This window comes from Mya arenaria, chromosome 12 (assembly GCF_026914265.1).
Source record: "Mya arenaria isolate MELC-2E11 chromosome 12, ASM2691426v1".
NCBI lineage: Eukaryota > Metazoa > Mollusca > Bivalvia > Myida > Myidae > Mya > Mya arenaria.
The window spans coordinates 51,496,844-51,745,095 of record NC_069133.1 but is presented as its reverse complement, the minus strand read 5'-3'; the positions used below and the strand labels follow the sequence as shown (position 1 = coordinate 51,745,095).

The 248,252-nt window shown below is 36.8% G+C and overlaps 9 protein-coding genes and 1 long non-coding RNA gene across 17 annotated transcripts; 4 read left to right on the top strand and 6 right to left on the bottom strand.

Annotated features, from left to right (window-relative positions):
• The first annotated feature begins 32,702 nt into the window (after positions 1 to 32,702).
• Positions 32,703 to 47,267, top strand: LOC128210247 (uncharacterized). Of its 2 annotated transcripts, none has more exons than XR_008257128.1 (4): positions 32,703 to 32,782; positions 44,911 to 45,001; positions 46,165 to 46,316; positions 46,760 to 47,267. XR_008257128.1 is itself a non-coding variant. In XM_052914466.1 (4 exons), the coding sequence occupies exons 1-4, from the start codon at positions 44,635 to 44,637 to the stop codon at positions 46,864 to 46,866; spliced, it is 405 nt and encodes a 134-aa protein (XP_052770426.1). In that variant the 5' UTR covers positions 44,624 to 44,634; the 3' UTR covers positions 46,867 to 47,267. The 2 variants fall into 2 exon arrangements, 1 of the variants encoding a protein (XP_052770426.1); XM_052914466.1 differs by lacking the exon at positions 32,703 to 32,782 and adding an exon at positions 44,624 to 44,689.
• Positions 47,268 to 56,646: 9,379 nt separating this feature from the next.
• Positions 56,647 to 59,363, bottom strand: LOC128210301 (uncharacterized). Its single transcript, XR_008257139.1, has 3 exons — positions 59,192 to 59,363; positions 58,089 to 58,153; positions 56,647 to 57,527 (listed from the first exon to the last, which is right to left on the bottom strand). It is a non-coding gene; the product is annotated as an uncharacterized LOC128210301 (long non-coding RNA).
• Positions 59,364 to 80,729: 21,366 nt separating this feature from the next.
• Positions 80,730 to 97,263, bottom strand: LOC128212321 (uncharacterized). Its single transcript, XM_052917719.1, has 8 exons — positions 96,539 to 97,263; positions 86,416 to 86,455; positions 85,819 to 86,083; positions 84,142 to 84,248; positions 83,710 to 83,841; positions 82,999 to 83,164; positions 82,425 to 82,525; positions 80,730 to 82,085 (listed from the first exon to the last, which is right to left on the bottom strand). The coding sequence occupies exons 1-8, from the start codon at positions 96,551 to 96,553 to the stop codon at positions 81,973 to 81,975; spliced, it is 939 nt and encodes a 312-aa protein (XP_052773679.1). The 5' UTR covers positions 96,554 to 97,263; the 3' UTR covers positions 80,730 to 81,972.
• A 4,853-nt stretch (positions 97,264 to 102,116) lies between these two features.
• Positions 102,117 to 109,924, top strand: LOC128210184 (BTB/POZ domain-containing protein 6-B-like). The gene is made up of 4 exons (XM_052914362.1): positions 102,117 to 102,592; positions 105,178 to 105,383; positions 108,089 to 108,275; positions 108,813 to 109,924. The coding sequence occupies exons 1-4, from the start codon at positions 102,488 to 102,490 to the stop codon at positions 109,638 to 109,640; spliced, it is 1,326 nt and encodes a 441-aa protein (XP_052770322.1). The 5' UTR covers positions 102,117 to 102,487; the 3' UTR covers positions 109,641 to 109,924.
• Positions 109,925 to 111,738: 1,814 nt separating this feature from the next.
• LOC128211320 (transmembrane anterior posterior transformation protein 1 homolog) lies at positions 111,739 to 131,756 on the bottom strand. Of its 2 annotated transcripts, none has more exons than XM_052915983.1 (11): positions 131,340 to 131,756; positions 125,953 to 126,083; positions 125,461 to 125,579; positions 124,300 to 124,462; positions 123,528 to 123,663; positions 123,054 to 123,151; positions 122,197 to 122,347; positions 119,014 to 119,123; positions 117,265 to 117,324; positions 115,668 to 115,813; positions 111,739 to 115,423 (listed from the first exon to the last, which is right to left on the bottom strand). In XM_052915983.1, the coding sequence occupies exons 2-11, from the start codon at positions 126,079 to 126,081 to the stop codon at positions 114,574 to 114,576; spliced, it is 1,962 nt and encodes a 653-aa protein (XP_052771943.1). In that variant the 5' UTR covers positions 126,082 to 126,083; positions 131,340 to 131,756; the 3' UTR covers positions 111,739 to 114,573. The 2 variants fall into 2 exon arrangements, with proteins under 2 accessions (XP_052771943.1, XP_052771942.1); XM_052915982.1 differs by lacking the exon at positions 131,340 to 131,756 and adding an exon at positions 126,246 to 126,431.
• Positions 126,397 to 151,218, top strand: LOC128211319 (protein SERAC1-like). 2 transcript variants are annotated; one of them, XM_052915980.1, is made up of 17 exons: positions 126,397 to 126,506; positions 126,882 to 127,123; positions 127,496 to 127,523; positions 127,997 to 128,130; positions 128,501 to 128,551; positions 129,921 to 130,049; positions 130,357 to 130,475; positions 132,013 to 132,135; positions 135,443 to 135,556; positions 138,586 to 138,748; positions 140,079 to 140,244; positions 141,147 to 141,303; positions 142,371 to 142,471; positions 144,054 to 144,151; positions 145,017 to 145,205; positions 145,608 to 145,751; positions 150,035 to 151,218. In XM_052915980.1, exons 2-17 carry the CDS (start codon positions 126,922 to 126,924, stop codon positions 150,205 to 150,207), a joined length of 2,091 nt encoding a protein of 696 aa, XP_052771940.1. In that variant the 5' UTR covers positions 126,397 to 126,506; positions 126,882 to 126,921; the 3' UTR covers positions 150,208 to 151,218. The 2 variants fall into 2 exon arrangements, with proteins under 2 accessions (XP_052771940.1, XP_052771941.1); XM_052915981.1 differs by lacking the exon at positions 126,397 to 126,506 and adding an exon at positions 126,537 to 126,724.
• On the bottom strand, positions 146,195 to 149,601 carry LOC128211322 (uncharacterized). Its single transcript, XM_052915984.1, has 3 exons — positions 148,949 to 149,601; positions 148,420 to 148,797; positions 146,195 to 148,248 (listed from the first exon to the last, which is right to left on the bottom strand). The coding sequence occupies exons 2-3, from the start codon at positions 148,764 to 148,766 to the stop codon at positions 146,925 to 146,927; spliced, it is 1,671 nt and encodes a 556-aa protein (XP_052771944.1). The 5' UTR covers positions 148,767 to 148,797; positions 148,949 to 149,601; the 3' UTR covers positions 146,195 to 146,924.
• Positions 151,219 to 159,235: 8,017 nt separating the features above from the next.
• On the top strand, positions 159,236 to 228,412 carry LOC128211280 (alsin-like). Its single transcript, XM_052915895.1, has 35 exons — positions 159,236 to 159,343; positions 179,561 to 179,639; positions 185,429 to 185,511; positions 185,864 to 186,105; positions 186,399 to 188,195; positions 188,488 to 188,596; positions 188,960 to 189,056; positions 189,397 to 189,474; positions 191,068 to 191,189; positions 192,637 to 192,703; positions 193,285 to 193,403; positions 193,894 to 194,026; positions 194,607 to 194,779; positions 196,284 to 196,452; positions 196,812 to 196,943; positions 199,488 to 199,616; positions 200,039 to 200,112; positions 202,365 to 202,431; positions 203,661 to 203,854; positions 204,479 to 204,544; positions 204,881 to 204,976; positions 205,725 to 205,834; positions 206,613 to 206,779; positions 207,540 to 207,617; positions 207,899 to 208,050; positions 208,236 to 208,409; positions 209,067 to 209,190; positions 211,127 to 211,284; positions 221,376 to 221,519; positions 221,739 to 221,915; positions 222,356 to 222,401; positions 224,199 to 224,260; positions 224,461 to 224,524; positions 225,179 to 225,361; positions 226,206 to 228,412. Exons 3-35 carry the CDS (start codon positions 185,480 to 185,482, stop codon positions 226,248 to 226,250), a joined length of 5,580 nt encoding a protein of 1,859 aa, XP_052771855.1. The 5' UTR covers positions 159,236 to 159,343; positions 179,561 to 179,639; positions 185,429 to 185,479; the 3' UTR covers positions 226,251 to 228,412.
• On the bottom strand, positions 174,909 to 184,898 carry LOC128211281 (uncharacterized). Of its 5 annotated transcripts, none has more exons than XM_052915898.1 (2): positions 184,769 to 184,898; positions 174,909 to 178,006 (listed from the first exon to the last, which is right to left on the bottom strand). In XM_052915898.1, exon 2 carries the CDS (start codon positions 177,917 to 177,919, stop codon positions 175,988 to 175,990), a length of 1,932 nt encoding a protein of 643 aa, XP_052771858.1. In that variant the 5' UTR covers positions 177,920 to 178,006; positions 184,769 to 184,898; the 3' UTR covers positions 174,909 to 175,987. The 5 variants fall into 5 exon arrangements, with proteins under 5 accessions (XP_052771858.1, XP_052771857.1, XP_052771860.1 ...); XM_052915897.1 differs by lacking the exon at positions 184,769 to 184,898 and adding an exon at positions 178,699 to 178,834; XM_052915900.1 differs by lacking the exon at positions 184,769 to 184,898 and adding an exon at positions 178,204 to 178,293.
• A 6,689-nt stretch (positions 228,413 to 235,101) lies between the features above and the next one.
• On the bottom strand, positions 235,102 to 246,995 carry LOC128211882 (conopressin/neurophysin-like). Its single transcript, XM_052916992.1, has 3 exons — positions 246,255 to 246,995; positions 235,861 to 236,065; positions 235,102 to 235,493 (listed from the first exon to the last, which is right to left on the bottom strand). Exons 1-3 carry the CDS (start codon positions 246,408 to 246,410, stop codon positions 235,390 to 235,392), a joined length of 465 nt encoding a protein of 154 aa, XP_052772952.1. The 5' UTR covers positions 246,411 to 246,995; the 3' UTR covers positions 235,102 to 235,389.
• Positions 246,996 to 248,252: the final 1,257 nt, after the last annotated feature.

Below are 248,252 nucleotides of genomic sequence, written 5' to 3'. Positions count from 1 at the left end.
ACTTTATTAGGCACCAGCTTTGTAGTATGACATAACGGACACAGCCACCTTATTATGCACCAGCTTTGTAGTATGACGTAACGGACAAAACCACCTTATTAGACACCATCTTTGTAGTATGACGTAACGAACACAGCCACCTTATTAGACACCATCTTTGTAGTATGACGTAACGAACACAGCCACCATATTAGACACCAGCTTTGAAGTATGATGTAACGGACACAGCCACCTTATTAGACACCATCTTTGTAGTATGACGTAACGGACACAGCCACCTTATTATGCACCATCTTTGTAGTATGACGTAAAGACGTAACGGACACAACCACCTTATTAGGCACCATCTTTGTAGTATGACGTAACGGACACAACCACCTTATTAGACACCATCTTTGTAGTATGACGTAACGGACACAACCACCTTATTAGGCACCATCTTTGTAGTATGACGTAACGGACACAACCACCTTATTAGGCACCAGCTTTGTAGTATGACGTAACGGACACAGCCGTCTTATTAGGCACCAGCTTTGTAGTATGACGTAACGGACACAACCACCTTATTAGGCACCATCTTTGTAGTATGACGTAACAGACACAACCACATTATTAGGCACCAGCTTTGTAGTATGACGTAACGAACACAGCCACCTTATTAGGCACCAGCTTTGTAGTATGACGTAACGGACACAGCCACCTTTTTAGACACCAGCTTTGTAGTATGACGTAACGGACACAACCACCTTATTAGGCACCATCTTTGTAGTATGACGTAACAGACACAGCCACCTTATTAGACACCATCTTTGTAGTATGACGTAACCGGACACAGCCACCTTATTAGGCACCAGCTTTGTAGTATGACGTAACAGACACAGCCACCTTATTAGACACCATCTTTGTAGTATAACGTAACCGGACACAGCCACCTTATTAGGCATCAGCTTTGTAGTATGACGTAACGGACACAGCCACCTTATTATGCACCAGCTTTGTAGTATGACGTAACCGGAATGATACCTTATTAGGCACCAGCTTTGTAGTATGACGTAACCGGACGGATACCTTATTAGGCACCAGCTTTGTAGTATGACGTAACCGGACGGATACCTTATTAGGCACCAGCTTTGTAGTATGACGTGACCGGATGGATACCTTATTAGACACCAGTTATGTAGCATGGTGTTACGGACACAACCATCTTATTAGACACCAGCTATGTAGCATGGCGTAACAGGACAGACACGCTATAACACACCAGTTATGTAGCATGGTGTAACGGACACCGCCACCTTATGAGGCACCAGCTATGCTGCATGGCGTAACCGACGGATACGTTATTAGACACCAGCTATGAAGTATGGCGTAACCGACGGATACGTTATTTGACACCAGCTATGAAGTATGGCGTAACCGACGGATACGTTTTTAGACAACAGCTATGTAGTATGGCGTAACCGACGGATACGTTATTTGACACCAGCTATGAAGTATGGCGTAACCGACGGATACGTTTTTAGACAACAGCTATGTAGCATGGCGTAACCGACGGATACGTTTTTAGACACCAGCTATGTAGTATAGCGTTACGGACACGTAATTAGACACCAGCTATGTAGCATGGCGTAACCGAGGGATACGTTATTAGACACCAGCTATGTAGCATGGCGTTACCGACGGATACGTTTTTAGACACCAACTATGCAGTATGGCGTAACGGACACGTAATTAGACACGTGCTATGTAGCATGGCGTAACCGACAGATACGTTATTAGACAACAGCTATGAAGTAAGGCGCAACGGACACAGCCACCTTATTAGACACCAGCTATGTAGCATGGCATAACCGACGGATACGTTTTTAGACACCAGCTATGTAGTAAGGCGTAACGGACACGTTATTAGACACCAGCTATGTAGCATGGCGTAACGGACACAGCCACCTTTATGAGGCACCAGCTATGTAGCATGGCGTAACCGACGGATACGTTATAAGACACCAGCTATGTAGCATGGCGTAACCGACGGATACGTTATTAGACACCAGCTATGTAGCATGGCGTAACAGGACGGACACGTTATAAGACAACAGCTATGTAGCATGGCGCAACGGACACAGCCACCTTATTTGACACCAGCTATGTAGCATCGCGTTACAGAACGGATACGTTATAAGAAACCAACAATGAAGCATGGCGTAACAGGACGGACTCGCTATTAGACACCAGCTATGCAGCATGGAGTAACAGGACCATACGGTTAACGTGGGGACCTCGTTTCCCGTTTTTGAACACTTTCGCGTTGACGTAGAAGGCTGGACCGGGCGCGTTGTTCTTAGACGGCGGCTCGCATGGCGACTACGTTCTTACTTCAGACCGATATGACGTCACTTTACGTCACCGGCTGTCACCTGGGCCCTCCCATACGGTTAACGTGGGGACCTCGTTTCCCGCTTTTGAACCTTTCGCGTTGACGTAGAAGGCTGGGACCGGCGCGTTGTTCTTAGACGGCGGCTCGCATGGCGACTACGTTCTTACTTCAGACCGATATGACGTCACTTTACGTCACCGGCTGTCACCTGGGCCCTCCCATACGGTTAACGTGGGGACCTCGTTTCCCGCTTTTGAACACTTTCGCGTTGACGTAGAAGGCTGGGACCGGGCGCGTTGTTCTTAGACGGCGGCTCGCATGGCGACTACGTTCTTACTTCAGACCGATATGACGTCACTTTACGTCACCGGCTGTCACCTGGGCCCTCCCATACGGTTAACGTGGGGACCTCGTTTCCCGTTTTTGAACACTTTCGCGTTGACGTAGAAGGCTGGCACCGGGCGCGTTGTTCTTAGACGGCGGCTCGCATGGCGACTACGTTCTTACTTCAGACCGATATGACGTCACTTTACGTCACCGGCTGTCACCCGGGCCCTCCCATACGGTTAACGTGGGGACCTCGTTTCCCGTTTTTGAACACTTTCGCGTTGACGTAGAAGGCTGGCACCGGGCGCGTTGTTCTTAGACGGCGGCTCGCATGGCGACTACGTTCTTACTTCAGACCGATATGACGTCACTTTACGTCACCGGCTGTCACCCGGGCCCTCCCATACGGTTAACGTGGGGACCTCGTTTCCCGTTTTTGAACACTTTCGCGTTGACGTAGAAGGCTGGCACCGCGCGCGTTGTTCTTAGACGGCGGCTCGCATGGCGACTACGTTCTTACTTCAGACCGATATGACGTCACTTTACGTCACCGGCTGTCACCCGGGCCCTCCCATACGGTTAACGTGGGGACCTCGTTTCCCGTTTTTGAACACTTTCGCGTTGACGTAGAAGGCTGGCACCGGGCGCGTTGTTCTTAGACGGCGGCTCGCATGGCGACTACGTTCTTACTTCAGACCGATATGACGTCACTTTACGTCACCGGCTGTCACCCGGGCCCTCCCATACGGTTAACGTGGGGACCTCGTTTCCCGTTTTTGAACACTTTCGCGTTGACGTAGAAGGCTGGCACCGGGCGCGTTGTTCTTAGACGGCGGCTCGCATGGCGACTACGTTCTTACTTCAGACCGATATGACGTCACTTTACGTCACCGGCTGTCACCCGGGCCCTCCCATACGGTTAACGTGGGGACCTCGTTTCCCGTTTTTGAACACTTTCGCGTTGACGTAGAAGGCTGGCACCGGGCGCGTTGTTCTTAGACGGCGGCTCGCATGGCGACTACGTTCTTACTTCAGACCGATATGACGTCACTTTACGTCACCGGCTGTCACCCGGGCCCTCCCATACGGTTAACGTGGGGACCTCGTTTCCCGTTTTTGAACACTTTCGCGTTGACGTAGAAGGCTGGCACCGGGCGCGTTGTTCTTAGACGGCGGCTCGCATGGCGACTACGTTCTTACTTCAGACCGATATGACGTCACTTTACGTCACCGGCTGTCACCCGGGCCCTCCCATACGGTTAACGTGGGGACCTCGTTTCCCGTTTTTGAACACTTTCGCGTTGACGTAGAAGGCTGGCACCGGGCGCGTTGTTCTTAGACGGCGGCTCGCATGGCGACTACGTTCTTACTTCAGACCGATATGACGTCACTTTACGTCACCGGCTGTCACCCGGGCCCTCCCATACGGTTAACGTGGGGACCTCGTTTCCCGTTTTTGAACACTTTCGCGTTGACGTAGAAGGCTGGCACCGGGCGCGTTGTTCTTAGACGGCGGCTCGCATGGCGACTACGTTCTTACTTCAGACCGATATGACGTCACTTTACGTCACCGGCTGTCACCCGGGCCCTCCCATACGGTTAACGTGGGGACCTCGTTTCCCGTTTTTGAACACTTTCGCGTTGACGTAGAAGGCTGGCACCGGGCGCGTTGTTCTTAGACGGCGGCTCGCATGGCGACTACGTTCTTACTTCAGACCGATATGACGTCACTTTACGTCACCGGCTGTCACCCGGGCCCTCCCATACGGTTAACGTGGGGACCTCGTTTCCCGTTTTTGAACACTTTCGCGTTGACGTAGAAGGCTGGCACCGGGCGCGTTGTTCTTAGACGGCGGCTCGCATGGCGACTACGTTCTTACTTCAGACCGATATGACGTCACTTTACGTCACCGGCTGTCACCCGGGCCCTCCCATACGGTTAACGTGGGGACCTCGTTTCCCGTTTTTGAACACTTTCGCGTTGACGTAGAAGGCTGGCACCGGGCGCGTTGTTCTTAGACGGCGGCTCGCATGGCGACTACGTTCTTACTTCAGACCGATATGACGTCACTTTACGTCACCGGCTGTCACCCGGGCCCTCCCATACGGTTAACGTGGGGACCTCGTTTCCCGTTTTTGAACACTTTCGCGTTGACGTAGAAGGCTGGCACCGGGCGCGTTGTTCTTAGACGGCGGCTCGCATGGCGACTACGTTCTTACTTCAGACCGATATGACGTCACTTTACGTCACCGGCTGTCACCCGGGCCCTCCCATACGGTTAACGTGGGGACCTCGTTTCCCGTTTTTGAACACTTTCGCGTTGACGTAGAAGGCTGGCACCGGGCGCGTTGTTCTTAGACGGCGGCTCGCATGGCGACTACGTTCTTACTTCAGACCGATATGACGTCACTTTACGTCACCGGCTGTCACCCGGGCCCTCCCATACGGTTAACGTGGGGACCTCGTTTCCCGTTTTTGAACACTTTCGCGTTGACGTAGAAGGCTGGCACCGGGCGCGTTGTTCTTAGACGGCGGCTCGCATGGCGACTACGTTCTTACTTCAGACCGATATGACGTCACTTTACGTCACCGGCTGTCACCCGGGCCCTCCCATACGGTTAACGTGGGGACCTCGTTTCCCGTTTTTGAACACTTTCGCGTTGACGTAGAAGGCTGGCACCGGGCGCGTTGTTCTTAGACGGCGGCTCGCATGGCGACTACGTTCTTACTTCAGACCGATATGACGTCACTTTACGTCACCGGCTGTCACCCGGGCCCTCCCATACGGTTAACGTGGGGACCTCGTTTCCCGTTTTTGAACACTTTCGCGTTGACGTAGAAGGCTGGGACCGGGCGCGTTGTTCTTAGACGGCGGCTCGCATGGCGACTACGTTCTTACTTCAGACCGATATGACGTCACTTTACGTCACCGGCTGTCACCCGGGCCCTCCCATACGGTTAACGTGGGGACCTCGTTTCCCGTTTTTGAACACTTTCGCGTTGACGTAGAAGGCTGGCACCGGGCGCGTTGTTCTTAGACGGCGGCTCGCATGGCGACTACGTTCTTACTTCAGACCGATATGACGTCACTTTACGTCACCGGCTGTCACCCGGGCCCTCCCATACGGTTAACGTGGGGACCTCGTTTCCCGTTTTTGAACACTTTCGCGTTGACGTAGAAGGCTGGCACCGGGCGCGTTGTTCTTAGACGGCGGCTCGCATGGCGACTACGTTCTTACTTCAGACCGATATGACGTCACTTTACGTCACCGGCTGTCACCCGGGCCCTCCCATACGGTTAACGTGGGGACCTCGTTTCCCGTTTTTGAACACTTTCGCGTTGACGTAGAAGGCTGGCACCGGGCGCGTTGTTCTTAGACGGCGGCTCGCATGGCGACTACGTTCTTACTTCAGACCGATATGACGTCACTTTACGTCACCGGCTGTCACCCGGGCCCTCCCATACGGTTAACGTGGGGACCTCGTTTCCCGTTTTTGAACACTTTCGCGTTGACGTAGAAGGCTGGCACCGGGCGCGTTGTTCTTAGACGGCGGCTCGCATGGCGACTACGTTCTTACTTCAGACCGATATGACGTCACTTTACGTCACCGGCTGTCACCCTGGGCCCTCCCATACGGTTAACGTGGGGACCTCGTTTCCCGTTTTTTAACCCTTTCGCGTTGACGTAGAAGGCTGGCACCGGGCGCGTTGTTCTTAGACGGCGGCTCGCATGGCGACTACGTTCTTACTTCAGACCGATATGACGTCACTTTACGTCACCGGCTGTCACCCGGGCCCTCCCATACGGTTAACGTGGGGACCTCGTTTCCCGTTTTTGAACACTTTCGCGTTGACGTAGAAGGCTGGCACCGGGCGCGTTGTTCTTAGACGGCGGCTCGCATGGCGACTACGTTCTTACTTCAGACCGATATGACGTCACTTTACGTCACCGGCTGTCACCCGGGCCCTCCCATACGGTTAACGTGGGGACCTCGTTTCCCGTTTTTGAACACTTTCGCGTTGACGTAGAAGGCTGGCACCGGGCGCGTTGTTCTTAGACGGCGGCTCGCATGGCGACTACGTTCTTACTTCAGACCGATATGACGTCACTTTACGTCACCGGCTGTCACCCGGGCCCTCCCATACGGTTAACGTGGGGACCTCGTTTCCCGTTTTTGAACACTTTCGCGTTGACGTAGAAGGCTGGCACCGGGCGCGTTGTTCTTAGACGGCGGCTCGCATGGCGACTACGTTCTTACTTCAGACCGATATGACGTCACTTTACGTCACCGGCTGTCACCTGGGCCCTCCCATACGGTTAACGTGGGGACCTCGTTTCCCGTTTTTGAACACTTTCGCGTTGACGTAGAAGGCTGGCACCGGGCGCGTTGTTCTTAGACGGCGGCTCGCATGGCGACTACGTTCTTACTTCAGACCGATATGACGTCACTTTACGTCACCGGCTGTCACCCGGGCCCTCCCATACGGTTAACGTGGGGACCTCGTTTCCCGTTTTTGAACACTTTCGCGTTGACGTAGAAGGCTGGCACCGGGCGCGTTGTTCTTAGACGGCGGCTCGCATGGCGACTACGTTCTTACTTCAGACCGATATGACGTCACTTTACGTCACCGGCTGTCACCCGGGCCCTCCCATACGGTTAACGTGGGGACCTCGTTTCCCGTTTTTGAACACTTTCGCGTTGACGTAGAAGGCTGGCACCGGGCGCGTTGTTCTTAGACGGCGGCTCGCATGGCGACTACGTTCTTACTTCAGACCGATATGACGTCACTTTACGTCACCGGCTGTCACCCTGGGCCCTCCCATACGGTTAACGTGGGGACCTCGTTTCCCGTTTTTGAACACTTTCGCGTTGACGTAGAAGGCTGGCACCGGGCGCGTTGTTCTTAGACGGCGGCTCGCATGGCGACTACGTTCTTACTTCAGACCGATATGACGTCACTTTACGTCACCGGCTGTCACCCTGGGCCCTCCCATACGGTTAACGTGGGGACCTCGTTTCCCGTTTTTGAACACTTTCGCGTTGACGTAGAAGGCTGGCACCGGGCGCGTTGTTCTTAGACGGCGGCTCGCATGGCGACTACGTTCTTACTTCAGACCGATATGACGTCACTTTACGTCACCGGCTGTCACCCTGGGCCCTCCCATACGGTTAACGTGGGGACCTCGTTTCCCGTTTTTGAACACTTTCGCGTTGACGTAGAAGGCTGGCACCGGGCGCGTTGTTCTTAGACGGCGGCCCGCATGGCGACTACGTTCTTACTTCAGACCGATATGACGTCACTTTACGTCACCGGCTGTCACCCGGGCCCTCCCATACGGTTAACGTGGGGACCTCGTTTCCCGTTTTTGAACACTTTCGCGTTGACGTAGAAGGCTGGCACCGGGCGCGTTGTTCTTAGACGGCGGCTCGCATGGCGACTACGTTCTTACTTCAGACCGATATGACGTCACTTTACGTCACCGGCTGTCACCCTGGGCCCTCCCATACGGTTAACGTGGGGACCTCGTTTCCCGTTTTTGAACACTTTCGCGTTGACGTAGAAGGCTGGGACCGGGCGCGTTGTTCTTAGACGGCGGCTCGCATGGCGACTACGTTCTTACTTCAGACCGATATGACGTCACTTTACGTCACCGGCTGTCACCCTGGGCCCTCCCATACGGTTAACGTGGGGACCTCGTTTCCCGTTTTTGAACACTTTCGCGTTGACGTAGAAGGCTGGCACCGGGCGCGTTGTTCTTAGACGGCGGCTCGCATGGCGACTACGTTCTTACTTCAGACCGATATGACGTCACTTTACGTCACCGGCTGTCACCCGGGCCCTCCCATACGGTTAACGTGGGGACCTCGTTTCCCGTTTTTGAACACTTTCGCGTTGACGTAGAAGGCTGGCACCGGGCGCGTTGTTCTTAGACGGCGGCTCGCATGGCGACTACGTTCTTACTTCAGACCGATATGACGTCACTTTACGTCACCGGCTGTCACCCGGGCCCTCCCATACGGTTAACGTGGGGACCTCGTTTCCCGTTTTTGAACACTTTCGCGTTGACGTAGAAGGCTGGCACCTGGCGCGTTGTTCTTAGACGGCGGCTCGCATGGCGACTACGTTCTTACTTCAGACCGATATGACGTCACTTTACGTCACCGGCTGTCACCCTGGGCCCTCCCATACGGTTAACGTGGGGACCTCGTTTCCCGTTTTTGAACACTTTCGCGTTGACGTAGAAGGCTGGCACCGGGCGCGTTGTTCTTAGACGGCGGCTCGCATGGCGACTACGTTCTTACTTCAGACCGATATGACGTCACTTTACGTCACCGGCTGTCACCCTGGGCCCTCCCATACGGTTAACGTGGGGACCTCGTTTCCCGTTTTTGAACACTTTCGCGTTGACGTAGAAGGCTGGCACCGGGCGCGTTGTTCTTAGACGGCGGCTCGCATGGCGACTACGTTCTTACTTCAGACCGATATGACGTCACTTTACGTCACCGGCTGTCACCCTGGGCCCTCCCATACGGTTAACGTGGGGACCTCGTTTCCCGTTTTTGAACACTTTCGCGTTGACGTAGAAGGCTGGGACCGGGCGCGTTGTTCTTAGACGGCGGCTCGCATGGCGACTACGTTCTTACTTCAGACCGATATGACGTCACTTTACGTCACCGGCTGTCACCCGGGCCCTCCCATACGGTTAACGTGGGGACCTCGTTTCCCGTTTTTGAACACTTTCGCGTTGACGTAGAAGGCTGGCACCGGGCGCGTTGTTCTTAGACGGCGGCTCGCATGGCGACTACGTTCTTACTTCAGACCGATATGACGTCACTTTACGTCACCGGCTGTCACCCGGGCCCTCCCATACGGTTAACGTGGGGACCTCGTTTCCCGTTTTTGAACACTTTCGCGTTGACGTAGAAGGCTGGGACCGGGCGCGTTGTTCTTAGACGGCGGCCCGCATGGCGACTACGTTCTTACTTCAGACCGATATGACGTCACTTTACGTCACCGGCTGTCACCCGGGCCCTCCCATACGGTTAACGTGGGGACCTCGTTTCCCGTTTTTGAACACTTTCGCGTTGACGTAGAAGGCTGGCACCGGGCGCGTTGTTCTTAGACGGCGGCTCGCATGGCGACTACGTTCTTACTTCAGACCGATATGACGTCACTTATTTTATATTCCGGGTTCCGTCGTGAGCAGAGTAGTTCAACTACCGCACACCTATCCTGGGCAGCACCAGTACTAGGTGCTTTCACCTCTGCAAGGCACTGACAACTTCTGTTCATGCCAGAGGCAGTTGGAAAGTGCGAATGGTCTTAAAAAGGATTAACCAATCACAACAGAAGTGACTTGTTCCGCCCAGAAATCGAACTCGGGTTGTCCGATTCTGAGTCCAACGTTCTACCGATTGAGCTCAACGGGCGGACTCCGACTACACAGAGAAATGATCCAACTTACATACCAAAAATATAAAGTAATGTGACAGCTTTATGACCCAAAGCATCGCAGTTTATCCATAACTGTGCATTTGTAGCCAGTCGGCTGTCAACCACTTGCGCATTTGTTCACTGTAAAATATCAATCACTAGTATTGATCATAGTATTGATTATGATCATAGTACTGATCATAGTACAATAGTAGTTATCATATTAAGTTCCAAGCGAGAAAAACTACAGAACGAAAGTAATTTCCTCTACAGATGCCATAGTTGTATGTTGACTACATGTCATAATTAATATTTTGGTAGTGTTCTGTAGCAGTTTTCAATCAAAAATAATTTCTTGCGAATTACATAATCAAATAAAGATTCATTCAATAAGCACAGCTTTGAAAATATTTTTGGTGTTAGTAGTTTAAAAAAAAAATTGGGTACCCCACCGCAATGGAAAACTTACTATGACAGAATGCGCTGATTTAATGTTGCGGTAAAATTAGTGTAATGTGGCCGCGTCCTGATTAACTCCCTTAGTTGTTAACATTCATATTTATAAGTAGAATTTTAAAAAGTATAACATATAGATTTCTCATCACTTAGGAGGTTTGATATATTACCTTTTGACTACTTAAGTATTCAACATGAAAAATTAAGATCACATTTAATATACAACTTATATTTAGGATAGGGTGTATAAGTTGTCTTATTAAATTTTATTAAACAGGGTTGCTTCAATGTGTCAAAATATCTTGAGAGACAAGTTTAAAATTTCGTCATCATGATGTGCATGATCAATAACTTCATACATTATAAGGCATTCTGGACTGGATAAGGCTGGATAAGGCATTCTCGACTGGATAAGGCATTCTGGACAGGAATCTGATAGCAGCAGGGTTGTCAGATCTAGAAACCAAGCTTCTAAAGCACTAAATGGGAGTCAGAAGCAAGGTTAGAGACTGGCGTTTTGGTTTAGTTGACAAGTGAATTAATACCTTCAATCCAATAACAATCAATGTTATGTTGTTCTGACTGAAAATAAATTTTAATTTGATTCGATTGTAATTGAAATGCCTCCAAACCAATAATATTGCACACTGGAATAACTTTTCAACTGGGTCATGAGAGGCTATATGTTCACCAGATATATAACAAAAAAGTTTGACTTAATAAAGCATTTAACAGGTTACCATCACAGGCCTCTGAATCATTGTTTGTCACTAAAATGTTGGTTAAAAAACATTTTAGATACATATAATTTTAAATCTAATAAGATATACAACACATCTGAAGATATTTAGTGCCTTCGATATACAAAAAAGAAACATTTTAGTGACAAACAATGATTCAGAAGCCTGTGGTTACCATAACCATTTATGTGTAACATAGTATTGTCAAGCAAAGCCCCGATTTGATCATAAGTATTTCAAACGTACAATTTATGAATAATTGATAATGTTTTAATTTCTTGAATGCAGATTTTTCTTTGTAGATGTTTCTTAATTTTATAACTCAAGACTGATGATATTGTAACAAATATTTCCTTCAACATTGATCATTAGTTGCTTGATTGTTTAATTTCTTATTCTGACAGTTGCGATACAAGAAACCAGCACATACCGGTATATATATGGCTTGAAGAATTTCCTGCCAGACTCTTTAATAGTTAGTGCCAAACAGAGTAGAAACTCCATTACCATCACTGTAATTTTTGATATATATATATATATATATATATATATATATATATATATATATATATATATATATATAGATAGATATATATATATACATATATATATATATATATATATATATATATATATATATATATATATATATATATATATATATATATATATATATAGATATATATATAAACAAGTATGCAAATTAGATGAAAAGAATGACTTTTATTGGTTAATTAGGATGTTCACCCTTTCATATATATTCTTATGTTTAGACTTTAAAACGGTGAGAAAGGGATAGGATAGAGTCTTCAAGTTTGGTTTAAAGGAATAACATCTCCAACTTCTTTTACTAAGAAGTGTTAATACTTATTGCACCCCATTGGAAATAAGTTGAATAACTTTGATGTGTTATCCTGACTGTTATATATTTGTCACTCTGAATTAAGTCTTTATAAATGCATGTATGTATTCAAAGCATTCTAATGATGTTGTGATTTAGTACAGATATCATCCCATCCATCCATCCATCATCCATCCATCCATCATCCATCCATCCATCCACATCCATCCATCCACATCCATCCATCCATCCATCCATCCATTCATCCATCCATCCATCCACACCCATCCAACTATCTAAGAAAATGATGAATTATTTGGTGTAAGCTTATATTATTGTGTCACAAGCAAACCATTGAACTTATTTGGATAATTATAACCGAATATTAAGAACTTTGTCTAGACACTGTTTTTGTCATTATGATGAATATTAGATACAAGATATAGAGGATATTTGGTTAAAGTCGGGTATGTGTTAACAAGAAACACTAGCTCACTGTGCTATTTCCGACATGAATAACAGACATACATAACATATCAAATAAAAATAACAATGAGCATGAGAATATTCCATCACAAGAATAGAACTGCAAAAACTTGGAGCTTATCATGAGTTTTTTACCACGGACGACCAAATTCAATCATGCATTCCAACCAACAAGGGTCATAGCGGCCCCGCAGAGCTAAATAATTCCCCGGAAGTGATCCAACACAAGACGGCGCCCTATGAACCAATGGTTACATATTTAAAATTACATCCTGATAAAAATAAGTTCATTGGCAGTTGGTTGTAAATGTTAATGTAAAATGTGACAATAGATGAAAATTTCATTCTTACTTCCATGAGGGCCAGTACAAGAGCTTTCAAGTATATATTCTTTTTATAAATTTGCTTACCGGTACATTACTATCAATTCAAAATAAATGATTTCTCTTTTTACTGTAGCATTGTGGTAATTTGGGGTATTCATCACATTCAGAGATAGGAATAGTTTATTAAGCTTTTACATATGTTGTCTTTCAGGGTGGCTGTGGTGTGCCTGTGATTGTGCTGCCAGTTGTTCTTCGGCCTTTGCTAGGCCAGGTGGTCTATACTGAAGAACAGTGTACAGACATTTTACAAGTATGTACCATTTTTCAAACACAATTTAGGTCTTCTCTGTAAGATATTTTTACTTAAGCTATAGACATTACACTGTGTGTAACCACTCAAATGTAATGTTGGCAATTAAACTCTATGAAGAAGATTTTCATATATTGAGGTGTAATCATTAAAAACATGTTTTTAAGCTCTGTTATTGAATCTGTTCCCATTTTTCTGTGTTGATTTTGCTACAAAAATGCCAAACAACAGGAGAGTGATTGAAATTGGATCTGATGAAAGATTTAGAGATAATAAGCTTAATATTGGTTGTCAAAATTTGCTTAGCCTTTGAAGAATTGTTCAAGTGCTTAGCTGCTTTATGAACATTTTAGAAATCTGGGCATCAAAATTTAATGAACTATATACCTGAAAAATATACCTGAACACCTAAATTTTTTACTTGCTCTTTGCAAACAATGTTTTGATTAAGTATATTATATTGTTTTATTTCGTTAACAGACTTTGAGCCAACTGAAATTGCTTGAAATTTGTCAAGGTTAGCCTGCATTTGATTGGAAGTAAACCAGTTTATCAAAATGTTACTTTCTTCTTCAAGAGTGGTCTTAACAACATCAGGATTTTTATCACACACAGAAAGAGTATTGTCATCTGCATAATAATAGAAATTAGCTGCAATATTGATAAAGTAGATGTTGTTTAGGAAGATGATGAAAACTATAGAGTGTGTTAAGAGATATGTAGTACTTAAAGGCAAATTTTAGGTGAAATTGTTTGTGAATCTTTTAAAGCTGCACTCTCACAGATTTACCAATTTTTACAACTTTTCTATTTTTTGTCTTGGAATAAGCAAATTTTTGCGAAAATATCTACAAACCAATTATATAAGATTGCTGACAAAAAATCAGATCGTAGATTTTCAAATTTCCGTTCGAAAATTAATGTTTTATGGCCTAAACCGTTAATAACGGTATAGAAAAATGCATAAAACATCATTTTTTTAACTTAAATATAAAAATCTGTGACCTCATTTTATATCGGCAGTTTTATGTAACTGGTTTCAATGCATTTTCGCAAAAATTGGCTTGTTCCAAGACAAAAAATAAAGAAGTTGTTAAACGTTCAATCTGTGAGAGTGCAGCTTTAAATGCATAATTTTTCATTTGGCTAAAGTTACTTTAATTGTTCATTAATTAAGTAGTTGTTGTTTTTATGTATCAAAACACATTTTGACATTATTATGAGAATATTCTTGACTTTCAGTTTTAATATTTCTGTTTGAAAAAAAAATTACTTTCTTTTGGAGTGTGAAAAGCCAGATTATACTATGGATAGAGTCTGGACTATTGTTGTTTTTCGCAATTGTTTAATTTTGTGTTGGCTTAAGGTTTAATCAATATTTTTAGCACATTTCTATGTACGTGCAGGTCTGACAACCTAGACCTCGAAGTTTGAGAGTAATTATCAAGTCTTACCTTCTTGTCACATTTGCATAATTATATTGTGCAAGTTTTAATTGGCCATAGGGTACTTTCATATATTTTCAATTAAGGACTTATAATTGGTCAAATTTAATATGTCCCCTCCTACCATTTTCTTATTCAATTTGAAAGTGGACATCCTTTCCTTTAATGGTGGCACCATTCTGCCTGCATGCATACCAAGTTTTGCACAATTTTGCCTTTATTGAATTAAATGCTTGGTAGGGATAATCAAATTTTTCTTTTGTGTTTAAAATCGTCTCATGTCATTATAAATACGTATGTAAATTGATATGTTTGTAAATTGAAAACTTTAACTTCTTCAATTACACACATATATCAGTCAAATTCATAAAATTTCAGTATGTTCAAAGTCCGATCAAATGCGCCTCTCAACCCTTAGCACCCTGTCTGTTTTCTGTGGCGCCGGCCCTTTTTAATATGGGACAGAACCCTTCATTTATGTTATTTAATTGTAAATATTTTGGACTTGGCCAAAGAAATGATAAAAAGTCAGGGCCAAACAGCACGTTGCTTTGTTTAGTTCTATTTCTTTTTATAGGATGTATATGGTACAGACACAAATGAAGAAGAATAAGCAAGCTGCAACATACTACTGACTAGTAAAAAGGTGGGCTTAGTTCTTGTGTTGATAACTTTAAGGGCACAATGTGGTATTAGAGGTGCAAACTACTATATCTTGGTTAACCAGAAAGATGGCCACCTTAACACATGACAAAGTCTTTGAGTCTTTGAGGCATTTCATGTCCGGGCTATAACTTACTTATGCATTGATGGATTACCATATTACTTGGTACAATTGTTGTCCTCATTGAGATGATGAGCAGTAACCTATGTGCAGTGACCTAGACTCGGGTCCATAACTCAAAGGTCAAGGTCACACATAACATTTAAAGGTCAGAGTACATATGCTCGTGTCCTTGCTATAACTTACTTATGCATTGATGGATTACCATATTACTTTATTGAAAATACGTAAGGCTTGCTATTTCATCGATGTTATAAATCAAGGACTCATTTTCCTTCTTTTATTTAGCCAAAATAACCTTGACATCTTACCTACACTACACACAATATGAATAACTTTAACAAATATTATTATTTTATAATATGTTCATATATCCAAGAATATATAGGTTACCGACCAAACAACTTGTATTTCCTATATTCCCACTCTTGACCAGTGGTTGTGTACAACTTCGGTCAGATTCAACGTACCAGTCAGGTTGCGAGAAAAAAACAAAATATACTACAAAACAACAGTGTGGGATATAGCTGTCCCTTGGACTGCCTTGTCAGAGCTTATGGATTTATTTTCATTCTAAGCACTAGCGCAAAAAAATGAGCTTGTTCATTTGAAAGACTAATTTCAACAACGATAGGTTAGAAAGTGTGTTCGGCAGCATGTAAAGCTTCAAGTTTCCATTGAATTTACCATTAGTTAATATTAAACAATTCAAAATAAAATTGGTATATATCTTATTTATATGAAGGGCTTGGTTAAAAAATTTGGTTCACAGTCACTGTTAGTATTATGCTCATAGAAAAATGGGGGAATAACCTTGAACAAACAAAACTGGTAACTAGAAAACATGTAGGCAGTCCTCAAACTGTATAGGGAGGTTGAATTTACTCACATACATTTAAGGTAAACTTACTTAAGGGGCTTATACATGTTTTAGTCAATGTCCCACTTGTACTTAAGAAGACAAACATCTCTTTTTAAAAGCGGGAATAAGATATTGATACCAAACTTGGTATGTATACAGCTAAGGGTCAAGATCACTGGGTATGTATACAGCTAGGAATGGTTTAAGGGTTACTGTACTAGGGGTCAAGATCACTGGGTATGTATACAGCTAGGAATGGTTTTGGGGCTACTGTACATCTAAGGGGTCAAGATCACTGGGTATGTATACAGCTAGGAATGGTTTTAGGGTTACTGTACTAGGGGTCAAGATCACTGGGTATGTAAACAGCTAGGAATGGTTTGGGGGTTTCTGTACATCTAAGGGGTCAAGATCACTGGATATGTATACAGCTAGGAACGGTTTAAGGGTTACTGTATATCTAACGGGTCAAGATCACTGGGTATGTATACAGCTAGGAATGGTTTAAGGGTTTCTGTACATCTAAGGGGTCAAGATCACTGGGTATGTATACAGCTAGGAATGGTTTAAGGGTTACTGTAAATCTAAGGGGTCAAGATCACTGGATATGTATACAGCTAGGAATGGTTTAAGGGTTACTGTAAATCTAAGGGGTCAAGATCACTGGGTATGTAAACAGCTAGGAATGGTTTTAGGGTTACTGTACTAGGGTCAAGATCACTGGGTATGTATACAGGTAGGAATGGTTTTGGGGTTACTGTACTAGGGGTCAAGATCACTGGGTATGTATTCAGCTGGGAATGGTTTTGGGTTACTGTACTAGGGGTCAAGATCAGTGGGTATGTAAACAGCTAGGAATGGTTTTGGGGTTACTGTACTAGGGGTCAAGCTCACTGGGTATGTATTCAGGTAGGAATGGTTTTGGTGTTACTGTACTAGGGGTCAAGATCACTGGGTATGTATACAGCTGGGAATGGTTTTGGGGTTACTTTTCTAGGGGTCAAGATCACTGGCTATGTATACAGGTAGAAATGGTTTTGGGGTTACTGTACTAGGGGTCAAGATCACTGTCCACTAAAAAACCATTAAAGATGCATTTGAAATCCAGGTATTGCTTTATTTTGAATTTACATTTTCTGAACTTAAACTTAAAGGGACTTGCTCATCATCATGTTTGTGAAATATCTTTTTCTACAGATTTTTTTTTAATTACGAAATAAAGTATAATATCACCAGGAATGATAATACTTATATACTGACAGCTGGAACCCGTCATAAGTTGATATATGCTCAAATATTGTCTCTTAAGTCCACGATTTTCCAAAACTGTTGCTCACGAAATTTAGATGGGTTGTTTGACATTAGGAAGTGATGCTTTCAATGTATTTAATAAAAGTTAAAATATCTTGCATGATATGTATGTATGAGTCAGTTCCTGTAGCCGAGTGGTCAAGATATTTTTTCTTTACTATACCAGCATTATTATATAGGTTTAATCCCATCTAAAACCAGATTTTCTATTTATACCTTTTTTGGAAATTTGGTATCCAAATCGAATAGAAGAAGTATTATAAAAGAAGTGTTTTCTGATGTATTTTCAGGAAAATTATTTTTTGGTCACATGAGTGAGTCCCATTAAATCATTAAGTAAAGCATATCCTATAATTATAGAATACACCAAATTATTGTCACTAAATAAAAAGGTTATGCTCTTATCTATTTTAAAGCTGCAGTCACACAGTACAGATTTTTGACAATATTTTTATTTTTTGCTTCAGAAGGGGCCATTTTCTGCTGAATCTGAGAACTACTGATATAAGACTGCTAACAAAGGATCAGATTGCCGTTTTTTTTATCAAAGTAAGAAAATTCACTTTTTATGCCAAGGAACTCATATTTAACTCGACAATGAGAAGAATAAGGAGGGCTATACTACTTGCCCCAGTGTCGGCGTCCAGTTAAAAGTTTAGGGCAAGTTGTGATTTTAATTAATAACTCCAATACCCTTCGTCCAATTCACTTAATACTTCACGTTGTTGTTCAGGGCCATCAAATAATGAGGTAATATCCTTGTTACCCTTCATTCAATTGTCTTAATATTTTGCACAATTGATGACAACCAACTTACAATAAGGTTTCATAGCTGCATTTTAACCCTAAATACAAATTACAGCCCTTGATTTACTTTTTTTTTCTTTTGACATGCACATTTGTACCAGGTTTTTACGTAGTGAAACCTGGTTATTAGAATAACAAATATCGTTGTTCGGGCGGATGGCCGGGCAGCGTCAAACCCACCTACGAAACTTAATAATTTCAGTAACAGTTGACATATCTTAACCAAACTTGGTCAATAGGACGAGTTTATGAATACCTTTCATGGCATTGCGTTTGGGGTCCCTAAGTCAAGGTCACTGTTACTAGAATTCGAAAAATTGTTGAAACTGAATAACTTTAGTTATGGTTGACATATTTTGACCCAACTTGGTATAAAGGAAGAGTTTATGGATACCTTTCATAGGAATGCATATGGGGTCCCTAGAGTTAAGGTCAAGGTCACTGTAATTAAAAAAAATAAAAACTTAGGAAGAGTTGACATATCTTGACCTAATTTGGTTTAAAGGAAGAGATTAAGGATACCTTTCATGGGATTGCATTTGGGGTCCCTAGTGCCAAGGTCAAGGTCACTGTTACTAAAAACAGAAGAATGGTTGAAACTGAATAACTTTAGTTAGGGTGAACATATCTTAAACCAACTTGGTGTAGAGGAAGAGTTTATGAAGACCTTTCATGGGATTGTGTTTGGGGTCCCTAGGGTCAAGGTCACTGTTACTAAAATTGAAGAATGGTTGAAACTGAATACTTTAGTCAGGCTTCATATATCTTGACCAAACTTGATCTATAGGAAGAGTTAATGGATACCTTTCATGGGTCAAGGTCAAGGTCACAGTTACTAGCAATTTAAAAACAGTTGAAACTGAATAACTTTAGTTAGGGTTGACATATCTTGACCCAACTTGGTGTAAAGGAAGAGTTTATGGATACCTTTCATGAGATTACGTTTGGGGTTCCTAGGGTCAAAGTCAAGGTCACTATTAATTAAAATAGTAAAAACAGTTGAAACTGAATTACTTTAGTCAGGGTTCAAATATCTTGACCAAACTTTGTATAGAGGAAGAGTTTATGGATCCCTTTCATGGGATTGCATTTGGGGTCCCTAGCACCAAGGTCAAGGTCACTGTTACTCAAAATAGATAAACAGTTAAATCTGAATAACTTTAGTTAGAGTTGACATATCTTGACCCAACTTGGTATAAAGGAAGAGTTTATGGGGACCTTTCATGGGAATGAGTCCGTAGGGTCAAGGTCACTGTTACTAAAAATAGAAAAACAGACACAGGTTGAAGTTCTTCTGTCAATCATTGAAAAATCTGGTTTCGTGGCATTGCGGTGTTTCTTGTCTACATCATGTAGCCATATCACTTACATGAAAACACAAGCAGTTGTCATAAATCTTTCAGTTTTGGTGTGGTTTTTTTGCCATTTCCTTTGTTTTGCCGTTTGTCCCGGAATCAGTTTGGCATATAGTGGTGTTTAGATCGTCTATAAACACATGATCACTTTTTTTGTTAAACTAAACTGTTCTGTTACCTATGTATTTAAATGAATTAGGAAAGCAGAAATTTTACTAGTTGAAGCTTTTCATTTTGGCTCTATGTCATTTTTAGCTCGACTATTCGAAGAATAAAGAGAGCTACATGTATACTACTCACCCTGGCGTCGGCGGCCTTGAGACTTTATACAATGGTACTGAACCATTCAACCTAGTTAATTATCCTAGATAGATAACACTTTTTTAATATTATGCAAAAATGGGCCTTTATTATTTGACTTAGAAATTCTGGTCAAGGTTTTGCATGTAAGCATACATAGGTTAATATCTCAGCAACTACTTGATGTATTGTTTTGAAATTTTATCTTAAATCTTAAAGAGTAGGCAGGTCATTTATGTGTTGCTGTGTTATAGTCACCATTAAAAGCTGCAAGGAAAACTTACTTGTTCAGATTATTCTAATGCATAAGGAAATAATGGCTCTTCAAAGGTTTGCAGCTCAGGTTTGATGGAAATGGCTATTTCTGTTTTTTATGAAAATACCACAGGTGCTAATACTAGTCTCATTCTTTAAGTAAATAATATATCATTGCCAAACTTTCAGTAAGTGTTGCATATAGTCTGAAATTGAACTTGAAAAGTTTTAAAGCCTGTTGTGCAAAAATATAGACCACAGTTATCTGTCTCCTGTTGACCAAGATCCGGATGTGGATACAGAAAAAAGAGTGCTTCTGTTCAAGTATCAATATTTTATTAAAGTTAAATGAAAGAAAATAAATGCCTGGCCTTTTTGCATAGAGCTTAACATAATTTGACACTGTATTGCAAAAACATGGTAGTCTTTAGTGTAAAAATTGGAAAAATCACTGCATGTGGGACTATGTAAATTGGTTGTTTGTAGCCTTATTCAGTCTTGGTTCAGTCTTGATCTCAGGGTCATGTATTACCACTGAATTTTGTGAAACAACCCATTGGTCAACCTTTTGTTTTCCTGTGTTAAAAAATTGTGTGTCTTGGGTTGTTCTACAGCAGCCAGTTACTAGTTTTTAAATTGGGACTGTTTTAAAGTAAAAAGGCAGGTTAGTATCTATATGAAACATATAGTAAAAATAACTGTGGTCTCAGGCCAGGTTTGTTGCTTACCTAAGTTCACAAGGTGCTCAAGGTGAGCATTGAAGATACCAATATGTCTGTTGTCATCCATAAGGTTTATTCAAACATCTCATGAAACTCCTGCAAGCTGCTGTAATATATTTAAAGGAGTGATTAATATTTGACTGTACAGAAATTGGTAAACTAAATTGAAATCATAAAATAATATTCTAATAATAAAAGTTTGAAGGAGCCCTATAGTATTCACAAAACATTAAACATCAAAATGTTAAACTGATCATCTAATATATTTAAGATGAGCAAACAGTAGAGGCAGAATCCTCAAGACTTGTACATGAGCAGTTGAAGCGACCCAGGCTTGTTAGTTTTCTGTGGCACACACATGTATCGTTTACAAGCTAATTTTGGATAATTTCAATAGAAGCCTGCCTTTCCGTTCCCCATATTTCACTGCCGTACAAGAGAACAGGCATAATTTTTGTGTCAAATATTTTGAAATACGCTGAATTTGGTAGTTGGCAGAACATGTTTTCCTTTAAGTGCTTGTTGACTAGCCATTTTATATAGGGAAAGCTGGTTTGAGAAGTAAACAACAACATATTCAAATCCATTAACAGTCTCCAGTTAGATTTTTTGTGTGTTGACTTTAAGATTAAAATATTCAGTAATCAGTCAATTATTTTAGCAAATTCAAAAGTCTCTGTAATCCGTCAACTGCATCTGAGGCCAAATCATCCGCAAATAGTAATGACATGATTTCTCTCCAATCCGGTAAAAGTTTTATTCCCCTTGCTCAATTATTTTCCTTACTTTTGACGAATTCATTCATGAACATAAGCAGCCATGTTTAAGCCCTAGTGGGCATTCATATTCTGCCGAATAATTATTTTCACCATCTTTCACTTTAACACTGTAATACATTGAATCTAGAGCCTTGTATAATTTCCCTGTATTCCATTTTCGTGTACTATTTGAAATAACTTTGGTCTATGTATAAGGTCAAAGGCCTTCAAGAAGTCCACATATGCCACATAATTTGCCACCTTTTTTATTCAGTTGTTTATTAATAATGTCATGCATCACAAACGCATTATCTACAGTGCAGTACGATTCTCTAAACCCGGCTTGCTCAATATATCGGTGTCAAAAATATTAGCATAAAATGTAAGTCGCCTGTTGATAATACTTGTGTATATTTTATCAAAGACATTCAATAGCGAAATGCCCCTATAATTGTTTGTTGATAATTGGTCGCCCTTTTCATAAATCGGTATCGCTCCACTCACTCGGAAAGTAGCTTTCATTGAAGATCCTATTATATAGGCAATAGTACATCTATCGAGAATACATAAAAGTCGTCCATTTATAACACTTCCACTCTTTATGACACATAACACTGTTGTGAGTATATACACTTAAGTCCTTGCCAAATGATGTAATCATTGTAGATGATGATGGTTCTTCTTTAGGGTAGAATGTGTGTAAGCTTCAAATTTATTTAATCACTGCGACTTGCCAAACTTTTTCTGACAGGATCTAGTTTGTGTAAAGCGGTCCCGCACTATACAGGAACAGTTTTTCACTTCTTCTCTAGTTAAGATAGTGTAACTCATATTTTTGAACAGTTTCCAAAATTACATCTGTATCAATGTTGATTCCCACAGCAACTAACATGGAGTTGGTAGATGATTTGATTCTATACTGCAGTGCAGTAATATGTATCGCCCATGTCCTCCTTTTCTTTCTCAACCGGCAGTTGTCTTCGTCTATTTTAAGTCTGTTTTCCCTGAAAAATATATGACATTGAATTTAGCTTTTGATGATAAGAAGCAAGTTTAAAATACATACTTAAAGTCTTCTTTCTTTAAATAAGGCCAATTTAAAATTATTTTAATTCTAGAAGAATATAGAATCGATGAGATTTTAAGCTGTTCACATTGAAGTTTCACTATGCAGTTGAAACAAAATTAGCTAGTATTAATTGTAGGTAGAGGACGATTCACATTTAAGCCTCAAAGTGATACCAATTGCGATCTACTGTCAAGTTCTTGAGTCATATGACAGTTAAGGGGCATTGCTCTCGTAGTAGAATTGCTATGTTTGAGAGAAATGGGTCCTCCCGGGAAAAACAATAAATGTATGACTTCGTATTAACACTCACTTCTGTCAAATATGTATTTGGTTCCATTGAAATCCACTATGACGCGTTCATGACAAGAAAAAACTTCATAACTTTTAAAATTATCTTAGCTTAAACCCTTACCAGTTACTCTAGTCAGTAGTGTCATGAACACGTGAGCATCTGCAGAAATTGTACAGGACATGTTGGTGGGTTGCCGCAGGGCTTTTTCTATAGTACCCACGGGTCCGACTATCGGACCCATTCCCAAAGCAAAATAAAAGATATTTTTCCCAATCTTCAGAAAAAAATCCCAATCCAAAAAAAATATTTTTTTTACCTGTACTGGTTCATTTTCAACATCCTAATATATTATGTAATGTGAAGTTTTTTTGGTTATTGAAATCAGAAATCATTGATTTTCATCACATTCAGAGATCGTCAATATGAAATATTATCTGACATGATTTATTGCAATAGATATTTACACACCAAGGATTGATATTTCAGCCATTGTGGTTTTTTTTAAAGGGGAAAACAACTAATATTAAATCATTACCTAATTCGCAGGAGACTAGACAGCTTTTTCTGCTAACTGTAAAATTTCCCAATTTTGGCATTTTCACGACGCAAAATTTCCCAAAATGTCTAGCGTCTTTTTCCCAAAATGGGCAGAAAAAGCCCTGGTTGGGGCGCTGTATGGTGGCAACATGATCAGGGTTCAGGCGTACCGGTAACAGGAAAAGTTGACATCCTCACTTTCGCCATATCTATTGCTGAGTAACTGCATAATTGGTTGTGTATTACTCGTCTCCATTGAGTCTGAAATGGACAATTTACTTTAGTGAATATCATAAACAATTATATGTAAGACATGTTTTCTTCACCCAATCACCCAAGAACATTAAATGAATGCAGTCACATATCACAATTCTAAACTGTCACATATTTTCGCGACTTCTTTAAATTGTCTCTTTTCCGATCACATGAAAGTATTACACAAGTAAACACATTTCAAAGTGATGAAGCGAAATGACAATAAGTTCTAATGATGTTTGTTAAGAAAAACATATAATCGAATTGACGTTTGACATGCTCTTTCCAGAAATTACAATTTACAGTCAATTGATAGTGTCATTGAATATCGTTGTACATTTAGTAAGGAGTCAAAACCAATTTAGTTCAACAATAATTTACAAGTGATAGGTAAAAACTCACCAGTTTGCCATCCTGGTCATTTTAATGACCTACACAATGAAAGCTTCATCCATTATCGTCTGCAGAACTGTACTTCCGGTTCAATTCAAAATGGCGGCTTAGTGTTGTCATTCAGCTGTGTTTGCAATTTTTTTCAGTGTTAAAGACAACTTATGGATTTTGAATTACTCTGGAGGATAGAAATCATAGCTATTTATTATCTTACCAGCTATCAGCCAATGTGTTACATTTTCACGCTGTCTAATAGTGGAGATTAAAAAACTACTGTTTGGAACATTGCCGTCACCGCAAACCAAGACTCAAGACATTTGCTTAAACAAAACGTAAGTCAATTTTAAATTTTAAAAATCATATAAACTACTATGAATGCCTATCGATTATATATGTACAGCATGGTCACTAAAACAGAAGTTGTATGGGAAAACTATTTCTTAAGAATCTTAACCAACAAAAAAATATTTCAGAACCAGTTGTTTCGGTTTATGAGAAAATCTTCTTTTGTTTTTCATCACTTTGTTAAGAATATTCCTTCAGCCACAAGTATACGAAGTTGATGAACAAGAAAGGTAAAAACATGCCACATTCCCCTCTCAATCCCTGGTGTACCCCGGCCCTGGGGGGCGTTGTTACAATTGTCTGACTGGTGCATTAACAACTAGAAAAAATATTTTTAAATGCAAACTTGAATCTTACGTTGCAGTTCTGCTAAACTTTAATGAAATGTTCAGGAACTTGACAAACAAACTTTAAAAGTTCATGAACTTATTCAAAAGCTCATCAACTTCATATGTGGTTCATGAACTTTCAGTTGACTGGTCAAAAGTTCATGAACTAATAAATAAACAATACTAGTTCATGAACTTCAATACTTGGTTCATGAACTTTACACAAATTCTTTCAAAGTTTATAAACTTATCTGGAAGTTCATGAACTTTTAGAATAGTTCATGAACATTTGGAATAGTTCATGCACTTCATGAACCTTTTTCGCAGGGGATTAGACGTGACGTCATTCACGAACAATAAAAAAAAGAAACTTGAACTCAGGCAGCCCTGTTTCAGGCCATTGCCAGATTCAAACCAGACTGATCTTGATTGTTTGTATCTAACACACCATTTGACAGCAGAATACATTGCTCTTAGTGAAATAACTATTTTAGAGCTTACATTTTCTTGTATGAGCTTTGTCCAAAGCTTAATTCTATCGATTTTGTCATGTGCTTTTTCATAATCAACAAAAATGCAATACATTTTTATCATCGGTTAGAGTTTTAGCAATGATAGAAAATAGCACGAATATACAGTCAATAGTTGATTTTCCTTCCTGAAAAACAAATTGTGAATCGCTTATTTTTATTGTTAATTGTACATTTAGTCAGTCTATTTAATCGTATCTGAGAATACACCTTACTTAATATACTACTTAACGTTATGCCTCTATAATTTTTAGATTCACTCGACCTTAAATATTGGTGTTATCCTACCCTCTGGTATAATGGGAAGTAATTTCATATGAATTCTTAAAAAAATCCGCCATTAATATATCGTTGCCGGGGCTTTTCTCGCTTTTTTGATAAAATATAGCATTCTTAAGTTCCGATTACGAGATTAACCTATCTAGCAATTCACCAGCCTTAACAACAGCCCAAACAGGTTATTAAAATGATTATACAAATCATTTATAGAGAAGCTTTAGAGCTGGGTATATTTTTTCTTTACCTGATTATTGATGTTTTTTCAAAACTGTTTTGGTTTTGTTTTTGCCATGTTAGCAATTCCAACACCCTCATTTTAAGGTAGTTTCTTTTCTTTTTGTTTAATCCTGTTTTGTTTTATTTTTTTGCACAATTTTGCAATATTTCAGAAATTGAAATAATTGTAGTAAATTTATCGTCCTGGATTCATGTGTGACCAGTGTACTGACCGCTATGTCCATTATATTCGACAAGATTAACCCTCTTGTTTACCTCCGGTGTGCTCGGTACATGTATATATGCTGTAACCGGTTTGAGGAATGACGTCACCATTACGTCATATGTACTTCCGTTGTGTGGAAAATTCTCAATAAAAAAAATGCTAATGATTGATAGACATGTTTTCACATGCTCAATACACTGTAAATCAAAACTATCATAATTCCTGAAACTTTTATACCTTAAGTATCTATTCTTGCTTGATTTATCATTTAGAGTAGAGATTAAAGCATAAACCGCTGTCCTATAGTTGAAAGGTCATTTTGGAAGAACTGTCATGGCGGACAGTGCAATTTTTAGAGTTTGTTTTTCAAGTGGAGTGATTTTTCTTAGGAATAACTTTACCCCCCTTTTTTATTGGCTTAAAATGTAATTTAAAGCTTGTACTTTAAGAATATATGTGGTTATCATAGCCTGCATTCGCTCAAAATGCCTTTAAATGTTGTCTAAAAAATATAATTTTACATTGAATTATATAGGGAAAAACAATGGTGGTGTGTAACCTTGACCACTAATGTCCAAGGGAGAATTTCTTTCCGCTTGTTTTTTTTTCTTTTTCTTTTTCTTTGAACTTTCGCTCTTCAATATTACTTTGTGTTTATAAATAGAAAGGAACCGAATTCCCCTTTGGTTGAGGCATTTGTTTACATTCTAGTGTCAAGGTTGAATTATTATACACTAAATATTGTGATTAACTACAGTGGGAAATTACAATTCACGTATTAGAACTTTGCAAATACTTAAAGGTTTTATCATTGAGTGAAATTGGATAATCTATTTGTCTTGAAATATAAGTGAATTGATCTGGACATTTATCTACCAATCTGATAAAATGATTTTTTCAGTGCTCGACTGTTTGATCACTTTCTTAATACTTTATGATTTCCTTCATTGAGTAAAATTACTATAAAAACCCTTAGTGAATATTTCATGACGTATGATGTATATTATTTTGTGACCACTTTATGTTTATATTTATTGTAGTTAAGGGCAAGCATTTTTAGCCAATCAGATGTGAGCATCTCCTTCACCCTTGATCATGATCATTTCCTAGTATTCATTCAAACATTTTTCAGACTTGCACTTGCCCTTAACAATTATGTCCTTCACCCTAACATCACACACCCTTTTTGAGGTTAGTTTTCTATGATCTGCATTGAGCACCCACAATTTATATACATTTTCTGTAAACCTTTATGATATGTCGGAATGTTTGCCAAAATAAAGTGACTATTTTTGCTGTTATTTCTAGTTTTCTGTTTAGTATGACTTTGGCTTGTCATTTTTACATTAAGTCAGAATAAAGAGTGAACTATCTGAAGTCTAAGTGCAACGCTCGCAACATAAGCATATGTTGTGAAACGCAGCTTCTACAGTTAACCAAGAATTGTGCTGATTCTTGTCTATATTGTCATTTAGTAAATGTAGATCTGAAGTGCATTTTTTATTTTGACATTTGTTCAAGGTTTAGTGCCCTTTTCAATTGTTATAAATACACGTATTTCATGGTTCTGTAAAATGTACACATGTGCATCCGAGAACATATTTCTGTATTGTATTTGTAATTGTTTAAGATCGCTGAATGTCTGTCGTCGACAATTTAATTTTAAACACTTATTTAGTGTTTTGTCTTCTTACAGTTGGTCAGAATGTGTCTCTTTACAATTAAGGTCAAGATTTAAAATGGTCCATCTAGGGTCAAAACACTCGTGATGCCATATTTTTGCTATTGATCTTTTTTAAACTTGATTCGAATTTTATTTGTGTTTTTTCTTTATTTATGAAATCAGGTCAAGTTCAGGACTCGATCATGTCGGATCAAAACCTAGTTTGTAAGGCAACATATAAGGAAATGCTTGTATGTTCCCATTATGCCACGTCGTGACATTGATCACCATGCAATGAAACTTGACTATAATCATTGTCTTTATGAAATATTCGTCACTTTCGAAACTGAGTCTCGTGGGATCGAAAACTATGTCGTGAGGCCATGTCTTAGAAAAAGAATGGTAAACACTGTAGAACACTGTAGAGGTATTTCCCTTCGATCTTCAAACTCTCAGAGCAAACACATGATACGCTACATCTGTTTTGTGCTCATTAGAAACGTATTCAGTGTTGGTTGTATCCTGAGTCTCGATAAAGTTCAAAATTTAACTGAGGTGAAAAGGGGATAAAATATTGGGAACATTTTTCGAATTATTAATCCGCCACAATTTTGCTTTGATCCCAAAGGAACTTGGTAACAAGAAGCATGATCAACATTTTCAGGTAAGCGATTGAGGGTCATGTCGCTCTTGTATTTATTGTGTAGTATTTTTTTAACCCGAATGTCCGAGTCCGAGTCTTTCATGTATGGTAGGGGTCAATAGGGCTAGTATTGCACATATACGCACAATCCCAATAAGGTCCATATACAGACAGTGTTATGGGGTGGGTGCCTTAAAACGACCAAGGGGACCAATGACACAATGAATCTAGACATTATTCGACGCGAGTAGTTACGAGTAATGTCAAAACTCACATTTAGGTGATTTTACGAGTTGACTGTCTACGATTGATTGTGATGTTTTAGACAAATACCTGAGATCTAAGTCAGGTATTCATGGTTTCTACAGATCAGTTGGTATGACGTGACTGTTGTTATGCAATAAAATTTAGTTTGGTACGAGTGATAATACGGATTTGTGCAAAAAGTATTGGACGTTATAAATACAGATATCATTTTACGAGCAGTGGTAAATATATCCCAAAACAGTGAAAGTAAATCAAAATTATAAATGATGGTAAGTTATTGTCGCATTTTTGCGATTTGTTTAACAATATACTAAATTCGGGTTATTTTTCAGAGCAATGGACGGAAGGTATTATAATCCCCTTTCATAAAAAGTGTTCAGAATATTATGAAAATAATTAAAGGGAAAAATCATAAGCATTATACCAAGTGTGTGCCGAAAAGCAATTATATGCCCTATCCTAAGACCCTACTTCGGACCCTCGTATTCTAATAAACTATCGCGGGATAAGCTTGTGCTGGCGTAATACAGGGGTGTTATTTGTCGCCAACATTGTTCGCCGTGTTCGCAAATGACCTTGCACAGGCAGGCGATGAATCTGAACTTGGAATGCAAGTGGCTGATCACGAACTCTCTATGTTATTGTATGCGGACGATATAGTGCTCGTGAATGACACTGCAGAAAAAATACCAGCTATGCTGGACACTGCATTTATTGTTGGTGTAAGCCCTGGAGGGTATTAACTAATTGCAACAAGTCAAAGTGTATGCATTTTTGTCAGGGCAGAACACAAAGAAGTGATGTCGTATTCAAAAGTTGTTATAATATCCTTGAAATTGTCGATCGATACAAGTATCTAGGCGTCATATATCACGAGAAGAGTATAAGTATCTTTCATAGCCGAGAGTGTAAGATAGGTTTCATCTAGACCCTGCGCGAGGGTATGGATGAACCTATCTTACACGAGATAGTAGATGCCTTTTCTTCAACCTCAGTTAAACAAAATTAAGTAAAAAAAAATGCTGGAGCCCTTTTGTGCGTAGTGAAAATAAATGCGTATGGGTATGTGATTATTCGTGGTTGTCATGGATATGCGCGCAGTGATTCAGATTATGTTAAAAGTCAAATCGGTCTTTAAATAGTTCTTAGGCGAGTGAAGCATTATTTCTTTAAAGGTTTATGAAAACTTTTTTATGGTTACATTTGAAGCGAGAAATAACTAATAAGCATTCTAAATATGGCCACAAGACAAGGTTCGTATGATGCTACAGACAACAGTCTTCAACAAGGGAGGTAGTTACAATGTGATGTTCCGTACGGGTTATTGTTTTATCTTTGCCCGTGTGCAAGATAATAATGTCTAACATGGTTATTTTTTTTGGATCGACTTATTTGAATGGGATAATTCCTTTTTCTACACTTGTGAGTAAGGCCGCAGGTCGCGCGTTAAGTGGCATTGTCAGTAAATTGCATCATTTAAAAATCTTGGTTTTAAATCATAGCTTTAGAACTCATGCGTTATACCGTCATGGATTCTTGTTCATCTATTTGGGGCTTCAAGAAGTTTCAGTCTTTCGACAATGTTAAACATAGGGCCATGAGATATTTCCTTGATGTTCACCGCTTCATGCCGATACTCGCCATGGTCGAATACATTGGTTGGCTCCCCAGTTTGTACCGGCGCTAGTACTCTGTGTTCAGATTGTGGAACAGGCTTATGCTAATGAATGACACGCAACTTACCAAAAAGTGTTTAACACTGATTAAATTAAGCATATGCATAAGAATACTTGGGCAAATGAAATCAATGAAAATGAAAATACGCTATATAGTAGGACTTTCAAATATGTTACTATTGTGCACTCTTCATGTGATATTTGATACTTTTCTATCGCTCGGGGAAAGTACATTATACCTCTAACATCAATTGTGTTATAATAGTCAATTTATGTCATATGACACATAATGATAATAACATCAAACTTAAGACATGGTACCTACCTACCTACCTACCTACCTACCTACCTAAGTTATGTCCCTTTTATTGCTTTTCTCTATTCTTAGAAGATATTGATTTATATCAGCTAAGTAATATTAATTTAGGATTACACATAGGTGATATTGTAATGATTTTATTATTATTTGCTGATGGCATGGCCATTGCAGACAAATCTCCTGACGAAATTCAACCCCATTTGGATAATTTTGCAAATTGCTGCAACACTTGGGGATTAAAAGTTAATACTGATAAACCAAAATTAACCAAGATCATTTGAGTGGTAAAGCCCTTAAGGAAATTATTATTACATTTTGTAAATGTCAAAGTTTGACTTCATTAAACAAGGTTGCTACTGAGCTTGTTCCTGTACTTTTTACATAAGTATTCAAAGCAAATGTAGCGTGTCTGCTATTTAACGCTTTTTTGGATATATCTAAGTTTATTCGGCATAGGTTTGGGGGTACACCAAATCTAAAGAGTTAAAAAGACTTCATTTAAAGTTTTGTATAAGATAATTAAGATTTAAGAGTCAAAACATTTACTTGCAACGCCACTGTGTATGGCGAATTAGGAAAATACCTTTGTTGTAATTCTAATTATATTGAAGATGACTTTCACTTTGTCTGTGTGTGTCAATCTTTAGTTAATTAGTGCGATTGCCTTGAGGTCGGATTAGCTCTTACAACGGTTGTACGGAGCATTAACGGCGATCATTGCACTCCCAACGCGCTTATACTGAGTCAATCGTCGTTTGTATGACAATGAATCAACCCAACACATATATGCAAATAAACATTCATTTCTCCATGCCTGATGTTAAACAGCTAGCGGGGCTATTTCTTGCCTATATTTTCGGATGATTGCGTCGCTGTGATTCTCTTTCCCTTCTTCATATTTCCACCTCTTTTGGCGGGCATGGTCACTTCAAATCAAAAGGAAGAATGGAGATTGATAGATATATCATTTTATAGGTAGTGCAAAATTGCACGCCTTCAGCGCAGTATGAGCGTCGTGACAATTCGATGCGTGAGCGCCACGAGAGCGCAGATAATGGCCAACTAGAATGCCATGAAGCTCCATAGAAACACACAGGTCGCCGTGAAAATGCCATCATCTTAAAAAGATTCATTTTGTCCTGCGACTCACGGCGGTCTGGGAAATTTCACAACGCCGTTCAATCGCTTTTGCAATGCGTCTGTGTATGATAGGGGTTTGAGATAGTTCGTAAGTGTAAGCGTTGATTTTGTAGTCTCATTTATTCCCATACTTAAATAGCCATTGGTCACGCTACATTAATCTAATCCCCGTTATTCACATTGTTGATTGAGGACCTTGGTGTTCTGATCTGGTGACATGTGTTCTATTTGACGGAACAAACTGTGCAACTTTATTATTCTTCAGACTGTTCCAATAGGATCTTAAGACCAGTATTGGTGCGTTATTAAAACATTGCTATAACCTTGTAGTTAGTTATTTTTAAATATAAACTCTTCTTTTATACTCAACGCAGTTTTCTAATCCATAAAGTAGACCTTTAACCGCTTTTGTCCAATTTTGTTCAACAGTTACATTTACAAAAAGAAATAACTCTATTTAAACTGTATTATTTTTTTTAATAATGTCAACGCTTCGTGAAAAGCAAGTTTTGGCGCTCAACGGCGACTATGCTTATATCGTGCTTTGCAAGTATGCATTTTTAAAAATGATATCTTTCTTTCCAGACAATGCACGAATTATATGGGCGAAAGAAACATCAAGCAGCATTTGATCAATTGGTCTGCGACACCAAGACGTAGTTTCTTAATGGTCTTGCATAAGCGTATCTAGATTACTGTTTTCATGTAAGTTGGGACCTTTGCAGTCATTATACCCCTGACAAACGAAGTTTGAAGGGGGTATATTGGAGTCACCCTGTGGTTGGTCGGTCGGTTTGTCGGTCGATCCGTTGCAATTTACCTTGTCCGGAGCATAACTTAAAAACTACTGGATGACATTGGATTAAACTTCATGGTAGAGCATAATGAGAGGAAGTGCAGTGTACAATAACCATAACTCTATTTTTGCCTATTACTGAGTTATTACTTTTTTTGTTCGGAGTATAATTTGAAAAGTACTGGATGGAATTGATTGGAACTTCATACAATGGTAAAGCACAATGAGAGGAAGTGCAGTGTTCAAGAACCATAACTCTACTTTAGCTAATTACTGAGGTATTGCCATTAATTTGTGTGTTTTTTGCTGTTATTTTTTCCAGACAATAACTTGCAAATTACTTGATGGAATTTATTAAAACTTAATACAATGGTAAAGCACAATGAGAGGAAGTGCAGTGCACAAGAACCATAACTCTATTTCAGCTAATTGCAGAGTTACTGCCCTTTGTTACTTTTTTCTTGTCCGAAGCATAACTTGAAAACTATTGGATTGAATTTAACAAAACTTCATACAGTAATAGATCATAATGAGAGGGAGTGCAGTGTATAGGAACCGCAATTCTATTTCAGCTCATTACAGAGTTACTGCCTTTTGTAACCTTTTCTTGTCCGGAGCATAACTTGAAAACTATTGGATGGAATTTAATAAAACTTCATACAGTGATAGATCATAATGAGTGGGAGTGCAGTGTACAGGAACCGCAATTCTATTTCAGCCAATTACAAAGTTACCGCCCTTTGTAACTTTTTCTTGTCTGGGGCATAACTTGAAAACTATTGGATGGAATTTAATAAAACTTCATACAGTGATAGATCATACTGAGAGGGAGTGCAATGTACAGGAACCGCAATTCTTTTTCAGCCAATTACAAAGTTACCGCCCTTTGTAACTTTTTCTTGTCTGGGGCATAACTTGAAAACTGTTGGATGGAATTTAATAAAATTTCATACAGTGATTGATTATAATGACAGGAAGTGCAGTGTACAGGAACTGCAATTATTTCAGCCAATTACAGAGTTACTGCCCTTTGTAACTTTTTTTTGTCCGGAGCATAACTTGAAAACTATTGGATGGAATTTAATAAGACTTCATACAGTGATATATCATAATGAGAGGGAGTGCAGTGTATAGGAACTGCAATTCTATTTCAGCCAGTTACAGAGTTACTGTCCTTTGTTAATTTTTCTTGTCTGGAGCATAACTTGAAAACCATTGGATGGAATTTAATAAAACTTCATACAGTGATAGATCATAATGAGAGGGAGTGCAGTGCACAGGAACTGCAATTCTATTTCAGTCAATTACAGAGTTACTGTCCTTTGTTAATTTTTCTTGTCCAGAGCATAACTTGAAACTATTGGATGGAATTTCATAAAACTTCATACAGTGATAGATCATAATAAGAGGGAGTGCAGTGTACAGGAACCGCATTCTATTTTAGCTAATTACAAAGTTACTGCCCTTTGTTACTTTTTCTTGTCCGGAGCATTACTTGAAAACTATTGGATGGAATTTCATAAAACTTCATACAGTGATAGATCAGAGTGCAGTGTACAGGAATTGCAATTCTTTTTCAGCCAATTACAGAGTTACTGCCCTTTGTTACCTTTTCTTGTCCGGAGCATAACTTGAAAACTATTGGATGGAATTTAATAAAACTTCATACAGTGATAGATCATAATGAGTGGAAGTGCAGTGTACAGGAACTGCAATTCTTTTTCAGCCAATTACAGAGTTACTGCCCATTGTTACTTTTTCTTGTCCGGAGCATAACTTGAAAACTATTGGATGGAATTTAATAAAACTTCATACAGTGATAGATCATAATAAGAGGGAGTGCAGTGTACAGGAACCGCATTCTATTTTAGCTAATTACAAAGTTACTGCCCTTTGTTACTTTTTCTTGTCCGGAGCATTACTTGAAAACTATTGGATGGAATTTCATAAAACTTCATACAGTGATAGATCAGAGTGCAGTGTACAGGAACTGCAATTCTTTTTCAGCCAATTACAGAGTTACTGCCCTTTGTTACCTTTTCTTGTCCGGAGCATAACTTGAAAACTATTGGATGGAATTTAATAAAACTTCATACAGTGATAGATCATAATGAGTGGAAGTGCAGTGTACAGGAACTGCAATTCTTTTTCAGCCAATTACAGAGTTACTGCCCATTGTTACTTTTTCTTGTCCGGAGCATAACTTGAAAACTATTGGATGGAATTTAATAAAACTTCATACAGTGATAGATCATAATGAGAGGTAGTGCAGTGTACAGGAACCGCAATTCTATTTCAGCCAATTACAGAGTTATTGCCCTTTGTTACTTATTTCTTGTCTGGAGCATAACTTGAAAACTACTGGATGGAATGTAATAAAACTTTATACAATGGATATGCACAATGAGAAGGAGTTCAGTGTACATGAATCATTACACTATTTTAGCAAATTACAGAGTTACTGCCTTTTTCTGTGTGTTTTTTTTTGTCAAACTTTTGTCCGCACAGTAACTTGAAAACTACTAGATGTAATTTCATAAAACTTCATACAATGATAAATCATAATGAGAGGCGGCGTTTGGGGGTATTAATCACCTTCAGTGATAGCTCTAGTTTTATTTGTGTCCAGATTCACTTGGAGCAGAAAGAATCATTCTGGGCGCACATCAAGTCTATTTATCTGTGTACTATCTAAATGAAACATCATCGCATCATGGGCTTTGAAGGCAAGCGATAATACGTATGTCTAGAATTACACCGGATTGGTTGTTTGAGTGCTTGGAGTGCCATCCAAAAATGTAAATGAACAAACTGTTGTTAATCAAGAACTTTGTATGATTATGTTACCCAAACAATAAGCAAGCCCGGTGTATTTCAATATTTAACGACCATAACTTTGGGTTTACATGAACCATTTATCACATGATCGAATTTGATCAAGATTTTATGCCTGCAAATCCTGTCACTAATTTTAGTATTGATTCTATGATTCATCAATAAGTTAATTACCTACTCCAAAAAAGGAAAGAACCATATTGTTCAAGAGAAAGATTTATCTCATGAACAAACTTGAATGAGACATACCTGGAGACAATGCCATTAAGATTCAACATGAGTTGGTAAACTTAGTCATTATCGGCACACTATGTCAATGTTATTCTTTTTAAATTTAAAGGGGCATACGTTTGGAATAACTAAGATTATTGACTCCACAATCAAACTCCATATTAAGATTATGTCTGCAAACACTCTCAACAGGTTTCATCAAAATAGGGAAATAATTACTTCAGTCAATAACTAGGTTTAAAACTGTGTTGAAGGTGAATAACTCCCGTGATCGAATTGACCGAGATATTATGCTCACAAGGTGTGTCACCTAATTATATCTGGATGAATGATATGGACATTTTTATTCCGCCGCCGACACCGACGACGCCGCAAACGTCAAAAGTAAATATACCATTTATACGATAAACATACAACTTAATAATAAATGCATTAATCATATATTAAGAACAAACATTACATACAACCATGTTATAACACGCAAACTGTTAGTGTGATGATGGAGTGTTACCATTCTTACATAGCAAACATTTAATTATAAAACGTTATCATGTATCGGTACCTAGTACATATAACTTGAACATTGCCTAATCAATGCAGTGATAAGATTTGAATAAATGTTGATCGTTTTGATTATCGCCATTATCATTCGTTTGTATCTATTATATCCTAGTATCACAATAATGGATATTAAACAATGCTGACACTAATTTTGTCATTCTGCTCAACTAATGTTTATAGTTTTGTTTATTTTTTAACCAAATTCATGAAAATGTATAGCTTTTAATTAATTCATCGATTAGTTAACTCAATTATTAAAATATTAACAATTGTTTATTTCATGTGTTCATGGTAACGACTATTACGGAGATGGATTCTACTGCAACAGTGGATACTGCTGCACTAGTCATGACTAATATTAGGACCGCCGTACGACTTTTACGACCATACGCACGGATTGTTTTGCAGTCTCACGACTAGTGACATATAGTCGCACGACAAGTCATGGATAGTCGTTCGACGACTAGTTGCCCAACAATCATCCATTACAACGTAATAACCACTCAAAAGTACAATGATATTCTCAAGAATACGCAACGACATTAATTCACAAGTACCGTTACATCACCATTATTTTAACACCAAGCTAACATCAACAGCATTATTAGCAGCAAACAACATCATCATAATGGTAGTTGGTATTTTGTCAGTCATGTGTATTACAATACCGGGGATACGTATAACTTTAGATCTAAGATAGCATAACCGTTTATTGACGAATGACACGATGTGTAGATGTGCCAAGCGGTAAAATCCTGAGAAATACAAATTAATGAACAAAGGTTTAAGAATAACTAACAGTAACTATGGTATACAATTACTAGAGTATGACATTAACAATGAAATTCGAATGTTAAATTGTATTTGTCCAGATCGTATAGAATAACCTTACAAAGAACAAACAATATGAGTTTGTACGAAAACAAAGAGTACGAATAAGCTCTTGCAAGAAAAATCGAGCCTAGCTCCTCCAAATAAAACCTGAATAAACAATAGTAAGCTTAACCCAAACAATTCATACAACAATAGTACGATAGTAAATTTATAACATACAAAATACAAGAATCTTTATTTAAAGTCGGGTATGTGTTACCAAGAAACATTAGCTAAATGAGCTATTTTCCGACATGAATAACAAACATACATAACATATCAAATAACAATAACAATGAGTTCGTGACCTGGAAATAAAAGTGTATATGTTAAAATAAACACACATTGGAGCATGCATACAAATACAAATAGGAAAATAGGATTAGAGCATCGTGAACAGTGATAACACCAACAAGTTTTCCCGGCTGTACGGCCAGTCCACACGCGCACGGTTCCACTAGTTGATATACCACTGTAAAATGGTTAGTTCTTTCAACAGTATTACTTGAAGGGCAGTCATATACATTGAAGTAGCAAAATTGTAAGTAGCAAAATGTACAAGGGAATAGCAGCTTTGTACATCGATGTGTAGTTTGTAAAAAAAACTTATAATTAATCTAGCATGATAGGAAAAATACTTTGCAAGTATTGCTTAGAGGAGGTATGATATGTATCATGATATTTTGATATTACACCTATCACTGTAAACGAATGTTAATTGAAAAAATTGAAAAAGTAATGTCGTTACACATAAACAAAATACTTGCCGAAAGAAAAACACATGTAGTTGTATGTGTTCGACAGATGTTATATAAATTTGAACAATCAAAATTAGATATTAGCCCATGTAATTTAATTTAATAAGTTGTTATTTTAATCAAAGAAGTCCGCTGAAATCTTTTCTGGGATTTGAATCCCATATCATGTCCAGTGGGTGTAAGCCATCCCACTGAAAACAAAACTCCTTTTCCGTTAAGGCAAAGGATAAAATATATTCAGTGCAACATCTTATAGTTCTCAATTTCTTCCAATTTTTTAAAGCAAAAAGGTATAATGTACACATTGAACATTTACAAGAGGGACCTGTCCAGCTGCGTATCAGCCTTTTAAATTCCAGGTAGTTTTGGGAGACCCTTATTTTCTTTGGGAGGCTGTGCCATTCCTGACTGGCCTCAAAGCGGAAAGAGTTTTTTTTCCATATTTAGTTGTTCTTACTGATGGAACGTCTACAAAATCTTCTGTTTTCTTGCTCTGTGATTGAGCTAGGATGACTAGATTTAGGTTTTTGATAAGCGAGCTGCAAAATGTTTCTCGACGTTAGTAAGTGCGGTTGATGCATTAAAATTGTTACAAGTCCAACCGCACTTTACGAAACAATAACAACAGGCTAAACGGCTGTAGGCATAAAACTATAAAATAAAGTATATAATGATATTAACCTGGCTTTAAACATGAATAGTAATACCAATTCAAAAAACTTCTGTCTGATATTTGTCTTATATTATCTATAGAATAAAGAAAGATACAAACTTGAATTATCATACGAAGAATAACTATTTACATACGAACACGACGAATAATATCGGAACGCGTTGGTAATAAATGTGCACCAAAAAGTAATGACATTAAACCTGGCATGATGACATAAAGCATATACTCATGTATTGAGAGTCTTCATAACCGATATATATATATGCAAACATGTAATATTCTTAAAATTAAGACAGTCTCTAAAACTTATTTGAGTGAATAAATCTGTGTTAAACTTTCTTAAATGTCAAAACTGAAAAACCTTATTATGCCACAATGTTAACGGAAAAGAAGCGTGTCCGCAAGTGGCATTGTAACTCAACCGTTAACGGGTTTATCATAAAAATGAACACACCACGTAAAATGTTCAAATACATGAACAATTTTTAGCTCGACTATTCGAAGAATAGGTGGGCTATACTACTCGCCCCGGCGTCGGCGTCCGGTTAAAGTTTTAGGGCAAGTTGGGATTTTCACTTATAAGTCCAATACCTTTCATTCAATTGAGTTAATACTTCACACAGTTGTTCAGGGCCATCACATGATGAGGTTAGATAACTCCATATTATTCTTTACACAGATTGTGGCCCCTGATTGACTATGAAACTCAGGTTAAAGTTTTAGGGCAGGTTGGGATATTGATAAATAACTTCTATACCCTTTGTTCAATTGACTTAATACTTCACACAGTTGTTCAGGACCATCACACAATGAGGTTACATAACTCCATATTATCCTTAATACAAGTTATGGCCCTGATTGACTAAGGTTAAAGTTTTAGGGCAAGTTGGGATTTTCACTTAAAACTCCAATACCATTCATTCAATTGACTTAATACTTCACACAGTTGTTCAGGGCCATCACATGATGAGGTTAGATAACTCCATATTATCTTTTATACAAATTATGGCCCTTGATTGACTATTGGACTTAGGTTAAAGTTTTAGGGCAGGTTGGGATATTTAGTAATAACTTCTATACCCTTCATTCAATTGACTTAATACTTCACACAATTGTTCAGGACCATCACCCAATGAGGTTACATAACACCATATCCTTAATACAAGTTATGGTCCCTGATTGACTTAGGCTAAAGTTTTAGGCAAGTAAAAGTTAAGGGCAAGTTGGGATTTTAATAAAAAAAACTTCTATACCTTTCATTCAATGCACTTAATAAAATTCAAAAAAAATATTTACGACCATCTTACAACAAGAAACATAACTCCATTTTAACCCTAAATACAAATTATGTCCCTTGAATATGTTTTTTTTTTAATTTCTTTTGACAGGCACATTTTTACATTCTTAACCAGTTTTTTACCAAGGGAAAACAAGGAGGGCTATACTATATGGTCATTGATTTTTTATTATTATTTTTTTTTTTAATTTTATTTTAATTTCTTTTGAAAGGCATATTTGTACATTCTTTACCACATTTTCATAATGGGAAATCAATTTATTTTAATGACTTGCGTCATTTTTTAGGTGGTGGGAGGGCAGCATCAAAGTGACATTATGTATTAAATAATTTTAGTTAGGTTTGACATAAATAGACGAAACTTGGTAATATTACATTGTTATTGTATTCACTTCTAAGTCAAAGCGGCGAAGTCGAGCGCGCTGTCTTACGACGGCTCTTGTTTAAACATATTATTGAGCGCGTGATGAAGATATCCACATTCATTTTTATCAACATGAACAATACACGATTATGATCTCAGATTTCTTTTATCAAATTATACATGTAGGTTGATTTGTATATCTATCGCATGTTCATGCTAAACCAATACATTTTGATTATATTATGCCTTCGGTTGTAAATGTGATTTTGTAATAAACATTGCTTAAAATGTAAAGCTGGAACTGTTCAAAACTTACCATTAATAAACGTGTAAACCCATAGGAGACATGCATAAAACATATTATTATAAACGTACACATTCGCGTACACATACATGTACACGTACACAAACCCAAACCAATGAACGAACACATACAAGAACAAGTACACTTAGATATGCACATACACGTACACACCAACATACATAGACATGCATATACTCTTAATCGTATGCATACACATTTTAGTTTACATACACATATCTGTGTATGTACACACACGTCAACATCACACATTCCAGTACGCATACACGTAGACACACACGTACACACACACATTCCCATACACGTGCACATACACATTCCTATACACGTGCACATACACTTACAAATACTAGTACACATACACTAACACATACACTTACATATACCCGTACACATACACATCCCGTACATGTACACATACACTTACATATACCCGTACTCATACACATCCCGTACATGTACACATACACTTACAAATACCCGTACAAATACACTTGCACATAGCCGTACACATACACTTACAAATACCAGTAAACAGACACAAACACGTATACGTACACACACACATAGACATACGGATACACCTCGTATTCCTAGATAAATACCTCGACATACAATATTTATGTGATCACACGCAACTTGTTACTGTACTGATGGAGTGTACATTTCATATGCATAACCATTTTTTTTCATTTTAAAGACCTAGTTTAAGAATGTTTGGCATGATAATCCCCTGCTGTGCATCTCCCGCTAATTGCACTGGTGTCACAGTAGAGGCCAATTTCTGTGTATTTGTTTATTAGCTCATGGCCATTTAGGCTCCATTTCTATAATAAAATCTCCAAAACTGCACAGCAGGATACTCAGATCAGAGATCTGATAAGACAATTAGGCAATTAGATTAAGATCAATACACAGAGGCTGTGTACAATACACGGTTGCTTTTTTCGTTTTTTGTTGTTGTTTTTTTGTTGTTGTTTTTTTTTGGGGGGGGTCACTTAGAGAAGGATTAAACTAGGCCTTTAAAACGTTATCAACTATTGATACTAATACTAAATAGAACATTTAATCTGTACATTGTCTAATCCAGTGTGGGCATACCACGTGGTTTGTGACGTCACATTTAGTTATAACGTGAAGTAAAATACCGCTCGACTCAAAAAGGATTATCGCTGTAAGTGTGTTATTTTTATATCAATTTTTATAAAACCTAGCGGAATCTAAGCGGAAAAATGTACACTACACTCGGTTACTAAGCGGCATGTTGAGTAATTTATAGTTTTTTTCAAAAATCGTGGGCAAATGCTGAAAATGGACAAAATATTGTTTGTTATGACGAGAAGCAAATTACGTTTCTTGTCCAAAAAGTTGTTTATATATATATTCACCATGTTTGCCTTAAAAGGGAAGTGTCGGAATGCATATTCTATCCTCAGGATATATACATACCTACAAATTAAGCATACAGTATATAGAAATATCAAATGATTGTATTTTGTTATGACGAACAGCAAAACCTATTTGGTTATGACGAAAAGCAGTTTTTAGGAACAATTGCCGACCTCGCTCCATCTTGCAATGAGCCCACTTTGAACCTGTTTTGCATCGAGCATCGGTTATATTTTACAGCAATTAAAAGATATATACATATATAACAACTACATGTCACTGCTAAGTATGTCACTCAATTTATTGATCAGAAAACCTCATGATTCCAACAACACGTTGCATGTTCTTCATAAGCTTGTCTGGTATTTTTTGACAAAAATGGAGTTTATGTGTCGTCGGTAGGTTAGAAGTGCAACTTGATTAAATGCATATTGATAGACATGTTAAAGTCTATATATGGTCATAAACCTTGATGTCGAACAACTGAAGCAAAACCATGTCTATCGGCACAATAAAGAGGGTCAATGATTTAATCAAACAAAATGCTTTCTATTTTCAGACTGATGCGGCCTCCCCTTGCCATGGGGAAGCGCTGCAGGCGAGCAAAGAAAAAACAAGGGGGAGGACGTAATTTCGTTTCATGCAAACATTAAGTGAAAAAAAGGTTTCATGGCAAACAAAATGGCGGATATAGAATGAAAAGTACTGATTCAGGAATCAACTTTTGCCTGGTATGTGAACTTTTTCTTAATTTTTTGAAAAATGTATGCGTCCAGTATGTGACGAAAAAAATTCTTCGATCGACATCTTAGTAAGGTACCATACGTTTAAAGATAAAAAAGTTATTGAAAAGGTTGTGGCTTAGGAGGCAATGTTTACAAATAAACGTGTTGATTTTATCCACAATTTTTCGTATTTTCTAGGCAAATATTACATATCGATGCATGTTGTAACTGTGCTTGCAAGTATATATTCCTATTTTCAAAACTTGGTTATTGCTCGACTGTACACGTTTCCTGGCCGATTTTTTGTTCCTTAACCCCCCATTTTGTTATTGCAAGCACATTATCCACATTTTGGTGAAATGTAAACAAACTTCTGCACAATCGTTTAGACTTGAGAGGATACGTTTTTAGTTCTGAGAATCGCTAATGATCACGAGTATTTCAGTCGAGCAATAACCAAGTTTTGAAAATAGGAATATATACATGCAAGCAAAGTTTTTTTATTTTTAAACGTATGATACTTAACTAAGATATCGATCGAAGAATATGTTATTCGCCACATACTGGACGCATACATTTTTCAAAATTTTAAGAAAAAGTCCACTTATCAGGCAAAAGTTGGTTCCTAAATCAGTACTTTTCATTCTAAATCCGCCATTTTGTTTGCCATGATTTTTTTTCCCACTTAATGTTTGCATGAAACGAAATTACGTCCTCCCCCTTGTTTTTTCTTTGCTCGCCTGCAGCGCTTCCCCATGGTAAGGGGAGGCCGCATCATTCTGAAAAAGAAGACATTTTGTTTGATTAAATCATTGACCCTCTTTATTGTGCCGATAAACATAGTTTTGCTTCAGTTGTTCGACATCAAGGTTTATCACTATGTATAGACTTCAACATATGTCTATCAATATGCATTTAATCAAGTTGCACTTCTAACCTACCGACGACACATAAACTCTATTTTTGTCAAAAAATACCAGACAAGCTTATGAAGAACATGCAACGTGTTGTTGGAATCATGAGGTTTTCTGATCAATAAATTGAGTGGCATACTTCGCAGTGACATGTAGTTGTCATATATGTCTTTTAATTGCTGTAAAATATAACCGATGCTCATTGCAAAACAGGTTCAAAGTGGGCTCATAGCAAGATGGGGCGAGGTCGGCAATTGTTCCTAAAAACTGCTTTTCGTCATAACCAAAAAGGTTTTGCTGTTCGTCGTTACAAAATACAAACATTTGATATTTCTGTATACTGTATGCCTTATTTGTAGGTATGTATATATCCTGAGGATATAATAGGCATTCGGACACTTCCCTTTTAAGGCAAACATGGTGAATATATATATAAACAACTTTTTGGACCAGAAACGTAATTTGCTTCTCGTCATAACAAACAATATTTTGTCCATTTTCAGCATTTGCCCACGGTTTTTTTAAAAAAACTATAAATTACTCAACATGCCGCTTAGTAACCGAGTGTAGTGTACATTTTTCCGCTTAGACTCCGCTAGGTTTTATAAAAATTGATATAAAAATAGCACACTTACAGCGATAATCCTTTTTGAGTCGAGCGGTATTTTACTTCACGTTATAACTAAATGTGACGTCACAAACCACGTGGTATGTCCACACTGTAATCAGTGCAGTGATAATAAAGTGAATAAATACTGATCGTTCTGATAATCGCCATCATAATTCGTTGTCTTCATTGTATGACTTACTAACACAATTATGGAGTCCTATCTTAATATTATTCTGACTCTTATTTTGGCGTTCTGCTCGACTGGTATTTATACTTTTGTTTCAAGTTCAAATAAAAAAATCTTTTTTTATTCAGTACAAAAATATAGCCGCCAAGACAAAAGGCGTGAAAGAGGCGGAACAACGTTGTAATTGTTATCAATGTTATTGCAGTTTGTTTATTAAACATATTCATTAAATAATAAGCATAGCGTAACGGTTATTTAATTTAGAGATTTAAAAACATTAACATCTGTTTTTTATTAGGTATCCATGGCTACCAATTATGTGCGAATGGAATTACTTACTGCGAAACTGGATACTGCTGTAATAGCGGCCTTGAATGCTGTCACAGTTGGTAAGAATTGTTTATATCGGAATGCAAATTTTGACAGGCTTACGGGGGATTTCAGGTGACATACGATTTCCGAAAAAAGTCATCGGTTAGAGCACCTACAATCGTTGCCGGGTTTTACAAGTTGTCCTGATTATAATGATGCAGTATATTGACATATATGGGAAAATAGCTCCGCCTAGGCACTCGTCAATGGCTGATTGTCTTCTCTGGGGCCGTATTCAATATGCATCTTAGTAACAATTTTCAACTCAGTGAAAAATTGCTTTTTCCTAATTTTAATTTTAAGAAAACGAACAATTCTTGTACACCAAAAATATGAAAATAAGCAAGGAAAATGTCTAAATAATATATATTAAGCCGCATAAATCGCATAAAAGGTAGAGTGTATTTAAATAAATCGTTGTCTAAAATTACGAAATTCTCGAACTAAAATGAAAATAGTCACTAAGATGCTTATTGAATACGGCCCCTGATCAAATAATTCTATGGATTATCCATCAATGTCTTATAACTTATTGACGGAATATAATCACTTCTTTGATCAATAGTTTAATGACAATGGGCGTCATCCTTATCCCCTGGATGTGTCCGCCACATGTGCCCATGAGGAGAAAATATGATCGGATGTTTCATATCTGTATTTTTAATCTTTCTCGAAACATACATTTTTGGCTGCTGTCTTGTCCCTGTCGAGGTTAAAACGTTTTACACTGTATTTTTCGAACTTTACAAACAGAGAGGTTGTTTTCTTTAAGTATGTTATAAGTTTTCAGTTTAAAACACGATATTTCATAACAAAGGCAGATATGGGAATCAGAAACAATCAAAATGGGTCATTTTACTATATTACTAGAGATGTCAGGGATTTGTAAAATAATGGTTTTGAGTTGTTTATATTGTAACTTTCGAAATGCCGATACTTTTTTTCAAGGTTTAATAAAATGGAGTCGAGTTTTTTAACTACCAAATTAATGTTACACGATAGCGAACAAAACTAAAAGCTTACAGGAAAACACGCATGTCCGTTCCGTGGGTAGAAACACCAGATTTATTCATATAGGGAGAACTCGGAACCCCTTGTGATATAGGTGAATACCTGGATATGCAAATCTTTTGTATACTTTATTGAATGGTTTTATTTAACTTTTTTTCATGTATTTCAGGGGTGCGGGTAGCATAGCTGGCACGGTGATTGGTGTGTTGGTGTTTATCGGAATAGTGGTCGGGATCTACGTGTGTTGTCGGCGAAGATACCATCCCGTGGTCGTCCAGCAAACCGGATCGCCTGGCGTGACGGTTGTCAATACTAACAACCGTATGTACAGTTCTAGCCTCATCGGTTTAATTCAATTTAGATGACAACGAGCCACCCTGATTTGAACATACAGTTTTGTTAAACCACACAAATTAAATAAGCCCAGACAAACGCGTATGGACTTGGGCTTGTTTAACAAATCGCTTCAAGCGTTTTGGCTTCATGGTAATTTCCATCATTGATAAGTAGTTTGATGTTTGGATGTTTTAGGAAGGTGGAGTGGTGAGATAATTTTCAGGGACCGTTATATAGCACATATTCTGACTAGTGCTTATATGCTCAATCGTCGTTTTAAGAAATGGCTTAGCTGGCTTAGTGGTTTATCTGTAATATGAATTCAATTACAAGATAAAAGCTATAATCCAGCAGTTTTTTTTCTGTAAAACAATATTTTTTACATTTCACTCATATTCTGACCAGTACATATCTACACACAATTTCAGAAATGGGACAGCAAGTCCAGTATCCAGGGCAACAGTTCGCCTCGCCACCATATGCGGGAGGTGGCGCCGCCTATCCACCACAAACAAAACAGGGCGGGAATTACTAAAGACTATGATATTACTAGCTATCGTGATGATTTGAACAACATAATATTTGAACTAATGAAAATATCTACATGTATTTGTGTTTTTCTTAACTGTTAACCATTAACTATTAATTATGTCTTACTGATTTCAATTAAACTGAAACAGCTGTGTTAAAGGTGTGGATGAAGTTCCTGCTTGCAAGATCCGTCTTCAAGCATGTGTTGAAAGTAAGACTTGGGACCGTGTCGCTATTAATGAAGACATAGTGTTGTTCTTTGATACAAAACGTTCCTGCGTTCATGCTGTCAGTTTTAAAATTGTATTCGTTCGACGTCGTTATATAGTTCCATCAGTTTTTAATCGTGGGTTAACTGATTGCCAATAATCTTAAAGTGAGTAAACTGATCGCCAATAATTTTGCTCAACGTCACAAACAGGTAATTATTGATAGCTTTATATTATCCTTATAGTTTTGAGCTAAGAAGAGAGTAATTGTAACAGCTTTATTCTGTTCTTCGTCATTTAAAACTACAATGGAGCTACCTCATTAAACATAAGTGTGGAGCTAAACAATATGTTACTTACACGGCTCGCTAAAAGCTAATCCATGCGTATCTCTGACATAACTAATCTAAAATGGACTCTTACAAAACGGATCTATGCATGACTCGGACAAAACTAAACTCTAAAAATCTTTGTCCCTTGACACAATCAAACAAATCTCGAATCATTTAAAAAAATACTTATAAAACATACATAATAAATAATAAATGTTAAAAATGTAAAAATCCGAATCCATATAAACGAGTCTTCTTTTTTTACATTTAGTACTCTGAGAAAATTAAAGCGATATTGAATATGAACATAAGCGTAATAACTTCTCTAAACTTACTTATTTACTATTATAAACTGAGTCTGGGCAGGGTTTATTCATCAACTTCAATGATAACTTTAGTTTATCTTTTCGTTCAAATACCAGGGCTTGACGTTTGATTTAGTGATAACTTTAGTTTACCTTTGGCTTTGACACCAAGGAAAGTGGCGTGCTAATTTGCAATTGACTAGGTCAAATAATCAAAATGAATAGACAGATTTGACAACTGTGAATGAACTTTGCGTTCATTAGAGGAGATAGTGAAATGTTCTGAGGTACGAATCAACAGATTTGACTAAAGTCTTGAGATCTTTGTGTTTATTTAAAGAGATACTGAAGTGTTTTGAAGTTCAGGGTGCATGATAATTTTTGCTTTATCAGGTATGTTGGTAGCCGGATTTATATCTCAGGAAATGAAATTATCAAAATATAAATTTGAACAAAAGTATTGTTCCTAACCTGGGAAGTCAAGCAGATGCTGGTCTAGTGTAATCGTCTAAATTGAAGATGCATTTATAAGTGCAGTTGTTTAGAAGTCTAGCTGTACGTACAGTTACACTTTTAACTAACCGCGGTTGCTTTGGTGCTAACACGATAACGCTTATTAGTCGAAAGACTAGTATTTTCTTCCAAAAATTCACTTCACAATTTTCTTACATAAAAAAATTTCTTTTTGAAAAATCACGTTTATTTTTAAGACGTTTATTTTTAAGACGTTATCTTTGTTCGCGCTCGAAAACTTCGGAAGAAGAAAACTTCGTTAGGAACTCTTACTTAACACGTAAAATTTAACTATTAATATAAATATTTCTTATCGAAGAGAGAAATGACAATTGTATCACTTCAGTCGTATTTGGCAAGCTCAAAAGATAAGCTAAGGTTGACGTGTATGGAACGGTATTTGGGTCAAAAATGAAATTGGCAATGTGTTAACATTTAAATGCTTTATTAGTAATCTCTTACAATACATTCCATTCATGTATTGTTTAATTCGTTGTTATAAAGTGCTATATCGTAATTTACATTTCTGTAACTGGCTAGCAAATTTCACGATGTTGCAAACCGCTATGTGTCTAACGCTAAACGCCAAACCGCTATGTATATGTCTAACGCTAAACGCCAAACCGCTATGTGGCTAACGCTAAACCGCAATACGCTTAACTCGATTTCGATTACGAAACTAAACATGTAAATGTCAACTTATCACTGAAATATTACTACGTTTGATTCGAAATTGTCTTCATATATTGCGAATCGGAATGTGTCTATTGCTTAAGTTCAAACCGCGATATGATAAAACTAGAATTGGATACATACGAAACTGAAGATGAGCTTGTCAATGCTAGCTTCAACTAATCACGGAAAAGTTACGTCCCCTGACTTTAAATTTGCCATTTATCCTAAGTTGGGACAACAGGGCCGATGAAACGATTATCTACAACTGCCCAAATGAACGTATAAGTCACCTTATTACAAATGTGAGTGATATTTTCCGTACCAATGTCAAGTATTGTTTTCATTAAGTAATGTTGGCATACGAAAGTAATAATATATAGTCCATATAATTTATATAATAAAGGGTCCACATATAAACGACCGCGTCATTAGTCAGTCTAAAATGCCGTCCATGCTTTTTTGTAATGTTGACTGGTGCATTATATTAAGGTGGAAAGCAACGCTGAACATATTTTCAAGTTGATGTCTTAAAATTGGTATACAATCAAAACAGTATAGGTCTAATTAGAGACTGTATTTACATTTTCAATATTCGAAACAGTTTTGAAGCTACAAGTCATCAAAGTATACCACTGATGTCAATATTGAGACATCTTTATTTTTTTTGCGTTCCAACTAAAATAACTGATACTTGCATACTTGATATTACCGCTATGAAATTTCATCCTCAAGTGTGTCCTGTAAAACTCATGTTGTTTTTCTTTTCTTGGTTTACGTATTTTAATTTAAATGTGTCTAAATGTCAATTTTTTAGTGAATTCAAAAAACATCAAATGACTCTGAAGTGGCTGTTTATATGTGGACCCTTTATATGGACAGCATTATTTAGTGCATATTGTTTGGCAAGATTAAGATACTAAGTAGTAACAATACTTGACCATAGTGCTTAAAATATAGCTCACGTTTGTAATTAGGTGAACTTATACGTTCATTTGGCCAGAAGTAGATAATCGTTACATCGACGCATTGTCTAAATCTGATTTCAAACCAAGGCATCTGGCTCATTGTTTGTGTCTAAAATGTTGATTAATATCATTTTGGGTACATATAATGAGATAAACAACACATCTGAAGATAATTAATGTCTTTGATATACAAGAAAGAAACAAGGTATGTAACTTAAAATTATTACATTTCATGGTATATTCCGGTTTTATTTAAATTGCCTAATCAACATAGAAATAATCCATTTTTCAAAAGGTGACATGAAAAGAGGAGTCATTACCTTTTATAATGGTATGCAATATGTTGGTATAGCTATATTGATTTTAGACAAACGAGCCAAATTCAATCATCCCATTCTGTAGTTGGAGACCGTATGTAGCAAATTCCAATTTTCAATGTGTCCCCGTGTAAACAACTACAGAAATATTGATGTGATTTTATACTTCTGTAAATAGATAATACATTTTCATTTGGAAATATCAGAAAATGACAAATGGCACAATTTTAGGAAAAATATACATGTATTTTAGCAATCGTAACATCTCTGCCTTCACTGGCAAGCTTCGAGATAGACCACGTAAATAGTATTAGGGATATACGAAATTACTACACAGGGATTAACACCATTTTCAATCCGGCCCATTGTAACAACAAGGAAATGGATAGTGTTAAATTAAATGTGCTTGTTTAAGAGAAGAGGTTTATTGTAACATCAAAGAATGTTCGCATTTGAATAATTAGGTGTTTTTATGCCCCCACAAATATGCCCCCACAAAGTTGCGGCATATAGGGTTGCCCTTGTCCGTACGTACGTCTGTCTGTCTGTACGTACGTACGTCCCGAAGATTGTTTCCGATCTAATTCTTGAAAACCGTTTGTCCAATCCTCACCAAACTTTAAACACATGTTTGTGACCATAATATCTTGATCAAGTTCGATAGTCATGGAAATCGCTTTAGTCATTTAGGAGTTACGGCCCTTTTTTGCCAAAAATACTTCAAAAATATATGTTTCCAATCTAATTCTTGAAAAGTATGTGTCCAATCCTCACCAAACTTTACATACATGATTGTGACCATAATATCTTGATCAAGTTCGATAGCCATGGAAATCGCTTTTGTCATTTAGGAGTTACGGCCCTTTATTTGCAAAAAAAGACTTGAAAAATACGTCCCGAAGATTGTTTCCGATCTAATTCTTGAAAACTGTTTGTCCAATCCTCACCAAACTTTTAACACATGTTTGTGACCATAATACCTTGATCAAGTTCGATAGCCATGGAAATCGCTTTAATCATTTAGGAGTTAGGGCCCTTTATTTCCCAACAATACTTAAAAAATATCTAATCCGATCTAATTTTTGAAAAGGATTTGCCCTTGTGCAGATTATCCTGAATAATCATTATGGCTTATTTTCTGTGACAAAAAATCGAAGTGGGGGCATCCGTGTCCTATGGACACATTTCTAGTTTATACCTGAAGTACACTTTTCCCTCTAGAAAAATGGTGAACACACAGAAAATGTACTTAACAATAATCAAAATGGTCATATTGTTCATGGCATGCATTAACCAATATATCAGATTAAATGCATGTATGGACTAAATGTCAGCATTTTCTCAACCAGCTTACGATTACCCTATGTAAAGTAAGTTAGAAGTCATAGATTGCGTGTGTGTTTTCAGCTTTTCTTGCCATTCAAAAAAACATTACTATTCTGTTTAAAAAAACAACATTGATTGCATTGTCCAGAACTCTGTGGGTTGTAACAGAGTGGGTGTGAGCTTGCCCCCCCCCCCCAGTCAGCTTTATCAGTTGATACCCATGCATGCCTTTGATGCAGCATTATTGGGTTCGGGCTGCAAACTGAACATTTTTGTGTAATAAGTTATTTTGGGTTGGGAATAGGGTGGTGACTTGCCACTTAATGCTCAATGAATAATATACCATACAAGTGCGTGAGAGTTCGTCCAAATCTTTGTGTTGGCTAAGTTGGCAGAACTTGATTTGTCTTAAAATAGTATTTGATCACGGTAGATCGTGCTTCACATAGAGCTCACTTTTTCTTTAAATAGGCTTTGAATAAATACTCTCATTAAAGGTTTCCATACACAAACTATTTATCTAAATCATTAATTATTAGTCTTTATATTTATGAGTTAATTGTCTTTTTTTCTTAAAAAATAACAACCAAAAAAGTAACTGATAAGATACTCAAGTGAACATTTATTTTTGGTAAATAAAAGCCTTAAACAAACTATTTAGCTAGGTTACTAAGCTTTTCATCAATGTTCACCAGACCTTTTTTCAACACATATACAGGTAATTCCAGTAACTCTCAGATTTGATCAACATGCATATGTCCCTTAATTTTATTTCAAATATTCGACAAGCAATGATGGAGCCATCAGTATGCAATCCAATGTAATATTGATTATAATTTAGGTTTTGCTCCTATTTTTAATTTCATTTCTGTGCAAAGCCCTTTTAAGTGCATTGAGTATTTTGGTATCATGGCTTTAAGTTGCCAATACAAAATTAAATCTTAATTATAAAAAATACTGAATGTCCCAGTCTTCACCATAAACTAACAAGAAGAGAACTAAAGCATGACTATGCAACTGAGTTATATATCTTTCTATGCATTTTATTTGTCTAAATAAATTACCAGTCTCTTTGGCAATAACCTTATGCCTCTTGAGTACTTGGCTTGACTGTATGTTTTTTATTACATTGTTTGAATGTTTTTGATTTGCACAAAACAATGATGAGGACACTACGCTTTGCCAAAACCTCAACACATTTTCTTCAAACAAGAACAAGGAAATTCAGAATAACTTTTCTTACATCATTTTATGATTTTAGAAAATACACCCATACAATCAATGAAATAACAAGAGGGCCATAATGGCCCTTAAATCGCTCACCTGAGTAAAAGAGTTTAACCGTTGTAATCAATAAAGCTTGATATTTGTTCTCAAAGAATATTGAAAAATATACTGATCTAACATGTTGCCTGGATAATCAATGACATGACTTGTCACAGTTGCCTGCACACATACAGGACTTGTCACAGTTTCCTGCACACTGACAGGACTTGGTGATTGACTTCACACTGACAGGATTTCATTCAGTTGCTTGCACACTGACAGGACTTGATGATTGACTACACACTGACAGAATTTGATTGTCATATCTGCATACTGACAGGATTTGTTCAGTTGCCTGCACACTGACAGGACTTGATAATTGACTGCACACTGACAGCACTTGGTACAGAAACCTGCACAATGACAGGACTTTTTTCAGTTGCCTGCACACTGACAGGACTTTGATCAATTGCCTGCACACACACAGGACTTCGTTCAATTGCCTGCACACTAACAAAACTATGTTAAATTGCTTGCACACTGAAAGAGATTTTAGTATAGATACACAAACAACAAACAATGCACCATCCAATAAAATCAATAAAGTGCCTTAAGCTCTAATAAACAAATATCAGAACACATTAAGCACCTTCCACTTATATCATTGCTTCTTCCATCTTTGTCTACATCACATTCCTTCACATGTTCAAAACCAAATTTTCTTTAAATCCATAAAGGCTTATTCACTATCCACACAGAAAATGAGATTGTAGCTTAGAATAATCTACATGAAGTTCAATGGGAAAGTCTGATTATTAAATTTATTATTTAGTAAATATGAAATTCCTTCTTAAGAATAAAGTTTATAATAATTATTTGAATCTATGAACCTAAAAAATGAGCAATAATTTTAAGTGACTATGTTGAAGACTTAATAAATTTAAAATCTACTCCCTTGTTACTAAAAAATAAAGAAGTGGAATCTCCATCAAAAAGGGAGACCATATAGCAAGACTTGCTGCCCTTGCTTCAAGAGTAAACTTTACATATCTATCAGTTTTAACATTTTGTCCATTTTGTTGTTGTTGGTCAATCATGATCTTTGGTGTATTTTTATAGAGGGTCACTTAAGGAAGTTTTCTGTAAAGTTTAATAGAATTTGGACTGGTAGGTTTAGAGGAGATATTTTTTCAAAGCAAAATAGGAAGTTAGCCATTTTGTTGTTGTTGCTGTAATTGTTGTTGTTGTTGATTAATCGTGACCCCTTGTTGTATTTTTGTAGAACGTCACACAAGGAAGCTGCCTGTAAAGTTTCATTGAATTTAGAACTGTAGTTTAAGAGGAGATGATTTTTAAAGCTAAAAAAGTCAGCCATATTGTTGTTGTTGCTGTCATTGTTGTTGTTGATCAATCGGGACACCTTGTTGTATTTTTATAGAGGGTCACCCAAGAAAGCTTCTTGTAAAGTTTCATTGAATTTGGAGCGATAGTTTCACAGGAGATGCTTTTTAAGCAAAACACGAAGTCGGCCATTTTGTTGTTGTTGTTGCTGATCAATTGTGATCCCATGTTGTGTTTTAGTAGATGGTCACCCAAGGAAGCTTCCTGGGAAGTTTCATTGAATTTAGCTCGGTAGTTTCAGAGGAGAAATTATTTAAGCAATTGTGGACGTACGGACTGACTGACTGACGGCAGGACGCCGGACAAAGACCGATCCCAAAAGCTCACCTTGAGCACTTTGTGCTTTTGTTACCTAAAAAAGTAAAAATATAACCTTTAATCCCTTGTTACTGAAAATAGAAAAACTAAAAATAGACAATACACTGTTCAACAGAAAGGGAGACCATAGAGCAAGGTTTGCTGCCCTTGCTTAAGAGTAAACTTTACATAACTAAATAAAGATTTTAACATCAGATTGTTGTTGTTGTTGTTGTTGATCAATCGCGACCCCTTGTTGTATTTTTGTACAAGGTTACCCTAGGAAGCTTCCTGTAAAGTTTCATTGGATTTGGACTGGTAGTTTTAAAGGATATGTTTTTTTAAGCAAAACAGGAAGTTGGCCATTTTGTTTTGTTGTTGATCAATCCTGACCCCTTGTTGTATAATTGTAGAGGGTCATCCAAGGAAGCTTCCTGTAAAGTTTTATTGAATTTGGAGTGGTAGTTTCAAAAGAGATGTTTTGAAGTAAAACTGGAAGTCAGCCATTTTTTTGTTGTTACTGTTGTTGTTGTTGTTATTGCTGCTTACTTATGACCCCTTTTTGTATTTTGTAGAAGGTCACCCAAGGAAGCTTCCTGTAAAGTTTCATTGAATTGGACTGGTAGTTTCAGAGGAGCTGTTTTTTAAAGCAAAACAGGAAGTAGGCCATTTTGTTGTTGTTCTTGTTGTTAATCAATCGTAACCCTTTGTTGTATTTTTTTAGAGGGACACCCAAGGAAGCTTCCAGTGAAGTTTCATTGAATTTCGCCAGGTAGTTTCAGAGGAGATGTTTGTTAAGCAATTGTTGATGGACAGATGATGGACAAAGACCGATCACAATAGCTCACCTTGAGCACATCCTGCTCTGGTGAGCTAAAATTGTATCAGTAAAATCACAAGTCATGTTATGTGCGTTAAATTCAACTTAATAAAGACAAGAGCCGTCAAAAGACAGCGCGCTCGACTATGCCACTTTGACTTAGAAGTGAATACAATAACGATGTAATATACCCAAGTTTGGTCTCTTTATGTCAAACCTAACTAAAATAATTCAATACATAAAGTGACTTTGATGCTGCCCTCCCACCAGCCCGCCCAACAATGACGCAAGTCATTCAAATAACTGGATTTCCCATATGAAAATGTGGTTAAGAATGTACAAAAATGTCAAAAGAAATTAAAAAAAAAAAAATCAAGGGCCATAATTTGTATTTAGGGTTAATATGGAGTTATGTTTCTTGTTGTAAGATGGTTGTAAATAATTTTGAATTTTATTAAGTGCATTGAATGAACTGTATAGAAGTTTTTTTTATTAAAATCCCAACTTGCCCTTAACTTTTACTTGCCTAAAACTTTAACCTAAGTCAATCAGGGGCCATAACTTGTATTAAGGATATGGAGTTATGTAACCTCATTGGGTAACGGTCTGTGAAGTATGAAGTCAATTGAATGAAGGGTATAGAAGTAATTAATAAATATCCATACCTGCCCTAAAACTTTAACCTAAGTTCCATAGTTAATCAGGGGCCATAATTTGTATAAAATATCATATGGAGTTATCTAACCTAATAATGTGATGACTCTGAACAACTGTGTGAAGTATTAAGTCAATTGAATGAATGGTATTGGAGTTTTAAGTGAAAATCCCAACTTGCCCTAAAACATTAACCTGCCCTAAAACTTTAACCTAAGTCAATCAGGGGCCATAACTTGTATTAAGGATAATATGGGGTTATGTAACCTCATTGTGTGATGGTCCTGAACAACTGTGTGAAGTGTAAAGTCAATTAAATAAAGGGTATAGAAATTATTTATAAATATCCCAACCTGCCCTAAAAGTTTAACCTAAGTTCCATAGTCAATCATGGGCCATAATCTGTGTAAATAATAATATGGAGTTATCTAACCTCATCATGTGATGGCCCTGAACAACTGTGTGAAGTATTAAGTCAATTGAATGAAGGGTATTGGACTTATAAGTGAAAATCCCAACTTGCCCTAAATCTTTAACCGGACGCCGACGCCGGGGCCAGTAATATAGCCCACTTATTCTTTGAATAGTCGAGCTAAAAATGAATATTAGTTGTAGTAAGCAATGCTCATCACTTCTAATAAACATTCAAACAGACAGAAAAACAAATCAACACAAATGGAAAAAACTGTTTGAAAGTCAGCAAGTATCTTATTTTAAACCTAATCATTTCAGCTAGATTGCTACACAAGTTGAAAGCTTGCATAATCACTCTCAAGTCTGTAGCCTTAGTAGAAACTAGTACAGACATCCTTTTTCTGAGGCCATCAGAAAGTATCTCGGTGGGGCTTGAACCGTCAACCCACAACCTTGGATTTGAGGCTGACACCTAGACTTATCCTCTAGACCACATTCACCTTTTCACATTTTAAAGAGCCCAAATTACAATATGGCATGTGCCCTATTAGGACTTAAGTATTTTAAATTGAACTAAACAAAATTGTTTTTCTTTATTTGGTCTGCCAATTCCATCTGTTTCTGTTATCTTCTCTCCTTATGAAAACCATTTTAAGGGTAGATGAATCCTTTACCACACAGTTGCATGAATATATATAAATATGCACTTTCCATTGTTAAAATGATCCACAGTGAAGAAATATGTGTCCGGATTAAATGTAAAGTTTACTCAAATACTCTGAAAAATATATTTAACTATTTAAAAGTTGACTGCAAGAGGGTTACCACTGAGTAGCACTTCCAAGCATAATTAAGGAGTCTGGCTCTATCTAGGTTGTAAAGTAAATGTCCAGCTTCAGATTGTATTGATTCAGGCATCGAGGGTTTAATGATTTTTTGTATAATTTACTGGCCAACACTTGACTTTTATCTGCAACTTCACATCAGTATGTAAGTCATCAAATATCTAAGTCATCAAATATCAAGTTGTTCCACTGAACATGTTGTTCCACTTTGTTTCCATCTTGTACTTATTTTCCCTTCCAGGTTGGCTTTGCAGTTATGTTACATGTTTTCCATGTATTGCAGGTCAATCCTCAGTACAATGGCAGATTTGATTACATTCCAGTGCCTGAAATAAAAATCATAAAATATAACAGAACTAATAGGAATGAGATTTTCAGATCAATTATTTTAAAAGCCTGTACAATAACATATATAAAAATTATTCAAAAACTATTAAGTGCCACACCATTTTAAGGCTGCATCCTCACAGATTTACTGTTCTGACACCTTTTTTATTTTTGTCTTTTAATTAACAAGCAAATTGGCAATTATTGTGCAAATGTCTAGAAAGTTATATTAGACTGCTGACATATTGCTTTAAGCCATCTATTTGAATACATTTAATTTAAATATTCACCTCCCTTACTACTTTGATATCAATTGAAAGGCTTTTGAGATACGACCAAGAAGAACTGTCAATCTGTGAGAGGGCAGCTTTAAGCTTTGGACCAAATTTAAGATTTGATGTAAAATGAAATTGTTATCATGTTGAAATTCCAATACAATGTTGATATAACCATCATTCTTTGTTGATTAATTGTACAAACATGCAAGTACATTTTGGTTAAAACCAGGAGGGTACTTAATTGTTGAACTGTCCAAATTTTGAAAAAAACACAACCATTACCCCTTCTGCCATTTTTCATCAGAACAAGCCAGGAATTTAGAGCCGGTCACACCACTGGTACCATACTGCCATTTGAAAGTAATGATAAGATTGAAATTTAAATGTCTGCAATATTCATTGACACAGTAAAAATGTCAGCATCTTGCAATGTTTCTGCATCACCACCAACAGTTGATATTATAGAATTTAACCTTGAAAGAAATGTGTGCTGGTTTTTGTGTTTAAACCCATTTTGCTAGACCACTAGCATGGTGATCTAATTTATTTTGAGAGCTATATTAGTGAACAGGCATCCAATTGTGCCATTACATTGAGCTCTCAGTTATCAAAACACTCTACAACTTTGATGAATAAATGTATTCAACTATGTCACTAACAGTCAAAGAATATATTTGGAGAAGAGGTATGTTTTAGCACGGACATATAAACCAAACATCTATGGTTAAACTTAAAGAAAAGTAAATTTTAATTATAAAAAATGAAGTTTGTAAAAACACTGTGTTTATGCACCAGTCAATTGTAACCACTGCCCCCCCCCCCCCCCCAGGTCCAGGGAATAGCGGGGACTTTGACTTTTGGTCCAGCCAATCCCGACTTAAATCCTTGCCCTTCGGGAATGTTCAGATGGTCAAATCCCAGCCAAATAACCCAGCCCCCAGGGACCCTAGGTAAGGCTCATTCTCCACTATATTTAAAGCAAAGATAAAACCAACGCATTCATGCCGCACTGCAGGGCCACCTGAAAGGTAAAAACACGGCCCGTTTCCTCGGCTATCCCCAATATACCCCCAGACCTGGGGGGCCGTGGTTACAATTGACTGGTGCATTATAAGAAAGGCTTACCTATTATCAATCAAAGTAAAGTCAGATTCAGACTTATTTGTATTTCAAAGAAATCAAATTTATAAAGTATTTGTGTTCTTAATTTTACCACTGGTCACTGGAGCTCAAAAAATATTATTTACTATCTCAGGATCTGTCAATTGGAAGCAGACTTAACCCCACCCACTAAAAATAGACGACATTTCCATTTAGTTTCTCATATGGGCACTTTTTATATTTTAATAAAATATATCAGGTAACATATATAAAATAACACTTACACACAAATAGGTGGTAATAGTTCTCCCCTCATCCTGTCTTTGGTCTAACATATCGCTTGGGAGTTTGAAAATCTCCTTGGTAGGCCATGATGGACCGTATTTTTTCCGAGGCCAATTCCTGTTTGACACTGGCCGAGGTATTTTAGGAACTCAATGCTCCTGATGCCTGTGATTTCCACCATAGGACAAATGGCAATTTCAAAGTAAGGGGAAGTAACTTTTTGGTGATTAGCTGGAGCTAGCATTGATAAGCTTATCTTCAGTTTCGTAATCAAATTCTAGTAATATCGAATCACGGTTTGAACTTTAAGCAATAGACACATCCGATTTGCAATTTAAGAAGACAATTTGAAATCAAACGAAGTAACATTTCAGTGATAAGTCGACATTCACATGTTTAGTTTCGTAATCGAAATCGAGTTAGGCGTATTGCGGTTAGGCGTTTAGGGTTAGCCACATAGCGGTTTGGCGTTTAGCATTAGACACATAGCGGTTTGCAACATCGTGAAATTTGCTAGCCAGTTACAGAAATGTAAATTACGATATAGCACTTTATAACAACGAATGAAACAATACATGAATGGAATGTATTGTAAGAGATTACTAATAAAGCATCTAAATGTTAACACATTGCCAATTTCATTTTTGACCCAAATACCGCTCCATAGACGTGAGTGTAATAATGTTTACATTTAATGATTTTGAAATGTTGGTATTTTGTCAATTATTTATTTCCATCGGCTTCGTAACTCAACGCCGATGTCGGTTAGAATCTTACACAAACACTACATGGTCGATAAAACAAAATCGAAATTAAGTTGGGAAGGAGTTCTTTTAAACTTCTATGAATTGTTGTTCATGCTGAATTATTGCAAAAATGATACAAATAACCTTCGATGAAATGTATACAAAAAGGAAAACAAGTTATACAACACTGGAAAAGAAGGAATCTGACTCCTATCGGCGAAATAACAGTAGTAAAACACTCATTTTACCTTTGTTTATTAATCATTTTACAAATTTACCAAATTCACATGATATGATATTACAAAACATTAACCAATTGTTATTTTTTAAATTTCGTTTGATACGGAAATCCAAAAACAAGTATAATTTTGTTAAAAAAGATTAGCCTGAAGATGTCTTAAGATAGTTGATCTAGCTGCCTTTACGAAAATTCAATAATGTGTTGGATTGAAAAACGTTATATCGTTACTTTTACTAAATAATTTGCTTTTTAATAAATGTATATTTGTCATAAACGTTTTCATACTGAACACTTAATAATTATTGTAGGGCATATTTGATTTATATGTCATTGTCCACTTATGTGTATGTGGTTGACAGCTTTGAGAAGTTGTTATGTTCCGAGTTAAATTGACCACTTTGTGAGTTCCGTAGCGCTACGCTATATTGAAATATAACGCCACGGTACTGGTACAGACAAATCACAAGGAACTCCTTTGACGCGAGTTAGAGTGAGGTTAAAGTTACGCTATATATTAAACTTCACTAATGGCTGTACAGATAGACCGTACGGGTTGGTAATTGTACACGTTCACTTAGGGTTTCGCAATCTCTTTACTGCCAATCTTGCTTAGCGCTATTTTAGCCAATAAAATATAAATATATCATACAAAAGTACTACTCAACGAACAAATCGTAGTCCAACAGTGCTGCACAAACATATTTCTCACATCCTAAACCGCAAGGACTATTTTCGCGTAGTAATCGTTCTGGTCAGCGACTTGAACGCACGTGTCATAGAGTGTCGGTCAGCAGTTAAAGGTGGCACGGCGAGGCATTGTGGGCCGTGCAGGTGGCTCTCATATCCGACCGCTGACGCAAAAATAACGCTGAAATACAAGAAATCACGACTAATAGAAATAGTTCGTGCAATAAGTGTATTTGTTTTTGCATTTCTGTTCGCTATTATCGGACTGGCAGTGTGTTATTTCGTTTTCACATAACCCTTGCTCCCTATGCTTGTCTCCGTTCTGAAATCAAGTGTTCGGTATAGTTTAGTTAAGTAAGATTCAGTTTGTTTCGACGTTTAGTTTGGTTTAGTTTATTCAAGCTTACGTCTTGGGGCATTTTTAGTGGAAATGAGAAACCAGTCATGGCATCCGTGTTGAGCTGGTCATTGTTGTTGCATGTGCCCGCTACCATATGGCTGACATGCAGCCACTTATTTAAAGTGGCACTCTTATTAAAATAAAATCAAGCACATGTATAACAAACATAAATTTTTAGTGATTAATCCTTAACTACAAACTAAATAATGCATTTATGGAAAATATCAATAACTAATCACAAGATTTTAGCAGTGAATTTAATAGCTGAACACCAAAAAATATTAATTAAATGATTGGTGAATGCTTAAAATTTACAGCGATCTACTATAGTGTCATATGTTAGAAATGCCGTGTTTTCTTCACATCTTTTTTTCAAATTTAACTCGGAATCCTTCATAAGAACCATTGTTTTTGGCATGAATTCATCCTTACTAGTAAAAATAAACAAATGTTTTAATTGAGGTAAATCTTATTTGGGAGTAATAGTGCATCCTTAAATATTATACTGATGTTGTTTGTTTTTTTGAAGTACGACATTTTATGTTACGCGTTATTGCAAATGACTTATCGTCAATTTTATAATAGCTAACAACCATTAACTACGCCTATATTTAATTGACGATGTCAGCATGTTTTCAACTAAGACTTGGTGTATTGCAAGGGTCCATATGTACTAATTATCAACGTAAGATTTATGTTGTCTTAAATATTTGTGTAATCGGATTGTTTAATCTTAATTTCCGAACCTTCAGGAAAAATGCAGATATTCAGGCTAATTTACAGATCCATTAATCACTTCGTTCTCAGAGAAATAAAATTAAGCCCGTTGTTTTGCGCTATATATTTTAATTACTACCCTTCAGTAGGTATTGGTTAATACAGTTACAATTACACATTTGAAGTTCAGGAGTGTCTAGAAATTCCAGTAAATCTCAGAATCCATTGTATTTATTTTTTGCACAGCATGGAAATGACAGTGTTTCTAGGTTAAACATTGCTAGTGAAAGGTTGGTGGAGACATTTCATGAACTATGTGTGTACAATCGTTCTACCTTCAATCGGACGGAAGGATAGCAAAATACGGCTACATTTTATAGTACAATCTCATATCTGGTTGCCATCATTGTTATTGACAATTTTAAACCCTATTTTACTCTTTATTAAAATCATTAATATTCTCCTTATTCTTTCTTTCTGTATTTAATGAGTGTTAGATCGGAAACGATGAAATACATGTAGGTTAAAATTGTCTTCTTTAAATATTACTTTGTCATAGATTTTTGTCTTTTCAACATTTTATTCCTTATAAAATCCTTAAAGATGCACTATTACTCAAAATTAAGATTTAACACATTTAATACAATTGTTTTGATATACCATAAAGGATGAACAAATGTCGAAAACAATAGATCTTATGGATGATACCGAGTTTAATTTGAAATAAATGTGCAAAAAAACACGGTTTTGCTACCTTATGAGACTATAGTAGATCGCAGTAAATCTTGTAGCATTCACCAATCATTTAATATTTTTGCGTTTTCAGCTATTTAAAACACGGTTATAATATTGTTAATAGTAATTAGTATTTTCCATAAGTGCATTATTTAGTAAGTATTTGAGGGTGCATCACTCAAAATCTATGTTTGTTTTACATGTGTTTGTATTGATTTTTAAAGAGTGTCACTTTAAAGCTGGTATCATTTATATTGAATTCATTTTAACCAATCAAAAATATATATCAAATTTATAATTTAGATTGCTGTGGTATATCATGATTTGTTGAACCTTTTTACCTGAACATAAGCAAAACTGTATTAGCATTAAATGTCTCAAGCCCAAAGAGATATTCAGTAAGTTTTAAGTACGCACTCAAAGTGCATACTTGTATACTACTCATGAATCATTTACAACTGGTATGTTGTTACTCTTTTTGCGTGTCGGTAAGGGACGGCACGACACGCAGAGGGACTGCGGGACACGTTACGTGTAACGTTAGAAACGGTTTTCTGAATTAAGTTCATTTCCTCTCACAACTTAGATACTTATTAGCAATGAATCTTTATTTGCACTTTTGATTATGTTTTTGTCATATAAACAAGCATTTTCCTTACATATCACGCGATATCTGAGCTCCTAAGAATACATATATCATGAAGGTGTTCTACATTTTCGCAAAGCTCGGTTTAATTTTAAGTATATGTTTCGGATCTCTTATTTTATTTGAGACTTCCTGAAATGGTTTTGCACATCAAGGTCATAGCAACCATGACCTTTGACCTTATGATATCAAAAAGGGTCATTTGCTAGTCATGACGAACTGACATACGAAGTTTGAAATTCCTGTGTGCAATAGTAAATCAGGAGAAACCAATGTTTAGCCTAAGGTCACCCAAATATACTGATTTTCACCTGAAGGTTACTGCGGCCCTGACCTTTGACTTACTGCTCTCAAAGTCAAGAAGGGTCATCTCTTAGTTTTGAAAAAACACCATACCAGGAATTTGGATTCTGTACCTTATTTAATCATTGAGTGGAATTCAGTTTTTTTACCTCAAGGTCACGGCAATCTTGATTGTAGCCATACTCAAAATCAACTGGGGCAATGTACTAGTCATGACCAAATGACATACGAAATATGAAGCTCCTGGGTGCAAGCGTTCTTTAGTTGTGCCATTTTAAGCCTAAGGTCACCACAAACTTATTGTTTTCATCTGAGGGTCACCCCACCAATTCACAACAATTCTAAAATATCATGATTTGAATCAGTATGTATTTGAACAGATGCCAGTCAATTAAAACACACTAACGTGTTGACCTAAAATATCAGAATTGCCTTTCTGATTTAATTATACCTGTTTTCTAGAACATACAATTACGGTTAACTTTGATTTTTCTTCCTACTCATTTGTTTGTAAAAAGCCAATCGATATATACTCCACGCGTAATCATTTCATATTTTTGAAATTGATAGGTTTGTATTGAACCTTGTCTTAGTTTCTTACTTCCTTTTTACTTGGATCCCTTTCAGCCAAATACAAAAGGGCGATTATCATTGAACTTTCACAACTTGTTTAAAATATTCATTCCCACTTTGACCCACTCTTTCACTATGTTAATATAAATGACTTTATTTACCGTTGCTTGTTTTGCATTAGACGATTTTCTATGAGTAAATCGCACATATATCTCATTACCATTTTGAGAATAACAAACAATTTGTACCTGAAGCGTTACACCATATTTGCGCGATGTAGAGTTATATACTTCATTGCTTATTGTCAGTTCTTGGAATCATCGTGGGAAAATGCTCTTTTCGAAATACGACTTTCGCTCGATGTTTCAAGAGGTACTGAAATAAGCGAACTCTTGCTTATATATTATAACCTGCTACTGTCGTCGGCAAAAACGTGTTCATTTTTAAGTGTTTTGATGTAGCACTCAATTTATATCTTAACTTTATTTGCATTCCCGTTGTCGCCATCATTGTACGACACAAATTAGCATATTACCACCACGGATGATCGGTCAATGGCTTAGATTAATGTTGATTCTGTTCTCGCGGCTCTGAAAGCGACAGCGTCCCGCTGTGAAAATGCTTTTCACTCATAAATCATAACGTATATAAAACACCTATAGTGCTTGAATCTATTCAAAGTTATCCCTCTGCCAATATCTAATGGATAAACTCTCACTGTTTAATTATTTTCCTGCAAAGAAGCGGAAGAAATATCCTGGATTTTTAACACACCTCACAGGGTGGTTGTACGATCTTTGAGAGTGTGCATATTATTCATGCAGGAAGTTGACTCATCGTTTGGTCTTGATGGTGTTTGGAAGCTCTTTATTGACAAAATAACTATTATGGGAAATTGTATGCCTTTATACAATGTAACACCACCCATTCTTGTCTTAGTCCATCAAATGGACGTGATATTAAGGAATGATTGTAGTTTCAGACAACTCAGTCTGTTTGCTAATAAAGAAACCACAAGGTAGTAAAACAAAGCAAATTATTTTGTCTTCATGACTACTTTTAGGGCAGAATTTAATTATCGGTAGGAATTGACATTTTCCGGAAATGGCTGGCTGATGGCTCGTTTTCAGTTTCATGTGTAGTACCTAAACAGATATCGGTCTAGATATATATTTGTTGTGTAAGAGCAACTTCACATATCGCTTGACACTTAAAAGGTATCTCATTGATAGTATTCTTAATATGTCAGCAATTACTCAAAATTTCAATTCAAACATATATATATATATATATATATATATATATATATATATATATATATATATATATATATATATATATATATATATATATATATATATATATATATATATATATATATATATATATATATATCATTATGAGAACTTCTGAGTTCGGATTCGTCAATCGAAGAAAATAAAGATATGGAATTGTATTAAATTGAACTAACTAAATTAAATTTATTTACCCTTTGAGGCAATGATCTCCATAGCAAACATTATTTTATCATTTGCATCTTGTATCGCAAACGTTTGCATTTTCAAAAACAGATATATTTCTTCCCAGATTATGAACTGAATATCTGGCTTGAGTATGCACACAAAACAGCATTTGATTTATTTGTCTGAGACACTAAGAAGTAGTTCCATGCGTAAGAACTACTTCTCATATCGTTTTTCAATGGCCTCAAGTTGTTCCTTAATTGTCTTGCATACAATTTTCTAGATCATTGTTTTCCGTAAAGGTGGCACCCTTGCAGTCGTTTACTTGTGTTCCCGAGCCACTGGGAGCAGAAGGACTCACTTCGAGCGCACATAAAATATGTAAATCTGTGAACTGTCTAAATGAAACCTCATACCGCTGAAATTTCAAACGAGTGATATTCAAACGGGTGATATATTTACCAATACATTTGCGATTGAATTGCTTTGCCTGTCATGTTTATATGCGTAAATTGAGGATCTGTTTGACAAGATGAAAGAATCTGACAATTATACACATACGGCTTTTATATGCAGTTCGTTAATCACGCTTACTGCAATCACACAGATTTTCTAAGGTTACTTGAATTTTACATTTGTTTTTTTTTGTCTAAAACTAATCAAATTCAACATTTTTATTTCGCTATTTATTTGTCAGTTTTTTTTTAACTTTTAAATTAATCAATAGATTAAAAATGATTTTGATTAAATTTCAACATATAATGCAAATCAACCTCGTGCATGCAATGCTTTTGACGTTCGGAAGGCATGGCAACGGCCGGGAATAATTTAATTACCAAACCGAACAATACCACGATTTCCCATTCAAGTGTTTAACACTGATGCAATTAAATTTAATGATTCAATTATAAATGCCAATCGAGCGTCATTTTCACCAGGTACTGAAAGCTCCGTGTACGTTTTCACTATTTCTCCTCAGAGTGTCAATTTTGCCACTTTGTTTGAAATACACACAAGGCCTAGACAGCAAAGGAATCAAACATCTTAACGTATTTTAACCAGTGATAGCCATTAGTTTTATTATACCCCCACAAACGAAGTTTGAGGGGGTATATAGGAGTGTGCTTGTCGGTCGGTCTGTCTGTCTGTCTGTCTGTCTGTCGGTCGGTCGGTCGGTCGGTCGGTCGGTCGGTCTGTCTGTCGGTTTTCATGGTTTCCGGACGATAACTCATGAAAGGCTAGACAGATTTGAAAAATTTTTGGTACACAGGTGTAACATCAGAAGATACAGGTCAAGTTTGATATTGGGGCTGGTGGGGCCAAGGTCAAGGTCACTGTTACAAAAATAGAAAAACGGCTTCCGGACGATAACTCATGAAAGGCTTGACAGATTTGAAAAAAATTTGGTACACAGGTGTAACATCAGAAGATATAGGTCAAGTTCGATATTGGGGCTGGTGGGGCCAAGTTCAAGGTCACTGTTACTAAAAATAGAAAAACGGTTTCCGGACGATAACTCATGAAAGGCTTGACAGATTTGAAAAATGTTTGGTACACAGGTGTTTCATCAAAAGATACAGGTCAAGTTCGATATTGGGGCTGATGGGGTTAAGGTCACTGTTACTAAAAAAAGAAAAACGGTTTCCGGACGATAACTCATGAAAGGCTAAACAGATTTGAACAATTTTTGGTACACAGGTGTAACATCAGAAGATACAGATCAAGTTCGATATTGGGGCTGGTGGGATCAAGGTCACTGTTACTTTAAATAGAAAAATGGTTTCCGGACGATAACTCATGAAAGGCTTGACAGATTTGAACATTTTTTGGTACACAGGTGTAACATCAGAAGATACAGATCAAGTTCGATAGATCCTTCAAAAACTAAATGAGCAAATATTTACCTTAAAAGTAATTGACACTTGGAAAGATGAACAAACAAAACAAATCCAGCATGCTTCATTTGAACCAGATGCCAGTGGAATACCAGCAGAACTTAAGTATGGCATATTTGCCACAGTAGTGCTTACTGCAAATATTGACCTGTCAGATGGACTTATTAATTCGGCTACAGGAACAGTCCCGGGATTTATTCCCAGGTGGATAAGGATGCATTCAAGCCCAAATATGTACTTGTAAAATTTGATGATGATCGTGTTGGAAGAAAAGCTCGTGAATGCTCTAGATGTCTTATTCCAGAAGAGATCAGCTAGAGCATCAGCTAGTTTTTCTTGTCAGCAGTGTAACTTCTAAATTACTCAATAGATTTAAATAAAACAATACATGCATGATAAAAGAAGATGCAGTGTGCAGTAACCTTGGAGTTATGGCCTCTTTTCAAAGGAATGGTTTGCCATTCCTGTGTCCAGCCGGTGTAACGTTGTAAAGTGACCCCCATAGAATAATGACCCCCCGGTCATTATTTTATATAAAATAATGACCATTTTCTATAAAATACTGACTCCCCTTATAAAATAATGACCCCCCGATTTTATCTGTAAAATATTGACCCCCCCCCCCCACTTAGCCTGTTACTAACATATCTATATCAATTCAAGTCACTGTCGTGTTTCTATGGCTTTTATATTTGTTGTTGTTGTTTTTGCTTCTGGAGCCGCTGCATGTTACTGCTGCAGAAGCTGCTGTGTCTACATCTATTGAAATGAAATATAAAATTGCTTCCATTTGAATTTCATTTAAATTATCATCAATGTAATACAATATACATAAGTCGCTTTAACGTAGCTGTATATGATTCAACTTCAAAGACAACATTGTTCTACTTCATCTGACGTTAGATAGCCTTTGTTCATACCGTGGAGGCATTGCTTAAAACGAATGTGTTAAAAATGCAAGGCTTTGAGGAGCTATTTAAGCAGTCACTGTTCGTGCCATGACTTACATCAAAGTCCATGATGTCACTGAGCGGTGTTTTTTATGTTTTATGCAGACTGCATCATTTCTAAAAATAGTTCCTTTGATTTACCTCAGAAAAGCCGCTCGTTCAACATCAAAGAAAACGACAGCGACACCGAAAGCAGTTCTACGTAAACGCGTGTATATATAAAGGTCTGTGGTAAGCAGTCAGTCCAACCTTGCAGCATGGACGAGAAAGATTACACAGATGTTGTAGAGTTTGTAAAAAATGGGAAGTATCCCGTTTCTGTAAAAGACAAGAACAAAAAGAGGAATTTTCGTAGAAAGTGCAAACCTTTTATTTTTGATGACGGGTTGTATTATAAGAAAACCAGCTCATCAAAACGTTTGCAAGTTGTTAAGAAAGGGAAGACAGATGACATCATTCAGAGCATGCATGCATCAGATCACGGAGGACATTTGGGAGTTTCAAAAACGTAAGTTTGATATAATGATTTCATTATCATGACCAAAAAGGAACTTGTGATTCCTGTGAGCCTGTGTTAGATATGACATTTAAGATTATTTAAATTAGTACGAAAGCTGAATAACAAAAGCGTCAAAACGTGACTGAACTCGTAATAACGAGATAAATATCTCGTAAAAACGACTAAGTATCTCGTTATAACGAGACAACTATCTTGTTATTAGACTTGTACGGATTATGACGGACACGGACACTGAGAGCGAACAACCGACAGGCAGGGGATACTCTCAAAGTTATTTCATGCTTTAAAACAGTCATGTATGTATAAATAAGGCGTATCAGATGAGTCGTTTTACAAACTAACATTAAGCTCTAGATCTTTGTATCAGTTATGATTAATTTTCGATTATAATAACTGTAAATATATTGTGAGAACAGTCCGAACGCAATATTTTGGTTTTCGCTGACAAAACCATTATACTGAAAAAGGTAAAGAATATATAACGGTACTTGATTTTAAAGTTTATAATATAGGTGAACAGGTCTTTGGATCATTCCATTATTAGATAAAACTGAAATAAAGTGTTTTGTCTATATATTGTCCGCTTTTCATGCCAATAGTAAATGATACTGGTTTATTTTGATATGCAGTGTGCAATATTAAAGTATAGTCCGTTTAAAAAAGCTGATTATGAGATACGAGTTTATTGTCAATAAATAGGGGTGTAATGATCGGATGACTCCAGGTAAATGTTATTGTTTTGATAAGTATTTTATTTACTTGATGCATTAGCATATTCACTTTAATTTAATTGTCCTCTAAAATGCTCTGTACTTAATGAAATTACAGATATTAATTTCTCATATAGAGTCGCTGGCCCAGTGGTATCGTTCAGATCTATGACGATAGCGGTTGTGGGTTCGAACCTCAAGTGAGGAAGTTTTTTTTATGCCCCCCCCCCCCCACAAAGTGGGAGGCATATAGTGATTGCACTGTCTGTCCGTTCGTCCGTTCGTTCGTTCGTCCGTCCGTCCGTCCCGTTTCGTGTCTTCGTCATAACTTCTTAACTGTTGAATGGATTCGAATCAAACTTCACAGAATTGTAAAGCACCATGAGAAGGTGTGTCGCGTCCAACTCTCAGTTCCCCAGGTCCAAGGTCAAGGTCACACTTAAAGGTCAAAGTTCAAATCTTTCGTGTCTTGGCCATAACTTCTTTACTATTGAATGGATTTGAATCAAACTTCACAGAATTGTAAAGCACCATGAGACGGTGTGTCGCATCCAACTCTCGGGTCCCCCAGGTCCAAGGTCAAGGTCACACTTAAAGGTCAAAGTTCAATTTTTTCGTGTCTCAGCCATAACTTCTTTACTATTGAATGGATTTGAATCAAACTTCACAGAATTGCAAATTTTGAGTTCAAACATTTCAAGGTCAAGGTCATCCTTCAAGGTCAAAGGTCAAATTAAGGTCAATGTGCTAGGGGGGCATTTGTCTCTTACAGTGACAGCTCTTGTTATTTCATTTTTGGAAAGAATTACATAGTTTGTATTTAGTAATGTTATGTAAAAATCTAAATCACGAGAACCTCACTTATCTCGATTTTGCATGTATAATTCAAATAAGGTCCGAGTACACATAATAAGTAGACAGTATCCTCCAAGTAAACTATAAGAATGCCAGGAAAGTATTTGAATTCCGCCGAAAAGGAAAAGGTTGTATCTGTGCACTTATGAGGATCGAACCCATGATCATAACATGTGTAGTGTTCCGCATTCTTCCATTATACCACTACGCCACAGTCATTGAAAGTTGCTTATGTAAACTCAAAACTAATTCTAATAATTCTATCGTCATTTAGAACATTTAGAACAACATGTATTGGATTTCAACTTGTCTCAGGTGCATCCATGGCTAGCTTTATTTTTAGTAATGATACTACAGTGAAACTTGTAATAGGTGACTTTCCGTGAGACCTTAACAAAAAGGTCACGTATGACTGGGAGTCTTTTAATTCAGGTCCACTAACGTCAAGTGTTTCAATTTATTATTTGTTCTTGTAAATCCTGATGCCTGTCTTTTTCTTGGATTATGGTATTTAAATTGATATAAGATATTCCCTATTTAGAATATGTATACGTATTTGCATTATTATTTGTCTAATTCCTTTTTACTTGTTTTGCAAGCCATTTTGTCTGCCGTGATATCATATTACTGCACATCGGTTGAGTTTTCAAATCCCGCGTTTATTCATCGGGTAATGGATAGGTTTATATGAGATTATATTTCCATCATATTTTATTATTGTTTGGTAATACTAAAAGGAGCAGGGATTTTGAAATTTCGAAATTTTAATTAGGTTGGTAGCTCCAATTCGATTTTCTCACAAGAAAAGTTGTTCGTACGGATTATATAAAATGAACTCGTGCATCCACAGATCGTCCAATTTTGGACATATTAGAAGTTATGGTTAAATTGACTTAACTCAGATAATAAAAGAGAAAAATAAACATTTTTGCCATAGCACACAGTAAAGTTAACACGCTGGTAAGAAATCCAAGATCCGAAGCGCTATATGTTAATGACTGAAAAATGCATGAAATTCGTTTAATTAAGCCATATTATCATCACGGGGTGCAAACATTACGGTCGTTTGTGGCGTCAGACAGGGAGTCTTTTAATTCAGTCAGTGACTTTATATAGATTTTTTTACGTCAGGCGGTCGTAAACAGGGTCGTATACGGCAGGAAGTTGTCTAAATCAGTGAGTCGCTAAGGCAAGGTTGACTGTATTTTGGTAACTTATCTGGACTAATAGTTATGTTTGCTTTGTTTCAGATGGGAAAAGATTTCGACTAGGTTTTACTGGAAAGGATGTTTCGAAGATGTACACACGTTTATACAGAACTGCGACAACTGTCAAAGAAAGGTGAACCTGAAGAAAGCAAAGAAGCCACTGCGACCTATCACAGTTCCCGCCGAGGCTTTCAAGCAAGTGGGCATGGACCTTATAGGTCCTCTAGAAACCTCTTATCAGGGTAAGTTTTGTCTGTCGGTTTGTTGGGCTGCTTTGGTAGACCCTGGTGACTTTGACTCGTAGACAATATATGTCGGGGCATTGTGGTGCCGCATAGCGGTGTTGCTGCATAAAGATGGTCAAACAAAATTATGCGGCGATTTTCAACGCATGCAGAGGGCATGTTTAGGCGGCAGAAAGGCCCCCTTTCGCCGCATAAAGAAACCCATTAAAACATAAACGATAATTACTAGTTACTTCTATGAAGTTTCAACCAGACCAGGATCTAGTTTTATGTACTCACTCTCTCTTCCTCTGAAAAAGTCTTAAGTTCCGAAGGTCATTCCATCTTAAGTGGGGGCATATTTTATTCACTATACATTATATAGGGAAAAAAATTGTGAACGCAACTTCTCCTACACCGCTTGGTGGATTTTGTTCAAACTTTCACAGATGATCAACCTTAATGTGTAGATGATCGTAAAGACAGGAATTTTGGCTGTGATTGGTTTTAGCAAAATTATGGCCTTTTGATGTTTTATTCACTATACATTATATATGGAAAAAAAATTGTGAACGCAACTCCTCCTACACCGCTTGGGGGATTTTGTTCAAACTTTCACAGATGATCAACCTTAATATGTTGATGATCGTACAGACAGGAATTTTTGCTGCGTTTAGTCTTAGCAGAATTATGGCCCTTTGTTGTTTTATTCACTATACATTATATAAGGAAATATTTGTGAAGTAATAATTTTGGTATTAATATACTTATTAATTTCATATTTGAACACAACAAAGCTTTGAACTGGACCTTCAAAAAATTAATATGAAGATAACCTTGGCCTCTGAATGACCTTGACCTTCAAATTTAAAGCCTCATAAGGCCTTTGTGTTTGGAGTGGCTGCCACTATTTTTGTGACTAAAGTATACTAAAGAAATTATATATTTTTCAAGTTAAATTATATAAGAAATAACTGTTTTCTTAAAGCTTTTTAACAGATTTGTATATCCAATAAGCATTATAAGGAAAACAAAATATTTTATTACCTCCCTTAATTCTTTTTACTATATGTTTACATGTAGGATAATTAAAAGTGAGTGTTTCTTTACGTTTTATTGTTGACATTCCCTATTTAGACAAATGTTAAACCCATTTTTAACATAAAAATAAAAGCCTTATGGGACTTTAAAGTTTGAAATTTCCCAAAAGTGACTAAAACTTTGCTATTTATTTATTAGTTTTCTTCATGCTTGAGCACAACAACCTTTTTAAGACAAACTTAATATGCGCTAAAGATCAAATGATATAACATGTTACTAAGCATCATGTAGGGGTGCACCAGTGTCCTATGGACACATATCTAGTTGTTTTATGCGTGGCATGTCGCCGCATAAAGGTGGTCACCCTCTATATGCGTTGAAAATCACCGCATAAACGAGTCCGACCACCTTTATGCGGCAACACCGCTATGCGGCACCACAGGGCATAATAATGTTATGACCCCCGTAATAATACTATGACTGGGGGTCATAATACTATGACCGGGGGTCATAATACTATGACCGGGGGTCATAATACTGTGACCGGGGGTCATAATACTATGACCGGGGGGTCATAATACTGTGACCGGGGGTCATAATATTACGACTCCTCCACACATAGGAAAATGAGTCTCACACAAACCACTATATGAGGGTTATTTTCTGTGTGAGGCAGAGTCATAATATTGTGCCCCCGGTCATAAACTGTGACTGGGGGTCATAATTTTACATCTCCCCTACACATAGAAAACGCCCTTCACATAGTACCAACGGTTGCACTGCTCATTTTTAGTCACTATTATGCATAAAAGTAATGATGCGACTCATATTTCTATAAGGATCAGTTTGCTAAGTTACAATATACTTATATTGATAAAATCACCATGTCCAGTCTTCACGTGGTTTGACGGTGAAGTTAATGCTAAATGATGGTGGAAAACAACCTACTGGGTATTTCACCTCTGTACCACCGTACTCATTTGAAACGTTGTAATACATTGTAGTCAGTTTAACTTGAGATTTTTAGTTACTGGAGCGGTAGAGACGTATCGGTAATGCACCTGTTGAGTGGTGGTAAACTGAAATAGATTTTACGCAGTTTACGATTAGTTACAAGCAAAGCGACCGCCCATGTGAAACAGGGCCATGTGCGAAAGCAACTGCATTTCTTTTTAAGCACTGTAAATATATGTCGTATTTTTACGGGAAAACCATAGTTTATTAAATTAAATTTTGATAGTTCTGTATTTTTACGGGAAAACCATAGTTTATTAAATTAAATTTTGATAGTTCTGTAACTTAAACGCCGTCGACGGTTGCCAGCTGATATGTCAATGTACCAGCTGTTTATGACCTGTCAGTCAAATATGATCAGGCTTATTAGTCCCCTACGAGGACTATAGGAATGCCCTCCGTCAGTCTGTCCGTCCGTCCGTCTGTCCGTCCGTCCGTCCGAAAATCTGGATCCCGCGATATCTTCAAAATACTTAAAAAAAATTCATGAAACTTGGAATAGTGATAAAGGGCAATATGGAGATTATGCACGTCTTTTTATTTATTTATTTTTTTCGTTTTTGCGTCCGTCTGTCTGTCTGCTTTAAAAAAACATTCAACACATCTTTAACCTAACTGGATTCCACTATATCTCCAAAAGTACATTGAATTTTTTTATGGAACTCCCCTACCGGTGTAACCGAGATAGGATTGCCCTCCGTCCGTCTGTCCCGTCTGTCCGTCCGTCCAAATTTTGTTTCCGGGCTATTTCTTGAAGACTATTGGCCAGATTTCAATTATTTTTTTTAAGAGTTATAGCATTTGACTAGCAATTTGCAATTTTCAAGCGAAATGAATGGGGGATTTTTTTCTTAAAGTAGTTTGTATAGAACATATCAACTGTAAACTTGAGAAAGATATTATTAAGAAACAGAGTAGTGCTTTTTTATTTTCCTTCCATTTTTGTCGAGCCCACCTTCGGTGAACTCGACCCTTAGTCGCCAGGTTTTGATGTTCGCTATATGTGCGTGCATGTGTCCGTCCTGATTTTTACGGACCATAACTCCAATTTGAATGAAAATGGAGGAATTTCTGTAAAAACTTCACACAAGTGATCACCTCCATGAGTTCTAGTTCTGCGCGCATGAACTGGGTTTATGGGTCAAAGGTAAAGGTCTTCTTAGAGATCACTGATAAATGCTTGTGCAGGGCATATCTGGTAACTGCATGAAGAGATTTTTTTTACTATAACTTCACACAAATGTTAACTACCATGAGATCTAGTGTCGCACGCATCAACCAGGTCTCCAGTTAAAGGTAAAGATAACAGAGGTCATTAGAAGTGCTTTTCTAGAGGATATCCTATATGCATGAGGGAATTTTTATGCAACATCTTAAAACTGCGATGCTGGCCCGTAGACATGCAGAATGAAATTCTAGTTTCTATGCAAACTCAAACTTGAAAAGAAACATCTATCGGCTGGGGATATACTAGTATTGTCTTTGACAATGCATCGTTGATTAAAATAAGTATTGTAAAATGCTTACATTTATACATTTCAGGAAACAAGTACATTGTCGTTATAACAGAATATTTGACAAAATGGGTAGAGGCAGAAGGGATTCCAGACAAGTCATCTGAAACTGTACTATCAGTATTCACAAAGTTTGTCACGACACATGGTTGCCCCAGCGTATTAATAACGGATCAGGGGAGAGAATTCTGCAACGACTTGAATGAAAAGTTTTGCAAGCAGTTTGGGATAGAACATAGAATTGCATCAGCATATCACCCACAAACAGGAGGACATACTGAAAGATTTAACAGGACTTTGTGCGATATGCTTGTGCACAGTGTAGATTTGTCGCAGAAAAATTGGGACATTAAGTTACCATACGTACTGTTTGCCTATAGAACGTCTAAACATGAGTCGACGAAACAAACACCATTCTATCTTGTGTTTGGAAGGCACGCACGCTTACCAATAGAACTAGACTTAGCAATGCAATCGGATGATAACCAAGACTCTGAATTGTCACTAAAGGAAAGAATAGACTCGTTCATTAAACTGTCGTGCAACAGAAAAGAAGCATCGTCCAATATTAAAACGGCACAATCGAAGCAGAAGAAATATTACGATTCTTCACTACCTAAAGACGATACAGCAGGTTTTGAAGTCGGCGACCAAGTCCTTCTTCATAACACCAGAAAATTGACGAGAAAAGGAGGGAAATTGGGTCTAAAATGGAAAGGACCATTCAAAATAACAAAAGTAACTGGAAAAGGCACTTATTTCCTAGAAGGAATGAAAACAAGTGTAAGTGGGAACAGACTGAATCGCTATAGGCAGAGTAATGACGATGCTGCTACAGATAACACAGAAAAGCGACCAACTGAAGGTCCAAAAGATGACCACAGTCTAATAAACAAAGAAACAGGAACCCAAGCAAACGAGAAAGCGTTTGAAAGACCTGCAAAAAGAAACGATAAATCTGACGACTGCAATCTCCCTCCAAAAAAGAGAAGAGTATCGCGAGAAGATGTTGCAACACAACCTACCAATTCTACAGAATCTACTAATCAAGAACCCCAACCATTTCAATTCAGACCATCTAATCAAGAATGGCAGGAACAAATCTCGAGTGTATTTAAGTCGGCAGTCAAAAACACGTATGCATCCGGTCCAGACAAATATATACGACGAGACGCCAAACCTACTAAAACTGTAAACATGCGTGGGGATGGCAATTGTTTGTTTAGAACATTCAGTTATTTAGTTTTTGGCGTACAAACACACCATAGCTTGATAAGGCAAGCGATTGTTGACTTCATGAAAGAAAACGAAACTCTAATGAAAGGCATTACACGTGATTCGGTTTCCAGATATCTAGACACGTCAATGATGGCCTCCGAAAACACTTGGGGAACAGAAGTGGAGATATTTGCTTTTGCAACTCTCACCAGAAGCGTTGTGTATGTTTATTCACAGTATGGCAGTAAGGAACAGTGGCGTTGGTTAGAATACAAACCGTTAGGCCTCATTGGTGGTAATTTAAGGGGTCGAGCAGTGTACATTCAGAATTCCAGCGACCATTTTGTCCCGGTGCTAGAGGTAGATGGCGAAGAGTTCTCAAGAAAGCCATACAAACGAATTCGGAACCACATTCCAGAAAGATACCACGCCCTTATAAGTGATGACATATTAGATGCTGCTTTAGTGAATTGTTACGCAGACGAAGCCTTGCTATTAAAACTTGACAAAAGTGTAAAGACTGTATATGTGAAGGCTTTTACTAACACGCCTTACAATGTAGAAGGGCTGCGTGGGTTATCTGACGAGGTGGATGCAAATATTTTCAATATAGTATGTGACTGGAGCGATGTCGAAAACATACTTAATTGATAAGTGACACGTGCAAGAATAAATCAACAACTCAGTGGAGAACGATACAATTTATGCTAAATTTGGTTTAACATATTGCATCTGATGAGCATAACAATGCGTGCTAAATATACCTTGTGTGATTTACTAACTAAAATAATAGCTTAAGATATAAACATATGTGACATGTAGTTTTACCAAAGCACAGGTCAACACCCTGGGACGTTTTGTTGGATTCGCCTCTATATTCCATACAGTTTTAAATAAAAAGTCCTTTCGTTTATGAAATTGTCCTTATTATATACCGAACAACACTCCCGAACCACGGATATATAGGATCTCACATGAGTTGTCATATGATATAAGATTTTATTAAACGAGCTCAAGAAAATGTTACATAGCGAGCCTCGGGCGAGCTTTATAACATTTTCTTGAACGAGTTTAATAAAATATTATATTTTTTGACAACGAATGTGAGATTCGTTTTATCACATGACTTAAAACATAAAAATAAAACATATAAAATAAACCCTTTTTAACGCTATGAGTACGCACGCTTTTCACGCCTTTTTTCTATATGGAATGTATTGGCGGAAATGAGTCACGTCAAAGTTATATTACACGTGTTAAATATAAAGAAATTCGTAATGATTATATTACATGAAAAACAAGCGATGTCATGTGATAAAATCAGATCTAGCAAATTCAACGATAATGCTACCAAGACCCGTATCTATATTCACACAAAAGTAAAAACACTCTAGAGGCCACATTTTTATATGAATCTTTATAAAATTTGGTCAGAATGCTAGTTAATTCGAGTGAGTTTAAAACTGAGTCATATTAGGTCAAAATTAGAAGTATGTCCGTCCGTCTGTCCGTTTGTCCGTCCGTCCGTCTGTCTGTCTGTCTTCCGGTAATGTCAAACACCCCCGGGGACGTAGACATGGTTGCGCGTCAAAATCGCAAGAAGGTTTAAAGAGTAGTTTAAAAAGATTTAAAAGAATGTTTAAAAGGGTTAACTAGAAATACATTCTGCATGCCCACGGGCAGATGTCGAGCCCGCTTTGTAGGTTTAAATTTTCACAGAAAGATTCATAATGGACATTTGTGAAGATGAAAGAATGATAATGACCTTGACCTTTGATATTGTGACCCCAAAAACAATAGGGGTCATTTACTCAATATGGGTGATCATCCTATCAGGTTTGGCAGCTGAAGGTTGAACAATAATTAAGTTATTGAGCGGAAACCGTTTTCAGTTTTAAGGTCTATGTAACCTTGAACTTGTTATTTGACATTTGACCTCTAAGTGTGACCTTGACCTTTGCCACAGAGACATAATTTTTTCGCGCGACACACCGCCTTGCCATGGAGAACATTTATGCCAAATTATATTAAAATCCCTCCATCCATATAGAAGTTATGCTCCGGACACGGATTTTGCGCCGACTCCAAGTGTGACCTTGACCTTTGACGAGCGGATCTGGGTGGTGTGCGCGACACGTCTTCTAATTAAGGTTAAAATATATCTCAAGTTAATGTTAAATTCCTTCAAAAAATGAGCGAGATATTTCGTCACGCAATCTGATTGGCACATACGAAATAAACAAGTCTCCGTGACGTCATATGGGCTGGCCACCGCTCTTCCGAATAACGGACGCGATCGTCGTGTTAATAAGATGCAATCGATTTTCTTAGAAGATAATCCAATAAATCGACTATTATTCTTTTGATATAAGTAGAAATAATATAAATGATAATATAAATATAAGAAATGAACGCCTTCTCGCTATAGTTCAACGGGTATATGAATACAACAAGTAGCGTGCATAGTTAACGTAAACCCCTTCGGGGTTTACGAACTATGCACGAGACTTGTTGTATTCATATAATCGTGAACCGACGCGAGAAGGCGTTCATTTCTTAAATATAGCTGCACTGAACTGCTCAGGGGTAGGGAGGAGGGCAACAGTAAGTGGTAGGTTGTTCCAATGGTACACAGTCCTGGGGAAGAAAGAACATTTATGATAATAAGAGGTTGCTGTAATTAACCTGTAACTCAGATCTTTTGCATGAATTGCTTATCCTTTTTGTGCTAAATGATTTCTAAAACCACTTTTCGAATGGTCATGAAAAGAAAAAAGGGATAATATTTTTAAGTCATTCATCATTGCTAGTTCCATTAATCTGTGTGGGACGTTTAATCACTATACAACTTTGATGACTACGAAAATGATTCAAATCACTAACAAACACTTGTCACTTACAGTGCACTTACAGTGATTCTGCTTGTATAATTAATAATTATTTAATTTCAATCGCAGAGAGGTTTATATAGTTGACTCCTAATCCAGTTGCACAGATTCGATTCTTAGGCGAGGAAGCTATCGAAGTATGTTACATCAGATCAGGATTAGACGAGTTCTGGTAAGAAGTCCAACGATACTAGATTGAAATCCAGCCACCCTCGCCCCCTGAAAACTAGCTAGTTCTGTGATTATAAATATTTTTGATTGTTGATATTCAAACAGGCCGTAAATTACAACAAGTAGTTGCGTATTTTGTTGATGGAACGTTCCTATGCAGTCCATCGCCTATGTTTTAAATGATAAACTGAGCAGCGCACAGTTTGTATGCCTGTCACCCATACACGACCCTGGTAGGCGTCGAACTCACAACGGTGAGGGGCAAGTGATTCTCGGTCGGAGACTTTAACCATTTTTTCTTTCCACACAAATAGGCATCGGTAGTGGTAATCCCTGAAGCTTGGATCAATTCCATCTAACTGCGGTCAAAAAAAAACGTGCAGTATGGACGCATGCACGGACGGGTGCCATCTCTCCTCCGATGTCTATGGATGAAGATAATTATGTTGTGCAAGTGTACCTTAGATAGGTTAGGTCAAGGTTTGGATTGGGGGGGGGGTCCTTATTCTATAGGGGGTCACATTTCTACGTGAGGGGTCATTTTTCTACGTGTGAGGAGTCATAATATAATGACCCCCCAGTCATAATATAATGACCCCCCGGTCAATATTTTATATAAAATAATGACCGGGGGTCATTATTTTATATAAAATAATGACCGGGGGGTCATTATTCTATGGGGGTCACTTTACAACGTTACACCGGCATTTGGGGGTATTCGTCACTCCTGTGACAGCTCTAGTTATTTTTATTTTCACTAACAAAAACTATTAACAATCAACAAAGAACAATAAGGAGGTAATAAAACAAAGCAATTTTGGAAAATAGTGCCACGTACTTGACTCATGGAAAGTATTAAATCTATTGGGCATAGAAGTAGTTTTCATATTTTTTTCAAAAACCAAGGATTTTTATTATGTTATATAACTTCAATTCGTAAACTTGTCGAACGTTATCAATAGGGAATTAGGCTCTTCACGTACAACAAATTACAACTCCAAAGCAATACATTAAAAAATTAGAAACAAATGCAATTGTTTACATTTCAAGAATGTTTATAAATCAAACCAATGCAAACGAATAGTGGTGTCAACTAATTGACTTATAGTTAATAAGTAACATTGATAATATGATAAGGAAAGTGCACACTAACGGTCAAACACATATATCAGCATATACAAATATGTACAGTGACAATACGTCAGAACCAACCACATTTATTGACATCAACAGCACAACAACATTTAAATGTTAACTAGAGATCCTGTCAACTAAACGTAGTTTTACGATAATCCAATTAATAATTTAACTCTTAAACTTTAAATAAAAAACATCAACAATAACTATGGTCCACTGCCACGGCATGTAACAACGACTTTGTTTACATTGCAATGAAGCCTGATTAGTAAATCTTCTTCAAGGCGCAAACAATTGCTTACAATGAAAAGGTACCTTCATAACAGCGGTCACAATGGTGTTCACATTAAGGACACATATCGTTTCCTTCCAGGTAGGATCAATTGCATTGTCACAAAAACATTATCTTAAGCTGCTTAACACCTGGTCCAGTTGTATAGCCTTATCCAACCGAACTTGCGGTCATTCTCTTTGCAATAAACTGCTATTATCACGACATCCATGAACATTAATTAATTAAGAAAAGTATTGTACTATAAGGCCTTTAATATGTTCATCTCACCAGCTTTATATAAAACACAAGGACAGTAAGATGAATCAAAGGTTCAGTTCAGTCAGTAGCGATCATATCAGCTCACCAAAAGAGAGCATTGTTCTGCAATATGAGTCAACACTAGTGTCCGGTTCCTTTTCTGGTTTCTTAGTATTGATTTGAGCTAATTCCTTTGTCATGACATTAACTGTTTTTCTTTCATACAACTTAGGTTTTTCTCGTGATTTGGTTTGTATTCAAGAGTTTTTCACCTGGCTGTGTTCCGAGATATCACACTGAATGGATTTTACTTTTAATCACACTGAATGGATTTTACTTTTAATCACAACATGTATACACAACCTGGAACAGCCACATTAGTAGAATGTGCGTTAGTAAAGAAATTCAGGACGAGCAGGACTGTCAAACCAATCACAGTCCTCCGAAAGCGCTACCGGCCTTCCAACAGGTAAAAGCCGAACCATTCCTTCCATGTGGGTCCCGCCTGGTTAAAAGATAATTAAAACTTTAAAAAGGCCTATATTCAGAAGAATTTTAATGAAAATATAATATCTAGATGTTTGATAACTAACGACGTAGGTATGTTCGGCCATTTTTCTACCGCATCTATCTATGTGCATAACTCCCGTGATCGAAAAGAAGCATATACATATCTGCCGCCTTTACAGGCCATACAAATATAATGCATCATTTTGTTTATATTTAACATCCATCCTCTGAACAATTTTCATCATTGCTTAGGAAGCTGCCTGTTTTACAATATTTTTTTCTTGTTAATGACAAAAAAAAACATACATGGAAAATAACTACATAATGATCATACTGTTAAGCCTAGCCATCTCGAATTTATAATGAGGGTCTTCTAAGAGCCGTGTGATGTTGTAACAGAGAACGCCGTCCTGTCCGTCTGTGAATTCGAACTCCCTAAAAGAAAAAGAAAAACAAGTTTGTGTTTTGTGAAATGTGAGTAAATGCAACCTTGCCTAGAAACGTCAAGTTGACTGTTTGAAACAATCTTTACCGTAGCAGTTTCTAATTTAACGTGTTTTGTGAATTTAGTCTCATTTGATTTATGTATGTTTATTGAAAACAGATTTTAGTTGAAACACACAGCGTTGGTCTTAAGCTGGTTACGCAATTAAAACTATATGCAGGGTATTCAGATCATTTCGAGACTCTCTAGTGAGAAAATGGAAACCAATTATGTGTTAAAAATGATATATTGAAGTTTGAAAATGCCAGGATTATGAGAATCTCGTCTGATTTGCAGGTAAAAACTCAAATATCATGAAGTTTATTGCATTAAACTTGTAACCCAATATACGGCTTTATGGCGTTCGTCTTACAATACATGCTCATCAGAACTAAAACATGTTAACATATTAACGTATACACACCGCAGCACGTAGATATCACCTTCCTTTACGTTACAGTCAAATTTGTGCTCACGTCCGTCCATGAACGTAAACGTAAACGTCTTCTCTGCGAACGTGACGTGCCTGGCCTTATGGTGCGTAAAATTCCACGTGCGATGAAGCTCGTCTGGAAACACGCAACGCCGCTCTGAAAAATAGCAAAATGTAGCACAACATAAACACATTTAAGTGTATAACTTGTTTGTCCATTATTTATGAAATTGAACTGTATGACGTCAATTTTCTACCGAGCGTGACATTTCACCAAGATTTCACTCCGATTGTATTATAAATAAACGTTTCGTATACGTTACTTGTACGTGTACGTGCCGACTTCGTTACAATCTATGTCATTAAAGGTTTGTGTAAAAGGTACAAGTTTAACACGTAGACTCGAGCAAACTGACATATAACGCAACGGTACTGGTATAAACAAATCACGGGGAACTCGATTGCGAGTGTCAGTGAGCTTACAATTACGCTATATATATAATACTAAATACTAGTGGCTGTTCAAAAGGAATGGCTGGGTAATTTTACACGTACACGTATACCTAGGGTTTCACAATATTTTTACTGCGGAACTTACATTGTGTCGTATATAAGTCAATTATTAAAGTATTGTACAACTCAACGAACATTTTGTAGTTTCACAATACTGTACATGCATATTTCTTGATTGTTTCATCTTACCTGCGCGAACAATTTCTGCGTAGTCATCTTTCTGGTCCGCGGCTTGAACGCACGTGTCATTCAGTGTCGGCCAGTTAACGGTGGTACGAGGGAGGAGTTGTGGGCCGAGCAGGTGACCCTCATATCCAACCGCTGAAACATAAATATCGCTGAAATTCAATACAAGGTATCACAAGTGTTTCTCAAACAGTTCAAACAAAGAAATGTAATTATTATCGCATATATGTACGTTGTTATCAAACTGGCAGTGAGTTATTTCGTATTCCCGCCCGTGATAATCTACGCCAACATCAATTGTTCTTGATTATACGACTGTAAAGGAAATCATCAACAATTGACTTTTAATAAACATAGATTGCATTCAACATTATGAACATAATAATTATTTGTTTCATTTGACGCGCTTTACGACAAGGACACCATGCATGTTACCGTTGAGCCTGACGATGCTGTACTCGCCGACAACACTGTTCCCGAAGATGGCAGCAAACCCCAGACAGAGAACACCGGAACCCTGGATCCCTATGCTTGTCTCCGTGCTGAAATCAAGTGTTCGGTTCAGTTAATATGAGTTTAGTTAAGATAAGTTAGATTTAGTTTAAATTTGAAGTTTAGTCTTGTTTAATCTAAAGGCACGTTATGAGGAATGTATGACTAGATATGCGAAACCAGTACATGAATCTGTTAAGAGATGGTCATTGTTGGTGCAGGAGCCAGGAACGACATGGGTGACAGGCAGCCACCTTACTGAATATTTTATTGTTGATTTTTAAGTACGGCGTATTATGTTCCGCCTAATAGCTTAAGACTTATATATTCATAACATTTCACAGCCATTCTTTACTCCCATAATTCTATAACGATATAACTATATAATATACAAAATGTTGTATTGCACAAATCCATATGTACTAATTATATCAACGTGAACTTATGTTGTCTAAAATATTGGAATAGTAGTATTGTTTAATCTATTTTTCTAAACCTTCTGGAAACATGTAGACATACCAGCTAGTTTATAGAACCATTGATAACATCATTCTCCGAGAACGTACATTATTATGCCTTTAGTTTCACTATAATTTTAATCACCAGAATTTGATATATATTGGTTAAAACAATTTCAGATACACATTTGAAGTTCGGAATTGTCTTAAAATGTCAATAAATTCCCGAACCCCTTGAATTATTTCTTTTTAAAACAGCACGTTTAAATGAAAATGAATGTGTTCATGAATAGCGTTAAACATTGGAAGTGAAAGGTTGATGGATACATTTCAAGAAGTTTTGACATCCGTTCAACCAGCAACCGGACGGAAGGATAGCAAAATACGGCTACATATTATTAGCCAATCTCATATTTGATTCACATCCTTGTAATTGTCAAATTCAAACTAAATAAAAGTATTTTTATTTTGTATTAAAGTCAATGTCTAGAGTAAAACATTTTTTATAAATGATTGACCGAGGCCATCTAATATCCTCATGCATAAATCACGAATGGACCTTCCACACGATTAAAGCACGGACTGAGAAATACAAAACACATAATTCTCAATGTGACAGAGTGTGGTTCCATTAGCCATTCAGGCAATTCATGTAAATCAGAGTCAGCCTTTCTTCCATCAACTGCCAGAGAGGCGCACGATTCAACTACGTTTCATACTATCCGCCACGGGCTACAAGTAAAATGTGTTTTCATCCACTTTCATTAATGACCGTCGCGATGTTTAAGAACAAGCTAAAATGACATGATGCTCATAATGAAGGTTATTTTTTCGGCTTCATTAATTCTGACTCCATTTCCACCCGAGCGGACCAGCAGCGATGGCTGCCAAGCCGTTCACATCAATTGCTCTAAGTGATCCCAGTAATACCCAACGGTCAAACCAGATTGCGATAACATTATTGTATAGCAGGTGTCATTATAGGGCGTTTGTCTCACAAATAGGCGATTTACTTTATACCGCTCTTACGTGTTTCGTCATTCCACATCCATTTAATTGGATATAAATCGTCACATCGGCATAAACAAGTCGACATGACTACATTCCTTCGTCGTCAATTTTTCATAATTATGTATCATTGATATATGGATAGACAATTTACCCGAGAAGAAATGTGTGTCCCCTACTCTCTAAACACCGGTAGCGGATCCTGGTCAAGTTGGTTTTTCCGAGATACCTCGCCGTCATTGAGTGTGCCCGGATACGCAGTCGCTCGCGATCGGGCGTCAATAGCGTCCATCGGTCTCTGAGGCGGCCGGGAATGTCGCATGTGCCGTTCAAGTGGCGGGGAGGGCTTACAGCCGGAATGTAACGCTGTGAGACTCGCCGAGACTCCACAATGTACTCGCACGATAGACTGGGTGTCGCTGCAATTCCAGAGCTTATGAGTATGAATTTGGTATGATAATATTTGAATTGGTCTCTCAACCTTTTTACAGTTCACACATTGTCATTATTTTGAATTAAATTTCGAGGTGTTCACTTTGATCCTCACCTCAAAGAATTTGTCAGTATCAAAGCTCATAAAAGATACCTTGTGTCTTGTTTCATATGTATTGTATTAGTATTACATCTTTCATTTTCTTTTTATACAGAATTTTATTTCTTTTCTTTGCTAGAATAATGATAGTTTCACTAATTAATGGCAAGTCAATACGACCATGCGCACCCAAAAACATTACGTCAACATTAAACCTACCTAGGTCGGCGACGGCAGCGATCACCACAACGATCTTTGTCTGTGTAAAGCATAAAGAAAATGATTTAAAATATGTACTATATTTTTTTCAGAGGTACATATCATGATCTACATCATTTTAGTGTTGAACTATTTTTTATAATACAGTCGTTTACCATTTATATACACTATTAGACGCACTGTAGATATTTATTAGTTTTAGTGTTGACATCTCTGTTAAGCATTTCCACGACGTTTATTTGAAGGCGACGCGTTGTCGTTAACTGGCATCAATAATGTGTGGTTTACGGTGTTCCCAATTTGTTTTCAGCAGTGGGAGTCATTAGATTAATGTTCTACTCTTAAAATATACGAACCTTTTTGTCAAATATTAAACTTATTAAACGTTCCTGTATGTTATGAGTGTCGGAAATGCAGATAAATTACGTTTCAATTTTCGGTCTTAAATATTTTCATATAAAATTTATTTTGCTGATTCAACAAAATGTTTTCAATAATGTTTTAAAGTAACTGTAGTTTAATACAACAACAGCTTAAGCGAATGGACATTAGTTGTTTGATGCTGTCTGTCTAAATGTATGGTATCTGAACCAACATTAAGCAAGTCTAACATGTCAATATACCCTAATAATAGTTGCAATGGCAGACCTAAAAGGCTGGTATCATTTATTTTTAATTAGGTACAATCCATCGACTAAGTTAGTAAGTATTATATATTAAACAAATAAATTAGATTGCTGTGGTATAAGATGTTATTGTTAAACTTTTAAACCTGAACGTCAGCAAAATGGCATCACCAATAAATGTGTAAAACCAAAAAGAGATACGCTGAAAGCATGTAGTTGGCACTCAAATTGCATACTTGTATCCTGCTCATGAATTACTTCCAACTGTTTTTATGTTACTTATGTTATATTATATTAGTTTGTTTTTACCACGAGTGAACATCATAAAAGGTTTCGTAACAAACGCAGGCATATTCATAACTTGTGTTGATCTTTTGTCTTCTAGTCCATTAAGCTTTCTAACTATCGATTTATTCTTTCCTGGACCTTTATTTTTGGATCTTTTTTTCCTCGTCGGTGAAGGACTGCACGACATATGCGGGACAGCGTGACATGTACTTAGTTTTATATTTCTCAGAAAACCTCATTAATTCATACGATTACAATCAATAATTAATGTTATATACAACTGCTTTCGTCTAACAATAGAGTTATTTTGCATAAAGAGATTAGGGTTAGTAATGTTCGCAACGATGTATATAAATTTTGCTGAACTAATTTGATGAAAGAACACGGTAAGTCTTTCTCATTGAAATGCATTTAATATCCATACATAACAAATGGTTAATCATATTGTAATGTTAAGTTTCTACTCATAACAGATATGATAATACAATATCATGTTGTTGTTTTTTGTTCCACAACATGAGATTCTGGCCAATCATTACAGTGTGTTCTCCAACTTCGCAAAGTTCATATTAGTTTTAAGTTTAATGTTGTGTTTGCTTGAGAATGTCTGAAATGGTAACAGGAAACAGTTTTTTGTTAAACAACATCGGCGTGATTGTTTTTCTGTATAACATTTTTAGAAGATCAGACGATCTTTGCGTATACAAAATTACAATCTTATCATAAATATAAACTGTGATACATGCACAAAAGTCATTTAATTAGGTCAGTTTAATGTCTTGTCTTTTATGAATAACATCTTAATACCCAGCACATTTCCGTTATTACTGCAATGTTCACGGTCATAAATGTGATATGTAAAAATGAACTATTCCCCGTAATAGTATTAGTTTTGAAAACCATATATTGTTCAACTCCTGATCACAAATTTCGTTCAAATCATTTTGAAAGTTTAAAAGCAGTCCAAGCTGTGTTTTTTTCTGAGCTGTAATGAATCATGTATAGTTTTTTAACGGTACGGGGATCACAACACTTCTTATATATTGTGAACTGACACAGCATGTAATGGAACAGATGACAGCCTATTAAAACATACACCGACGCCTCAGCTAGAAACTAAGAGTTGCCTTTTTGTTTACTGAGTTCAGTCTTCTATAACATACACTAACACTTCACCTTTCTTGTTCTTCCAATACATTGTATAGAGTGTCTTTCTTGCTTATTGGGCTCTTTTTACAATTATCAGCATTGAAAGTTCACAACATATATAAATCATGTATTTCACACTTTATCACACACGTTTTTACCATGTTAATTGGATACCCTTGCTTGTACTGCATAAGAGGATTTCCAATAATACAATCAAAGATATATCTTATTGTCAATGCAAATTTTCTATTGAAGCTTAAAGCGTTAAATCATAATTTTTTGATGGTGAATTAGATTACTCACTGCCTATTGTAATGTTCTCGGAATCATCGTGTGAATATACTCTTTCCGAAATACGATACGTGTTACGTGTTATTTTCGTGTTTTGATAAAACAATCAATATAATTCTGACTTGATATAAATTCCAAATAATAAGTCATTTTCGTCACCATTGTTTGTACGACACAGGCTAGCCTAATACCACCAGGGATGCTCGGACAATGGGCTTACATCGATTGTATTCCTTTTAAAGTGGATCTTACGCAGCCCACTGTAAAAAGCTTTTCTCCTGTAAATCATCACGTACATTAAAACTTCCTACTGTGGTTGAAATTACTCAAAGTGAATAAATAGATGGAACATCTTTCACTGTTCAACTAATTATTTTTCAGGTTTAGAAGCGTCGAGTGCGAAAGGCCAAGAAGACATCAGAAAGAAATATCCTGGCATCGGTTCCACGACGACACCCTTGAGAGTGTTGAAGAGCATACGCCAGTAAAGAATATGCCATTTAAGTTATGGGATCAAAGATAGATAAGTACCATTGTGTTTTTGATGTTAGGAATAGATATCCTGGTTTTTGTCCCACGACGTCATCCAATTCAATAAGACAACATCGTAATGTAGTACGAGTACGGAGCTACAGCAGCTTAAAATCTTTTCAATTACATACAGTTTCGGCTTAAATAGTTCAATCTTCCGGTTTTGAAAATGTTGACAATTAAAAAAATAAAAAAAAAATATGGTTTCAGATAAGTTTCATCTGGGAAGTTTGCATGCTAAACAGTAGCCATGCAATGGATATTACATCATCATCTATATTTCTGACATTTTTTCTGTGACCTAGGCATAATTTGTCATTGTCAGTATTTTTCTTGGTTGTCCTTTATTTTTCATCATATGAAGCTATATCCTTAGTTTTTGTATATTGCTCAGTAACGGAATATTGAAATGCATTCATATCATGCTAGTTCGACTTTTATGTATTCCGAGATAATGCAAGAATGAACCATTTTCTGATATTGTTTGATGTTGCTTGGTACCTTCATACACTCATCGGTATATTTGCAATATAATGTTGTATCATGTCATATTTAAATGTAAAGGTAAGAATTCATCTGTTTACAAGTTCGTATTTCTAACATTACATTCATTACCACGGCGTAGCAAGGTCAATAACATTACATATGAAAAATAACCCAGACGTAGATGGTCCCAAGCCAAGAGCTTTTTGTTATGAAAAAGGAAAATTTCATTTGTGTAATATAATCGAAGATGAGTATCATTTTGTCCTTGAATTTACAATATACACACAATAAATAGAATTATGTATAACCAAACGTGACAAGATATGTAGAAATAATCACATCATAAAATGGCAATCCAAGTGTAAATGAATAACTTACGATGAATGTCTTAAGGCAACTTACGCTTTGTATGATTTTTTTAACCATCCGTTGGTAACGACTATCAATTTGTAATTGTATTACTTGATTTTTGGCTGGCAATTGGTGTTGTAACGTTTTATCAGTTGTATACACATGAGGTATTGAAATTTCTTTTTAGCTTCTTTCAAGTTTTAATTGAGAAAATACTATTTTTTTACTGATCATATTTGAAAATGTTGATATTGGTGCAATGAAACTGGCATGACGAGGAAACCTGTATGAGTACTGCAAACGATTTATGATCTGAAAAGTGGAGATTGTAAACTGCAGGTGGTGTTCTGCAAAATAGTTAAAGGGAACTTTATATTTCAGACGAATATCTTTAGTGATTGTCGTATTTTCAAATACACCATCATTCATAAGAACAATAAACATCAATTGCTATAAATTTCCTCAAATGATACATGTGTATATTATTAATATTTTATTTGAAGTAAGATATTTTTAAAATGTTGTAGCGCAAAGGTTACATATACAGGACAGTGACTCATCTTTTGTCTGAAATGATGCTTGAACGTCATTAATCAACTAAGGTACTAATATGATCAATTATATCTTCACAGATATGTATCATTAATAACTTTATAACATTTTAGATTACACAAGTCGATATATAATGCCTAATGGCAGTTAAGTAAGGCATTATACAGTAATAAAATCCATGGTAACCCGTGTATTCACTTTTCAAAAGTTATAACATCTAGTTGATACTCCCCAACTCATCAAACCCCATAAGTAGCATACTATATAACCTGAGCTCGCAGACACAAGTATTTTTGGCTCACAGGACTTACAGCATAAATTGTATTTGAAAATTTCCAGTTGCATCCTGATACCGTCAAGTACCGAGTTAATTTGAATCAATGTGTTTTTTTCACTGTATATGTAAAAGGCAAACTGAGATTGATCATTTACATTCATACTGAAATTGTAAGATATTTTACCAAGATGGACCGGAAAAAACTGCACAAACGCGTTTTGTCAATATATCATATGATCCACACACGTACAGGCACTGAATTCCACCCACTTATCGAAGGCTTATGCTGGATCTTATCTAGTAGCAATGTATACATATATACATTAAATTGACGCGATTAAGACGTATTATTTTTGATGGCAGTGGTAATGATGAAACTAAAAGAAAATCTAGAGAAACAGAGCAACTGGTTTCATTTCACGGAATTTTTTAGAACAGTATATTTTATCGGGACGAATTGGCACCCTCTGAAAATTGTTGGCTATAGGCTCTGTATCAGTTTATACGTTTTACTTTACACGTTAAACATTTATACGATGAATCACCACTCAATCTTGTCTTAGTCCATCAAATGGACACGATAAAGAAGGACTCTTATGTTTATCAGACGATGAAGATTGTGTGGTAATAAAGGAACTAGAATGAAGTAAAACAGAGCAATTGGTTTTGTTTTAATGGACCCTTTTAGGACGGCAAATTTTAGTTTTCAGGAGGAATTGACACTATCCGGAAATGGCTGGCTAGCGGCTCTGTTGCAAGTTACAGTTTTAGGCTTCCCAAAAAACATGCTTGTCGTACCCACAGCCTTTCAAGGCTTTCAGCGCGCTTTCATGTGTTTATGGAACAGGAATCATGGCACTGAAATACCCTGATTCGATATGTATTTAATGGAACAAAAAGAAAAATACCTTCTAAAATATGCAACATCAATTTATCAAAAAACTCAGTCGTGTTTTTTTCTGGATACCTTTTATCGTGTCCTATGGATTTATTGACCCATGGGTAATAATATCATAACGCATAAATTAACAGGTCATGCATACATTGTACTTTGCTTCAGCTTCTTACCTGCTTTTTACTTCGGTCCTTTTGTTAAACCGAATATAGAAAAGTATCAGCATTGAAAGTTCTCAAAATCTATGAATCGTGTCTTTAAATTTTAACCCACACCTTCTCTATGTTGGAGATAGTGTCTTCATTGCGATTGTTTTACTGCATTAGTATATATCTTTTGAGACTATATAAAGCATGTTTCAGTGCATTAGAAAGGCAAATTTTCTGTTGCAGCTCGTTGTAGCATTACATTATATTTTCGGCATGGTGAATTAAATAACTTACTGCCATTTGTTAGATCTCGGGATGTTCTTACGCAATGCATCCTTTCCGAAATGCGATGTCTGCTCAATTTGTTCAGAAGTACCTGATATGAGTGAAGAATTTTCATATAATCTATAATTGGCTGCCAATGTTTGCGGCAATAGCGTTTTAATTGTTTAAGTATTCTGATTTCGCAATCAATATACTATTAACTTCATATGAATGCCTAGTGTTTTCGTGAACAAATAATTATTTTCGCGACAATTGTTTGTACGTTACAGATTAGCCTAATGCTCGGACAAATAGCTTACATCGATTTCGTTCCTTTTCTAGCGGCACTGTGAAAACGTTTTCGCCTGTAAATAATAACGTACAAAAATAACTCCCACAGTGCTTTTATGTATTGAAACCTATCCGTCTGTGAGTACATTGATGTACAAAACAGTATTCAAACTCCCACTGTTGTTCAATAATAGCAGGTATAGAAGCGTCAAGTATGAACGACCAAGAACAAATATACTGGTTTCTGTCCGACGACGACGCCCCATTAAATATTGTAGTGTACGCCAGAAGTAATTCCGTTTATAAAAAGAACACGCAATGCATGTGCTTTGCTCAAAAATGAGAATCATTCTTGTCTTGAATGTATTATATAGTCTGATGTCAAAAGGAGACATTTTAGATTCAGTTCCCAATTAAGTACATAAATGCGCCTTAGAGAATTGATTCAACTGCGTCCAACTGTGTATAAACATTTCAAAATTTAAAAACACATGTTAGATCAAATGTTATTTTTATTAAATTATTTTTTATTTCCTAACCAGTAGTCATGCAAAGAGTTTGGCAATACTGTCAACATTTTTGCTAATATACTGTCCGTGTTTCCTGACCTAGGACCATACGCAATTAACATTTTTAAGACACTTCTAAGCTGTCCATGCTTATTTTTGAAAATGATTATACTGATCCAAGAAAAATATTTCAGTTGGCCGGACGAAGACAACATTATTTGTACTCCAAACGCCTTAGATGCTTTAAAATTAAGTTATTTAATTGTAAGATATGTAACAGCATAAAGGTGATATTGTTTATATATACTGACATATTCAGTTGATATTTGTTTTATATTTTAAATACTGTATGGTGAATAAGTGCAATGAATTGTTATCACACTGTACTACCCTCAGGGTAGGTATAGACTATTTAAAAAGTTTGCAGTTTAAATGCATAACATTTTTGAAATATGAGCTGTGAAGCCTACACATACAGGCATTTGACTCATCGTCTGGTCAAAACTGATGTTTGAAATCCATCTGAGCACCAAACAACACAGTACAGTTCGTATGTATCATAAACGAAATTTGACAGGCGACCCAGGTATGATATCAGGCATGGGCTCAAAATGTGAGTTTGGTTTGTGGACACCAAGCGGGATAAGTGGGTTTTGTCCTTGTACTCTAAATTCCCACACAACGCAACACCACCATCTCGCGTAACATTGTGCCAAAAAGCGTGATTAATATAATGTTGTACTAACTTGTTTCACAATCGTTGTAAAATAAATAAGTTCAAATTTACTTACAAATATTGACACTTCTTATTGTAATAAATCGTCCCCCACCACCCACTAATGTAACGGACATCGTCTAGCATTTGATGTATTCAAATGTTTGTGGAAGCACCCTGATACCTTTTGCAACCAAGTTAGTTTAAACAGATGTGTTGAATACGTAACCTGTTTGAAAGAGAAATATACTGACCTGAACAAACGGCACATACGCATTTTGGTAAAAAATATGATTAACACACGTATAGACACTAATTGCCATCCTCTTGATGAAAGCTTATGTTGGAGCTTATCTAATAACACTTTATATATGTATACAGTTAAACACCACACACTCTTGTGTTAGTCTAGCAAATGGACGCGAAAATGAAGGATTCTATTTTATGTCAGACATCTCAGTCTTTGCGGTAATAAAGAAACTAAAAGGTAGTAAAACAGAGCAATTGGTATCGTTTCCATCGAACCTTTTAGGACAGCATTAAGTTGACGGGAGGAATTTACACTGTCCGGAAACGGCTGGCTGGTGGCTCTGTTTCAGATTGTTGATCTATGCCATCGTGTGTAGTACAGAAACAGTATTGTTTTATTGTGACAGAATGAATTTCTTGGTGTTGCTGATTCGATCAAGTGATTTAGCTGATTCAACTTCGTGGAATAACTAACTTTATTTCGAGGCCGATATATACAAATGATACAAATTACATAGTTATAAGTGTCCAATGCAAAGTCAATTGTTTAGAATTTATACCTTAATATGGTAGATGTGACAACTCTAAAATTAACATACGGAAAAGATTTTGATAAATTGGTGGCGACTTGTAATTAACAACGATTTATCTGGTTTACTTGGATGGCACCACTATACGACACGATCTTTCTAATGGTTCGTGCATCTCATAAGTTCCAATGATTTACGCAGAATAAATTTCGAAGGTACCCTTCATGCACACAATTCCCAACCAATAGTTGGGGCAATAGGGTGCTAGACTGCATTGCTTTGGTACGTTTTTTTATACCTTTAAAGGTAAGCATGTGTATTTTTAAATAAAGATTATAAAAACAGAAATTTACAAAGTAATATACATAAAATGATTTGAGTTTTCATCCAGGATAGCGTTGGTTACATTGTCTCATAATAAACAACGTCAGAGTAACAAGGAATGTGATTTTCATTTTTAGCGGATGATCGCCAGTATCTTAACTATAGTAGTATTGAAATCTGAAAACGATCTTGAAACAGCTAACGGATTAATCGGACCTTTGGTATTACGCTTAAAAACGAAGCAAAATAGTATCACGAGATTACAAATTGAAAATATCGATATTAAGTTATTAACAATGACTGTTTTGACCCGAATTTTGATCGACTTGTAAGAGTAATTCATGCAGATACAAACCAGAATATATTGAGAGAAAGTAATTATTTATAACGATTCCGACATTGTCTATTTGTTTATTTGTTGTAAAACATAAATGCAAATTTTATTAAAATATACACGCTTTGTCAGCTCGCTCGAGACGCGATTAATGGGCAATGGTTGGGAAATGAATGGGCATTCCACGACTGTCGTTTAGTTGTCTTGTTTAAACTCAATATTTACGAATTGAAGTCTTTAATTTTGATATGCTGGCTCACAAATCTCGAATAAATTGCTGCTGAGTATTGTTCTTATACATTACAAATATTTAACAACGTTTGATAATATCTACGCTGGACAGAGAAGAATGAATCAGATCAAGATGGTGGGAACATTATCAAAATACTAGTGACTCTGGTATATCCTTAAAGTGCTCTACAATTTCGCAAAACTGCCTTTATATCACTGCAATATATTCTTAACTCGGTGTTAAGTTTGACAATGATGTAATTATTTATTTAAAGTGACTTTTAATCGAAAAACCGAGTCACAAATTTCAAGTCCGAAATAGTTAGATGCTTTCCATTTATCTTGCCCCCTATTAAGGCCCCATTAAAACATGCAATGTTCCCTTCTAGACACCTATATATCTATACGTAGAACAGTCAACTCAATACTATTGAAAATACACTTTTGAGCTCAATCCTGTTTTTGTTGGCGTTGCTGTTGTTCTTGATATTGTTTGCTTCCATTTTTTTATTTATTTGTTTTTGTTTTATTTTGTTGTTGTTTTTCAGTCCATTTATTCAGATAAGAGATGCCAGCGAATCGGTAAATTTGCTTCTAAAAATGCGTTTTAATATATATTTTCTCAATGCTTCTCTAATATTTTAGTATATAATAAAATGCAATAGTTCACCAAAAGAATGATTTCACAGGACATCCAATGTCTATTGTAGGCCTTGGTATTGCAACTCAACGTAATAAATAAAATAGTTCAAGAAAAAATGGTTTGAAAAATAAATCCAATATTTAAAACTTCGAAATAATTGTACATATGTAACCGGCATACTCTTTAGTACTAGTAATCATTTGATTTTTTTTTAGTTATCTATAATAATAAATTAGTAGTAGTAGTAGTAGTAGTAGTAGTAGTAGTAGTAGTAGTAGTAGTAGTAGTAGTAGTAATATTATTATTTTTATTATTATTATTATTATTATTATTATTATTATTATTTTATATCAAAAAAGTATAAGACAGATGCACCGGACTGAGTATTTTAATCTGGTAATCACCATCCCCTGACGTAAAAAATGACATCGTACTTACCCAGTATATTTCCATTATAACTGCAAAGTTCAAATTCACATTATCGATTATGAAAAAACCGTGTTCAACCCATGATTACGGGCTAAAGTTCTTTAAATCATTCAGAAATTTAGAACGCATGCCAAACTGGTGTGATTTGTCTGAGCGTTAAGGAATTACGTATATTTATCTCCTCATTGGATCAGGGAACACAACAGAACTGAAATATCCTAATTTGACACAGTATGTAATGGAACCAATGTCAGTCTTCTTAAACATTACTTGATACTCCGAGTTTCCTTTTTCATATACCGATATTTCTGTTGGTACACAAAGTCACTCTCTTTATTTCAAATATGTATTGGAATCATAAGGTCTCAATTCAGAGTTCTTACATTTCACCTTGCGCCAGTTTCTTACATGTTTTTACACCAAATATAGTCTGGCTATCAGCAATGAAAGTTCACACATTGTAATAATTAACTTCCACTATATACTGCCGTATCCCACACCTTGTTTATGGTAGTGAAATTGACTTCATTTGCCCTTCCTTATACTGCTGTAGTAGATTTCATTTGACATAAGAAAAAACATGTCCTATTGCCATTGAAGAATAGAAAACTTCCTGTTTGAGCTCATTGTATTATTACATTATATTTGTGTCGTGGTAAATTGTTAGATCTCGGAATGGCATACAAAATGCACTCTTTCCGAAAGACGATGTCCAAGGCATCTGATATAAGAGAGGCTTCTCCCTTGTTTTTATTATATCTATTGCTGCAACTGTCGTCGGCACTGCAACGTGTAAATTGTTAATGACTTTGATTTTGCAATCAATGCTCTATGAATTGTATATGAGTTTCTAGCTTTTACATGAACAATAAGTATTTGTCGCGACCATAGTGTGTTCGTAACAGATTAGCTGATGCTCGGACAAATGGATTACATCGATTTTATTCCATTCAATCGGTTTGGAGAGGGCCCGCTTTTGAAATTAGATGTTCTCTTGTAAATCATAACGTACACAAACACCTCCCAGAGTGCTTTTATTCACTCACCATTATCTGTGAGCATTTAGATGGTTAAAACTGCATTCATTGATGTTAAAAATTTGCAAGTATAGAAGCGTCAAGTAAAAAAGGCCAAACAAATTTCAGTCTTACGACGTCAACCAATTAAACTCGACAAACTCTAATTTGAGTACTTTTACGAAACAATTGAAATGAATCCGTCTAATTTTGGCTTAAACACTTCAATCTCACACTTTCTGCTTCTACAATGACTAGGTTCAAGGACTTAGGACCATCATAAAAGAAATAACAAATATAATTGATTTGGTTTCAATGTTATATATGAAATCGTGGATACAGATCCAAGAAAACTATGACAACTGGCCTGACGAGGAAACCAATGTGTGTACTACAAATGCATAAGAAGCTGGAAATTGGAGACGATTAGCTGCAAGTTGTATTTTTTTAAATTATATGGGTGATGTTGTTTATTTATTCTGAAATATCTAGTTGCTGGTGGTTTTTATTTCATGTACTGCATGATGCATTATAAGCGCAATGAACGATTTTTTCTCTGTCCTTCCCTTTAGAAGGTATACGGTATTTTGAAAGTGTGTATTTTATTAATAATACATGATCATTATATGATATGTAGCCTAAAAATACAGGAATTATATCTCCACTGATGCTTGTATCTTCCATCTTCTTGTGCTTAAATAATGTTTAATTAATCATTATACAGTACATAAATCCAAGATTATTTCGGGCAGCAAGCACTTTGTAATACTAACGAAACTAGATGTTAATAAAACAGAGTTTTTCTTGAATTTTCATGGAACATTTTTTTTAGTTCCTCTTCTCAGTTCTTATTGAATCGACTTTGGTGAATATAAATCTGTTCACAGAGATATACAATGGTTTGTTATACTAGTATTCTTTTAAGTTTAAAGAAGGTGTAATTTTCTTTCGCAAAGTTTAAACGATGTCTACGAAATAATAGATAATTGATCGAGAGAGACAGATAGATCGAGGACGAGAAAAAAAAGAGTGGGCCCGGAGTTTCTAGCCACCAGGTGTAAACAAAGTTGTCTTATTGATAGCACGTTTTAAAGAACAGATTGAAGGTGATTCTCTGGTTAAATCTTGCATTCGGTTCCATGCTTATATCTTAAATAGTACAAATTCGATAATTGTTGCGAGTTACACAAATTGTTACAAAAGATGCGAAAGTTTTTAAGTCTACGTCCTTGAGTTGTTTTCGTAGATATGTTAGAGTTTTTTCAGACACGTTTCTATTTATAATGTAGAGACAACTACTGTGGTGCTCTGAAGATTCTTCTAGCAGCTTCGATCTGTACTTTCTCTAGAATCAAATTGAGTTATGTTGTCCCAGCGAACGTCAGCATATACTAGAATAGGCCTGACTAATGGTTCATACATCAATTCCACAGAATCGAACCATGCAGGACACCTGCAGAGATAAAAAGGTAGTCGGATTGTACATGAGATGTGACGCCACATTGTGCCCTATCAGAGAGATAAGAGTGGAGCCAGCTAAGAAGTCTACAGAAACTATAATTTCTTTAGGAGTTTCAAATTGATGCCATACCCAATCGCACGCTTAACCAATATCACAGAAGACTGGTCTTATATATTGGTTTACATGTGATTCAATTAAACTAAATCCAGATGTCATGTTATATAAAGTTAAAGACGTATTTGAGGATTACTATTATGCTAACTTTGGTGATGAAACATTAGTGAGAGAGTGGTCTGTATTTAGCTGCGTACTGTAGATTATTAGTTTTGATGATGGCTCAAATTACCACTTACAAGAGACACAGCGAAAAAATGAATACACTAGAAGCAGATCATTCATCAGAGATCTATTGCAGACAGGATCCAGGATCATTCACAAGGTCCGGACAAGAGGTTTGTTCGAAGAGAATGCGAAGAGCATCAGATAGATAATTGCGGAGTGAGATCGATGTTCGATAACAGAGTCACATTTGCATCATTGTTTGCTTTTAAACGTAAATCAGATATAATATTAACTAACAACAAATCTAATAACTGGAACTTACTATGTTTACAGTTAAATGCTTTAAATTAACATTCTGAAATATAATCTCTACTTATAGCAATAATTGGGATTTTTGTTCTTAAGAGGGTGATCGCTTCTGTGCTAGAAATGATAGTTATATCGAAATCTTAAAACGATCTTGACGCAGCTATCGACTTGCTCAAATATTTGACGATATGCTAAAATACAGCTTTAAAGCGAAACAAATAATTATCACGAGTTAACACATAGAAAAAAAACGAAAGCTATGTTCCAGGATTTTTATCAGTTGTTTATTGTTATTCATACAGTTATAAACAGAAATTTATTGAGCCATGGTAATAATTTATAAGGATTCCGACATCGATTTGCTTATTTGTCTAAAAATGCAAATTTGATTGAAAAATACGCACAATGTCACTCGCTCGAGACGCAATATTAATGGGCAATGGCAGGCAAATAAATAGCCATTCCCTGCCTGTCTTTTAGTAGGGTTGTTTAAATGTAATATTTTTTCTGGCAAATAAATACGTGTCAGTCGAATGTTAATAAATATCGTGCAAAACATGTTTACTACCAGATTCTGTTTGAAATCTAAATGAAGTTTAATGTGTTCTAAGAATTAAATACCAAATGGAAATATCACACCTTAATTGAAACCATTGAAATGGCGTTTAAATTATTAGATCCCTGAAATCGACCACATTTTGTATATCTTACACAGCCAATCAAAGCCAATCAAATGCATTTAAATAAAATATATACAGAATGACAGATTGCTGAGTGGCAAAAAATAAAAATAAATATTTCGGAATATGCGAGTATGACCTTTGGTAGTTCTTTGGTAGCTATGGGGGACGTGAGCAATACTGTTATATAGATCTATATGAGGAAGGGATCAATATATGACTGGGATGAGTAACCAAAATGAATGCCGGGGATAAAATAACTACATACATTTAAAAGTTGAACACTTACAGCTTTGTTGGCAAGTCTAGCTGAAGCGTTGTCGAAGGGCTTGGGGGATTGCGGTGGTGTATTGATACTTTTTACTTCACCTTATTTGGGCATGTATTACGAATCATTTAAAAGCCTTTTATCAACAAACCGTGCAGTTTTGTACACGCTCAGGATGTACAATTGCTCTTGTTGAGGATTGGATGGCTTTCCTCAAAGTAAATATTTAAACACGTGCATTCAGCTTCCGGTTTTGGTGAGATGAGCGATTTGCAACTCTTGTGAGTCCTATTGGCATGTAAACATCATTTTCTGAGGGTGTTTTGTGGTCTCGCTCCAAGATTAAGATTTGCTATAACCCTACCCATATCATTTGAAAACCCGATTTTGATGCGTCCCTTAAAGAGACTTCTTCACATTCTATTGGGCCAGATATCGAAATGTGCAAGGAAAATTACAGGCATACAACATAACCAAAATTTGAAAGATATTGTAACATGTATCTTAATATTTAACCATGAATAATAATATACATGATTGTGCTATTAAATCAGTTTGGACATAATTGTAACGATAACCTCAAATACCAATTGAAATATATTAAAATACAAATGTTGGCATTGACCTTTGGTGTGGAGCATAATCCTTTAAATAGGTTACCATGTTAAATAAAAGAAACTGTTTACATGTCATGTATGAACTATTAGTCCTCATAAGAGTTAAGCCCCGTCTAGATTAGAAAGACAACTATAATAGAAGTTAGTTTGGCTATTGTCTATTCATTTCTTTGGTTTAAAAAACTGAAAATCATATTTTCATGCAAATCTATCAAACGAAAACATGCAGTTATTCCTAGCTCAATTAAGCTAATATATTTCTTTTCTACAAAAACGCTTACATTATATTAACCCGTTGCGTTCATCTTATATTACGATCACATTTTCGAATTCTGAGTAGTTGTAATATTCATTTTGAAACAAGGAGTTTAAATGGTAGGCTAAGGCAAAGTTTATTGGATTTTGCAAGTAAGCCTGTTGAATGTGATTTGTGACACTGAAAAAATATTTTACTGTATTTCTTGATCTTCTGACATATCGTCGTACTGTCTTTGATAGAAAGACCATATAATGCATGTCTGCTTTTGGTTGATTACTATAAATGAAATTGCTGCAACGAACAATTTAAAGGTTTAGTTGAATGTATATTTCGTATTTAAGCTTCTGTCCAGAATGATAAACGCTTATGTATTGATTTTTTGTTGCTGGTTTCTATCCACGTTTATGATTTCGATATTATACGAAAAAATCCAGAAATGTAAAGCTAAAAACTACAGAATTTATACAAGGTAGTTGTAGTTAAATCGTGCTAAAAGAGATCGCAATTGGAACAAGTTTGGAGTGGATAAGTAATCGAATTATATACTCACAGGCCGGGTGTCACGTAAAACAAAAGACGAGTTTTGCTTCAATGCGCAGCTACAGTATTTGTGTTAATGAAATGAAATTGAAACTTTAGCATTTAATTAAACCTAAGCTTGTTAGCGAATAATTTTATACTGTTTTGCCTCATTTTCAATCGGAATGTAATAATTATTATGGTAGGATCTTTTGATTTCGGAGTCTGCGATGGAAAATAATTGAAGATATGGAGTTACATTTAAATTGATTTATATCTGAATTGCATACAAATGTGTTGCTAATTACATGATAGTGTTGGCTGTCGTTTAATCATGTTTGCCAAAAGCAGAAAATAAATACATTATAGTAAGTAAACAAAATTAATGCATGCTGTACCAGTAGATGCTGTGCAATTTGTGGTATATACATTTGTGATAATAAAGATTAATTATTAGGTTTTAAAATTTAGTCTTTTAAAGTATGAACTCTATGATTTCCAAACGGTCGTGAACAATCTTCATTGGGGCAAGGCAAGCTGTGATAAATGGATACACTGTCCGGCACATTGGACCGACCTGTCGGGGCGAAACCGGACCATTCGTTGACAGACTGGCGAGCGGCATCCACCTCAGCGGGACTCTTGGAACAGGTAAACAGGCGTTGGAACTTCCTGTTTTGGGAGATCTCGAAATAATGTGTCAACACCATTTTCGAGACGTTACCAAGAGAAAAAGCATTGTTCAAGCATACATTGGCAGTGTTCTACCGCCCCTTGACACCGTCTCTGAAACAACGATAAGATACTTTTCCTTTTGTTGTATAATAGTTTTGAGCAGGCCTGTTAGCCATGTTCCTGGTTAAAATATGCTTGTACCATGTACATCTTGTATCGCAAACGTATGCATTGTCTAAACAACCCTTTCTTCTCGACATAACGCATTCGGAATTTCTCGGCCGTTTTTATCGAAAACAACCTCGGATGTATGCCGGTTCATCAGTTGAAGTAGTTTTTAGACTATCTGCGCATGCGAGCAGGTAGTCTTAAGACCACAAACTCCAAAGAACTACTTCTATTCATGTCGTTTTAACCCATTTTTGTCTCAATGCGCTCTAATTTTAGCAGAATTACCTCGAAACCATAAAAATAGATTGGTTGTGTTGCAGTCCGAGTATGAGTTTTTGCTTGTTCGGCTATTTCCGCGCTGTTATTATGTATCCCAGCGTTTTATTTTTAGCGGAATATAACTATTTTTAGATCGTTATATTTATCAGATCAATGAGGGTCAAGATAATGGAGGCTCTGGTAGGAAGATAACATATTGGTATTCACTCTAAGTTTAGCCCATGATGTTTCAGAAATGATTACCGACCGCAAGTGTCCCATCGCCTGCAGGATTTGTTATTATAACTTGACGTGACCCTGAAGCACGCTTATTTGTAATGGTGCTTTTTTATTTGACTTTTATGAGATAAGAAACAAAAATAATTGTCTAAGTGTTAAAATAGTTGTATCTCAGGTTTCGCATTGCTAATGCTTCAAATACCTTGATGGCTTTCTATCTGTACATTTAAATTTATTTTCGAGTATACGATGGTTGTCTTTAAATGGTAACTCATAAATACTAAATGACAATGATTTTTTTAAACATAATGGCAGTGCCATCTTTTCCACACTTAAGGGACCGTAGTTATTAGCAATACGATACAGTTATATTTCATGTGAATACTATTCATAAATAAAGCAGATCTAGGTAGGAGCTTGTGTTCGCTTATAAGCGCAATATCAACATTATATTTATCTAACATATTTGCTAGAGCCTAGATACATTGTAATTTACCTTCTACACAATGACAATATACTATTCTTTCTATGATTTTAGGCGTTTATATTTCTAATGAAATGTTTTCATTTTTTGCATAAAAGCTTCGTTCCGTTGTATTCTTGGCATAGTTTTAGACATTAGGCTTTCAATTTATTTGAGCACACATGCCCTGATACGACAGTGAGTCATGCATACGTTTAGTGAAGCAAAGTAGTTCGGATTAAACCTGTTTAACATCCAAAGAGTACGAAGCATTCATAACAGCACTAGTACTATTTCTACACAGGTACTTACATAAAACATTAATAACATTAAATTTATCAATAAACTTGAAAAAGCACAATCATATTCTCATTCATAAAACAGACAAGTTCCGATAATCTAAAAATAGATTCAACTACATTAACTTACCGGTATTCTAAACATAGTTTCTACATACATTAACTGACCATATGTTTGTCCTCACTGCGGGAAACGACCATCTGATAAGCTTTGCATTTTAAAAGGTATTATTGCTAAAGTTGCTCGTTAAAATAGAATCATTTTCCTTAAAGAATTAAAAAAAAAAAGTTCATAAAACTTGTCTTACGTATGCTATCTAATCAAAGCACCGAATAACCTTTAGACGCGATTGAATTGCTGAAGTTGTTTGTAAAAATAAATTCCCTAAACAAAACGTGCATGCTAATAAAACGAAATGATATATATATATATATATATATATATATATATATATATATGATGTATTGTATTTTCCTATCGTATGATATCTAATCAAAGGAACGAAAAACCTTAAGAAACGATTGAAATGGGGCATGCATTGTAACACTAAATACATGGGAATGGGGGATTACGACGAATAAGGGGACATTTACAAAAACAAAATAACACAAGACGCCATAAAGATATAGATATGTTTGTTTCCTCGCCCAGTGTGGGCACGAGCGCTTTCGGCACATTTTTCACTTTTATTTATGCGCCCTTCACCCATTCCCATAGTTCAAATAAAATTTGCCTCGCGCTTTGATTAAATTTTTGAAACATATCATTAATTAAATGTAGTGTCTTAGCTGGTGTTCATTGATCTAAGTTTAAATTAATTGCCAGTGAAGTGTATTATTGCAAGGATAATTAAGATTCCGAGAGTTAAGTCATAAAGTTTAACTGCTAAATAAAATTACTACGTGATCTACTTGCAGCGGACTTTTTGAGTATGTTAACCGTCCAAATACATTCGAGGTTGTTTTCGATAAAAATGGCCGAGGAGCTCCGAATGGATATTTCGATGTACGGAATAAATGATCTGACCTCAGTGTGCAGACTTAACAGCAGTTGATTTATTTGTCTGCGACAATAAGACATAGTTCCTTAATAGTATTGATTGTCCTTAAATCTATACATTTGTTTGTAGTTATGTATGAGTGGAACCCTGGCGGACGTTTACTTCGTTTTCCCGAGCCGCGGGGAGCAGCAGGACTCACTTCCAGCGCACAAGTTCGTACTGAGCATGCGCAGTGCTGTATTCGAGGAGATGTTTTACGGGCTGGAAGCGGGGAAGCAGGAGTCTGAGGTTATCGTGCGTGACATCCGGGCAACCACCTTCCGGACCATCCTTAGGTAATTCTAGTAGTAAATAGCAAGTGAACAAGGAGTGGTCGCGCATGGCTTGATTCCCGGCCTTGGCGCATGTCAGTTTGGTTTGTGGTCACCAAGCTGGACAAGTGGGTTTCCTCCGGGTTCTCCGTTATTCGCCACAACACAAGACCACACTGTCACATAACTTCGTGTCGACGAAAGTGATTAATAAAATGTTGTTATACTTTTGTTCACGAACGTTCTAAACCAAATAAGTTTAAACTGATACGGCTTGATTAAACCACGCTATGTCGATTCTGTGTGAAACGTCAATTGGTTCGAGGATCCTTTTTGCTTTGGTATTATCTTTAAAATCTGTTAATTCTTTGGATGTTGATTTGTTTCAACAGCTTCGTCACATTAAACATAGAAACATAACAATCATTTTGCGTTTTCTTTTTTAGCTGAAAACAATCTACGCCCCCCCCCCCCCACACACACGTATACTACTTATAATATATATATATATATATTCATCTTGAATTGCTACTACTACTTATTTAATGGAGATCTATATATCATCAGGTCAAAACTTTAATTGAAAACAGTAATTAATGTAATTTATGGTCAATTTTTAGCTATCATATTTCTCTGCTTAAATTTTATAATTCGATATGGAACATCTGAATACCCAAGATATGAATCAGTAAGGTAATGCAAGCATGTATAGCACTTGTTTTCTTGAAAATTTCTTGATATTTTAACTAAGCCTGAAGTAATTGGTATTTGACTGCATTGTTTTTTTTTTCTTTTTTATACGCTTCACAACAGTATCCTTTGCTCCATGGAGGACATTGGTTCCGTGTTCTATTGTATGGAATTGTGACATCAAAGGAAAACTTTCAAATCTGTGCATCTGTGAACTGTTGAAATGAAACTCCTATCGCTGAAAAATGAAAGGTGTGATGGATTTTAGAGTTTTGCAATATTTATGTCATTGATTTGTTTTGTCTGCCATGTTTACATGCGTAAAGTGAGCATCTGTCTGAAAAGGTGCTGGTAATGACACGGAAAAAATACGGCTTTTATATGCGGCTCGTTAATCACGCCTACTGCGAACACACAGACGCCATTTTTGGCCAGAGAAATATTACCGTTATTAAATTATTGTGTCAGAGTCATAAATTTCATCACTTCGATTTTATATTAACTTCATTTTTGGGGATATTTCGATCTGTGAAATATTTTCTATCGACATCAAAAACTCTCAAGCAACTAGGTTTATTTAATTAACTGATCAATTGATTCAATATTGTATTTGATTACATTTTAATATATCATGCAAATCATCCTTTTCATTTGCATTATTTGAAAAAGAAAACAAGACTCAGTATTCATGTACGTGTTGAATTAACATCGATAGGTCGGGAAACGTTTGTTAACAAACTCGCACACACTAGAATACCGCTATTCTTCTATCCGAGTGTTAAATGTGCACTCTCACAGATTGACCGTTTTCACAACTTGTGTATTTCTTGTCTTGGAATTGGCCATTTGTTTGGCATAAAAGATCATTTTTAACTTAAATATAAAAAAACTTCGATCTGATCTTTTGTCAGCAGTCTTAGATCGCCGGTTCTTTGACATTTACGCAAAATTGGCACATTCTAAGACAAAAAGCAAAGTGTAGGTCTAAGAGAAGATGCATCTAAATTTGAGAATACAGTCTGTCAAATTGTCCGTCACAATGAATTTCTTTCCACTGTATCGTTAAGTGATTAAGTACGCACGTTGCCAAGGTTTAAAACAATACCATGAATTGAAAAAAAATTCAATACAATATATTCAATACACAATACTTCGCATGAAAACTTACTGAGTCTGAACGCGCACAATATAGGTTAATGTTTTTAATAATTTAAATTAAGTATAATGTTTTACTTACCTTATTTTAAATTATCAAAACAAAACAAACGGAAACGATGTGTGTACCAAAATAATATAAGCGATATATTGTCGCTTCTTTAACTGGATACTTTGTGGCCACGTGGCCATTAATAATATATTTCTTTACAAAGGCTTAGATTTTGTTAATCTGTACGAAAATCGTTTGGGTTTTTATCATTTGCTCAAATGAGGTAATATCATGTAAGGCTAACAATAAACAGGTGGTGAAAAGTAAAATTACTTTTTTTGTAGCAGCACAGTGACCGTAATATGCTGTTACAGCAAAACAAATAGTGTTGTGGCGCGTGCCTCTGCTAATGGGATCGTCAGACAGCTCACATGAAATCATTTAAAAGCGCTCTGACAACCAAAACTACATAAAGCAGATTACAAAACGCAAAATGTATATTAAGTTATGATATAATATTTCATTTATTTATTACTTGGTTTGGTTTAGTCATTTAGAAGCTTACGCATGCGTGTTGGCGTATAAAGGCATTGAATACTGAATACTAAGAAAGTGACCATCTTCGGTCTTCCAAACAATTAAGCGCAAAGAGCAATGAACTACTCGTATGTTCAAACATTGTTGTGGAGAAGACGATATAATGGTGTTGTACAGAACTTATGTATCACCCATTTGTTACTTGTATAGTATTGCATATTATTGTTGTATAAATTTAAACTGTTTAAAGAAAAGGGCAATAAAAATAATTAGAGCAAAACGTAAAACCAGACGATACTTTATCCGACAGAAGGCATTTTAAATTCACTATTTACTATTCCTCCCTGCTATTCAGATACATATACACCGACAATGTGGAGTTTGACGGGAATACTGTGATGCACGTGCTGTACGCGGCCCGGAAGTACGCACTTGAGCCTCTCGTGGCGGAGTGCGAGCACTTCCTACAGACGGCCATCGACGTGAACAACGTCTGTTCCTTGTTCAATCAGGCCAGCTTCTATCAGATGGACTTACTACAGGTATACACTAGTATAAAATCATTTTAAATTGTTTAATATAAAACAAGCCAAAAAAATAAATGAGTCATGCTCGCTCGTTTCATGTAAAACAAGTCCGGGAGACCTTACTGAGATACTGTGCGAACATTTTACCTTGAGGGTCAACTGTGGCTCAAGCCCACGTCGACTGAGAGGTGGACGTATACATAAGCAAACCACCTCACTGAGGGCCATCTTTTTATATTTTTCGAATTTTCTTTTAAGGAATATTTATACTATATTAATTCTCTCTATTTCGTAACTAAGAATGATTTTGTCATGTTTGATTACTATGCACATCGGGTTTCGGTTAGTAAGGCTCCGGAATATGTACATTCAAAACATATATACCTAAAGATGACTATCAGTGTATTTATTTTATTATGCATACCAGTTTATACCAAGTAATTGCAATACTACATTTAAGACACTATCAATATTCAAGATTTAAGTAATTCTGGTATGCAGGCCTCCGTCCCATATACAAATTAATTTCAGTATATTTGTGTATTGCCACAGTGCAAGTGTCTCGATTTCATCTGCATGAACGCGAACGACGTCTTCCTGACGGACGATTTCCTGCAGCTAACGCCCCTGTCGCTCAACGAGATTCTCAAGGCGGGTGCGCTCGGGGTCGAAGAGGAGCTTGACGTCTTTAAAGCGGCCGTCCGATGGGCGAAACACCACTGTGAGAAGAAAGGTTTCGAACCCACCCCGACCAATCAGCGCGCTTGGCTCGCGGAGGCGCTTTATAGAATCCGACTGCCGATAATTCCGGTGGCAGAATTTACGTCATTTGTGGTTGAGAGTGAGTTGTTGACGTCAGAGGAACAAGTGCAATTGTACAAACACATGACTTCACATAGGAATCCCGATACTGACGAAGAAATGGCGGAGAAGATTGGAAAGTTTGACGCAAAGCATCGACCCGGTAGTGTATTTGAATTAAAACTGCCATTGTCTTCCACAGACAATATCAAGAAATGTTTAACCGCCGCTTGTCAGATCTTAATCGTAGCAGACAAACCCCTACGTCTCCGAAAAGTCAGTCTCTTCTATAGTCCCACACAATACGAACAGAATATATCAGTGGCTGTGACAAACATGAAGGACCGATCACTCCAGCGGCCCCGCCTGGAGCCAGTTCCGGAACGCGGCCCAATCACTCTGGCAGAGAGTGTCTACCTGGAGCCGAACACGCAGTACAACGTCGCCGTGACGTGCATGGTGTACCGCGGTGACGTCAAGGCGCTAGAATACACGGACACGCTGCGGGGAGTCCTAGTTAACATCAGTAGCGTGTTCAACTCCATATCGTCACTGCATCTATCCAGGGTCCATTCCTAGCAAATATGTGTGTAGCGAGTACTCGAAGGATACTTTTATTGTGTTAAAATTTTGTAATATTCGTTTGTTATACATGTAGTACATGCAATCAAATAGTTGCATGAATACCCTTCTCGACACATTATTATGGATGAATCTCTTTATTAATAACATAGCATATACAATAACGGTAAAACGTTTTGATTCGAATATTTCGACGTCAAATATCCTTTGCCCCAGGTAACATTATGAAATTGCGAAAAGATGAATGCACTTATAGAAGTTAGAATATAAGTTATGTAACGTGTTCATGTTATAGAAGTTACACATGTTTGTTTAAGAATGGTAATATATTTTTTCAATATATGAATGTGCATTTGTTATCACTTTGTGGTAGGGCAATTCATGCGCGTAACTACCTATACGCGAGTACGCGGTTGGATCCACATGATTCTGACAAAAATAAATCAACGAAAAAATCAGCCAATGTTGCAGTATGCGTACTTGACTACATGATCCTAAAACTGTCAATTTTACGGTACTAAATAAAGCACCTCAGAACGCCCAGCATGCACCAGATTGCACCAGGGTTTTCAAAAATTTCGGATGAGGCATGCCCCAGAACCCCCCTAGCACAATTATAAATCCACATGAATAGAGGGCTAGCTACGCCCCTGGGCATGTCCAATTTCATTAAATCAAGAAAAATACAATGTAATGCAGACAACGTGTGATGCATATTCATTTTCTTTCATATACGTAAAGTGGTTAAAAATGACCTTGACCTTTAGACTTAAAGTTACTTCTGGGGTCATCCTTGATCAAGACAGACATAGTAACATATATTTATCAACCACATGGAACTTGTTTCAGAAAGGTTTTAAGCATTATCCTGTAGCATAACAGTAATCTTGACATTTCAGCAGTCATTCATGTAATACCATCATGTTCAAGCATCATTATAATAATATGATTTTATAGATATTGTGGAGAAATGTTTTCTTGAATACATTTTCTTAAAGGCAAATGTTCTACGGTATGAAGGTATCCAAATTTAAAACAATTCGTACAAAAACTTACATGAAAGTAAAAAAGTAAAACACTATAAAATAATAATAATAAAAAAACACAAGAGCTGTCACAGAGACATCGCGTTAGACTTTTCCGCCGCTTCAAGTTTAAAGAAGGCAAAGTGTTGGTGAAACATGCATGAATCACTGTGAACTTAGATTAGAAGTGCAAATCCTTAACCAGAATGTTTTAGGCAATAATTTAAGGGCCATAATTTGTATTACATTAAAAGACAGTGTTATCTCACTTCAATAATAAAGTAGGTTGGGTAGTTGGGTAGACATGTGCGAAGTTTCAATGCAATACATGATGTCTTTGGTGTGATATTAACCAGAACTTTTAAGTCGAATAATAAAAGGCGTTTCTTTGCATTGTAAAATCAGACAGTGTTATCTTCAACTTCATTAATTAAGTAGGTTGGGTAGTTGGGAACTCATAAGAGTCAATGCAAAACACATAATGTCTTTGGTGTGATAATGGATTGAAGGTGCTTACATGCCAAACCTTAATCAAGTTGTGACGCTCACACCAACGCCAGGGTGAGTAGTATAGCTCTCCTTATTCTTCGAATAGTCAAGCTAAAAATATACAAAGAAATAAAAAATGTAGGTCTGCAGCACGTGTCCAACCCGGGACGTCTACATTACTAGACAGAAGCATCAGGGTGTAACATGTGCTATGTAATACTAGACACAATCCACGATTACATCAGAGTTTGTCAAGGTTTTCAACATTCAAGTGCTTGTTTTACAATTTTAGTGAACATACTTTTCAAAAAAGTTATATTTTTGTGGACACTATCCAATATCAGGGGCAATGCATTCTCATTCATCAGAGGTTTGTTAACGATAAATCTAAATGTGGTACCATAGCCTTATCACTCTGGTGGAGGAGAATGGGGTATTGCAACCAGTTATCAGTTATTTGTAGCGATACTCATGGACGAGAGTGTGGCTTTAATGTGCTCATACACTCTTTCAGGAACTAGTCTTGTACATTAAATTAATCGTTAAACTTCCTTCACATATGAAAAAAGTCTGTTCTTGTCATCTTTTTTATTGGCACATGTAAAGCAAACAGCATCTGTGTATTGAAACATGTAATCTGTAAGTCTGTAAACAACTTTATTATGTAATATACACATGATATTAGTTCTTATAAATTATAAAGCCATTTTGATCATCAAGACAATGGATTTTGGAACAAATTCAGTATATGAACTCTTGAAAAAGATCATAACCATCATTTAATAATCTGGAAGAACATACACCCATTACAGGGGTTCGACAAGCGGATAATTGTCAATCCTGAAACTAGCAGGGTCCATTGCTCAAAGTAGGGTATAGGGGGTTTCACTCCTTTTGAAATACTTTCTACTGTTTTTGATACAAATGTCCACCAAAAAAACAAACAATCTTTTTATCTGTAAAATAGTCTGCAGTTAATAGCTCTCCATCCTGATTTTAGGATTGCTGAACATTAGAACCCCTGTACATAATAATGTACAAAACTCATCCAGTGAGTTATTTAACATATGTATGAAATAATGTTGTTGTTTTTTCAAATATTTTAGAGACATTTTAATTACAAATAAATAATTACATGATTTTAACACATAAATAATACAATATTTTATGTAAATTTCATTTCTGATAACTACTAATTTAAAATGTATCACCAGGAAATGGAATGCATTTTTATTTCATGACCATACCAGTACATACTATGGCTGTTTCCAATCGCACCAATTTAATCCTAATTCTTGTAAACCAGAACTGTACAGCTAAAATCTTTGACAGTCAAACATACTGCATTTAGAATGGAATAAATCATTAATACTGACAAAAAATAATGGACCAATATATACCGGTAATGTTAATCAATGAAATATGGTTCCTCGAGATGATCAACGATGATATACACACAACATGATCAATCTGAATAGAATTGGTATCTACCACCTAGGATAGAATGTCCAGCCATCAAAGTTCTAGCAATCACTAATGCAAGTTCATTCATAATTTGCAATAAAAATATCAAATATGTTTGACCATAAGCCTGTTAAGTGGAAAACTAAACCACTACTGAAGAAAATTTCAAAATACTGGTTATGCAATACATGTTTGTATCTAAGCAGACATTTCCAGATCTTCATCATTCTGAATTTCACTTGCGAGGGCTATTATATTCTCAGGATGTATTTAAGATATGAAAACAAGTATGGTCAAATGGCTGCAGAAGAGGGACGGGGGCCAAGGGAGAAAAGGGCACATTGCATCAGCTGTGAAGAATTTTAACAGTATCAATTTGACAGAAAATGTAAGCAATTGTGTTTAATTGAAGTGATATTAGGTTTCAACCGCTTAGTATATACATGTTATGGTTGAATGTATTAATAATCACATCAAAAGTGTTAATAAAAAACAAAAGATAAAAATTACAGTCTTAAGCATTTCATTCCATGCTATTCATCTTGTAAGCAGAAGGATGCTACCAACAAGCTTCCGATTCTCTTTAGCTAAGGCAAAAAAAAAAGTTTGGTTAGGGTTACATCCTTTTCCAAAAAAAGGTAGGGTAGGTAGGCATTTTTTTTTTATTAGGCTTTATAAAAGAATGCTATTTTCGTCATTGGAGAATGGTGTTAAAGTAATATTCTGTATAAAGTGTTCAATGTTTTAAACTACATATGAGATCACACTTAAAAAACAAACTCCTTTTTTCATTTTTTCATTTTTTTTATCATCTGACTATAGAAACAGTAGGGTAGGTGCCTATTTCGTAGGTAGGGTCAGGTAACCCGAACCAAATGTATTTTTTTATGCCTTTAAAACTTTAATATGTTTATCCAAACAATATAACTTATTATGCAATTAGACCTTAAGAAAAACATAGTACATTTGTAACAAGTTTCATACACATGGCAACAATTTATAAGCTAGAAATGTCAGTTAACATTTATATATGTAGATGTTTATTAACACTTAAATATGGCACAAAAATATTAAACTCAAAAACCATCACAATGTAACAAATAAAAACCTTCAAGTCAGCATTGCACACACATACAAAATCACAAATATCTACGAAACAGTTCCAAATGCATTTAAAATGAAGCAAAGTACAACACTACAACCACATGTTCAAAGTAATGCTCAGAGATTTGATTTTCAGTCAGTGACCAGTGGTCGAAATTTACCCAAGCTAGCAAGCCCTGCACTGGTAAAATGTCTTCCAGGCCTGGTCAAATTCTGAATTTAATATAGCAGGGCTTGTTAAAAAAATGATGCCAAGTGATAGTATAAAAATTCGAGCTTGTTAATTCAAAAGTCTAATTTTGATGACTAGACTAATATTTTGTGTATCTTTTCCATTATTTCAATGAATGCCTGTAGCAAAGCTGCTAGCAAAGCTAACTACTATCATACTTCTGTATTAAAGGGATCCATTCACAATGCATATCGTCAGATATGGAAAAAATAATTTCATTCAAAATGTGAACAAAATGGTCATAACAATAACAAAACAAAGATTTATATAAAATGTTGCTTAAAATCTTTAAACGCATTCCTCAATTCAATATTTTTTCAACTTGGTTTCCCCAAGCTTTTGCCTTATAATAGGTACAATTGTATTGCACATCTTACATACTCCAACATTCAGTGTATGATGTGTACACATCATTGAAAAGCGAAACCTGAGACTGTTTTAAAAAGAGTGAGACAAGTATTTGAATAATCTCTCATAAAATTTGTTTTCAAGCGATGAATAATGTTATCAAATGTATAAATTAAAATTTATTATTTCTTTTATATTCACCTACTGGTGATCTGACAAAATGCATCTTTCAAGTACAAACAAACCTTAACGTATTCACTAAGTCTCCTTATTCAATTTTCCCATCCTTTTCAGCACCACAATCTGATGTTACACTTTCATCGCGTTCTAGACTTTTACGCGACACCTGGTCTGCATCATTAACATTTTCACTTTCATTATCTTCAGGTATACCTACTGTCTCAGGTAAAGAAGCACTTGAACCAAACTTTTTTCTTGCCCCAAAACTCATCATAAAACTCCTATTAGAGCGCTGGAACAAGCTAGCTCCATGCAAGTCTCTAGATGCAGCATGGCGCCTTGGTATTAAACTTTCTGAATGTTTACTACTCGAATTATTTGAACTTTTATTACCTTTAACTTCAGAATCACTAAAACTTCCACTATAATCCATACTTTTTGATTCTTCATAATCATGTGACACAAGAGTCTGGTCATGTGATACATTATCATGATCATGTGATGCAGGTTTTTGATCATGTGATACCACCAGATGATCATGTGACTCCAATTCCTGCTCAGACATTTCACCATCCGACACAACTGAGGAAGCCTCCTGCCTTGCATGAGGAACACGCATATTAAACCCACCTGTCGGCTCAATGGCTGTGGTGTCTGTAATTAGAGTCAATTCTGTGTAGGAATCGGCAGAAAATATCTGGCTGAAGTTTTTTGGAACAGTAATATCTCCACCTGATGCCCGTCTTTCCTGCGGGATGTTTTCAGGCTCAGGTGAAACTCCATTTTTCTGTTCTGGGGAGTGGCTTCTTTCCTTCTTTGCTGTGTTTTCCTGTGTCTGTGAATCCGAATCTGCCTCATTTTCTTGATGATATTTTTCAATTATATGGTAGGAATGGCCCAGTAGTATAATGCTGTTTAGAACCTTGAAAGACATGAGGCTGAAACAAAAATAAGACATAAACCGAAACATATATATATATATATTTTTTTAAACTTGCTTAAGGTTGACAATACAACACAATGGCAATCCATGTAACCCACATCAATTTACTGGTTTAACCATTTCTTTTTTTTAACTGTTTATCAAAATTAATGTACATGTATTGCGTTTTGTTTTTGTTTTCTTCTTTTTATTTCCTTTAATCTACACCAAAAATTAAAAGTAGCAAAATCTTAACTTACCATAAATACAGTAAGGCAAGTATTGTGTAATCCATAGTTGTTGTCAATCTGACTGACCGAGAGACAATAAGATACAGCAAGCAGGCCAGGGGCAGGGGAGTGAGGCCCATTCTCCGCGATACCAGGTCAGAGTGGTCAGTGAAGGCCTGAAATTGGAGAAAATTAGAGTACATTTTAGTATCAGTCTGTCTTACTAGCCAGAAGATAATCATGAGTACCAAGGACGCAGGGGGTAAGGGGGTGAGGCAAGCCAAGAGCTGTGGGTGAGACGGGCCTGGGTATGGGTAGTATAAACCCATCCTCTGAATACCAGGTTAGAGTGGAGTCAGTGAACGCCTGAAACTGGAGAAAACTGGAGAACATTTAGGGAAAGAGTCAGCCTTACTGACCAGAAGTCAATCATGTGTAGCAGAGAGGCCAGTGGTAGGAGGTGAGGAAAGCCATGGACTGGTGATGAGGCTGGCCATAGGCAGGTGGTGAGGCCAGCCAGGAGCAGGTGAGTGAGGCCAATTTTTTCAAGATACCAGGTCTGAGTAGTCATTGAATGCCTAAAATAATGAGTTGAACTAGTAATATTTCATTGTGGTGGTCAGTCTTTAACTCAACGGGAAGACTGATCAGGAGGCACTTAGGAATACCAGGCAGACCATGGGCAGGTGGTCGAGCCATGCCAGGTACTGCGGTTGAGGAAAGACAGGGGCTGAAAGGTAAGGCAAGCGATAGGCGAGGAGGAGAGCCAAGAAGGGGGGCTGGGGTTGGGGCAAAGTAAGGGCAAGGAGGAGAGCCATGTCAGGGGCTTAGGGATGAGGCAAGCCAGCTCCTGGGGATTGAGGCAAACCAGGGGTTCGGGAGTGAGGCAAGCCAGCGGATGTCGATGAGGCAATGCACCGGCTTGGACATAAGGCAAGCCAGCAGCTTCTGAGTGAGGCAAGCCAGGGGCTGGGGATGAGGCAAGTCAGGGGCTGGGGGTGAGGGAAGTCAGAGGCTGGGGGATATGGCAAGTCAGTGGCTAGGGGTGAGGCAAGCCAGGGGCAAGGGGGAGAGGCAAACTAGGGCCGGGGGTTGAGGCAAGTCAGGGGCTTGGGGTGAGGCCCATTTCCAAAATACATGGTCCAAATAATCAAAGAACGCCTAAATAAGAACACAATATAAATTTGTAGAAAAAGCATACAGAACAACATGTACATGTAAATATGTGTGTATCTTATAAATCAGTAATGATTTGTTTTCGCATAAAAATCACTTGTGCATGTAGCTACAAAACTTAATTCATTGATAAAATCTGCAAAACAATCTGGTGCTTTTTGCACTTCCTGCATTGTTTCGACTGAATCTTCCTTTATTTACACCATCCAGATACATACTAATACACTGTGTTTGTGTACATTGTATGCATTGAAAATGGCATGTCAAAAAGCATGAGGAAATTGTTTTATGCAAATATTAGTGAGAAAACAAGTAAAAATTAGAGAGAGATTTCGAAAACAACTGTCAAGCTCAACTGCATCTTTTACCTGAAAGTACTTGTAGCTACTTGTACAGATACACAGGGTGCTTTGTTACCTCTATGTTCACATCAGTAGATATTTGAACTCACCTGCGACTGTCTACTGGAGGCCATGTCAAGAGCCAGTTTCACTTTGAACTCTCCGTATACCTGGAAAAATATGTGAACCTTGTTGTTGGTATGTATGGTCCAGGCACATTCAGTGTCATCATTAAACATTGAACTGTGGAGTGCTTTGAAATTTACTTTAATCCTTAAATGGACTTGTTCATGTGTAAGACATCAAAGACAAACATTGCCAACATACAATCTGGGAGCAAGTCCATTCAAGTTTTCTTGAAAAGTAAAAAAAGAAATAAACTAAGTGTGACCTTGACCTTAGAGGTAGGGACACGGGTCTTGCACGCGACAAGTCGTCTGAGTATGTGGAACACATGTGGCAAGTTATGTTAAAATCTGTCCATACAAGGGAAAGTTACAGCCTGGACACGATATGCAGCACTCCATTGTGAATAAACACTAAGTGTGACCTTGACCTTAGAGGTAGGGACACAGGTCTTGCACGCTACACGTCGTCTTGGTATGTGGAACACATGTGGCAAGTTATTTTAAAATCTGTCCATACAAGGGAAAGTTACAGCCCGGACACGATATGCAGCATTCCATTGTGAATAAACACTAAGTGTGACCTTGACCTTAGGAGGTAGGGACACGGGTCTTGCACGCGACACGTCGTCTGAGTATGTGGAACACATGTGGCAAGTTATTTTAAAATCTGTCCATACAAGGGAAAGTTACAGCCTGGACACGATATGCAGCACTCCATTGTGAATAAACACTAAGGGTGACCTTAACCTTAGAGGTAGAGACACAGGTCTTGCACGCTACACGTCGTCTTGGTATGTGGAACACATGTGGCAAGTTATTTTAAAATCTGTCCATACAAGGGAAAGTTACAGCCCGGACACGATATGCAGCACTCCATTGTGAATAAACACCAAGTGTGACCTTGACCTTAGAGGTAGGGACACAGGTCTTGCACGCTACACGTCGTCTTGGTATGTGGAACACATGTGGCAAGTTATTTTAAAATCTGTCCATACAAGGGAAAGTTTCAGCCCGGACACGATATGCAGCATTCCATTGTGAATAAACACTAAGTGTGACCTTGACCTTAGAGGTAGGGACACGGGTCTTGCACGCGACACGTCGTCTGAGTATGTGGAACACATGTGGCAAGTTATGTTAAAATCTGTCCATACAAGGGAAAGTTACAGCCTGGACACGATATGCAGCACTCCATTGTGAATAAACACTAAGTGTGACCTTGACCTTAGAGGTAGGGACACAGGTCTTGCACGCTACACGTCGTCTTGGTATGTGGAACACATGTGGCAAGTTATTTTAAAATCTGTCCATACAAGGGAAAGTTACAGCCCGGACACGATATGCAGCACTCCATTGTGAATAAACACTAAGTGTGACCTTGACCTTAGAGGTAGGGACACAGGTCTTGCACGCGACACGTCGTCTTGGTATGTGGAACACATGTGGCAAGTTATTTTAAAATCTGTCCATACAAGGGAAAGTTACAGCCCGGACACGAGTTATTGAGCCGGACACACGGACGGATGGACGGTGCGATTTTAATATGCCCACCTTCTGGGGCATAAAAAGGCCTCTCTGGTTAGCAGGCTGTACAGTAAGCAAAACCCTGATCATGTGACTGGGCTATATATAATACATGAGCATTGAAAAGAAAAACACAATTTGATTTCTTTCTTTTACAGTTACAAACCTGTTAACATTTTGTGTAACACATGCATTACACATACTCACATCAGCGAGGATTTCATTAAATTTGAGAACAAAAGCATGTTTTCCCCAGTCAACTAGGACTTCCGAGATCAGTACAATGATGGCGTCCGGTAGGAGCACCCACAGGTGTTCTGAAAATAGCAGCATCTAGTGAAACAAAATGGCATACCTGCATATTTAATACTTTTACTACTTTTAAAAGTCCCCAAAAAGTCAAAAGCATAATATGCTATTGACTTTTTGGGAAAAGTCTTTCAATTCATAAAACATAGTGAAGTCTTTCAATTCAATAAATTTTACAATCTATTTGTACGATATCGACTAGAAAATAAACACTAGAGCTTTGTTAGTGAAACAACCACAATATTGAGCAATGTTGAGCCCGCTGCTGAATAGTTAACATGGAACAGTTCTGTAAAAGGTTGTCAAATTAAACATCACTATGTTTTATGAACTTTAAACTCATGTTGTTTCGTTAGCATTGTTTGTTGACTAGAAATGTTATCAGTGGCAACTTGATGGCTATAGATAACAGGTATGATAAACAAGGGAAAATGAAAAAAAATCTGACAAATGGACAATAAATGCAACCTTGACCTTTAAGCTGGACCAAGTTAAAGCCCAGACAAGCCAAAATACAAGGAATTTGGGCCAATAATCCTTCAGTGTGGCCTTAACCTTTGACCTAATGAACATGACATGTTGGCTTGTCTTGGTGAACATTTGTGCAAAAAAAATAAAAATCCCCAAGTTCATGGCCAATTACAGCTCAAGGAATTTTGAAACCATTGACCCTTACATGGGACGTTGACCTTTGATCTAATGATATGAGTCTTGCAGGCAACATGCATATTTGTTATTGTTAACATTTCTGCCGAGTAATTATAAAATCCTCAAGTGAATGGCCAAGTAACAGCCCAGACAAGCCATCATCTGACAGACTGACAAACAGGCTGATGCACTTACATTCATTTAACTGATCGCCATAATTGTGACAACTAAGTTAAGCTCTCAGCAAAAAAAAAAAAGTGGAAAAAAAATTAAGATGTTCTCTGATAGTAATATTGATTATCATTGTTTATAATGTATGTAAATAGACACATACAATAATAACTGTAGAATTCTCATTTTCCCATAAAACTTCTCATCAAGGAAACAGATGGCTGTAATAACAAGAAATATTAGTATACAGATGGTTCAGGTTTTAGAGATATTCAATATTTTGTTGTCATGTTTTGATGTAGAAATGGCAACAGGTCCTTAAATTTACATTGTATGGCCAGAATATGAAGACAAAAGTTTATTGAGCACAAATCATAATTATATGCCACACTTGCATCCAATAAATTTTCCTTTAAGTGATACTCATATTTAATCATAAAATCAATGCATAGAAATGTATAACAAACATTTTGAGTGATAAACCAACTTGCTTAATATTGCATTTATGGAAAAATATTCATATCTGATTATAAGATTGTAACTGTGTATTTCATAGCTAACGAGAAATGTGTCCATAGGACACGGATGCCCCCACTTCGATTTTTTGTCACAGAAAATAAGCCATAATGATTATTCAGGATAATCTGCACATATAGGATAAGTTGAGTTGAGTTGGGTTTTACGGCATCGCAAGACTGTATAGGTTATATGGCGCCATTCAGGCAGGAAAAAACTTGTTGGATCCACATTGGACACATACTTTTCAAGAATTAGATTGGAAACATATATTTTTGAAGTATTTTTGGCAAAAAAGGGCCGTAACTCCTAAATGACTAAAGCGATTTCCATGACTATCGAACTTGATCAAGATATTATGGTCACAAACATGTGTTTAAAGTTTGGTGAGGATTGGACAAACAGTTTTCAAGAATTAGATTGGAAACATATATTTTTGAAGTATTTTTGGCAAAAAAGGGCCGTAACTCCTAAATGACTAAAGCGATTTCCATGACTATCGAACTTGATCAAGATATTATGGTCACAAACATGTGTTTAAAGTTTGGTGAGGATTGGACAAACGGTTTTCAAGAATTAGATCGGAAACAATCTTCGGGATGTACGTACGTACAGACAGACGTACGTACGGACAAGGGCAACCCTATATGCCGCCACTTTGTGGGGGCATAAAAATGCACAAAAATTAAATGACTGGTTGGTCCTAAAATATTTACAGTGATCAATTATTGTCTCATAAGGTAGGAATATTGCATTTTCTGCACCTTTCTTTCAAATTAAACATGGTATCCTTCATAAGAACCATTATTTTTTTTATATTTATTCATCGTTTTTGGTAAATTAAAACAATTGTGTATATGTGTTAATTGTGGTACTGCTTATTTGGAGTAAGAGGGCATCTTTGAATTAGCTGGTTGATACAGGATAAGACAATATCTGTCAATAACTTGTTCTGAACGAGAGATCCTTTGAAAGCACAAAATACAAACAAGGAATGAAATTAGCAGTCACAGTCAATAAGATTGAGACTGCCAATTGATGTAAAGGACATTCATTAAGAATTCGATAGTGGATGTTTAATCTTCCTTGCCATCCCTGATTGAAGTTTCTCTCCACACATGGCAGTTCAAGTCGCTCGAACACTACAGTAAGAACTTCAACAACTCTTTACAAATAATGCAATAATTTTCTACTAAAATATGTATCTAAAAAGTGTATTTAAATTCATTTTGGAATTTTCTAGTCTATTTCTAGGGAATAATATACTCCCAAATTTCCTTTAATGGAAGCCCTGTCAGATGGTTATGTGAATTTCAACTAAGTCAACATTCCCTTGACCCACCTTAAGCGATATTCTTAACTTCTGACTAAAATAAGACAAACCTATACATTTTATTCAGATCCCAGGCCAGGCAACCATGGTCATGTAACATACGCATACAACAAATATAGACATACATGTACCTCATATTTATTTGTAAACTTAACCTTAATAACTATTTTTTACCTTAATCCCAGGTGACAGTATTTATGTTCAACATGCCAACAACATACTGCATAATAATATACCCTCAATTTAATATGTAATCATACAGAGAGTCCCACTGAGAATGCTCCTTGACAGCAATATTGTATATTTAACCAAGTCAATGTCCTCTAAGCACCATGTTAACCGGTATTCCATTTTCAAGTGTTCAAAATCCCTAGCAATGTGTCAGTGAAGTCAACATTAGCCTACTGTCTTACCCAAGTCCCAGGCGACAGCATTCATGTTACGAATGCAGACAAGCGAGAGGAGAACAACATAGTGGAACCTCTCCTTCACATCACTGCAGGCTATCTGGTATAAGTGGTTAATATCCACCTTTTTAAACAGGTGCGATTTTATCTCTACAAACTGAAATGGGAGATGCAAATGTGAATACAAAGTACACATAATGATGGATATTTTATATATATCACGCCTTCAACATAAATGATGCAACGCCATTGGTCCAGAACTGATCAAGCGGTGACTTACCTTTATATTGTATCAAAATGGCGTCTATTTTCTGATTCTGATGATTATTCTGATGAATAAATTAAACATGTAAACAGGATGTCGACGTGATATATACGTTACATAGTTAGTAGGTGACCCGATATGGGATATACAGGGCAATGGAAACCAAACCAGGTGAGAGCGAAGCCTGATATGGTTTCCTTTGCCCCGTATATCCCATATCCAGTCACCTACTAACCCCGTAACTTATAATATGTCATGATAGTTAAGAGAGGAAAAGTTCCCATTGCTGATAAATTTAAAGTTAAATCTTCATGTAACAAATGCAGACAACAAGTATAGACATACTCAATATATTATTAGAATCTCCTCACCATTAGTAGACTGTCAATTTCAATTATATGTCTAATGTGAAAACTAGACTTTCAAATTAAATGCATATTATAAAATAGCAAGCTTAGAATAAAAGTCACATCTTGATTAAGAAGCGATGATGCTATCACAATACCTCTCTTCTTTTCTTAAAAAAATGGACAGGCTTAAAAATGGGGAATATACTGGTAATACCAAAGAATAAAAATAAAACTACACAAAATCTTACATTGTTTGACATCATGATGACTAGAAGAGACTTATTATGGGAGTTGAAGGCGACGTTGAGCACCGTTGCTTGGAACAGGATCAGTAATGTGTGGGCAACAAAGCAGTGTTAAGGTAATAATGTGTACAAGGTTACCATATTTTTTTCAAGTTACAAAAATAAAATCTGAAATATTATTAACAGGCAAAATTAATGTATAATGCTGATTCCTATTAAATCCATATTATATAATATTAATGTAATGCAAAATGCTCTAAAACACAGCTTAAGGATGGTACATAAAGTATGAAAGTGTTGCCTTTGGTGTCAAAGTTTTCGTAAATGAATGCTGCCTCCTTCAGTGCAATACAAGTTTTCTTCAATGGCAATATTACATATCATTAGTCTTGGTCATAAGCAGTAGCTATTTTCAAATTTGTATTAAAAAAACAAAGAGCTTCTTTTTTAATACCATCATGCCACCACGAAGGATACTGACATACACGATAGCAATAACAAGATGGGCAAGAGTTCCAAAATGCTCCCTTCTCCTGCCTCTAGGCTCCGTCGCCGTCCAGAATAGAGCGTCCAGTATGTCATGGCCAACAGTTGACAGAAGGCGGTCAGCCATCTGGAGTATTATATATTTCTAGATTTACAGCTTCAGTGTAAGATCATCCAAATTAGATTGTCTTAACAATAATAGGAATAATGATGAAATGATTTACAACCTTGTTCTTTCTTACATTACTATCAGAGAAATGAAGCATTAAAAACAGTAAGGACAACACTGTCCATTGAAAACCTGTCCAATGACCAGTTTTATATGGTAAAAAGAAGAAAGTTACAACAGCACCCGAGACAACACTTGTCTGTTCTTTTTCATGTAAAAAAGGGGCATGACGTGACAATTATAAAGGCAAAGTAAATGGCCTTACTATACATGTGTGTATTGTCCGTGGCAAAGTAAATGGCCTTACTATACATGTGTGTATTGTCCGTGGCAAAGTAAATGGCCTTACTATACATGTGTGTATTGTCAGTGACAAAGTAAATGGCCTTACTATACATGTGTGTATTGTCAGTGGCAACATGTGTACCATGTTTCATTTGAATATCTCGAACTTATAAGCAAACAAACTTTCCTGTCTATGAATTTGCATAGCTTTAACTAAATAAATTTCTAAAATGATATTTCATTGACAAATTATCTTAAGTAGCAAGGTTTAAGTTCAAAATAACAAAGAAACACTGTCAGGGCACTCACATCAAGCATGTTAAAGAACACATAGAGTTTGATGGTGGCCTGTCCGCGGACTAGATGGTACATCATGGAGGTGTCCACATGACTCACGATGAATGAGCATACTACCAGCACCACACCCTTCAGAATGTCACAGATCTGGGCTGGCTCCAGGTATGAACGAGATCTACAGGTCAGAAACATGGGTCGAATTGGGTTTATCTTAAAGATAGGTAGGAGAGCAAAATTAAAGGGAATCTAACAAAAATGTGTTACAGTAAAAAAACTATTATCTTTCAAAGCAACCTAACCACTGATATGAAATCAGTTTAAAATACTTTACAGGAGATGAACAGTTTTATCATAATGACACCAAAAAGAAGTCAGATTATGAAATATTTAAAAAGTTCCAACTTTAATTTTGAAAAAAAAATCATTATACTATGGTAGTTTGTTTAATATTTTAAAACTTCTATACTGGCTAAGGTCACAAATCCAAACACTTTTTGAGGTTTTTTACAATAATCTTGGAGAGTTTTTGTTGTAGTAAGTTAAAATTTCGTATGAAACATCTTTGGTCCATGTGAAAACAGCTGTAAAAGAACAGATTTATGATCTCATCAATTTCATGTCGAAAATCGTTCATTTTATGGACAGTAAATCACCCTTAAAATTATGCTATGGAGGGCACAAATACCGAACACTTGAAAAGCGAAAATACATGGTCATACAATTATAATTAAAAAGTATGCTATATTAAATAAACACTTAGCTGCAAAGTGATTTATTGTTTCCGATGTTTTTTTTCAAAACATTCGCTTCGAATGTAAACCGTGATTTCTATTTATAAATATCTTGAATGTAGGTCAACATAACTGCAAAACCTAAAGATGCGCGTGCGCCCTCTGACGTCATTCCCCCATGTGCTACATTTTGATCTTTAAGCCTATAAACATTGAATGGCATTTTTTGACAAATACTTAACAAAACAAGATGAAACTTCGCAAGTGTGACCAAGGCAAGCCTGCCTATGTATTGATCTAGATCATCGAATAATCGATCACTGTAAACAAACACGTGTTTTAGCCGGTGTTCCGGATTTGTGCCCTGTTCGGAAATATACCGTCAACCAGTAACCATAAAAATCAAATTGATGTGTACATGTCAGATATATCTAAATTATACCTTATCAGGCCACATGGAAGAGTAAAGACACGCAGCACTGCAAGTAGAATACGCAATGGCAGGAATGTGAAGATGAACAGGAATGCATCGAGGCATTGGAAAAATCCAAATATTGTGAACTGGAAAATATAACAGCATTGGCAAGTTATCTATGCTATAGATGTTCCATATGTCAATATTTTAAAGAGCATCTTTCATGCTTTTAAGTATTCAAATAATTGTTTTTGACTTTGATTTAAAATATTACCTAAATTAAGGGTTATAAGTTGCAGATGCATGGCTGGACCCAATAAGGATGTGCAATGCTCCTCCGTGATTTTATTTCAATTTTGTAATGCCTGACTAAAAAATCACTTTTTCTGAAATGTGGCCTTCAGTGACTATTTAAAATACAGTAACAGTAACATTTGTCACAAATAACTAAATTATATTTTATTTTATTTTCCTTAAGAATAACAATATTTTTCGCAGAGAATGTTAATCAAAATATACCTTTTCAAGTTCTCTGGGGGTTTTCATGAATGTGTAAACTCGCTGCCGCTTTTGCGCATACTTTTCCTCTTCACGCTCTAACTGATAACCTCGAGTCATCTCAGTTTTGAAGTAGCCCCATACTGACATAGCTGTAAATCATAACGTTCATAACTGTTTATACTTTATAAAACACTAAATGATTTAATGGTAAATATTGATATTTTAAAAATGTAAAGTGTCAGTTTGACATTTGTAGATATCCGAAAAAAATCCATCCGGATAACAATCAACTCAATATTACAAAATCTTACTTCTGAACTGATCTTCAGCAGACTTGTGTGTTTTTTCAGCAGCCATTTCTTGTTCATGGAAAGTATTCTCGTTTAATGCATTGACCTTGATTAAATCAACACTTGTGATTTCAATATATAGGAAAATCCATATTATAAAAGCTTGACGTGCTTGTTTACAAACTTTCGGATATCTTCGGAACTCATTATTTCCGCACGTGCGGTGAATCAAAACAACAACAAAGTTTTGACCGAAATCAGCTGAAACTAGTAGCCTTGACAGTAAGGATACACAAAATCTGATTATGCAGTCGTTTTTTTATTGTATTTAATTGTTATGCATTGCATTCAAGCATTGCATTTATCTTCCTTAATTTATTTTGTTCAAATTATTTGACTTTTCAAGGACATTCGTAGCAGGATTATTCGACCCACTAAAACTAAAACGTCAATTTTTCAGTGTTTTCAATTTTACTGTAATGAAGGGAAATATATAAATGGTGATTTTCACCTTGTTAAGAAAAACACATTCTTTCCATTATTTATCTATATTACAAATTATAATAATACTAAGCATATCTACCGCTAGTTCATGCGTTTGTGAAAGAACCTTAAAAAAACAACATTATTTTGAACATTGTAAACTTTCTCTTTCAGTTTATTGTCTGTCCGTGTTTTACCATTGTTGTGATGCGGAATGGTTTACGTGTTGAATGTTTGGATAGTTTCCCCTCTTCTTCGACGATCCATTGCAGTGGTGACCAGTGTTCATACAAGAACATTCTTCAAGCAAAACCTTACGGTTTTACGATCTAAATTACAATCAACAAACCTCAGAGATGAAGAAACGATAAAAAAATTGAGGCAGCACTTCGGCTTGTCATCGAAAGCTAAGCTAGGTATTTACTATTATGAAGATATTTGTACGAAATATTGCAGTATGACATCCAAAATAGGTACAGTTTAAATATGAAGCAAATAAAGACTAACGGGTATTAAATGTTAACATATCTGAACTGATCACTGAAGTTACATGTACATTATTTAGTTTTAGAAGAACACAGCTTGATGAAGCAATCTGCCACTAGAAACGTTGCAAAAATCTACACTTTCCTGTACTTCAACATGTAGCGATAATACAAATGTAGTTAAATTATGTTAAAGGTGTAATAGAGTCTAAAAGTAATTTTTAAAAGCTTTTTCCATCCTTCTTTAATCTTTAAAGATTTTCACTCAATATTTATTCTAAATATTACTTTTTGTATTTACAGGTATTGGGTGGAGCATATTTATTGGATGGTAAGATTGAATTCTATTTGTTTGTCATGCCTCAAACATGAACACGTAGTATTTATTGTCTTCATGAGCATGCTGGATATTTTTTTCTGATGTCAATGAGGTTAATGAAGGACATGTGATGCTGGACAAAATACAGATTTCTCTATAACATTTCTAGTTTAGGTCTTTAAACACAGTCCTTCATATGTGCATGCAATTAAAGCAGTGCATAATTTACTTGAAACATTGCAAAACAAAGTGAGATCTATCTATACCAATGTATTTATTGTTGTTACCGTAGATAGTTTTTGGGACTGGGAGAATAAAAGCTTCAGAGAACAGTATGGAAATTAAAAGCAATGTTTAATTAGATATGTTTCCCTTACACAACCAACATGCCATCTTTATAACATGTTCTACATAAGTACTCCACTTAACAGGAAAAAATGGAGTGAAAATATCTAAATGTTATTAAAATTCTTATTTGTTTTTAGTGTGGTGTTTGTGGTGCACACAGTCATATCCCTTGATGATCGGCTACAAACAACTCACAGTGCACATGAGGCTGACAGGCAGACACGCTTCATCTACCCGGATAAACCTCCCATACTCACCTTAGAAGATGTCTGTATGTATACTGTAACAAGGGTTTTAAACAAGTCTGTCTGTACCGATTCTCGTTTTAAATAGCACACTAAACATGCTATATTCTATTATCAATATTGTTGATTACAGCATAGCTTGAAGTTAATAGCAATTTGTGTAATAACCTTCGAAAAACTAAGGAAATTGATCATTTCAAGTGAAGTACATACCTTTATAAGCTAAAAATTAAAGTTTTGAGATTGTGTCTATTAAAGGTGCAGACCTCCAGAAAATTAAAGTTATGAGCTGTTTAATGATCTCTGAGATCTTTTTGACAAGAATCATCAGTACATATCCATGTACATATGCATGTATAGTTATGTATTTATTTTGTTTCTTGTTTCTTTTTTCAGTTCCTGACACATTCAGAGGCAAACTGAAGTACAAGTATGAGAAGTTGTCAAGTATGTTAATCAAGTACCCCAGACCTAAGTTTCACATTAATTAAGATGTGTTCATTTTTTTTACAAAATATAGGAAGTTTAGCATTGATGGAACAAAATCAATTTAATTAAGCTGAAGCCAATTTCTTATTGCATGCTCATGAAATATCAATGATAAACATTAACTCTTTGATCTTACACAATGTGATTTTCAGTTTTACTGAGTAGAGCTTTTTGTTTGCTGGATGTTTTGTGATAATATGATTGTATTTCTAACAGGAGAAACATTTTCTTATCAACAAATTTCAGTCATATTATTTAATTCTGTGCATAATTATTCACTGATTTAATAAAGACAACAGCTTTCAGCTTATGTATACTAACTGGTTAAGGTCAAATTTATGCCATGTCACAAAGATGTACATGTAATTTAAGGTTTGTAGAGCTTATATAGTGACAAACACATAACAGTTTTGAAACCTCTGACCCGGGGCGGGGCCAATTTTGACCCAAGGGCCATAATTTGAACAAACTTTGTAGAGGTCCACTAGACGATGAATCATGCCAAATATCTAAGCTCTAGTCCAAGTAAGTTCAGAGGAGAAGATTTTTGATATAAACATATAGAGAAAACCCATGACCTCCCGGGGCGGGGCCAATTTTGACCCAAGGGCCATAATTTGAACAATCTTGGTAGAGGACCATTTGGTGATCCTACCTACCATATATCAACGGCCTAAGCCTTGTGGTTTGGGAGAAGAAGATTTTTAAAGTTTTTCCTTACCTCACAGCCACCAGAACGGCTGTTTCTGGTCTCTAAGCCTCTCTTGGGGATGACAGGGTTGCAACAGTTAAAGCTGCACTCTCACTGGTTTTTTTGGTCTTGAAATGAACCAATTTTTGTGTAAATATCAGCTAACCAGTTATATAAGACTGCTGGCCAAAGATCAGATTGCAGATTTTCATATTTCCGTTCGAAAACTAATGTTTTATTGCTTAAGCCTTTACTAACGGTTTAAGAAAAATGCATAAAACATCATTTTTGAACTTAAATATAAAAATTTGCGATCTATTTTTTTGTCAGCAGTCTTATATAATTGGTTTCCATGGGTTTTCACAAAAATCGGTTCGTTCCAAGACAAAAAATAAAAATGTTGTCAAAATGTTTAATCTGTGGAAGTGCAGCTTTAAGGTGAATCAAGATCAGGCTCTAATGTATTTTTCATCTTATGAACTGGTGCTTCTTATTCTCTGGTCAAGGTAAATTTCCCATTTAGGATTCTAAATTTCGGAATGACTCTGCACAAAGGATGCAGAAGTGTAAAGCCATATTTCAGGCAATGAACAACAACCTTATCAACTTTAAAACCACCCATCACCACTGTTTTAGGAAAAGTGTTACCATGGGTGAATTCAAAGTCACGTGACCCAGCCATATTGCTGAACTTAGCAGAGTCATCAGATCCGAGTACTCGGCGCCGAGGTCTCACCAGTCTTACTGCCGATAATGATTGGGATGGTAAGTAGATTCGCTTTCAATTTAATTTCAGAAAATGTTTGTGCATGTGCGTCAATATCAAACCTGAATAATTTTGCTAAGCCATCATGTGATGTTTAACATTTGGGAGCAGACACTAAATGACTTATACTTAATCCAGATGAACTTGTTTTTCTTTGTTTTGTAATTTCTGTGTTTGGGTGTTTATCAGATGATAATTGGGACATTGCTTGTTTGTAAGTTTAATTGAATGATGATGGTTTAATACCTTTTTTGATTGATAAGCACAGAATTGGTTTTCAATGGACTTGATATAATACTTTTAAAGACCACCAGTTCCGGAAGGTTTCACAGGCGTGTTCCCAACGTACACAGGTTAGTTTAGCCAGGATTCGTGAGGCCGACCAGCGACTGTTTAGGCCCATGCCTTGGAGTCATGCAGTCAAGGTAAGGGTTTGCTTGAAAAGCAATTTTTAAAAACTAATTATGGAAGTATAAACATCATGTTTTGTAAGCTTGTCTAGTTTTCAAATTAAAATGTACATGTACTCATAACACTTGATTGTCTATTTACAATCACAGAACTGAAAAATGCAATTCAAAAAGTCCAGGGCCAGACCAAATTACTGCAGAAATGTTTAAAGAAACATAAACACGATCACCATTCCTGTTAGATTTATATAATAACTTATTGCACGAAGGAGAATATCATCAATCTTGGGCCATAGGCATTATTGTGCCTGTACCTATTTTTAAAGGGGGAAATCCAGATGAAACTAAAAACTTTCATGGCATCACGCTTATAAACATAATTGCAAAAATATACTCAAATCTGAAATATGGGAATATCACAATCGTAAAGACATCAAACTAATCGATAACAAAAACTTCAGAAAACTTTTATGTTTAAAAAAACAAAACATATATAGACATGCTTAAAATGGAGAACTAATGGTATAATTCCAATGCATATACAAAGGAAATTCATACTCATAAAGTACTGGTCTAAATTGATAAAAAGTAACCAGAACTCTTTATTATTCAAATCATATAGTATGCTTAAAACACATTGGACGATGGATCAATAAATAAAGCTAACTGGGCATTTCATATAAATAGCATTCTACAAGAATGCGGAATAAATGGATATACGGAAACAATTGCTCAAACCATACTATAAATATGGCAATATATATATAATTTTATATACCATGCAAATAACCTCAGAATTTAACACAAATGACATCATAATTCAATTTGAGCAGATGGACAGTATACACATGAGTTATATAGTACAAATTATTACATTACCATAAAGTGCTGCAACTAATTCCTACATATCCACGGTTGGAATGTCGTTCAAAAATTCTTTCCATTTACAGCAGTTTGATAATAGTAAATATCACATGGGTGTCAGGTCAGTGAGTTTATAAATTAACACGAATTCGTTCAGTCTATGTTCATAAATATATTCATGATTGGATGAATACTACTTCTCCTAACTTAAACAAAAATTCGGACTTTGATGAATCAATCTAAAAAAAAAAAATGTTTAGCAAAATGTTAACCACAACTTTTTTTTATATATTTTACAATCATTCATCTTGTGGTCACATTTTATATTTATGCATCTTGCTTATTTTACCATTCTGCTTGTTAACTGTTTGTATGCAATAGGCATGCAGCATAATTGCTTGAATGCATTCAAAGTTGTTGTTGATGTAAAAATATGCTCAATAATAAAATGAGACCTACATTTTGATTTGTTATAGGTAACATGAAGTCAATGTTTCCAAACAAACGTACATGTACCAAATATAACTGTAAATAAAATCTTAGGATAAAAAATGATTAGTACACAAATTATTCCAAGTCCATTAATCATTTAATACGATCTATAGAATGCTGGCAATGTTTTTTATCATATTCGGGGGAGAATAATTGCATAATTTCTATTATAAAAATTGGTATGTCGATGCTACAGGGCAGTATAGAGGATGAGTTACGTGGCCTGTTAGCCCAGCTCAAAGAGGAGACCACTGATCCTGTCCTACGACAGTTTACGGCACAACGCCTGCCTGACACAAAACAGAAAAATATTGTAGAGGTAAATTGAAGCATATATTTTTGAGTTTTAATTTATGTTTAAAAACAGTGACTCATTATTATTGATATGAATGCAAATGTAAATGATTGGTGTAACATACTTTCAGACATTTATTTTCTATTCTAAACATTACTATTAAGATAAATATTACTCTCATACTTTCAGAGTAAACTGCTTAAGAAAGTTTAAAATTGGTTAAAACTGCAGTTAAAAATTACATCCCTTGATATAATACTGGGTATAATTTAAATTAAAAAAATACACCTCTAAATTGACATTCCTTTTGCTTCGAACACATGACAATGTAAACTTCAGCATTGTGCAAGGACTTTAATCCTTGAAACCATGCTTTACATTCATGTGGATGATCATCTCCCCTGGATGAATATTCACATATGGTTAGTATATTGTATATTTCTTGTACATTACAGTCCAATGTTTTGGTGATAAGGCCCTCTGGGGTCGTATTCAATAAGCAACATAGATTGATCTTATATTTAAGATAAGAAACAAAGTCTTTTGATTGGCCTGTATATTTAGCTAACCAATAGGCTGAATGGAAACACTGATGCCCGCATGTCTAATAATAAGAATAAGATCAGTATTGAATACTGGCCATGGTCATGCAATGACTGATGGGAGACAGGGTGCGATGGCATCTATTGATGGGATTTTTTTAGCTTCAACCTGTACCGGGATACTTTACAGCCCATAGTGTTTTAGGGTAATCTGGTCATTGAGTGACGAGAGTGAGGGACAGGTGGCATCTGCAAATGTTTTATCATGATATATACCTGTGTATTTCAGTCTGGTCCCTGGTATTTTGGGGGTACTGCCCTGGAGTACATTGGCTCAGTGAGTGACGAGAGTGAGGGACAGGTGGCATCTACATATGTTTTATCATGATATATACCTGTGTATTACAGTCTGGTCCCTGGTGTTTTGAGGGTACTGCCTTGGAGAACATCCGCTCAGTGAGTGACGAGAGTGAGGGACAGGTGGCATCTACAAATGTTTTATCATGATATATACCTGTGTATTACAGTCTGGTCCCTGGTGTTTTGGGGGTACTGCCTTGGAGAACATCCGCTCAGTGAGTGACGAGAGTGAGGGACAGGTGGCATCTACAAATGTTTTATCATGATATATACCTGTGTATTACAGTCTGGTCCCTGGTGTTTTGGGGGTACTGCCCTGGAGAACATTGGCTCAGTGAGTGACGAGAGTGAGGGACAGGTGGCATCTACAAATGTTTTATCATGATATATACCTGTGTATTACAGTCTGGTCCCTGGTGTTTTGGGGGTACTGCCCTGGAGAACATTGGCTCAGTGAGTGACGAGAGTGAGGGACAGGTGGCATCTACAAATGTTTTATCATGATATATACCTGTGTATTACAGTCTGGTCCCTGGTGTTTTGGGGGTACTGCGCTGGAGTTCATTCGCTCAGTGAGTGACGAGAGTGAGGGACAGGTGGCATCTACAAATGTTTTATCATGATATATACCTGTGTATTACAGTCTGGTCCCTGGTGTTTTGGGGGTACTGCCCTGGAGAACATTCGCTCAGTGAGTGACAAGAGTGAGGGACAGGTGGCATCTACAAATGTTTTATCATGATATATACCTGTGTATTACAGTCTGGTCCCTTGTGTTTTGGGGGTACTGCCCTGGAGTACATTCGCTCAGTGAGTGACGAGAGTGAGGGACAAGTGGCATCTACAAATGTTTTATCATGATATATACCTGTGTATTACAGTCTGGTCCCTTGTGTTTTGGGGGTACTGCCCTGGAGTACATTCGTTCAGTGAGTGACGAGAGTGAGGGACAGGTGGCATCTACAAATGTTTTATCATGATATATACCTGTGTATTACAGTCTGGTCCCTTGTGTTTTGGGGGTACTGCCCTGGAGTACATTCGCTCAGTGAGTGACGAGAGTGAGGGACAGGTGGCATCTACAAATGTTTTATCATGATATATACCTGTGTATTACAGTCTGGTCCCTGATGTTTTGGGGGTACTGCCCAGGAGAACATCTGCTCAGTGAGTGACGAGAGTGAGGGACAGGTGGCGTCTACAAATGTTTTATCATGATATATACCTGTGTATTACAGTCTGGTCCCTGGTGTTTTGGGGGTACTGCCCTGGAGAACATTCGCTCAGTGAGTGACAAGAGTGTGGGACAGGTGGCATCTACAAATGTTTTATCATGATATATACCTGTGTATTACAGTCTGGTCCCTTGTGTTTTGGGGGTACTGCCCTGGAGTACATTCGCTCAGTGAGTGACGGGAGTGTGGGACAGGTGGCATCTACAAATGTTTTATCATGATATATACCTGTGTATTACAGTCTGGTCCCTTGTGTTTTGGGGGTACTGCCCTGGAGAACATTGGCTCAGTGAGTGACGAGAGTGAGGGACAGGTGGCATCTACAAATGTTTTATCATGATATATACCTGTGTATTACAGTCTGGTCCCTTGTGTTTTGGGGGTACTGCCCTGGAGTACATTCGCTCAGTGAGTGACGAGAGTGAGGGACAGGTGGCATCTACAAATGTTTTATCATGATATATACCTGTGTATTACAGTCTGGTCCCTTGTGTTTTGGGGGTACTGCCCTGGAGTACATCCGCTCAGTGAGTGACGAGAGTGAGGGAAAAGTGGCATCTACAAATGTTTTATCATGATATATACCTGTGTATTACAGTCTGGTCCCTTGTGTTTTGGGGGTACTGCCCTGGAGTTCATTCGCTCAGTGAGTGACGAGAGTGAGGGACAGGTGGCATCTACAAATGTTTTATCATGATATATACCTGTGTATTACAGTCTGGTCCCTGGTGTTTTGGGGGTACTGCCCTGGAGAACATTGGCTCAGTGAGTGACGAGAGTGAGGTACAGGTGGCATCTACAAATGTTTTATCATGATATATACCTGTGTATTACAGTCTGGTCCCTGGTGTTTTGGGGGTACTGCCCTGGAGTACATTCGCTCAGTGGGTGACGAGAGTGAGGGACAGGTGGCATCTACAAATGTTTTATCATGATATATACCTGTGTACTACAGTCTTGTCCCTTGTGTTTTGGGGGTACTGCCCTGGAAAACATTGGCTCAGTGAGTGACGAGAGTGAGGGACATGTGGCATCTGCAAATGTTTTATCATGATACAATACATGTGTATTGCAGTCTGGTCCCTTGTGTTTTGGGGGTACTGCCCTGGAGTACATTCGCTCAGTGAGTGACGAGAGTGAGGGACAAGTGGCATCTACAAATGTTTTATCATGATATATACCTGTGTATTACAGTCTGGTCCCTGGTGTTTTGGGGGTACTGCCCTGGAGAACATCCGCTCAGTGAGTGACGAGAGTGTGGGACAGGTGGAACTGGTTTTTCTAGAGGCTCTTGCAAGGTTTAGTCAGGTAATGTCTCAGAATGTTTGTTCTATACCTTATTTTTGTTAAATTTATCTTGCACCATTGAGTGGCACAAGGAACATAGAACCACCCTTCATTGTCCATCCTTCCATATCTAACACTTTTGTGTCTGCATCACTCAAATGGTGTACAAGTAATATATGATGAATGTTCTGAAGCAACATGCAAAACTAATGTTTGAACCTAGCCATGTCCGCAAAGTGTTTTAATGAAACTATAGTAACATATTCTTTTCATCAAGGTGATGGCAAAAAAGACATCATCAAGTCAAGGTTACAATTGACTAGATCAAGTTATTAACCTTACCTTGTGTTGTCTCCATGTCTTTAACACCTGTTAAAATATATTGATATATCTTATGTCACATGTTGGCTCAAGTCAATGTGCAAACCGAATTTTGCAGGTCAAGGTCACAATACTAGGTCTAGTGTTTAATTCGTGTCTGCCCCATATCTCCACACCTTAAAGTATATTGATGAAACTGTAGTCAAATAGTATACTCACAAATTTGATGTTGAAATCTATGTTGGAACAGCAAGCTTTCTAGGTCAAGTTAAAGATATTAGTTCATGAGTTTGAGCGTGATTTCTTTGCCTACGATTTTGATAAAACTTTGATTACATGTTATACTTGTCAATTTGTAGTGAAGAGCCAATGTTCAAGCCATGCCTTTTTCTTTGATTTTTCTGTGACAGACTACTATATTAATACAACAACGCTTTAAACCAGTTTTAATATTGAACACCATATATTGTTATTCAAATTCAATCCTTTTTAAAAAGCTTTTACAAACTTTTTCAATTAAGTCCTTTAGAAGGTCTGTTACGATAAGACACTACCGTATTTCCTCGACTATAAGACTGGGAAATTTGGTCCCGATTTTTAACCTTAAAGAAGGGGGCCCGCTTTATAGGCGAGTCTATAAGAAATTCATAAAGAATAGAGTCAGAATTAGGGATATTCAACATTGTCTGTTGATGACACCCCAATAAAAGTGACAAGATCACACCCATCGGATTAAGACGACCATCTGCTTTGTTTTCGCTACGATGAACACTCGATATAACGCATGTTATCGGTCCAAACACGTTGTTTATCACAGGAGACATATTTTGCTACCTTTAAAATAAAAATATTTTGAACAAAAAATATTTTAAAAAATGAATTGTTATTTTTTCTATGTCGTAAATAAAACTTACTTTTTGTGTCGCCTGAAAAGACGACATATATAGGGTAACTTTTGTCGGCGGCGGCGTCAGTGGCGGCGGCGGCGTCCGCGTCCCATTTTCGCTTGTCTGGGGTATATCTCCTAAACTATTAGTGGTATCAACTTGAAATTTCATACGTAGATAGATCTATTTGAGGGCAAGTGCAGTGCACAAGAACTGTTATTCTTGCTTCCATATTTTTAAAGTTATTGCCCTTTGTTAATTTTCATGCTTAAAGTTTTGTCCGGGGCATATCTTGAAGAATATAAGAGGTATCAACTTGAAACTTCATAGCTAGATAGATCTCATTGAGAGCAAGTGCAGTGCACAAGAACCGTAACTCTTGCTGCCATATTTTTAGAGTTATTGCCCTTTGTTAATTTTCATGCTTAGGTTTTGTCCGTGGCATATCTCGTAAACTAGGAGGTATCAAACTTATTCCGTAGGTATATCTGATTGAGGGAAAGTGCATAGCTCAAAAACCGTAACTCTTGCATCTATATGTTTAGAGTTATTGCCTTTTGTTAATTTTCAAGCTTAAATTTTGTCAGGGGCATATATTGTAAACTATGAGAGGTATCAACCTGAATCTTAATCGGTAGATAGATCTCATTTAGGGCAAGTGCAGTGTACAAGAACCGTTACACTTGCATCCATATTTTTAGAGTTATTGCCTTTTGTTAATTTTCGTTGTTAATTTTTGTCCGACTTATCGTTTTTACCTTCAGTTCAAATGCCACCTACACTTGAAATTTAAATGGCAACATCATTGTCTATAAATGAATAAAATGCCAATCCAACAGCCATAATGTCGACAGTAAATAATTCGTCAGGCGCCACATCCGACTCGCGGAGTTCTAGTTCCTTACTATAAGGCTTTGCGTATATCATGCACATACATGCAACTGACAGATTTCAATACACATTTCATTAATCGTTATATTAATTAATCGGCAATCATCAATGGTTATTTATTTCTCAAAATTTAAGTCCCATTACCTGCAATCCAAACAAACACCTACGATAATTTAACTAATTAACACATGTAATGGAATGTGTCCTGTTTGTCGGCTTCAGATCAAACAGTACAATTTGTGACCAGCTGTGATCAAAGATGCACTGCAATGGTTTGTATTTAAATAGGTCAATCAAATACCGTATGAACCCATTTAACTCCCTAAATTGCGTCTAGGCTGATTCAAACAAACCATACGATCGGAAAATAAAAATCAGTAATCCTAAGCAAATTAACAATTTTAATTGATAACTGACTGTTTAGCTTGAACATTATCACAGACTTGGAGAATTTCAAGTGCTTGATTTGTTTTAAAAATTGACCCTGTCTTATAAACGAGTCGGGACAAAAACACCAGATTTCATGGGCAAAGTTAGGGGGTCGTCTTATAAGCAGATCGCCTTATAGTCGAGGAAATATGGTAACTATAACATTCACTTTTATAAATCTGGGACCTAATCAATTTTTTGAGCCCAGGAATGATTGATTTATACCCAAACTCACTGCCAATCCCAAGATTATTAAGTCTGTTTTCCCTGCCAGACACAGCAATGCTTAAAAACTCAGCTCTAAACCTAACGATGCAAAATTTTCCTGCCAACAATTGCAATTCTAAAACCTAACAGCAGATACTGCCTAACGCATGTTTGCCACCAAATATCAATGATGTAAACAATGAACATTAACATTGTTTTTAAACTATAAAAGAGTAACTTATGATCCCCAATTCTTACATAGCATACAACACATGTGCAGTTTAACCATATCTTGTTATTCTCAACAATCTTCAGGTAAGGGAACAGCATGTTCAGATGTTAGAGGCTGGAATTCTCCCTCTGCTACAGCGGGTGTTACTGGAGCTGAATGGGGTAGGGGAAGTCAGATCCCTGGTTGCCCGTATTCTTGCAAATCTTGCAATGAGCCCTGCGCTACGTTCACATATCATCACTGGAGGTGAACGGGATCCTTTTTTCTTATCATTTTTAGCTTGTTTGCCATTTGCTGGACTGTTTTTTGGTTGTGCATGCTTGTCTATTCTTCAAAAAAGTAAATACCGGTAATTGTCATATTCTTGGTGTCGTTGTCCTCATTGCTGTTGAAGGCGGTGTGGCATTGATGTGCAAAAACTTGACTTAAACTCACATTCCACATATTAACATGAATGTTTGTTCACATTTTACCAGTGACAATATGTAGAGTGTGTCATAACTATGACTTGAGTTATTATTGTGTGATGTCCCTTGAAAGTCTGAATGTCATGGATAACTCTTCCAAACTAAATGACACACATGGATAACCTATTTTTATGAAATCTAGAGCTATCACAGAAGTGATCACTACACTATGTGTCACCTTAATGTGTACAAAGTATCACTCATTTACCCTGAAATCACTCTGTAAACTCCTGCATAGCAATATAAGTATCATTCTAGTTTCAATGCACAACTTGGAAACAATTAGCGTGGGGCTCTCAAAATAAAATGTTAGCACTAGAACACTTCATAGTGATTTTTAATCATATGGACTGAGTTTAAAAATAATCCCTCTTACAATGTGGAAGTGGTTCCCTCCACATACAACCATACTACTATAAAGTAGAACTTAATTTCAATGGTATGTAATTCTAAAATCACTAAGCTGTAGCTCACAAAACAGAATCCGGCACTAGTAGACTTAATGGTGATAATGTTTACCAAGCATGGTACAGCAATCGCTTCTGAAGTGTGAAACACGTTAATTAAATGCTCAAAAACTTTCATATAGCCATAGTAAAATCTATATTCATGAGCACTAAACTCTTTGACAACTTGTCTGTGGCTCACAAACAATATGTCAAGCGCAAGGACACATGGTGATAATATGAAACAAATTTTAGTAAAATCCATCTTAAACTGTAGAAGTAACTATATATTTTCTACACAACTTGGTTGTGGCTTGTGATAAGTACATGTATGTAAGGCACAAGTTCACTTCATGGTGATCATGTGTACCGAGTTTCAGTACAATCTATCTAAAACTAAAGAAAAATATTGCTCCCCAAACATTTTGAAATCAACTGCTTGTCTGATCAATTGACAGATCACTGAACGACCATTCATCCAACAGTATAGTGAAGCAAGTATACACCTTCAAACTTTCTTTGCGAGGTGTTACTAATGTCACTGTTTTTCATGGTTCGTCTTTGTTCTTCTACTCTGCTTAGACATGACTGACCTTTACTGAGATATGGATACATACCAATGTATCCCTGTGTTATTTCAACTATAATTTCTTTGACTTCCAGGATGGGCAGGAGTTTTACACAAGTGGCTGTTTTCCCGTGAACCTTCCCTTTTCTTCTACTCTGCACAAGCCCTAGCCAACCTAGATGGAGATATAGATACAGATCTCAGAATTCCCGGTGTGTTTGAGGATGGGGTGTATCCAGGATACCCTATCTTTAGATCCAGGTAATCAGTGTACTGTCACTAGTACAGAATAACTTGTGTACAGTCATAAAGCATTTATTATGCCCCATGTCATGCACATGTCGGTCCGTCCATCCGTAGGTCGGTCCGTCGGTAAACCAAAGCTTGTCCAAGTGATGACTCAACAATTCCTTCACGTATGGTCATCAAACTTGACATGAAGGTTGAGTCTGACCAGTAGATGACCCTTATTGATTTTGGGGATCATCAGCTCAAAGGTCAAGGTCACAGTGACCTTTAATGGTAGAAGGTTTTCAAAGCTTGTCAGAGTGATAACTTGACAATGCCTGCACCCATGGCCATCAAACTTGACAAGGAGGCTGGGCCTTACAAGTATATGACCCCTATTGATTTTGGGAGTCATCAGCTCAAAGGTCAAAGTCACAGTGACCTTTAAAGGTAAAAGGTTGTCCGAGTGATAAATCACCAATGCCTGCACCCATTGCCAAATTTGACTTGGAGGTCGAGCCTGACCAGCAGATGACCCCTTTTTATTTCAGGGGTCATCAGGTCAAAGGTCAAGGTCACAGTGACCTTGAATGCAAAAAGCTTGTTTGTGTAATAGCTCGATAATGCCTGCATCCATGGCCCTCATTCTTGACAATTAGGTTTGGGGTGACCTGTTCATGACCCCTTTGGATTTTGAGGTCAGAGAGTCATAATCCTTATATCATACTAACCTATTCCACGCTGCTAAGCTGATACATTTTATCTGCAAATATCAGTCATCATCTTTCATTGCATTTAGGGTATTTAATAATAAGGGAGGGGGGCGGGGGGGGGGGGGGGGGGGGGGGATAAAGGTGTTCATAAGCAATTCCTGTGAGATTTATGATGAATTTTTATTATAAGTAAAAATGTTGACAGCTTTTGCTTTATTGAAGGCAAAGGAGCCCTAGGGTGGAGGTTGATATTGTCTTTATCCATGGGCTTCTGGGTGGTCCTTTCAAGACCTGGAGACAGGAGGATCGCCGAGACACAGAGCCCAACTTTGTCATGACTGAGGAGTTCAAACAAAGCCATACCTTCTTCTGGCCCAAGGTAGGCAGCCTTTACAGTTAGATATCAGTTGAACTTCTGCTTAAATTGTGTGCTTAATGCTTTCATAACTTTTCTTTTCACAAGTAGTTGTCCTTGTACATGTATCACTTAAAATTAGCTCATTTTTAGTTGGTGTGTTTTTCAAAGGAAAAAAACATTGAGAAACTGTGGTAGCCTTGGTGTGGCTTCCATGTTAAAACTTCAGCATTTCCCAATACTCAAACAATGTTTAATATATAAACATAAAAATTCGTACACATGTTCAATATGACAATACTCTCAAGTGTAGGAGGTCTCATATTTGAAATATGCTCGTCATAGAACAGATGTATTTAGGCCAGGAAGATGAGCACCTTGATCTATAACTTTAGAAGCATTTTTCCAATTATCGTCAAATTTGGTCAAAATGTGAATGGGCATAATATATCATGAACAAGTTGTTACCGTAACCAGCCATATTACTTTAGTCACTCAATAGTTATCACAGTTTAATTATAGAAACTACCTAAAATCAGTATTGTCGGATCAATAACTATAGACATGTTTGTTAACCATTTATATTGCAGGAGTCATTTGAGAGTTATCACCCTTTGATAAAAGAAATTACCTAGAGTCGGTCTTGTTCATTCAAAAACTGTAGAAGTTTTTTTTCCGAACATCGCCAACTTTAGACAATATGTTAATGGGCAGAATGACTTGGTCATGTTTGATCCATTCACATCATCCTAGTCACACCATAGTATTGACCCTTAAATGGTAAAAACTGCATTTACAGTGTCTACTCTCCAACTTTTGTTCACATTCAACTAATTATCCCCAAACTTCGTATTCTAAAAATGGCACGAGTGTATTTTGCAATAGTTGGTGCTTTTGAAGAGTTTGTCCCTTGATCCAGAGTGATGATGCTATATGTACCAAAGATTAGATTTATCATGATCGAACCTCGGATGAAAGAGAATGCCCTTGATTGGCTGAGAAATAATGTATGTAAGCATTTACTTGCAATGATCTTGGTTAATGTATGTCTTAAATAATTCAGGACAAACTAGATTAAAGTATTATTTCAGGACTGGTTAGGCCATGATCTAAAGGAAGCCCGCATTCTGAATGTGGGATATGACACAGAATTGACCACATGGAACCGTAAGCACCCTATAGAAGACAGCAAGTAGGCACTTCTTTGTTTTTAATTCATAGAATCAATTTTTCAATGTTTATTCTTATCAGGACTTTCTAATAGGCTGTTATTAGCTCTACTGGCCAAAGGCCAGAAGAGCTTATGCGATGGTAATGTGTACGTAGTATGTGCATCCGTGCGTCTGTGTGTCTATAAACAATTGCTTGTGAACACGATACAGGCTTCAGTTTTGATTGTATCTCGATGAAACTTGTACAGTATCTAGATATTCATTAAAGCTTGGTTCCTTTTGAAAACCAGCCAGATCCGCCCATGCATGCCTAGATTATGGCCCTTGATAGTATAAAAAAATGCTATTGTGTAAAAAATTGGTTGTGAACACGATACAGTCTTCATTTTTGATTGTATCTCGATGAAACTTGTACAGTATCTAGATATCCATTAGAGCTCGGTTCCTTTTGAAAACCAGTCTATTTTTAGCCAAGTCTACATGAGCGAAGTCTATTTTTAGCCAAGTTTACATGTAAAGTCACAATAGCCTCCAAAGGTTTGTTCAAATCATGCCCCTGGCAAATCCTTGCTATTTTGAACAAGGCTTTATTTAGTGGTCCACTACCATGGTTGTTCAAATTATGCCCCTTGGGTCAAAACTGGCACTGCCCTGGTTGTCACAATTTTCCTAGAGACTTATTTAAGAAATATTTTCAAAATCTTCTTGTTTCAAACCACAAGGACCATACCTTTGATATTTGTTGTGGAGCATCATATGATGCAATTGAAAACATTTGAAATAATGCCCCTTGGGCAAAAGCTGGCCCCACCCCTTTTGACTTACTTATTAATTTTTAAAGCTACAATAATGAAACTTTGACCATGTGAACAGTTTTTCAAACAAGCATTAATGTTGTCCTCGGATGTCCTTGACTTTGACCGACTTTTTATTTTAAAGCTACAGAAATGAAATTTTGATGATGAGTACAGTTTTGAAAGCAAATATTTTTTTTCCCTCAGATTACCTTTACTTGGCACATATTAAAATAGTTCATGCAACTAATCTGCTTACAATACTTCCTGTCCTCAGATGTTGAACGTGCAGAGTTTTCAGCTTACCCAAACACTAAAAGTGAACTATATATTTGTTGCTTATTACTCAAACGTACATGCTCTGGATTGAAAATGACCACAAGAGCCATGCCAGTAGAGCATAGGCCCTTTTGGGCGTCTTGTCTTCAGTAAGTGGTGTGAAATCATTTATAGAATCTGTATGAGCTTCAGATTGAAAGATCATTATGGACAAAAGTTATATGACAAAAATCACCAAATTTCACAATAGATTATAATTATACTAAGGTATGTACCAGGCAGGGAAAAAATATTTAAAAAAAATTCATACTATGAGAGAAAAAGGATAGTCAAAAACTTAATATGTTTAATGGTACAAAGGCAATAAATCATATTCTGTGCAGAATAACTGCACACTTTATAAAAATAGAGATGTTTTTTGACAAGGACAATCCTAGACTAGACTGGGATTTTGAAAAAAGAAGAGAATCTTATATTTCTTCTAAGTCATGGAAAAAGTCCTAATTATCATGTATGTATATATTGGCAGACGTACCCTGTCAAGCAGAAGTGCATCATTTTTGGAGAAGTTAAGGCTGGCTGATGTTGGTTCAAGGCCTGTTATCTGGGTTGGACACTCCATGGGAGGTATGTGATAAGTTGTAATGCCAACTGCTTGGTATATCAGATTCGGGATCAGAGGAACCTGGGTTTGATCCTCACACCGAGCTCTGCTGATAATTGATACTAGTTGACCCAGGAACCGCTTATGATTGTTAATGGTTATATGTATAAATGATAGATGATTTTGTCATGTATATGATACAAATTATTTGATGGTCTTGATGTTGCTGTGCAAAAACCTAAGGTAGGCTTAAAAACAATTCTATATATTAAACTTAAACTTAGTGCATATGTTGCCAGAGACTAGGTGTACACGTACAGCAAGAGTAGGTGGTGTGTAAGCTCTCAGGCCTTGCTTATGAATCTTGCAATGATTAACGGACAAGTATTGTTGTTTGTTTTGCGGCACTCATTTATACATGGCTATAACAATTCTGATGTCTTTAACACATTTGTAGCTGGACTGGTTACAGAAAAGCAAATACATCTTTAAATATTTAAGACCTGTTGCACTTTGATTGCAGATTGATAAACATGGCTTCACCTAACGTTAAGAGAGACAAGGATAGAACCCCAGTATCGCACCATACCAAAGACACATTCTTCTTAATGCCTATTCAGGGGTCATTTGTAGCTTTCCTGTGAGAATGAGAGTGGTCTAGTGGTATAGGTGTCATCCTCTCACCCAAGAGGTTGTGGGTTTTAATCCCAACCAGGGGAACTTTCTCTCGGCCTCTCAAAATGGACATCAGTACTGGTTTTTACCCAGGAAACAGACTCAAGAGTGATTCTATAAGCTTCAGCTTTCGTCACAATCGAGCTAAAAGAAATTTGTATAACCTAACTTTCCTGTGACAGCTCTTGTTTATTATTCAACTTACTTTTACAGGCTTATTGATCAAAGACATGTTGAGGAAGGCAGAGACAGATCCCCAGTATCACACCCTGCTGGACAACACAATCGGCATTCTCAACTACAGCGTTCCACACCAAGGGTCTAGCCTCCCACGATACACTAAACAATATGGCCTCAAGTACGCAATATCTCCATCAGTGGAGGTCCAGGAACTTGATGAAGGTAACAACTACTTGTTGGTTTTATACTCCCCCCTTAACGTTATGTTCTAGGATATTGTTATATTTGTTGTCGTTAAAAAGGAAACTTTCGTGTCAGACTGTTTGATAACTGAATAGAGGCGTAGTCAATTGACAGTTATTAATACTTGCCATACTGTAATGCTACTTATATGATGGAAATCGAAAAACAGCAAAGATATGTTTCAACAAATACACAAATAATTCCATCATGTGTTGTATTAACATTGACATTAAAACTAAAGACTTTAGTATCTGTTTATTAAGATTTTATTATTAAAATAAACATTTGGACATCCATTAATTGATAGTATTTTTTGTGTTCCAAAGTTACTGTCAATTTCTCAGAATTGTTACTATCAAGAGTTTTATATGTATTACATAGACAATCCAAGCTTAAAGAGCTTACAGAAGAGCTTCCAGGACCTGGTCAACTCACGTCATATTCCGGTGCTGAGTTTTGGGGAAACAGTGAAGACTCGAACGGTTCTCAATATGGTGTTGCACATAGTACCTCCTGAATCTGCTGGTGAGTAAAGATTATCTCAGTTAAATTGTTTTCTTTAATATCAATTAGCATTGTTTTGTAGAATTATATTTGCAGGGATGAAACTACTTTTTATGGCTTTTTGGTGATTGTTATGATTACATTAGTCTGAAAATAAAAGCACTGGCTTAATTAAGTATTTGATAGTTTCTCATCTTTCATAACATCTTATTTTCATGTCATATTTCTATGTGCAAAACTGCAAGAACATACCTCGTCCCTTATTTAAAATGTGACATGTTTTCATGCATCAATTGATGATATAGTACTACATGTATGTTTACCCAATTTCAAGACAATCTTTGTTCTTTTTGTCTCACTTTATCATTGAGTTTTCAGTGTTACTAGTAATATATATCATGCACTGTTTATGTTTTTATCATCAGCGAGATACGTTTATGTCTTTTTATGTAACTAACATCCACTACATTTTACAATTATTTATTCCCAGGTATTCCATTGGCTATGTTTTATAACAAAAAAATCATCTGTTATTTTGAACAATACTATTACTTAAACATGCATATACTTAGTACACTTTCTTCTCTAAACTGTTGAATAATTCATCATATTTGCACAACACAAGCACTTAATGTATATTTGATTTATATATATAAGTGGTTATGTACATATAGTTTCATCAATCCGTTGCAGTGCAGTTACGAGTACAATACAAAATATGTCACATAGAACCTTTTCGCATTCATCCCTCCACATGGACAAGCTTAGAAGCCCAACTTTTTAGTGATAAATGTTGCTGGATATATTCGCGACCACCTTGAAACATTTAGTGAAACAGGAGGATCACTAGGGTTGAAAATGGATTATGATAACTTAACATCACATTTTCCCAACCATGATATATCAATCCATTCCATAGCAAAACTAAACTACTGAAATAAAACAACCAATATCTTACCACATCTGCTTAATCAAAAGTGTTCCACGGTGTTTCAGTCTCATAAACATGGATGTGTCTATGAAATTACACAAGCTAACGCATATGTATTATACTCAAGATACAATATTTCAAATGCATAATAAACATTCCCCAGCTTCAGTTTTTACTGAGCAATCAACATTCTGTCACAATATGTTTATTCCAAGACTAACTGTTTCAGTTACATGAACGCCCCCCCCCCACCTTCAAAGTATCTACTCAAATAAAATAACCAATAAATTGTCACACCTGCTTAATCCAACATATAGTTTTTCAGTTACACTCACACAAACCGTTCTTGGTTGAAGTAAAGTGGCGCCTAAAACTTCTACTCCAAATTCCTCTCTGTGGTCGTGTTTAATGACGTTGTTGGAATCGTGTCCACAGATGTACAGTCTACCTTGCTTGTCTACACAGACTCCTTCTGGGCCTTTTAGATATTCCTCTTCTATTGTTTTAAGTATACGTCCGTCTTTGTCAAGACACACAACTTTGTTTTGCTTGTAGTTTGTGACGTAAATTTTACAGCCATCCGCTGTTACAGTTAGTCTGTCTACGGTGTGCCGACCTGTTTCATCTTCAAATAGTTTCTTCTGCATTTTACCAGTCGGATTGTAGACATAAAGGGCATTGCCTGTTGTCATATACAGTTGTTCACTGGCATAATGCAATGATGAACAGCTGTGGTCTACATTGAACGCCTTTGTGGGTATAATAGATGTGTCCGTACAATCAAAAAAGCATATCTCATGAAGTGTTTTGTATAAATTTTCGTTGTTTTGTGCAACAGCAATTTCGCTTTGTCCTACTTTGCAAATGTCCTTTAAATATGGTTGAAGTCGGTAGGTGCATACTATTTCTTTGTATGTGTTCAGTAGCTTCAAAGAACTGTTTCCACCATCAGCAATAATAATTCCTCCGGTTTCAAGCTCACAAATACCAGTTATATTGCATGTGTTCTTGTCATCGGGGCATTTTATATGTATCTGCCTGACTCTAGTGGCAGTGGTTTTAACATCTGCAAACGCTTTCTCCGCAGAGAGCCGTGTGTGGATATCCGAGTTCAGTGTCAGTGCCATTGAATATGATGGTGTTAGTGCATCCTCTTCTAAACTAATCTGAGCTTGTTTCATTTCATCAATGCACTGTCGAAATGCCAAACATGTCGCAGTATCGCTGTCGCCATACTTTTCTGATATTTTGTTCAGTAAAATTTCTAATCGCTCATCGTAATCATTCAACTCCTCTATGTCACACCGAAGTAATTCACACACATGTTTCTCAGCTGTGCTTACTTGTTGAAGTGTATCTGCTTCCATTTTGTCAAGGACATTGTCAATATCCTTTCGCAAAGTCCTGATCTTTGCAACAAATTCGTCCGATGTTTTGCGTAGGGCTTTTTGTGTCGTTTTCTTTTCTTCTTGAGTACTTCGCAATTTTAACTGTGTCCTATTTACTTCAAGAATGCCATCTGTAAATTCATCTTTAGTCCTGATTCCGCTGGCTAACGATGACAAATTTACGATTTTCCTGCAACACCTAAATAGAAGATAATTTTATTTAATCAAGACAACAAAGAGAGTTACCATTGAGTATATCGAAACCAAATGTATAACTTCGAGATATGTGTACGATAATTATATTGAATATGATATCCTGCATAGGTTTTATTTACATGTACATACATTTTTGGAGTAAAGTCTATCTTACCCATGATCAATAGAAACGCACTTCTGACAGCAAACGACATCATGCTCTTCACAGAAATAAGCAAGACTCTGCTTTGTATGTATCTTGCAACAGAAAATATCATCAAATTCGACCCACTTCGCCTTGTCTTGTGTCGTCAGAACTTGGTGTTCTTTAAGAATCTGTGTGTGAAATGTTATGCAGTTATTGCAGTACAGTTTTCTACATTCAGTGCAACAATAACTCGCTTCCGCGTTCAATCCCTTTGCTTTGCACACGGAACATTGATAATCATGAACACAATCCGATGCCTCGTGCTGCTGCGAATGTAAGACACAGTCCGACCCTTTATTGATTGAACTTTCCATATTGGCACTTCAACTTCCACTTCCAACTTTCCTGAAATGTATGTAAATACTTAAGTATGACGTAGAACATAATCGTACTTTCTTTCAGGTGTAGATGTATGTATTTGAAAACACGTACTAATATGGCAAATACGTTTTATAATATCAATTTGGTAACAATGTAAATATATAAAAACACTCACAGCATATTGAAGACAATTTGACACGGAAGTTAATCATGAATGAACACGAAACGAGCATAAATAGTACAAACTGTTTACGCTTTGTAAACTTCTGAATATAATACATAAAACCATCAAAGAGAGACAACCTATTTGAGTATATTTATACTATAAATGCTTAATATTAAGTACTTCGCTGATGAGTGGTGTGTTTTTTTCTTTACTTTAATTTAAAAAATCAAAATAAATTGTTTTGTACCACGGTGGACAATCTTTGTTAAAAAACAGTTATGTTTTGAGTAAAAAAAGGGGCCGTGTGCAGGGACGGTTCTAGGATTGGACGTTAACTGGGGCGTAACTTTAGGCCGTATGCTATTGACCTGCTTTTATTCCTCCGAACCGAAATTGATTTTGGTCTAAAATGTTGGCAGCGGGTTGTGCGTGCGCCCGTAAGAAAGTTCTAGCAGTTTCTTGTCCGAAATGGTGCGTTTTCAGTGTAATTTATTGCTTTTCCTATATTGAAATAATAAGTCAACTTTGATGAAATGCCCCCCCCCCCCCACACACACACCTCTTGCATCCGCTAGTGAAATAGAAGAGCGGTTAAATTTGGCCAGTAAACTGATAATGTGCTGAGATATGTATGGATAAAATTGTGTTTCCCGTAGGACTTAAAGCAAATCATCCGTTGTATTTAAGCAATATTAAGATAATTTAACAGCATCGATATTTTGAGCTTTTTAAGTTATTCCAAGCGGAATTTTTAGATTGTAATATAGACAGGACGTTGACTCTTAAGTGTCCAGGCCCTTCGGCGCGACGCCAGCTAAGGAGCAGAAATAAAGTAAAAAATTCCGTTTAGGATTTAAAAAAAATAGCAACCTGCTGTTATTATAACTTATAGCTAGTCTGTCTAATACCGCGTACCGCCTCTTTATTCGTCTTCATGTCTTTAAAGATTTATTTTCTTTTTAAATAATTCACTTTTAACCCTGAGATTTTTAAAATTAAGCAATACGAATTTGTATGTGCACAATTAAGGACTATCTTATTGGATATGAATAGTAACAAAAGTTTTAAAAAAATACGTTGTTCTTAATTTTGTAGATCCTGGTGTGGGAGAATTTGAGCTATTCCCGAGTGACCACATCAACATATGTAAGCCGCGGGACCGCAACAGCCCACTCTACATCCAGTCGTACCGATTCATCCTTGCCTGTATCCACCAGCATCGGGCTAGGGACAAGAAACGTCGCATACGTAGGGAAGTTACATCTTGATGTTAGGAAAATGTTATTTTGACGTTATAACGCAACGCATTCCGTTTTAATCAGTGTATCATTCACTGCATCTGGGCGAAACTACTACCAATGGTGCATCCAGTCTGCACCCATCATCGATAGAGAAACAGCTTTACATACGTCGGGAAATAACATCTTGATTTTAAAAGGATCGCTTTGTGTTTCGGAAAATAATGTCTTTTAGTGCATCGGGAACGAACGTCTTTTTAACGGATCACTTAGTGCATCGGGAAAAAACATATTTTTTTAGGAGGATCATTCATTGACTGCATGTAAAACAATTTCGTTAAGTTCATTTCACTCGACCATGCATCAATGGGCACAATGTCGGGAGGTGGCATCTTAATTGTTTTATGTTTAGGGGATATTGTTTTATCCTTTATCTTTTCCGTTGCCTTCATTTCAGACTTTTAAATTCATAAAGAAGAAAATGTCTGAATTGTATTGACCATTCCACAACGAGATGGTAGTTTCATTTCATAGATACAAAACGTAGAAAAATAACGTCTTGATATAGGAGACTATTTTCTAGACTAGATAAAGATACAATTGTACTTGACACGATTTCGACCATTGACAACAAGGTTGGACGCCTTGTATGCGCACGTGTCCTAAACCTGGAGATGCTCCAAGGGTATTGTCATATTGTATCCAGGGACATAAAAAATCGCATTGTCTAGAAATGAATTACTCTGGAGACTCTTTTACGTATTAGACGTGTACATTTTCAAATGATTTTGGGTGTTCTTAAAAGGGGAGGAGGTGTCGAAGTAATTGTGACTGATTTTTTGGTGTTTTTATAAGCATATCATTTTCATTTTTATCAGTTTATTATTTTAATAAATCCCAGGGGACCTTGTTATTTGCGTCAAGATAAATATTTGTCGGGATAATTGTTTGATGTTGAGTTGTATATTTCTATCATTATGTTAATGATGCAGTTTATGTTAACGCATGTCAGTGTGTTTAAATAAATGTTTGAAAAGCATATACTTGTGTACGTTTATTCAATAGTGTTCTTTTCAAAACACGTGGCTATACATGGTGGAACAACTAAAACAAGTGGGCAAAATCCGACAAGCTTCGAGATTGTCAATTATATTGGATAATGGCCGAGGTGTTTCGATTGATGGTGTAATTGTTGATACTTCAATATCCGACTGTTTGCTCTGATGAGTACCATTTTACTATAAGCCATTCAATGACACTCCAATAAATATTAATGATATTATGTCGCCTTCGACTTTTCAACCTTACAAGATACGACGGTCAGTTAGAAAAATAAGCTTACAAATAAACCGGAAATTGCCTTTGAGGTCTTCGAACGGCTCTAAATTATGTTTTTAGATGGACTATCCGAATAATAATGAGAGTTGTTTTACTCATCCTTATGTCGGTGCTGGCGTCACACATTGGACTTGTTGTGTATGGATCAAACCCATCTAGAAACGTTGTTGAAACCTTTCAATTTAGTGAGGACATTTTTTTTTCAAAGTAAAACAACCCAATTTTATTGAAAAAAAATACAATGTCGTTAGAACATTTGAACAGATTAATTCCCGATAAAGCAGTGTAAGCGTCCAAACAAGGTGAACATATTGCAGACTTTTACAGAAACAGTGACTTTTTCGACTTGCTACAATTCGAGGGGTGAAAGCGAAAATGTTCTACCGTCTTCTTTATTTAATGTCACTTAAAACCTTTTCGCATTCACCCCTCGAATTAGTCTCAACGCCTTGGAAAAGAAAATCGCCAACCGTTTGATTTGGTGACAACGTTTCAAATACTTCTCCGCCCAAACGAGAGCATAGACATGTAACATTAGTAGTTAAATTGCCCGATAGCAAAACGTCCCAAGCGTTCTAGATATTTGGAGCCCTGGGCTTCGCCAATATGAAGTAATTGGTCGGGCGTTGTACTAAACCATATTCCCAAATGTCTCGATCATTTTCAAATGCATTAAAACAATATATGTTTGTAAATAATAATGCGCAATCCTTACCTTGTCTTAACTTTGTATATGATAAGCTAAATCAAGGTTTTTTTATGAAGAGATTCAATTAAAAGTTATCTATACCTGCAAACAGTAAGTTTCATCTACATGAACTAGTAATTTCCAACTGAAATAGTCATCATTCAATCGTTCTACTTTTTAATCAAGACTAGCAATGATCGTTTCCTTCAAAAATCTGGTTCATTAATGGTTATAAACCATCTACAATTGTATGTTTATGGTCATCAATCAGACCGTTTTTGAAATATTGTGCGCTCATGTTTATAACAATTTTACTCTTGACCTCGAGTCACACTCTCCCAAAACGAAAGGGTTCACATGCTGGTGAAGTGCAACATACCATCTAGGTTTCGTGGTCCTATGTCAAACTTGAAACAGTTGTCGAGAGTTTGCACCTTAAAGTTCGGTCTACTGAATTATATGGGTCATCTACAATTACAGCCTACCGTTAAAGTTGCATAGTCGTAGATTCAACCAGTATTCGACTTATTTTATAGTAATGATCAAATGTAAAGACATGGTTGGCATCGATTGACAAGAATAATAGTTCGAACTGTTTAGTTATTGTGTTAAATGACAAGTTTACTCATTCTAGGTCAAACTGTTCTTTAACTTTTGTGCTTTTCCCAAGACATTGTTGCTCAAAATATCTGATCCAAATTACTAAAGGGGCCATCAACTATTCATGATCAACATAACAAAGAAACCCGCGGCCAAATCGTACTTAAGTGTTACGGATAAACCTTGGTCCATTGACTGATCGACCGACCGACCGACCGACCGACTTACACACAAAAAAACACGTTTGCAAACCTATATGCCACTTCTTACAAAGGGGCATAGCTTTACTAGCTATCTTATTTCACCAGTCAATTGTAACCACGCCCCTGGTCCGGGGGGTGGGGAAACGGGGTAGTCGGGGAAATGGGCCGTATTTTTACCTTTCAGGTGGCCGCGTATTGCCGGGTGAATGCGGTGGCTTTGTCTTTGCGCTAAAAATGGCCGGGAATTGGCCTAACTGAGTCCCTGGGGTGTGGGGGCATTTGGCGGGGTTTTACCAGCAGTTTTTTCCCGCAGGAAGGGGATCTTACCCGGGCTTGGCTGGACCCCGCTATTCCCCGGACCTGGGGGGCCATGGTTACAATTGACTGGTGCATATTACGTGCATAATTAAATGACCCATCACACTAAATTATCACCATGCTCCCAACCTTTTCCCATTAAATTTAATAATAATACAAACAAAACACATCGAACATTTAAAAATAACACTGTACATGGTTGATGCTGAACGCAAATTATAGACAATCAAAGCCAAGGAAATCATTTCATGTCGGAAAATCAATAAAAACATGCTTACATCAATAATTTGTAATAAGTTTACATTTCACTTTTTTTACATCTGTTAGTATGATACCGCTTTTCCACGAGGTTGTAAGGCGGCATTAGTCTTTAAACAAGCAATGTGTTTACACTAGCTTTGCAGCATAACGCAACGGACACAGCCACCTTATTAGACACCATCTTTGTAGTATGACGTAACGGACACAGCCACCTTATTAGACACCATATTTCTAGTATGACGTAACGGACACAGTCACCTTATTAGGCACCATCTTTGTAGTATGACGTAACGGACACAGCCACCTTATTAGACACCATCTTTGTAGTATGACGTAACGGACACAGCCACCTTATTAGACACCATCTTTGTAGTATGACGTAACGAACACAGCCACCTTATTAGGCACCATCTTTGTAGTATGACGTAACGGACACAGCCACCTTATTAGACACCATCTTTGTAGTATGACGTAACGGACACAGCCACCTTATTAGACACCATCTTTGTAGTATGACGTAACGGACACAGCCACCTTATTAGACACCATCTTTGTAGTATGAAGTAACCGGACACAGCCACCTTATTATGCACCAGCTTTGTAGTATGACGTAACGGACAAAACCACCTTATTAGACACCATCTTTGTAGTATGACGTAACGAACACAGCCACCTTATTAGACACCATCTTTGTAGTATGACGTAACGAACACAGCCACCTTATTAGACACCAGCTTTGAAGTATGATGTAACGGACACAGCCACCTTATTAGACACCATCTTTGTAGTATGACGTAACGGACACAGCCACCTTATTATGCACCATCTTTGTAGTATGACGTAACGGACACAGCCACCTTATTAGACACCATCTTTGTAGTATGACGTAACGGACACAACCACCTTATTAGACACCATCTTTGTAGTATGACGTAACGGACACAGCCACCTTATTAGACACCATCTTTGTAGTATGACGTAACGGACACAGCCACCTTATTAGACACCATCTTTGTAGTATGACGTAACGGACACAGCCACCTTATTAGGCACCATCTTTGTAGTATGACGTAACGGACACAGCCACCTTATTAGACACCATCTTTGTAGTATGACGTAACGGACACAGCCACCTTATTAGGCACCATCTTTGTAGTATGACGTAACGGACACAGCCACCTTATTAGACACCATCTTTGTAGTATGACGTAACGGACACAGCCACCTTTTTATGCGCCAGCTTTGTAGTATGACGTAACGGACACAACCACCTTATTAGACACCATCTTTGTAGTATGACGTAACGGACACAGCCACCTTATTATGCACCAGCTTTGTAGTATGACGTAAAGACGTAACGGACACAACCACCTTATTAGGCACCATCTTTGTAGTATGACGTAACGGACACAACCACCTTATTCGGCACCAGCTTTGTAGTATGACGTAACGGACACAGCCGTCTTATTAGGCACCAGCTTTGTAGTATGACGTAACGGACACAACCACCTTATTAGGCACCATCTTTGTAGTATGACGTAACCGGACACAACCACCTTATTAGGCACCAGCTTTGTAGTATGACGTAACGAACACAGCCACCTTATTAGGCACCAGCTTTGTAGTATGACGTAACGGACACAGCCACCTTATTAGACATCAGCTTTGTAGTATGACGTAACGGACACAACCACCTTATTAGGCACCATCTTTGTAGTATGACGTAACGGACACAACCACCTTATTAGACACCATCTTTGTAATATGACGTAACGGACACAGTCACCTTATTAGGCACCAGCTTTGTAGTATGACGTAACGGACACAGTCACCTTATTAGGCACCAGCTTTGTTGTATGACGTAACAGACACAGCCACCTTATTATGCACCAGCTTTGTAGTATGACGTAACGGACACAACCGCCTTATTAGGCACCATCTTTGTAGTATGACGTAACGGACACAGCCCCCTTATTAGGCACCAGCTTTGTAGTATGACGTAACCGGACACAACCACCTTATTAGGCACCAGCTTTGTAGTATGACGTAACGGACACAACCACCTTATTAGGCACCAGCTTTGTAGTATGACGTAACGGACACAACCGCCTTATTTGACACCATCTTTGTAGTATGACGTAACGGACACAACCACCTTATTAGACACCATCTTTGTAGTATGACGTAACGAACACAGCCACCTTATTAGGCACCAGCTTTGTAGTATGACGTAACGAACACAGCCACCTTATTAGACACCATCTTTGTAGTATGACGTAACGAACACAGCCACCTTATTAGACACCATCTTTGTAGTATGACGTAACGAACACAGCCACCTTATTAGGCACCAGCTTTGTAGTATGACGTAACGGACACAGCCACCTTATTAGGCACCAACTTTTTAGTATGACGTAACAGACACAGCCACCTTATTAGACACCATCTTTGTAGTATGACGTAACCGGACACAGCCACCTTATTAGGCACCAGCTTTGTAGTATGACGTAACAGACACAGCCACCTTATTAGACACCATCTTTGTAGTATGACGTAACCGGGCACAGCCACCTTATTAGGCATCAGCTTTGTAGTATGACGTAACGGACACAGCCACCTTATTATGCACCAGCTTTGTAGTATGACGTAACCGGACACAGCCACCTTATTAGGCACCAGCTTTGTAGTATGACGTAACCGGACGGATACCTTATTAGGCACCAGCTTTGTAGTATGACGTAACCGGACGGATACCTTATTAGGCACCAGCTTTGTAGTATGACGTAACCGAACGGATAACTTATTAGGCACCAGATTTGTAGTATGACGTAACCGGATGGATACCTTATTAGACACCAGTTATGTAGCATGGTGTTACGGACACAACCATCTTATTAGACACCAGCTATGTAGCATGGCGTAACAGGACAGACACGCTATAACACACCAGTTATGTAGCATGGTGTAACGGACACCGCCACCTTATGAGGCACCAGCTATGCTGCATGGCGTAACCGACGGATACGTTATTAGACACCAGCTATGAAGTATGGCGTAACCGACGGATACGTTATTTGACACCAGCTATGAAGTATGGCGTAACCGACGGATACGTTTTTAGACAACAGCTATGTAGTATGGCGTAACCGACGGATACGTTATTTGACACCAGCTATGAAGTATGGCGTAACCGACGGATACGTTTTTAGACAACAGCTATGTAGCATGGCGTAACCGACGGATACGTTTTTAGACACCAGCTAGGTAGTATAGCGTTACGGACACGTAATTAGACACCAGCTATGTAGCATTGCGTAACCGAGGGATACGTTATTAGACACCAGCTATGTAGCATGGCGTTACCGACGGATACGTTTTTAGACACCAGCTATGCAGTATGGCGTAACGGACACGTAATTAGACACGTGCTATGTAGCATGGCGTAACCGACAGATACGTTATTAGACAACAGCTATGAAGTAAGGCGCAACGGACACAGACACCTTATTAGACACCAGCTATGTAGCATGGCATAACCGACGGATACGTTTTTAGACACCAGCTATGTAGTAAGGCGTAACGGACACGTTATTAGACATCAGCTATGTAGCATGTCGTAACGGACACAGCCACCTTTATGAGGCACCAGCTATGTAGCATGGCGTAACCGACGGATACGTTATTAGACACCAGCTATGTAGCATGGCGTAACCGACGGATACGTTATAAGACACCAGCTATGTAGCATGGCGTAACAGGACGGACACGTTATAAGACACCAGCTATGTAGCATGGCGCAACGGACACAGCCACCTTATTTGACATCAGCTATGTAGCATGGCGTTACAGAACGGATACGTTATAAGAAACCAACAATGAAGCATGGCGTAACAGGACGGACTCGCTATTAGACACCAGCTATGCAGCATGGAGTAACAGGACGCATTTGACACGAACACATGCCATGAATTCCTCTCATTTAACTACCATTGTAAGTTTTGCTTATTTTAAAAAATCATCACCATCATCATCATCATCATCATCATCACCGCCATAATCACAAAATTAGCATATAAAATGAACTATGAACACTGATGGTAAATATTTATGAGACTAACAATTCCTTAGACTATGGAATACATTTTTTTCCGACGTAATAGTAAAAGTAGTAGTTAGTAGTAGTAGTAGTAGTAGTAGTAGTGGTGGTGGTGGTGGTGGTGGTGGTGGTGGTGGTGGTGGTAGTCGTAGTAGTCGTAGTATTAGTAGTATTAGTAGTAGTAGTAGTAGTAGTAGTAGCAGCAGTAACAGCTGCAGTAGATGTAGTATAGTATTATTTATCCACATTTGCCATTTTGGTAATTTAATTAAAGTGAAAAATGCTGATAAACCTTGACACGCAATGTAAATGTCGTTTTGAAAACGTATTAGATATAATACAAACTTTCAACAGTAATAAAGAAATTTCCATTTCAAACTTTCAATCCCAGAAAGTAAAGGCAATACGATGTCTCAATGTTTTATTAATTTATTGTTTTACCATTCATTATTGCATGCAAAAATTTACTCTTAGATTATAAAAAAATCAACTATAAATATAAATGCATATTCGTCATAATAAAGTATTTGCGCAATTTCCCCATTAGCTTATTATGCACCAGTCAATTGTAACCACGCCCCCCCCCCCCCGGTCCGGGGAATAGCGGGGACTTTGACTTTCGGTCCAGCCAAGTCCGGGCAAAGTCCCCGAACTGCTCGTGAAACCCCCGCCAAATGCCCTCGCACCCAAGGGACTCTAGGTAAGGCTCATTCCCCGTTTTATTTGGCGGGAAGACAAAACCACCGCATACACCCGGTACTACGGGGCCACGTGGAAGGTAAAAACACGGCCCATTTCCCCGGCTATCCCCGGTATACCCTGGACCTGGGGGGCTGTGGTTACAATTGACTGGTGCATTATTTATCTAAACAATTCCCTTCTCAGTATCACGGACCTATAAACCATATAGGTCCGTATCAGTATATATCATTTGAATGAATAAATGATTAATTTCACATTCATTACGAGAACATCTTTTGCTAGTCTGGCCTGCTTGGTCTTCTTCGAAAGATAGGAAATAACAAGGAAATCTCCAACTCAAAAGAAGCATTATGTTCAAAGGCACAGAATTTTAGTAATAAAAGGTTATGGCTATGTACAGTAGCATACATGATCCTAAAACTGTCCATTTACCAGTTCTAAATAAAACACCTCAGAAGGCCCAAAATACACCAGATTGCACAATAGTTTTCCTTTTTTCCGAGGGGGCATGCATATGAATCCACATGCATAGAGGGCTTGCTACGCCCCTGACTTCATCTAAATTTCTATAAAAAAAGACATGCAAACCCTAATCCTGTGCACTACGCTTCACAAACATACAAAAAAACGGATTCCTAATAAAAAGGACACTTGACCAGAACAATAATACATTTTTCCCGCAATCAATTTAAACTTAGTAATACAAAGAACACGTTCAAACATAAATATCAATAATCTCGTTTTTAGTTTTTACTTCTATTAATGTACTGGCATACACCCAAACTGTTTTCGGTGGAAAATGGCCGAGTAGTTCCGATTACACACATTGTTTTCCAATATCGATACCGGATACCGGGATTTAGCAAAACCCAAATTATACTCCATGCGAATTAGGTTGAGTACGAATGAACGAGTTTTGACAGTTGATGGTTTCTACGCAAGAAAGGAGTTTGTTTTAAGGTAATGTCGAAAATGTCCATGTACTGGTAAAGGTCGAGCTTAAATTAATACAATTATCTACGCTGTATTAATGCGTATAATTTTTAGACAGTATACAGTACAGAACGGACTAATAAGAAATACTCCCAGTTCAGACTTAGTGAAAACAACAACACTTCCTTGTTCAATTTAATTTCAGGAATTGACTGACTTGGACCGGATAAATAAATAAGGGGTTGAATGTCATTGTGTTTTTCCAAAATTTCCACTTCGATAAGTTCAGATGTTGTACGTATTACCCTGTAGGTCAGTCATTCTAAAATGCAGTCCAGGACAGCATTTAAATGCAGCAGTCAATTATAACCTAGTCCAAATAATTGTATGTTTACGGATTTTTTAATGATTTTTGATATGGCAAATCCTTCGTTAGGGATTGGGAGAATCCCGTATAACATGTCTATTATTTTAGACTAATTATAACCATGACCCCCCCCAACCGATCCAGGGGTATACTGGGGATAGCGGGGAAAATGGGCCTAGTTTTTACCTTGCAGCTGGCCCTGCAGTGCCGAGTGAATGAGGTGGTTTTGTTATCGCTTCGAAAATAGCAGGGAATGGGCCTTACCTAGGTACCCTGGAGTGCAGGGGCATTTGGTGGAGATTCTACCAGCAGATTGTCTCAGCAGGGTGGGGATTTTACTTGAGATTGGCTGGACTGTAAGTCAAAATCCCCACTATGGGCTGTGGTTACAATTGACTGGTGCATAATATGACTACGAGTAGCTATACTCTAAATTTAAGGGGGAAGGAAAAGTGTGCCCAGTATGTGGCATTGCTTGTCCACCTAAAAGGCCATCAATGAGTCTTTTGACGAATTTAGGACTATGGCATATTCGTTACAGTGATACATGTATACAAAATGTCAAAATCATAAAAAGGTATCTATGAACGCTCATTATTGAAGCTAGATGCTTCGCCCAAGGCAATGGTTCCTTACACTCTACAATCCTCTTCCTATTATACTATAAGGCCAACCAAGGCACCCTTGCCTTGACTACTTCCAATATAAGCTACAATAATGAGAATTCAGGGATACTTTTTTTAACATTTTGACATTTCTTGTGTATCATTTTGACATTTCTTGTGTATCCCTGAAAGTCCTGAGTCTGCCAGGGTCATAAAATCGTCAAAAAACTTGTTGACGGCCATTTACCTCATTATAAGGTACCTCACTCATGTCTGTCTACCAAGGTAAAAAACAAAACTGTATTTAACAAATTAAATTATGTATTTGATAAGCACCCAGGTAATTTATTGTTTGCTATAAGGACTTTTCCTTTAAAGTGTTCTTAAACACTCGCTGCCGTTGTTTCCCCATGATCGTAAATTTTCTTTTTACCGGTACATTAAAATATTTGATAAGTGAAAAAATATTTTTATGTCATACGATTATAAAAATGTATTACCAATTATCATAAATTTATATGCAATATAATGTAAATTGACATATATATATGTCTATTAATTAAAGAGTGTGGAATTTTTTTTATTTAGGGAAGCAAGTTTTATTATCATTTATATCTGCTTATAAAATTTAATTTGAAAAATCCATCATTTGCACAGGTCTGTGGTATTGTTTGCAATGAGTTCTGTATGACACTGCCACAGATTGAATCCCTGACTACAACTAGGCTATCTTGGTTGTCAAACCTTAAAGATAAGATGCCATGCAATGCATTTGTGTTGTATTTGCATTGATCCAGCAATAATTTAGGAATGTTTGTGTGTCATACCGGAAATACATGTTCATTGTACGTTTTGTTTTATTACACTTTATATTGACTATTAGTTACTTATTTTATTGACATATAAGTAAAAAGTAATAATAGAAACCATTAGATACATGTAAATCAAAATGTCATCAACTGCCAACAATTTTGTTTTTCGTCGTTTTTCAATGATATCAGTTTTCCTCTTTAAGTGTTAGAGTTATTAATCTTGTTAAATGATCTGTACAATAGAATTGTAGAGTTACGTATATTTAATACAATTGGCATTAGCATATAACCTTTTTTCTAAGCTTGCATGAATTAATATCTTGTTGTTTTTTTACATATTTTGGAATGGATTTCTAAATCATTTACAAACAGCTACTCCTAATTCTAAGAATGGTTTGTCTAGGTCACATTTTGAGGTCAAACCTCAGAAATGTTGCTCATCATGGACATATCTTGTGTCCAAACAGTATACATGTAACCTGATTAATGTACAATGCCGAGGGAAAACTCCAAATGTTAAACCATGCTGTATGCAACAATTTGTTTTAATGAAGATGTACTAATGTTTCACACAGCAAAAATGGTTTCTGTGTTCTGCATGGCAGCAGTTTCAAATAGCATACACCTCATTTTTTCAGTCTTAATGGGTTTTAGGGGATGTTAAATATTCTGAGCAGATCTTTTATATTGCAACTTATTTTTTATGTAAAATTATGGTGTTTTACCTTGCAAATCATTGCATTTTTTTAGCAAATTATAGTTGTATAATTGTGTTGACAATCTTTTCTTTCAAAAATTAAGACAAACTTCTAAAATGAACAAATGTTAAAGATTTAACAACTTTTAATTTAAAAGATTTTTAGCTCGACTTTTCTAAGATTTATGAGGGCTTTAATCTTCTCACTTCTCATATGGTGTACATGCATCTGTATTAGCTTCTGGCTTAAGTAGAACTTTGGGAGTTTAGTCATATTTCAATTTCTTTTCATTTAATTCACTGGATAGTTCACACAGTTGGTCAGTTGTTCAGGCTAACAGACAATCAACTTAGGTAACTCCAATACAAATTATGGCAACTGATTGACTTAAATACTTGTTTGGGACATTTGGGTTTTTGATAATATACTAGACATCTGGAAAAAAAATGTTTTTATACTCACTTACGCAACAGGTGATTTTGGGTGATATCACAAAATATTTCATGTAATTAACATGATACATTACCTTAGTCTTCAAAGCCATCAGACAATTATGTAACATAACCCTGTATGATCCAGTAAAGGTTTTGGCCTTTTCTTGACTCTGAAAGTCTGGATAAAGATATTTGGCAAGTTGGGAATTTTAGTCTTATCTAAAAATATGTTCATTCAGTTGACTTGATACCCCACGCTATAGTTCAAGGCCATCAGAAAATGAAGTAAGACAACTCTTTATGATCCTCAATACATATTATGTCTCCTGTCATTGACTATTAAGTCAAAAGTTTACAAAATGCTGGAACTTTTTGCCTGATTTTGGTTATTACTCAAAAGTCACTTACCGTAAATGCCATGGACATTATACTTCCTAATTGTTCCAGGCCCTTAGTAAAATCACGTTAGTTAATTCCATATTATCCTCAATACAAGTAATGGCAACTCCGTATGGCCCTCAATACAAGTAATGGCAACTCCGTATGGCCCTCAATACAAGTAATGGCAACTGCATAGGGCCCTCAATACAAGTTAAGGCAACTGCATATGACCCTCAATACAAGTTACGGCAACTGCATAGGGCCCTCAATACAAGTTATGGGAACTCCGCATGGCCCTCAATACAAGTGATATGACAACTGCATAGGGCCCTCAATACAAGTGATATGACAACTGCATATGACCCTCAATACAAGTTAAGGCAACTGCATATGACCCTCAATACAAGTTATGGCAACTCCATCTGGCCCTCAATACAAGTTATGGGAACTCCGCATGGCCCTCAATACAAGTTATGGCAACTCCATCTGGCCCTCAATACAAGTTAAGGCAACTGCATATGACCCTCAATACAAGTTATGACAACTGCATAGGGCCCTCAATACAAGTAATGGCAACTGCATATGACCCTCAATACAAGTTATGACAACTGCATAGGGCCCTCAATACAAGTTATGGCAACTGCATAGGGCCCTCAATACAAGTTATGGCAACTGCATAGGGCCCTCAATACAAGTTACGGCAACTGCATATGACCCTCAATACAAGTTATGACAACTGCATAGGGCCCTCAATACAAGTTATGGCAACTGCATATGACCCTCAATACAAGTTATGGCAACTGCATATGGCCCTCAATACAAGTTACGGCAACTGCATAGGGCCCTCAATACAAGTTATGGCAACTGCATAGGGCCCTCAATACAAGTGATATGACAACTGCATATGGCCCTCAATACAAGTTATGGCAACTGCATATGGCCCTCAATACAAGTAATATGACAACTGCATATGGCCCTCAATACAAGTTATATGACAACTGCATATGGCCCTCAATACAAGTTAAGGCAACAGCATATGGCCCTCAATACAAGTTACGGCAACTGCATAGGGCCCTCAATACAAGTTATATGACAACTGCATATGGCCCTCAATACAAGTTATGGCAACTGCATATGGCCCTCAATACAAGTTATATGACAACTGCATATGGCCCTCAATACAAGTTATGGCAACTGCATCTGGCCCTCAATACAAGTTATATGACAACTGCATATGGCCCTCAATACAAGTTATGGCAACTGCATATGGCCCTCAATACAAGTTATATGACAACTGCATATGGCCCTCAATACAAGTTATGGCAACTGCATCTGGCCCTCAATACAAGTTATATGACAACTGCATATGGCCCTCAATACAAGTTATATGACAACTGCATAGGGCCCTCAATACAAGTTATATGACAACTGCATATGGCCCTCAATACAAGTTATGGCAACTGCATATGGCCCTCAATACAAGTTATATGACAACTGCATATGGCCCTCAATACAAGTTATGGCAACTGCATATGGCCCTCAATACAAGTTATATGGCAACTGCATATGGCCCTCAATACAAGTTATGGCAACTGCATAGGGCCCTCAATACAAGTTATGGCAACTGCATAGGGCCCTCAATACAAGTAATATGGCAATTGCATATGGCCCTCAATACAAGTTATATGACAACTGCATATGGCCCTCAATACAAGTTATGGCAATTGCATATGGCCCTCAATACAAGTAATATGGCAACTGCATATGGCCCTCAATACAAGTTATGGCAACTGCATAGGGCCCTCAATACAAGTTATGGCAACTGCATAGGGCCCTCAATACAAGTTATGGCAACTGCATAGGGCCCTCAATACAAGTTATATGACAACTGCATATGGCCCTCAATACAAGTTATATGACAACTGCATATGGCCCTCAATACAAGTTATATGACAACTGCATATGGCCCTCAATACAAGTAATATGACAACTGCATATGGCCCTCAATACAAGTTATATGACAACTGCATAGGGCCCTCAATACAAGTTATGGCAACTGCATATGGCCCTCAATACAAGTTATATGACAACTGCATATGGCCCTCAATACAAGTTATGGCAATTGCATATGGCCCTCAATACAAGTAATATGACAACTGCATATGGCCCTCAATACAAGTTATGGCAACTGCATAGGGCCCTCAATACAAGTTATATGGCAATTGCATATGGCCCTCAATACAAGTTATATGGCAACTGCATATGGCCCTCAATACAAGTTATGGCAACTGCATAGGGCCCTCAATACAAGTAATATGGCAATTGCATATGGCCCTCAATACAAGTAATATGGCAACTGCATATGGCCCTCAATACAAGTTATGGCAACTGCATAGGGCCCTCAATACAAGTTATATGGCAACTGCATATGGCCCTCAATACAAGTTAAGGCAACTGCATATGGCCCTCAATACAAGTTAAGGCAATTGCATATGGCCCTCAATACAAGTTATGGCAACTGCATAGGGCCCTCAATACAAGTAATATGGCAATTGCATATGGCCCTCAATACAAGTTATGGCAACTGCATATGGCCCTCAATACAAGTTATGGCAACTGCATAGGGCCCTCAATACAAGTTATGGCAACTGCATATGGCCCTCAATACAAGTTATATGGCAACTGCATATGGCCCTCAATACAAGTTCAGGCAACTGCATATGGCCCTCAATACAAGTTAAGGCAATTGCATATGGCCCTCAATACAAGTTATGGCAACTGCATAGGGCCCTCAATACAAGTAATATGGCAATTGCATATGGCCCTCAATACAAGTTATGGCAACTGCATATGGCCCTCAATACAAGTTATGGCAACTGCATAGGGCCCTCAATACAAGTTATGGCAACTGCATATGGCCCTCAATACAAGTTATATGACAACTGCATATGGCCCTCAATACAAGTTATGGCAACTGCATAGGGCCCTCAATACAAGTATTATGGCAATTGCATATGGCCCTCAATACAAGTTATGGCAACTGCATATGGCCCTCAATACAAGTTATGGCAACTGCATAGGGCCCTCAATACAAGTTATGGCAACTGCATATGGCCCTCAATACAAGTTATATGACAACTGCATATGGCCCTCAATACAAGTTAAGGCAACTGCATAGGGCCCTCAATACAAGTAATATGACAACTGCATATGGCCCTCAATACAAGTTATGGCAACTGCATATGGCCCTCAATACAAGTTAAGGCAACTGCATAGGGCCCTCAATACAAGTTATATGACAACTGCATATGGCCCTCAATACAAGTTATGGCAACTGCATAGGGCCCTCAATACAAGTAATATGGCAATTGCATAGGGCCCTCAATACAAGTTATGGCAATTGCATATGGCCCTCAATACAAGTTATGGCAACTGCATAGGGCCCTCAATACAAGTTATGGCAACTGCATATGACCCTCAATACAAGTTATGGCAACTGCATATGGCCCTCAATACAAGTTAAGGCAACTGCATAGGGCCCTCAATACAAGTTATGGCAACTGCATATGGCCCTCAATACAAGTAATATGACAACTGCATATGGCCCTCAATACAAGTTATATGACAACTGCATATGGCCCTCAATACAAGTTATATGACAACTGCATATGGCCCTCAATACAAGTTATATGACAACTGCATATGGCCCTCAATACAAGTTAAGGCAACTGCATAGGGCCCTCAATACAAGTTATGGCAACTGCATATGGCCCTCAATACAAGTAATATGACAACTGCATATGGCCCTCAATACAAGTTAAGGCAACTGCGTATGGCCCTCAATACAAGTTATATGACAACTGCATATGGCCCTCAATACAAGTTATGGCAACTGCATATGGCCCTCAATACAAGTTATGGCAACTGCATATGGCCCTCAATACAAGTTATGTGACAACTGCATATGGCCCTCAATACAAGTTATGGCAACTGCATAGGGCCCTCAATACAAGTTAAGGCAACTGCATAGGGCCCTCAATACAAGTTATGGCAACTGCATATGGCCCTCAATACAAGTTATATGACAACTGCATATGGCCCTCAATACAAGTTATGGCAACTGCATAGGGCCCTCAATACAAGTTATGGCAAATGCATATGGCCCTCAATACAAGTTATGGCAACTGCATAGGGCCCTCAATACAAGTTATGGCAACTGCATATGGCCCTCAATACAAGTTATATGACAACTGCATATGGCCCTCAATACAAGTTATGGCAACTGCATAGGGCCCTCAATACAAGTTAAGGCAACTGCATAGGGCCCTCAATACAAGTTATGGCAACTGCATATGGCCCTCAATACAAGTAATATGACAACTGCATATGGCCCTCAATACAAGTTAAGGCAACTGCATATGGCCCTCAATACAAGTTATGGCAACTGCATAGGGCCCTCAATACAAGTTATATGAAAACTGCATATGGCCCTCAATACAAGTTATGGCAATTGCATATGGCCCTCAATACAAGTTATATGACAACTGCATATGGCCCTCAATACAAGTTATATGACAACTGCATCTGGCCCTCAATACAAGTTATGGGAACTCCGCATGGCCCTCAATACAAGTTATATGACAACTGCATAGGGCCCTCAATACAAGTTATATGACAACTGCATAGGGCCCTCAATACAAGTTATATGACAACTGCATCTGGCCCTCAATACAAGTTATGGGAACTCCGCATGGCCCTCAATACAAGTTATATGACAACTGCATAGGGCCCTCAATACAAGTTATATGACAACTGCATATGGCCCTCAATACAAGTTATGGCAATTGCATATGGCCCTCAATACAAGTTACGGCAACTGCATAGGGCCCTCAATACAAGTTATGGCAACTGCATATGGCCCTCAATACAAGTAATATGACAACTGCATATGGCCCTCAATACAAGTTAAGGCAACTGCATATGGCCCTCAATACAAGTTATGGCAACTGCATAGGGCCCTCAATACAAGTTAAGGCAACTGCATATGGCCCTCAATACAAGTTATGGCAACTGCATATGGCCCTCAATACAAGTAATATGACAACTGCATATGGCCCTCAATACAAGTTAAGGCAACTGCATAGGGCCCTCAATACAAGTTAAGGCAACTGCATAGGGCCCTCAATACAAGTTATGGCAACTGCATAGGGCCCTCAATACAAGTTAAGGCAACTGCATAGGGCCCTCAATACAAGTTATGGCAACTGCATATGGCCCTCAATACAAGTAATATGACAACTGCATATGGCCCTCAATACAAGTTAAGGCAACTGCATATGGCCCTCAATACAAGTAATATGACAACTGCATATGGCCCTCAATACAAGTTATATGACAACTGCATATGGCCCTCAATACAAGTTATGGCAACTGCATATGGCCCTCAATACAAGTTATGGCAACTGCATATGGCCCTCAATACAAGTTACGGCAACTGCATATGGCCCTCAATACAAGTTATGGCAACTGCATATGGCCCTCAATACAAGTTACGGCAACTGCATATGGCCCTCAATACAAGTTATGACAACTGCATATGGCCCTCAATACAAGTTATGGCAACTGCATATGGCCCTCAATACAAGTTACGGCAACTGCATATGGCCCTCAATACAAGTTATGGCAACTGTATAGGGCCCTCAATACAAGTAATATGGCAATTGCATATGGCCCTCAATACAAGTTACGGCAACTGCATATGGCCCTCAATACAAGTTATGGCAACTGCATAGGGCCCTCAATACAAGTTATGGCAACTGCATATGGCCCTCAATACAAGTTATATGACAACTGCATATGGCCCTCAATACAAGTTAAGGCAACTGCATATGGCCCTCAATACAAGTAATATGACAACTGCATAGGGCCCTCAATACAAGTAATATGGCAATTGCATAGGGCCCTCAATACAAGTTATGGCAATTGCATATGGCCCTCAATACAAGTTATGGCAACTGCATAGGGCCCTCAATACAAGTTATGGCAACTGCATATGGCCCTCAATACAAGTAATATGACAACTGCATATGGCCCTCAATACAAGTTAAGGCAACTGCATATGGCCCTCAATACAAGTTATGGCAACTGCATAGGGCCCTCAATACAAGTTAAGGCAACTGCATAGGGCCCTCAATACAAGTTATGGCAACTGCATATGGCCCTCAATACAAGTAATATGACAACTGCATATGGCCCTCAATACAAGTTAAGGCAACTGCATATGGCCCTCAATACAAGTTATGGCAACTGCATAGGGCCCTCAATACAAGTTATATGAAAACTGCATATGGCCCTCAATACAAGTTATGGCAATTGCATATGGCCCTCAATACAAGTTATATGACAACTGCATATGGCCCTCAATACAAGTTATATGACAACTGCATCTGGCCCTCAATACAAGTTATGGGAACTCCGCATGGCCCTCAATACAAGTTATATGACAACTGCATAGGGCCCTCAATACAAGTTATATGACAACTGCATAGGGCCCTCAATACAAGTTATATGACAACTGCATCTGGCCCTCAATACAAGTTATGGGAACTCCGCATGGCCCTCAATACAAGTTATATGACAACTGCATAGGGCCCTCAATACAAGTGATATGACAACTGCATAGGGCCCTCAATACAAGTTATGGCAACTGCATATGGCCCTCAATACAAGTTATATGAAAACTGCATATGGCCCTCAATACAAGTTATGGCAATTGCATATGGCCCTCAATACAAGTTATATGACAACTGCATAGGGCCCTCAATACAAGTTATGGCAACTGCATAGGGCCCTCAATACAAGTGATGGCAACTGCATATGACCCTCAATACAAGTTATATGACAACTGCATATGGCCCTCAATACAAGTTATGGCAACTGCATATGACCCTCAATACAAGTTATGGCAACTGCATATGGCCCTCAATACAAGTTACGGCAACTGCATAGGGCCCTCAATACAAGTGATGGCAACTGCATATGACCCTCAATACAAGTTATATGACAACTGCATATGGCCCTCAATACAAGTTATGGCAACTGCATATGACCCTCAATACAAGTTATGGCAACTGCATATGGCCCTCAATACAAGTTACGGCAACTGCATATGGCCCTCAATACAAGTTATGGCAACTGCATATGGCCCTCAATACAAGTTACGGCAACTGCATATGGCCCTCAATACAAGTTATGACAACTGCATATGGCCCTCAATACAAGTTATGGCAACTGCATATGGCCCTCAATACAAGTTACGGCAACTGCATATGGCCCTCAATACAAGTTATGGCAACTGTATAGGGCCCTCAATACAAGTAATATGGCAATTGCATATGGCCCTCAATACAAGTTACGGCAACTGCATATGGCCCTCAATACAAGTTATGGCAACTGCATAGGGCCCTCAATACAAGTTATGGCAACTGCATATGGCCCTCAATACAAGTTATATGACAACTGCATATGGCCCTCAATACAAGTTAAGGCAACTGCATATGGCCCTCAATACAAGTAATATGACAACTGCATAGGGCCCTCAATACAAGTAATATGGCAATTGCATAGGGCCCTCAATACAAGTTATGGCAACTGCATAGGGCCCTCAATACAAGTTATGGCAACTGCATATGGCCCTCAATACAAGTAATATGACAACTGCATATGGCCCTCAATACAAGTTAAGGCAACTGCATATGGCCCTCAATACAAGTTATGGCAACTGCATAGGGCCCTCAATACAAGTTAAGGCAACTGCATAGGGCCCTCAATACAAGTTATGGCAACTGCATATGGCCCTCAATACAAGTAATATGACAACTGCATATGGCCCTCAATACAAGTTAAGGCAACTGCATATGGCCCTCAATACAAGTTATGGCAACTGCATAGGGCCCTCAATACAAGTTATATGAAAACTGCATATGGCCCTCAATACAAGTTATGGCAATTGCATATGGCCCTCAATACAAGTTATATGACAACTGCATATGGCCCTCAATACAAGTTATATGACAACTGCATCTGGCCCTCAATACAAGTTATGGGAACTCCGCATGGCCCTCAATACAAGTTATATGACAACTGCATAGGGCCCTCAATACAAGTTATATGACAACTGCATAGGGCCCTCAATACAAGTTATATGACAACTGCATCTGGCCCTCAATACAAGTTATGGGAACTCCGCATGGCCCTCAATACAAGTTATATGACAACTGCATAGGGCCCTCAATACAAGTGATATGACAACTGCATAGGGCCCTCAATACAAGTTATGGCAACTGCATATGGCCCTCAATACAAGTTATATGAAAACTGCATATGGCCCTCAATACAAGTTATGGCAATTGCATATGGCCCTCAATACAAGTTATATGACAACTGCATAGGGCCCTCAATACAAGTTATGGCAACTGCATAGGGCCCTCAATACAAGTGATGGCAACTGCATATGACCCTCAATACAAGTTATATGACAACTGCATATGGCCCTCAATACAAGTTATGGCAACTGCATATGACCCTCAATACAAGTTATGGCAACTGCATATGGCCCTCAATACAAGTTACGGCAACTGCATAGGGCCCTCAATACAAGTGATGGCAACTGCATATGACCCTCAATACAAGTTATATGACAACTGCATATGGCCCTCAATACAAGTTATGGCAACTGCATATGACCCTCAATACAAGTTATGGCAACTGCATATGGCCCTCAATACAAGTTACGGCAACTGCATAGGGCCCTCAATACAAGTGATGGCAACTGCATATGACCCTCAATACAAGTTATGGCAACTGCATCTGGCCCTCAATACAAGTTATGGCAACTGCATATGGCCTTCAATACAAGTTATGGCAACTGCATATGGCCCTCAATACAAGTTATATGACAACTGCATCTGGCCCTCAATACAAGTTATGGCAACTGCATATGGCCCTCAATACAAGTTATGGCAACTGCATATGGCCCTCAATACAAGTTATATGACAACTGCATAGGGCCCTCAATACAAGTTACGGCAACTGCATAGGGCCCTCAATACAAGTTATATGACAACTGCATATGACCCTCAATACAAGTTATGGCAACTGCACATGGCCCTCAATACAAGTTACGGCAACTGCATAGGGCCCTCAATACAAGTTATGGCAACTGCATAGGGCCCTCAATACAAGTTATGGCAACTGCATATGGCCCTCAATACAAGTTATATGACAACTGCATATGGCCCTCAATACAAGTTATGGCAACTGCATATGACCCTCAATACAAGTTATGGCAACTGCATAGGGCCCTCAATACAAGTGATGGCAACTGCATATGACCCTCAATACAAGTTATGGCAACTGCATATGGCCCTCAATACAAGTTACGGCAACTGCATAGGGCCCTCAATACAAGTTATGACAACTGCATCTGGCCCTCAATACAAGTTAAGGCAACTGCATAGGGCCCTCAATACAAGTTATGGCAACTGCATATGGCCCTCAATACAAGTTACGGCAACTGCATAGGGCCCTCAATACAAGTTAAGGCAACTGCATAGGGCCCTCAATACAAGTGATGGCAACTGCATATGGCCCTCAATACAAGTTACGGCAACTGCATAGGGCCCTCAATACAAGTTAAGGCAACTGCATAGGGCCCTCAATACAAGTTACGGCAACTGCATAGGGCCCTCAATACAAGTTAAGGCAACTGCATAGGGCCCTCAATACAAGTTACGGCAACTGCATAGGGCCCTCAATACAAGTTACGGCAACTGCATAGGGCCCTCAATACAAGTTAAGGCAACTGCATAGGGCCCTCAATACAAGTTAAGGCAACTGCATAGGGCCCTCAATACAAGTTACGGCAACTGCATATGGCCCTCAATACAAGTTACGGCAACTGCATAGGGCCCTCAATACAAGTTAAGGCAACTGCATAGGGCCCTCAATACAAGTTAAGGCAACTGCATAGGGCCCTCAATACAAGTTAAGGCAACTGCATAGGGCCCTCAATGCAAGTTATGGCAACTGCATATGGCCCTCAATACAAGTTAAGGCAACTGCATAGGGCCCTCAATACAAGTGATGGCAACTGCATATGACCCTCAATACAAGTTATGGCAACTGCATATGGCCCTCAATACAAGTTACGGCAACTGCATAGGGCCCTCAATACAAGTTATGACAACTGCATCTGGCCCTCAATACAAGTTACGGCAACTGCATAGGGCCCTCAATACAAGTTACGGCAACTGCATAGGGCCCTCAATACAAGTTAAGGCAACTGCATAGGGCCCTCAATGCAAGTTATGGCAACTGCATATGGCCCTCAATACAAGTTAAGGCAACTGCATAGGGCCCTCAATACAAGTTACGGCAACTGCATAGGGCCCTCAATACAAGTTAAGGCAACTGCATAGGGCCCTCAATGCAAGTTATGGCAACTGCATCTGGCCCTCAATACAAGTTATGGCAACTGCATAGGGCCCTCAATACAAGTTATGACAACTGCATCTGGCCCTCAATTCAAGTTATGACAACTGCATAGGGCCCTCAATACAAGTGATGGCAACTGCATATGACCCTCAATACAAGTTATGGCAACTGCATATGGCCCTCAATACAAGTTACGGCAACTGCATAGGGCCCTCAATACAAGTTATGACAACTGCATCTGGCCCTCAATACAAGTTATGGCAACTGCATATGGCCCTCAATACAAGTTATGGCAACTGCATATGGCCCTCAATACAAGTTATGGCAACTCCATATGACCCTGAATACAAGTTATGGCAACTGCATATGGCCCTCAATACAAGTTATGGCAACTGCATATGGCCCTCAATACAAAAAGTTATGGCAACTCTGTATGGCCCTCAATACAAGTTATGGCAACTCCATCTGGCCCTCAATACAAGTTATGGCAACTTCATCTGGCCCTCAATACAAGCTATGGCAACTCCATATGACCCTCAATACAAGCTATGTCAACTCCATCTGGCCCTCAATACAAGCTATGGCAACTCAGTATGGCCCTCAATACAAGTTATGGCAACTCCGAATGGCCCTCAATACAAGCTATGGCAACTCTGCATGGCCCTCAATACAAGCTATGGCAACTCTGCATAGCCCTCAATACAAGTTATGGCAACTCTGCATGGCCCTCAATACAAGTTAAGGCAACTCCATCTGGCCCTCAATACAAGTTATGGCAACTCCATATGGCCCTCAATACAAGTTATGGCAACTCCATATGGCCCTCAATACAAGTTAAGGCAACTCCATTTGACCCTCAATACAAGCTATGGCAACTCCGTATGGCCCTCAATACAAGTTATGGCAACTCGATATGGCCCTCAATGCAAGTTAAGGCAACTCCATATGGCCCTCAATACAAGTTAAGGCAACTGCATATGACCCTCAATGCAAGTTATGGCAACTCCATCTGGCCCTCAATACAAGTTAAGGCAACTCCATATGGCCCTCAATACAAGCTATGGCAACTCCGTATGGCCCTCAATACAAATGATGGCAACTACATCTGGCCTTCAATACAAGCTATGGCAACTCCGCATGACCCTCAATACAAGTTAAGGCAACTCCATAAGGCCCTCAATACAAGCTTTGGCAACTCCATCTGGCCCTCAATACAAGTTATGGCAACTACATCTGGCCCTCAATACAAGCTATGGCAACTCCGTATGGCCCTCAATACAAGTTAAGGCAACTCCATATGGCCCTCAATACATGCTATGGCAACTCCGCATGACCCTCAATACAAGTTATGGCAACTTCATATGGCCCTCAATACAAGTTAAGGCAACTCCATATGGCCCTCAATACATGCTATGGCAACTCCGCATGACCCTCAATACAAGTTAAGGCAACTCCATTTGGCCCTCAGTATAAGTTATTGCAACTCCATATCATCCGAAATACAAGTAGTGGCAACTCCATATGGAGATACTTCATCAATCTGGCATGTCACTGCCTGATGTCAGCATTTGTTATGGAAAAGGTTATATAAGGACGCTTTTGCAAATGCAGAAATCAATATGTCATATTTCTGTCATACTATAAGTTTTGACTCAAGTGATTGATCTGAAGCATTTATTTGCACAATTAACACATGCACAAGTATTTCTGTAAGATTTTATAATTACATCATAGCTGGCTAGACATTATTCCAGGGTTTCGAAATGACCTTGTAACAAGACTTAAGTGTCGGCCCACCACGCTACATATTTGCAGCCACTTTGAAAACATGAAGGGGATTTCACAAAACTCTACCATATTTCACCTATTATCCTGCATTACATACATGAAATACCCTGATAATCACGTTTAGTTATTTATAAAAAAACATGTAAACAACAATTTTTTTATTTTTTTTTATTTCCTCTGCAATAAACTATAAGAATAATAGAATATATTTATGAAAACAAAATTGCTACATGTACCGGCAGAGATGTACCTGAAATGTTTTGAACTGCACACCAGTCCTGCACTCACAGTAATGATCTTAACTCTTTCATTATTAACATTAGACTCAATTCCTATATGGTGTGGGAGAGGAAGGGGTATCCCCTGCCATAGGAATGTTGTAAAGAATACAGTAATTACTTCAGTGTTTCCAAAATTATCATGAGTGAAATGCCATGAGTGATTCAGTGAAATTTCAACAGCTATTATTCAGTAGAAAGCTACAGTTTTATTATTATACACCCCTTTAGCTCTGGTTTCAAGATTTAAGCACATGGCAAAACTAAAAGTGATTTGTGCGCCCAGGTGTATTGGAGTAAACATATAGGTGTGTCTCTGACCAGTATAATAAAACACATAAATCTAGTATAATAGGAGCATCATATTAGCTAATGGATTAAATAAACATAAGCAAAACAATTTTAACAACTATAGATATCAATATCAAGGGAGGTAAATGAAAATCTAAAATAAAATATGTTGACTGAGTTTGCTCCCTTTGTCCTTAAATTTTGTTTTGGAAAGTTTGTTCAGTTTGCTGATTGGATTGTTCAAACTAATTTACAATATATCTATATAAATATTATATACTCATATGTTTCTTCTATGAAATGTAGACATTGCAAAGCGGCCATTTAATTTCCTTTGACAATTCTTATAATTCATCATCTCATGTCATTATGTCCAGTGCTATAAGTCAGTGGAAAAAAAACTTGAGTTGCATTAAAAAATGTCTGCCTTTTATATAAAAAAGTGACATTTTTATCACAGTTTCTTGTGCATGTTTTAAAAAAGTTTCTACCACATATTTATCACAACAGGTCTTTAGTCCACTCAGCAGCAAGGAAATCCAGAACTTTTAGAAGCGTTTAAGTTTGATACCAAAGGAACTGGTCGAGGGGTTGAGGTGGCCAGGGCCCCATTTTGTGTTCTCTGTTTCTCATGACTATCCCTTGTAAAGATGGGAAAGCGCTTGGGTCGAATAAAGACGGGGACCATGGTTGTGGCCGAGGCCTGGTGAGTGGGGCTTGCAGAGGGTCCAATGGCAACTGGGCATTCAAGAAATAGCTGGCCGGAGCAGGATTTGAATACGACGGTCAGCATCACAGTGTAGGAGACTTTCAGAAGTCCACAGCCTGGGAGATACGAAGGAATGAATTGGGAGTGTGTTGGGACGATGAATTCAAAAAGTATGTAGCTTTTGTTGCCTTGGTTATAGGGGAATCCTTCCGGCTGACTTTCATGTATTTGGATCACAGTAAAGTTCTGACGTGTTTTGATGCTGGAAAAGACATTTTGGTGCAATTCACAGGTGAGGGACCTAATTCTCTTCGCTGTCTTAGCGTTTGTTGACAGTTTTATGCGTATTTCATCTCCAGCAAGAAATACTGATCGATCTAGTGAAAGTGTCAAAGAGGTCGAATCAATGAGGATTGGTAGACAGCCAAGGTTAACAAACTCTGAGTGGGTCACAGGTTGAAGGCTGTTTGGTATAGAGTGAATGTCAAATGGTCGCTTGACGAAGAATGGGAATCGCCTAGTCAGCAAGACCTTGACATAGTTGTTTGTGGAATGTGTGCTTCTGGCTGAAGCCGATCCCATCTCATCACAGATTCTGACCTTTACAAGATACGCCACTTCAAACGTAAAGCCATGTTCCTTGTCTTCATATTTGATAGAAGCTGGCAAGTTGTCCGGGAGACGGAATTTAAATTTTGATACATACTTTCCTGCTGTTATTACAGAGTTCCATCGCCCATCTGGAGTTCCCATCACATAAGACCTCTTGTTTAGCACAACTTCCTGGGAGTTCTTAGCAAGATTAGGATCATTTTTTGCGAAATGAACACTTGCCAATCCAACAATGAGTAGCTCCACGAATCGTATTTCAACGTCTGAAGAAGATTCAAGAATAATTCGACCTGACAGAAAGTCTCCAGGCATGTAGACATCTAAATCAGCCTGATCTAGCTCTATGGCAAACCTTGTAATGAAGTACTCTTTTCTCTCGGAGAGCACAGTTGTCCGTTTGAATGTCCCGTCAGGTTGGTCCCAGGATTTCATCACTTGTTTTAGTTGCCGAACAGCATGGCCTGTGTTATGTCCCCTAACTGTCACATTGTTCCCCATATGATAACCTTTCACAGATCGCACAACTGTTTCTTTGGGTATGGCCTTAACAGTGGCCAACTTGCCATGTCTATTATGGTGTCGTCGATGATGAACCCGCAACGTGGCATAATGTCCTTGCGTTTGAGGGAGTGCGTATCCTGCTCCTGCACGAATAGTACCCCCAGGAATTTTCATTGGCCTTCCATCTGATACAGCCTGAATACTTTCAATATTTCCATAGCCCCTAACACTAGCAGTCCTAGGGTATCTGAGACGCTCTGGTTGATCTTTTGGTTCAGGCACTGTTATAAATTTAGCACCAGTAAGTTCTCGGATTGAGTTTTTCTTCACCATATATTTCTGTGCTTTCTCATGTAAACTTTGTTCCATTGATGTTGATGTCCCTGGCTTTGGTTCATCGTTTGCAGGCTTTGCTTCCTCTTTCTGTTTGCCTGTCTCTTCTTGTTCGAAGTTCTGTGGCCATTGTGGCACAGAATCAGCTGTTATTTCACCGTCTCCGTAGTTTTCAACATCGATGTTGGGTGAAAAAGTTCCAGCATCTGACTTGTAAGCACTGTCGTCAGATGTTCGAGGAGAAATACGTCGAGACACTTTGTCTCGCTGTTTTACGTACTTCTTTGGTTTGCTGTACATTTTTGGTGCATTTCAAATCTGATAATGTCTTACAAATCCTGACTCATTATCTGTGTCTGTCACCGTCGTTGAGAATCATCCAATTTTCTGAAATGCACAAAAAATATTCTTGATGAATCATTTTGTTGCAAACATAATTAATAATGATGAGCATTAAGATTTATTACTTACAGTGCGTCACAGACTGTCAGTTGGATCGTATGAGCGAAACATTGTCATGCATTTCAGTTTAGCTGTAAGATGTTAATGCACATTACTTTTCATATAACCTGAAATATTCTCACCACATAATTTAATTTAAAAAAAGCAATTTTCAAATACTTAAAAAAACAATGTTATATTTTAAAGCCGTAAATGTTAATGCCTGATTTAACTATTCAGTTAAATATGATGAAACAAGGAAAATGAAAGAATATATATTACAGGTTAAGTAATCCGGCTTAACCACTTTTTGCGAGATCTATATTTAGCGTTTTGAACCATCCTTTAATTCTGACATATTGAATTAAGTCATTCATTATTATGAATGCATTTGAAGTGAAATTTGTCACAAATAAAGCCACTGAATATATTATCCAAACAACTTATTTTGAAGATGCGTTTGAATTTATTGAAGGCACACAGGGTTGCTTTTAAGTTGTAGATTTCTTTATATGTAAGTCATTCAGTCTTTTCTTAAGGTGAAAAATTAATATTGAATGTTAAGAACTCAAAACTAAGGTGTCTAATTTTAGATAAGTAAAAAAATTCTTTTGAGTAATAATTTATTTTTCTCTTACATTACAATACTCCGACAGCAGGAATCCAATAATACCGTCCTGGGATGATTACATCCAAGATTGATTTTGTTTTCACAAATTTGTATTAATAGAATCTGTAAAGCAGAGTAGCCAGTACAGTAAATGTTGATTTCACAAAGTGAGCGAATTGAATAAACATTTATACGTAGGTTGGGAGAAAATGAAAGCTATGAAAATCAGTGTAGCGTGTTTGTGACATCTTCAATCTACCAGTCTGCCACAATTGTGTAACCTTGTAGCAAGCTTTCTCGCCTATTACGGTTTCCTCCGTGTGGTGTAGGTGATGATATTAGCAAGTCTGAATGGTAGCCATACCCGAGGTAGAGATGGTTACCGTATATACATGTATGGGAATCAATGTGAAAACTGTGTGATATCATAGTACATGACAGAAATTTAAAGCAAATGTGAAGGAAAAATGCTGCAAATAAAATTTCATCCATATATATCGAAATTATGTATATGTTTAACAGTTATATACAGTCGAAAGATATTGTAAGAACTACTATGTGTAAAACCAGGGTGTCTCTTGAAAGGTTTTTGTGCCAACAGCCGCCTTGCACAACAAACTTGAACAAATTTCAAAAGATCTTTCGAGTGTCTACGTAATTTTTTCAAATATTTAAATTACATTTCAAGAACATAGAGATGGATGTTTGAACAAAATTAAAACTCATTATTGTAATTTGAAGGAATGCAATGGCAAAAAATCTAATAATCATATAAGACTGTAAAGTTTCAGTTGTTTTACTTTATATTGTAGAGACTGATGATGCATGTATTGTATCTTGCCTCTATTATATCTTGTCATTTTAGTAACACACATTTATTTCTGTTTCAGGTTCAATAATTGGTCACCCAGCAGCATCAGACACATGTTTTCGGTTTAAACAAGTGAAAGAAGTCAAATGGGATTTCAGGTATTGATATCCAAACTGATCAATCAAACATTTGGATTATAAATAAAAGGAATTCCTTGCTAACGTACATGCTACATGCGTTTGTATTGGAAAATCTGTAGAGCCATTGATTTCTGTAAAATTGATTACATATATTGAAGACATGTACAGTAGGGAATGAATAGTTCCATTATTTGAGATTTTTATTGTCAATATTTGAAAAAAGAATAAGGAAGCTTTCGATGAGGGCGTACGTGTTTGTTCATGTCTGAATATCACATAAGTATGCTTAACTCAGTTGTTTCTATAATTATTAAATTTTTTGATGATAAATAATGTATTAAATTTTACTTTGCAAATTACTGAATGAAAAGTAAATTAAAGCCCGCTTTTATGTAACAACCTAATGATTGTCAGTTTTATTTATTTTATATGGTTATGTTTTATTTATGCAAAATATGCATGCAGATTGTTAATTTTGCTCATTTACATTTTAATTGTCCTTGCAATGGATGGATTTAAAACCAATAAATTCTGTTAATGAATCACCTTGGAGTAGAGGACTGGTGCTTCTTTCTATTTAGCAAACGAAAGATGCCTTATATTCCCTTTCTTGGCCCTAACTATTAGTCAAGAAAAATCAGTCCATTTCAACTCCTTAAATCGAAAAAAACCCCAGAAGAACAAGCAGAAGTGTTAATAAAAATCAAAGTCCAATTTCTGTGATGTTTTTCTCAACCATCTTTTCAGAGGTAATTCCAAATTATGGTAGTCAGTAAAATAATGTTCCTGTAACAGCTAGTGCAATAGGTAATACCTTGGGATGTTAAAGAAAAAATATAGTTCCAGTAATGGTAAGACTAAAATCAGAAGTACACTGCTGGTTTGGAGACAAGCCCTTTTATCGGATCCTCTAACAGCCGAAATGTTTAATTTAATATGCATGATTCAGTCATTGACATTTGTGTAGGGCAATGCTTTCAGTTACAGATGTTCCAAGTTAAGGGCCTGTAGTGAAAGATGCTTAATAGGTGTATCCTTTCAATATGATAAAGCCAGAAAATACCAGACTGTTGAACTTTGTTGATTTGTTCAATCTGAATCATACAAATGAATTCTGTAGATATGACAGAGATCCTCTTTAATGAGGCATTTAAAATACCCAGGACAATTTAAGTTGCAATGGCTGGGTTGAAATTGCCAGGGGGAAGATATTGCACTGCGGTCACTGTGGGAGGATCAGTGTAACAAAACAATTGTAGACAGAAACGAGACAGCAAGTTAATGAAATGTAAACATTTGCTTCATTTTGCTTCATTATGGTCCAGTTAAACACAAATATGTTTTCCTTCCATCATTTCAAGGTTATTTAATTGTGGTTTAAACACAACTGTTTGAATAATATTTACGTGGGTTTACTAGATGACTGAACTGTAATTTTGAGTCATAGTCTAGCAAACAGAAACTGGTTCTCTTCTTCCCCATTTTCTGTTGTTTATACCACTGGGTCAGTATTCATAAAACATTTCTTGATTTCAGTCAATTTCCTTAAATATTCATAGTAAAATTTAAATACAAATACAGATGTTTTTTATCTATGAGACTTAGATAGAATATTTCACCTGTTTGTGATAAAGCATTTTAGATATTAATATAAATTTATCACTTCGTATGATCTGTCAGTGAGATCGATACATAACTTAGGAAATTGACTTGAGATGTATATAAATTCTGGCCCAGCAATGTGAAATAAGATGTTTAATGAAATAATATATGTTTAATGTAAGAAGTTACTCAATATTTTATGAAAGAAGGAATTAAATGCATTTCATTAAGTAATGGCTTTTTTTGTAACAAAGGGAGGTCACTCCATGATGAAAAAAGCATTGTGTAAGAAAAAAAATATTTTGTAAAGGTTATAAATATGTTATTGATGAATGATAAAATACATTACAATTAAGTCATCCAATGAACATTGTTGTATGGACTTGCTTATTCCACAATAAAATGACTGTATTTGGGTGGAAATAAAGGAGATCATGGTTTATTCCTCTCTCTTTAGATTTAGAAGTCTAATAAGGAATTAATTAGGAAACACAACCTATCTGTCGAAATAAATAGCTCACTTGAGACTTAAGTGAGAAATCTTTACAGCCAGTATGGAGCCTTGTAAAATATTCATTAGAGTGCATTTGTACCCAGTTTCTATTAGCCTCAGAGCTGTAACTAATTATAAGCCTTTTGTCACTCACATTCTTCCAATAAAGCAGTGGGAACTACCCACAAATGTTTTGGTGTTTGCATGTTTGTGTGGGGAAATGATGATCAAGGATTTTTCAAATTTTCTGTTTATTAGTTTAACATCGATAGATTCTGACAAATGCACCAAAAAAAAGTTGTATAGAGTATTCTTCAGTCAGTCTTGGGTTTACTTGTTGACCTAGTGTTGTTATAAAGGTAGCAAATATACTTGGTAGTTCATGACTTAAACTCTCTAGTATTTAATTTTACTTAACATTTTGAATTTTTCAACTTTTATATCATAAATGGTACAAGTCAGCACTTCATGCAGGATTTAAAATGTCATAAATCTGTATAGTATATAACAATAGGTATAAAAGAGACGTTTAAACTATCCACACACCATACCACATGGTTAGTAACTTATTGACCTGCCACTCCTATGGAATTTTAACAAAAAATTGGGGAAAAAAAGGATTATTATATTAACTTTTCTTTGAATATAGATTTAAATTAAATTTTATGCAATTAAATTAAATACATATATATAATAGTATATTAGAATTATTGATCGAACCGGTACCTTGTAGAAATCCTACATCCTTAAAGCACATCAGCCTGTAAATAGTTCTGTTTGACTTTTATGGTATTAAAATTATTTATTTTTAAAAATTGTTTATTTTTAAATCCATTGCAAATGGTTTTAAATAACTCAAGTAAAGTGTCTACTTACTCTGTATAAAGTGAATGATAATGATTACTTTAATAATAAATTCTACCATAAATTTAGCTCCTTTAATATGCAAGTATACAAGATATTAAAATGAAAACAAATACTCACAAGTTGGTTAGAATGGATATTATTGTTATCCTTAATAATAGAAATTTATTTTATTAATTCACAAGTTTTCTAGATGAATTATAAGTTCTTCAATATCAAAGAAATTTTGTCGTTAAACAGCCATGAATATCCTCTGTGTAGTTGTGCATGACTGCTATTTGTTCAGCAATTTAAACCAATGTCTTTCGGTATTATCTATAAACTTGAAATAAAACGGCCATGGTTGACTTATTCTTTAAAAATATGTAGTATTTTAAATACAAACCGGCTATGTTATACTGCCATAAGATCAATAGAAATAGTTCATTTATTTCAATTTTCAATGATTGATCGATGATGGATTGGAAAGAATAAATATTTATATTTCAACATCTGAAAATTGCCCGCTTCCTGCATGAATGCATCTAAATACATGTTATGAAAGCTAAATAAATAATGAAGCTTGAATAGTGATTAGGTTTGAATTTATGGTGACGACTCTTCGATTTTGATATTTTCAAAATGCATGTTAAAAGATATGCAACAATGAATTAATGCAATGATCATCAGTATAAAAATATTGATGTATTTAATCAATATGTTCCTCACAGACTTTCAGCAAAAGATTATAATACAAACAATTTACATTATGAATTTGTATGCACATGTTATTTTGATAATCAAACATTTCAGTTATCAATGTTATAGTTACTAAATGCTGAAAAGATGTAACACTTAAAAATTGAGAAAAACAAAATAAGTAAATGAAGATATAAGATGTTTAAAACATGCATGTATGTTAGTATGTGACTATTAAATCAATCCATAGAAATTGTATTAAAACAGGAGTGTATTAATAAAAGTTTCAATGGAATGCATTTAAGATGTATTTAGAATGCTATGAATATAATATAAGGCCATTTTAATACAGTAAATGTAGTATCTTTCTGTATAAAGTGTAATAATAACATTTTTTTCCATTTAAGTATAAACACGTTAGGCTGATCATATAACTAGTTGTGACTTTTAACTTAAGGATTGATCACCTATTTGGCAAAAAACAATGATGCAATAGTTGATAAAAATCTCTTAAAGATCAAAAAGATTAGGATAAACAAGACTTTGTAGATAAGGCTACTTAAATGTAACCACCTCAATCATTTTAAGTCAACAAATTAAGAATGCTTTTATATATACATCTTGAAGTACACTAGTGGATCCGAAAATTGTACTTCAAAGGGAAAAATGACGAAATAATAAGTTATTCCAATAGTGATACTAAGATAGAATTTACTTGAATTCACCAAATAAAATCCATTTCTTCATCATAATGGTGTCTTTTAGTGCTTTTTGGTCATTTGCTTGCTTGTCCTTTACTGCGTTTATACAGCATAAATGCAAGAAAAATATTGATCAATAATTATATTTACATTATTAATAATTGTACATTATGATTAAAAATAAGGAGTTAAATCTTCTGCAATTGAGTGTTTACTCTTGGAAGAAATTTAAATGACAACATATGCTTGTTATTTTTGTAACGTCATATATTGTTGGTTAAATACGTAATGTCACCCTAATCCAATCAGAGCACAAATATTGAAATAAGGACATCATATAAACTCCTTGCATGTTATACAATATTTACGTCAAATTTTATCTATACATGCGAATGACTTATTAAAGCGAATGTAAATATAAAATTATATTGTTACATTACTGAAGGCAATTATAATTGTCAAAAATTATTAATAGGCTCAATGTTTAAGAATGCAATAATAAAATGCAATTATTCATGTAAATAGAAAAAAAAACCAATGGAGAGATTTACTTATAATATATAGTCATGTGATTTCTCTGGACAAACATCTGCACATGCATTTGGAATCAATGAAATCATTTCTAAATATGTTAATATGGACGGCTGCAGAGTCTTAATCAGATATAGCTTCATGTCAATTAATTACTGGTAATGATCCGTTTTCTGAACATAATGCCCATGTCTGTCTTTTTTGCATTTTTAAGTAAATCTCCACACTTCGTAAGTTAAATGTACATTTTTTTGAAAACTTTAAAAAATAAAATTTACCTTTGAAAAACTTTCACTCAATCCAGCCAGATTTTCCAGCATGTCGTGGCCTGATCAGCTCAAAAACTGTAATAGTGTAATTTATAATTCAGAATACAATTAGTAGTTGTCTGCAGAAATACCAGGCCCAGTCGGTTGGCCTGTTTGTAGATATCTGTGATCTACAATTTCGCTCTTATTCCTTTCTTTAATAATGCAAACAATACAGCCGGTTGGTATTATGTGACTGACAATGGACAAAACTGAGTCGTGTGTATTGAAATCTTTGTTTTTGTCATACCTTTTAAAAATCTATATAAAACAAATCCATTCAACAATATAAGCTTTGTAAGAGTAATAGTTTACGGCAGTAAAAACATACACTCTGCAAAAATTCTGCGTAAGTTCTTCAATTTTTAAAAAAATATGTGTGTTTTATATATATATATTTTTAAGCATTTAAAAATTTTAAATATACTGAGTCTCTTATTTTTGAATGGATGTATATTACTAAACCCTTTTCAAGGCATAATGGATAAAAAAATCTATCTTGAGTCATCTAATTTAGTAAATAATTATGTAAATTATAATTTAATGATAAGTTAACAAAATAACTATTACGATTATGCTGCCATTTTAACGATTGATGGGGAACATTTATAAATCTATGTTTTGTTTCAGTAATTGATGAGGATGACATAGACCATCTTTCTTAAAGTCCACTCCAGTACTATGGCCTCCAAAACAGAAGAAATATCTAATCGGTAACGTTTTGATGGCTTGGAATGAGCTGATTCAGACTGCATTAAGTATTTGGATGGGTTTGAGCTATCAACCAATCAAGTTAATAGTTATGAGTGTAGAAAACTTATAATGCAATATTAAGTGAAATAATGATCTATACTTTAGAAACAGGGATTACTGTTGCCTAGCCTACCAGAGTCCATAAGTTCCATTATGTGGAAGTATTACAGTTCAGATCAAGGATATCAATGATCACTATGTTGTCCAACATCAAATAATAGGTTTTAATACACAGCATTGAGAAATGATATATAATCCTTAATTTGCTTATAATTTTATTATTGATTAAATATAGTTTTGTTACCCCTGCAGGGAGCAAGAAGGTGGCCAAGTGTATGTATGGCAGGGCTATACCGGGAATGTGGAACTTGTTTCCTACACGACCTTCCTCACCCGCCCGGTGTGGCGTGTCGCTCTCGGGGAGGAGCACTCCCTGGTCCTCACTCGTGATCATGCCCTCTATGCGCTAGGGAGTAACACCCATGGGCAACTGGGGCTTCCCGCTCTGAGTGCAGAGTATTCATTTGACCCCTGTCTTGTTGAAAAGCTTTCAGGTATTGCTGTTACTAATAAATTTGTGAGATTCTGTGTGTTTTTTTTACCTTCATAGATAGCTAAAAACTGTAAACTTTGGTTAATTAATCCATTTGGCCTTGATTAATACTGTAGAAGGTCTGTAATGAAGATCCCAATAAGATGGAACTAACAAATCATGCCTCTTTGAGAGTAATCCTTTTTGACAGACTTTCAAATTAAATGTTAAGATTAAATTGATGGACTTTAAAATTTAAGTTTTTTTGGGGGGTTTTAAAGTCAAAATTTGACCTTTATAAATTGTATTTTTCAGGAGTAAATGTCACGGAAATAGCCTGCGGTAACCACCATTCTGCCTGTGTAACTGAGGATGGATGTTTGTACCTATGGGGAGAGAACCGGACAGCTCAATGTGGACATGACCCAAATTTGCACTCCAAAGTTGTCTCTCCTGAATTGGTAGAGCTCGTTTCCCCAGGTTCTACTTGTCAACATGGAGTTGTCTTTCCTGGCAAGACAGAAAAATCTAAAAATGTTGTCTGTGGTTTTCTGCACACTCTTGTTCTTTCACAGAACGGAAACCTTTGGACTTGTGGGTCTGGTCCCCAGCTTGGCTTTGGTGAGGATGCTTCAAGCTGGAAACCAAAGAGACTTGAAGAATTTTGTGACAAAACTGTGATCAGTATTCAAGCGGGTGATGGTCATAATATAGTGCTTGTGCAAGAAGTTTCAGAAACTAAAGAACATGATATGGATATCAATTTGAAAGAAGAAGTCGAAACTGATAATGTTGAGATTGTCTGTTCCAAATGTGCTGGAGAAGTTGATAATGATGCACATGAAAGAAACGAGGGTGCAATAAAAAAGAAAGAACAATCTGTTACAACTGCAGGTGATGCTGTTGAAGCAAAAGCAGACAGTCAAGATGAACATCAAGCACAAGGAAAAGAGTTGGTGAAAAGTGAAGATGGAAATACTAAAACAGTCGATGACAGAGCTGTGACTACAACAGATGAAGATGAAGTTAAAACTACTACAACAGACATAGATGGAGTTGAAAGTAAACCAGAGAATGAGGATGTTTGTGATGCGAATGATGTGATCAGGAAAAGTGAAATTAAGGAAGAAATTGAGGGTCCAAAAGTTGCTGAAGCAGCTGCAAATGCAGATGACGACATATGGAAAAAGCGTGATGACATAAGCGAGGATGTGGTTCAGAAGCGAAGAAGGGTCGATGTAGACCTTATGACATTGAGTGTTAGCAGTGACATTTCTGTTAACAGTTCTGGTAGTAGACTTTCACATTCCAAGAGTATCTTAGATGAAGCTGGGGCCCGACAATTCTTAGCCAGGCAGTTTCAGGATGATGATGAATTAGAGCCAGCAGTGCGACCCACGATACAAATTGCACGGAAAGAAATGGAGGCTGCAAAAGCTGTTACGACAACAATGGCTCCAGCTTCACCAGGATCATTTATGGTGACGAATATGATGAGCTCATTAACCAGCCAGGTATCAACGATGACCAGCAAAGCTTTTAGTAGCTTTTCAAAGATTGGATTTCAGTATGGTACAGAGAGTGTAGAAACCACTCCAGATTCTGTAGGTGAACCATCAATTAAGAATGTTGCGGATGACACTGTGTCAGAAAAATCTGAAAGTGAACCATCCGAAAAAGTGAAACCAGAAATGTCAGAGACTAATAGACTGAAGAAGGTAAACAATTCTACAGCTGGGGAAAGGGACCTTGGAAGTACAGAATATATAAATCTTGATAATTCTGGTTCGGAACTAGGAAACCTTGCAATGAGTGATGAGTCCATAAACATGAGTCAGTTGTCACTGCCAGAGTCAGAGATAAGTTATGAAAGTAGTAGTTCACAAGATTTGGCAAAAAGAATAGCTTTACAACAGAGTACAGGCTCCCTTGATGATTTAGAGGGACAGAAAGGCAGTTCTGGGGATAGGAGTCTTGAGCCAAAAAGTCCTGTTAAGAAAGTAGAGGAGAATGCTAGAAGGTCTGTGAGTAAGGAACCGCAGTCGATACGAACTATTGAAGCAAAACAGGAGAACTTGAAAAAGAGATCATTGAGTCTAAATGCTGCCAAAGGTAGGCCTAAATTTCATAAACTGATATAAATCATGCCCGAATCTGTTTCCCTTGGAAATTGAAAGAACAATGATCCAAGAGCTTTTCCCATGGTGTGCCTAAGACCTTTGATATGGTTGAGAGCCAAGAGCTTTTCAAATGTTGTGCCTGAGACATGTAATATGGTTAAGAGGCGGACACCTATACTATAAGACCCTTTTCATCTAATCAAGTAACATTATTTGCTTTTGATTTGTTTATACTTTAATTAAATTTCATGACTTCATACTTTTTTCCTTTTTGAAATTATCAGAGGAAGAAGAGTCTGGTAAAAAGCAACCAATTTTCTCCAACAAGACAGAGGTTTGGGGATGGGGACGGAACTCCCGGGGTCAAGTAGGGGTCGGAGATATGTTGGACAGGTAAGGCTGACAAAGAAGTTGGGTTAATGTGGCATTATTTTTTTGAATATTACATTTGAAAAATAAGGTATTGTTATCAATTTATTAGCTTATATTATTTTCAAGTGAATAAGCTGTGGTATTGATAAAGCCTTCGTGTGGTTGTTTTATATCTGCAGCATAATATACAAACTTTAACCTAACACCATAATAATAATCTTTTTATGATATATATATGAAATTTTGTACTTACACATTCATAATGACTATACACATATAGCCTCTTACTTCTTGTTAAGACTATGAAAAATGGACAAGGGATGGCATCCCCTTGTGCTACTCATGTTTGTCTGTTTGAAAATATGATATATTCTGTTTATTTAGGGACCGCCCCTCGTGTATCCAGATTCTGACAGGACGGAGAATTGTGAAGGTGGCATGTGGGGCTCAGCACACAGTGGCCATCTCATCTACAGGGGAGGTAATACAGGCATTGGCAGTGTATTGTGGAGGGCAGAGTTGTCTTTCTTGATTGAATACATTAGTATGGTTCAATTGTGTTAGGATATGCTATTAATTTTATTAAACAAACATGAACTTATTGACTTGAACTTATGTTTTATGTCACATTGATCAACAAATAACATGAACCGTTGGTTTTAAAATCTGGTGTATTGTGCGGTTGAGAAGCATTTAACATTCCTGGGTAATTAATAACCATAATAAAACGAAGCCTCAAGAGACTCCTGATTCAGAGTTGGATACGCTTACCACTTTGCCATTGCTACAGATATGTGCAATAGTGTTGTGCTATATTACAGGTGTACAGCTGGGGTCACAATGAGAGTGGACAGCTTGGCCACACAGAGCCACTACCAACCTCTCCTGCTAGAGTTCAGGTAAACCAGTTACAATTTTTTTTTAGCTATATCAAACTCCAAGTCATAAGCCTCATGCTCTTTTGTCTGAAGATATTATCTCTGAGAAGTATCAGTTACTGTGACTGAATCTTACTGAGACTTATCAGTGACCAATTATCACTGAGAATTATTTGTGACTGATAAAAACTGAGAGGTATTAGTGACTGACTATCACTGAGGAGTATCAGTGACCAATTGTCACTGAGAAGTATAAGTGACTGACTTTCACTGAGAAGTACAAGTAACTGATTATCACTGAGAAGTATAAGTGACTGACTATCACTGAGAAGTATTAGTGACTGACTATCACTGAGGAGTATAAGTAACTGATTATCACTGAGAGGTATTAGTGACTGACTATAACTGAGAAGTATAAGTAACTGATTATCACTGAGAAGTATAAGTGACTGACTATCACTGAGAAGAATTAGTGACTGACTATCACTGAAGAGTATAAGTGACTGACTATCACTGAGAAGTATTAGTGACTGACTATCACTGAGGAGTATAAGTGACTGACTTTCACTGAGAAGTATAAGTGACTGACTATCACTGAGAAGTACAAGTGACTGACTATCACTGAGAAGTATAAGTGACTGACTATCACTGAGAAGAATTAGTGACTGACTATCACTGAGAAGTATAAGTGACTGACTATCACTGAGAAGAATTAGTGACTGATTATCACTGAGAAGTATTAGTGACTGATTATCACTGAGAAGTATAAGTGACTGACTATCACTGAGAAGTATAAGTGACTGACTATCACTGAGAAGTATAAGTGACTGATTATCACTGAGAAGTATAAGTGACTGACTATCACTGAGAAGAATTAGTGACTGACTATCACTGAAGAGTATAAGTGACTGACTATCACTGAGAAGTATTGGTGACTGACTATCACTGAGGAGTATAAGTAACTGATTATCACTGAGAAGTATAAGTGACTGACTTTCACTGAGAAGTACAAGTGACTGACTATCACTGAGAAGTATAAGTGACTGACTATCACTGAGAAGAATTAGTGACTGACTATCACTGAGAAGTATAAGTGACTGACTATCACTGAGAAGAATTAGTGACTGATTATCACTGAGAAGTATTAGTGACTGATTATCACTGAGAAGTATAAGTGACTGACTATCACTGAGAAGTATAAGTGACTGATTATCACTGAGAAGTATAAGTGACTGATTATCACTGAGAAGAATTAGTGACTGATTATCACTGAGAAGTATCAGTGACTGATTATCACTGAGAAGTATTAGTGACTGATTATCACTGAGAAGTATAAGTGATTAATTATCACTGAGAAGTGACTGATTATCATTAACAAAACAAAAATGTGTATAGAAATGTTCACCCCTTCCCCCAAGCCTCACACATGGACATTCCTAAAGTTTTATTGCAATGTTTCAGCTGTCAGGTGAAAGTGTGGTCTGGGATATAGGGGCAGGGTTTAATAACTCTCTATTACTGCTTGGTATCCCCTCTCAGAAAACCGGGCAGGTTTTCTACCCAGGAAAACACTGTAGATATGGGGATATTTAAACATATAGTTGTATATTCCAGCTGTCTGATGAAAGTGTGGTCTGGGATATTGGTGCGGGGTCAAATCACTCCTTACTGTTGGTTGATATGTCCCCCACCCAGGAGACAAAAGCTGAAGTCTTCTACTCAGGCAAACACCCATGGTAAGCTATTTTTTCATACCTCACATTGTGGTTGTAAAGCTTTTAGGGTGGCTGTCCGGTAGGTACTGTGGTTAGCACACTCTGTTCTCACTAAGGATTCAACTCCCAGTTTGGGTTTGATTCCCGGCCGGGCCATATGTGAGTTTGGTTTAATGTGGGCACCAAGTCTGTTAGTGTTGTCTTTTTCTCTGGGTTTTCCCCACATAACAAAACCAAACCCCCATGCAACAACATGCCAATGAAAGTGGCTTAAGTCAATATATCTTTCATTAAAATATATATTGATTAAACTAAAGCTTGTATAGAAGTCATCAATGACTGACTATACCTCAGATGCCGGGAATGTTAACAATGTGAAAGGAAATGATATTTAGATTTTTAATATTATGGGACAACATTTCTTACCATATAGAAATCAATTTTGGGTATTCCTTGTGCAAATGCTTATTTATTTAATAAGAAATTTGGCTTATTTATATGTTTTAAAAATTGTAGCATTCATATACGAGGGTCAGTCATAAAGTTCCTGGACTCTGCTTATAATATCGAAACTGTTTACTTTAAAACCAAAATAATACAACAGTACTGTAGACACATGTATTTGAAAGTGGTGTAGCAAATTTAACAGGAAACAAACAGCATGGATGCTATTTCGTCAAGCAACTTTCATCTGTCGTCGGAAATTTCACGTGTTACAGCACGAACATTTTTGTCGCTGAATGTTGGCCGACCAACTCTTGGTTGTCTTTTAGTTCATCTCTGCCGTCCGTGAAGCGCCGATGCCATTCAAAGACAGGTGTTCGGCTGACCTTATTAGGGTCGTTTTCATTAAAATTAAATGTTTCTGTTGGAGTCATTCCTGCAATTGCGCATACCTTAATCAATGCACGTTGCTCCTTACAAATGACATCGGTGTTTTTTTGCAACTGTTGTGGGGTAGCGATACTCAACTTGCGATTTCCCAATTGTTATGACGGATATAATGTCAAAACTTTCCAGAAGTACTTGCTGGATATGTTTCTGACATCGTGTCTAAACTTATGACGTTAACGCGACAAATTTCAAGAGAAAATACATTTATGTTTTGTTTTTAAGTATGTAAGATTTCAAACTGCTCCGTAACACCTAAACAACATCAATGCAATTAAATAAAATATATATATATATCCATCAAAAATATGTAAGCTTTTGTTTTCTTGACTGGCTATAACATGTCGTATTTTAATATCACTGAGTATTTAAACGTTTGAATAAAAAGTGCAAATTTTATGAGGACAGTCCAGGAACTTTATGACTGACCCATCTGTTTTTCTCACATTTTACATAGCTAGCTCAACAAGACCAAAGTAATCTTATTGTGTTCTTTAATATTTTAATACACAGTTTCAAGAATGTTATGCATTATGTTTAAATATCTGTATTGCATGTAAAATGTTTATTCTTTCAGCAAAGACCTTTATGTGCCAATCTTCAAAACATCAAAGTTCACACACCTGAGCATTCTGTCAAGAAAGGTAAACTCATGATTATTTTTCTATTGATCTCAAGGTAAAAATTCAAGGTACTGTGTACATATGTTTCATAGACTTTTTGTCATTGGCGTTTTCAAACTTAAACCATATTGACAAAGACTTACACATTACACATGACAGTCTGCAGATATGAGGTAAGGCTCATAACTCTGGCTTAAATAATGTTTGAGTTACACCTCTTTATCAGCTGAGAAAAATGGATAAATATTTGCATTGGCTTGTTCTCCTTTTGTCTTGTAGATAAATTACAAAACAAAATAAAAAAGATAACTTTGCCTGTATTTCTCTGCCTGATTATACTGATTTCCTATGTCTTCAAGGTCACCTAAATAGGTAATGCAGACACTAGGGGAGATAATTGTGCCTGTTTCTCTGCCTCATGCCTGTAAATGCCTATGACTATGTTGCATAGGGGTAGATAACTTTGCCTGTATTTCTCTGCCTGATGACCCTCAACTCCTATGTCTAATATAAGGTAGGCTGAATTAGCCATGTGGCCTCAGGTGGAGATAACTTTTCATGTATTTCTCTGCCAGATTACACTGAGCTGCTATGTCTTATAGGTAGGCTGGATTAGCCATGTGGCCACAGGTGGAGATAACTGTGCATGTATATCTCTGGCTGATATCCCTTCAACAAGTGCCAACTACACACTTACCCGGCACCTCAGAGCTATGCACAGGTAAGGGTTTCAGGTGAATTTATATTTATAGCTTTAATTTCATCAGTGACAGAAAGCTGAGAAAGATCCGAGTATTGTTAATAGTTTAAGCACATGCCTAAAGTGATTAAACAACTTTTTTAACATATTTGATCATTTTTAGCTTTTCTGACCTCTTAAACTCAAGCTTTTTCTATTGTGATAGCATTTGTGTTGTGGTCAGCGATGTTGTGCAAAACTTAAACCTTGACCTTTGCTAAAAAACACATTTAAGGTAATTTTATAATTAAACTCAGAGGCTTGGTACAGGTGTTGCCAGGGAAAATACTGACATGTATTGGGAGATGCATGACTTTATTTATTAATCAATTAATTATGGCCCTTGTTCAACAACAATTACTAGAACAGTTCCTTTTTGTCCAAATTAATAAAAAATTACATAATTATAGAATTATAGAATATCAAATTAAGGTGTAAGTATGACGTGTTAACAAAGTATTTTTTCTCTCAGGCGACTTCATGCTATCGGCCAGAACTGTGTCAAGAGAATACAGATATCAGGGTTCTTAACAAGTCTTACTGTTCACCCATACAAGAAGATGTTGACCAGGTTTATGAGGCTGTTTATGGAGCTCTCTGATCATGTAAGCATAGAGATTTAAACCTGTTTATGTTGCTCTCTGATACCGTATTGTAAGCATGGCACTTTATTCCTTTTTATGGAGCTTTTTTGATAATGTAAAGCAAGGAGATTTATACCTGTTTTTTTAGCTCTCTAATACTGAGTCATGGATATTTATACCTGTTAGTTGAGCTCTCTTATCATATAAGCATGGCAATTTATTCCTTTTTACAGAGCTCTTGGATAGTATATAAGCAATAAGATTTATACCTGTTCATTGAGCTCTCCGATAATGTTAGAATGGCTTTTTTGACTTTAAGAGCTCTTGGATAATGTAAGCTTGGGCTTTTAAACTTGTTTATGGAGCTCTCTTATAGCCTAAGCATGCACATTTATATCTGTTTTTGAACTCTCAGATAATGTAAGCATGGACTTTTATACCTGTTTATGGAGCTCTCTGATAATGTAATCATGGATATTTATACCTGTTTATGGAGCTCTCTTATAATGTAATCATGGACATTTATGCCTGTTAATATACCTCATTTATAATATAATTATGGAAATTTATACCTGTTAATTGAGCTCTCTGATCTTTACAGGTGGGAAGTCTGTCTGTGGAGCTAACAGAGCTGCTATGCCATGGGGAGCCTCTAACATCAGCCAGCTTCTTTACCCACTATGAAGTTTACCTGGAGAAACTCAAGGCATACTCCATTGTCTTTGAAGACATGATTGCGGCCTCTGGCTACGAGTATGCAACCAAAAATTCTGGGTAAGATGTTGTTGGTTGTAGTTGTAGTGTACTTTGTGATGTTGTTGTTTTTTCATGTCAATGAAGTATCATTTATGAGCCTTTTTGAAGAAGAAAACATGGTTAATTGAAAGTTGGAGTCTTCTTATACTTCTTGGTGTCATTTGTTGTGTCATCAGTGTGTAAGACTTAATGACACATAAACAAGGCCCGTAACTTAGGCTTGACATTGTTTGATTCAGCCTCTTGATTGGTTTAACAGACAGGTGATGTGGTGATCTTTGTAAGATTCAAGTGAAACTTTTTTACAATAAATGATTGCCAAATCTAAACAAGAGATGTGGTTGAAAGAATTTTGAAAGTAAATTTATTAAAAAAAACACTGTTTATGTCATGTTAACAAGCAATTTTTAGTGTTTTTTCACTAAGTGATACCTGGTTATTAAAATGACATATGTTGTTGTAAGGGAGGTGGGGCAGGCAGCTTGGCTGGTGGCGGGGAGGGCTGGCGGGCAGTGTCAATCTTACCTATGAAACTGAATAACTTATGTTAGGATTAACAAATTATCTTGACCAAACTTTGTGGATAGGAAGAGATTAAGGATTTTTCATGGGTAGTGTTTGGGGCCCCTGGGGTCAAGGTCAAGGTTACTGTTACTTAAAATTGAAAAACAGTTTAAACTGAATCTCACTTCTAGGAAGGCTGAAGTTCTTCTGTCAATCATTGATAACCTTGTTCTACTTAAAATGTTTTCTTAATTGACCTCTAGGTCACTTATTGATGGAATCCAGGATATTACCAAGTGAGGCTTTATAAGATGGGTCCTACTATTTAGTGAGGCCCTGAAAGATGGGTCCTACCATTCAGTGAGGCCCTGAAAGATGGGTCCTACCATTCAGTGAGGCCCTGATAGATGGGTTCTACCATTCAATGAGGCCCTGAAAGATGGGTCCTACCATTAAGTAAAGCCATGAAAGATGAGTCCAACCATTCAGTGAGGCCCTGGAAGATGGGTCCTTCCATTCAGTGAGGCCCTGGAAGATGGGTCCTACCATTCAAAGAGGCCCCGGAAGATGGGTCCTACCATTCAGTGAGGCCCTGGAAGATGGGTCCTACCATTCAGTGAGGCCCTGGAAGATGGGTCCTACCATTCAGTGAGGCCTTGGAAGATGGGTCCTACCATTCAGAGAGGCCCTGGAAGATGGGTCCTACCATTCAGTGAGGCCCTGGAAGATGGGTCCTACCATTCAGTGAGGCCCTGGAAAATGGGTCCTACTGTTTAGTGAGGCGCTGGAAGATGGGTCCTACCATTCAGTGAGGCCCTGGAAGATGGGTCCTACCATTCAATGAGGCCCTGGAAGATGGGTCCTACCATTCAGTGAGGCCCTGGAAGATGGGTCCTATTCATCAGTGAGGCCTTGAAAGATGGGTCCTACCATTCAGTGAGGCCCTGGAAGATGGGTCCTACCATTCAGTGAGGCCCTGATAAAATTTTATCTAAAACTGTTTCAATATATCCTGCAGGTCACTGTTTGAGGGAATCCAGGAGTTTTATGGGGAGATGTTACCTGCTGTCACCCTAGAGGCAAAACCTGACCATACGGCGAGGTTCCGGGAACTTATGCATACACCCATAAGTCTTGTACGCGGCCTCTCAGATAGTGTCAACAAGTTTGCAGACATATTTGATAAGGTATTTATAAGTCATTGGTTTGCTTTCCTCTTTGATGTTTGAAGGTGTTTTCATTACTTTTGTGTTGTGAATGGCGGCTTGAACAGTTCTAGCCCACTGCTCTCAAAATGTTCAAGGCATTTGAATTGAACTTAGTATGTTACCAATGACAAAATGCTGATGTCTAGCAAGGCAGATAACATTTACTGTAAATGATTGAGGAGTTGCATCTCTTAACCAACTGAGAAAAACAAGGGGAAGCACCAAATTTGGGTGACAGGCAGACCCTTAGACCACCTCTCCCTCTAGATTGTTAACATTTCACATTATCTTGTTATAATCTAATAATAAAGTTGTATGGAATGTTGTTTTCTATTCAGAATGCCAAAGAACACAACTTGGTGAAGAGAGTACACCTTCACCTTGAGCATTTTCTTCGCCTCTCGACATCACATGTGGCTGATGCGGACAAGACTAAGTTGTTCTGGGAATCTGCTCCAGCCAAACTCACAGTATGTTAAGCACTTAGTTCGCTTAATGGGATCATAGTCCTACTTCGATTATTTGTAATAGTGTATGTCTTGTGAAAAATCCCTTTTTATGCCCCCGAAGGTGGGCATATTAAAATCGCACTGTCCATCCGTCCGTCCGTGTGTCCGGCTCAATAACTTGTGTCCGGGCTGCAACTTTCCCTTGTATGGACAGATTTTAAAATAACTTGCCACATGTGTTCCACATATGAAGACCACGTGTCGCGTGCAAGGCCCATGTCCCTACCTCTAAGGTCACAGTCACTCTTAGTGTTTATTCACAATGGAGTGCTGCATATAAGGACATAGAGTATAGGTTGTCGTGTCTGGGCTGTAACTTTCCCTTGTATGGACACATTTTAAAATAACTTGCTACATGTGTTCCAAATACCAAGACGATGTGTCGCGTGTAAGACCCATGTCCCTACCTCTAAGGTGAAAGATACACTTAGGTGTTTAATCACAATGGAATGCTGAATATAAGGACATAACAGTGTAGGTTGTCAAGTATGGGTGGTATTTTTTATGTTCAGAGGCAATTTAAAATAACTTGCCATATGTATTTGACACGTAAAGGCAAGATCAACTTTTTATGTACTGACCTTGTTCATAGGTCAATGTCACATTCGGGGGCATTCGTTACATACTGTGACAGCTCTTGTTTCTTTTAGATAATTTTAACATGTTACAGTTTACTTTAGCATGTTCAATGGCAAAAACAGTGTACTTGATCTGATTGGATTTTTTAAGGTATATGAAATAAGATCAAATGAAAGTGAACAGATGCCAGTTTTCAATCAATCTAACTGTTGACTTATTATAGAAGAGTATGTTTGCATTTGTCTTAGTCCAATTTATTACCTGAAAATCATGGTGAAATTGTTTTGATGATCCCTATCCTTGTATTGGTGACTTGTTATTGTATCACCAAGGAAGCCATGTAGGGATTTCTTTGTATGGCAAGGTCATCCACGTCATCGTGAGCATCACCGTCATCACAGTTTTGTTTCTGATGTATTACTTTTGAACGACTTGGTGTTAAGTCAGCAAAGTTGTAATGCAAATTTGTCATAGTCAGTAGATGACCGTTATTGATTTTTTTGTCAATAGGTAAAAGGTCAAGGACATGGTGATCTACACTAGAAACATTAATGGCACTTTCATTTATGATCAATAACTTTTGAAGACTTGGTGTAGAGTTTTAAAACCTCGTTTGCACATTGGTCATGGTCAGGGTCATTGTGATTTTTACTAGAAATATTGTGAGCACTTCTAACAGGGGTCATGTCAGATTCCCAGATTCTACCTTGTGTGTTCACATTAGCAGTATAGTCAAACCCGATTTAACGGTCACCACCTGCCTTATCAGGTCACTCCAAATTCCCCATGTTCATATTTACTGTATAAGGTAGGTGCATTTAGAGGCAAAATGTCTAACGCAGCCTTGTCACTCAAATTGACCCCGTGAAGCCATATAAACATTAATTTGCGGCCACTCATCCCTTGTAACTGACACCTCCTCTAATAAAATTTTCCATTACACATTGAAGATCACAGAAAAGTATGACAGCCTCAGATATTTCTGTCATCCAATGAAAATGCATATAACATCACACAATTGCCATGCATGTTTACTCATGAAAAAATCATGCTTATGATGTACGTTGGCGAATCTTTTTTTATTTCAATTGACACAATTAATGAAGATACTTGAATAAACATTATTAATTAGGAAATTAATTATCAAATACTGACAAAAACAATTGGTTATTATGTTTGCATTGTCACTTGAAGGTATACAACGAGTTATGATTTGTACTCATTTCAATATTTATTTTCAAAGTGCACTAATTCATTTATTTTTTTACGAAATATTGACATTGCATTGTGCATGAAATTCTTTTTAATTATGATTATAGCTGACTGTAAGACAAATCGTAAGTGTTTGACTCTAAAACAATGTGTTGAGTGAATTGATTTATAAGAAAACGGTGTTAGTGCAGGAAGTGTTGCCAAGGAATTTAACTGTGGATGGTCGAAAGTATAAAACATTTGCTCTGCAATGCTCACAGAGTGACATGCTTGACATGAAAATGTTGGCACAGGATTTGTTCTTGCACTTTAGATTACAGCCTGGGTTAGAGCAAACGAAAATTACAGATTACTTTATAAAGTGAACTTGTTAATGTAGTTGAGTGGACTGGTTTTTGGGGTGTTATTGTAAATGCTTTGTATAAAAAATTATCTACTGCATTCTATTTATAATTTTGCAATAAAGTTATTTTATCTTCATTTATTTTAAACTTCTTTAATGATAATGGTACTTATGATACTGATGATGGTGTGAGGTGATGGTTAAAAAATGAAATCAACTTCTGTTTAAACAAAGCCTAAGTGGGGGAAATTTCCAACCTGGATCAAGTGGCCACCTATCTTAAGCAACCACTTTGACCTTTTCCAAAAGCTGGCCACTTAATACAGGTTTGACTGTACCAGCGTAATGATATACATTAACTTTCTATCCAGGAGAGTGTATGTAAGCCAGCACGTCGCCTGATCAAGGAAAGCAAATCCAGCCCCCTCACCCTGACCAGTGCTGGCAGATTTTCTACCAACAACTTCTACCTGTTTAATGACATCTTCATACACTCCCAGGTAAGTGTCTGTTTGAACGTCTTAATTAAGCTTTGCTTGAATGTCCAATATACATTTCATTTAGCATTTCTTTTACTTTAGGAGTAATTTGCTGTGATGTGCTCCTACTTACATTCTAGAAACAAACAATTATTGCACATAAACATTCCTTGGGATCTTCCTAACAGAAAAATCTACATATTCAGCAGCTTGTCTCTTTTTCGGAGAAAAAATGTGAAGTTATTGTGATAGCCTTTGCTTCATTATTATCGTCAGCATGCAAAATCTTCAAACTTGGCCATAGCTTAAAGTTGTTCAAGATGTTGGCATGCAACTTTGTACACATGTTACCGGTAACAATATAATCACGTGGTGTAGTTTTTGTTTAGCTGCACTGCTTCATTCCTGCTTAAATAAACCCTGTTCCATTTAAATCATTGCAGTACTCCAGTCATCAAACCTACCCACTGGAGACAGTGTGGATAGACGCACCCACTTCTGATTCAGCCAATCAGCAGTGAGTATCAGTAATTAAAAACAAATACCCTAATAATTATGTTCTCAATTTTGTGTATTGTTAAAGTGACATATTTTACACTTTAACCCTTTAGCACATAGGCAAGTGGCCATATTACACCTCCCAGTCAATAGCCAACTTATAAGCAGTCCTTATCTGTATAACTTAATATTACTCCATATAATTGTGGCCAAATCTTTTTTATGTGAATATATTTTTTGTAGATAATTAAATAATCTAATAAATGGTGTCAATGATGAAATATAAAATTATTTTATTTCATCTGTGAATGCATTTCCAAGATGGAATTGTAACATTTCTTTAAAATGTCATAACTTCATTAAATCAAAGGGTAAAAAAATGCTGGGATCAATCTAAATTTTATTACCCCTATCATAAAAAAGACCCATCTGGATTAAAAAGCTGACAATTGATGTTCTTGTGTATAATACAAAATGCAAAAAGACAGAGGAAAATGACCAGAAATGAGGAACTGAATGACCTAAAATGTGTATGTACATGTAGTAGTGTAAATGTGCAGACTGATATGTGGTGTGTTTTGTTTATGCTATGCATCAACATTTATTTAATGTACAGACTACCTTAAAAAGTGAACTCAAAAACGTGTATGCCATATAGTTGTGTATTATGTGTAGACTGATATGTGGTGTGTTTTGTTTATGCCTTGTATCAACATTTATCTAATGTATTTTATTTATAAATTTGAAATAAAGTTATTTTATCTATACAAATGTATTTGTATTCAACCTTCCTCAATAATATTGATACTGATGTTACTGATTGTGGTGTGAGGTGGTGGTTAAGATACATACTCCATCTCTGAATAAAGCTTAAGTGACGGAAATGTCAAACCTGGATTAAGTGGCCACCTGTCTTAAGCAGCCACTTTGATCATTTCCCAAGGGTGGCCACTTAATACAGGTTTGACTGTACACAGAAATATGGCAGGAATATCCAGTGTCATCCAGCTGAGAGATCCAGTCCAGAGTGTCTGTCTAACTTTATTACCCCCTCATAAAATTGTTTACAAAAAGAAAGCCGATAAATGTTTTCCCCGGTATGAATAAAAAGATCTAGATCATCCAAACGCTTGCACAAATGTGTTACCTGACCTATTTTATGGCCGCAACCATGCTGGCCATCAATTAGCTCAACAGAAAATTTACTTATCATTTTCTCAGCTACTTTTTATTTCTATTGTTTGTAACACAAAATATTATCTACAAATAATTATAATCTTTATTGATTTTAATGGTAAATAAAACTGACGTAATATATTCAATGATTTACGCATGAATGCATTTGGGGATTTTCCAATCAGTACTCTGCCTCGAGGTTTTATTACGTCACAGTGGGATCTCACACCTGCGAGAGCTAGTATAATAATTACCTTCAAATTTTAGCAGACGATATTTTCAAGGGAAAATCACTACACAAAAGGTTAAGCTTCAGTTTTATAAACATCCGGGATATTGTTAACGAAAAGAAAGATGCAAAATTGAAATATTGAAATGACCCTATTGAAATATGCGGGCGATGCATTTACATCCAGTAGTGGATAGGGTCGGCCAGATGCGTATACATCTGCTAATGAGCTATGTCGGCCGATCTCCTATAGATGCGCTAAAGGGTTAAATAGTAGCAATTAAAAAAATGCCTAATGCAAATTTAAGGGAAGCTGATTTAAAAGTAAAATGACCTTACGTTAAGTTACATGATATCAACCACATGTTTTTTCCTTTAATGAAACATGATATCAGCGTCACATTTATTACATCACATGAAACATGATACCAGCTGCACATTTATCACCACACACGAAACATGATATAAGCTGCACATTATTACATCACATGAAACATGATACCAGCTGCACATTTATCACCACACACGAAACATGATATAAGCTGCACATTATTACATCACATGAAACATGATATCAGCTGCACATTATTACATCACATGAAACATGATATAAGCTGCACATTTATTACATCACACGAAGCATGATATAAGCTGCACATTATTACATCACATGAAACATGATATCAGCTGCACATTATTACATCACATGAAACATGATATAAGCTGCACATTTATTACATTATGTTAAACATGCTGCACATTAAGCTTAAGTTTTTCTTTTACCACAAGTTATTTATTTATGTTTTTTCATACATCAGTAAAGTCAGTATGTAAGGGTAATAATGGGAAACTACTGTATATTTCAGGTATGTTTTAACCATAACAACACCAGAAGATGTCCTGACTGTGTACGCTCCCTCAGCTCAGGGCAAGGTAAGAGGTTTTTATTGAAAAGTTGTGTAGAAGCTTTTACCTTCCTAAAATATTGTGAATAATTCAAGTTCTGCAGGTTAAGTACATACTTTTTTAAGGCAAAAAGTTCATGTCACTACTGGTTATATAGGCAAAATATTTTAACAATGTAGTTTATGAATATGTGATATTTAAAATATTAAAGGGGCTTACTTCGTATGATGAAATAGCAAAAAAAAAGAAGAAAATTGTCTAAAACTGATATAAACTTGTTATCGATGTGTACAATGCATTGAAACTTACTAACTGAAGTACCACATAGTTCACAGTTAATTTATTTTTAGCAGTTATTTCGTATTTTCCATTAAAAAAGATTACTAGGTAAGTCTACCTAGTAGAATTCATTCCTCATGCGTGATTGGCTATTATAACGTGATATTACCAAGTTAGCTATATAGCTTAAATATTGCACTGGACGTTTATGGTAAGCCTTCGTAGCACAGTGGATACAACACTGGACTGCAATTTTGGCGACACGGGTTCGAACCCGGTCTCCTACTCAATTTTTTTTTTTACATTTTGGTATTTTTTTACATTTATGATGTAAAAAGAGTAAAACATTTTATTAAATAATTGTCCTGAGATTTGTTACAGAAAAACTTTTTTTGGTGCCAATCTCACGAAAATACTAAAGTCAAATCTTACACTCAATTCATTTTATAACATAACATCAATAGTTATTAAAAATCATACATTTTTACACTATTTTAAATGCACATTCTCTTTTAGAATATATGTTTTAAAAACAAATTGGTCAAAATTCCAAAGAAACTAAGTTCTACAGCATAAAATGTTATTTAGTACAACTCGTTACTTTATACAATTACTTGAATAAGCGTTGATGTTTATTCGAAAAAATTCACAAACATTTTTTATCGACACATAATTTTATTATGTTTTAAAAAGGATTAAACCCATACAAGCTTTTGAATCATTTTATGAATTTAGGTGGTAAAATGAGTTAAGACTGAGATTAAGATTGGAGTTGAGTGGTTTTGTGATATTCGGGGGCCTGATTGTATCTATGTTATATATAAGGATGTAAAGATAATATTTAAGTTGAACAGACTGAATGGCTGACAGCCTTCAACACAGATATCAATACGGTGCTAGGTATAGAGCCAGAAAGTAGTTATCCATCAACACAGTGAGAGGGTATTTTCATGCATGTGATACTTGTTACTTTACAGACAGAGTGGCTGATAGCTTTCAACACAGCAATTAACAAGGTCTTGGCTAGTCAAAAAGCTGTGAAACGTCAGGACAGCGGCGAGCGTGTTCACACGCCTGTGGTACGCCTTGCCAGCTACACTTTCACAAAACACTTACTCTACAAGGATGCTGCGTATAGGGGATACTGGCTAAATGGGAAAATACATGGATAGTAAGCTACTTAATACTATACTATATATATTTTGTGCTCGGCGGTTTAAAAGAAATAAAGTTGAGGTATTGTCATAGCTTTGGTGTCATTGACGGCAGAATCATCAGCATCATGTTCAAAAACTGTAGCCTCGGCTACAGTATAACTCTGACCCATTCAATTATATTCACATGTAACCTTGTAAACATGTTGCAAGAGACAATGCATGCATGTATATCAAGGGCCATAACTCATGCTTTAATAAATGTCAAATTATTCCCCTTGTAAGAAAACCAACCAGATGAGAGTTGCATTTTCTTGGCAGTACTCTTATTGACTTTTCAATTTTCTAAGTTGTTGTTGGATTGTTTTCGTCATCATTTTAATGTAAATGGCAGCATAACTTTCAACCCTTTCAAGATAGTGAATATAGAAGATGTAGACAATCATGTTCATAATGTTAATTCCAACATATGTTGCAAGTTCCAGCTCTCTGTTTTGCCTTCCAGTGAATGAGTCATAAAGATTATGTTTTGCTGTGCTTTTATTAAAAAAACACATTTATAATACATTTTTTCAAATGTTTGTTATAAAATTGCCTTGAAGTCTGTTTTAAAATGCTGTAAGAAATTGACTATGTTACAGTGGTGGGATGGTCTGGAAAGATGGCAGGAAGTACAAGGGCAAGTTCAAGCATGGATCGATCACGGGGTAAGTCACATGACAAGGCAGACGTACAAGGACCACTTTGATTTAAGCTATATAGACGGTGTACATTAAACATTTAGTAGAGGTATTTATTATATTCAAGCATATCAGAGAAATCCTCAAAAAAAATAATTTCTGTGCAAAATTTTATTTATGTTTGTTGATTTTTTTTATGTACCTGTATTTTAAAATAGGTGAGGTCGGGCAAGATGGTGTAATCAAATGATGTCTAATGAAATTTTCTATACAAACACATACATAGACATAGATAGGTTTGAATGGTGATATTACAACGGGTTGTTCTGGCTTTTCATGTGTTATGCTTGTGTTTCATTTCAGGTCTGGTAAGATGACCATCTTGAAAGACAACAAAACTGAAGAGATACAGGAAGGCATGTGGAAGGAAGCCAAACTTCACGGCCATGCAAAGATACTGTAAGCTTTTCTTATGTACTATAGCCTGTTCCTTTGTAATATTGCTTGTGCTTAAACATTTGACAGTTATTACCTTGTTTAATAATACTGAGGACTCTTCACTGATAAGAAACTTTTTTTAGGTTTTCTGTGATAGCCTTGTTGTCGACAATACTGACGGTCTCCACTGCATACAAAAACTTCAACCTTTGCCATATTAAATTAAAAAGCTGTTGATACATTTAAAATGAACTTGGTATACAATTAACGACAGCCAATACCTCATTAGATGTCAAAGACCATAATTCTGGCTTTTAAAATTGTCATAGTAATGCCCTTTATTATTTTTGGGGTGCCTGTAATGCAGGGCGGACACAAAGGGACAAATTTTTCGTCGGTGTTGTCTGCCACAGTGTTTTTTGTCAGCACAACACTTGCATTTGGATCAATAACTGTTTAATGACTTATTGTAAAGTATTCAATCTTAGTGTGCACAGTGATTAACCATATTGATTTGGTCAAAAAGTCTATAGTCAGAATTATGGTGAACTCATTAGAATTACTTATAGGCACAGCAGAAGTGAGTCACATTTTGTAATTGATATAAACCTGTACCCTAGTGTTGAACTAGTACATGTTAGTTACACACCACGAATATTGTTAAAAACAAACTTATCAAACTTTTAACATGCTTGTGGCTTAAATGGCATGTAAATTGTGCAATTATTAGGATATATATACAGTTGTTCATCTTTTATTATATTTACAGGTATAGCAGTGGGGATGTGTATGAAGGTCACTTCAAGGAGGGATTACGTCAAGGTCATGGGGCGTACAGAAAGGGCAAGGGGCCCAGTACATTCGCTTACATCTATGTTGGTATGTATCAGGCTCAGATCTATGAACATCATAGAGTAGAACTAGGAATCAGAAATGAGTTACTACAGTTTGTAAATGGACTTAGCATTTTGAGGTTTTGAAGCATTGAATAGCGGTTGATGTTTACTTGCAAGGAATTCATGATTGCCCGTTATATGAAGGAAGTTTTGGAAACATAAAAAATACAGCCAGTAATGGTTGTTAAACGTATCACATGACCAAGCCGCCGATTTGTACTGCCAGACTGCAGTATTTTTTGCCACTAATATGACTAATATTAACTGCCAACAACAGACAGAACTGCAAATGCAAACATGTCACAGCGACTTCAGAAGCAATGTTAAACCTGTTTGAAATGTTGGGAATGACTCTTCTAGTTGTTAGCAGAATAATGTCACCTTGTCATCAGTGCTTAGTCGGAAACTGAACGTGCTTAGTGTAAACATTTGACGAGCAAGTTCATTTGTATATTTTCTGAAATCATGTCAGAATACTAGTTTTATAACTTGCACTTGAACTATATTTCTTTGTAACAATGATTTTTGTATTGAAACTGAATTTTTATTTTTTTTAAATGAATGAATGAACCCTCACGCTATTTAATGATGCATACAAACAAATTGTTGTTTTACACTTTATAAAGTCTCCAAGCTCAAAATGGTTGCTTTATGGCTTAACCCAATTTAATATCAGTTTATTGTTATTATGTTGTTGACCCTGTTTGTCCTTTTCTTGTTTAGCATTAGAAACAAACATACAATTTACTTCATACCCACAGGAGAGTGGTTGTTTGATCATCGCCATGGTTATGGTGTGCTCGATGACGTGCTGCATGGAGAGAAGTATCTGGGCATGTGGCAAGAAGATCAACGCCATGGTGATGGCCTAGTTGTAACACTGGATGGAATGTATTTTGAGGGCAACTTCCAGCAGGGAAAACTTGTGGTGGGTGATTTAGTACTGATCCTCTTGCTCAGTCATAAATGTATCAAATCTTATATTTTTGCACTCTCACTTTTATCTAGTTTCCTTTCTGAGCTGAATGAACAGCAAGGGTAATACCAAATGGATTGATAATAAGTTTGACCTTATTAAAAAAATTTTTTTTTATATTCTGACATTTGATGCTGTTATAGGGGATTTAAGATTTGTTTGAGAAATAGAGGAATTGATCACGTTTGCAACCTAAGTATTCAGATAAAACACCGTTTTAGGTTAATATAGTTGTATGATTATATACCTGCAAAGAAAGTTTGAAGCAGTGTATTGTATATCCCATCAAATAAAATTTGAAGGGGTGAATATTGAAAAACATCTGCAAGCAAAGTTCAAAAAGTTTGTATAATTATAGTAAAACCTACATAAACAAAGTTTGAAGCGGGGTATATTGTTTTATCCCTGCAGAGAAGGTTTAAAGGGGGGTAAATTAGAGTCAACAGTTGGTTGGTTGGTTGGTCAGTTGAGTTGTCTGTTGCAAAAAATGCTTCATGCCTCAGTTATTGGCATATTTTTCTCAAACTTTGTACACATAATCACCATCAAAAATTGCCTAAGACATTTTCTGTCTGTTGCTACAATGTTTTATCAAGAGTTATGGCCCTTTTTTAATGTTCATGTTATTTTCTTATCTTGCATGTGTTTGAATAGGTAGATATACATGTACATACCTTTTGGAAATGGTGTATCTGTAAGTTTTGTATTTAAGGGTCGAGGTTTGATGTTGACTGATGATGGTAGCTGCTATGAAGGGGAGTTTAATGGAATCACCCAGCTGCATGGAAAGGTAAGTAGTAAACGTACATGTAATGGAATTCTTAGGATAGGCAAATTTGATTGGGGGTTCTGTACAATGTGTCTTTATATAAGATGCTCTCTAAAACTCTCATTTTCAATTTACTTTGTGAAAAGCTTGTTTGTAACATGTTTTAGGTATAATTTTTACACTTTCATATTCTACTCATAAAATTATTTCATAAATATTGAAACCAAAAGAATGGGGGGGGGGGGGTGACCAGGCATCCTGAGTTAACCTTAGTGTAAATCAGATACCTAAACCCATTCCAGGGCATTCTGAGGTTTCCAGGTGGTGACCGGATAGAGGGGACATTCTTAGGCACATGGAATCAAGGCCTGAAGGTGTCTGGGATGTTCCACAAGGCGGCCCCACCTCCAGTAAGGCATTCATGGACTAGCACAACACAGAAGGTCCCCTCTAGGTATAGAATGTCTAATGTAGAATAGAATTGTCACCAAAAAAAAAGACATTATACGAATGAGAGAGTAACTTACAAATTGTAAATTAAAAATATTTGTTATTCAGAATATAACAAGGTGCATAAGTTGAATTTGATTCATTGTATATAACCCAAGTCCTTTAACAAACTCTCCCCCTGTGTTTCAGTGACTATGGTCATCTGTGTGTGAAGCCGGACCGAAAGTGGGAGGAGCTGTTTTACCAGTGCTTTGGGTCTCTGGGGTACAGTGGAGAAGGGGAACCTAATACTGCCCGTGCCTGGGACCTTGTGGTGGCTTGTATAGTGGCTGGAAAACAGGCCATCACCCCGAAAGGGAAAAGGTAGGGATCTTGTGAAGTTGTTTTACCAGTTTTGAGTAATTGGGTTTCAGTGGCGACGGGTCATCTAATACTGACTATGCTTGGAATCTTGCTTCTATAGTGGCAAGAAAACATGATATCTGGAGGCACCTTATGTAGATTTTTATCCAGTGTTCTGAGTTTCTTTTCGACTGTGGGATGTGATAGCACCCAGCCCTGGCCAGGCCTGTGGTCTTGTGGTAGCTTCTATAGGGGCCGGGAAGCATACCATCACTCCGAATAGCAAAAGGTAGGGGTCTTGTTATAGTCTGAAGTGTGGCTATCTTTTCAGTGTTTTGAGTCTCTTTGCTTTAGTGGGATGTAAAAGTGCCAGACCTTGCCCAGGCCTGGGACCTTGTTGTATTTCTATATATTGTGGTTGGGAAGCAAGAAGTTTCTCCCAAGGCAAAAAGTAGGGGCTTTGTTTAACTCTTAGAAGTTACATTTTTACAAGTGTTTTTGGTCACTGAATTACAGTGGTGCCCAACACAGCCTGTGCCTTGGACCTTGTGGTAACTTTTACAGTTGTCTGAAAACTTTTGTGTAGCTAATGCATGAATAACTAAAGCTCAATTAACCTTTCTGTTATTCACATCACAGTTCCATCACAAAATCTAGAGCAGAATTATTTATTTTCAGTAGTTTGACCAGTGGACAGCGGATAGAGTTGAGTACCCTTGAGCGACTAGAACAGGTGCCTACCCACAGCCTTGATGTTCTAACAGCAGAGCAGTTCACTATTGTACAGAAATATCTGAACCTGGTAGGTAAAGCTTACAACCTGACAATAACCTTGATATTCTTGTATGGTGTCTGAGCCTTCTCCCTGTGGGTAACATGTTAAAATGTCCTATATCTTTTGCACATTTGCAAAAGAAGAAAAGAAGTGATGAGCTACATGTATTATTTACCCCTGTCTAGATGGCTGTGTTGCTGTATACTTATATAGTGTCATTCTGTTAGCAACTGAATTAGCCTTGTCCCAGTTGTTTCCATTGTGTTGTTAAAGAGACGCAACATAGGTTTACACTTGCAGTGTGTGTATACCACGTGATAAATTACGTCATATATGCTTCGTCGGAAGGCAACATTTTGCTTAAAATGAAGACTTAAATCAAAGATAACTTTTCTTTAGCTACATCATTTTAAATAAAACAAAGGGCAGGTTATGCCACTTAAAGAGCCCCGTCTTCGTTTTATTACCGAAGTTTGATTAGGTGATTAGTTTCCTCAAACACTTCAACAAACCTGTTTCCATAATAATGTTTTGACAGTGCTCAGTCAGACGGCCGTATAGTGAAAAGGTTTTTCGAAGTGTTTGAAGAAACTAAACTCTCAATCAAACTCTGGTAAAAGACCGAAGGCTAGGCTCCGTAAGAGGCGTAGACTGCGCTGTGTTTCATCTAATATGGTGAAGAAATAGTGAAGTTATCTTTGTTTTAAGTTTTCATTCGAAGCAAAATATGGCCTTCCGACGTAGCATTTATGATGCAATTTATCACAAGGTCTACACACACTGACTTAGATGGACATAAGAAACGTATAATTATATATTATTTTGTGTTGTTTTTTTAACTGGGGATTTTATGGCCACGTAGCTATAAATACAAAACTCCGTTAATAAAGGCTTTTATTATGCCCCCGAAGGTGGGCATATTAAAATCGCACCGTCCGTCCGTCCGTCCGTCCGTGTGTCCGGCTCAATAACTCGTGTCCGGGCTGTAACTTTCCCTTGTAAGGGCAGATTTTAAAATAACTTGCCACATGTGTTCCACATACAAAGACGACGTGTCGCGTGCAAGACCCGTGTCCCTACCTCTAAGGTCAAGGTCACACTTAGTGTTTATTCACAATGGAGTGCTGCATATAAGGACATAGAGTATAGGTTGTCGTGTCCGGGCTTTAACTTTCCCTTGTAAGGACAGGTTTTAAAATAACTTGCCACATGTGTTCCACATACCAAGACGACGTGTCGCGTGCAAGACCCGTGTCCCTACTTCTAAGGTCAAGGTCACACTTAGGTGTTTATTCACAATGGAATGCTGCATATAAGGACATAGAGTATAGGTTGTCGTGTCCGGGCTGTAACTTTCCCTTGTATCAACAGATATTAAAATAACTTGCCACATGTGTTCCACATACCAAGACGATGTGTCGCGTGTAAGACCCTTCTCCCTACCTCTAAGGTCAAGGTCACACTTAGTGTTTATTCACAATGGAATGCTGCATATAAGGACATAGCGTAGAGGTTATCCTGTCCGGGCTGTAACTTTCCCTTGTATGGACACATTTTAAAATAACTTGCCACATGTGTTCCAAATACCAAGACCACGTGTTGCGTGCAGGACCCGTTTCCCTACCTCTAAGGTCAAGGTCACACTTAGTGTTTATTCACAATGGAATGCTGCATATAAGGACATAGCGTATAGGTTGTCGTGTCCGGGCTGTAACTTTTTCTTGTTTTTTTTATCTGTACACAAATCATATGCTTGTTTTGATCTTTAAAATCAAATGAGTTAAATATAATGATGCATTTAAATTAATTTGTTTCTTTTGTGCATCTACCAAGTGTAATACTATATTGTGCCTCATAAAGAGGAAACAGACGTTCAGTGTCGTCTGCACACAGTGTTGTTGTTCATGATACTGTACTATAGAGTAGGATGTCTGATGAAGGATAATATATGTCTATACATCAGGCATTTGGCACCACCCACCACCCGCTTGGCCAGTTGTTGTTCAGCCTGGTGGAGATGTTCAGGGCAGCGTACGTGGGTATTGGGGCTCATCCTCGCCTCCTCATGCACGCCATACAGGAGATACGGTCATACACTAACCGGATATACAGGGTCTGCAGGTATGTATTGATATTAATTATTACACTAGTTGTCTATAAAGGCTCTACAGTTATGTATTGATACCAATTATTACACTAACCTGATATACAGGCTCTGCAGGTATGTATTGATATCCATTATTACACTTACCTGATATACAGACTCTGCAGGTATGTATTGATATCCATTATGACACTAGCCAGATATACAGGGTCTGTAGGTATGTTTTAATATCGATTATTACACTAACCTGATATAGAGGCTCTGCAGGTATGTATTGGTATCGATTATTACACTAACCTGATATACAGCCTCATCAGGTATGTATTGATATCCATTATTACACTTACCTGATATACAGGCTTTGCAGGTGTGTATTGATATCCATTATAACACTAGCCAGATAGACAGAGTCTGCAGGTATGTGTTGATACCCATTATAACACTAACCTGATATACAGGCTCTGCAGGTATGTATTGATACCAATTATTACACTGACCTGATATACAGCCTCTACAGGTATGTATTGATATCCATTATTACACTTACCTGATATACAGGTTCTGCATGTATATATTGGTATCCATTATGACACTAGCCAGATATACAGAGTCTGTAGGTATGTTTTAATATCGATTATTACACTAACCTGATATAGAGGCTGTGCAGGTATGTATTGGTATCCATTATTACACTTACCTGATATACAGGCTCTGTAGATATGTTTTAATATTGATTATTGCACTAGCCTGATATACAGGGTCTGCAGGTATGTATTGGTATCCATTATTACACTTACCTGATATACAGGGTCGGTAGGTATGTATTTATATTCATTATTACACTAACCTGATATAGAAGCTCTTCAGGAATGTATTGGTACCCATTATTACACTAACCTGATATACAGGCTCTGCAGGTTTGTGTTGTTACCCACTATTACACTAACCTGATATACAAGGTCTGCAGGTATGTGTTGATATTCATTATTACACTTACCTGATATACAGGTTGTGCAGGTATGTATTGATAGCCATTATTACACTTATCCAGATATACAGGGTCTGCAGGTATGTGTTGATACCCATTATTACACTTACCTGATAAACAGGGTCTGCAGGTATGTGTTGATATCCATTATTACACTAACCTGATAAACAGGGTCTGCAGGTATGTGTTGATATCCATTATTACACTAACCTGATAAACAGGGTCTGCAGGTATGTGTTGATACCCATTATTACACTAACCTGATAAACAGGGTCTGCAGGTATGTGTTGATATCCATTATTACACTTACCTGATAAACAGGGTCTGCAGGTATGTGTTGATATCCATTATTACACTAACCTGATAAGCAGGGTCTGCAGGTATGTGTTGATACCCATTATTACACTTACCTGATAAACAGGGTCTGCAGGTATGTGTTGATATCCTATATTACACTAACCTGATAAACAGGGTCTGCAGGTATGTGTTGATATCCATTATTACACTAACCTGATATACAGGGTCTGCAGGTATGTGTTGATACCCATTATTACACTAACCTGATATACAGGGTCTGCAGGTATGTGTTGATATCCATTATTACACTAACCTGATATACAGGGTCTGCAGGTATGTGTTGATACCAATTATTACACTAACCTGATATACAGGGTCTGCAGGTATGTGTTGATATCCACTATTACGCTAACCTGATATACAGGGTCTGCAGGTATGTGTTGATATCCACTATTACGCTAACCTGATATACAGGGTCTGCAGGTATGTGTTGATACCCAGTAGTACACTAACCTGATATACAGGGTCTGCAGGATTGTGTTGATACTAGGGATGCAAACGAATAGTGCAAAATTGATATTCGAATATTCGGTAATTCTTTCGATCAAATATTCGAATATTCGATAACCAAAATACATCTTTTAGAAGTTGTAGTAAACTATTATCATCATTCGCTTAAGTAATAGCCAAGGCATTTTTATCCTACTTTGTCTTAGCAAGTACGCGCGGCGGACCCGGAGTTTCCCAAAATGAGCCTCTGAAATTCACCATTTTTACATAGAAAAAGGTAATACATTACCGGTATGAACAATCAAAAATCAAAATTGAATAATTCCGCTGCCTTCATATTGTAAAACAATGTGAAATCAGATGGATTCCTTACCAAATGGCGTAATGAGCCAATGGAGGGTCTTTTCGTAGGATGAGCAGCCTCGTTCTGGGATAGACCTCTACTTTATATACCAAACCAACTCAGGAACTAGTGAAACAATAAACGAAAACATATATGAATTTGATTCTTCTATTGTACATCAAGAGAGGAAATATATCCTAAAATGCTATACTATACAGTTACATTTCAAAGCAAGAACAGTGCATTGAAACATGGAAAACAGTTAACAGCACATACATTTAACTACATGTAACTACATTATTGTAGCACATGCCATACATAGTATCACGGCGATTTGAGCAATGTTGCACAGCTTAATTTGCAATCAAGACAGCACATTAGTGTGAAGACTTATTCCTTAAATCCTTAATTGGCAAAGGCATTTAAATTTACCGAAATATTTTGGGTGTCACTTGTCCAATAGCTAGTTGTAAAATTAAGGGGACTTTTTATAGTACCCGACGATATGTCCCTAAATGACATATGACGAGTGTTAAGTGTATTGTCATCACATTCACACCTCTGGCATTAGGGGCCAATCATTGTAAAAACATGACAAACAAACTATATACACAATAGCAGCGTTGTAGGTCAAATGTGTTTTTTTCTATTTATTCAACTTTTTTTTTCGAATATTCGAATACCGATTTTGACATTTGAATACCAAACATTTGATCGAATATTCGTTGATACCCATTATTACACTAACTTGATATAAAGGGTCTGCAAGTATGTGTTGATTTGAATTACTTTACTTGCCAGATATACAGGGTCTGCAAGTATGTGTTGATTTGAATTACTTCACTAGCCAGATATACAGGGTCTGCAAATATGTGTTGATTTGAATTATTTCACTAGCCAGATATACAGGGTCTGCAGGTATGTATTGATACCCATTACTACACTAACCTGATATACAGGGTCTGCAAGTATGTGTTGATTTGAATTACTTCACTAGCCAGATATACAGGGTCTGCAGGTATGTATTGATACCCATTACTACACTAACCTGATATACAGGGTCTGCAAGTATGTGTTGATTTGAATTACTTCACTAGCCAGATATACAGGGTCTGCAAATATGTGTTGATTTGAATTACTTCACTAGCCAGATATACAGGGTCTGCAGGTATGTATTGATACTAGGGATGCAAACGAATGGCAAAACTGATATTCGAATATTCGGTAATTCTTTCGATCGAATATTCGAATATTCGATTACCAACATTAATATTTTAGAAGTGCAGTAAACTATTATTAGTATTCACTGTAGTAATAGCCGGTGCATTTTAACCCTTCCTTGTCGTAGCCGGTTCACGCGACGGACCCTTATTTTTCACAAACTCAGCCACTGAAATTCCCAATTTTCAGAAGCAAAACAATCAAATAAAAAGCAATAGGTTTTGAACATACAGAAAACAACTTCAATAATAATTTCCATTCCACTGCATTAATATTTGTAAACAAGGGGAAGATCGTAAATTTTCGGTTGAATGCCGCGAACCGGATCTCAGGGTTGTTATGTAGGACGGGCAGCTTCGTTCGGGAATTGACTTCTACTAAATATAACCTTTGGAAAATCAACCCAACTCGGGAAATGGTAAAATAATAAAACGAAAAAAAAAGAATTCTGACTAATCTATTGTATAACAATACAGAAAATATATCATAAAACGCTTTCATATACAGTTACATTTTAAAGCACGGATGTTATATCGAAGCATGGAAAACAGTTTGTTAGCACATAACTAGAAAATGTCATTCATATCATCAAGGCAATTTGAGCTATAGCCCATAACTAGAAAATGTCATTCATATCATCAAGGCAATTTGAGCTATATTGCAGCCAAGCCAACACATTGCTGTGGGGGCCGATGCCGTAAATCCTTTATTTGCATGGTCATTTGGATATACTGAAAACTATTGAAACTTCTTTGATGTCACTTGTCTACTTGCCAGTTTTCGTAAAATTACGGGGACTGTTTATAATCACCGACGATGTATCCCTAATTGACATATGACGCGGATATAGTGTATTTGTCATCACATTCACGCCTCTGGCATAAGGGGTCACTCCTTATAAAAACAAAACAGCACATTTCGAGGCAATAGTTATATTATTTTATTTTTTATACAAAAAACATCGAATATTCGAATATCGATTTTAACATTCGAATACCAAACGTTTGATCGAATATTCGAATATTCGTTTTCATCCCTAATTGATACCCATTACTACACTAACCTGATATACAGGGTCTGCAAGTATGTGTTGATTTGAATTACTTCACTAGCCAGATATACAGGGTCTGCAAGTATGTGTTGATTTGAATTACTTCACTAGCCAGATATACAGGGTCTGCAGCTATGTATTGATACCCATTACTACACTAACCTGATATACAGGGTCTGCAAGTATGTGTTGATTTGAATTACTTCACTAGCCAGATATACAGGGTCTGCAGCTATGTATTGATTTGAATTACTTCACTAGCCAGATATACAGGGTCTGCAGGTATGTATTGATACCCATTATTACACTAACCTGATATACAGGGTCTGCAGGTTTGTGTTGATACCCATTATTACACTAACTTGATATACAGGGTCTGCAAGTATGTGTTGATTTGAATTACTTCACTAGCCAGATATACAGGGTCTGCAGGTATGTATTGATACCCATTATTACACTAACCTGATATACAGGATCTGCAAGTATGTGTTGATTTGAATTACTTCACTAGCCAGATATACAGGGTCTGCAGGTATGTATTGATACCCATTATTACACTAACTTGATATACAGGATCTGCAAGTATGTGTTGATTTGAATTACTTCACTAGCCAGATATACAGGATCTGCAAGTATGTGTTGATTTGAATTACTTCACTAGCCAGATATACAGGGTCTGCAGGTATGTGTTGATTTGAATTACTTCACTAGCCAGATATACAGGGTCTGCAAGTATGTATTGATTTGAATTACTTCACTAGCCAGATATACAGGGTCTGCAGCTATGTATTGATACCCATTACTACACTAACCTGATATACAGGGTCTGCAAGTATGTGTTGATTTGAATTACTTCACTAGCCAGATATACAGGGTCTGCAGCTATGTATTGATTTGAATTACTTCACTAGCCAGATATACAGGGTCTGCAGGTATGTATTGATACCCATTATTACACTAACCTGATATACAGGGTCTGCAGGTTTGTGTTGATACCCATTATTACACTAACTTGATATACAGGGTCTGCAAGTATGTGTTGATTTGAATTACTTCACTAGCCAGATATACAGGGTCTGCAGGTATGTATTGATACCCATTATTACACTAACCTGATATACAGGATCTGCAAGTATGTGTTGATTTGAATTACTTCACTAGCCAGATATACAGGGTCTGCAGGTATGTATTGATACCCATTATTACACTAACTTGATATACAGGATCTGCAAGTATGTGTTGATTTGAATTACTTCACTAGCCAGATATACAGGATCTGCAAGTATGTGTTGATTTGAATTACTTCACTAGCCAGATATACAGGGTCTGCAGGTATGTGTTGATTTGAATTACTTCACTAGCCAGATATACAGGGTCTGCAAGTATGTATTGATTTGAATTACTTCACTAGCCAGATATACAGGGTCTGCAAGTTTGTGTTGATTTGAATTACTTCACTAGCCAGATATACAGGGTCTGCAAATATGTGTTGATTTGAATTACTTCACTAGCCAGATATACAGGGTCTGCTAGTATGTGTTGATTTGAATTACTTCACTAGCCAGATATACAGGGTATGCAGGTATGTATTGATACCCATTATTACACTAACCTGATATACAGGGTCTGCAAGTATGTGTTGATTTGAATTACTTCACTAGCCAGATATACAGGGTCTGCTAGTATGTGTTGATTTGAATTACTTCACTAGCCAGATATACAGGGTCTGCAGGTATGTATTGATACCCATTATTACACTAACTTGATATACAGGGTCTGCAAGTTTGTGTTGATTTGAATTACTTCACTAGCCAGATATACAGGGTCTGCAGGTATGTATTGATACCCATTATTACACTAACTTGATATACAGGGTCTGCAAGTTTGTGATTTGAATTACTTCACTAGCCAGATATACAGGGTCTGCAAGTATGTGTTGATTTGAATTACTTCACTAGCCAGATATACAGGGTCTGCTAGTATGTGTTGATTTGAATTACTTCACTAGCCAGATATACAGGGTCTGCAGGTATGTATTGATACCCATTATTACACTAACTTGATATACAGGGTCTGCAAGTTTGTGTTGATTTGAATTGCTTCACTAGCCAGATATACAGGGTATGCAGGTATGTATTGATACCCATTATTACACTAACCTGATATACAGGATCTGCAGGTATGTATTGATACCCATTATTACACTAACCTGATATACAGGATCTGCAGGTTTGTGTTGATACCCATTATTACACTAACCAGATATACAGGGTCTGCAGGTATGTGTTGATATCCATTATTACACTAACCTGATATACAGGGTCTGCAGGTATGTATTGATACCCATTATTACACTAACCTGATATACAGGCTCTTCAGGTATGTATTGATACCCATTATTACACTAACCTGATATACAGGATCTGCAGGTATGTATTGATACCCATTATTACACTAACCTGATATACAGGGTCTGCAGGTATGTATTGATACCCATTATTACACTAACTTGATATACAGGATCTGCAAGTATGTGTTGATTTGAATTACTTCACTAGCCAGATATACAGGATCTGCAAGTATGTGTTGATTTGAATTACTTCACTAGCCAGATATACAGGGTCTGCAGGTATGTGTTGATTTGAATTACTTCACTAGCCAGATATACAGGATCTGCAAGTATGTGTTGATTTGAATTACTTCACTAGCCAGATATACAGGGTCTGCAAGTTTGTGTTGATTTGAATTACTTCACTAGCCAGATATACAGGGTCTGCAAGTATGTGTTGATTTGAATTACTTCACTAGCCAGATATACAGGGTCTGCAGGTATGTGTTGATTTGAATTACTTCACTAGCCAGATATACAGGGTCTGCTAGTATGTGTTGATTTGAATTACTTCACTAGCCAGATATACAGGGTCTGCAGGTATGTATTGATACCCATTATTACACTAACTTGATATACAGGGTCTGCAAGTTTGTGTTGATTTGAATTACTTCACTAGCCAGATATACAGGGTCTGCAGGTATGTATTGATACCCATTATTACACTAACTTGATATACAGGGTCTGCAAGTTTGTGATTTGAATTACTTCACTAGCCAGATATACAGGGTCTGCAAGTATGTGTTGATTTGAATTACTTCACTAGCCAGATATACAGGGTCTGCTAGTATGTGTTGATTTGAATTACTTCACTAGCCAGATATACAGGGTCTGCAGGTATGTATTGATACCCATTATTACACTAACTTGATATACAGGGTCTGCAAGTTTGTGTTGATTTGAATTGCTTCACTAGCCAGATATACAGGGTATGCAGGTATGTATTGATACCCATTATTACACTAACCTGATATACAGGATCTGCAGGTATGTATTGATACCCATTATTACACTAACCTGATATACAGGATCTGCAGGTTTGTGTTGATACCCATTATTACACTAACCAGATATACAGGGTCTGCAGGTATGTGTTGATATCCATTATTACACTAACCTGATAAACAGGGTCTGCAGGTATGTATTGATACCCATTATTACACTAACCTGATATACAGGCTCTTCAGGTATGTATTGATACCCATTATTACACTAACCTGATATACAGGATCTGCAGGTATGTATTGATACCCATTATTACACTAACCTGATATACAGGGTCTGCAGGTATGTGTTGATATCCATTATTACACTAACCTGATATACAGGATCTGCAGGTATATGTTGATACCCATTATTACACTAACCTGATATACAGGGTCTGCAGGTATGTATTGATACCCATTATTACACTAACCAGATATACAGGGTCTGCAGGTATGTATTGATACCCATTATTTCACTAACCTGATTTACAGGGTCTGCAGGTATGTGTTGATACCCATTATTACACTAACCTGATATACAGGGTCTGCAGGTATGTGTTGATACCCATTATTACACTTACCTGATATACAGGGTCTGCAGGTATGTATTGATACCCATTATTACACTAACCTGATATACAGGGTCTGCAGGTATGTATTGATACCCATTATTACACTAACCTGATATACAGGATCTGCAGGTATGTATTGATACCCATTATTACACTAACCTGATATACAGGGTCTGCAGGTATGTGTTGATACCCATTATTACACTAACCTGATATACAGGGTCTGTAGGTATGTGTTGATACCCATTATTACACTAACCTGATATACAGGATCTGCAGGTATGTGTTGATACCCATTATTACACTAACCTGATATACAGGATCTGCAGGTATGTATTGATACCCATTATTACACTAACCTGATATACAGGGTCTGCAGGTATGTGTTGATACCCATTATTACACTAACCTGATATACAGGGTCTGTAGGTATGTGTTGATACCCATTATTACACTAACCTGATATACAGGATCTGCAGGTATGTGTTGATACCCATTATTACACTAACCTGATATACAGGATCTGCAGGTTTGTGTTCATATATATTACTACACAAGCTGGATAAACAGGGTCTGCAGGTATATAATGATATGTATTATTTATAGAATAATACATGGTTGACCATGGCTTTTGGTTTATAATTGCCCCAGTGAAAGGAATAATTGCCCGAGGGCAATTATTTTCACTGGGGCAATTATCAACCAAAAGCCATGGTCAACCATGTATTATCCTGTATAATAGATATGTTTTGTCATTTGTCAATGATTTCAAATGGATTGAAACACATGATTTTGTGAAATAATGAAGGATATCGATATGTCATATACTGTAATTAACATGTTGTCTGAAAGTATTAAAAAAGTGATATAATAAAATGGTTTTTGAAATGCATTAGCTGCGAAAAATGATGAGTGACAAGTGAAATCAAAATAGCAAACCTTTTCGTACGTGTTTTCAGAATAAGCTTGCAATTTTTCCATTCTTCAAATATTTCCTGTTTTACATCGGCTGATAGTGATGTTCATTTCAATAGTTGAGCACAGCTAGGGTCGATCAAGCCTAGGGGCCCTTTCATAAGAATCTTGGCTTGAATGAATCTAGCCATTTCGCTGGAATAATTAACATTTCTCGGGGAATAAAGTAAAACAAAACGTTTCATTTAACATTTCCTTGTCTCACTGCTTTATGACCTTTACCGAAATTAAACATCCGGTACGGTTTCGGGTAGTACTTGTTACTGAAACACAGAAGGTGTCATTATTGGTAAAACTAATTTCACTAGTATTGCACTGATAGTTCCATTTTAATCCCATTAGAGCTTTTAATGTTTAAATGTTTGCCTACCAAGTATACGGCGGCCATTTTTATTTTTCTGAAAATGACGTCAGTGTGCACGTTCTCATCTTCGTCAGGCAATTATGCCATAATCTTCCTGACTTGCCGTGATAATCTCACGGGCGGAGACGATAATCATTATTTTGGGAACGAATTTCTATAGTAAAATGTTACTATTTAAAGTAACATGTGTATTATGTTACTTTATTATCACATTGAAGTCATTTGTATTAAGATTAAATAAGATAGATTATTATAAAACATTTTTTTAATCTTGTCCAACTTAGACTTTTCCTTTGTACAAAGGGTGGTATAAGAATTTGTTTATTTTTTCTGCATTTAACATACAGCTAGCTTTTACAAAATTTGTGCTGTTATCAACTGTTTAAAACTATTGTTCATCTTTTGTCTTAAGGATCCTGTTTCCAGAGTTACCAACTGATGGGAAGGCAACATACCTGTACCCGGAGAAATCCAACCGTGCGGGAACCCCATTCAGTGACTGTGGGGGCTTCATTCAGAGACAAGTATCAGAGACAGAGGAAGAGGACTACCCTGTGTAAGTGTACATCTTTAAATAAGAGGACAAAAAACTTTTTAACCAGATTTTTATTTCCAAGATTATTACTTTGGGGTATGTCCACTGGCATATGGATGGGCAGGAATTTTTTCTTTACTACTGATCTACCCACTGATGTTTATTCTGTATGCCCTTTGCAGTGTCCACATTGATGCATGTTACATTTATTGTAGCCTATTTCTTGTGTCTCTTTTTCAGGTGTGTTATGTCAGCTGCTGGTATCCTTCACACTGCATTACTGCCCCGTATCTACCCAGCCTTGTTTGACTTGTATGCCTTGTACTGTGACCGAGACGATGAGCGTTACTGGGAACGTACACAGAAACTCAACCGCCAGGGTGACATGGCACTTATGGCGTACCTCGGCATTGAACAGTATGTTCATGTGGTTTATATCCGTCTTTGCCTCTAAAATGGATTTCTCTTGTGTCTCAGATGTGCCTCTTTCAAATGCAGTAGAAATTTTGAGGGATGCAAACAGAACCTCACTTCAGTAACTCAATTACATATGCTATGAGGATTACAATGTTATTACATGATGTGATTTAAATAAATAAGAAAATGGGCATTGTCCTGAAGATACCTTGATTGATTTTGTTCTGTTATGTGGGGTATTTGACATAACTAATCTATTATTTATGTTCAACCATTTAGTTAGATCTGAAATAAATGTAATACATTTATGCAAAATTGCATGCTAGAATATAAAGAGGTTTTATTTGGACTTCACAAAATACACATACTAAATTTTAATAACATGTTTTAGTTATGCAATAATACATGATAATGTGTAAAGAGGTTGTTTTGTGTTACAGGCAGTTCTGGTGTTTCAATGAAGACTTGTTCAAGAAAAAGGACACGGTACGTGAATGTCAACTACGTGTTTAGTCTATAGAACATGCTTTAACCGTGTCAAATAAATGTTTAGTATTTTGAACATGTGTCAATTGTTTGATATTTTATGCTGTAAGCATTTTAAATGAATTTCAACTACATGTTTAATCTATAGAACATAGTATGCCAATGTCAAAGACAGCACAAGATTAATAATCAATAGAAAATGGTATGTCAATGTCAACTACATGTAAAATCAATAGAAAATGGTATGTCAATGTCAAATACATGTAAAATCTATAGAAAACAGTATGTCAATGTCAACTACATGTTTACTCAATAGAAAATGGTATGTCAATGTCAACTACATGTTAAAAATCTAGAACATGGTATGTCGATGTCAACTGCATGTTAAATATCTAAAACATTGTATGTCAATGTCAACTACATGTTTAATCAATAGAAAATGGTATGTCAATGTCAACTACATGTTCAATATCTTAAACATGGTATGTAAATGTCAACTACATGTTTAATCAATAGAAAATGGAATATCAATGTCAACTACATGTTAAATATCTTAAACATGGTATGTCAATGTCAACTACATGTTTAATAAATAGAAAATGGTATGTCAATGTCAACTACATGTTAATACATGGTATGTCAATGTCAACTACATGTAAAATAAATAGAAAATACTATCTCAATATCAACTACATGTAAAATCAATAGAAAATGGTATGTCAATGTCAACTACATGTAAAATCAATAGAAAATGATATGTCAATGTCAACTACATGTAAAATCAATAGAAAATGGTATGTCAATGTCATCTACATGTTAAATATCGAAAACATGGTATGTCAATGTCAACTACATGTTTAATCAATAGAAAATGGTATGCCAATGTCAACTATATGTAAAATCAATAGAAAATGGTATGTCAATGTCAACTACATGTAAAATCAATAGAAAACGGTATGTCAATGTCAACTTCATGTAAAATCAATAGAAAATGGTATGTCAATGTCAACTACATGTTAAAAATCTAGAACATGGTATGTTGATGTCAACTACATGTTTAATCGATTGAAAATGGTATGTCAATGTTAACTACATGTTAAATATCTTAAACATGGTATGTAAATGTCAACTACATGTTTAATCAATAGAAAATGGTATGTCAATGTCAACTACATGTTAAATATCTTAAACATTGTATGTCAATGTCAACTACATGTTAAATCAACAGAAAATGGTATGTCATAGTCAACTACATGTTAAATATCTTAAACATTGTTTGTCAATGTCAACTACATGTTAAATCAATAGAAAATGGTATGTCAATGTCAATTACATGTTAAATATCTTAAACATGGTATGTCAATGTCAACTACATGTTTAATCAATAGAAAATGGTATGTTAATGTCAACTACATGCCTATTCTTTAGAACATGGTATGTCAATGTCAACTACATGTATCTCTAAAACATGGTATGTCAATGTCAACTACATGTATCTCTAGAACATGGTATGTCAATGTCAACTACATGTATCTCTAGAACATAGTATGTCAATGTCAACTACATGTATCTCTAGAACAGGGTATGTCAATGTCAACTACATGTATCTCTAGAACATGGTATGTCAATGTCAACTACATGTATCTCTAGAACATAGTATGTCAATGTCAACCAAATATATAGTCTATAGAAGATAGAACGTCAATGTCAACTACATGTACATGTTTAATCTCCAGAGCTGAAAATCAAACAGATATACCCTCACTGTCATTATGACCTTCTGTTATTTTTTTCCAGAGGCTGTCCACTATTCGAGACCACAGTTATGCACAAGCCATAGAAATCCTACAGCAGATTAGGTAGGTCATACTGATTGATATTGTCTTATTATGTGACTTGTTTTGAGGGATGTCTCTAATAGCTTTGATATGAGAAAAAAGACTAGAAATCCTATCAGTTTGAAGTCATATTCTTACTTCATTGGAGTGACTGCAATGTTAATTTGACTGCCTTGTTTTTCTTCCAACTTTGTAAGATGGCCTGTTTTGTATAATTACAGCACAGCATTTTGCCCCCTTGAGAAGCTGGAAGTCATTGAACGAACATTCCTGGCCATTACACAGGTGAGATATTGTGCCAGAACCCATTATACAAACTGCACAAATATGCTCTGTGCATCATATTGCCATCATCCTGACAACACCTTTCACTGCAGGCAGATATTACTGTGTCACTTTAAAGCTGCACTCCCATAGATTAAACATTTGACAAAAAAAATAATGTTTGGTCTTAAAATGAGCCAATTTTTGCGACAATGCATGGAAACCAGTGATATAAGACTGCTGCCAAAAAATTCTGACGCGCTTTAAACCTTAAACATTACCTTTATTAATGTAAATATGAAAAACTGTAATCTGATCGTTTGTCAGCAGTCTTATATCACTGGTTTTCAGATATTTACGCAAAAATTGGCTCATTCCAAGACAAGAAATAAAAAAGGTGTCCAAACGGTAAATCTGTGAGAGTGAAGAAAAATATGTTGTCCATAAATTGTGCCAGAGTGCCTTAATCCTAAATTTATATTTTAAGAAAGGTTGGGGCTTTTTTGCTTCATGAATTAAATAAGAATTCACAAAATTGACAAGTATTGTACTAGTTTAAGTATATTTTAACCTGATTAGGTGGGAATTAGGGCCTGCATCAGTTGACATTAGGTCGAGATCATCTTTATTAGTATTGTTATGGTAATTTAATATAAATAAATGTGTTATAATCAGGCAGTGGAAGCGGAGATGGGAGGGAGCCACACCTGGTGTCTGGACGACCTGTTCCCAATATTCCAATATGTCGTGATACGGGCCCGTATCCACCACCTCGGGGCTGAAGTCGCCTTCATTGATGACCTGATGGAGTCACATCTAGAGTTTGGGGAGCTTGGGATCATGTTTACAACTCTTAAGGTAACCAACATACACTTAAGTGAATTATGGATTCTTGACGCCATATTATTTTGATATCATTTTAAACGGGTTTTATGAGAAGGAACAAAATATGTTTAAATTGTGTAGAAAACAATCCTTTGAAACAAGTTGTTTTGGTACTGGAAGATTGCAAAATAGTCATAATTGAATTTAATCTCATTCAATTTCAATTGAGATAAAGAACAATGTTCAAACTGCTATACATTTAATAAAAACATGTTTTAGGATACTTATTATAAATTTTTGTTATCAGTGTTTTAATGTTTGGTGTTTATGGAAGATACAATATGTCAACTAAATTTTCTATTCCATTTATTCATCTACATATGTACACCTGGAATGCAGCAAGACAACTGTGTGTTTAGCAGTATAACAGTATAATTAAACTCTAGAGGCGGGAGTATCATATTACTTAAGCTAAACATTAAATATCAGAACAATCAGTATGCAATACTCAATACCAAATGGTTCCAAAGGTTAATGATGTCACCAGGCATCAGAATTTAACATTGGCGCCAGTGGTGTGACAAGCTTATTTGTCAATCGGATGCCTTAAGGATGGATTTTATTGCAAGCCATTTCTTAAATGATGTGCAAGCACATTAAAATTGAACAGTGTGTAGGAGCCCCATGTTACTCTGGCTGAAATGTTTCTCAAATTATGACATTTCAATTGCCCTTGAATGATGATGAAAAATGGACTGGCATTGACATTCACTTGTGAACTGGTTTATGAATTCAAATTACATGTATATATAGCCTCCTTGTTTAAATCACTGATAATTGTTTATACTTATCTGACAGGTGTTTGTGTGTATTTCAGGCCTGTTACTTCCAGATTCAGAACGAGAAAGTTCCTATTCATTGAAGACTCGACATCCTGCATACCTGACCATGTACTAAGATACATGCATGCTGTATATAATCACTTTTACTTACATGAAATATTTGCGTAAACATTAATAATGTATGTGACTATATGTTTTACTGTCATCCTGTCAGAACCAGGTACATGGATGTTAATTTCCCAACTTTGTTATTGTTTTGCATAATATAAAGCTTTGCTTGTTCTAGTTTAAATATACCGGGTAAAGGGATGTCAATTTCTCAGCTTTGTAGATATTTTACATAATATGAAACAGAGGTTCAATTTGTTTGAAATATTTTGATGTGTTCATTGTATGCTGTACATTGGAATATTCATATATCCAAATACCAGTTGAAAACTTGTCATAATTATTTTGCAATTACATATACCTTTATTTGATAATTCATAATTTGATACACACGTGTCTCCATTCTTGTGCCATATTTACAGATTTTAATATCAACTCGTAAGCCATGACAGTTCAAGGATAAAAGGATCCCTGGTGAACACTTTCAAAAGTGTACTCTGTGTTTCTGTGTTAATAATTGATCCTTGAAATTATTCATTGGCGAACAATTTTAAATAATTGTAAAATTATTATTAAGCCTAGTATATGCTTTGTCATTGTTTAAAACAAAAAACTTATCCATGACCTCCTTAGTTTTTTTATGTAATGGATAGGAAAGGTAGCTAAGGTTAGAATTTTAAGTCACAATTTTGCCTGGTTTTCTATTCAGAAAATGAGATGTTCTAATACATGTAGTGGTATCTTTGTCGCCATTCGCAGTGTTAAGGGCCTGCAAAAAATTAAACCTTCGTAATAACTTAAAAAGTGTTCCACATATTCAAGTGAAACTTGGTACACATGTTGCAAGGTTCAAAATCTTATGCACAAATAAAGTAATGGATATTACTCTGAATTTAATAATTTATGGGTAATTCCCCTTTCCAAATTTCGAACAAGCAAGCCACCATTGGCATTGGCTTCACAGCGTGCAATTAGATAGTACATTGCCTCTCAGTGTAATGTCGAGTGCTCACAATCAGTATCTCAAGCTTGTACACATTCATGGACGTCATTCATAGAATTTTTTTAAGAATTTTATACTTAGAAGGCTCGAGGCGTTAGATGGAAACACAACACTTGTCAGATGATCAGTATCCTTGAACGCTCATTATTGTGGCTACATCACAAGTAACACCACATTTTCTCAGCGTTAAACGTGTCAGCCATTTTGACTGTGACAGATCAGGGTGGATATCGTATATTTCTCAGATCCAGCAGAATTGTCCATGACTTAATCATTTTTGTCGTTGTTTTTTGCATTCATTTACTTATTGGTTATGTAGCTTTTTTTATTATTTGCTAAACATTTACTTAATTTCATATATGTATGGTATATTTTTATTTAGGGACTAATGTGGTAGTATATTGTCCTACATGTAGTTGTAATGTCCATAGTCCAAAACAAAAATAATGAATTTCTGTCCATTTGCTTGTTTTATCACGGACCTATGAACCAGTATAGAACCGTGGTTGTATATCATATTTATTTGAAAGAATTGTGGTCAAGTTAACTGGTTAAAAACGGACATATTTTTATTTATTTTCGAACTATTTCCCTAGTCTGTTTTTCGAAGGAAAGGGTCTGTGTAACTTGTAAGCCGTGGTGTGTGGTGTCGTTGTCCTAGTCTGTTATGTCAAAGTGGAACTACTTTAACCTTGGCAATTACTCAAAACGTGTTCAAGTTATAATTTATATTTAATGAAACTTGGCGTTCATGTTGCCACAAACGAAATGCATATGTACAGGAATTCCCATAACTCTGGCGTAAATAATCATTGAGTTACGTCTCTTGTATAACAACGAACACATCCACTGCCACGCTGTTGTAAGAACTACCCCAGCTACATGTACATGCTGTTATTATGCTTGTATTGTTCATGTTATTGTCTATATACTCAGATTAGAACCATATGCTTATTAACACACTGTGATATATTGTAAATAAAAATAAAGGGTGATAATGATAGGATATGGCGCGGATATATCGTACATTGACGTTCTTTAAGAATGATTTTGTATTAGTGCTTAAATTAAATGTGCTCATAATATTTGCTCGTTTGTTTTGCGAAAAATAAAACAGGTCTTGTCATCAAACGGAGGTATTTTCTTGTTCCAATCTATGTCGAACTTAAGGATCCGATGTACGACTAATCTTGACACTTTATCACACCCCAGTGACAATAATGTCACTTGTTGATGCATGTTGACCACTATATAACTCTCGTGTTATTGAAATGTGTTAATGTTACTGAAGCTCTTGCAAGCGTTGTGGTGCACCGTGGTCTAGTGTCACACTTGTCAATGCAGGGGTCGCAGGCTCGATTCCCTGCCGCACCACCAAAAAACATCGTCAGCGGGACGTTAAATAGAGGATCCTGTGTGACAGTGCTATACATTGGTTCACGTTGAAGAACCAGGGTAGCTCTAACCAGGGTTTTGTTTTCTGTCTGTGCACTATGCTCCAAAAAGCTATAATGATTAACAATCTTGCCGAATAAGCCTTGCATACACTCTATTGCAAACTGAATACAGTTACATGTACATGTAATTATGAGGACTTAATGACTGAAAATACACAATATAGTTTAACACCTTACGTAATTGTAGCTTGTGTTTTTATTCTATGGCATTTGAAATGACGTTATTTACAATCTTTCAATGCCATCAAGCTTGTTTGTCATTTAGTCTGTACACTATTACATACTCTTTTTCTGCATATCAAATCCTTTCAAATAATAACCAAACTAATATGGGGGTCACCAGGCATCAATTTATACAGCTGAATACCTTAAATAGGGGAAACGACAATGCGTTTTACCTATACGTTAGTCGTTACTATTTGCTCGCATTGAAGATGTTTTGTAGATATATACGGAACTCCTCGGTGATTTTTATCGAACACAACATCGGATGTATATGGACGGTTTACATACTTTTAAAAAATGGTATGTTTTAAGTCCGCTGCAAGTATATGGCGTAGTAATTTAATTTAGCAGTGAAACTTGATGACTTAAAACTCAGGGAATTTTAAATATGTCTGCAACAATACACGCCACTGGCAATCAATTTAAACTTAGATCAATAAATACAAGCTTAAACACTAAATTTAATTATTGATATAATTAAAAAAATACGAACTACTTCTACTGATGTACCGGTCCGGCATACACCCGAGGTTATTTTCGATAAAAATGGCCGAGCAGCTTCTCGTTAAATGATATGGCAGCGCAAATATTTGAGAGGTTGAGACACACCAAGTCTACGTGTACAAAGCAACACGTAAGCATGTACGTGTAAAAGATGAAGTTCACTAATAAGGTTATATAGCAAATTCTCTTTTTTTAAATTTGTACTTGATCGCTCACCGATACTCGCATGTATCTCTTTCCATGAGCGTTTACACCAATGCTTTGACGGGTAGGTTTTTTACACGCTTACTCAATCGCCAGTTACCCACGGGTACCCGATCGCCAATTACCCACGGGTACCCGATCATCAATTACCCACGGATACCCGATTGTCAATAATCCACGGGAAACCGATCGTCTATTACCCACGGGTACCCGATCGTCAATTACCCACGGGTACCTGATCGCCAATTAGCCACTTGTACCCGATCGCCAATTAACCATGGGTACCTGATCGTCAATTATCCACGGGACCCGATTGTCAATTACCCACGGGTACCCGATCGTCAATTACCCACGTATACCCGATCGTCAATTATCCACGGGTACCTGATCGTCAAAAGCCCACGGAAACCCGATTGTCAAATACCCACGGATGCCTGATTGTCAATTACCTACTGGTACCCGATCGTCAATGACCCACGGTTATCCCGATCGTCGATTACTCAGGGGAACCCGATCATCAATTAACCACTGGTACCCAATCGCCATTTACCCACGGGAACCCGATCGTCATTACTCGACGGTACCCGATCGTCAATTACCTAAGGGAACCTGATTGTCATTTTTCCACGGGAACCCGATCGCCAATTTCCCACGAGAACTCGATCGTCAATTACCCAGAGGAATCCGATTGTCAATTACCAACGGGAACCCGATCGTCAATTACCCACGTAAACCCGATCGTCAATTATCAACGGGAACCCGATCGTCAGTAAGCCATTTGAACCCGATTTTCAGTTACCCTCGGAAATCCGATCGTCAGTTACCGACGGGAACCCGATCGTCAGTACCCTAGGGGTCCCCGATCTTCATTACCTGCGGATATCTGATCGCCAATTACCCATGGGAACTCGATCGTCAATTACTCACGGGAACCCCATCGTCAATTATCCACGGGAGACCGATCGTCAATTACCCATGGATACCCGATCGTCAATACCGACGGGAACCCTATCGTCAATAACCCACGGATACCTGATCGTCATTTGCCTACGGGAACCCGATCGACAGTGACTCTGGGGTACCTAGTCGTCAATTTCCCACGGGAACCTGATCGTCAATTACCATCGGGTACCCAATCGTCAACTGCGTTCAAATCCCCGATGATGACATCAATTTCGCAATTCATTCCTTAAATGAAGTGCATTATGAAACTGTTATATCATTTATTCATAACGATATCTTGCGTTTTAATGCAACTTGTGCAAATTTGCACCTGGGGTATTTTTTTGGACGCGTTTATATGGTGATTGATAACACTGACTTTGTATTCAAGAAAATAGTTTGTGTTGAAAAGAACTTTAAACTTAATAATGAAGCTAATATTATTCACGTAAGATATCAATATCTGTATTTAATACAACTTTTTTTCACTAAGCGGTATTATGTTGCAGTAATTAAGAAAAAGAAAAATATGTCATCCTGTCAGAAAACATTTAAACTGCACGTTTTCACGGGGTTTTTATACTTTAAAAAAATACGAATTAAGAACGTGTTTAAAGTTGATAACTTCCAAAGTATGAGCTGAGATAGGAGTGTGATAGCTTTTTAGCCGGAATTTTCATCGAAAAATTACGGGTTATAGAATGGTTAAAACCGGTTGGGCGTGCGGGCGGTCGGGCGGGCGTTAACAATTTTGCGTTTAAGTTTTCATTTTATGTAATAAAATCAAGAGTTTTTATCCAATGGTAATCAAACTTCATACAATGGTAGAGCATAATGAGAGGAAGTGCAGTGTACAATAACCATAACTCTATTCTTGCTTATTACTGAGTTATTGCCCCTTGTTACTTTTTTTGTCCGGAGTTTAACTTGAAAAAGTACTGGATGGAATTCATTGGAACTTCACACAATGGTAAAGCACAGTGAGAGGACGTGCAGTGTACAATAACCATAACTCTATTCTTGCTTATTTCTGAGTTTTTGCCCCTTGTTACTTTTTTTTGTCCGGAGTATAACTTGAAAAGTACTCGGTGGAATTCATTGGAACTTCATACAATGGTAAAGCACAGTGAGAGGAATTGCAGTGTTCAAGAACCATAACTCTACCTAAACTCATTACTGAGTTATTGCCCTTTAATTGTTTTTTGCTCTCATTTTTTTCCAGACATTTACTTGCAAACTACTAGATGGAATTTATTAAAACTTCATACAATGGTAAAGCACAATGAGAGGAAGTGAAGTGCACAAGAACCATAACCCTATTTCAGCTTATTAAATAGTTTCTACCCTTTGTTACTCTTTCCTTGTCCGGAGCATAACTTAAAAACTATTGGATGAGACTATTTCAGGTTATTACATAGTTTCTCCCCTTTGTTACTTTTTTCTTGTCCGGAGCATAACTTGAAAACTATTGGATGGAATTAAATAAAACTTCATACAGTGATAGATCATAATGAGAGGGGGTGCAGTGTACAGGAACCGCAATTATATTTCAGCTAATTACAGAGTTACTGCCCTTTGTTTCTTTTTTTCTTGTCCGGAGCACAACTTGAAAATTATTGGATGGAATTTAATAAAACTTCATACAGTGATAGATCATAATGAGATGAAGTGTAATGTACAGGAACCGCAATTCTTTTTCAGCCAATTACAGAGTTACTGCCCTTTGTTACATTTTTCCTGTCCGGAGCATTACTTGAAAACTATTGGATGGAATTTAATAAAACTTCATACAGTGATAGATCATAATGAGAGGAAGTGTATTATAAGAACCGCAATTCTTTTTTCAGCCAATTACAGAGTTACTGCCCTTTGTTACCTTTTTCTTGGCCGGAGCATAATTTGAAAACTATTGGATGGAATTTAATAAAACTTCATACAGTGATAGATTATAATGAGAGGGAGTACAGTGTACAGGAATTGCAATTCTATTTCAGCCAATTACAGAGTTACTGCCTTAGGAGAAAGAATTCCACGGCCATAAAAATTCATTATTTTTTGTCAAATCTTTATGAAACTTGCTGAGAATATTTGTCTATTTGTTGTCTTAAACATTTGTGAATATGGGTCACCTCAGATCAAAATCTAGGTCACTAGGTCAAATCTTAGGAAATATTTTCCTGATGTCATTATTTTTTTTAAAAATCATGAAACTTTTACTTTTTTTTTTCTCCAGGATATCTTAGTCACATTTAAGTATAATAGATTTTCAAGAAACTTTTACATTTTTTTTCTCCAGGATATCATAGTCACATTAAAGTATAATATAATTTAAGCATAAATTACAGTTTTTTCCTGCATGATATGGATTTTTTTCCAATTTTCATGACATTTGGTTACTTTACATACATACACAGTATAAATATGGGTCTTTTTGGTTAAAAATACTAGGTCACTAGCTCAAATCCTCGGTTTGCAAAATTGCATCGTCAAATAAAAATCCGGCTTGCCGCATTGGCGTCTTGTATGATTTAATGTATTTGAAATTTTAGCATACCATTTTGGTAGCATATGAGTATAAAAGAAAGTCCAAATAGATCAATAAACTTAAAAAGAAGAAAAGGATTTGAAAAAGGGGTGGTTTTCATACCCTGACATTGAAATGACCATGTCATGTATCTTCAAGTGGTCAATGTTGAAGGTTAGTTTTAAGTACAGTTTTACAGAAGTGATATCGTATGGATATTCATCTTTATCTTAGTAAATAAAAATGCCATATTTAAACATAACACATTTTTAAATTGAAATTCTATCGTGGCCTATTTGACGCCATCTCACACCAAGCGTTGGGAATTTAGGCCATCACTTCCGTTTACAGACTTTGCCGATCATTTGATATGTAATAAAACAAAAATGTACAAAACATAATGATCTTCAAGAAGTAAACAGGTTTTGGAAACCATAACTAGATAAGCAGTTACTGCTAGAAGCCAAAAGAGCATTTATAGATGAGTGGTAACACGAATCTTATCTAGTTCACCAGTTATTATGTTACTTATTAAGTGGACTTCGCAAACTATAACTAGATACGGGCATACATCGATGCATGACTTTCTCCAAGACATACAGCTCAAATGATCATTATTCTCGCAAATTAAGATAAATGTTATAAGTCAAAACCATTATGCAAAACATACTCGACAGAGCCACCACTACTCGACAGCGCCATCACTAGAGCAACAGCGCCACCATTATTACGTGCATTCATGTACAGCATGTATTTCCTTTTAAAAAAAATCCTTATTCGTGTTTTTTTGTGTGTTCCGGTGTAACTACTTAACATTATAGTAATATTTGCATACGCCAGAATGTTCTTACAGTGTGTGAAAGCAACGAAGTGTAATTGAAATGCTAGCAGATCTCAAATTATGCACAGATTCGACTCTGGAGAAAAGCTCGATAGCTTATTTTCTTTGCTTCATCGTTAAGTTGTGGAGCTGGCGTTTAGTGGTCGTGTATGGTAAATGCTGCATTCTATGAAAATAAGTAACGCATGTTTAAATGTTATAATAAATCGAATTATATTATCTGGCAATAGGCAATATCTTCAGGTTGCGTTCAAATGCATTGAACTGTGTATGAATTCGCCACGTCAGCTGGTTTAAACAAACTTGATTAAGCAAAAGTACACAACATGTCAAATATAGTTACAAATTTATGATTTGAACTGTAGAAATACACTGATACAATTCGTCCCCTTGTACCTACATCACAATTTACATTAAACGCAGGCAGAATTTTGAAAGAAAATTGTATGCAGACTCCCTATAAAAGCATATAACAGACTGAGGGTGATGATTGGGAGGCAGCAATATGCAATCACACATTTTGAAAAAATATATTGACGTCAGTTGAAAAAAATAAATTTGATTCACCGTCTCGAGCCTATCTCAGGCTGACACTTTGTTTGTAATGTTTCCTAATTTATAGAAGCACAATTTTATTTTCTTTCATTCCAAGCGTTGTCACAAAACTAATCTGTTTTGTTTCACCAGCTCGACTTGTTCTTCCGTAACCGTATCGGTCTGTGTAAAATGCCACTGGGAATTCACATGAACATATTTTTTGTTTTATTCATAGAAAGATGATTTTGTGCTTCTTATTCATAAAGACTTTCTTAATGTGACTCTATAACTGATTTGTTTGCGTCTTAAAGGGAAAAAAGTTTGTTTCCTCAAACCTGACCGACCCTATATTTTCCTACACGTACTAGCCGTAGTGGATCTTTTTCGTAATTTCCTCAAAATTTGCAATAGTTTTGTGTGCACATGTAAAGATTTGACCATATAATATTTAAAACTTGTGATATAGTCATATACCTTGACATAGGTCGGGTTTGTACAGAGTACCGGTTCTCAAACAAAATAATAATAAATCAGCACTCAACAACGGTACCTACGATTAAAAATGTCGGTGCAAAAGGAGACAAAATAGTTCATTTGTTTTATTTCATATCAAACCGAAATCACAATTTACAACTCTTTTTTAATGATGATAATCTTGAGAAGTTGATCTTTTGATTTTCTTATGAATCTAGAATACAATAAGCACGTGTATTATACGATATAAAAGTTGACATTATAGAGAGATTCAAATGTCTGTGGCGCCATTGTCCGACATGAAGCTGTCCGTGGAACCGTGAAGCTGAACGTTCCGTGGCACCCCACCACATTAAGGTCCTTTATATATAAACCATGGAACGCACGGGGTTCCGCGGCCTCATTCAAGGTCGCCTCCTTCCAATATCCGGTTAAGCAGCGTGATAAGTTGCACGCCGCCTTCGTCTGACGCCCGCCGACATCGCTCATTCATAGAGCAAGCCTCTGAAATAACAGGATAGAAATGGTATGTACAACTTCACCAAATCTAACAGAGCATGCCGCAACGCAAATAAACGCTTACTATGAATACATTCTTACATCGTGTACTCATTTTATTACCTTTAATGTACACTTTTACAATGTATAAATACTTCATGATAATATAGTGGAACCAACCGAAATTATAACTCTCCCTGGCAGACGATTGCTCGAACGCCATAATGAGGTATTTCGTCTCTCGTACATGTACTAGGAATGACGACTAGTGTACATATTCCAGTTTTGTAACATTTTGTAGTATAAATCTACTTTTAACAATAGATATTCGCATCCTCAATGGGTACCTGAAATATTCAATATTAACACATACTTGAGTCACAGCAGATGCCATTGGCCACACACGACCCCTGACCCCGGGCCCCGCACGGCTCCCCGCGGACCTCACACGCCATCCCTCGCTCATCCTCCTTGGCGCATATCTCTGCTTCCGCTGTGCTAATGTAGCAGCCGAACGGGCCGCAGCAAATTTGGGGTCCCACACACTGACCAAGGCCGCCTGGCCCGCACTGTAGGCACTGAAATAAAGATACGTGCTGGTCAGTTCTAGGTCAGTCCATTGAAACAGGATTAGCCTAAGCTCACTATATTGTTTTATCTAATGGTTGACATTCTTTAGAGAGTTTTACTTCATGATGTCTATGACAAACTAATTTTGATTAAGTAAAGTCAAAATTAATTAAGGAATTTGGCTTTTTGAAATAAGCAACTTAAGCTTGTTATGCTTAAGAACTTTCGAGAGATTGGTGCCGGACGCTTATTGTACTTTTGAGCCATTGTGAAAGATACTGCTAGTTGAGATATTTACGCCTATTTTCAGCTAACAATTTTGGGACAAGATTTAATTTGAAAATGTTCTTTTGCAGCTTAAAACTACATCATGGTCTATTTAGAGGAAGACACTGTTTGAAGTCATTTAACGCTAAACTATATTTTGTTACATTGTTGCTGTGGTGTTTCAGCAATCAAACGAAAAGAGGACATTAAAACCAAATGGAATTCTTTAGAGCATAAAAGCTTGAAGCACGGGTTCATGATAAGAAACTAATGAAGTCAAAACGTCAATTTGAAATCCGTTTTTGCATATATTTTTTCACACAATATCTTATTTCCAGCAAGAATAGTTTAGAATATGCTATAATCAGTGTTCATATGGTCCAGGAGGTATTATCTCTTACCAACAAATGCCATTCATAAGCATTTATTTGTTTAGACAGTCCCTAGTTGTGACGTATCAATGAACTGACCACTACAGACGTCCATGGACTTCACGACGTTACATGCAGTGTAGTTAGAGTTAGATGCCAAATGGAAACATTTCAAAATAGGAATGACTCGATGCTTGTATTTTTGTCACATTTATGTGGTGTGAGTGTCGCTTAAACAATATATTTTTGGAAAATAAGAACAACAACATTTGGAGTGTGTCTACAATTGGATTTGTCAGTTTGACCATTGTTTTAAAAGCAAAATAAAACAACGATGTATCTCTATGTATTATACGTAGTGTATATGAATTATTAAGATACATCGTATTTTATTTTATGTTCTTAAAGCTAACCGGATATTTCACGTCTTTGGAGTCTATCCCCATGACACGAGTATCTTGGGAACTAATCTATCCAAACCTTTGTAATTCCTGTAGCCATAATAATGCGTGTTTTAAGGGAACTTTTCATTTTGATATTCATTACGTTCCCTTCAACATACGTAGACTCGCCCAAGCAAAGACCGTCAAAGACTCTAAGGCGGCTGTTCATATGGACTATAGTCTTCTGAGTCTTACGTTCATACTGCTTTCATGAACATCTAAATTGGCACACCTCTTCGAAAAAATATATGTTTTGATAATTTCTGTTCTGTTTTATTTTGACTGGATTTGAGTCGAAGCTGTTATATTCATGAATTTGTACTTTTGTACTTTATCAACGTATTAAGGGATTTGAAAATAAAATAAGTAAAACTCCGCGAAAATTGCCAATGCCTAGACCTGCCTGCAGCCATGCAGGATAATGCAAATCACATTGATCGTGGTGCCATTTAATGAGTTCTGATTTAACGCGATCGAGAGGACAAGCGAGTTCAACATTACAATGTATCCAAAAGTCCTCAATGCGTTCCATGCGCCCATGGGCATAGTGGATTTTTAGACTTAGCTAGATGAAATGAAAATATGAACTCTTCCTTAATATTTTCTAATATCGGTTCGATATTCCTGTCTTTTAAAGTCCGCTTTGTCTGACAAGGACTGTCACACACAAAGACGATTTTGTTCCATTTTGCTCGAGGTGAGGACAGGATATAAGAACTAATCCAGAAAATCTGGGTCTTTGTTTAAGAAAGTTAGATTGAACACGCTGTCTTCTGTAGTTATTGCCAAAAATAGAGGAGGTTATAATAACTAATGCACGAACTTGGCATTCGTGTTTTTGCTAAGCACACGTATCTTCAACATTTAAAAAATGAAATAAAAAGTACATATCACAAACACTAAAATGTTTAATTAAGGAAAAATATGTATCGATTGTATCTACGCAATGTAAAATGACATCATTTAACAGTTTAAACAAATGGGACAACAAACATTATTAAGTGAGTAACTTAAAGTATAGCGCATGCGCACTGACTAGTATAGAGGTATTCGCGAGGCATTTCTTTCTAAACACTAAGAAAGTTAGCATTTATTTATGGTTTTGTAAACGATGATTCGGCGCCGTACTGATTTTTGACTTTCATAGTTCAACAAAAATATTTTTGTGGTAGCTCCAGCGGTCTCATGATAATTTCCGAACAGTCCCGATCGCCTTTCGTGATTTAGCGGAAACGGTCACGTGGTATAACTGACGATGTCAGTTAAGCAAGCGTACTATTTTGAAGGTTGATGGTTGTAATTGTATGATGACATGCCTTGATCCACTTTTAGCGTTGACATGAAGGTGATTATTGACAAATGGATGTTAGTATTAGAGGAAGAACACAATTTATGAAAATGATTCAATCCGAGCTCTTTAAAAATAATGTCAACGTAACAAAGGTATAAGTACCTGCGTGCGACTCATCATGCTACTTGAGTTAGTCATTGATGGTTTGTTTGGTTAGTGTTATAGTGCATATTTGAACGTTTCTCTTGTTACAGACATCGCAGACCTCCAGGAAGGTTGTGTTGACTTTGTTGTTGAGATTGTTTAATTTACAGACCTCTCAGATTGCCATTAGCGGTTGGGTGTGTAATCTTACCGGGTCTCGGGAAATATTGGATAAGCTTAAACGCTCTTACCAATGCAACTATGATTATTTTCTCAAAAAAGTTAATTTGATTCAATAAACGTAGGAATAAAGTACAAAACTAAATTGATTATTAGAGCTAAATATTCCCTTTAAGTTATATTAGACTGTACTTAAAGCTGTATGGATGCTTTGTTATAGAATAGTATATATACATTGATAATTACGGGGCTTCCACAATGCATAGTCGGCCACATAACAAAGCGTTTGAAAGTTTGTTCTTTTTCATTTATTTTCTAAGCTAAATCTTTCGCAAGGGTAAACTTATCATTTGCTTCAATAGTTCGGTAAAGTAAGTAGTTGAGTCAATGTTAGTATCAGTGATTTGCTGAAATTAGTATTGCATTTAACGCACAAGTATTTTGACAATATGAATATGTTTTCGTGCCATAGTGTTTCAGACTATTCGATTAACAATGTATGGAGTTTTCTTGATAATATACTTTTATATAAGACATATATTTAAACTAACATGGACTTAAATTCACTCCCTGTTTACGAAAATGCTATTCTTTCTTATATAAAAAAGCAATCACCATAAACCCACAATACATTGTTTAGTGCATAGTGTCAAGCATTTTGGCCTCTGAAACCATTCTCCATATTGTAGCACGTTTGATGTTGATTGTTAACGTGTTTTTTAAAACTTTATTCTATTGAACTCTTCTTTGTAAAATGTGCTTAGCTCTCAACGGTTTGAAGCGACACATTACGATTGCAGTATATTGAACCGAAAAAAAGACAAATGTTTGGTCCTTGAATTGTGGCGATTCTTAACGCCGATGACACACATACACGGTCACGTCTGATAACATTTCAATATTATACGTTTTCTTATGCTGCAAATAAAGGCAAACACGCAATAAAAGTGCTTTAAATATCGTTTAACAGAAACTCGCTCTGACCTTTTACCTAACAGTAGACTTGTCAGATATGTATCAGATACATAGGTTGAGAATTCCGCATTACACAGCAATGCCATCATTCGCCTTTTACCAAAAGAGCCTACAACTAGTGCGCATTACACAGCAATGCCATCATTCGCCTTTTACCAAAAGAGCCTACAACCTGTGCGCATGACACAGCAATGCCATCATTCGCCTTTTACCAAAACGGCCTACAACTTGTGCGCATGACACATCAATGCCATCATTCGCCTTTTACCAAAAGAGCCTACAACGAGTGCGCATTACACAGCAATGCCATCATTCGCCTTTTACCAAAAGAGCCTACAACTAGTGCGCATTGCACAGCAATGCCATCATTCGCCTTTTACCAAAAGGGCCTACAACTAGTGCGCATGACACAGCAATGCCATCATTCGCCTTTTACCAAAAGGGCCTACAACTAGTGCGCATGACACATCAATGCCATCATTCGCCTTTTACCAAAAGGGCCTACAACTAGTGCGCATTACACAGCAATGCCATCATTCGCCTTTTACCAAAAGGGCCTACAACTAGTGCGCATGACACAGCAATGCCATCATTCGCCTTTTACCAAAAGGGCCTACAACTAGTGCGCATGACACAGCAATGCCATCATTCGCCTTTTACCAAAAGGGCCTACAACTAGTGCGCATGACACATCAATGCCATCATTCGCCTTTTACCAAAAGGGCCTACAACTAGTGCGCATTACACAGCAATGCCATCATTCGCCTTTTACCAAAAGGGCCTACAACTAGTGCGCATTACACAGCAATGCCATCACTCGCCTTTTACCAAAAGAGCCTACAACGAGTGCGCATTACACAGCAATGCCATCATTCGCCTTTTACCAAAAGAGCCTACAACTAGTGCGCATTACACAGCAATGCCATCATTCGCCTATTACCAAAACGGCCTACAACTAGTGCGCATTACACAGCAATGCCATCATTCGCCTTTTACCAAAAGGGCCTACAACTAGTGCGCATTACACAGCAATGCTATCATTCACATTTGACCAGAAGGACGAACAACTAGTGCGCTTTATAAAGCAACGCTATAATTCGCCTTTAACCAGAAGGGCGTACACTTAAATTGCTCAGCAATGCCATCATTCGCCCTTAACCAGAAAGGCGCACAACTAGTGCGCATAACACAGAATTGCTATTATTCTCTTTTAATCAGAAATCGTGGGTGTGTCCTGAGGATGGGCACTGAAAACCATACACAGATCTTGGATTACGACACCCAAATTACATAATCATAATATGTAGCGATACGTGAGGGACATACTATAAGTAATCAAACAGACATCTGCTCTTTCCAATGGGTCTGCACTTTCGACATTAAGTTCATCTATAATACCTGACATTTAATATGTCATGAAACTGTAATAAAAGGTCACATGAATCGAAATTATGTGTTATTGTACTCAGATTACACTCAACTCTTATCCATCGTGTTCTTCGTTCCCATACAGTATTGTTTCAGCGTCCTTCAGTGCACTTAAAGTATGTCTGATTACCAGCTGCAATGTGTGCTTAACAATGGGGCTATTTACAGAGATCTCTACGAATGTGTGTTTGTCCTTTGAGTCTTCGAAATACTGTCTGAGTAACCGATGCCGTACGCATGCGCATCATCATCAGTAGCGCATGTAAAGTCTTCTTTTCAAAATTTAGTTTAAGGTAGTTGGTTTATCATGACGAATTTCAATCACACAAAAACCTGCCTTTAAAGAATTCACCAATGGCGTACGCATGCGCGATGCATATCTGTTGTCGATTTTTTGGTGAGAGGGTATTGTTTTTATTATGACAATTTTTCAATGTTCACAGAACCTGCCTTCATCATCTGGATCCCTCTTTTTATCTCCAAGTTGCCTGTGGTTATTTAGAGAATGTATTAAATTACTCAGAATGAAAGGATTTTTTTACTAATTTATTTCTTGATAAAGGATAACGAATATGGAATGCCATGTATCTTTAATACGTTTACAATTTCCAAATTATCTTTTTCATTTATTTATAACGATTTCACACATGCCACTTTTTCAATTCATGCGACATTTCCAATAATGCAACTATTTAAAACTTTATGATTTTAGTTCAAGGGCACCAGCTCTTTTTGTTGATATGTTATGTGTGTTTGTTATTCATGTCGGAAAATAGCTCATTGAGCTAATGTTTCTAGTTAGCATATACCCGACCTTAAATAAGGCGACAATAAATTAATTGGATTGTATTTTGTATTTGCGTAAATATTCAAAAAAGGTGAATCGTTACGGTGGTGTTCGAGGTTTGTCGAGAAACACATGTTACAGTATATGACCTTGTATTCATAAAGAAAGATCATGAACACATAGTTAACGGTAAGACAGTCATCTAAGAAAAAAAGATCCCGTACCCATATGAAAAAATGGATGAAAATCAAGAAATTAATTTATATAAGCCTTACGATGCCTATGTCTTGTATCTTATATCTTGTAATACCTGAATGTATAATTGAAAAACAAACGCCTTCACGTGAGGGTTATTGACAACAACTCTACCAATTTAAATTATATTTGTCCATTTTCTTAGGTGCGTTAAGTTAGCGGGATAGCCGGACAGCGGGCAGATTTTCCCAGAAAATGTAATCTTCGACCGGAGATAATATTTATAAAGGAATTCTTAAAGATGCACTCTTACTCCCAAATAAGATTTAACACATTTAAAACAATTGTTTTCATATACCAAAAAGAATGAGCAAATGTCGAAAACAATGGTGCTTGTGAAGGATACCGAGTTTTGATTTGAAAAAAAAATGTGCAGAAAACACAATATTTTTACCTTATGAGACGATAGAAGATCGCAGTAAATCTTTTAGCATTCACCAATCATTTAATATTTTTGTGTTTTCAGCTGTTTAATATACGGTTGTAATATTGTTATTAGTAATTAATATTTTCCATAAATGCATTATTGGGTAAGTAGTTGAAGGTATATCACTCAAAAAAAATGTTTGTTATACATGTGTATGTATTGATTTTGAATAAGCGTGCCACTTTAACTAGTTAAACCACTAGAAAATATGGCCAAATTTCCAAAAAGATCGACACAAAAACCCTTTTCGGACTTAGTCTGGTACTCACCAGAGTGAAGAAGGCGGAGCAGCACCTAGAAGGTGTTGTAGGGGACACGTACACCTACCACCACATATAGGTCACCATACTAAGAAAACTCGTTAACTCGTCTAAACCACTAAACGAGTTTTCCCAGTATGGTCACCTATATTGGATGGTAGGTGCATGTGTCTTCTACATATGTGGAAAAAGGTTTAATAAAGTATTCCGATATTAATATATTCAACGGCCGGAGATAACATTTTCCGGCCTGAAAACTGGTCCGGCCGTAGAATTTCTCCAGCTGTCCGGCTATCCCGCTACCACACACCGTACTTTCTTTGCATATTACGCCAGTCAGTTATATGCAACCGCTGCATTTTTTGTCAATTAAAATTCAATTTCTTTACCAGATGAAAACTATATAGCTGCTTTCATGAAGAGTAACTGGACATTAATGGACTGGATTTATTACACGTAGTTGAATATCAGCATTTCATTATTATAAACTCTGCGAAGAATCATGCATTAATATCCATTTTTCTAACATGTACACCCAGCGTGTGTGATTATAAATCCAATAAAAAGGAAATGTATCGTTTCCGAGTAAAGATGAAACAAGAAGAATACTGTCATAATTTTAACAACTTTCTCAATTCAATACAGCAGATAAAAGCATTGTCATTAAGGCAATCTGCAGGGATGAGTCTGAACCGCATATGTCAGAAAATGCACATCATATGACTTTAATTAAATAAATGAGTTTCTTCTAAATGCTACTTATCAAATCAAAACAATAAAATTTTGTTTTTGTTTTTATGCATTTCTTTATTCGTTAAATTTTAATGACAACTCCTTTTGGCTAACAATATTAAAACAGCAACTGGTCATACATATTTGATTTTAAGAAACGTTCATGTTTTGGAAATGCGGGGAATGAATATGTTTAGCATATGCTCAATGGTCATTTACTGACATGTTTTAGCTAACGTAATTGATAGTGTCTTAACCAATGTATATCAAATGTAAAAGTTAATACACAATTTTAACAATATACATAATGTTATCCAATGGTCTTAGAAATACCCTTAGTGCCAGCGCTCATGTCTCTGCTGATGGAATAGCTGGATGGATTTTAACTGTATCATTTAGAAAGCCTCTGATGAAAAAATCAGCCCATTTTTTTCAGATATAAATTTGTTTAAATTTAGTCGGTGATGAATTAGTTTGGCATGCGCGCTGACTAGCATAGAAACATTCGCGTGACCACTAATATAAATTAACAAATATTAAAACCTATATTACCTCATTGTCAATTGTAAAGATTATGTATTGTAATATTTCCAACCGCCAGCATGTAAAGTATAGACGGAACGACGTATAATGTGTACCTTCGGTCTTATTTAGAGTTGATTGAGGCCATTCTGAACTCCTTGGCCATTTTTCTCGACAACAACCTCGGATGTATATGGACGGTTTGCATTCTAAGAAATTGGTATATTTAAGTTCGCTGCAAGTAGATCGCGTAGTAATTTAATTTAGCAGTTGAACTTAATGACATAACTCGCGGGAATCTTAATTATGTTTGCAATACTACAATTCACTGGCAATTAATATAAACTTAGATCAATGAATACAAGCTAAAACACTACATTTAATTAATGATATAATTAAAAAAAATACGAACTACTTCTACTGATGTACCGGCATACATCCGCGGTAGTTTTCGATAAAAATGGCCGAGGAGCTCCGAATGGATTGAGGCAGAAAATTGCTATGACCTAGTTCTCCGAGAACTTGCAGACAAGACCTTAATACCAACCTGATTATGCCGTAATAGACGCAAACAATCTAACAAAGAATATCGTCAAGATTGCATTAAATTCTTCTTACAGGTTCACATTAAGGAGATATCATTGTTGCAACTTGATAAGATTGTCTCAAGAGCTTTAATGATTTAAGTGGAAGCATTATATCGTACATAAAGTGCACAAGACTAAACGCGCCGTAGGTTCAACTGCACATGTTTTACTTTAACGATAGATAAATGTGTGATTAAAATGGATACTTGCATTTTGTCACTCTAAATAATAATTAGGGGAAAACAAATGCGTAGTTATTTTTTTAAATGCGCTTTAATTTCACGGATAGTATGCTATATCAAACAAAGATATTTCTGTTGTCAAGCGGTTGTTCCGCCGAGATAACGTAAACTTAGGATAAGTTGCATATTAATCTTAGTAACACACTTAATGCTGCACTCTCATAGATTGACCGATTTGACAATTGTTCCATTGTTGTCGTCTCAGAATCAGCTGATTTTGGCATCAGTGCTTTCAAGTCGGTCATATAAGTTAACTCACAAAAGAACACATCTCAATTGTTTGGAAATCTTCATTTTTCTGAACGCGCTGATAACGCGTATAGTCATGAAACATCAATTTTCAAACGTAAATAATAATCAAAAACTGCGAATTGATATTTTATCACCAGGTTTTCAGACATTCGGGCAAAGTTTGGTTTATTCATAGCAAAAGACAAAATGTTGTCAAAACGGTCAGACTGTGAGCGTGCTGCTTTAAAACACACATATTTTAGACCAAGTGTTATGAAATCCATAGAATTATTGCAAACACCGAACACTAATGTTCTTGTACGGTAATGTTAATATATACATGAAGCTTTTTATTATGCGTTCGAAAACTGGTAATAATGTATTGTAATCTTGAACGATAGCAATCATGTATTTGTTAATTTAACTAAGTACAGGCCCAACCTTACATTACTTGTGTTAATGCTTTACTTACAAAAAAAAATTGCGTCTTTAAGTATGATAAGGTTAATCTATTACCTTTGTTTTCATTATCGCTTATGTACTTAATACTTTTCAAATACATAATATGTATATACAATTGATTTTCTAGTCATAAAACAAGAAATATATGTTAACGTAACTAAGGGCATCTTTGTTGGTGATGAACTAGTCTTGGTTTTATATCGGTTTCATGCAATGTGTATTTGTTGTGACAGTTTCAAATAAACTGAAAAACCAGTTTTATCGACAAAAACCAAAACTTGTTTTTGAAACTATCGAGCCACCCCTACCCCGGAGGTGGTTTCGTCGGTTCGTTCCATCCGAAAACTACCTCAAACATGGCAGTTAGTGATATTAGACATCTGTTGAAACACCATTTAGTTGAATTCAATTCAATTCAATGTTCTTTCCTTCAACCAATAATAGATGATTATTAAACATGAATACAAATATGCAAAAAAATGACAGAACAATCACACATAAAACCAAGACTGAAACAGGTTTAGTATCAACAAAAACGCCCTTAATAGATACGTTTGAATCTTTGAAATAAAGCATTTTAAATACATTCTTACCGGTACGGACGCTCTGCTGACCAGATCCATGCTTCTTTTGCCACCAGGGGGACAGTTCCGGATGAAGCAACCGTGCGCTGACGGTATGAGCACTACCAACATTGTAGCCATAGTTAGTACATGGGCTAATGTTCCGTAGAAAGTGTTCGTTTGCATCGTGTTAAGCTGGTGTGTCAGTTTGTATATCTGCGTATTAATATGTTTATATCGTGTTTCTTGTGTTTATTACTCGAAACTGTTCTTACTGTATTAAATAAATAAAAGTTTCCTTTTTTAACGCAAGTTTTTTTAAATTTTATTTCCTCGTTTGTCGTTTACACAGCGATATTGTTATTAGCAAATGTCTTATTGTAGACATGAGGTAGAATAAAGATTTTTCAATTGTGTCGATAAGTTGTATTATTGTTTGCAACTATATTTAAAAAACAAAAAAACACGTTTATCGCAAAAAGTCACAGTATATATTCTATTTCGGGTTGTTTTATATGTAACAAAAATAGAGTTCAGTTTAAATCGTTCCGCTATCTGCAATAATAATAAATGAATAAATGATAATTTTCACCATGCGCAGGTGACTTTATACAGATTAACGTAACTGTTATCTTTTAAATTTAGAAATGATTAAGAATCATCCTCGGTGTAAATGAATGCCCTTATAACTGTCCTTATCACGTTCCAGTAGTTAATATATAGTTATACAGCGGTCTGAGTAGCACGACGCGTTCTCTGCTAATCAACAAGTGATTAGTTGTAAAAATTGACAGTTTTAATATCAGAATGGATGATGCGCGAGCGTCTCACCAATTCTCCCAGGTTTTGTCAATCAATGGACCGCAGTTGTTCCATCAAGGCGCCCCCTGCCGTCCTTTGGGAACTCTTGTCCATGGTTTTCCGTTCCGGTTATTGGTCGCAATCGCGACTGCATCAACGAAGGTTCCGGACCATGCACGCCTACAGACAATAACAATCCCACCGTCTACCACGTGAGAGGGACGCATTGGCATGACATTGGTTGTGGTAAACTAACACAATGAACTTTAAATTGCACTGGGTGTGAGCAATAAAATTACTTGGATGTTTGCAATAAATAAACTCATATTTGTAATGTCCCGATTTTTTGTTTAGAACTGATAAAACATGGCAATATATCATATCGCATATATGACCATGGGTATTTTCCACATCTGTAATACACATGTGCCACAAGATGATGTAATCATGCGTGGTAGTATGATGTTATAAAGTAGATTAACATTCCATTGAAAAAAACAAACATGATTCACATGTTTTTCAGCGCATGATAGGTTGGCGTGTGATAAATGTTGAACTAATGCACTCACCACTCTGTTATCTTTGTCGTGTTTAGTTAGTCCTTAAGAGTTGCATCAACTTTTAACAAACATTGGCGCTTGATTAGGGCTTAACGAAAAAGCACTTGAAGCGCTGACACTGCATTCAGTACATAGTCCTGGGATAATATATTGCACATTGTGATCCCAGGGGCGGATCCAGGACTCCCAAGAAAGTTTCAACACTTTCTAGTCCGTAAATGTAATGGTGCGCCGGGTGTGCCCCCCCCCCCTCCTTGGACTCGCTAATGTGATCATGTATTCATTATGAAAAAGAATGTCATCATTTATTGCACATTCTGGAATAAAAATGGAATGTACATCGATATCGTTGCAAAGCAACTAACCGTCGATTTTTTCTTTCTTATTGAACCTAATTATCTTGTACACATGTGTGCATACTCACAATTTGAAAAATGAGAGAATCCTTTTGATATTTTGTCTCCTAATTAAAACGAAATGCCAAACGGTTCAAAAGTTCATGTCATGTAGCTATTTAAAATCACACCACACGGCGGAATCACAAATTAATTACAGCTGGGATTATTATTTTCAGACTTCAGTGATTTCCCAAGTGTGTTTACCCCTTAAAGTGACTCGCTCATGTTTTTGGACCAACATTAATTTTCACGGTAAGGCATCAGACACA

Coding starts and splice junctions, on each gene's coding strand:
- LOC128210247 (XM_052914466.1), top strand. CDS start 44,635: ATGGAGTCCTATCTTAATATTATTCTGACTCTTATTTTGGCGTTCTGC. Junction 45,002..46,164: donor CTTGAATGCTGTCACAGTTG/GTAAGAATTGTT, acceptor CATGTATTTCAG/GGGTGCGGGTAGCATAGCTG. Junction 46,317..46,759: donor GGTTGTCAATACTAACAACC/GTATGTACAGTT, acceptor ACACAATTTCAG/AAATGGGACAGCAAGTCCAG.
- LOC128212321 (XM_052917719.1), bottom strand. Junction 84,249..85,818: donor GGACACACATTTCTTCTCGG/GTAAATTGTCTA, acceptor ACTTGATTTCAG/CACGGAGACAAGCATAGGGA. Junction 82,086..82,424: donor CGAGATGGCTAGGCTTAACA/GTATGATCATTA, acceptor TCTTTTAACCAG/GCGGGACCCACATGGAAGGA.
- LOC128210184 (XM_052914362.1), top strand. CDS start 102,488: ATGGATACACTGTCCGGCACATTGGACCGACCTGTCGGGGCGAAACCG. Junction 102,593..105,177: donor CAGCGGGACTCTTGGAACAG/GTAAACAGGCGT, acceptor ATTTGTTTGTAG/TTATGTATGAGTGGAACCCT. Junction 108,276..108,812: donor ATCAGATGGACTTACTACAG/GTATACACTAGT, acceptor GTATTGCCACAG/TGCAAGTGTCTCGATTTCAT.
- LOC128211320 (XM_052915982.1), bottom strand. CDS start 126,291: ATGGCTGCTGAAAAAACACACAAGTCTGCTGAAGATCAGTTCAGAA. Junction 126,084..126,245: donor TGCTGAAGATCAGTTCAGAA/GTAAGATTTTGT, acceptor TATGATTTACAG/CTATGTCAGTATGGGGCTAC. Junction 122,348..123,053: donor TCATCATGATGTCAAACAAT/GTAAGATTTTGT, acceptor CTCCCATTTCAG/TTTGTAGAGATAAAATCGCA.
- LOC128211319 (XM_052915980.1), top strand. CDS start 126,922: ATGGTTTACGTGTTGAATGTTTGGATAGTTTCCCCTCTTCTTCGACGA. Junction 135,557..138,585: donor CTCTTGCAAGGTTTAGTCAG/GTAATGTCTCAG, acceptor AACAATCTTCAG/GTAAGGGAACAGCATGTTCA. Junction 145,206..145,607: donor GGTCCAGGAACTTGATGAAG/GTAACAACTACT, acceptor TGTATTACATAG/ACAATCCAAGCTTAAAGAGC.
- LOC128211322 (XM_052915984.1), bottom strand. CDS start 148,766: ATGGAAAGTTCAATCAATAAAGGGTCGGACTGTGTCTTACATTCGCAG. Junction 148,249..148,419: donor TGCGTTTCTATTGATCATGG/GTAAGATAGACT, acceptor TCTTCTATTTAG/GTGTTGCAGGAAAATCGTAA.
- LOC128211281 (XM_052915898.1), bottom strand. CDS start 177,919: ATGTACAGCAAACCAAAGAAGTACGTAAAACAGCGAGACAAAGTGTCT.
- LOC128211280 (XM_052915895.1), top strand. CDS start 185,480: ATGGCCTCCAAAACAGAAGAAATATCTAATCG. Junction 189,475..191,067: donor CCTCTCCTGCTAGAGTTCAG/GTAAACCAGTTA, acceptor TGTATATTCCAG/CTGTCTGATGAAAGTGTGGT. Junction 224,261..224,460: donor GAAATCCTACAGCAGATTAG/GTAGGTCATACT, acceptor GTATAATTACAG/CACAGCATTTTGCCCCCTTG.
- LOC128211882 (XM_052916992.1), bottom strand. CDS start 246,410: ATGCAAACGAACACTTTCTACGGAACATTAGCCCATGTACTAACTATG. Junction 236,066..246,254: donor TCAGCAGAGCGTCCGTACCG/GTAAGAATGTAT, acceptor TCTTTATTTCAG/TGCCTACAGTGCGGGCCAGG. Junction 235,494..235,860: donor TGGCATCTGCTGTGACTCAA/GTATGTGTTAAT, acceptor CTGTTATTTCAG/AGGCTTGCTCTATGAATGAG.